This window comes from Scleropages formosus, chromosome 24 (genome assembly GCF_900964775.1).
Source record: "Scleropages formosus chromosome 24, fSclFor1.1, whole genome shotgun sequence".
Taxonomy (NCBI): Eukaryota; Metazoa; Chordata; class Actinopteri; order Osteoglossiformes; family Osteoglossidae; genus Scleropages; species Scleropages formosus.
In genome coordinates, this window is record NC_041829.1 from 21,503,036 (window position 1) to 21,780,291 (window position 277,256).

At 49.4% G+C, this 277,256-nt stretch overlaps 20 protein-coding genes and 1 non-coding gene across 34 annotated transcripts; 12 read left to right on the forward strand and 9 right to left on the reverse strand.

The window, feature by feature from the left end:
* The first annotated feature begins 3,213 nt into the window (after positions 1 to 3,213).
* phldb2b (pleckstrin homology-like domain, family B, member 2b) lies at positions 3,214 to 38,893 on the forward strand. Of its 4 annotated transcripts, XM_029248812.1 has the most exons (24): positions 3,214 to 3,634; positions 5,937 to 6,011; positions 6,284 to 6,407; positions 6,792 to 6,974; positions 13,850 to 13,969; positions 15,603 to 16,807; positions 19,283 to 19,525; positions 19,615 to 19,758; positions 21,082 to 21,219; positions 22,534 to 22,662; positions 23,102 to 23,257; positions 23,434 to 23,544; positions 23,793 to 23,882; positions 24,168 to 24,302; positions 24,667 to 24,804; positions 25,624 to 25,818; positions 26,149 to 26,292; positions 28,039 to 28,138; positions 33,512 to 33,695; positions 35,371 to 35,461; positions 35,833 to 35,979; positions 36,102 to 36,321; positions 36,587 to 36,672; positions 36,851 to 38,893. In XM_029248812.1, the coding sequence occupies exons 1-24, from the start codon at positions 3,632 to 3,634 to the stop codon at positions 36,989 to 36,991; spliced, it is 4,302 nt and encodes a 1,433-aa protein (XP_029104645.1). In that variant the 5' UTR covers positions 3,214 to 3,631; the 3' UTR covers positions 36,992 to 38,893. The 4 variants fall into 4 exon arrangements, with proteins under 4 accessions (XP_029104645.1, XP_018616752.2, XP_029104647.1 ...); XM_018761236.2 differs by lacking the exons at positions 24,667 to 24,804; positions 25,624 to 25,818 and having other exon boundaries at positions 36,851 to 38,723; XM_029248814.1 differs by lacking the exons at positions 24,168 to 24,302; positions 24,667 to 24,804; positions 25,624 to 25,818 and having other exon boundaries at positions 36,851 to 38,723.
* Positions 38,894 to 43,771: 4,878 nt separating this feature from the next.
* On the reverse strand, positions 43,772 to 46,903 carry amer2 (APC membrane recruitment protein 2). Its single transcript, XM_029248633.1, has one exon. It carries the CDS (start codon positions 46,647 to 46,649, stop codon positions 44,628 to 44,630), a length of 2,022 nt encoding a protein of 673 aa, XP_029104466.1. The 5' UTR covers positions 46,650 to 46,903; the 3' UTR covers positions 43,772 to 44,627.
* Positions 46,904 to 48,349: 1,446 nt separating this feature from the next.
* Positions 48,350 to 56,520, reverse strand: mtmr6 (myotubularin related protein 6). The gene is made up of 14 exons (XM_029248869.1): positions 56,334 to 56,520; positions 54,656 to 54,781; positions 53,595 to 53,757; positions 53,306 to 53,463; positions 53,090 to 53,218; positions 52,433 to 52,567; positions 52,046 to 52,178; positions 51,846 to 51,955; positions 51,642 to 51,767; positions 50,745 to 50,794; positions 50,440 to 50,640; positions 50,178 to 50,312; positions 49,756 to 49,882; positions 48,350 to 49,588 (listed from the first exon to the last, which is right to left on the reverse strand). Exons 1-14 carry the CDS (start codon positions 56,355 to 56,357, stop codon positions 49,310 to 49,312), a joined length of 1,896 nt encoding a protein of 631 aa, XP_029104702.1. The 5' UTR covers positions 56,358 to 56,520; the 3' UTR covers positions 48,350 to 49,309.
* A 1,312-nt stretch (positions 56,521 to 57,832) lies between these two features.
* On the forward strand, positions 57,833 to 70,311 carry nup58 (nucleoporin 58). Of its 2 annotated transcripts, XM_029248631.1 has the most exons (13): positions 58,085 to 58,254; positions 59,085 to 59,233; positions 59,475 to 59,717; positions 59,801 to 59,966; positions 60,256 to 60,321; positions 60,399 to 60,573; positions 60,741 to 60,820; positions 60,974 to 61,092; positions 61,202 to 61,284; positions 61,410 to 61,611; positions 67,824 to 67,882; positions 68,255 to 68,353; positions 68,968 to 70,311. In XM_029248631.1, exons 1-13 carry the CDS (start codon positions 58,184 to 58,186, stop codon positions 69,097 to 69,099), a joined length of 1,644 nt encoding a protein of 547 aa, XP_029104464.1. In that variant the 5' UTR covers positions 58,085 to 58,183; the 3' UTR covers positions 69,100 to 70,311. The 2 variants fall into 2 exon arrangements, with proteins under 2 accessions (XP_029104463.1, XP_029104464.1); XM_029248630.1 differs by lacking the exon at positions 67,824 to 67,882 and having other exon boundaries at positions 57,833 to 58,254; positions 68,968 to 70,308.
* Positions 70,312 to 70,317: 6 nt separating this feature from the next.
* On the forward strand, positions 70,318 to 78,085 carry zdhhc20b (zDHHC palmitoyltransferase 20b). 2 transcript variants are annotated; one of them, XM_018761096.2, is made up of 14 exons: positions 70,318 to 70,703; positions 71,910 to 71,936; positions 72,094 to 72,188; positions 72,480 to 72,600; positions 72,708 to 72,777; positions 72,959 to 72,991; positions 73,107 to 73,227; positions 73,713 to 73,748; positions 74,141 to 74,273; positions 74,979 to 75,105; positions 75,200 to 75,289; positions 75,438 to 75,538; positions 75,636 to 75,683; positions 75,774 to 78,085. In XM_018761096.2, exons 1-13 carry the CDS (start codon positions 70,586 to 70,588, stop codon positions 75,677 to 75,679), a joined length of 1,116 nt encoding a protein of 371 aa, XP_018616612.2. In that variant the 5' UTR covers positions 70,318 to 70,585; the 3' UTR covers positions 75,680 to 75,683; positions 75,774 to 78,085. The 2 variants fall into 2 exon arrangements, with proteins under 2 accessions (XP_018616612.2, XP_018616613.2); XM_018761097.2 differs by lacking the exon at positions 73,713 to 73,748 and having other exon boundaries at positions 70,489 to 70,703.
* Positions 78,086 to 83,578: 5,493 nt separating this feature from the next.
* Positions 83,579 to 94,550, forward strand: LOC108939726 (organic solute transporter subunit alpha-like). Its single transcript, XM_018761303.2, has 8 exons — positions 83,579 to 83,884; positions 88,930 to 89,081; positions 89,185 to 89,258; positions 90,812 to 90,970; positions 92,798 to 92,909; positions 93,012 to 93,158; positions 93,302 to 93,407; positions 94,125 to 94,550. The coding sequence occupies exons 1-8, from the start codon at positions 83,800 to 83,802 to the stop codon at positions 94,304 to 94,306; spliced, it is 1,017 nt and encodes a 338-aa protein (XP_018616819.1). The 5' UTR covers positions 83,579 to 83,799; the 3' UTR covers positions 94,307 to 94,550.
* A 604-nt stretch (positions 94,551 to 95,154) lies between these two features.
* On the forward strand, positions 95,155 to 103,472 carry LOC108939688 (pyruvate dehydrogenase (acetyl-transferring) kinase isozyme 3, mitochondrial-like). The gene is made up of 11 exons (XM_018761232.2): positions 95,155 to 96,223; positions 98,354 to 98,495; positions 98,840 to 98,911; positions 99,418 to 99,602; positions 99,752 to 99,841; positions 100,195 to 100,272; positions 100,671 to 100,747; positions 100,838 to 100,939; positions 101,114 to 101,224; positions 101,509 to 101,622; positions 101,761 to 103,472. The coding sequence occupies exons 1-11, from the start codon at positions 96,043 to 96,045 to the stop codon at positions 101,902 to 101,904; spliced, it is 1,296 nt and encodes a 431-aa protein (XP_018616748.1). The 5' UTR covers positions 95,155 to 96,042; the 3' UTR covers positions 101,905 to 103,472.
* Positions 103,473 to 106,380: 2,908 nt separating this feature from the next.
* On the reverse strand, positions 106,381 to 111,181 carry pcyt1ba (phosphate cytidylyltransferase 1B, choline a). The gene is made up of 9 exons (XM_029248832.1): positions 111,010 to 111,181; positions 110,129 to 110,228; positions 109,928 to 110,044; positions 109,477 to 109,628; positions 108,727 to 108,805; positions 108,425 to 108,567; positions 108,008 to 108,196; positions 107,313 to 107,503; positions 106,381 to 107,216 (listed from the first exon to the last, which is right to left on the reverse strand). Exons 1-9 carry the CDS (start codon positions 111,046 to 111,048, stop codon positions 107,144 to 107,146), a joined length of 1,083 nt encoding a protein of 360 aa, XP_029104665.1. The 5' UTR covers positions 111,049 to 111,181; the 3' UTR covers positions 106,381 to 107,143.
* A 3,427-nt stretch (positions 111,182 to 114,608) lies between these two features.
* On the forward strand, positions 114,609 to 145,686 carry pola1 (polymerase (DNA directed), alpha 1). Of its 5 annotated transcripts, none has more exons than XM_018761212.1 (37): positions 114,609 to 114,767; positions 115,018 to 115,154; positions 115,368 to 115,464; positions 115,580 to 115,660; positions 115,775 to 115,896; positions 116,190 to 116,252; positions 116,424 to 116,552; positions 116,644 to 116,782; positions 116,917 to 117,055; positions 117,133 to 117,311; positions 117,546 to 117,658; positions 117,750 to 117,863; positions 118,034 to 118,108; positions 118,265 to 118,403; positions 118,506 to 118,660; positions 118,784 to 118,868; positions 118,960 to 119,021; positions 119,125 to 119,214; positions 119,327 to 119,443; positions 119,533 to 119,708; positions 119,796 to 119,925; positions 120,012 to 120,131; positions 120,230 to 120,329; positions 120,414 to 120,520; positions 120,645 to 120,794; positions 120,982 to 121,104; positions 124,098 to 124,130; positions 124,298 to 124,390; positions 124,474 to 124,679; positions 124,811 to 124,943; positions 125,140 to 125,271; positions 125,533 to 125,707; positions 126,595 to 126,776; positions 128,325 to 128,456; positions 133,664 to 133,780; positions 137,674 to 137,770; positions 145,150 to 145,686. In XM_018761212.1, exons 1-37 carry the CDS (start codon positions 114,719 to 114,721, stop codon positions 145,299 to 145,301), a joined length of 4,443 nt encoding a protein of 1,480 aa, XP_018616728.1. In that variant the 5' UTR covers positions 114,609 to 114,718; the 3' UTR covers positions 145,302 to 145,686. The 5 variants fall into 5 exon arrangements, with proteins under 5 accessions (XP_018616728.1, XP_018616732.1, XP_018616727.1 ...); XM_018761216.1 differs by having other exon boundaries at positions 115,580 to 115,651; XM_018761211.1 differs by having other exon boundaries at positions 114,610 to 114,767; positions 120,642 to 120,794.
* A 4,469-nt stretch (positions 145,687 to 150,155) lies between these two features.
* Positions 150,156 to 159,493, reverse strand: arxa (aristaless related homeobox a). Its single transcript, XM_029248632.1, has 5 exons — positions 159,133 to 159,493; positions 157,653 to 158,211; positions 156,222 to 156,267; positions 153,795 to 154,108; positions 150,156 to 151,414 (listed from the first exon to the last, which is right to left on the reverse strand). The coding sequence occupies exons 1-5, from the start codon at positions 159,491 to 159,493 to the stop codon at positions 151,165 to 151,167; spliced, it is 1,530 nt and encodes a 509-aa protein (XP_029104465.1). The 3' UTR covers positions 150,156 to 151,164.
* Positions 159,494 to 173,014: 13,521 nt separating this feature from the next.
* On the forward strand, positions 173,015 to 180,302 carry hgd (homogentisate 1,2-dioxygenase). Of its 2 annotated transcripts, XM_018761274.2 has the most exons (15): positions 173,015 to 173,169; positions 174,133 to 174,204; positions 174,783 to 174,871; positions 174,997 to 175,102; positions 175,462 to 175,521; positions 175,623 to 175,714; positions 175,851 to 175,885; positions 176,132 to 176,211; positions 176,481 to 176,580; positions 176,922 to 177,046; positions 177,835 to 177,939; positions 178,099 to 178,225; positions 178,448 to 178,629; positions 179,304 to 179,460; positions 179,758 to 180,302. In XM_018761274.2, the coding sequence occupies exons 1-14, from the start codon at positions 173,155 to 173,157 to the stop codon at positions 179,445 to 179,447; spliced, it is 1,332 nt and encodes a 443-aa protein (XP_018616790.1). In that variant the 5' UTR covers positions 173,015 to 173,154; the 3' UTR covers positions 179,448 to 179,460; positions 179,758 to 180,302. The 2 variants fall into 2 exon arrangements, with proteins under 2 accessions (XP_018616790.1, XP_018616789.1); XM_018761273.2 differs by having other exon boundaries at positions 173,016 to 173,169; positions 179,304 to 180,302.
* A 469-nt stretch (positions 180,303 to 180,771) lies between these two features.
* ndufb4 (NADH:ubiquinone oxidoreductase subunit B4) lies at positions 180,772 to 182,587 on the reverse strand. The gene is made up of 3 exons (XM_018761275.1): positions 182,389 to 182,587; positions 181,430 to 181,573; positions 180,772 to 180,942 (listed from the first exon to the last, which is right to left on the reverse strand). The coding sequence occupies exons 1-3, from the start codon at positions 182,563 to 182,565 to the stop codon at positions 180,880 to 180,882; spliced, it is 384 nt and encodes a 127-aa protein (XP_018616791.1). The 5' UTR covers positions 182,566 to 182,587; the 3' UTR covers positions 180,772 to 180,879.
* Positions 182,588 to 182,762: 175 nt separating this feature from the next.
* Positions 182,763 to 185,583, forward strand: spag16 (sperm associated antigen 16). The gene has a single exon (XM_018760842.2). It carries the CDS (start codon positions 182,802 to 182,804, stop codon positions 184,728 to 184,730), a length of 1,929 nt encoding a protein of 642 aa, XP_018616358.1. The 5' UTR covers positions 182,763 to 182,801; the 3' UTR covers positions 184,731 to 185,583.
* On the reverse strand, positions 185,505 to 189,400 carry pomp (proteasome maturation protein). Its single transcript, XM_018760843.1, has 6 exons — positions 189,304 to 189,400; positions 187,928 to 188,028; positions 187,366 to 187,426; positions 186,863 to 186,964; positions 185,924 to 186,017; positions 185,505 to 185,744 (listed from the first exon to the last, which is right to left on the reverse strand). The coding sequence occupies exons 1-6, from the start codon at positions 189,304 to 189,306 to the stop codon at positions 185,677 to 185,679; spliced, it is 429 nt and encodes a 142-aa protein (XP_018616359.1). The 5' UTR covers positions 189,307 to 189,400; the 3' UTR covers positions 185,505 to 185,676.
* A 195-nt stretch (positions 189,401 to 189,595) lies between these two features.
* trnac-gca (transfer RNA cysteine (anticodon GCA)) lies at positions 189,596 to 189,667 on the forward strand. The gene has a single exon. It is a non-coding gene; the product is annotated as a tRNA-Cys (tRNA).
* A 4,762-nt stretch (positions 189,668 to 194,429) lies between these two features.
* LOC108939724 (mucin-4) lies at positions 194,430 to 209,337 on the reverse strand. Of its 3 annotated transcripts, none has more exons than XM_018761298.1 (7): positions 209,072 to 209,337; positions 206,186 to 206,277; positions 205,875 to 205,927; positions 205,342 to 205,495; positions 204,755 to 204,882; positions 200,246 to 200,351; positions 194,430 to 199,947 (listed from the first exon to the last, which is right to left on the reverse strand). In XM_018761298.1, exon 7 carries the CDS (start codon positions 199,460 to 199,462, stop codon positions 195,608 to 195,610), a length of 3,855 nt encoding a protein of 1,284 aa, XP_018616814.1. In that variant the 5' UTR covers positions 199,463 to 199,947; positions 200,246 to 200,351; positions 204,755 to 204,882; positions 205,342 to 205,495; positions 205,875 to 205,927; positions 206,186 to 206,277; positions 209,072 to 209,337; the 3' UTR covers positions 194,430 to 195,607. The 3 variants fall into 3 exon arrangements, with proteins under 3 accessions (XP_018616814.1, XP_018616813.1, XP_018616815.1); XM_018761297.1 differs by having other exon boundaries at positions 205,342 to 205,506; XM_018761299.2 differs by lacking the exons at positions 205,875 to 205,927; positions 206,186 to 206,277; positions 209,072 to 209,337 and having other exon boundaries at positions 205,342 to 205,848.
* Positions 209,338 to 223,458: 14,121 nt separating this feature from the next.
* On the forward strand, positions 223,459 to 226,922 carry chodl (chondrolectin). Its single transcript, XM_018761049.1, has 4 exons — positions 223,459 to 223,748; positions 224,283 to 224,507; positions 225,188 to 225,301; positions 226,838 to 226,922. The coding sequence occupies exons 1-4, from the start codon at positions 223,474 to 223,476 to the stop codon at positions 226,920 to 226,922; spliced, it is 699 nt and encodes a 232-aa protein (XP_018616565.1). The 5' UTR covers positions 223,459 to 223,473.
* Positions 226,923 to 231,247: 4,325 nt separating this feature from the next.
* lyz (lysozyme) lies at positions 231,248 to 233,044 on the reverse strand. The gene is made up of 4 exons (XM_018761015.2): positions 232,755 to 233,044; positions 232,438 to 232,596; positions 232,243 to 232,318; positions 231,248 to 231,899 (listed from the first exon to the last, which is right to left on the reverse strand). The coding sequence occupies exons 1-4, from the start codon at positions 232,894 to 232,896 to the stop codon at positions 231,836 to 231,838; spliced, it is 441 nt and encodes a 146-aa protein (XP_018616531.1). The 5' UTR covers positions 232,897 to 233,044; the 3' UTR covers positions 231,248 to 231,835.
* An 8,140-nt stretch (positions 233,045 to 241,184) lies between these two features.
* lipib (lipase, member Ib) lies at positions 241,185 to 249,101 on the forward strand. The gene is made up of 10 exons (XM_018761014.2): positions 241,185 to 241,239; positions 242,619 to 242,995; positions 243,370 to 243,478; positions 243,572 to 243,673; positions 244,745 to 244,834; positions 245,437 to 245,604; positions 245,789 to 245,878; positions 246,861 to 246,969; positions 247,233 to 247,406; positions 247,524 to 249,101. Exons 1-10 carry the CDS (start codon positions 241,188 to 241,190, stop codon positions 247,612 to 247,614), a joined length of 1,362 nt encoding a protein of 453 aa, XP_018616530.1. The 5' UTR covers positions 241,185 to 241,187; the 3' UTR covers positions 247,615 to 249,101.
* A 233-nt stretch (positions 249,102 to 249,334) lies between these two features.
* Positions 249,335 to 257,863, reverse strand: chrnd (cholinergic receptor, nicotinic, delta (muscle)). 2 transcript variants are annotated; one of them, XM_018760871.2, is made up of 13 exons: positions 257,593 to 257,863; positions 256,897 to 257,118; positions 255,992 to 256,137; positions 255,387 to 255,431; positions 254,855 to 254,964; positions 254,363 to 254,518; positions 254,100 to 254,212; positions 253,808 to 254,008; positions 252,752 to 252,863; positions 252,404 to 252,518; positions 251,995 to 252,205; positions 251,644 to 251,762; positions 249,335 to 250,067 (listed from the first exon to the last, which is right to left on the reverse strand). In XM_018760871.2, the coding sequence occupies exons 2-13, from the start codon at positions 256,952 to 256,954 to the stop codon at positions 249,882 to 249,884; spliced, it is 1,572 nt and encodes a 523-aa protein (XP_018616387.1). In that variant the 5' UTR covers positions 256,955 to 257,118; positions 257,593 to 257,863; the 3' UTR covers positions 249,335 to 249,881. The 2 variants fall into 2 exon arrangements, with proteins under 2 accessions (XP_018616387.1, XP_018616386.1); XM_018760870.2 differs by having other exon boundaries at positions 252,344 to 252,518.
* A 292-nt stretch (positions 257,864 to 258,155) lies between these two features.
* On the forward strand, positions 258,156 to 261,830 carry LOC108939567 (calcium/calmodulin-dependent protein kinase II inhibitor 2-like). Its single transcript, XM_029248833.1, has 2 exons — positions 258,156 to 259,464; positions 260,418 to 261,830. The coding sequence occupies exons 1-2, from the start codon at positions 259,296 to 259,298 to the stop codon at positions 260,486 to 260,488; spliced, it is 240 nt and encodes a 79-aa protein (XP_029104666.1). The 5' UTR covers positions 258,156 to 259,295; the 3' UTR covers positions 260,489 to 261,830.
* The last annotated feature ends 15,426 nt before the right edge of the window (positions 261,831 to 277,256 follow it).

Here is a 277,256-nt window from a genome sequence, read left to right on the forward strand (position 1 = left end):
AGGAGGTCAGAGGTACATTCCTTGGCCTCACTGCTGAACCACAGTTCTTGAGTTCCAGCACAGCTACAAGCTGCCCATGTTACCGCGGTGCTGTGCCAGCAGGAGCTAAAGCGTCCAGTGCGCCGCTTAGAACCGTACTCTCTTCCTCTGAGACTCGCCCTGGTTATCCGAGTTTTACGCAAACTGAACCAAAGTAAAATTGCCAGTACTTTGGGTCCTCAGTGTACAAATACAATTGGGAATGGAAGTCTGTTCATAACTTGATTTGTTTGTAACTCCAAAGTCACTTTTACCACAAAGTTGCCATCAATAGAAGCTGAATAATACATACATTCAGCCAGGGCTGTTTTATACAAGCAGCATGTGGTGTGAAGCAGGGTACACACTGGTCCTCATGCCACAATATGACAGTGTGTTACACTTTCATTATGTTTTATTGACTTCGAACTACATTAAAGTTCGTTTAAAATTTTTGAAAATAACCATCTCCAGAACTTACTGTTCAGTGTTCTTCAACTTTATCTACACAACCAATGAGAAGTTAAACATATCCCCCAATTTATTTACAGCTAAGATTCTCTTTTTTTAAGAAAAAATGATATAGGTAAAGGGGCGCAGTGGGTTTGACCGGCTCCTGCTCCCCAGTGGGTCTGGGGTTCGAGTCCCGTCCTGGGCGCGTCCCCTCCCCCTCCGGCCTTATGCCCTGTGTTACCGGGTTAGGCTCCGGCTCCCCGTGACCCCCCCATGGGACAAGCGGTTTCGGGTGATGTACGATATAGTTAAACAAGAGTATTTCATAAAGGTTTTCATTTAAAGTAAAATTGTATTCTCTGCGCAAACCCTGTTTAATGCTGGTTGTTCACCCATTCATTCCATAAACAAGAGCAGAAAAAAAGGTGTAAACACTGTGGAAGCAAGTGGAAGACACGAAGGAGCTCCCGCACTGCTGTCTCTATTCTTGCTAACGGCAGGGTGCGGAAACACGGCCCGCTTTCACTCCCGTCGGACAAAATGTTAGAAAACGGAACGGCGACGAACGTTTCGAAGTTTTTAACCGGAGCGTTCGTGACACGGTGAGCCGGCGATGTCTCAAACTGTCCTCACGCGTAATTTGCATCTCACATTTGCAGGACTTAGGAGATGCTTTTCTCCAGAGTGACTTGAAGCTTAAGAGCTCAGGAGGAGTTCTCACACACTGGACCAGCCTCTCGTTCTTACACGTCCTACAGCCCAGAGCGGACGGAGTGAAACCCAGCAAGGAATTCCGAGCTCCTTTTGCCACCTCCTGCTGAGCTGCGGACTCGCCGTCGACGTGTCTCCGGAGCTCTCGGGGAAACCGTCTTCGCAGCCTCCCGGTGATGACGTACAGCTCCGCTCCTACTGAAGATCATTGTTCTTCTCCCGCAGCATTCCTGACCCTCCTCCGGGTGCGCGAGAGACAGACCGAGACAGAAGAAGGGCGGGGGTGGGGGGTGTCGCGGTGCCGGAATGAGAGGAGGAACCGATCGCCTTTAGAGCAACGTCTCTTCCGGCCGAAGACTCCCTCTCAGCAGTAGCGCAGCGGTTGAGAAGTGTTCAGATGCACGGGTGGAGCGGGCGGCCTTTGGCCGGGCGTGTTGTCCAGCTTCATTAAGGACAACGTGCCGCTTGTCGAGTCGTCTCTCCTTTATATTTTCCAAACATCAACAGCGCGCAGCGCAGCCCGAAGCTGCCTTCCGAACAGCAAAGCTTCAGAACAAACGTTTACATATCAGTACGAGCATCAGCATCTCATGGGGAAGATTTACTCTTTACACTTTGACAATAACTCTCCAGTATCAGGTTAGGGTTTATGTGCTCTGGACTTGGTTTACTGTTCACTTTCTTTGCAGGGAGTTTTTTGTTTTCCTCTCTGCTGTTGTCTGTTCAGTGTTGTGTCTCTGTGTGCGTGTGGTAACCGCACAGGAGTACTCTACCATTTCCCACCTTAGCATGTTCAGCACTCTGTGAAAATAACTGGAATGTGATGTTTTTTTTTCTTTTTTTTTTAAACTTTATTTAGTAAAGTTATCAATAATACACAACTAAAACAATACATTAAAATCCACAACTGGAATGTGATGTATTTATCGCAGCACCTCCACAAAAAGTCTCACAGACAAACGGGCGGGAAATTCCTGCAGCCTGGTGCGCGCGCGCGCCCAATCAATGCCGTTACGGTTACCGACACAACACATTTTATTCCTCCTTTGAAGAGGGCTTCGCTGCTTTTCTTTTCCTTTCTCTTCTTAACTGAGTTTAAACAAGCTTCCTCTCGCCGCCGCACCGCATTCCTTCTAAAAGCGAGGGAAAAAAGGCTTCCTGAGCCTCGACTGTGAGAACGTAGCTACAGGGCCGGGCACGAGTCGCGGTTTCCTGTTTACGCGGCGAACACTCGGCACGAGCTGCGCTGCCTCGCGACGTCGTCTCTCCACTTCACGTCCAGGTCCGAGTGGATCGGAGCTCGTCGTACCGACGGAGTTCGTTCGGTTCACTTTGGGCCGGAACGTCGACCCGGCGGTACGCTGAGGAATTGGGCAAATACTGTAACTGTAACGACCCCGCGTCACTGTCTTAGGAGGGAGTGTGTGCTTAATGTAAATAGTTGCATTATGGGAAATCTGTAAATAATGTTTGTAACCGCTGGGGGCACTTCGGGGGGAAACGGTGGGTTGACCGTGTCTGCCAGTGTGTTGGGAGAGAACCTAGGGGTGCTAGGTAGGCTGGTTGTAAGTATAGGCCTTGGAGGAAACGGGGTCATTGGACCGAGAGCATCATTTCCCTTGTGCCGGTGTTCGAATAGATCGTTCGTTATGAACGCTGCTTCCGCGTCCTTCTTCGCCCCATCCAAACCCACGGCGCTGCGCGCTACAATCCATTTATTTATTTAGCGCACACGTTTTTCTCCAAAGCGAGCTCTGTATGTCAGTGTTATCAGCCCACACACCTTATTCTCGAAGGTGACTTACGCTGCTAGATCATCCATACGTCAATGGAACACACACACACTATGGGTAAACCTGAACAGTATGTCTTTGGAGTGTGGGAGGAAACCAGAGCACCCAGAGAACACGCAAACGCCACACAGACTGAGGGGAGATCGAAGCCACGTCCTCTCGCACCACCCCGGCGCTGTGAGACGGCAGCGCTACTCGCTGGAATTCATATTTCGGGGTTTTTTTATTTTCGGAACGTTTTTCTGCAGTTTTTATTAGGAGGAATTTACATTCTGTTCCAGTTGGCAGTTCGTCCAGCGACCCGTTTCCTTCCTACGGCCCGGCTTTAAAGTTTACTGCTGGATACGTTCATAACTCTCCCAGCTCCGGCTGTCTGTCTGTCTGTGCGTGTGCGTGTGCGTGTGTGTGTGGACAACCTGTTGCTTTTGTTTATTTTCCAATCTCTCGCGATTGGACGTTCCGCTTGAAACCCCCCTCCACCCCACGTGTCCACGCCCCTCCCCTCGATTCCCTGTCCAGCTGTTGCTCATTCCAGCGCACGGGCGCGCGAGTCTCTCGTCGTACAGCAGCGCGAGCTCCGAGAAAAGTTGTCGGAAGAGACGCGGTGTCGCGTGTCGCTTCGCCTCTCGTGCGGATCATAACGGCGATCTTCAACAATGGTGAGTCACGCGCAGCCTGTGGTGCAGTGTGGTACAATGCCATGGTGCGGTGGGATACAGTGTGGTACAGTGTGGTACAGTGTGGTATCCCACTGCACTCCCCCCCCCCATCCGGTCCGGTCCGGGATCCAGTAGCGCAGATCCTCCGTCAGACTGGAGACAAAGGCTGTTTTGTTGTTGTGGTTTTTTTCTGTTCCTCTTGTTGTTTTTTTGGTTGCCCACCGTGTTCCTTTTGACGCTGAGATGAAGAAGCTCGTCCAGGTCAAGTCCCGGCAGGATGGAAGCCTTGTTGTGTCTAAGGGGGGGATCACGTGGCTGCAGCTCCATCAGAGCGTGTAAGTGAGGATGGCGCGGGACACGGAGCTCCGGGTGGAACGTATAAGGTGGATCTCCTCCCCCCCCCCCGGACACAATCCGTCCTACGCTACGAGAAATGAAACGGTAAAGGTGTCCAAGCGTTACTGTCCTTGCCTGTTCTGGGACTGCAGAACTTACGTTTCGGCCACGCTGGAGCTTCTGAGTGCGGCGAGGGAGGACAAAGTTGACTTGTTTTTCATGCTTGTCGGTTCCTTACTTATTGAACGCAACGAGCTGGCGGCGTGATGAATAAAGACTAAGATGTATCCAGGGAGCGACACGCTCAGGTTCCAGATTGAGTCCTCAGGGTGGTTGCAGTCATGGCCAAAGTTCTTCACCTGGAAGTACGTACCTTTTTTTTCTGCAATGCGCTTAATTGTTGCAGTGAAGTATTCAGCTGCAGCTCTCTTCCAACACAGTTTTCATGCAGATGAAGAGACATGTACATATTTCATAGCTGCTTTTTCTGAGAGAACAATGTCACACTGTTGGAAAGGAGTAGTCCAGAGTCGGGGGGGGGGCGGGGGGGTTGTTTCCCGTTGGAATTGTTGGGTCCGGAAAGACTAAGCTTCCCCCCTCGGAAAGGAGTTTCACAGATGGGAGCGCTAGAAGTGCACTGAGCGGTGTGATCCCGCTAAACGCCCCGGCGTCCCCGGCAGTGACTTGTCCCGCTGACCACCGTCACCCCAGGAAGTGACCGGTCACAGTAAGGACAGTGACTTTGTGAACCACTCAGCATAGTTGTATTATTGTTATTTTCCTTCATGAAATTGGACACCTGTTGCAAAAAAGAAGCTGCGGATAATTGAGCAGCGCAAGAATGTGCATGAAAAGTACAGAAACAAAGGTCCAAGTGGCGGACAAACGTCCTTTCTGGGTGGGAGCCCATAAAGTGGGCTTTTTTTGCTATGGTTTCTCTAAGTGAAGGAAAGGCGATGGATGATGGATGTAGATATTTGTTTAAAACCCAGTCCAGCATAGTCCAGCACAGCACAGCACAGCCCAGCCCAGCCCAGCCAGTCTCGATGTCCTGCCCACGTGCTGTTTCGGGGCGACTCCTTTCTAATCATCACTGTGCTGTTGCCAGTATGTTGAAGCACAGGATCTGTGTTACAGCTGCACTTCAAGTTCCTCATGAGCATTTTGTGTCTTCTGGGTTTGACTGAGCTCTTTCTCTCATCCGCTGAACAAAACACATGACTGTCTCCTCTTGCCCGGTTGTGCACATCGGGCCAAACCAGTCAACCTGCCAGCGCCGTCATGACCCATCGTCCTCCCTGGAAGCAAAGCACACAAGCAGATAAGTTGATGGTTGTGCACTTTGGGGGGCAGGAAGGGGGCTTGTTGCTGTAAAGGTTCCTCAGGGCAACATACCTGTTGAGCACTGAAGGTGAAAGGGAAACAAACAAAACGGAGCCTACATGTACCTGCCTGCCTGAGGCTCTGATGTCTGTCCCCGGGCACAGCTAGCGTTTGCACACTCCATGAACATAGGTCACTGTCATCACTGCATCGTTCAACATAACATTTTGCGCTAGAGGAACAAACCGTTAGATCCGCTATGAAAAATATTTGGAACGTTAGAAATGTACAGTATATTATGTGATATCCCTCCGATGGGCACGTCTGTGGTTGAGCAAGTTTTTGCAGTGATCTCAGTTCATGTGGCCTTCGGTGCGCTCTCCCTCTGCCTCAAACACACTCTTCAACACACAACTCCACGCCATTAGCACACACACTCACATGAAAAATAGGATTCGTACCATTTCACGTTCTTCTGTGTCGCTATAAGACTCGCATCACGGATGGGTGCAGCTTTTGTTCCTGGCTGCACTTTCATAGCGCAGACGAGGTCCTGGCTCTGGAGACGTCACTCAGCCATTTCGGCGATCGGTATGATGTCCACGGTTGCCGAAGCTGAACCCGTTCCGCTCCATTCCAACAGGGCACGGAGTCAACTAGTCGCCCCGAGAGTCCGTCACAGCCGGAGTCTGACCGGCAGAGCCTGTCCTCACCAAAGGTAGGCCTGCCGTCTTCCCCCAGCTTGGCAGTAGTCCCGGAGCAGCCCTTGAGCAGCCCTTGAGCAGCCCACATACTCTGTGTTCTCCATTTAAACTTCCCCGAAAGCATGGACTGCATTTATTGCAGCTCCGTGCACGAACATGTGTAGCCCTTCATGAGTCCTGGCCCTCTTGTCACTCACCGAAACGTGTGTGTGTGTGTGTGTGTGTGTGTGTGTGTGTGTGTGTGTGTGTGTGTGTGTGTGTGTGTTTCACCACATGGTCCACACAGAGTCCACCCCTGGATCTCATTGACACTGGGAAGGGTCTCAAGGTGCAGACGGCGACACCCCATCTTGTCAGCTTGGGCAGTGGTCGTCTTAGTGTGGCCATCACCCTGCTGCCCCTCAATGAAGGTATGTATGTCACTTACTTCAATTCAACTGTTAACTTGATTACGTTCAAGGAGAAAATGTTAAACCATTAAATGTAGGAAATTTTTGAGCAATTATGAAAGGGAGACAGAAATGCAGCGCAGTAAAAGTCCATTGTGTTGAGGTAAAAAAAAAAAAAAAAATTGCTACGAAAAGTACAACTTCTCCAAGAATTTGCTTAAGTACAGGTGAGAGAGTAAATGTCAATTACTACCCACCTCTAGTTCCTGATCCTGGGCAGGTGCTCCAGATGTAGTGCAGCACATACAGTAGGTTAATATTGCAATAACACAGTAAGGAAGTAAACCCATAAGGGCTTACGCACAAGCAGATAGACCCCGCTGAGGCTCTGCTCGTGTTCTCCAGGTGTGACTCGAATCGGTCGCGATGACGCTCCTGTCCCCCAGGACATCACAATTGAGGGTCCTGGGATTGAGGCGGAGCACTGCCAGATTGAGAACAGGGCAGGTATCATCACCCTGGATCCCTGTGGAAACTTGTGTGCCCTTGATGGAGTCGTGGTAACCAAACCCACCCAGCTTACCCAAGGTAAATGCACACGTGCCAGTGGAGAGACACAAAGGTGTGTGCACACATGCGCAGGAGGGAATGACGCACTGGGAATAAAAGGCGTACGCTGATACGTGCACAGACATACACTTGTCTATTTGCCACTTAGTACTGCTAAGGGTGGACGGACGCGGTAACACGGGAGCAGTCGTGCACGCAAGCAGTGTGAATGTCCTGAAACGTCCATGTAGAAAGCTTGCGGAAGGTAAGAGAAGAATTCTCCGTCTGCGATGGGTGTTTGGGCGCGCGGAAGCCGGGGACAGCGCGAACTGCGTGTCTTTCCAGCGGGGCCTGGTTTGGGACATCGGCGCACGGTGTCATTAGCGCCTCTCTACAACGGTGACTGCGGAGCTTGGCTACGTCGTGACTCAGAGCTTCCGACGGGCTTGCGGGGAACGAGATCACAAACAACACCTCCTTCTCTTCTCCTCCTCTGCTTCTCGCTCAGGCTTTTTCATTGGTCACTGAATTAAGTGTGTGTGGGAATGTGTATTGGTTTCCTTCCTTCTCCCGCCGGTTACTCACTGCCTCCCTGGCACATTCCGCTTGTGTGGTGTAAACACAAGACAGTCTGAGGGAGTGAGTAAGTGAGCGAGAGTGGTGTGTGTGTGTGTGTGTGTGTGTGTGTGTGTGTGTGTTTGTGTGTGTGTGCGCACGTGCGCTCCCCATGTGATTGCACTGCTACTATGTGTGTGTTGGTGTAATTGGTGCTGTAAACTCTCTGGCTCGTGCTATACTGTGCTGCTGCCCGCACACACGTCCCCTGTGCCCTCTGGGCTGAGCTCCAGCCGCAGCCCGACTGGTCCTCAGGGCAGGGAGCAAGAGGACGGCCAAGTGTCATTCCTGCTCTGTTCCCTCATCCCCACACCAGTGTGTCACTGTGACTGTATGGTTAAAAAATTAAATCAAAACAAAAGTAGGAGCAGCTCCAGCATTAGAGTTCAGCTCACACACCTTATTCACCAGGGTAACTTACACTGCTAGATGCACTACTTAGAATAGGTCACTCATCCGTACATCAGTGGAACGCACTCTCTCTGTCACTCACACACTATGGGTGAACCTGAATAGCATGTTTTTGGAGCGCGGGAGAAAACCCGAGCACCCGGAGGAAACCCACGCAGACACGGGGAGAACATGCAAGCTCCACACAGACTGAGTGGGACTCGAACCCACCTCCTCTCGCACCACCCAGGTACTGTGAGACCTAAACGTGTTTCCGACTTTGAACTTGGGAGAAGTCTTGCTCTGGAGAACATGGTGCCCGCAGCAGGCAGGTCTACTCGGCTGTCACTGTAGGAACTGAAGGCCCGAGACGCGGCGGGACGTGGTGGGACACGGTGGCGAAGGAGCGCTCGTGTCCCAGGATTGGCCCCGCCCAGTGACAAGCGCACAACGAACCCGTCGACTCTTTGAAGAAGACAGATGTTTTTAATGCTGTTCCTGTGCCCTGGGGTGACACTACAAATGAGCCAAGAGCTTTCTTTAAATTGCTTTTGCTCCATTTCGGGTTCCGTGCCATGATCAGTGCTGCAGCATCTTGAGTTGTTTTCTCACGCTTTACCACAATTTTTCCACCTCTTCGTGACCTCGTGGGATTTCAGTGGTTAAAGTGCCTTGGAGCCGAGAGCTAACGGCTCGTGCGCTCCCAGGGGGCCAGAACATATCGCTTACGTAAACAGACGAGCAGGGAAGCTGCCCTACCTTGTACTGGTTCCATTGCGTTCTCCTCTCCTCACCTCACCCCTTTTCCTTCGCTCTCCTCTTTTCCTCTCCTCTCCTTCTCTCTCTTCTCCTCTCCTCACTTCTCCTTCTCTCTCCTCTCCTCACCTCTCAAGCGCTTAAGCTCAGGTTGTCTCCACCATGACACCAGCATACCAACAGGTATGATGTGGCCGAGGTGCTTAGACAGCTGTTTTTCTGCTGAATTGTTGAGGTAATTCATTATGCGTCTGTGTTCATGTTCCTTTCAGGGTGTTTGTGGCAACGCCGCTGACACGTCACTCCTTTCCTGTCCTGCATTAGGCCTCATGAGTGCAGATACATGCTCACAGTTTAAATAGTTCCACACAGGACACATGAGGTCCTGTTATCCGTACTTAGGACCCCCCCACCACACACACCTTCAGGCAATGTCGTGTCAAGCTGTTTTTTGAGAAGTCGAGAATGTGTTTTGGTTTAAGCAGCTGGAGTGCAGCTGCACAGACAAGTGCTCTTGTTGCAGCGAGATGCCTTTTGTCTGTGGCTTTGGCTTCCATCGCTCTGAGTCCAGCAAATCACACACCGCCACTCGCTGCTCTCTTGATCTGTGTGTGAAAACTGAGCATCGTCAGACTTTGCCTCTATGGGGTGTTTACTTTTAAAAAAGGGTCTTTTAAAGGTTGGGGGGTGCAGTGGCACAGTGGGTTGGACTGGGTCCTGCTCTCTGGTGGGTCTGGGGTTCAAGTCCCGCTTGGGGTGCCTTGCGGCGGACTGGCGTCCCGTCCTGGGTGTGTCCCCTCCCCTTCCAGCCTTAGGCCCTGTGTTGCCGGGTTAGGCTCTGGCTCCCCGCGACCCTGTATGGGACGAGCGGTTCAGACGGTGCGTGTGTGCGCGCGTGCGCGTGCGCATGTGTGTGTCTTTTAAAGGTCTGGAGGTGTGTAGTGTGTGCTTCCCGCTGTCATCGCAGAGGTGGACCATGCAGACAAGCAGCTCTCTCACTCTCTCACTGAGATGTTTGAGCACAAAGCTGCTTTTCCTGGAGAAGGATGAGTGAATGATAATGTGAGTGGCACAAAAGAAGAAGAAATGCCCCCCCCCCAAACCCATGTGCCTGTTCCTTTGCTATCGAGTGAAGAATGTGGTCTTCACACACCACCCTCACCTGAACCTGACCAGGTAACAGAGACTATGGGGGGACTTTGACCTTTAACCCTCAGTGCACCGACATCCTGGGACGAAAAGAAGTGCGGCAAAGTAGATGTGGAAACAGAGTCTGTGGACTATGTCGAGATGTTACCACAGTAGACACAGCGTGGACACGTTACCTGTCTGCACGCTGCTAGCGGTGATTGATTCTCCAGCTTCTTTATCCACATATGAGAAATCAGTGCTTTTTCAAGTTCAAGTTTCAAGTTTATTGTCATAGATACAAGTACCATGTACATGTATCATGAAATTCTTCCTGAATGCTTCTCCGCAGACTATGGACAAAGACAATAGAAATACTGCACAAACAAAACAATGACAAACAAAAATGACAATGACAGTGAGTAGTGCGATAGCAATAAATAATGGTAACGGTAGTAACAATAATACCAGTTGACAGTCAGAGAACTCAGAACGAGAGAATGAGAATGCTTAAAGTGACAGTATAATTTACCAATGTGCTTGGGTGGAGCAGTCCAACTTTAGTTACTAAAGGCAGCACATTGGTTAGTGTTGTATATTCTTACAGCAGTGGGGTAAAAGCTGTTCCTGTACCTAGCTGTGCGGGTTCGAATAGACCTAAGCTGTTTTGCAGACGGGAGGGAAGAGAAAAGTGCCCGTGCGGGGTGACTATGATCTCTCATGATGCACATCATCTTTCTGAGGTAGCGTGTGGTGTAGCTGTCCTGTACTGTTGGTAGCTGTGTGCCGATGATTTCCTGAGCTGTTTTGACCACCCTCTGTAGGGCTTTCCTGTCCTGTATGGAGCAGCTGCCACCCCAGGATGTAATACACCCTGTGAGGACGGACTCCACAGCACACCTGTAGAAAGTGGTGAGGACTATAGTGGACATCCTGGCTTTCTTCAGACGTCCGAGGAAGTGGAGGCGTCGATGGGCCTTTTTGATGGTTGATGCTGTGTGCTCAGTCCAAGTGAGTTTGGCAGTGAGGGTGACCCTGAGGAATTTGAAGCTGTTGACCCTCTCTATAATGTCCCCTCCTGTGTAGATGGGTGCCTGAACCATATCCTATCCTATTTCCTGAAGTCAATCACCAACTCCTTAGTTTTACTGACATTGAGAGACAGGTTGTTGTCCTGGCACCACTCTGCCAGGAGCCTCACCTCCTCTCTGTAGGCCGTCTCATCGTTGTTGGTGATCAGACCCACAATGGTGGTATCGTCAGCAAACTGTATGATGGTGTTGGAGCTGTGACTGGCCACACAGTCATGTGTGAACAAGGAATACAGCACCGGGCTCAGGACGCTTCCCTGTGGAGTGCCAGTATTGAGGATCAGTGGGGAGGAGGTATTACTGCCAATCCGCACATGCTGGGGTCTATTGGTGAGGAAATCCAGGATCCAGTTGCACAATGTAGCACTCAGTCCTACCCCTAGTAGTTTGTGGATCAGCTTGGTTGGGATGACCTATAGTCTACAAACAATAGCCTTTCATAGCAGTTTTTATTATCCAGGTGAGACAGAATGGTGTGAAGTGTGTGTGTGATATTGCGTCTTCAGTGGATCTGTTGTGGCGGTAGGCAAACTGCAGTGGGTCCAGAGTGTCTGGGATGATGTCCTTAATGTGGCCCAGTACCAGCTTCTCAAAGTATTTCATTGCAATGGGGGTTAGTGCCACTGGGCGATAGTCATGAAGGCAGCTCACTTTGTTCTAGGAACGGGGATGATGGTGGTGTTTTTGAAACAAGTGGGTACAGTTGAGCTTTTTAAAGAGCTGTTAAATATGTCTGTGAAGACAGCAGCCATTTGCTCACCGCATGTTTTTAAAACTCGCCCTGAAATTCCATCCGGACCATCAGCTTTGCGGATGTTGACTCGGCTAAAAGTTTTTCTCACCTGTGCCACAGAGACGGTGAGACCGGCTCTATCGTGTACTGTGGGGATTTGCAGCGGGGGGTCTTTGTTTTCGAACTCGAAGCGGCCATAAAACGCATTCAGTTCGTCAGGGAGAGACGCAGAGGCACCTGTTAATGACCGCCTCTGTGGTTTATAATTTGTTAATGTTTGGATTCCCTGCCACAGCCTACTTGCATCTTGGGTGCAGTTAAACTCTGATTCCACCTTCCTGCTGTATTCCCCTTTCGCGCTGGAGATGGATTTGCAAAGCTTGTACTTGCTCTTCTTGTACGCGTCCGTGTCTCCGGACTAAAACGCGCAAGTTCGTGTGCGGATCTTTTTTCGGATTTCGGCGGTTATCCACAGTTTTTGGTTGGGGAATGAGCGAACTGTTTTACGTGGTATGCAGACATTTACACGGTACCCGCTGAAGTCTGTGACTACTGTGGCATACTTGTCCAGATTGGAGGATGAGTTTCTGAACATGTCCCGTTCTACGGAGTCAAAGCAGTCCTGGAGCCTTTCCTCCGCTTCTGGTGTCCAGCGCTGCACAGTGCGCGTCACAGGCTCCTCTCGCTTAAGTTTCTGCTTGTAGACCGGGAGCAGCAGAATCGGAGCGTGATCTGACTGCCCGAGGTGAGGGTGTTTAAGCCTCTGGTGGGGCAGGAGATGTGCTGATGGTACTTGGGGTACACGTTCCTTAAATCGGCTTGGTTAAAGTCCCCAGAGATAATGAACAGTCCATCTGGGTTCTTGTTGTCATACTTAGTGACGACGTGGTACAGTTCGTTCAGCTGTGTGTGTTCCCTTGGGGTGGGATGTAAACTGCGGCCGTGAGCACAGCCAAGAGCTCCCTGGGCAGGTAGAACGATTGGCATTTGATCGGAAGGTATTCAAGGTCCGGAGTGCAGTTCTGTGAAATCACTTCCACATTCGTGCACCATGCGTTGTTAATAAGAAAGCATACGCCTCCTCCTCTCTTTTTCCCCGATGAATCAGTCCGATCTGCACGGTAAATGGAGAAGCCCTCGGGCTGGACCGCGTGGTCCTGCGTGCTGGAGGGGAGCCACGTCTCCGTAAAGCAGAAAACACAGCAGTTCCGTAAATCTTTTCGGAATTTAAGTCGCCCTCTGAGATCGTCCAGTCGGTTGTCCGGAGACTGAACGTTGGACAGGAAAATGCTGGGCATCGGAGGTCGTAGCCCGCGGCGTTTCACTCTCACCTGTACGTCGGCCCTGCGGCCCAGTTTCCAAGATCGCGTCTTCTGTGTGGTCTCAGATGGGATGTGGTCATGATGTTGTTCGCGGCAGAGCGAAGGTAGCGAGTTCAGCGCTCTAACGCTAAGAATTGCATGTAATCGCACTGTTTCATGTATTTGCAGAAGTGTCTGGCAGTCGTAAGTAATAAGAGAGTAAACTAGCGGGAGGAGTAGTGACACAAACAAAATAATATACGCTAAGCTAACAAGTCTGCAAGAAGAAGCAATCAACAAGTCAAAACTGTGCTGTGCCTTCAGTCCTCGCTTCTCTTTTTAGGGGCGCTGTATGAGTCTGGATCAGAATTTGTGCTTTTCTCTCGTAGTCCAACATCCGTGCTTGGATAAGGAGATATAGTCTGTGTGGGGGGTGGGGGTGTCAGCGAGAAATGTGAAATGAGGCATGCAGCTCCTTTTTTCCATGAGCTCTTTTTCCTTCTCTTTGCGCCACATCTGGGCCTTCCCTTCGCTCTCAGCTCAGTATCTCCGTATCTGCACCGCTGCATTCCTTCACGGAGGCCAGGGCCAAAGTGCTGACCGTGGAAGGTGGTCACGCTGGGCTCTTGAACGTGACAGTGAGGAAGATCCTCATCTCAGGAGGAGTCCTTTTCTCAATCGCTTTGAGATCACAGCTTCAGCTCGTTCATATCAAGCAATAGTCGGAATTATTGGCCATACATGTGTAGGCCTCATGCCACGTGTTACATTGGGATGTGCCCACTTTGCGTGACCTCTCATTTCCTGTGATGCACACATGCCCAGAGCTGTTCCTGACCTGTCCCCTGGACTGGACAAAGGAGCGTCCGCTGTTGCTTACTCGCTGTGCCTCTCCTGCAGGGTACACTCTGTGCCTGGGTAAATCCTACTTCTTCCGCTTCAACCACCCCGAGGAGGCCACCCGAATGAAGAGTATGCTCCCTCAGAAAAGTCCAGTGTCCTACCTGGGACACAGCTCAGGTGAGGTCGTAACCTTTCACTTCTACTCATACTCTACGTGCACCTCAGGTAATACCTGCCAAGATGAGCTCTGTCTCCAGGTCTCCAGGCCACCTTTACTCTTTAGTCTTTGTCAAATGTTAAGAATCGATTAAACGAGCTGCCCGCAAGGCTGCGGCACGGTGCTCGGTGAGCGCTGGACACATCGCTTTTACTGTACGTAGGGTTACTCAGCAAAGGGCTCCACTGATATCTCAGTGCCTGTCAGGGGTGGACAGGATGTGCAGTTTGCTGGGTGTCCAAACTTTGCCCTTGGCACATGCCTGGCGTGGGCTTCATGCAGCACTTGCAGGTTCTGTGGCCATTAGGCTGCGAGCAGTTAGTTGGTCCCCCTGGAGGACATTTATGAGCTGAGTGTGTGGATTTGGCAGAAACAATCTGCGAGACGCAAACTGGTGAACTTCCATGGTGCTGGAGAAGATTTCCACATAACAGTGCTGTTGAGTCCTGCGCGCGATTCAACATCTCCGGCACTACTTGTGTTACCAGTGAGCTTCCTGCCACAGCTCTTTGTGTGCAAAGAATGCGTAGTACCTACTGTATGTATACCTTCCTGCTCCCTGTGGCCTGGGCACCCCTGTCCTTGCAGTCTCTGTCCTCTGGTCTTTGTTCAGTGACATCATCCTGGGCTTTGTGTGTGTGTGCCTGCTGTGTTACAGGTGCTCTCAGTATCAATGTTGACAGTAAGATGATGTGACAGAACGCTGAGAGCAGCCACTTTCATTCCATGTTGGGTTACGGGGTTGGAAGGGACTCATGGCCCATGGAGACCTTTTTCAGTTTTTACTGTCAAAAAGAGAAATTATTTCCTTCAATTGTGCTACTTCTTTAGTACCATTTTTAGAAGAAGAATCCACAGCCATTGCGTGTGTGTGTTGTGTGTGTGTGTGTGCGCGCATGTGTTTATTTGAGGCCAAAATACCTCTGAGAAAAGTTTGTTGGCTCATTTAAAAAGTTCCTTTTTTTTCTGCGGGGTGGAACCACTGCCAGGCTGCTACATGGATCATCTCCCGTCACAAGGCCATTGGGTATTTCATGTCTTTCTTTGAATTATTGTCGATGATGCGTTTCTTACTTTCTTAACACAAGCAGTTCTCCGAAGTGATGCACGTTGTTTATTGAAAAGACCCGTTTGTGTGTATCATTAATATGTTGTTCAAAGAGTTCAGTGCTATGCCTTTAGTCCAGCTGGTACTTGCTGCAGGGAAACGTGATGTTGGGAACCGGAGGTTTTCCTTCGGTTTTATTCCTTCCTGCTGTTTTGAAATAGCTTTTGGGTGGTCTCATTACTTCAAGTGTTTCTTTTTGTCTTTAAACAGGATGTTTCTGCCGTACAGCTTGTTAAAACGTTACTTTCGCATTTCAGTTTCCGTCGTTTTTTTAATCAGTCAGTATTGGATTGGAATTGCTCCGTTGGTGGTCACTTCTTTATACTAACCTCCTGTAACTGGAGGTGGAACTTGTGTCATTCTGTTTCCCCGTCCCCAAGTCCCAGCACAGTCCGCTGCTCTAAGGTACTTCACCTAGTAGGTCTTTCTGGCCATTTTACTTGCTCCTTCAACTCAGCGCACCACTGTTTTCCCTTGTTTTGCAGGCTATCTCAAGGTCGATTATAGTCGTGGAGTCACTGGGGAGACCAGCGCAGGGGGAGTGCGATCAGGAACGGAGATACGAGATTTGATGGACACGCTGAAGCGCAAGCGGCTAGCTGTTGAGACAGGGCCACGGAGCAATGGGGACTGCAGCCCTTCTTATTTCAGCGTGACACAGTCGGCGCCCATCAGTCCGAGCACCCTGCAACATACAAAGGGCACGTCTCCCGACACGCCCCAGGAGCAGAGCAGGAGGCAGTGCCTTATAGAACGCCCACCTCTGGCCATCAAAGGGCCAACTCGCATCGCTGAGGGTGGCGTGAGTCCATCAACTCGCCAGGGCAGTGCCAACCTCCGGGACAAGGACATCCAGCTGCCGAGCTCCTGCTGCAGCTCCAGCTCTCGCCACCACTCCCAGGAGAACATCTTCCTTGCAACCTCAGTGGATGACTGCAGGCGGCCTGACGGAGGACCTCTACTCTCCATGTGGAATGACTCTGCATGTCACCGCAGCGCTCTTCCACCGACACCAGGGGGAAGTAGTGGGGCAGCTAGCATGCCCTCCAGCCCAAGAATGGCTCGGCGCTTCCATCTGCCGGAGGCAGGGGGATTCCGGGGGGGATCAGCCATAGACGGGGGGCCAGATGTTGCACCCAGGCAGAGGAAGTACTCTGCCGGATCACTGAGTCACATGAGGAGCGCCCACAGCAGGTCACTGCCCAAGCTGTACAAGGCCACAGACAGCCAAGTCGGCACTGCACTCACGCTGCCTCAATCGCATCACAGCAGTTCCCCCGCTACGCACGAGTCTGTCCGCAGTGGTCACAGCGGGGTGCTGTCCATCTCGCTGTCATCTCGCTCTGTGCAGGGCACCATGTCCTCTGAGCCCCGCCCTCCGGATGTGGCAGCTGTTGGTGCCTCGGGAAGCCGTACCAGCCCCCGCATCGCTAAGAAGCTGAGCCTCACCTCCTCGGCTTCTTGCTCAGACCTGGACAGGAACACGCCGCACAGATCCTCCCCTTGCCTGGATGGAGGCTTAGGAGAGAGGAGAGCCTCCTTTGGGAAGACAGGGCTGCTGCTGGTGGGGCAGGGAGGTTTACGGGAGAGGCGTGGCAGCATCAGCTCCCTGAGCGGGAAGGAGAAGCTGCAGGACTACCACCAGAGACAGAGGGATGAGCGGCTGCGGGAGCAGGAGGTGGAGAGACTGGTGAGGATGCATTGCCAGAGTTTGTTCACCTCGCAAAACTGCCCTAGTGATTTTTACTGCACCTCGGCTGCAGTCGGACAGGTAGCCTGTTGCTATGGGAGCTCACATGTGTTCTTAGCTAACATTGTACACTGCGCACGATGACACACTGCATGAGTTGAGGTGCAGTCAGGGGCCGCTCAGCACGCTCAGCACCTCCAGCTCTGAGGTGGAGGAAATGACAAAGGTTCAGGGGCTTCCTCTACCTCAGCGACTCATTTCCACACTTTTTTCGTATTTCGCTGATGCCTCTTTACCAGGTCCCTTACAGTGATTTGGCCATTTTTACAGCAGGGTGGAACTTCGAGGTCAGTGCTTTGCTGAAGGGTCCTGCAGCAGGAGCAGGATGCGAAGTGGCTTCCTTCACATGAGAAGACAGTTGTAGTGAAGGATTGCTGTCTGCAGCCTGCACAGCAAACCTTCTCCATGTTTGTTTCCCCATTAAGGACCTTGAAAATGCAGCCAAGAGCAAAACATTAGATGTGGTTTGCTGAGCTACACCCCTCCCTTGCAGAGCTTTGGAGATCCCAGGGAATTGTGGGACTGATTTTGAGGTCCCTCCTTGTTCCCAAGCCCTTTCTGTACTCCTCCCCAATCCCAGTGCTCCTTCTCAGGAATTGCAGGAATGGTGTCAAATTCCCCTCATGCTCTCCTCCTGCCAGCTTGTTAGTATTTGCAGCTCATGTGATACGTCCTGGAGCTGCAGGACACCGAGGGAGTGTTGGACAGCCAGCTGAACCCAGTCCAGCCTTGTAGAGTGATGGCTGGGGGCAAGTGAGGAGCAGGGAGGGACACAGGATTTAGCACCGTTCCTTAATCGTGCCCCCATTTCCCTGAGCATGCCCTAGTGTCAGTTTGAACACGTCACTAGTTCCAGGAGGATCTTTTTTTCTTTCTCTTTTTCTTCTCACAGGCAGCAGGTAGCGGTTGCTGAAGGAGCTGTGAGTCTGCAAATGCACAGGTGTTAAACCTCATGCGCCTCAGTGAAATAGCCACATGTGTTGGAACACTTTGCTGGGACAGGGGATCATGTGCTCATCAGTCCTTTATAAGCACTGCTGGGGTCGGAAAATGCTCTGAGGGATGATGGCGATGCCCGTCTTTGGTGCTGGTGGTCCTCCCCAGAAGGCTGGTGCTGCACAGGCAATGCAGAGTGTTTCTTTCTGCGGGGAGGGTTCCAGCTGCTGTGGAAAACGGAAGGATTAAATCACAGGAGTCCTATATTTGCATTTCCCCTCCAGCGGATACTGGGGGTGTTTTCGATGAGATCAGGTTGCAGTGAGCAGCCTTGTGCCCCAGGCTCCACAGTCCAAGTTCAGTGTGCCCTGCCCTGCCCTGTCGTTGGAACGGATATTAGTCTCCGGCTCGGTCTCAGTCTGTCCGCACAGTTTTCGGTGCCCAGGGACACCTGTGTTCGGTCCTTATTGGGGAAGGTGTGTGCGCTCTTCCGGCTGCTGTTGCTGCTCTCAGTTCTGGTCTCGGTTCTTGTGCTGTGTTCCTAGTTGTCACCGGTTCTAGTCTCGGTGCTTCCGCTAGTTTTGGTCTCGCTATTGCACTTGGGGGAGCCCTGGGGGACGCCAGCGAGGCCTTGCCCTACCTGCTGATCCACATTGTCATCAGCTCCAGAGGGGAAGTGCTCGCTATGCGATTCCTCCCTGTAGCACCAGGGTCTGAGGGCACGGTGAGTCCCTGCATTCTCTACCTTCCTCTGTCCTTCCTGTGTCCTGTTTCCTTCGCCATTGTCTCGGCAACAGTCAAGTTACTCCTTTTAATTTGTAGCCATGTTTGGAGTCTAATTTTCAGAAATACAAATGTTTCATTGCATTTCCTTCACAGCTGTGTTTTCTACAGTTTCTGTGCACATGGAGCCTGTCATGTCGTTCATGTTCATCTGCCGTTTAGCCGCGTTCCCTTTAATGGGACACACGACTCGGAGAAAAGAAGGAATTTCACAGACGGACAGAGACACGGTGCACACAAGTGCCATCAGTTGGCAGTGAAAAGCCCTGAGACTCAATAGAAAGAAAACCGGAATGTGGGACTGTCTTCATGGATGCCGTTTACAGCTCGTGTCTCATTTTCCGCAGTGTTGTCTTCAGTTAACTAGTGTGTGTCTGTGTTTTGTGTGTTTTCTGTGCGTGTGTGCGCTCGCACAGTTGTGGTACTGTGATCAACAGGCTCTCTCTCACACGCACACTCCCCAAAGGCGACTTGAGATTCAGTGGAGCCACATGCTGTTTGGCTGCAGCTGTTTAGTGACTTTTTCACAATCGCTGTCTCTACACAGTCATTTAGTGCTGCTTCACACACTGAATATAACGAAAGCTCTACTTTCACACCTGCTGCTTTCTTGCCTTTTTTCTTTTTTAAATCTTTTAATAATGTTTTAAATGTCAGCACTTTTTTTCTCTCTGTCTGTTCATCTCTGTGGTGCAGGAGCGTCAGCGGTTAGAGACCATCCTCAGCTTGTGCTCAGAGCTAGGGCGCGCACAATGTGAACACCAGGGCTCAACTGTTGCTGACCTACAGAAGATCAACCGGCAGCTAGAGAAACTGCAGTTGTCCAATGACGATGAGTCGGTCGTCTCGAACCCAGACGATGGCTATAACGGCCGGGTCCGACAGCACTGGAGCAACGGGGCCCCTTCCTCACCCCCTCGGCCGCACTGGATCCCCACGGTGAGTGTCGGACGAGGGCGGAGGAACTCTTTGCATTGCCCTCAGTTCACCTCCTCATGCCCTGGGTATGACCCCAATACCACCAACAGGTAGCGGATCCAGTGGTAGGGAGCCAGTCAAAGCAGGAAGTGAGACAAATTGAAGAGGAAAGGATCCAGGTGCTGAACAACGTAGAGGAGCTGGAGCAGAAGATGAAAGACCTGGAGAACCAGATGGAAGAGTCCATCAGGGAGGTAGGAGCCTGTGACCCATCCATGTTGTTAGTGTTGTCATGCATCGGCAGTTATTGCACTGCACGGCTGAAAAAAGTCTGTACAGTAAACTGGCCTCTCGGATCGGGTGCCTCGCTGATGGGTCCGACAGCCTAATGCTTGGAATTGTAACCCGATACCCCCGAGGGCAGTACAGTTCCTCTGCTACGCTCCATGGACCCTGCAGGTTCCCAGTTGAGGGACCAGAGGTCTGTTTTGGACCCGTGTGCACTGGCAGTGTTCGCAGGGTTTCTACACGCTGTCAGTACTGCGCTCTGCTTTTGGCTGTTGCAGGGCTTAGGTGACGGACGCTGTGCTTAACGATGGATCCACACCGGACACAAGTCTCATACCTGCTCTGCTCAAGGTCCAAATAAGGCCATGTTTATGTGCCCCAGAGAAACAGTTTGCTGTACTGTCTCACTTTGCACAGCCTGTTTTTAATTCGCTGCCATTACTCCAAAGGGCCCTTGAGCACTGAACTGAGGTGCCTGCCAGACCCAGACGAGGGAGACGGTGCACAGCACCCTGCGCAAACACCCTAACTCTGCGTCAGACAGTACAGTGGCAGTGTGTTTGTGGCACTTACACATGCAGGGTTACGTGGTCACCAGTGAACATTTCCTTCACATCTCCCACAAATGCATTGCTTGGTAAAAAGTTACATGGACAAAGTGGTAAAGAAGTGAACGCTTCGCCTGAACTTATATTCATGTCACAGGAGGGCAGCTGCAGCGGTACCACTGAGATTTGCATTAGAAAATATTCATATTTGTGAATTGCTAAATGAACAGGTTGTCCCTGCTGTATGGTATCCTGCAGTGCATTTTACTGTGCTGTGTAAACGTATGTTGAGCATGAGCTCATTCAAATGAGTACAAGTTATTACTGGTTTGTCTCGGACATACTGTATGTGTCAGGTTGCATGTTTTTTTTCCACAAAAAGCGGAATTATACAGTATTATATACCTCTTACATTTACTCTCTTTATTCATCCCACATATGTTTACAGTTTGACCAGCAAAAAGAGTAAAAGTTGAATAGGTCAGTATGCTTCTCGGTCATTTAAATGTGTCACACGGGACCACAAAAAATCTCTGCTAAATATTGTCTAGTTGAAAGTAACCCTTTTTGGTCAACATTAGTGTCAAAGAGCAGGGAACATGCTGTAGAATTGTGCCAAAGTGTAAATGTAAGGTGAACCATCTTTGTCAATAATACACAGTGTGAGACTGTCGCACAAGTAGTTCCATCCCAAAGCCGAATGGTCCCATCTGGATTATTTTCTTTTCGCTTCTGGTCCAGATGGAGTTGGAGCAGGCCCTGTTGGAAGGGGAACATGATGCTGAGGCAGCTGAGCTGCAGAAAGAGAAGGAACTCCTGGAGAAGCTGAACGAGAAGCTTGCTGATGTCGAGAAGAATGCCCTGATGGATAAGTTCCAGGTCAGCTATTTACATGAACACGCAAACAAGTTGCGATCAGTGTGGCGGTGTCTGCGTGGGTTTCACCCGGTTGCTCTGGTTTCCTCCTACAGTCCAAAGACATGCTCTTCAGGTTCCCCCATAGTGTGTGTGAATGACACAGAGAGAGTGCATTTCACTGATGTATGGATGAGTGATCTATTGTAAGTAGTGTATTTAGCAGTGTAAGTCACCACGGTGAATAAGGTGTGTGGGCTCATAACACTACATAGAGTTCACTGGAAGCATCTGTTAAATGAACGTAATGCAGATCAAGAACTTTTTACCTAAACGGCACGCTTAGCAATAGTGCTGCACTGAGCTGATGTCCCCTGCCTGGGCGTTGGGCAGCAGTACACATGGACATGGATGTTGGAGGTACACTTGAGCGAGGTACTTACTGTAACCTGCATTGCTTCACAAATAATGCTGCACTGTCAGCTGAGTAACAAATAAAGACAACGCTGCCATAAGACTGTAAAAGGTCATTAGGAGTCTTCAATTCCTGCTACTTTTCCCTGTAAGCAAAGTGGCTCTAAGGAGGCCCATCCAGAGCACGAAACGGCACATGTTCTCGAAAACACTAATCCTGTGAGTAGCAGATGGCTTCCGTGCGATGACACACACTCCCCCTCTCCTCTCTGTTCACACTCTGCCACTTCTAAAAGTAGAGGAGTATAGATGAGATAAAAACAGTGTGGTTCTTCCTTTGGAAGGCACATGGGAGGTGTTATTCCCACATGGAGCAGTAGTACCAGACCGCTGACATTAACATGGGGGACAAGAGGAGTTCGGGCCCTGCTTCCGGCTTTGCTCATTGATGTTGACAGCTGACTGAGAGGGGACAGAAGCAGCAGGGGCACAGTTTCAGTCTTCACCTCTCGAGTCCCACCTGTGATTTTTGGATTCACTGCTCTGCTTTGCACCGGTTCAGTCTTGCCAGCAGCGTGCTGTTGCACCTCCCTGCCACGAATCGCTTCGTATCGCTCAGCTCGTGATTTTGCACTTTGTCCAGGTGTACATTTCCACTGATATGTTTCTGAAGAGTATGACAGCAAGGGCTTCTTCCTGGGTTTGTAACCTGCAGTCCTCAGTTTCCACACCACCGTCTTGAGTACAGTATATTTCTTCTGCTTGGTTGGTACAACTTCTACGTTTTCCTGCCATGTCATGTGACTAATCTGGCTCATCCCTGGCTCATCCTGTGCCACTGGCTGCTCGCTGCAGCACTAACGTAGTGCTCTTGTCCCTGCTGTCCTGCCTCTGCTCTCCTGCTCTCCTGCTCCTGCTCTGTAGGAGAAAGCCCAGCTTGATGCTGAGAGGGCGAAGGTAGCAAGGCTGGCAGAGCTTCTCTCCGAGCAGAAGACCCAGATGGACACCTGTCCCGAGGCCCTCAGGGAGCAGCTCCAGCTGCAGCTCTCCAGGGTCAGTAGCTCTAGGCTCTCGCATTACCCCTGCTGGTGCTTCCTGCCCTCCTCTTCCTGTCTTCTGTCTCGTGCATTACCATGGTGATACCGCATTTCAGTCATCTGAGTTTCGCACCCCTTTTTTCCCCAGTGGTGCAACACAGATCAGCATTTCCCTGGTGCCACTGTCCAGGTGAGGTGTCTTGGCTGTGTTTGATGCACAGCAAGGTTGGGGTGAGAATTGGGCCGGAGCTTTACCCTGGTAATTCATTGGTACCAAGATCCTTCTGTCCAACATGCCATCACATGGAGGGGGGCGGGGGGGACCTCAGCCTTATGTGCCCCACTGTATGTGTAATCACCTCCAGGGCACAAGAGAGCCTCAGGTCCTACTCCTGGCCCAGGTTAAACCCAGTTTAAGACATGGATGAACATGACGACCAGTGTGTGTCTTGTAGGATGCAGAAGCGCTGGAGGTGGAGATAAAGCGTTTCGAGGACATGGAGTTTCAGCAGCTGGAGAGGCAGAGTCGGCAGGACGATGAGAAGGAGACACAGACACAGCAGCTGCTGAGAGACATTGCAGAGTATCAGCGCACCACAGTCACGCGCAAGGTACACGTAAGACAGCTTTTATGTGTTCTTTTCCCTATTGATCTGTGTTTATGTGTCTTCGTCAATGTTTCTGTGTCTGCATGCAGGAGCTGGTCACATGTAATGTGTTTTTGTTTCTCTCTCATTTTTCTCATTTTCTTCCGGGTTCGTCTTTTGCTGGACGTCCGCTACTGCAGGAAAGAGTCCAGGCGCTGAGGAAGCAGTCCAGCCAGATAAGCCAGCTGGCTCAGCGGGAGACGGAGAACTTCCTGAAGGAGAAAAACAATCTGCAGATGATGCTGCACAAGGTATTATAGACAGCCATTGTAAACAGTCTTTCTTTTTAAAGGCCTCTGGAATGAGCTGTAGCTCTTAACCACTGCTGGTGTTTGACTTTCTGCAAAATCAGGTAGTGATTCTCAGTCTGAAGCAGACAAGCAACCATGATGTGTTCTGTGTAAGATTCTGTTTCTATTTCACAAACAGCAGCAGAAGTTCGATTCCACCTGTACTGGCTCCAAATGATTTTTTGGATATTCCTGCATGTCTGTGACAGGAGAAGGAACGATTGATGATCCTGGGGAAGAAGTATTCAGAGCTCACGGGGGGCCGAAACTTCCCCCTCACCCCATCCAACCTGAAAGAGGTATAACTTTGCATCCAGTGGACCGGTGAGATTAAAAATGGGAAATGCGGCAACCGTTGTGTGACCGAGAGGCCCTTGTAGTGTATCGTCACTTGCAGTGGTACCTTACACACACATACACTTGCACACAAACATACTCTGGAGCTTCTAATGCAGTGTAACACAGCAGAGGATATCGAAGCGATGGAGCTCTGTTGTGAATCATATAGGGACTCACTCCTAGGGGGTTTCTTTTTCTTAACCCTTCTCTTTCTGTGTCCAACTTGCTTTTGTACTCTGCCCAAGGGTCCTCTTTGTACCATGCTAGCCGATGTGTGTCGGCCCCATGGTGACGCACCACCCATCCACGGCCCTCTGCCTCCCACTGACCTGCTGACCTTTTCCTCTCTCTTGGCCTCACTGTGTTTGAAGAGCACACAGGTACTGCTTTTCAAAGGACTGCTACTACTGCTGCTGGTACTGCTTGTGATTTTTGTCCAAACAGCTGAACACACACAGAGTCAGAATGTGCAATTTGTCATTGGACTCAATAACCACATACTCATGGAATCTCATGGACCTGGATGCTCTAACGTGCAGGACTGTGATGAACATGCAGACTCACCAGCTGTCGTGGAACCTTGGCTTTTCTGCTGAAAACCTTTGAAAAATGCAAAGCTAACCTTGCTGCTTTTACACTCACCTGCCTAATGGCCTTATAGACACTTGGATCTACCACTTTCTTTGTCTTCTTGTCTCTGCTCTGTAAATAGTGTATTCTTGTCCTTCCACCAATTTTCTACAGGGTTATGTGACAGTCAGTGAGCTCAATGAGCTGTATGGGCAGTTTGGGGTTAACTGTACCCCTGATGTCCTGATCACACCCTTACCTGGGCCCCAGCCCAGGCCAGAAGAGCCCCCTCCCCAGCCAGATGTGAACGAGGTGTGTTGAGGTTTTGCATGTTTGCATGAGTCTTCATCTGTCCAGGTGCCCTGCTCTGCTGTGGCAAAAGAGATTTGAACTCCTGTCACCAGTGAAGCTGATACGTTCTTCATAGATCTCTGCCCGTCTGACACACAGAGCAGTGCAGTAAGGAGGGAGCTGTAATGCTCTTCCCTTTCCTCTTACTCATAATAGCTCCTCCTCTTCCTGTGGCAACCCCCCGTTATTGACTGCTCAATCTCCTGCATTTTAAAAACTTTTCAGCAGTTTTGTTATAAAATAAAAGTTTGTTGAAGGTTAGGAGACATACACACACACATTTTCGGAACCGCTCGTCCCATACGGGGTCGCGGGGAACCGGAGCCTACCCGGCAACACAGGGCGTAAGGCCGGAGGGGGAGGGGACACACCCAGGACGGGACGTCAGTCCGTCGCAAGGCACCCCAAGCGGGACTCGAACCCCAGACCCACTGAAGAGCAGGACCCGGTCCAACCCACTGCGCCCCCCTGGTTAGGAGGCATTTATTATTTATTTTGTTATATCGAACATCTGAGTGACATCCAGACAATAAGTAAACAAATGTATGATTGTGTGACTATCTGCAATCTGTTTTTTCCACTGTAATAAGAGCTTTTGAAGCTTTCTCTTCTTGTTGTTTACTCTCCTCCTAAGCATGCCTGCCGTGTGTGTGTGTGTGTGTGTGTGTGTGTGTGTGTGTGTGTGTGTGTGTGTCTGCATGCGCATCCAAATATTAGTCTTCAAGTCTATGTGTAGTGTATGCATGCTGCCAGCTTACCATGTCCTCTCTTCCCCCAAAGACCCCTCTGTCCTTTCCTGAGGGAGGTGTGGCCCTCTTTGAGGCCACCTCCTCCCCTTGCCCATTCCACCCCTGCCCAGTCCCCAAGCCTCCCTCAGTACACTGGCCTGAAGAAATGGTGACCTATCGAGACCCTTCACCTTTACCCGACCCCCCTCCTCCGCTTCCTATCAAAAAACATCGCCGTCATAGGCAGGTAATGAGCACGAGCACAAATGTACCTGCTCACTCGCGCACCCATAGTATGTGCTTCCCTGCATACAGAACCTGTGTGGAATATATATAGGATATGGGGCTGAGTGTTTCTTGCTACAAATGAAGGTCTCTGCTCAGTGTGGGTCTCGGGACTGGAGAAGAGACTTGTTGGATGCTGGAAGCTGCAAGGTTCAGCAGACAATGTCCAAATACTCCAGTGTAAGGGTTCACAAGGTCATTTGTCAGCTGTTTTGGGTCCTGTGCATCTTTCTGACCATCTCTCCGGGAATCTGTGTGAGAAGACTGTGTCGATGGCTCTTTTCAACCACAGCACTTCCGCACTTTGGAGGAGAGGAGGAAATCTGCCAAGGAGATGGGACCTCTCCTCAGTGATACAGTACCACGTAAAAGATGCCAGTCGTCCTCATCCCCCCAGTTTCAGAGTGCTACACTTGGCCGTTCTATCAGCCCCAAGGTGAGAAATGTCATTATGGGTCAGCCTTTTCTTAAGCATGTCAGTAGTCGTTCAGTTATTGTCTCCCCCCACTTTGCAAAGGTAATATGTTGCTAGAAAACTTCAGAACTTATGCAACACAACCCAAACTGTAACTGCAAAGAAGAGCGCATGGTTGGGCGACAGGTAGCACTGGGATCTCACAGCCCCTGCCTGGTGTGTTTGGATACGACTTTGGCCCCTGCTCATTTTGAATATTAAATGGATGTCAAAAATACTGTGTTTGCCGCACCACAGCATCGGTGCAGGTGGCCCACAATCTGCCGCAGAAAGGCATGATTCATGGGGCTGATGCGACCTTCTGCCTTCTACAGCCACACAAAGTCTCCATTGTGTCAGTGGTGACCTTGGCAGGAGTGGCTTCCATCTTACTGTAGAATGCATGTTAAATGAATACACATATAGTCATATCCACAAGATGTGCCCATTTGAGCTATAAGAACTTGGCTTTATGAGGACTTAAATTTAACACGCCCCCCCCAATGTTTCACACGTGGGGCTGCAAGAGGTGTCATATCCAGTGCAGTGAAAGATGGTACTTTATGTGATGCTGAAATGTTAGCCAGCAAATGCTTAGCCCCGTGTCCACTCAACTGTGTGTCAACCCCTCCTGGCTGCCGATCTTCTCTCTTATTTGCCCAGTGTCTTTTTACGAGGTGTTCCTTAGCTGACACCTCTTTCTGAGGTGTTACAATGTTTACAGAAATGGCAGGAAGCGCTTTACAATCATACCGCCTAGCAGAACAGTTTACACACACACACACACACACACACACACACACACACACACTCTCTCTAATTCAATCACACACAAACACAATGCTGGCAATTTAGAATAATCACCTGAAACACACGTCTCTAAAGTGTGGGAGGAAACCCGTACAAACGAGGGGGAACATGCAAAGTAACACACAGACTGAACAGCTTTCTTCTGGTTTTATGTTACTAATCATGACCCCCAGTTAGACAATCCACACAATATCAGCTTATCACTGATATTGTTACATTAATGCATAAACACTGAGTTTTGTGTGTGTCTGTGGTTTTGGGGGGGGCTCTTAAGTGTCTGTAGTAGCTATGAGTGTAAGAGCTGAACAAAGATAGGTAGAGAGCTATATTTTTACATACAGTATGTACATTATTACAGTGTCACAGTCACTGATAAGAAACTGCCTTGTTATGTTCTTATAATAACTAATGATGACAAAATTATTATGTCCATTTTAGTGGGATTCTATGATTTTTCAGCATAGCCTTTTATCATTGAAACTAATCTCAGTTATTCTCTGCCTTACGAGAATTTACCTTATAAAGAGTTTTTCAGGAATGCGATAAGGTGAGCGAGTACAGTCTATGTAAATGTTTTGTGCTGCTCAGCTATTGGGAGCCACTCAAAATGAAATTGGGTCCATGTACATGTGAAGAAATGCCTTGTAAGCCAAAGCAGAGATATTAAACTTAACTCCTTCTAAAGTGACATTCCTGGAAATGCAATGGGTATCTCTCACAGTGTCACTTCAGTTAAATTATTTCTTGTTTCACATTCTGGTCAACCTGTCATTTTGCTAACAGTTGGTATGAGATGCATTTGTAATCAGATGTGTTGTGCTGTAAGGTCTTAAATGGAGGCACTGACCTGTGTGTGTGTGTGTGTGTGTGTGTGTGTGTGTGTGTGTGTGTGTGTGTGTGTGTGTGTGTACACCTCAGTCACACCAGCCCCTGGCCCAGAGCACCAGCTGTGCCAGTGTTTTGGCTCAAAGTATTGTGGTGCCATCATCCAACCCTCACTCCTGTCACCCACACAGAGGTAAGCCGTGTGTCTCACCAGCCATTGCTCACGTCCACCTCACTGATCCCAAATCAGTGACGCTCGCCACAGTGCACTGTACCTGGATTGCTAGGAGCGCTCGGTTGGGTTACCTCTCTAGTGCAGAGTGTCAGGCAAACAGACGCAATGAAAATGTTGTTGAAGTGGCAGCGCCGTTACTGCTTTAGCCAGCAGAAGATTCAGTCTTAGAGAGAGAGAGACGTAGTCCTCTTCATCACTCTCCCATTGTCCCCCTTGCATGTGATGCCATCCCTCAACAGGAGAGTGTAAAAAGGTACGCTTGGTGTCTCCTGGATCAGGGCCTTGGCATGGCGGAAGGGCTTGCGTGATCTAGGGATCTCCAGAGCTATATCGTTGGGAGCAGTATGCTCCTGGTAGGGTCTCCCAAGGTGAACCAGTCTGGAGTGAAGATCCAAAAAACCACATGAAAAAAGAGCCCGGAATAGGGTCACCGGGACCTACCCCTGGAGCCAGGCCCTGGGGGGTGTGTTCCAAGGCGAGTGCCTGGTGGCCGGGCAGCCCACGTAACCCAGCCGGGTTCAGCCCGAAAAGGCATCGTGAGGGGGCCATGTGGGTCCACCACCCGCAAGGTCTGACATGGGGGTCGGATGCAATGCTTTTCAGGCAGCGGGGGGGCTGGGTTGTGCATGGCGTTGCGACCCCTTGTGACAGAAGCTGGCTCTTGGCACGTGGAACATAACCTCACTGGGGGGGAAGGAGACAGAACTGATGCGGGAGGTTGAGAGATACAAACTAGATATAGTTGGGCTCACCTCTACTCACAGTGTTGGCTCTGGAACCAAACTCTTCTATGGGGGGTAGTCTATCTCCTACTCAGGAGTTGCACAGGGTGTGAGGTGCCGGGCAGGTGTGGGGATACTCACAAGCTCCCGGCTGGCTGCCATACAGTTGGAGTTTCTCCCGATGGACAAGTGGGTTGCCTTAATGCGACTTAAGGTCTCAGAGAGGAAAAATTTGACTGTTGTGTGTGCTTATGCACCAAACAGCAGTTTGGAATATTCAACTTTCTTGGAGAGAGTGGGTTGGGGGTTCTGGACAGGGCCCCACCTACATACTCCATAGTCCTGCTGGGTATTTCAACGCTCACGTTGGCAGTGACTGGGAAATCTGGAGTGGGGTGATTGAGAAGAACAGCTTGCCCGATCTAAACCCGAATGGTGAAATGTTATTGGACTTCTTTGCTAGTCGTGGTTTGTCCATAACAAACACCATGTTCGAACACAAGGATGCTCATAAGCATACTTGGTACCAGAGCTCCTTGGGCCAAAGGTCAATAATTGACTTTGTAGTCATTTCACCTAACTCGAGGCCTTATGTTTTGGACACTCGGATGAAAAGAGGTGCTGAGCTGTCAACCGATTACCATCTCGTGGTGAGCTGGATCAGATGGTGGGGAAAACTGATGGACAGATCTGGTACACCCAAGCACATAGTGAGAGTATGCTGGGAACAACTGTCAGAGGACCCTGTCTGGAATGATTTCAACTCATACCTCTGTGAGAACTTCTCCCATGTCCTGGATGAGTCTGAATGGACCCTGTTCAAAACCTCCATTGTGGAAGCAGCCAGGCACAGTTGTGGCTAAAAGCTTGTTGGTGCCAGTCATGGTGGCAACCCAAGAACCTGCAGGTGGACACCGGTGGTGAGGGAAGCTCTCAAGCTGAAGAAGGAGGCCTTTACATTTATTTATTTAGCTGATGCTTTTATCCAAAGCAAGTTATAATGTTAAGGTTACAATTATTTACCCATTTATATAGCTGGGTAATTTCTACTGGAGTAATTCAGGGTAAGTACTTGCTCAAGGGTACTATAGCTGGAGGTGAGACTCAAACCTGCAACCTTTGGGTCTATAGGCAGTCGCTCTAACCACTACACTACCAGCTGTCCCTTTATGGCCTGGTTGGCTCTGGGGACTCCTGACTCAGCAGACAGGTACTGGCAGGTAAAAAAGGCGGCAGTGGCTGCGGTTGCAGAAGCAAAATCCAGAGCATAGGAGGAGTTTGGAAAGGTTATGGAAAATGACGGCCACAAAGAGGTTCTGGAGAACCATCCAGCGATTCAGGAAGGGTCGGAGGAGCTTCGCTCAAGCTGTGCTCAGCGAAGGTGGAGAAACTCTGACCTCGAAAGAGGATATTGTCGGGAGGCGGAAGGACCACTTTGAGGAACTCCTAAACCCGAGAGATATGCCTCCCTTACAGAAGTCAGGGACAGAGGCTTCCGAGGTACAGAGTCCATTTCCCTGGTTGAAGTCACTGAGGAAGCTGGAAAGCTCCACAGTAGCAAAGCACCGGGGATGGATGAGATTCGCCCGGAACTGCTAAGGCCCTAGAGGTTGCTGGGCTGTCATGGCTGATACACCTCACCAATCTTGCATGGACCTCGGGGACAGTGCCTTTGGATTGGCAAACTGGGGTGGTCGTGGTCCTTATCTTTAAGAAAGGGACCGGAGAGCGTGTGCCAACTATCGGGGTATCACACTTCTCAGTCTCCTTGGGAAAGTCTATACCAGGGTGCTGGAAAGGAGGCTCCGGCCGATAGTTGAACCTCAGATTGAAGAGGAACAATGCGGATTCCGCCCTGGCCGTGGAACAGTGGACCAGCTTTTTACCCTCTCGCAGATAAAGGGGGAGCTGAGCCATAAGGCAAAGCTCTCTATTTACTGGTCGGTTTACATCCCTACTATCACCTATGGTCATGAACTCTGAGGCATGACCGAAAGAATAAGATCACGGATACAAGTGGCTGAAATGAGTTTTCTCCGCAGGGTGTTGGGACTCACTCTCCATGACAGGGTGAGGAGTTTGGTTATCTGGGTGGAACTCAGAGTAGAGCCGCTACTCCTCCGCATTGAAAGAAGCCAGCTGAGGTGGTTCAGGCATCTGGTAAGGATGCCCCCTGGGCGCCTGGGCGCCTCCCTTTGGAGGTATACCAGGCACGGCCAACCGGGACGAGACCCTGAGGTCAGCCCAGGACCCACTGGAGAGATTATATCTCCCAGTTAGCTTGGGAACGGGTGGAGATCCCCCGGGCTGAGCTGGAGTTGTTGTGGGGGACAGGGGCGACTGGGCCTCTCTGCTCTCCCTGTTGCCACCGCAACCCTAGAAGGAGAGGTGGGCAAGAAAATGGATGGATGGATGGATGGATGGATTGGTGTCTCCCTCACGGAGTCCAATTAGCACTAATGTCCTGTTTGCTGCTGCTGCTGCTCAACTCTTGGCTACTTTCCTCACTTTGCCATTATGCACAGAGTTAAGCAGACACCTTGGGAGAATCAAAGTCTCCCCCCACATCCTGGTGCGTGACCAGAGCCCTCGCCACTTAGGTCATACGTCTTTGGGTAAACTTTGTCGTCTCTGCCATCTTGAGGTGGAAAAAGACGACTTGATCAGCAGAGACTTGTATCAGGTGCAGTTCTGCATGTGCTGTCAGTGCCATGGCTATGGTCTTATCCGCGTGCGTGCGTGCGCTGTGGGAGTAACATTCCCTCATTCAATGCACCCATCCTGGTGGGAAAACTGGGAACTGGTACTCACTGTGACATGTGCATGCCCGTGATACTCTTGTGTCCATGAAATATCCTGTTACCTCCCTGTACATCAACTGCTCACTTTCAGACGTGCCTCCAGAAACCACTCGCATAACAAGGTGTGGCATAGGAGCGCTTGATGCCCGGGCTATTTTTGAACGGAGCTCCTGTGTGCTCCTGTTTGTGTTCCTCTGAGCTTTAAGGGCAGTTATGACCCCGTATGGGACAAGCGGTTCTGAAAATGTGTGTGTACTTCTAAGTGTCAGTGTTGCTTGTAGAGCCTCCTGTGTGAGATTTGGACTTGGTGAAATGTGCGTGATTTCGATGGTGTGCTAACAGTATGTGTGCGTGCAGTGATGTCATGCACTGTAGCTGTGAGCGACACACTGTCTGGCTTCGCTCATCCTTTCTGGCTCCTTCTCCTGATCATCCTGACCACCGAGGCTCAGAATTGCCTCTTCCCTTGGTTAAATTGTCAGGATGTGTGCAGAGCTCAAACTGGATCTGTGGTAGGACATCATCCAGTGCTTCCGCTTGCCCAATTGGGCACATTGCCTTCGCATTTCTATTTGAGCGTGACCTCACTCTCACTGACATGTTCCTGCTGTCATTTCGGGATGGGAAGCAGGACATTCACATGTACTTTTCATGTATTCACTTAGCAGACGCTTTTCTCCAAAGCGACGAACATCTCATAGAAAATACAGTGTGTTCATTACATCAGGAGAAAGAGACACTTAGATGCAGACATGTGATTCTGAAGTACAGACAGACAGACACACACACACACACACACACACATTTTCGGAACCGCTAGTCCCATACGGGGTCGCGGGGAACCGGAGCCAACCCGGTAACACAGGGCGTAAGGCCGGAGGGGGAGAGGACACACCCAGGGCGGGACGCCAGTCCGCCGCAAGGCACCCCAGGCGGGACTCGAACCCCAGACCCACCAGAGAGCAGGACCCGGTCCAACCCACTGCACCACTGCGCCCCCCACATTCTGAAGTACGGTTAGTTTGTTTTTTTTTTTAACCTCACAGTCTGCTGGAGATGGGTCCACATATTTGTTTGTGCAGATGGCAGCAGGAGGGGGATGGAGGAAATGCTTGGTATCTCAAAGGACCCCTCCCCCCCACCTCCAGGGGCTCTTGGCATGATACTGCACAGCCTCCTCTGTGCCCACATGTGGCTCACATCCAGGGAGGTGAGACACCATCTACCTGGCAGCTTTCTTGGTTTACGATGTTCATTTGAGGAGGAGTCGCTCACAGGTGTGACAAGAGTGTCACCTTGCAACACATCTAGCAGCTTATTAGTGTGTGATCACGGAGGTCATCAGCAGGCAGCGGCACCACCCTGGACTCAGATGGTTTGATGCTATCTCAGTTCCTGCTGTGGCCTGGGCTGGGCTGGGCTGTGTGGAGATCAGGCGGTGACTTGTTCTCTCACTTATGTCTGCGACTGAGCTCTGGAGGGACAGTTAGTAGGGGACTGAGGCAGAACTGGACACTAGTCTGGGATAAAGGCCAGCAGCCTAAGGCTCCTGAAAGAAAGGGACAACTTCCTACCTCCTGTCAGGGTTAGAGCTGCACAAGCAGGGATCTTTGTAAGGCTTCTTGATGGCCTGGTCATCAGGACGGTAAGCACCGGGCTTCACGCGCAGGTAAATGAGTAGGTTGCTCGCACTTGGGTGAATGTGCTGCAGTATTTACATGACTGTCTTGTGAACTTGTGCTACTACAGATCGGCATTATTTGTGTGACCTTGACCACGTGCGGTGTGTCTCTCTCCCTTTTGAGCAGCGCATGGACACATTGAGCGGCCAGTGAGCGAGGAGCAGTGCGGCAGGACCAGCTCCCATTCCAACGCTGAGCTCCAGTCACTGTCCTACGGAGAGAGCGGCCACGCCTTTGACACACTGAGCGTCGACAGCTCCGACAGCATGGAGACCAGCATCTCCGCCTGCTCTCCTGACAACATCTCCAGGTGACTACAGGAACATGAAGGGCCAATGATCACATTGTGGGCGACGGCTTCAGAAACCTGAGCCGTGACAAAGTGGTGGGTGAGACAGTGCAGAAAGGTGCCATTGCTACAGCACGGATTCGGCTTCAAAAGGTGTTTTTTGTGTTTTTCATGAGCTACATTCCTTGTGTTCAGGTGCCTAGCTGTGCCTACTGGTATGTGTTTCTGTGCATCGGAGGCAAGATGATGCCTTTCTTATTGCAGTCCTGGGCACAAGATCATCTTTTGTGTCATTTTCCACTGTCCAGCTGTGGACAATGCGTTCTGTTTCTCTATTAATCAAAGGGATGCTGTTGTGTGTTGTGTGTTATGTGCGTATGTGTGTGTATACGTGCAGTCCCTAGTACGGCCCTTTGCTGTAAGGGGCTCCCAGTAGATATCCTGCAACACTTGTTGCGTAACGTGTCCTGGCTGTAAAACAGCACAGTCTGGTTGTCACTGCCAGTGGTTTAAGGCAACGTGAGCCCTGAGCGACACATTGCGCACACACACTGCTTTAACTCTTCAGGTACAAACCCAGTGGAAATCATGTACAGTACTAGTGAACTTTGGTCATATTTTTCAGCTGCAGAGCTTCAGAGCTGCGTTGCTAATATGAGCAAATTCCATCTTTGAATTGTCGCTGTTGTCCTTTTCTCTCCAGTCATCAATGTGAAAACAAGTGCAGAAAGTCGCCAGCAGGAAGTGCCACTGTATCAGTCACACGAGCAGATATAAAACGGCAGTAAGGCCGGTAAGAAAGGAACGTAAATGCACAGCGATCCTCATCGCGGTCGTGTTGCTCCACCCGACGCGGTGCTTTCGTGGCACTTCTTTTAGTGTGACTGCCGTGTGACAACAGGAACACGCTCTTGCTACATAAATAAATGTTAATGCAACCCTTAGACAGCAGCACAGTGGCTTACGAGATGCGTGTCGTCATATTAGTGTGTGTACCAGATCAGTGGGGCGTACGTATGTGCTCAGGCACACTCGGCAGAGGTGCGCACAGCCATATCTCGCACACGTGGCCCATGAGAAGAGAAGGAATGTTCTCTGGCTCCTTCTGATCGAGCTCCAGCTCCAGCGATCCGGCCTCCTCCCACAGGGGCACGGCGCTAAGATAGATAGCAGATCGCCCTCAGTGACAGGCACGGCGGGGGGGTGGAGCAGCAACGCTGACCACAGTGATTCTTGTGAGCTTTCAGTCAGAGGGGCTGGATTTAACGTGTGGGCAGTCTCAGTTCCCGCAGGAAATAGCCGTGCGTCACACTTCACCGTTTCCTGTTGCGTTTGTGTATCGGTGGGGGGTGGGGGGGGTTCTCTTTTATGCGGCACAGGGCAGCTGAAGGAATGACTTTTCCTCGTCCGTTAGCTACTTGCTTGGGGCAGCAAAGGCTGTTGCTTCAAATCTCACCTAGTGCTGTGCGACCGTTGGCCAAGGTACTGATGGTAAACTGGTGGTGTAAAATTACCCAGCTCTATGAACAGCTAAATAGTCCAGTAAGTAGCTTCAAACGGTGAGCTGCTTTGGAGAGAAGAGTCGTCTACATGAATCAGCGTTGTTCTTGAGGGCTGAGAACCTTGTGCTCTGAGCCAGAATAGAGCTAGTTCTCTAGGATTCAACTGACTCATCGATGGTGTTGTTCACTGGCAGCGCGAGCACCTCCAACATGGCCAAGATCGAGGAGATGGAGCGACTGCTGAGGGAGGCCCAGGCCGAGAAGAACCGCCTCCTGGAGAGCCGTGTAAGTGACGCAAGCCTCGGATACGCAACAAATATATAGTAAGAAATAAGAGTTGAATGTAACGTGTTCGTACCTCTAGGTGAAACACACACACACACACACAACTGTGTGAAATATACTGTATAACTTGAGGAACCATCGCCAGGCTTCGGTCAGTACCAAATGAAGGCGGGCAGCACTCAAATCTGTTTTTCTCCCCATACTGTACGTGCGCTGCTGTGGTTCGGGAAACATTTCATTCCTTCGCACCTGGTGCAGCCTGTCTAGCTGTTTATGGTTCCTGCAGAGCACCCAGAGTGAGGTGCTGTAGCAGTGCGTGCGCTCGCTTTGGAGTTCGTCCGCGTGTTCATTATGGAGGCCAATCTTTGCAGGAACGTGAGATGGAAGTGCGCAGACAGGCCCTGGAAGAGGAACGGAGGCGCAGGGAGGAGCTGGAGAAGCGCCTTCAGGAGGAGACCAACAGGAGGCAGAAGCTCATCGAGAAGGAAGTGAAGCTGAGGGAGAAGCAGCGAGCGCAGGTGAGTGTTACTCGGGCCTCGCACACGTCTGCACGCAGGTTAGCGAAAGAGAAACGCAAACATGTCCTTGTAAGTTCAAGAAGCGTTTTTGACCTCTTACCACGAGTGTGCTTCTTTGGAAGTCTCGACCGCTCACTCGCTACCTGCCCGTGAGGAAGGACGATTTCGACCTGCGCGGCCACATCGACGCTGCTGGCCACCACACGGACACCTGCTTCCACGTGTCGCTGACGGAGAAGACGTGCCGCGGCTTCCTGGTCAAGATGGGTGGCAAGATCAAGACTTGGAAGAAGCGCTGGTTTGTCTTTGACCGCAATCGCCGGACTCTGTCCTACTACGCAGGTGAGAGATCCACGACGCCTCTTCTACTCTGCTTGAGCTCGTTTTCTCGGGGGAACTGCAGAGGTATGGAAAAAAGTTCAGAGAGAACAGGAGGTTCCTTCTGCTATTATAAAGAGGTTGTAAATCAACTTATGGAAAGACAGCTGAGGGTCATGAAGAGTTTCATTTTCCCTGCTGAGCCCGTTTCTCCTTCTAAGGGCTATAAACAGAAGCGCTGAAGCAGATGTTCCCATCTTGACGTCCTCTGTGCTCTCCTTCATCCCAGATAAGCATGAGGCCAAGCTGAAGGGAGTCATATACTTCCAGGCCATCGAAGAGGTGTATTTCGACCACCTGAAAAACGCACATAAGGTACGAGGAGCTTCTTTCATTCACACATGATCACACAGATACAGCGCTGTGGGGTTGTGTGGAGAACATGGCCTTGAGTTTCTCTTTCAGCAGATGGCGCTCTTGTTCTCTACTATCCCTGGTGGCCTGAATGCTCTATTTTCTGTGTGTGTGTGTGTGTGTGTGTGTGTCCCCGCAGAGCCCAAACCCGTCACTGACATTCAGTGTGAAGACACATGACCGTGTGTACTACATGGTGGCACCGTCTCCAGAGGCCATGCGCATCTGGATGGACGTGATCGTCACAGGAGCTGAAGGCTACACCCAGTTCATGGTGTAGATTGGCGACCTGTCTCCCTAACTTAACCCCCCTTTTAGTGCCGTCTGGCATGAAATGGTGGTATATTTTGACACTTTGTACACTATTTTATGTATAATGAAGAGCTTCCAGCTTTGCTCCTTCCTGCAGGGCATGGGCCATGTTTAGAGCCTTATTCCTCCTGGTTTTGACACATTCTCTGGGTTAGAGCATCTCTGTCCAGTGTGACGACATTTGTGCAATGGTGGGAGACATAAACAAACAGAGCAGAGCCCATGTGTCATGGTTGTAAAGTAGCCATTGACCATCGAGAGACTGAACATTCACACATATCAAGGTTATAAGGTAGCAAGCAGTGGGTCATAGGAGCTGCTGCGTTTCTCTGTGTGTGTGTGTGTGTGTGTGTGTGAGAGAGAGAGAGAGAGAGAGAGAGAGAGAGAGAGAGAGCAACCTTTATTTGCCCTGCCAACATGTTGTGCTCGTATTTGTTTGATGACTTAATGTTGCTCAGGAACTCCAGGGTTTACAGTAAAACAGCAGGACGTGTTTGGGAGGAAGACTTTCCTTTCCTTTTCTTAGCTGAAGATTTCATATTTCAGAATGTGAATTCTCGTCATGTCTCTCAAGAACCGCTGACAGCCCCCGTGTCCAGTGCTTGGCGGCTTGCTGCTGTACTAAGTGGTGCGTGTGTGTGTGTGTGTGTGTGCGTGTGTGTGCGCGCGCGCGCGCGAAGCAGGAAGAGGAGTCGGGTAAAAGCTTTGCTCAGATAAGGAGCAGTGACTCCGAGTGCAGCGGTGCTGAGAGCAGCACATGGACAGACCCACCGCGCTGCCCTTTCGCACCCGACCCGAGACACATGTAAGCTGACCGTATTAAAGAGCTGCTCCAGGTGCATTCTGTTGACGTACGTGTAAAATTTACTCTGTGTACATCTATTTTAAAAGCACTCATGCAGCGTAATAACACAATAACGCTGTTGCCGAATGCTTCCCATAGTATATTAACGAACATGATCAAAGCATGTATTTGAGTACTCAGTACTGGTGCTGTTGCTGTGCCTTGTGCTCTGTGTTTACACTGCAGCACATCTTGTGTCCTTTAGTTTCTTTGGTTTTCTTAATCGCCAAAAATGAAGGCAGACAACTGGCTTTTTCACCAAGTCTTTTGCCTTTGTTTGCTGGATGAAAGTGGAAGCGATGGAACGGAACGAGAAAGTACTCGGAGCACTTGTGGACGATCCCGCAGGGCCGACCGAGGCTACGCTCTGGTGCTGAAAGCCGCCTTTGTGTCCGCTTCTCTGTTGCTCTGAGCAGCCCGTTGGCCTCAGAAAGCATTCAAGCTGAAAACGGGCTTCTAGGATTTTTTGTAAATGTATTAAAATGACAAAAGTGAAATCTCCCATTGTCACACTGTTTACTATGACGCTCGGACCTTTGAGATGTTTCCGGAACTTGAACGTGCTCCACTCCTCTCGGTACTTGGGTAAAGAGATTTCAGACTGAAAGAAGGGCTTGGATCTGAGCACTACTAATACTGTAGTACAGGCGATGTGAAAGAGCCGGAGGTGGGTAAGACACCACAGTGTCAGTGACCTTGTAACCGAATGGGAACCTGCAGTGTTCTGAGGATGGGGGGCAAGGGCTACTTCCCTCAATGGATGTCTTATATTTAGCCAATGCTTTTCTCCAAAGTGAATTACAATTATTTACCCATTTATACAGCTGGGTAATTTTACTGGAGCAATTTAGGATAAGTACCTTGTTCAAGGCTACTGCAGCTGGAGATCAAACCTGCAACCTTTAGGTCCAAAGGCAGTAACTCAAACCACTGTGCTACCGGCAGTTAATATGTTCTAATATGCGAATACTGTGTTTTTATTAAGAGGAAGACTTTGTTTTGGGTGGCACAGTGGCACAGCGAGTATTGCTGCCGTCTCACAGCGCCTGGGTGGTGCGAGAGGACGTGGGTTTGATCCCCACTCAGTCTGTGTGGAGTTTGCGTGTTATCTGGGTGCTCTGGTTTCCTCCCACACTCCAAAGACATACTGTTCAGGTTTACCCATAGCGTGTGTGTTCCACTGATGTATGGATGAGTGACCCATTGTAATTAGGCTGATAACACTACATGGAGTTCATTGGAAGTCGCTTTGGAGAAAAGCATCTGCTAAATAAATAAATGTAAATGTTTTATCCCACTATTTATTCTGTATGAGTTAAACGTGCATGTTTCTTTATTTTTGCATATAAATAAAAATGTTTACTGTACCACGTGTTGGTAGTACACGGATTGACCGATGTGCTCTTGATCAGCTCCTCCAAAGTGAAACATTGAGAGAACACACTGTTTTCCTGGTGTCCTTTGGGTAGGAGCCATCTGTGTGAGTCAAGTGAATTGGGAGGGTTCTGTGGACCCTGCTCTTGGGAAGATGTTCTCTGCTGGGTTGGAGACGGGGAACAGTTCCACGAGTGTTTCAATAATTCACACCACTGAATCGTGGCTTCAGCTTGTCGTCCGTGGCACGCAGACGAGGAGGTGCTCTGCGTGCGTGCGTGCGTGCGTGCGTGTGCGCGCACCTGAACCAGCAAGAAGCAGACATGCGTACAGTACATTTACAGTGGTACTTGTCTTGTGGGAACCTCAGAACTACTCAGGATTGAAGTAGAAGCCCTTAACTACTTCTGTCTAATGGTATTCGGAGGCTACCTTCGCTACTGTAGTATAACAAGGTTTTACCTTAACTGCTTTTTGTGGTGCCCTGCACCTGCCAAGCGAGAGAAAAGCTGCTTCTCTCTGGACTATATTGTACTGGGCAGCATTTCAATACTTGGCTTGATCTTTTTCATAGCTGCTAATCTGTGGACAAAGACTGAGTTTTGCAGCGTCATCATTTACTTGTTTTTCATGTCACTTCGGTGTTTTGGTGAAACTGTCTGCTGCAGATTTATGGGTCCTTTCTCTTGGCCCGGCCCAGCCCAGCTCAGTCCAGCTCCATCCAGTCCAGTCCAGTCAAGCACCATCCAGCCCAGCCCAGTCCAGCCTTATCCAGTCCAGCCCCATCCAGCCCAGTCCAGACCGCTCCATCCAGCCCAGTCCATCCAGCCCAGCCCACAAGCTTTGCCATCTACAGGCCCAGTGGACACACAGACTCGGTGCCGGCAACACTCCCGATAAACGGCCCGCCCCTTCTCAGCAGCTCTGCATATCGGGGATGAGCTCTTAAAGACTCGGGGCGGTGGGTGGTACATCGGGGAGCTGCCGTGAGGAAAGGAGAAGGTAAGGAGAAGGGGGGACACCGGTATGAGAGGACACTGAGAGAGACGGGGGGCTTTGGGCTCAGGGCCACGTGAATCTCCGGAGCCCTGGGGCATTAGTGACACGGAGCCACCTGCCTTCCAAGGGCAACACAGACCTTCTCAAGTGCTCTTTAGTTCTCCTCTCACTCGGATCTGTGCGCTCAGGCGTTTCAGGTTCGACGCTCCGAGTCCTCCTGCTTCAATCCCGTTTGCGCACGGCGGTTGATCACGCGTCCGGCGCGCTGCTCCACGGGCTTGCAGACTTCCTTACGGTGACTGGTTGACTTCTCCACGGAATGATCTGAAGCTCTGGTGCCCCCCACAGCAGTGCTGTGATTGGATGAGAGCATTTCTACCGATTCGCAGCCCAGCTGTCACGTTGCACACGTGCCTCAATCTGGCAGGGGAAGAGGGAAGGAAGGGAAGTGTGTAAATGGGTCTTTGTGTGTGTTCGTGCCCTGCGGCAGCATCTCCTCCGCACTGCTGCCTGCCCCTCTCTACCATGCAGCATTATGGGTAGACAAGCTCCCCAACAGCGGGCTGGTGGAAACCGTGCCACGCGTCTCATTTCACCTAGTCCAACAGCCTACGTGCATCAGTGCGTCAGAGCCTTTCTAGCATCGCGTTCCAGTTCGTCGTGGTGCCTCATTTGGTGGGTGAGGAGCAGAGAGTCACCAACAGACTGGCCCTCTGGATGGGCCTCGTGGCAGATGGGAGCAAAGGGCCATACGGCGCACCGTGTTCTCCGTACCCCAAGTCGCGTGTCGGATAATTAAATCGATTAGTCGTACAGTTGGGAGCGCGTTGGCTGGAGCTGCTGCCTTTTGACTTGGTTTGAGGACCCAGGTTACTTTATGTGGCGGACCGGCGTCCCACCTGGGGTGCGTCCCCTCCCCCTTTGGCCTTGCGCCCCGCGTTGCCGAGTTGGGCTCCGGTTCGCCGCGACCCCGCTCGGGAGAAGCGGTTGTAGACATTTTGTGTGTGTGTGTGTGTGTGTGTGTGTGTGTGTGCGCGCGCTCTCACTAATTCTCACTTTTCTTTTTAATTACTGAGAGCAATAAGTGCATAAATGTGCGTTACATTGCGCTGTTGGGACAGCAGTACTGAGGAGTGACAGTTGACAGTTAGACCAATGCGCTTCAAGAACCCCACACCCTCAACAACCATGACGACACATCCAGGAACTGCTTGCTGCCTGCAATCGGTCTGGTCCCCCTTGGCGGTCGCAGCATTTTGACAAAAGTGTCTCATCAGCTCTTTGGGGGGTTGACATGGCAGCCCGGAGCGCCGGTGCCCAAGGGTCCTCGTACCCGTGGCAATTCTGCACCGGGCTACGACCCACAGCACCGCGAGCTTCGGTCCTTGGCCCCCAGGTCTTGTGATGTTGGGTTTGTGAGGTGCAGACTGTGCCCTACATGATTAAATAATGCACATGTTCTATTATTTACTGTGAGCCTTTGCTGCAAACTACTGCAACCAGGAGATGATGATCTCATATGGTACTGCACCACGGTGCTGTACCATGGTGCTGGGCGAGCGAGATGACATCATTGTAGATGAGACCCAAAGGCAGGTTCTGTCACGTCAGGTCAATCTCCCTGATTTCCCACTTTGTACTGTTGCACAATGGCTACAGTTTGTTACTCCTGCTTGGGGTCTCACTGTCACAGCAGAGGGGTTTAGAGTTGAATAATAATTTTAAACAGGAAAGAAGAGGCTGTAAATCTCTCAACGATCTATACCCAACTGTGTGTGTGTGCGCGTGCGCGCAGCCTATTTGCAAACCCACTCTCTGGCCCTTCCTCTGCTGCCTGCTGCCTCTCATTGGATGACCTACTGGGGTTGCCATGGAGACCTCAGAAGTGAGGCAGGCAAGCAAGCAAAATCGGGGGCAGAGCCCGTGTGGCTGTAGCTAGTCCCGCGAGGGCTGGGGGTGGGGGGTGTTGTTGGCGAACAGGGCTCCGAACCTGGACCCAGGGGTGTCGTCCTTTGGCGGGCGGGCGGGGTGGCAGCTTTTAGGACCGAACCAGAGCGCAGCGAATCGAGACGAGCGCAGCGAAAAAGTGGCTTCGCTTCACATGTCAAGGGCAGAAGATGTATTAAAAATAAAAAAGAAGAAAAATAGTAAAGCTTTTTCAAAAATCCACAAATCTGTACAGAAAACCGCAAAAATACTTTGTTTCACATGTTGGACTGAACAGTCACTTATTACTGCCGTGTTTGTAGAAAGCAGACCCCACGGCGATCACGGTAATCATGGTAATCATGGTTAATACCGTGCCTCACAGTGCCAGAGAAGGTCCACGGTGCAGATTTGTCTCTTCAGCAAATGTGTCCCAGTTTATTAGCTGCACTAATATGGATCCATGATAATATGAGAGAGGAAGTACATTACGTTCCTAGCAAAGTGCTGTATTTCTCATTTAAAATAGAGTAAATTTAAAAAAACTGTCCTCACACCAAGTCCCCTGTGGCTGTGGACTGTCCCGCTGTCTGGTTGTGGCCCGAAGCAGGGTGGCGCTACAGCCCGTGTTCCTGAACTTTCTGTGCTGGGAACCCCCACCAAGCCCCATGGGATCCATTTGTCCCTTTGCAAATGTATTGTTTTTAGTTTTCTACTGCTTTTGGGCACAAGTTCAATTCATAGTTTCTGTGTTCTCCCTGTGATTGTAGATTTCCTACAGGTGCTCTGGTTTCCACCCACAGTCCAAGGTGAATTGGCAATGCGAATGTGTGAGGATGTGTAGGTGGCTGCCCTGCGACGGACTGGTGTCCCATCCAGACCTGTGTCCAGCATTTCTGGGATAGGGTCCAATCCCCTGCATGGCTAACAAGATTGAGCTGTTGTGCTCTCACACACACACACACACACACACACACACACACACACACACACAGTGGTGAGCACAACCAGTCTGCCAAAACACAAAGCTTTGCTGAACTTTGCTTTGGTGTGAAACTGTGAAGAATCAGTGTCCAGCTCATGTCAAACACCTTAAAGAGCACACTGGACAAGCGTCCCCACTGTCCGTCACCGGGCTCTTAAACGTCCGCACAGATGGAAAGAGACAGCGGCGAAGAAGAACCTTCGCACTGAACCCCTACTGGACTCGTCCCTCTGCTGACCTCGGTCCTTAAAGTCGACACGAAGCTCCGGGGGAGCGTATTACCGGGGTACAGCAGTATTTGAAGGGCGTCACACCTGGGCCCCCGGAGTATGGCGGAGGTGAGGGGACGACGCCGGCGCCCTGCCGATCGGACTTCGGAAAGACACGTTCCCAGCACCGCTCCGCGTCCCCGCAGGACCCGGAGGAGCAGCCGCCTCGTCCCTCCCCCCATTTCTGTCCTCGACGGAGCGAAGAGCACCGGTCGGTCCAGGCTCAGCTGCTGCTGTCCAGCAGAGGAACGTCTCTGCGGTGAGGACGGCGTCCACGGCGACGGGGGGCGTCGGAAGAGGCAGAGTAACGCCGGACTCAGTCACCACGGTACATCGCACACGTCACTTTGTGTCTTTATTAAGTTAGAAACCAAACATACAGGCATCACAGCGCAAACCGAGAAGCAACAAAAATGAACTGAAAGCAGGTGGCGAAGAAACAGCGAGACGCTGAGAGCATCGAGGGTGAAAACAAACAAACAAACAAACAAACAAAAAGGGAGGAACAAGAGCAACTGAAGGCGGCTCTCAGTAGTGTCCTGCTAGCTGCTGCACACATTCAGAGGTGTGACAATTCCTGGTGCCGTGTGGGGTCGTTTTGGGTCGTGTCCCTCTGAGTAAACGGTACAAATGTCCCCTTAACCAAAGGTGGGGGCGGTGGGCTGTTCTACAAAAAGGAGTAGCAAAGTGGGTTCTACAAAAAGGGGACTGTGGCGGGAGCAACGGTAACAAAGAACGTTCCCTGATCCTGGTCGGGGGCACGGGGTTCGAGGCCCGGCTCTCCTCGAGGACGCACATGTAGCGTAGCGCTGGTGATGCTGCCGTCTTCGAGCGGCTCGAACACGTGCGGAGACCCCGCCGCCGCCCCCCCACGGGGGCCCCGGGCTGGTGATCAGTCGAGCGTCGCTGCTGCGTTACGCTTACAGATGTCCTCCAGACGCACGCACGCACGCTCTTTCTGTGACCGGGCTGTGTGCGTGCAGCGCTGTCAAGTGCGTATTCCGTGTGGACGGAAGGGCCGCCGCTTCCCTGCTGCTGACAGAGGCGCCGTGGATCCGCAGTGCGGACGGACGCTTCCGGGCTCCTCCGTCCCCCGGGGCAGCGAGGCTCTCCGAAGGTGACCCCCGCGTCCCGGTGGGGACGTGTGATGTTGGCCAGGTGCGCAGAGCACTCCGCTGATCCCGTCGGTCGGCGGCGTGGGGGGGGACTACTTCCTGTGAGCGCCGGCAGGGTTGTTGCTCGTTCGCCGCACGGGCACCTTGGACACGGGGATCTTGGTGCGGGGAAGCTCGGTCCGGGGGGGCGGGGCGCGCGGGGGGCCGGAGGCGAGCGCCCCCTGGCTGGCCGAGTGAGACGGGAGTACCTGCTTCACGCTGATGGGAATCCTGGAGTCGCGGGGCAGGCTGGCGCTGCCCTTCATGGAGCGGAAGGAGGATGAGGAGGAGCAGGAGGTGGCGGCGGCGCCGCCGGACGCAGGGAGCTGGGAGCCGCGAGCGCGCAGCGAATTGAGCTCGTCCTCGGACAGCGCCAGGCCCATGCTCGGCTCGGGGTCCACGTACAGGTCGTAGAGCGCGTCTCCGCTGCAGCTGTCCCGCGGCAGGGTGTCTCGGGGTGGGGGGCTGCAGCGCTCCTCCTCTTCCTCCTCCTCCTCCTCCTCCTCTTCTTCCTCCTCTTCCTCCTCCTGCTCCTCCTCCTCCGGTCCGGGTGTCGGCGAGTCCCAGTAACCCTCGTCGCTGTTGGGAGGGGCCTCCTGCGCCGGATCTTTGCCCTGCCCCTCTTCGCTGCTCCCCGGCCCTGCCTCGTCGCTCAGGGGGATCTTCCTCAGTCCCAGCATTCTCACTTGGGGCCTCTTCTCTGGGCGGGGCCCTTTGGGCCTCGGGGGCGTGGCCTCGTTGCTCCGCGGCAGCATGTGCCACAGGTCCTGCATGTCGGCATCATCCATCTCTTCGGGGCTGGCCATCTCCTCGCCCCCGCCCATGTACGCCACCACCCCGCTGCCCTGGACCTTTGGAGCGTCCACGTGGCCCCTGAAGATGGCCGGAATCGCTGCGGTGGTCAGCGGAGCGGGAGCGGCGCTGGAGGCCGAGGGAGGTGCGCGTACCTGACCCGCAGAAGCACCGCAACCTGCAGGAGCCCCAGCTTTGTGAACTTCGGGAGATTCGTGTGCTCCGTGAGCCACTTGCCTCCCATCTGGCCCTCCTGCGGCGCCACCTCCGCTGCTGCTACCCGTCCCGCTGCTCGTCCCGCTGCCGCCGCTGCCCCCGCCCTCGTCTTCGGCGTCCGCGATGATGTCACCGCACCCCGTCAGCGAGTCGAAGCTCTTGAGCGACGTGACGTCTGTAAACATGGAGCACAGGCGGTCCACGCTCGGCTCCGCCGGAGGCTCGGCTGGGGTCACCGTCATGATGGGCCCGGCGGCGGGGAGGGGGCGGGCCTCGGGGCCGTCGCACCTGGGCTCGGCCGGGGAGCCCGGGGCCCTGGAAGGCGAGAGCTCCGCTGACACGTAGGGCACGAGTGCGGCGCCCGACGCCTCGCCGCTCTCCAGCAGGCAGCCCGGCACCTGTCCCGTCGCATCCCCCGGACGTTCTCTCGCTCTCCCGCCGTGGTCCTGTGCGCCGGGGGCGGCGTCGCCGAGGGGGGCGTCGCCAAGTGGCTCCGAGGCAGCGCTGGCCTGAGGCTCCAGGCTCAACATCACGGCCTCCTGCAGCAGATCGACTCCCTCGCCGCTTCCTGGCCGTCCTTCCGGCGCCTCCTTGTCCTGCGAGTCTGGGTGCGGACCCTTGTCCCGGCGGGGCCAGCGCAGGCTCCCGAAGAGGCCCTTGAGGCCCCGCCTCTGCTTGGGGAAGCGGGCGTCCCGGGCGTCCCGGCCGTCTCGGCCGCCCTCGGCCCCGCGTCCATTGCGCCGCAGCAGGGAGAAGAAGCTGAGAGACTTGGTGACGGCGCTGCGCGTCGCCTGGACCTGGAGCTCCTCCCCGGCAGGGTTGGCCCCGCCCCCCTCCAGCACGCTGCCGCTCTCCGCCAGTCCGTCGTGCGTCTTGCTGCGGAGCAGCGCTGGGACCGTCCCGCCCGGTTGGCTCGCCTCCCCTCTGCTCCGCGCCGAGAAGATGGCGGGTACGGCCCCGCAGGGCTTGCGGCGCCCAAACAGCTTGAAGGCGGCCTTGTTTATCCTGCCGGGGGGTTGGGGCTCACGTGCCGGGGGCTCGGCGCTCGTCTCGGGCTGCACGTCCATGACCGCCGCCGCTCTCCGTCACGCCGCTCTGCCTCTCGTTTGCTCGCACACTCTCACAGTCGCGCTCCTGCCCTCTTCTCCCACTTACTTGCTCCGCATCTTTGTCTTTCGCTGCCGTCGTGCCGACTGGCTCCCGTTGACTGGAAGCCGCTCCCTCCCCTTTGCCGCATCACTCGCTTCGCATCTTTGTCTTTCTGCCGTTTCCTCTGCAGACGAGGACTCTTTCACTCGGAGCATCTCCCTCCCTCCCCCCCGCCTGCCCCTCCCCCTCCGCCTCTCTCTCTCTTTCTCTCTCTCTCTCTCTCTCTCTCTCTGGCTGTACCATCAGGTCTCCATGACAACCGAGGGGCTAAGCAGCTTTTGTTAAGGATGGAGCTGCAGCCACCCATTTCTGCTCCGTACTTCTGCTATAATCTCCCCGTCTGTTCTCCTCCCACCCCCCGACCCCCAGCCCGACCCAGAGGCTTACAGGCGAATGTAATTACAGCTCGGTGAGTTCGGACATGCTGACAGCGACAAAGAGAAGAAAAACTAAAAAACACAACAGAAATTACCCCCCTCCCCGCAGTAATCTGTAATCCTCCTCATGTGCAGCGGTGCACAAACAATAGGGGGCTGTTTGTCGGCCACCCCCACTCCCTCCCTCTCCCCCTTCCCCCCGCACCGTGATAGAGCCGTGCTGCGCAATCTGGGGAAGGAAAGGGATCAAAGGCAGGATGTGGCCAATGGGAACGAAGGGATTAAGGGGCACCGGTGTGAACGTGGTACCGAAGCTCTTGTCCCAGAACAGGCCCAGTGCTTCCTCACCTCTCCCGGTTGACGGTGCGGCCGTAACTGCAGTACCAGTTATGTACCACGTTCCATTACCCCTTGGTGTTTGGCGCCAGGAGCGGAACCTGTGGTGCCAAGCAGGAGAAGCGATTATGGTCACGTCCACTAAGAACCTGGGTCCACATGCCACCGGGATGAGGTACGAGGGCCCCGTCATGCTATTTCCAGCCCCCGCCTGTACGCACATCCTGCTGACCCTTTTCTTAGAGGTGACATCCGTGTGTCTGGACTGTGCGAGGAAACAAGAGCACCCAGGGTAAACCATCATGACCTCAGCAAGAACACGGAGGGTTCGAGTCTAGAGTCCAGGTGCAGCGAGGCTCCATTGCTACCTGCTGCACCACCGTGCCGCTCAGCTGTGGAGGGGTCGAATCCCACTTCTAGCTGTAGTACCCTTGAGCGAGGTACTCGCCCTAAATTGCTCCAGTAAAATTACTCTGCTGTATAAATGGGTATATAACAGTAGGTATATAAACGTTGTCAATCGGCTAAATGCCTAAGTGTAAATGTAAGGTAACGTACCAGAGAGGGGGTACGAGGACTTGACACCTCTGCGTGAGCACACACACCGTGATGAGCAGGTCCTTCTAGACCCACAAACCAGTCTGTAAATGGCAACGCGGTGCATTTGCTGACTAAGAGGTACACAAAGTAGGTCAAGTCGCAGAGCCCTTTCGCACCCCCCCCACGACCCCCCTGGTCTGTTGCTGCTCTTGGATTAGGCTGAGCTGGTGGGGGGGTGCGGGATCAACTGAGGTACAGAAGATCCTTTGTCCCTGTGAACTCGTACCCTCGCCACCCCGCGCTCCGTAGAGGTGGCTGGCAAGACGGTACCGTTACAAAGGAGCAGGAGCAGCATTGGTGTTCACCACATCAGCTTTATTGTCCTCTACATCCTGCATTCAGCCGCGTGCGTGCGTGCGTGGGGACACGCTCAGTCCACGGCTGGCAAAACATCAGGCTGTCAACATGGCGGCAAGAGCGTGAAAGAGACATAAGGCAAGTGTGGGAGCACAGAGATATGAAGAACGGTGGAGGGACCCGGCTCCCTGGGCTCTCGGTGTGACGACTCGCAGGGTGAGCAGCAGGGTCATCAATAAGGTCATCAACAGGAAAACAATGCGGAGGAGGAACAGAGACCATGGTGTGAAAGCATCACATGGCCTTGGACCCAGGTCGCTGGCTGCTCGTGAACATTCCAGTGGACAGTGGATGTAACGGAGGACTCGAGCTGTTTGGCAACACTTCAGTCTGCGGGTGCGCGCACGCACAGAAAGTCGTGTCCCCTTCGCCTCCTTGGACTTTTCTGCAATCATCCCAAAGTGTCCTGCTGCATCCTGGGTCCCTCCTTCCAGTCCACAGAGCCAGTCGGTGACAGACGGGAAAAGCTGGACACGGCTGTGGTCCCGATCCTATCCCAGTGACTCGAGTGAACCTCCTCCCGCCTGCCTGCCTGCACGCCCGCCCACACACACGCAGACAAAAACCCCTTTCTGGAATGCCACCACCCATAGTAGGACTCCTTAAATGGCTTGAGCATCTCAATAAACACTCCTCCAGTGAAAGACACCACCCTGATCCCCATCCTTATTCACCTCCAGCACTGCATTCATGGACCACTAAGTGAAAGCCACCGACTGTAGGAGAAGAAAGAAAAGACGTAATGCAGTAAAAGCAGGAACCAGTTATTAATCCAGTGCACGTGGACGGCACGCAATCTGCACCTCCACAAGCCTTGAGCTCGGCCCGTACCAAACGGGAGCCTTGAAGACCATCCCAAATGTCCCCGAACCTCAAGCCCTCCCGCCTCCTCCAGCGTCCCGCAGGCCTCAGCAGGTCATCCTGGCCACCCCGAACTCCAGGCTCACGAGATGGGGCTCCGCTTTGGCTCCGAAGGGACCCTGAAGCTCCGCGTAGCTGTTCTCCGTGGCGCTGCTGCCCTCTACTGTCCTCTCCCCATCACTGCGTGCCGGAAGCCCCTCCCCCTCCTGCTCCCCGTCTTCCTCTTTGTGCCCATGGGGTGTCCCGAGGATGAGGGACTGTGGGCGGGGCCGGTGCGCTGAGCCAAGGCCAAGAGAGGGCATGCTCACACCCAGCTTCTGCAGTTTCTGCAAGGGAACACACATTAGAGTGGGGGGCTATATATTTTTAAAAAAAAAAAAAAAAACACAAATTGACGAAGTGAAGGGAGGGGCTCAGGAGGGTCCATCTGTGGACAGCAGGAGCTGAGGGACACTACAACGTGAAGGAGGACACTGAGGTCACGCGCTCCTACCGCCTCCAGTTCATGGGCTGTTTTCTCCAGCGCACAACTGCTCTCCCTGACAGCAAGGAGGTGCTTGAGGAGCGACTGGCGGGGGTGCATGGTCCGGTCATACTGGTGGTACATGTTCGTCCAGAACCTGCAGGAGCACAGCGGTAAAGTGCAGCTTACAGCAGCTCATCAACATGTCTGATATGGCGTGGAAATGAAATCGGGTTCAAAAAGAGGTCGTATAGGAATGAGCAGTAGGTCACTCGTCATTCTGGCCTCAGATGATGGGATGAGCAGCGCAATCATCTTCTGCAGGAGCGCTGCTCTAATTCCGTGTCCTGCTGGGGGCGGGGGGTATGACAGACGGCTACGGCGATGGATGGGTGCGCGGCGTGAGGAACGCTGGGGGGTGGAGGGCGAGGAGGAGGAGGAAGGAAACGCACTTGAAGTGGCACGGCTGAGTGCTCGGCTCCAGGACGGGGTTTCGCTCTGCCAGCGCAGCGCTGTACAGCGGGTTTTCATAGTTGTGCTGCTCGCTCAGCAGGAAGGACCACAGCGAGTAGGTCTTCTCCCTCAGCCTGGCGCCGCGACGCAGGGGGCAGAGAAACACGGTCAGAAAGAGTGACTCCGACCGCAAGGACCCACCGTCCGAGACGAGTACGGCCGGCCCCTGAAGCCCCGCCCCTGGCTCTCGCCGTCACTCACTGCAGCTCCTCCCTCTGCCGCTGGCTGTTGCACAGGAAGTTGCCGAACTGGCAGGAGTGGACGTGCTCGTGAATCTGGATGAGGAACCATTCGCTGAACTGGAAGGCTTGCGGGAACTGCTCGCTCAGCTGCCACACACAGTCCAGGAACTGCGTGAAGATGGGGGAGACCTCCTTAGGATCCCCGTCCAGCTGGTCACACCTGCAGGCCAGGGGAGACCAAAGCGCGGTCAAGCTCAGGGTACGAGGAGCAGAGGCGCCACCTCCCAGAAGTGCAAAGAGGGCACGGAGAGCGAAAAGAGATACCTGTCAGCAAACTTGTGTCCGAAGGAGATCCAGTCCTTCTCAATCAAAACCTTCAAAAGTAAAGGCAGAGCGTCGATACGCATGAAAGACCGACTTTCCCACAGAGCCAAAAACCACGAGTGAGCAAAACAGCGTAAAAGACACCGGCTCTGTATGCTCCCGCTGATCGCCACAAGACGGTCTCTTTCAGTCCCGAGTCACTGTTAGACCTTAAGGAGCAATCGATAAGAGCTACAGGACACGTCCTCAGGTTGGGCTCTGTAAAAACCCCGCTGACAGCTGGACTATTAGCACTAAGCTATTTGTAATAGAAAGTACTGTACTGGTAATTTGCGGTGAAAAGCACGAGTAACAGTATGGGAAGTGGAATTTCACTACACACTGTTCGGTGACAACCGTTGACCACTTCGTCCAATAAACACGTGTGACTAGCAGCTCATCCAAACGCCAGGCAGCCACTGTGAACACCGTGGAAGTGAATTGAATCAATGCGGTACCACACTCTGGTTCTACTACCAGCTACATGGGTGTGCTCCGCTGAGGACAGCAGTTTTAGACCAAAATTCAATAAACTATTAAAGTGGCATAGCAGACAGCACCGTGGCTCCCAGGGCCCGTGTCCCAGCAGGACGCGAGTTCAAATATGGCTCAGCGTGCCGTGTGGAGTCTGCATGGCTTCGTCCCAAAAACAACTGTTTCAGGTAGACTGGGGAGTGTGTGCGAGTGATGGACTGCTGTCCTGTACAGGGTGAACCCCGCCTCATGCCCTGTGCTTCTGGGACACACTCTAGACAAACTGCATCTGTGCACTGGCACAGGCAGCAGACAGAAGTGGAAAATCGATACGTTGACCATTTGTGGCGCCGTGAGGACGAGGAGGAGGAACGTGGGACGTACCATGAAGCCCTTGAGAGTGCGATAGTAAGGGTCCATCAGCAGCGCCCCCAGGGAGCACACTTGGGCTGTCCTGTCCCAGCCGTCGGAGCAGTGCACCAGCACACTGGCGCCCTCTGCTGTCACGGCCTAGAAGAGAAGGCATGGCAACGGACACGGGGACACGGAGGAACTCGGCAGGCGGGGGGCAAGGGAGGCTCGTGTTACCTTGGACAGGAAGATGGCGGCGTCCACGATGGCCTTGATGTGCCGCAACCAGCCGGAGCTCTCGAGCCCCAGGAGGTAGTCGGTGACGGAGAGAGCGCGAGCGCCCACCACTGCCAGGGAAGAGTTAGCGCACCAGTGAGCGGCACTGCCCACGAGCGCCCGGCCTCCTCCCTCGCTGCTTGCGGAACAGAGCGACTGACCTTCGAGGAGCTTCTGCAGGCTGGCGCGCATCACGTGGATGTTCTCGATGCCCACAAACTGGAAGCGGATGTTGGAGTAGTTGTCCTCATTCTCGTAGCCCTTCCCCGCCGCCCGGTTGGCCAGCGCGTTGAGCTACCCGCCCGGCCGCGGGAGGGAAGAGCAGGAGGCGAGACGAAAGACGACACGGTGGGGTAAAACAGCGGGGGCATGAGAGAGGGATGACAGGAAGTAGGTGGTAAGGCGACACTGCAAGACGAGGTAGTTTGGGGCAGGGCGGCAGTCAGGAGGGCGACGGGGTGAGATCAGCGGTAAAACTGAGTAAAACTGCGCACAACATCCTGTGAGCCTGAAGCAAAGAGCTCACCGGACAAACAGGTCACCGGTACCTTGGGCCGCGTGTCCATGACGTAGATGTAGCGGCTGTTGGGGTTCGCCTTGCTGATGGCCTGAAGCATGTGCTCATCCTCCAGGCAGCGAGCGCTGAAGCCCGACAACGGCTGGCTGCACCGACACACCGCTGCCTGTAGGGGGCGCAGTAACACAAGGCACTCGTAGCTCACGATCACGTGCTGGAACAGGGGCCAGTGGACCTTCTTAAGAGGCTTCGATGTCCTCTTTCGAACGTAGGGCCTTTGCCCTTTGCTGCTCAACTGGCGCATCGGTGCTGGAAGTCACCTGAGCTGGTGCACCAGGTGGAACTTCCTGCATCGCCTTCCTGAAAAGGCCGTACGGGGTGACCGCGTTACAGTTTAATAACGCAGTCATCCCCCGACCACTAGTTCACTAGCAGGGTTTCGCTAAAAAATGTGACAAAAACAAGCATCAGTTCAACATTTGCTCCAGGACTCTATTCATTCTGCTTGCGGCAGCCGATCAGCCATCGCAGGTCCCGGGTGCGATGCGTCGCGAAAGCTCTCGTGCACTAATGGCGAGCGTGAGTGCGCGACCCAGCTGTCCCCCTGTTCCCCGCGTGTGCGCCGTTACCCGACAGGCTCCGTGACGCCGGGACCCCGGACAGCGAGCGCCACCGCGGTTCCATTTACCTTCTTCTCCTGGTAAAAGTAGGTGAGCGCAGGGAAGCGGCCCTTGCTGCGGAACTTGGAGCTGCCGACAATGATGGGCTTGCTGGCGGCGACAGGCACATACAGGTCCCTCGGGTACGAGTCGCACACCTGGATGCAGAGCAGCACGTGGATTTAACGCGAACGCGTGCGCATGCATGCGCGTGTGTATCTGTCAAAGCCCGTGTGCCAACACACCTTGTACTCGCGGTTCACATCGGTCCAGTGCCACTGGTCACATGGTACACCCATGCGCTCAAACTCCGCACTCAAGTCAATTAACTGCCAGCCTTCTTCCCGCTGCTGGTCGTTCTGCTTGGGGTTGTAGGAGAAGGCATAGAGCTCGTCGAACGACACTGCGCACACACACACACACACACACGCGCGCACAGAGACAGGCCTTTATAACCAGGGAGCAAGTCACTTTCCATCACAACTTTCTTAACATGGCCCATCAGGGGCCACAGGGTCAGCCATCGCAGCCCACCTGGCCTCAGGAGTCGCAGCAGCGAACTGTACAGGTCGTGGCAGTCGCGCTCGCGGGGCACCACAAAGTGCACCACACGGAAGTTGCGGCACTGGATCAGCAGCGGGCAGCCGCTGGTCGTCAGGGACAGCTTCTCCACGGAGGAGATGTGGTGGTGCAGGATCTGGGGGGTCAGAGCTCATGTCAGTGTGTCGTCCAGCACAGGTTTCACGTGTGTTGAGAACCGGTCTGTTTCACAGACTGACTCCAGGTCAGGACCCAGTGGGTTAGGGTGACGTTAGGGTTAGGGTTAGCAATCCAGTGTGTATCCTGGGCACCAAGGAATGACTTTTCAGCAGGGTCCTGCCAGCTGGACAGCAGATGTCACCCCACTACACCTGGGGCCACTGCTGTTCAAGTCCAGCAGGATCTCAGAGATGTCATACATTTGCGGAGCCACGCGGCCACGAGACGAGGTGCTCAATAGCACCCGAAACTGCGAATCGCCATTTCGGACAGCATTCGCCACATTTACTGTACAGGGCACCGTGGTACCCTGCCACGGCTAGAAAGCCTCGGCCCTGCGTCCCACAGTACAACGGGCGATGGAGGATGAGGCAGAACACCAGGTGAAATACAGCGCCACCACTCCGACTGTCCTTCCACTAGTTACCATAGCAACCTTCTCAGGCTGTCAGCCTCCAGCTTCAGCTGTATCGCCAACGAGCCGTAGTCCCGTCAACCACATCACATATCTTCAGAGCCCTTCGTGGTGAGAAGAGAAGACCTGAGGATGCTAACTGAGCCCACGCCCCCCAAGCATGCCCCCCCATCTGTCAGTCACACACTTGCATGCAGGAGGAAGACATTATTTCGCCGAACCGATCCATTCGCATGTTGGAATATTGGGAACGGCCCGCCTTGACATGCAGATTCCGCCCGAGATCTGTTGGCCAAGCCCAAGACGGCGAGATGTTTGCAGACCTGGGCCGGACGTTTCACATACGCGTTACAGGTGCTGAGAGAACTGAAAGTGCGTCCCCACCCCCCACGCAGAACACGAGGCTCGCTGGTGCACTCACCCAAACCTCCTGGGCGCTGCTTGAGCTCGTGCCGCTCTCCACGAAGATGAGATGTGTGGCGGTCAGGTGCAGCGTCCCCGTGGTCGACCTGTTGCTGAAGCGATCTAGAAGCTTCACCTGCTCCACCTGGAATGCGAGAGGATTGCGCACGGCAGCCGTCAGCGCGCGCGGCGCACCGGAGCCTTCCGAAGGGACCGGTCACGGTGCCCTCGGGACCCCTGGGTTCCATCACGTTCGCGCCGCCACTCGGCGCCGGATCCCTCGCACGCCACGGGTCTCAACACCTGCTCCGTATCCTAGCAACCGGGCTGCGCCAAAGCAACGGGCGAGAGCTACGTGTCGTGAAGCCAAGGCCACAGCACACGCCTGGGGGGGGCTTCACACAGTGCGTGTGTTATATTAACACATTTACTTCTGTTAATAGCCATATTTTGCAAGTTTTTATGGCTTAATAAGGACAGTAACAAAAGGTCAGACTAAGTTAGTCGGAAACACCGGGCGTTGAAATGCTTGTGACGAGGCTCCTGAGGTGGAAGCTTTTTGTTCCTTTCCTCCAAGGCCAGTTGGTTTACATTGTAGCTAAAGTCATGAAAAAAGTCGCTTCTGGAACTTAACGTGTAACAAAGCGTTCATTTCTTTATTTATTGTTGCCTCCGATCCTCTCTGTGCCAGAAGAACTCCGTAAAAATACATCAGTTGAGCTGCACTGAACAGAAGGGCTTTCAGTGGGGTGGGGGAGGCGCACCCTGGAACCCCCACCCACACACACACACACACACACACACACACACACACACACACACCCCCTGTAACCCCCCCATACACACACACACACACACACACACACACACTCACCCACCCTGTAACCCCCCACACACCCACACACACCCTCCACCCCCCCCCCCCCCACACACACACACACACACACACTCACCCACCCTGTAACCCCCCCCCCCCACACACACACACACACACACACACACACACACACACACTCACCCACCCTGTAACCCCCCCCCCCCCCCCCCACACACACACACACACACACACACACACACACACACACACACACACGCCTATCAGCGCGGCGAAAGTCTTCTTCGCCGTCACACTGAGTGACGGAGTCCGCGCGCATCTCCACTCCGACCGACACGTTACTGCAGTGTGTCGGGTGTGTGTGTGTGCGCGTGCACAGAGCAGACGGGGACAGAGTGACTGACTCCGTCACTGTCACTGTCACTATGATCCAGTCCAGTTTAAGCGATTTACTCTGTCCTTCCGGTTGGTTCCGCAACTAAGCATCAAGATCATCAACGGCTCGCGGGCACAGTGAGTGAGCGGCCGGACGGACCATTTAATATAATAAATAATAACGACACGATGAATAATAATAATAATAATAATAATAATAATAATAATAATAATAATAACTAGAGCAGCGCTGCGCTCGTCGTTGGCCTCCTCCAGTCCTTCCTTCCAGCCGGTTTTGCCCGCAATTCATCCGGCGCCACAGAGCCTGAGACCCTCGATCCTCCGGCGCTCCGCTCCGCCGCAGTGAGACGCTCTTGAGCCCAGAAACGCAAGTTGAGAAACAACGGCGGGTCCGTCCGTCCGTCCGTCCGTCAGTCAGTCAGTCATTACGGTTACCTCCCTGCCCGCCTGCCCGCCTGCCGCTTACCTTCGGGGTTCTTATGTGCTCCATGTCTCCCACAAGCGTCACTTCTTCACACGGCGGCGGGCGGGCGCCACAGTCCTGCTCATCAGACGCGCAGAGGGACACGATCCCGCTACAAGCTTGACAGATTCACGCGTGGAACTTGTACAATAACGCCAGTGACGATACGGCGGAGCCAGATATGATTGGGGGTGGGGGTGGGGGTGGGGGTGGGGGTGGGGGTGGGGGGGGGAATCTTCAATGCGCTTCCTGCTTGGCTAAACCTCAGTTACGTTCGCACTAACTGCATGCTGGGAACTGAAGTTTGTTCCACCGAAATGGCTGAAATGCAACCCTGTACTTACACACTTCCGGCCTCGCCAAACCGCTCCCCGATGACAAAGTGCATGCTGGGATTTGTAGTTTGAGGAATCACTCCTCAGATACCAGTGTAGTACATCCATCCCTCGCTTAGCGGTGTTATTGTTTTCCGGGAAATCACAACGTTAGGCGAATTCCACTGTGTGAGGGGTCGAATTTTATCGAAAAAAAAAAATGTGTTCGCAGCAACATTCTCTAGTCTATGTCACTCTGCAAAGTATGTGGGGATTATACTGCTGGAGGCATAGGCTTCAGTACTTAACGTAAGGCTGTTCACATTACGAAAGTTGTTTACATGACGTGGCAGCACGGAGCCCGGTGGTGCTCGTCACCATTTACAGAACCCTTCCCAGATACCAGAAGAGAAGAGGTTGACGAGCCAACGTGTTACTCCACCGGTGTAAGAGCAGCACGAGTTGGAGCACGCAGGCCTGGCTGGTAGACGCCGGTCCACGCAACCCGAACTGCGGGCGCTCCGCACCGTTGCAAAGCTGTCCACCGTGTCCGCCACGTCCACAAGATGCGCAGCTTCTCTCTTCTGACACTTTGACGTCACACTGCTCTCCACCAAGGGCCGTGGCGTGCAAATATTCACTGAAATGTCTAGTTTAATATCTTTACTACAATCTAAACTATTCGAACCATTGATTGAAAATACTACACAAGTACTTTTGGAGCGGTTTGGTTGTACTGTATAGGGTACCAAATTAACGTAAATTAGTCTGAATTCATCTTTGAAGTAACAGCAGCTTAACAAAAGTTCAATGCTGATATTAACGAATAACACTTTCAGTAACAAAACTGACGGGTTAGCGTCATTAATAGTGAAGTGGGCGAAAGTACACACACAGCCACGGGTTTAATAAGGCCACATTGTATAAAAATGTCAGTCCTTTCTGATATTGCTTCATATAGCTGGCACCCTCAGAATGAGCTCGGGAGGAGCACACAGGGCCTGAACAAGAGCGACGAAGACTGAGAAACCGGAAACCGGAAATCAGATGCTGCGACTGCAGCGCGAGAGAATCGAGCCGGAGGCCGCAGCTCGCAGCTCGCGTTTCCGCCATGCTCTCCCTCGACTGCCACAGTCTGCGGTTGCAGTTCCTCTTCCCAGCGCTAGAGGCGCGTTGGCGCACTAGCGCCGCTCCTCCAGTATCCCGTCATGCTCTCGGCCTCAGGCCAGTGCTGAAGGCGGGCGCGCGCGATACCTCCGTAGCGAAACGTGCAACATTTGCAGCGATTAACATGCGTTAAATACAAATGTACAGTTATTTTGCGGCCTATTCCAGTACTTAGCCGGTAGACACAGCCTTCTCAACGCGGGTTGGGATTATATTTTTGCGTGGTTTGGTCCGGGCGTTATTATATACACGTGACGTGGGCCTCCGCCGCGAGGCTGTGTGCGTGCGTCGTTCTCCGACCGCAGCAGGCAGCTCGTGTCGTGTCGTAAAGTGCATCACCACACGGCACGCGCCGCAGCGCAGGACGCCGGAATGTCGGGTTTTAATTTTTCCTCGGGGTCTACGACCACCGGCGGTGGGTTTTCGTTTGGAGGCGCAACCAGGTGAGAGCCGTGTGTGTCTCTGTCTGTCTGTCTGTCTGTCTGTCTGTCTGTGATTGAAACGATGCGGACCCAGGCCAGGCAGGCTAAGTTCGGGGTGAGAAGGCCGCAGTGAGTCAGTCAGTCACTGACTTGAGTGCTGCTCTAGTCTTGGATGCCCACTACTACTAGGTCGCTGTGAACAGGCCACAGGGCAGGCCACAGGAGAAGAACATCGTGAATGATGATGTAAATTACATTGTAATAAACTCCACAGAAATGGATGGAGGCACTCTCTGAGTTGGGTTTGTTAGTTCCCTCCCTTAGTTTCAGTTTGTTCTTTATTTGCGGTATTTTCTGCTGCAGTCACTCACACTGTGGACACAAAACACTTTCATCCACACACAGTGAGTCACAGACACACAGACAGGACTAGGAGGCGTTCAGTTACGCTGCAGCTCTCTGCTGTCCGGCTCTTTTCACCCTTTTTAATCATTTTAAATACAAACGAGGAATTGTTGTCTTCCTCCCTCCTGGCGATTTTTGATATCTATTATTATTAATAATAATAATGTAATGTTGTTGTCATTATCCAGTAGTAAGAAAATGAGTCGCTCACACTCGAGCGAATATTGCCACAGGACAACGCTCTGCTGCCGTCAGGTGGAGTTAAGATACCTGTCGATGGGGCTGCTGCTCCTTTGGCCTGTGGCTGTTTCCTTATGTTAGGACTGAAACGAAACACCCTCCGCCTCCTGCGTCTGTGACACGGTGCGCTCGACGTAACTACCGCTTTGTTGCCGCCCGGACGCCCGCGAACGCACGCCCGAAATGTGATGTCTCTCCTCCCGCAGCAACCCGGCTGCAGGCGCGGGAGGCTTCTCGCTCGGCGGGCTCGGCGGCACGGCCCCGACGACCACCGCATCCTCGCTGGGTTTGGGGAGCAACCTTTTTGTGCAGAAGACTACCAGCAGCTTCTCTTTTGGCACCCCAGCAGCCACAGGTAGCCATGTCTTGCAGAAAGGCACTCCCACCCTCACACACAGAGCAGATGCCACATAATGTACGATACATGGTGTTTACTTGGCTTATAGGAGCCACCATTCTAGTCACAGGCCTTGTGCTGTGTGAGCACCGACGGAGTGTGCTGCTGTGGGTGAGTGAATTTTTATGTGTGCAAGGTAATTTACTAAGGTAGCTGTGGATTAATTGCTTCTTTCCCTTTTCTCCTATTGGGACTTCAGCCACCACCTCAGCTGCTGCCCCTGGGTTCAGCCTGTGCTTCAGTAAGCCTGCTGCCTCAGCAGCTCCTTTCTCACTTGTGTCCACCTCTGCCCCCACCGGGCTGTCCCTGACCTCAGCTCTTACCTCAACGGCCCCCCAGAGCACTTCTGCAGGGGGGTTCTTGCTGAGTGCTACAGCCCCTGTTCCAGCCTCCTCAAGCCTCACTCTGGGTTCCAGCCTTTTCCCCAGCACGGTCAGCAGTGGTACGTAACATGCGACTCGCACGGGGCCCCCGGGCACCTTGCGCACACGCTCTGAGGGCCGTCCTCTGCCGTCTGCGTTGCAGGATTGGGTCAGTCTTCCCTTGGCGCTTTGGGCTTGGGCTCTCTGGTGTCAACCTCCACCACGTCCTCCAGCACCGCTCCTGCTTCTAATAGCATCGGGCTCGGGGGGATTGACTTCAGCACGTCTTCCGACAAGACTAGCGACAAGTCCTCGGGGGCCCGGCCCGAGTAAGTGGAGTGTGTGGTGGTTTGTGAAAATGAGCTTTCGTAGTGGCACGGTCCTGTTTTGGGAGGTTAAACACTGTGTTGAGGTGGGAGTATTTATGAGAACGAGAGTTAGAACACATCCAAGTTGGTGCTCTTTTCATTACACAGTGGGGTAAAGTTTGTAGTGCATGAAATGGCAAAAGGATGCAGAAGTGGAGCAGTGCAGCCGGAGTGATGGAAGGAGGTCGAGTGCTGATTGTGGGAATTCTCCCAGCTGTCCTGAGCCGTTCTCTCTTGCCTTATTGGTTAGGGACAGCAAGGCTCTAAAGGATGAAAACCTGCCTCCGGTCATTTGCCAGGATGTGGACAACTTCCAGTAAGTGTCTTACCTGCTGCATTGTTGTGCCTCTTGCATACCCACTGCCTCATGCTGCTGACCTCACTCTCCTGTAGGAAGTTTGTGAAAGAGCAGAAACAGCTGCAGGAGGAGATCAGCAGGATGTCATCCAAGGCCATGCTGAAAGTACAGGATGACATCAAGACCCTGAAGCAGCTGCTGTCCGTCAATGCCAGTGGACTCCAGAGGAACTCCCTAGCCATTGACAAACTGAAGATGGAGACTGCCCAGGTAAACATGCAAATTGTAAAGATAAGTCAGCAAGCATGTGAAGGAGACCACATGCATACATGTGTATGATTACATATGTTGTGTGTTTGGAATAGATGAGAACAAAATCAAACAAGGCTTTTTATTCCTGGTTAACTGCAACACTGGCGGTGTGTTTGTGTCTGAAGGAGCTGAAGAATGCTGACATCGCTTTGCGCACACAGAAGACCCCGCCAGGCCTCCAGCATGAAAACACGGCCCCCTCAGAGTGAGTGTCCTGGCTGTGCTCAGCTAAATAAGTGTCATTAGGTACATTTCCCGGTGCAATGAATATGTCACAGCGACTCGCTCAGGTGTCTCTCTACCCTCCTTTGTTGGTCTGTGGCAAGTGGTAATGGTGCTCTGTCTCTCTGTGTGGCAGCTACTTCCGGGCCCTCGTGGAGCAGTTTGAAGTGCAGCTGCAGCAGTACCGGCAGCAGATTGAAGAGCTGGAGAACCACCTGACAGCTCAGGGCAGCGGTTCACACATCACTCCCCAAGGTGCTGCTTTTCTCCAGGACTCATTTCATCCGATCAGGCCCCAAGCACTGAAATACCTCCCATAATCCCCCCCCCCCCTTTTTTTTTTTTTTTTTTAAAATTTATGCAGATTTGTCATTGGCTATGCAGAAGCTCTATCAGACTTTTGTGGCTCTAGCTGCGCAGCTGCAATCGGTACATGAAAATGTGAAGGTGAGAGCATCTGGTAAACTTTTGGTTGAACTGGAGGGCCATTGATCATTTTCATGCTCATAGAGTACAATTGTGTGTACAATCCCCCCCCCCCCCCCCCCCCCCCCTTCCATTTTCCTTTGCAGATCTTGAAACACCAGTACCTGGGCTACAGGAAGGCCTTCCTGGGTGATTCCACTGACGTGTTCGAGTCACGGCGAGCATCCAGCAGGAAGTGGCAGAGTGTTCCTCACATCACCACTGGACCGACCCCCTTCAGCAGTGTTCCGAACGCAGCGGCTGTTGCCATGGCTGCAACGCTAACACAGCAGCAACAGCCTGCTCCAGGTCTGACCGCATTCAAGTTATAGATCGAATTGACTGAGAAAGAGAGAGGGAGGGAGGAGGGGTATGTCTGAAAGAAATGGCTCCCTATCCCTATGAACAAAGGCTTAATCAGTGGCCGTTGTATCTGTCATTTCTGATTCTGGTTTAAAAATCGCATTATTATGAATCTGATCAGGTGGTTTGAGCTCTCTCTCTCTCACTTTCTCGCTTTCTTGGTCACTCTGAGAAGGACTTAGCCCCCGTTCTGCTAAAGTACATTAAGGCACACAGAGGGGATTTGAGAGGGTGAGAGATTAAAGCAACATTTTTAATGACCTGAATCCCCTAAGGAAGGACATTTCTGAACAGACAGAAGGGTTTAAACAGTTTCATCTTGGCTGCTTATTCATGTGAATGCTTACCATGGTTTCACACCTGGTGTACAACACCATGTGTAGCTGGGCTGTGACATTTGACCTCAAACCCAAACTCCTGCTGTAGCAAGAACCCTTTATTTTGTGTATGGGGTGCTGCCCACGTCCACCTCAATGTCCACTAAAATGACCTCCACCATCTCCACGCAGTTTGCTGCTGGGCATTTCTTAGCTCATTGCCACAGCACTGTTTGCTGGCATTCCCTGTATTATGGTTCATGCTGTTTGCGTTGTTGCCAGATTCATTTTTTCATGTAGCAGTCACGTAAACGTTTCTTAAATCCTAAACCTGAACACTTTAAGTACATGAGACATGCTCAGAGCAGCTTGTCTGAATGTGCAAGCATCCATGCACACGTTTCCTTTGCGAATCACTGCAATACCATGTTGTGCAATTGTAGTGAACTCAGTTAAAATTACACAGTGGGACACGAGCTGTCCCAGTGCCAGGGACGCACTAGTACTTGAGCCTTTCGTCGAGCTTGTGCAGCTACTGCCTGCTTGGACTTGCTCACACCTCTCAGATAATGCTGGGTCTCAACTCTGCAGTAGTGTCCTGCTGCCAGGTATGGCAAGCAATGGGGCTTTTTGTGTGCGCGCGTGCGTGCGTGCAAGAGCGCGCTTGCATGGATACAGATATATACAGATGGGCATGCACATGGAGAGCCATCTTTTTTTCTTTGAAGGAAGCCCAAGGTTAGACTGTCAGGGCTCAGACTTGAAGTGTTTTTTGATCATTTTAAAGACTTTTGAATGAAATTAACTGGAAAACACTGAGCAATAAGTGCATGTCACCTTGTTTGTTCAAAACAGGGCTGCACAGATCACCTCTGGTAGGAGCACAAATTTCTTTAAGCTGTATATTGAACCACATCAGTGTCCGTACCATCTGCGATCCAAGAACATGAATATGTCGAATGCCTGTGCCCTTCCCTATCTGCTGAATACGCTACCCTGGGGCTTCTGCGTTTAGTTAAAATCTGATGACAGAAGTATGACCTCCAGTGGCCAAATGTGCTTCTTTAGCAGGTGGAAGGACCTGACATTTGAAAAGTCTTCAGTGTGGTCAGCATCAGGATGGAAGTAGTCACAAAGCTAGAACTTGGAATCCTGGGTTACAGCACTGTCGTAGCGCATCTTGAGCAAATATTTTCTCAGCAGAATAACTACTTCTGTAAAACAGGGAACACAACAAGACTTAGTTGCCCGAGGCTCCCTTTCTACACCATAAGGTTAAGCATAGTGTAAGTAAACAAACTAATGTGGCCTAATGTGGCGATGGGTACAATAACGCATACCAGGCTATAGTGACAGTGTAGCCACAATGAGCACTGTGTTCAGTTCAGCTGGACTTTTATATCAGATGGTGATACTGAATCTAAACATTGCGCTACACTGCAGTCCTCAGAGGTTCGTTTCTACCATTTTTTCAGTCATGAGATGATATCTTCTGAAAAACAAAAACCTTCATACTTTGGAAATAGTCTTCTTCCAGATTTTCAGTTTATTTTAAATGTAGCTCTGCAAATTAACACTTTCTGAAATAACTTCAGTCAGGGTGTTCCTGACATGTAGTTTTCAGTCAAATGTGGTCATGTGCTTAATTCTGGACTTAATCTGGTAACCAACCAGTTCAATAGCCAAGCCTGGCAGTGTATCTGTCCCCCCACATCTTAGGCCTGGAGGAGGTGTTTTCCTGAAAACGTCAGAGGCTGACTCAGAATTTGGTAGTCCTGTCCAATACATTCACTGGGGCTTTAAGGTTTTTCCATTTTTAGAAAGGTTTCTGCGGGATGACCCCCCCCCCCTTGAATTTTTTTCTTGTGTGTATGGGGGGGTTTTTTAAAAAAGAAAAACACACCACATAACAGGTTCCAAAACCAAAACAATGTCCTCCTTTGGCATAAATACATGGCAGTGTAGAAGTGGTCTCCTACACCATTACATTGCATGAAAGGGAAGTGAACTCCAAGCACTTCCACGGGGTCTTTCCAGAAGCTCTTGCAAAAATGCCATGCACATTTTAACACTGTTTGAATGTGTCACGCTTTGCTACAGTAGATGAGCAGTAGGGTGGAACATTGAGCATCCACTCAGGTTTTAGCATCAAGTGTTAATCTGTCCATAGACCCTTAATTGTTGAGTAACATGTTGGTTTTCCTTTCTCGCTGGAGATGAAAGCAATAAGCACTGGGGCTGTGTAGGGACTGAACCCATGTGTATTTCACCCAGTAAAGCGTGGATCAGGAGCTTTATGGAATTCAGAACCCGCATTCAGTTCATTGAAGCGCATGCATGTGTGCCAGTTAAAAAGCACGTTGTACATGGAAGTATTTGGCTGTGTGCTGGTCTCCACGATGCCCCTTCGCTGTCATGTGAAAATTAGCTGGGGCATTTAGACCTTTTGGAGCATCCCTTTATAACCTTTTTTTCGGGGACTACAGGGACTACATCTTAAACCCTGGAGTTTATTTGGGACAGTGGCTCATCAACTAGTATGTAACATTGCAGGCCTCTCCTGAATTTGGTCTGGGTCACCCTGGTGTGTTGTCGTAGGGAACGTGGTGAAACACCGGACGGAGCTATCTGGTAGGGTTATTCTACTAAGCTCTGAGGAATTCAAGTGTCTCTCACACTTCTCCATGTAAATCCAAACACACAGAAGGAGTGTGCATTGCGCAAACTACTTGACTAATTGCGAGTGGTGAGCGCTACCAGATGTTTTTGCTGACCTGGTTGCCACTGCCATGTTATGCTTTGCTCTGGTGTGCAGATGCTTGTGTGAGTCTGCACAACTAAATTTGACCCATCTGGTCATTTTCACACGAACAGGTTTGACCAGATGCTTTATGATCTCTCAAAATAGTCTGATTAAATTACACCGTCATGAAAGGGTCAGCTGTCTCTTCGGTGTGTCTGAAGTGTTTAGCCTTAGCCTCTGTACACTTAAATTCCCTGTATGCTTCAGAAAGGAGTTGTATTTATGGATGGATTTGGTTAATTTGTTGGTGAATTTAGCAAGGAATCACTTTTTTATACATTTTAATGTGTTTTTAAAGTCAGACTGCGTTCTTTACTTTGCTAACACGGCAAAGGTTTTGTAATTTTCTGTAATGAGCTCCTAACTGTGTAACATTGTATTCTGCACGTTCTTTGCTTGTGCAGGAAGCTCAAAATGAGAAATGTCGGGCTGTGATTTTTGTTGTTACATTGCAGGGTACAGTTTCTTGTTGAATGACATTTTTGTTGGTATACATGCTGTGTCGGGTCATCAAGGGGGTGTCACATGGTGAATGTGCAAGCAATAATAGGGTATCTCCACATGGTATGGAAAAACTCAAGTGTCACCCATGAAAGCTCTTTCAGTATTATCCTACACCCCCACTTGTACCCACTTCCCTGGTTTTTGGTGTACTGCTATACAGTGAAGTTTTGGCCCAGAAATCTTAGACAGGGCCAGTGCAGGAAACGTAACGCTGTTAATGCTCAACAACGCCAGCGAATCGTAGGACAGGAACACAGATTCCTGTTGCATCATGTGCGTTGTTGTCCTTGTTTCAGAAATGGTACTGCACCATAGGACTTTGTGGGTAAGGGGACTGGTAGTTGTCTAGTTGACTTAGTGGTTATAATTCTTTGAAATTTAAGAGAGGTCAGTAACACCTGTTTGTTTGTGCATTTTCCATATGGAGCTGGGATCCTGGGACTTGGACTCAGACGCCAACCGCCATGGCAACGGACATGGAAAATGTGCTATAGTGGTGTTCAGCCGTGCCGGGCCTTGCCGGGTCTCACTTTGTAGATGATGCGTGAATCACACTGGACCAGGATGTTTCTGCTCCCAGACCTGTATTCTTTAATGTGCACTGCGATCAGTCCTTTCCAAAGGAGTGGGTAAATGCATACCATGTTATAATGAGTCTCAATTGATATTTCTACAAATCTGAGGGTTTTTATTTATTATTATTATTATTATTATTGTTGTTGTTGTTGTTGTTGTTGTTGTTCTTATTATTTAAGGGCTTCACTGTTGATACTCGTGCTGCTTTGCATTGAAAGGGCTTGTTCCTTGCTGGGAGCAGCTACCCTTGTTGGTCAGAGATGAAATGCTGCCAAAAAAATGACCTGACTGTACTGCAGTCGTGTAGTAGTCCATGTTTCTTTGAACTGCTGCTTTACAGTCCAGTTTTTTTTTTTTTTTTTTTTAAACTTTAGAAGCAGTACTGGATTCTACAATTAGTCTTGATTCCTGGGTGGATTCTAGAACCAGTGTTGACTCTGGAATGGTTCTAGAAGCGCAGTGCCAGAATGTCAACTGAGCTTTGTGTTGGGTGTGAAAGGGGCTGGTAGATGTCACCTGCCCTGCTCAACCTGAACAAAGGCCTTGGGTCCTCTTTGCTGTGGACCTGTGGACAGTGTTTACTAGGCGTAGTTTGCACAGAACAGCAGATGCAGAACAATGCCTTTCTCTCCCCCTTTTGTTTCATTCTCTAGGCTAACATAGAGTGAGGTGGTTTTAGATCGGCGTTTGCATTTAACTGTTGCTTGGTGCATAAGACATGGTGTGCCTTTAAACTTTACTGACACTGCAAGTGTTTGCAATGCATCTCCGGCACATGGTAGCCCTCACACCCTGACAGTTTAAAACACTGAAACATGTAATGCAGTAGTGCCTAGGAGTTATTGATCAGTTCTGTCTCCAACTGTATGTCATGTTTCCTGTAAGTGAATTGCTTTAAATTGACAATAAATTCATTGAAAACATCCCTTGTCTCGTTTCTTTTTGACTGATTGGATGAGAAAGTTCATTTTTGATGCAACCTGGCATACCCTGAGTTGCATTTCTTAAATGAATCTCAAACATTTAATGCGGTAACCTTCACCGGTGCTTTTTTTGTTATAAAGGGGCAAAAAACTGAAAGGAAACATGAGAACTCACAGAGCAGAGACTTCTGAGTTGAATGAAAGAATATTGACTGAAAGCAAATTTAAATCATTTGAAACAAGTTTCTTCCCCTTTTTTCTTTTTTAGTAGCTGACTAGGGCAGGAAATGTGTGGCCTGTCTTACATTTAGCAAGAAGGAACACTAGGGTGAGTTGACAGTGGAGTTGAATTAACAAAAGACCAGAACCAAGAGGTTTTGACAAAGAGCTTAGTGTAGGTTTTGGTAGAACATGGTAGCCTTCATCTCAACTAAGGTAAAACTGTAAAGGTGCAAACTGCAGGACATAGTGGTTTAGGGTGAATGATTTGGGAGTTTCGTCCTGGCATCCCATCAGTGGTGTGTCCTGCCTTATGCCCTATTGCCCTGGACTGTTATTGTTGACGGATACGTTGGATTTTGTTTGGAAAAATACAGTTAGCATTAAATGAGGTGTCACTTGATTAGAATTCAGTCACTGGGCTATTAGATTTCCCAGAATGCAGCTGCTGCTGGAAAAATGCAGTCGACGGCCCCTTGAGCTAATGGAAATACGCTTGTGCCGTACTGACGGGTGTAATTGATCCGGCTGATTGAAATAATGAGTTCAGAAATTAACTTTATGCGCTTGATGTGACACGCTGTGTGATAGTCTGGAAAAGCGAGCCAGTGTGTGACTCCAGTACAGCACAAGTGATGGTTTTAATCTTGTTTTTATTGGACTGCTGACATGCACTAGTGACCATGGAAATGATGGATTCGTGTGAACCCTTGAACCCTTCCTTTTCCACAAGATCTTGCGATTAAGGAGACAAACAACCAATTCCTACACTGCAGTCTCTCTCTCTCTCTCTCTCTCTCTCTCTCACTGACACAGACAAAATGCCCGAAAGCCCAGGTGTTGTCTTTTCCCGGTACGCAGGACAGGTGACTGCTGTAAGTATGAGGAAGAGCGAATGAATAGGTCCCTCCCTCTTAGTGCAAGCCTTCTGGGGGGTTGTTCTCAAACGTCTCTCATAATTCAGACTGGCATCTTGTCAAACTGTCCGTGGTTGGTACGGCATTCAAAAGCTTGTGTGCTGTGGGAAACGCACGCACACTAATGTAAGTTTGTCAACAGAGGTGCTGTTCCAGGGCCTGTACTGACACATCCATGTTCTTTGTTACTGTACCGTGGTGAAAGAGAGGTAGCAGGAGCAGAGTCACCACTCCCTGATAGTCTGTCCTTTCAAGCGATTGTGTATACGGGAATGTGTATGCGCAACAGGCCTGTTTAACAGAGCTCCCCTGTTTCCATGTGTCACGCAGCGTTTGGGAGCGGCCCGAGCTTCGGAGGGGTCACCGCATCCGGCTCGTCTTTTGGGTTTGTCTCTGCAAGCAAGCCATCTGGAGGGAGCCTCAGTGCTGGTGGGCCTGCTCGCTTCTCCCCACATCACTTCCTCCCCCGGAGAGTTATTTCGTTATCGAAACTACGCTGTGATGTCAACTCGTTGGGATTCAAATGTTCAACAGCTGTAATAATCATGTTTATTAAGCGAGATACATGAAGAACCTACTGCACCTGGGAAGATTAGATTACGTAGCAGACGCCTTTGTCCAAGGGGACTTGGAGTTGTGTGTACATTGTTTCTTACAATTATTTACTCATCAGTCTATGTGCCATGCTGTGTTACGTCAGAGTTCAGCGTGAGCTCCGTTCGTTCATCCATCCCCGTGTTCGTACAATGACGCACGCGAGGACAATTCACATTGCATAGTTGACTTGTGCAAAACCCGCACAAGCACAGGGAGAACATAGACGCCACACGTCGCCGTATTCGAAACGACGTGTGAACACCGAGTCGGGCACCGGGAGGCGCTAGTTCCACCCACTGCGCCGCCCTTGAAGCCTCATGTCTGCGAGTGTTAGCCCTTTGAGTAGCGTTTGTGTCTCAGAGTTGGTACATGGTTGTACGTGTGCATGTAGACCTTTCTTTCTTACCGACGTGTTGGATGCTAATCCCCCCATCCCCCACCCCCAGGCTTTGGCGGCTCCAGCGCATCAGGATTCAGCTTCAGCAACCCAGGCATCACTGCGTCAGCTGGCCTCACGTTCGGTGTCTCCAACACACCCGCTGCTGGCTTTGGCGTCGGTGGACCACTTCTGCAGCTGAAGAAGCCCCCTGTGGGCAACAAGAGAGGGAAGAGATAGAATGAGAGAGTTGTTGGGAAAGGGAATATGCTGACGTGTGGTCAATTTATGTGTGTTTAGACTCAAAGATGTTTATTTTTGTATTCACCCTTTGGAGGAGGGGGTGGTGGAAGGGAGGTAAAACAGATTGGGTTAATTTGATTCTGTTTTTGTTTTTATGTAATCTCTTTAGTGATAAACTTGTGTTCTGAGTTTCATGTTTCTCTCTCTCTCTCTCTCTCTCTCTCTCTCTCTCACACACACACACACACACGCAGTCCAAGTGGAAACAAGGAAGCGCAGCACGTCGCCACAGTCGATGGTTGTTTGTCCCTCCTGGCCTTCCATTGTGGGGTTGGGGGGGGGGGTGTTTATATTTGAACTTCATTTAATGCAAAGGGAACCCCACCATCCAGGGTGTGTGTGCGCGCGCATAACCGAGTGTGTTATGTACAGGTGCGTGTTTGGATCTAGCTACAGAACACCACATTAGCTGTGCCTGGGATGGCTGTTAGCCAATCAGAGAGTTTGTAGCAGTGTGTTGGTGGTTCCACTGTATCTGCGTCCCTGGCGACCCGACCCGACCCGTACACTTTACACTTTTCTCTTTTATCTGAGTCCCATGAGCCAAAGACTGGTAAACCTGCTGTTCGACAGGGCTGGGTCGGGGTGGGGGACTGACCTTTCTTTTTCAGAATGGATGGTTTTCTTACCAAGCAAAGATTTCTTTTCTATACTTGTATCAGAATTTGTCTGAACGTGTATTTTCCGACTTAAGAGCAAAGCAGTTTAATAATAAAAACGAGGTATGCAAAGTTGCTCGTCGTCCTGTGTGCGGGGCCCGCTTTTCAGTGCGCCGTTTGTACACGCCGAACGAGGCGGAACGAGGGAAGGCGCTCTCGTCGGTCCTCGAACGGCTTCGTACGCGTACGCCACCTTGGACCCGGAGAAGAGCGGCGTCGAGTCGAGTCGAGTCGCGACCCCACGAGGGCTTCGGGGTCGCCCTGCACGCCGCCCGCCGCTGGACGAAGGAGCTGCCGAGAAGGGGCCCGGGGGCCGCCGGGGGCCGCACGAGGGAGCGGAGCGCGTCGCGGTGCTGTCGAGGGCCCCCGGTGAGCGCTTTGCTCCGGCAGCAATGAATGATGCTGATTTGGGCTGGAAGAAAAAGTTTTGTTCTGGGGATGAATGAGGCGGAGGCGGAGGCGGAGGTGGAGGAGGAAGTTCGCTCAGCAGAGCCCGAAAACATGTTCCGCTCACTACGTTCAAGTCTCGTGAACTGGGCTGCAGCGGCAGGAGGAGCTCGGGGTCACAAGTGTGTGTGTTTATGCGCGTGGGGGGGAAGGAAGGACCGCAGCGTGACGCGCGCGTCGCGAGGCGTGGCGTGGCGTGCGCAGTGAGGACGGCCCCTCTCGCGCTCGGCTCTCCGCGTGACGTCAGAGCCGCTCGCGCTCCGCAGCTGCGAGGCGAACATGGCGCCGTCCCACGTCCTCAGATGCTGTCAGCGGGTTCTGTCCTGGATCCCCGTCTTCTTCATCGCCATGGTCGTGTGCTGGTCCTACTACGCGTACGTCGTGGAGCTCTGCATCTGTAAGTGCTCGCTCGCTCGCGCGTGCGCGTTCGTTCCTTCCGTCCGTTCGTCCGTTCGTTCGTTCGTTCGTTCATTCGCGGTTCCACTTCCAGGAAGTGTGAGCGGAGCGGAGCGCCTCTCACTCGCACATCGTTGAGATTCCGCTCCTCTGCTCGTCGTGTCGTGGAAAATCACGTCCCCGCGGTGCCGTTTCGACCGACCGACCGCTATGTCTGTGTGTGTACGTGTACGTGTACGCGTACGCGTGCGTGTACGTGCGCGCAGCTGGTAGCATAACTGGCTGCTGCCTTTGCATCCAGAGGTTCGCATCCCACCTCCAGTTCTACTACCCTTGAGCAAGGTATTTATCCTAAATTACTCCAGTAAAAATGAGCCCGCTGTATAAGGGGGTAAATCGCTGTAAGTTAGCGTCACGTTGTGAGTTGCTGGAGAAAAGTGTCAGCTACATGTGGTGTGTGTGTGTGTGTGTGTGTGTCGCTAGCGGTGATGCACCCCTGGTGGACTCTCTCTCCGGCGCCACTCGGGAGCATCTTTACCATCCGTTTGCGAGGAGCTACGGTCGCTGACGCCAGACACCACTCTTAAGCACTGACCAAATCTTGTTTGCATGCGTACACACACACACACACACACACACGCAGACAGCTCTCTAAAGACAACCGTGTTCGCTGAGCTGTGTCCGATCATGTCGGGTTTCTGAAGGTGCACAGCAGGTACCTTCATCGCAGATGGGTGGGGTGGGGCTCGACCTGCGGGAATGACGGGGTGGCAGAGCGATTAAGGGGTCCGGACCGTGGCAGCAACATCTCGGGATCAAGCCGCAGGCCGCGGGGGGCGGGGTTCCCTCCGCAAGCGAACAAAGGGTCTCAGTGCGGGAACGTCGTAACCCCCCACACCAGGCACCTCTGTTGAACCGCAGCCCCGCCGGTACCAGGCGCCGAGCCCGCTGGCCCCGGAGCGGAGCGCTCGGATATCGACGCGCCGCCCGGTGAAGCCCCGCCCCCCGGCTCCCCGGCTCCCCCCACCGCCGCATCTCTGCGCTGGGGCTGTTCGCTACATTCTTAGCAGGTGTGAAAGCACAGGTCGCTCACCTCGCTCTCCTTTCCCTGTGTTTGCGGCGCACGTGCGTGAACCCCGTCCCGCCCCGGCCGTCCCGCCCCGGCCGTCCCGTCCCGGCTGTCCCGGCTGTCCCCGACGCCCGCCAGTTACAATTCCCAACGTTGGAGAACAAAGTAAGTGACGGCCTTTGACTCCGACCGCGGCGCGTGCCGGGGCACAGCTCTAAAGCCGAGCACCGCGAGAGCGGTTCGGCGTTGCCGCGTCGCCAAGTTGCGCGTCCAGTTTGGTCCACCCGTAATGCTGAGCCGCAACCTTCCGTCCTCCTTGCAGTCGTCTACCTGATTGTGTTCCACCTGTCCTTCTTCATGTTCGTGTGGTCCTACTGGAGAACCATCTTCACGAAGCCCGTGAGCCCATCCAAGGAGGTGGGTCCCGTGCGTGAGAGAGAGAGAGAGAGAGAGAGAGAGAGAGAGAGCACGACCGCTTCCCAACAGATTCTTTCTCACACATCCTCTGAGATTCAAAAGACACTCAGGACACACACACACACACGTTAGAAAGCAGACAGTATTGCACCAACTGTGTTTGCCACGTGTACCATACGTGCGCAGGTTCATTCAGCAGCTCCATCGAGCGACGGTGTGACGCGCGTTTCGCTCCGTACGCCAGCGCTGGGTGTCGCTCTCTCTTTCTCTCTCTCTCTGCCCCCCGTGCAGTTCTCCCTGCCTAAAGCGGACAAGGAGCAGTACGAGCGGGAGGAGCGGCCGGAGGCGCAGCAGGAGATCCTGAAGAGAGTGGCCAAGGAGCTCCCGGTGTACACGCGCACCGGCACGGGGGGTGGGTCTCGGCCCTTCCTTCCCCTCTGCGTCCTGCCGCCTTTGCCCCCGTCCTCGGTGTCCGTGGGACGCGTTCCGCTCCGTTAACCGCTCCGATGTTTCTCGCAGGCATCCGCTACTGCGACAGGTGTCAGGTGATCAAGCCGGACAGGTGTCACCACTGCTCTGCCTGCGATACGTGAGTGCCCCGCTTCTTGTCTCCGCTCTTCCGTCTCGGGCCCTTTTTCACCCCGCGGGCACCGGGTGGGCACAGGGCGGCGACCCTGTGCCGGACGTGTGGCGTTGCGCCTCTGCTCCCTGAAACGACGTCGACGTCAGCCTCGCTCTTTCCCCCCGTCCCCGTCGCTTTCCTCCTGCAGGTGCGTCTTGAAGATGGATCACCATTGTCCCTGGTAGGTGGGTCGTCTCGCTTCGCCGTGCGCCCTTACTGGCCTGAACCCGAAAGCCGTGTGGAGCCGTGATGGCCAGGAACCCCTGGTGTCGGTGTGTCCTCTGCCTTCCTTCCAGGGTGAACAACTGCGTGGGCTTCTCCAACTACAAGTTCTTCATCCTCTTCCTGGCCTATGCGCTGCTCTACTGCCTGTTCATCGCCTCCACGGTGCTGCAGTACTTCATCAAGTTCTGGACAGTGAGTGTGTCGCCAGCGCTCCGCCTGCACGCGGCATGCGGCTCCCAGCCATATTGCACCCATCGCTTGCGCCTGCGCTCGGCCGCTCGGCCGCTCTCCAGCGCACGCTCCTCCCTTTGGAGCCAGAGCTGAAGCGCAGGGTGAACGGCGTAAAGAAAGGGAGCCGTTAAGCCGGGAGGATAGAAGCGCTGGAGCGGGAAGGCGGCGGCCGCGTCCGGGCACATCGTGACTGGAAAGAGCGGTGACGGGAGAGGTTCTCCCGACGAGCCCGGCGTTGGTTCGCCAGGCCGTGCTCTCGCTGACGCTCGCGCTCTCTCGCCGCGCCCTTCCTGTGCCCTTCTCTGTCCGCTGGTCCCCTGGGGCTCAACTGTCGCTTGTCCACTCAGCCTCCATCCCACGCGCCCCCCAGCGATGTGACGGTGCTGACTGTGCCCATCCCCCTTCCTCCTTCCGTTCTCTAACAGTCCCTCTCTGTTTGCTCTAAGCTCTGCCGAAGGAAGTCCTCTGAGCACTGTCCAAAGGTAACCGTGCTGCTCTCGCTTTCTCTCCTCCTCCTCCTCCTCCTCAGTGACCATGACTGTGCCGTGCCGCTCTTCCGTTCTGCCGATGGTTTTCGCCGCAGCTTGTAGAGGCAGCTCGTTCTCTTCTCGGTGCTCTCGCTTCCGCTGGTCTGTCGCCGCGTTCGGAGCGGCACCCGGCTCTCCTCCCCGAGCCGAGCGGAGCCTCCGCCGACGCTCGCCGTCGCTAGACGACGCTTCCGAAAGCGTGCGCGGACGCGGAGGGGAGGGGCGAGGGCTTGCGGAGAGACCGGGGCGGCCTCGTCCTCTCTGTGTCCTGTGCCGAATGAAAAGTTGTGTGTCGGACATGTGGCCCGTGTTGTTTACGACTCTCCCTTCTCTCTCTCCCTCCTCAGAACGAGCTGCCCGACACTCACGCCAAATTCCATGTCTTATTTCTCTTTTTTGTGGCGGCCATGTTTTGCATCAGCATTCTGTCCCTGTTCAGCTACCACCTGTGGCTGGTTGGGAAGAACAGGTCCACCATAGGTAACCGCCGCACCCGAGTCCGTCTCGTCGCGGGCAGACGCTGGTGCCCGTACGCTTTGCTGCGCGGAGATCGCGGACCAGTGTGTGTGGCGGGTTCCGTGGAGCACTCTTGACGATTGGGTGGAGAATACAACCAGGGCTCTTGTCGTCAATTTATCGCCATAGCGACCAGCATCTCATCGAAAATACAATGTGTTCATTACAGTAGCAGGAAGAGACACTTCGATACAGATGCATGATTTTTAAGCACAGTCGGTTTCTTTCCATCGTATGAACCGACGTTCATCACACGAGTAGCTGGTAGAACTTTTCCAGAATATCCATGATTACCGATCACCTTCCTAGTAACTGCTTTTTTTTCCCCCTGTGCACATAAACATTTATACCTTACGTGAACTTAAGAGATGATGAGCGAAGTGAGTCTGGAAGAGATGAGTTTAAAGACCTTTTTTAAATGTGGACAGAGATTCAGCAGTTCTGAGTGAGAGGGGGAGGTCGTTCCACCGCAACGGAACCGGAACCGAGAACCTCCGTGCTTCACCTTTCGTGCGCGAGACCGCCGACGTTGCAGGAGCGTAGCGCTCTGGTCGGGGTGTAGAGGATGATATATAGATATATAAACCGTACACGAAAGAAGAGCGTGCACAGAACGTTACGCGTGATGTTGATGGACTCCTGGGGTCCGTGTGTCTCTCCTTCCCGCAGAGGCCTTCAGGGCGCCTGTCTTCACCAATGGGCCGGATAAAAATGGCTTCTCCCTGGGATTCAAGAAGAATGTCACACAGGTGTTCGGGGACCAGGGCAGATTATGGCCTCTTCCTTTTTTTACCAGGTGAGTCAACGGTTTCGTTCGCCGCGGGACGTTTAATCCCGGCCGACGTGCGCTCGGGTGGCGTCAGGTTTTCTCGCTCTGTGTTCCGGCGCAGTTTGGGAGACGGATACACGTTTCCCGCCCGACTGGTGAGCGCTGACCCGGAGCGGGCCACAGTCATCCTGGAGACCGGCGCCAATGCGAGGTAGGCGCAGCGCGGCGCATTTCGCCTTTTCTCGCCGCCGCTCGAGAACGTGAGCGCAGGCGCCTCGTTCGCCGCCGCTTGCAGGCTGCGCCACGAAGTGCTCGGCAGCGACGTGACGTTTCCGTCCGTGTGCTCCCCACCCCGTCAGGGCCGTGGATGGACAGACCAACCTGCTCGGCGACACTCGGAACCACCTCCTTGGCAATCACGTCAGCGCGAACCACCTCGACTCCAATGGAGTGCAGAAGGGTGAGGCGCCGCCCGTTATTACCCGTGAGGGAAACGAAACGGTTGCTCGTCCATTCGGTGTCCTCCGCTCACGTGCACTTTGACCCTTGTGCTGTAGGTGGTGACGATTCTGTCACAGTTTCCTTGGAGAGGGACTCGTAGCCAGGTGAGCAGCTTCTTCGGTGGTCGCGCGTTCATCTGCGCTCTTCGGGGCTCGCTCGTTGCCTGCTCAATTGTGCCTTTCTGTCGCTCGCAGGGCCGCCGGGAGCGGGGCGGGGAAGCCTGCCACTGTCCCCCCATCCTTGCGCGCGACCGCTGTTGCGACCTGCCGAGACACAGCCGTCCAATCGAATGCCTTAAACGAGTCCCTGCAGCAGTTTTCCCGTCGCCATGGAAACATCATCCCAGCATTGGCACCGCGAAAGCTCTTTGACCTCCACATGCATACAGACACTCTCTTCCTCTTTATGTCACCTGTGATTTTTAAAATTGTTCTTTTTATTATAAGATCTAGCTGCAACATTTACTGTAACGTAATGACCCCACGGGAAAAAGGCACAGTCCTGCGACACAGCTGCTCCACCATGGATCCGTTCGCTGCTGTCGGAGCAGCAAACAGAGTAATTCCACAGCTGCTAAAGGCAGCTCTATGAGCTCCTGGACTCTGGCCACCGCTTCAGCTGCGGGTTCCATCAAGCCGCTGTACTGTTCCTGCTCCTCGTCCCCAAAGTGTTAAAAGATGAGATGCGCCGCTCATCTGTGTCGTTAGGCAAAGCGGCTTGACGGACACTTCCTCTTCCTGTCGGCAGCTTGTCCCGGCGGAGGCGCGGAGCTCTGCTCCTCCGTATAGACGAGCGCCGCTGTCGGAGGCGCCGAAGCAGACAGAATGCACCCGAAGCACCCGATGAACAATTTTGCCAAAAAAGGCGACGGTAGGCTGAGCCGCAGGGACAGGGACCGGTAGCGAGTTCCGCTGTGACCGCTGCACTGCTCCCTGCGTCGCGACGGAGGGCTGAGCGAAGCGCCTCTAACTAGTCCCCGTTCCTAAGGTGGGTTTTGGCGCAGGTCCGTCCGTCCCCGCGAGCGGCTGTAGTGCCAGGGAGGGGGGGAGCCCCCCACCCCCAACCTCCTCGAGCTCGTTCGGAGTGTCGCGCTCATGAAGGCGGCCCTCCAGCGGAAGTCGCACAGGTCTTAAAGGGACACCTCTTTCAGTGTTGATTTGGAGCCCACCCCCACCCCCACCGGTCGCCGAAGCAGCCCGGCCGTACCAGGCTCGGCTCCGAAACACTAGACGGCGACTCCGGGTGCGTTGAGACGCTGTCCGTCCCGATGGTTCCCGTTTACGTCGCGTACCCCGGGAAACGCCCAGCTGCCGAGTTGCCCCACGGAGGAGCGGAGGGAAACTTCTGCGCCGCGACTCTTTTTCCGTTGTGCGCGTTCGCTACGTTCCTCGTTCGGACGCGAGCCTCGCCTTCGGTGCTCGCCGACCCGGGAGCCCCGGGAACGCGCGGCGCTTGTCCAACCGGAGGCCGAGCCGGAGCCCGTGAGAGGCCCTGCCGGGAGCGGCGCGTGCAGAGCGCGCGGGCGACCGCTAGGTGGACCGAGAGGCTTTGTTCCCGTCCCCCAAGTGCATTACTGGTGCTGAACGTCTAAAGTTCAAATTTCAGGTGTTTTCTCTGTTTCCACCGTGTGGCACCAGCCGCATTTACACCCGACTTACAGTTCATGCGTAAACGGTATAAGGGAAATTGATGTGTCTGCGCTCGGCTCGAATCTGAGCCCGCGGAGCCGCGGTGGCCTCGGTGAACGTGGTCGGGACCTGGCCGCAGTTCGGCGTTCAGGGAGGAAACCTTGGACCCCGGCCTCTGTTTCCTTGCGCTCGACAACGCAACGCGCCGCTGCATGTGCAGTTAACCGCTTGGGCCGCGTCCCGCACGTCGCTTCTCTCTGGCAGCGAGCAGGAGATGAGGACAGAGGAGGAGCTGCGCTCTGCGCCCCCCGCCCTCTCGTCGAGTCCCCGAAGCACTCTGGCGCCGCGCTCGAGCCGCTTTTGTTCTTTCGGCCAAACGGCTTTGGGAGAGCGCCAGCATATAACATTTTTAACGTGTTTTACTTGTACGTTTTATACACGGCTAATGCAGAGGGAGAAGTTCCGCTTGAGAAAACACTACTTTTTTAAAAGATTTCTCGGGGTTGGGTTTCTACTGCAAAGGGCCGCTTTGCCTTGCGGCTAAAATTGCGGCCCAGCTTTCTAACGCGGTGTTTCGCTGGTGAAAAGTGTGTTACCCAAGTGTAACTAAAGCCATAATGCTGTGAAACGGATACGTTCGATCCATTTTATAGCGTGCTCTGTAAATCCCTGCTCTTTGTCCCACTGGATGCCTGCTTTGCATGTACAGCGTAAAATGTGTAGGTATTCAGTTTCCTCTTATTGCCGCACTAACCTTATTTTTTTAAATACACGTGGACGCGTCACAAGACTCGGCGTGATTTGTGTCATTTTGGCCGTAATCTTCCCCTAAATGTTATGCCAACCCCACGTGAGAAGTTGGGTAAATCAGTTCCATATAAAAGAAACTCTTGAAGAACTTTGTCGAAATGCTTCTTGTTTTTCTTTCGCGCTGGAACGTTCAGCTCGTCTTTCGCTCCTCGCTTCTGTTCTTGGGCCGAGATGAGTGCCGATCACGGGGAAAGCGCGCTGCGCTTTCTGAAGGCCGGGCTGCCGTGGGAGGCCGTGTCCCTCCGTGCCGACCGAGGGAGGTGGGGGGGGGTGGGGTGGGGAGGGTCGCCGACTAGGAGAGGCGAACGGACGACGAAGGCGCGTTGGGTCCGTTCCCTGCGTCCTCACCCAGTGTGGAGCGGTCGGCGCTCTGCTCTCCCTGCTCTTCCCTCACGGAGCTCTTGCGGTGCCAAAGACGGTCTGCGCTTCGCTCCCCGTCCCAGCCTGTGGGGTGTTGGTGGGGGGGGGGGGGGTGGGGGGGCGGAGTTGGCCTCCCAGCCGCGTCAACTCGGCCGGTTCTTTGGTCGGCGCAAACGGGAACCTCTCCCTTCCTCTTGGCGCTCTGCTTGGGGGAGAAGCGCAAGGACTCCTGCGAGCACTAAGTAAAATATTGGAAAGAACACAGTGGACGTTGAGCCGCGGCGCTACACACAATACTGCCAGCGACGCGAAGTCAAGTGTTTCGAGGAACGGAAGAAGAGGATAGACATTTAGCCCCCGAGAGGAACCATGAAGCAGTCAGGGTTCAGACGAAAGTAGAAACGGCGTGAGAACTAGAAGGCTGAGCGAGAGCCCAAACGGAGACGCGGAGGAGCGATTTAGGGCCGATCGGGAGTCGACCCCGCGTGCCTCTTGGCCCCACGGAGGTCAAGTAGGAATGCGTAAGGGTTCCTCGAAGGCAGCGCTTTCCTGAGCAGAGCAGCCTTTCGCCCAACGTGACCTTTCCGGAGCCTCTGCCGCAGAGTTCAGGCTCCGACCTGCAGTCTTTAGTCCCCAGGACTCGTGTCCAAGTCAATAGGTTCATCTCCGCATGAAGTCACGGGTCACCGAGCGGCGCTGATCTCTGTCCGCGTTCCAGTCCTTAACTGGCTATTTTTCCACACGCTCGTCAGCAGGACCGCGACGGCATGGAAGGAGAAGAAACATTTTCGCCCCTATTAAAGAAGGTGTTTGTGCTTGATGGCAGACGGGGGCTGCGCTGCCGTTGGGCGCGGCACAGCCGACTAACCGGGGTCGTCGCTCGTGCGATGGACTAAAGCGAATGGCGGCTGGGGGGGAGAGCAGCGGGGGGCGATTTCTGACTAAGCGCTACGTTTCTGGGCGGTCCCGGAGCTTCCCGTCATCTCGTTTGGCTTCGGGATTCTTGCTGCGCGCAGGATGTGATTCAGTGGAACATTCGAGTGAAACTGAAGGATGAGACGTCGGTTTCCTTAGATCATCGGGGAGTGTTGGTCACACACCTGCTGTGCTTTCGCCTCTTCCTTGCTCCATGGCGCGTGCGCGCACACACACACACGCGCGCACACACACGCACTGACCCGCAGGCTATTCACCTCCACGGTACAAGGTATTGTGACGCCAGAGCGCTTCCTGCTACTTTGAGACGGTGCCCTGGGTTCGACCCGGCACCAGGCGGGCGATGTCACGCACGCGGCTCTGGTAATGGGAAGAGGTGCACCGCGTGTGTCGAAACGGCCCCTTCCCTCGGTGACGCCTCACCAGGCGTTTGCCGAAGATGCTGCCGCACCCGCTCGTTTCCGGCTGCCCTCGTTTCACGGAAGTTGCAGCTCGGACATGTCGTCCGACCAGCTCGCGTACAAGGAGCGCGAAGAGGTATGAGCGTGAGAAGCAAGTTCTTGAGAGTGCGTGCCCTCCTGTCAGTGTTTGCAGAATTTGTGGGCACAAGGGCACTGCGATCATGTGTGTTCTGAGTAAATGTCCTTCGGGTCATTGACCGCCGCCGGTAGACCCGGGGCCACAACAAGCGTCCCTGGAGCTGCAGTCCTGCAGCTTTCAGGACTCGGTTATCTATGGCTAAACGATGAACTGATATGACCCTGTAAGAAGAGTTGAAGGTGCCTGTGGGACCGTCTCACTCTTCGATGTGGAGCCCCCCCCACACACACACACAAAATGTGCCTGTGGATCGAGTTCAGCTTGTGGAAGAGGGTTGGGGTTCGAGGGCACGAAACGACACACTCTGGCTGAAGGAGGGAAGAGCCCAAATGAGCCCGGGGCTTATTGGCAGTCTGCTCCTCTAATCGTAATGTCCATCGCACGGTAAACACACAAAAAGCAATAAACACACTGGATGCTGGAACATTCCGTTGCAGGAAGAAATCTTGAAAGCATCTGAGACAGATTAGAGAATAGCGAGGCCACTGGCCCATAGTGACCATGGAGCAAGTGCTGTTCCAAACTCTGTGTTTGCGTGCGTGCGTGCGTGCGTGTGTGTGCAGTCACGGTCACTGGTGAAATGGACCAAAGAGAAGGTCAAGGTGACCGATCACGTGGAACATGAAAAGTGAGAACATTATGGTTCCAGAACAGCGAGTATCACTGCTCTCTCTCTTCACCTGGGTGGTGCGAGAGAACGTGGGTTCAATCCCCGGTCAGTCTGTGTAGAGTTCGCATGTTCTCCTCGTGTCTGCGTGGGTTTCCTTCAGGTGCTCTGGTTTCCTCCCACAGTCCAAAGACATGCGGTTCACCCATAGTGTGCGAGTGACAGAGAGTGTGTGTGTTCCACTGGTGTACGGCTGAGCGACTCATTGGAAGTAGTGTATCTGGCAGTGTAAATCACCGCGGTGAATCAGTGTGTGGGCTGATAACGCTACATAGAGTTCGCTGGAAGTTGCTTTGGAGAAAAGTGTCTGCTAAATGAAAAAATGTAAATGTAGAGCAGCGAATGAGCCCTTAGTCAAGGTCTCTTTTAACCAAAGGGTGCATGTTTGAATCCCACCTCCAGCTGAAGTAGCCGTGAGCAAGGTACCTACCCTAAATTACTCCAGTAAAAATACCCAGCTGTATAAGTGGGTGAATAATTGTAAGTGATTTTGGAGAAAAGCGTGAGAGAAATGAGTATATGTAGTAAATGTACTTATCGTGTGTGTCGTACTGTGCTGCTGGAAACCGCTGGCAGTTTTTCCCAACGATGATGCAGAGCGGAGTAGAGTGTCGAGAAGCAGGACGCAGTGGCGGCGGCGGCGGCCCGGTCTGTAAAGCTGCTGTGCTGTCGTCTCGGTTTGAATGTGGCTCCATGCACAGTTTGCAAGCTCTTCCTGTATTTGTTTGGGTTTCCTCTAGGTGTCCGTTCTACGCTCACGGTCCAAAAACACGCGGAAGAAGGCCAAAGTGAACCATTTCCCTTCCTGGCCACGGATCCCACGTGGGCCTGCGGTCGACTTCGGCTCAGTGGCACTAACCCTACGCGCAGTAAAAAGCAGGTCTCGGAAACATGGTATCACCTGCAGTCACACTGTGTTCCCAAGCTGAGGAATGGTGGTCACACCACACACACACACACACACACACACACACACACACACACACACACACACACACACACACACACTGGGTCGTCGGGAGAACTCCCGCAACACACTGGCCTGGAGGTGTACCTCACTGTGAGCGCCATGAAGGCGGTGGAGCTTCTGCAGCGGTCACCGCCGCTCCGTACATAGTGGCACCTGGAGGTCGAGCTCCAGTTCGCACGCATCGCAGTCCCTGCCGTGACGCACGGAGGACAGGAGGAGCACGTGGCACGTTTCAGGGAAACGGAGGGCGGCAGGGAAATCGCAGCAAGAGGAAGGCGGGAGGAAGGAGAGGCCGGCGGAAGGGTACGCGGGAGCGCGCCGATCGAACGAGGGCAAAACGCCGCGCTGTTTCCGAGCGGCTGCTTCGCTCTCCGCGTTGCTCACGTGCACCTTCGGCCCCGTCCGCTTTTCCTCTAGCGGCCTGATGAGACGAGCACGTGGCGGAGCATCGTCTCGGCACATCCAGACAGTAGCTTCCTTCCCTCCCTCCCTCCCTCCGATCTTTCCAGCAAGTGCGGTTGTCGGCGGAGAAGGCGACACGCCGCTACTCGTCCTCTCTGCTCTGCTGCTGAGCTGCTCATCCCTAAATTCCAGAGCGCTTTCCTGCTGCCACGACATGCATGGAGTGAAGAGCGATGACGTCATGGGGCTGCACGCTCGTCTTCGTTCGCATGCGGGCAAAGCGCCTCTTTAAGCAGGGTTCGGTGCGTCAAAACTACTTTGTCCTCACGTTGCGAGAGTTCACTTTTGTCTCTATGGTTCTCGAACGGCCTTTTTGAGTCCTTTCCTATTTCGGTAAGTATGCGGAGTGTAGGAACCATCGCTGTTCTTACCACCCTGGAAGTAGAGCAGGGATGTGCAAGTTTTGAGGGCGCTCCCAAGACGGTCCATACACCTGTCGCCTCACCCAGGGATCCTTCTAGGATGTCAAGCGCAGAGATTCTTCTGCGGCCGAGCCCCTCCGGCGTGACGCCTCCGGGGGACGCTTAAGGGCCGGGTAGTCGGGGACATGGGCAGAACCCTGGAGGTTGGCTTGGCCCGTCAAGAATTGGACATGCGCCGCCTGAGCTCCCGAGTGCTGCTCTCCTCCTCTCCTGCCTTCTCCTGTCCTCCCCACCCTCAGACCGGCACTGGACCGCAGCAATAGTTTGGTGCTTGACGCTGCCCGTGAGGTTTCAAAGCGGCAGCGGCTTGTCGTGGTGCTCGGGTCTGATGTCCAAGCGGAGAGCAGAGTTCCCAGAGCTCCACGCTGGAGTACCGTGGTAACTGAGTCCGCTCGTTTCTCCGTCCTGCTCCCGACAACAGTGCAAAGTCTCGCTTCGGGCAAGGGGGCAGCGGCAGGGCCAGTAGTGCCGGTGGGCCCAGGAAGCAGGACTCTGAAAACACACATCTGAAGGGAGCGCCAAGCCACCGAAAGAAGTGTGCGGTAACGCGAGCGGTGAGGTACGCAACAGGGGAAATGTCTCCATGGGTCGCTTTCGTTTAGCCGAAATACTGATGGAATAAAGAAATATCGGAAGCCTTCAGTCGTACAATAAAATCCATTCGATAAAGCAGCCGGTACAAATGATAGGGGGCGGCTGCTGAGAACAAGTTAAAAATATGCCCCGAGGCTCCGGTTTCATCGACTACATTGTGAAGGAAACTTGCTGGGTGACTCTGGCGCTCGGGCTGGGGGGTACGTGGGGTGGGGGAGTCTACGGCCCATTTGCAGGGTGGTGCCCTGTACCTCGCCCACCATTTCTACTCGGCACTGTCTTTCGCAGCAGGTTTCGCAACCCCGTCCCCATGTTTGGTGGAAAACAATGCAGCGAGAGGGAAAACACGCAGAAGGAGAAACAGGAGCCGTGTGTGTGTGGGAGAGAGAAGCGAAGGACATCAGAGAAAGTGAAACACAAGAGCAAACATGCAATAAATATTTGAAAAGGCTCCTCCCACAATGACAGTGTTGGACACTGGGGGGGGGGGGATATTTCTTATCAAGGCAGAGGAAGGAGGGACATCGCGTCCCTCGAATGGGCTTCCAACGGCACTCCTGCACTCTGTCCTCTGGACGCTGCCGTGAGACTCGGGACAGCGCTAGAGGGGGGCGGGGCCCTTTGTGGGCGTGGCCTGCCGCTCGTCTTCCCCCCGCACGTGGCGGACTGTTAAAAAGCCTGCAGCGATGAGCGCACCGTGTTTGTGACAGCAGCAGCCCCTCGGCGAAAGTAGTAGGGACTGGAGTGGACAGGACAGGACAGGACACGGACATGGACATGGACATGGACGCGTCCAATGGCACCGCGGACCCCCGCTGTTCTCCAGAACCGCCTCTGGCCGCCGACATCATCGCGCGTAAGAGCCGCATTTTATACACGAGCTGCATCATCATGCGAAATCGCGCTGTCCCCCGTCCCTGTCCCCCTGTCTCTGTCCTCCCCCCCCCCCCCCCGTGTCCCGGCGTTTTTTAGGCTGGGGGGGGCGCGTAACGGAGACTCGAGTCGAGGCCGGTAATTATCGCTACTGGAGGGAGACCGTTATGGACACCGTCCGTTCCGGTGTCCAGATCTTTCTTTGTCCTGTTCTGCACGTGCGGCTCTGGTTACGATGGGATGTCGCTGTAGTAATTCATTGGGTGCAGAATTGGTTCGGTAAAAAAAACAGGGTAAATTATGGAGCCGGAGGGGAGGGGAGGGGAGTGTGCGCCGGCGGAATGAAGAAAAGTGAAGAAGTCGCTCGGTCTGTGTGTTGAGCTGAATTTCTGCCCAAAGAGTTACTGTGTGGCAGAGAGAAACACACACGTCCCTCAACCCTTTATTAACCCTTTAGTGTTTGGTGTCACTTTGCTGCTCATTGTCGTCTGGGGGCTGCTCTGTGCGGTGGGTCTGGGGTTCGAGTCCCGCTTCGGGTGGACCGGGGTCCTGGCCGGGGCGCGTCCCCCCCGGCCCCGCGCTTCTGGGATAGGCTCCGACTCGCCGCGACCCTGTTCGGGACAAGCGGTTCATTGGCATCGGTTGGTTTTCTTCCAGCTGCTCGGGGACCTCTCCTATTGGACGCAGAGAGGGACAGACTGACCCCCGAGTGATTACAACAGCGAGACAAGTAGCGCTGCTACTGCCATCGTTAACGTTTCATTTATCCGACACTTTTCTCCCCCTAAAGTGACTTCCGCTGTTCATCTACCCACAGATATTTGTCCTTTTATACAGCTGGAGCAATTCAGGGTAAGTACCTCGTTCAAGGGTACTACAGCTCGAGGTGAGATTCAAACCTCTGCCCTTTGCGGCTGAAGGCAACAGCGCTAACCTCTCCGCTACGAGCTGTCCCCAGTAATGTTGTCATTATTATTCTTGATAATAATAATATTAGGAAGGCTGGCCTGTTAACTCCCCTGGACTCAATGCAGTCATAGTTTACAAGAAGGAATAAATGGTGCAATAGGTACCGTTTTTACAGTTTGCAGAAAGTGACTAAATAAACATGCTTTAATGCGCTGTTGGGCTGCACTGACTGTATCCAGTTAGTTGTCACGAGGTTGCTGGTTGGCAGTGTAATATCAATAATCACTTATTGTAATGATTTCACCTCATCTGTATTTGCTCTTAAACGTGTTCTTGATCCGACGTTAATCGGACGCTCTTGAGTCCGACACGGGCGACAAGTAAAACGTATGGCTAAGTGACCCATTGTAAGTAGTGTATCTAGCAGTGTAAGTTACCCTGGTGAATAAGGTGTGCGGGCTCATAACACTACATAGAGGGGACAGCTGGCAGTGTAGCGTAGTGGTTAGAGCTACTGTCTTTGGACCCAAAGCTTGCAGGTTTGATCCCTATCTCTGGCTGTAGTGTCCTTCAGCAAGGTAATTACCCAGCTGTATAAATGGGTGAATAATTGTAGGCTCGTAATGATTGTAACCTAAACGTTGAAAGTTGCTTTGGAAAAAAGTGTCTGATAAATAAATGTAAACTAGAGAAAATGACCCCTGGTGCAGAGTGTATTTAAAAGGTCACAGGGTGATGGTTGGTGTATCTTATAATAGTGGGGGGGGGCAAATTGGTAGGAGGGTATCAGGATTTATTCATTTGGCGTCTGCTAAATGAATAAATGTAAGTACAGTGTAGAGGTGGAACGATGGACGCGGGACAAACAGACACACTGCATTCGCACAAAGGTGAACGGTGAAACGTGAATCTGCGAGCGGGACTTGAACGCGGAGGTGTGACAAAATTGCAGACTGGAGAACGAGAGGCAGGAGTAGATGGGACGGGACAGGACAGGACAGGCACTTGGGACTGGAACAAACACCTATGGGACGAGACTTGAGAAACCGGTAACTACGGTTCACCAGAAAATCACAGAAGGACCACTGATTAAGAACCAGTGATCTACCCTCAGCTGTTTGTACATTCTATTCTTCACTAGCCACCAGATTGTGACGAGATGCACGGGTCGGTCTGGGACTGAACATAACCCGCCACGTTAAACAAACAATAAACTGTGTGAATGAAAGGCCGCATTTAAAAAAGGGTCTTAAAAGTCACCTCTTCCAGACTCACTTCGCCCATCATCTCTTACCTACATGTAAGGTGTGAATGTTCACGCACCATGACTTTATGATCGTCCCTGGATCGGTCCTTTATACAGCTACTCCTGTAATGTATGTAAATGTTTGTGCATCTCAGAAAGAAATAGTAGGAAGGTGATCAGGACTTTTCCTATTCTCAGTTTTGTGCAGCTGCTTGTGTGATGAACATTCTGTCATATGGTGGAAAGAAACAAACTCTGCTTAAGAATCATACATCTGCATCGAAGTGTCTCTTTCTCCTAAAGTAATGAACGCAAATCAAGCCCAGATGCTGAGCATCTACAGCCTGTTGCAACAGCGCCGTCTCCGATGGCTCGGTCACGTCCGTCACATGGCAGATGGGAGAATTCCCAAGCACCCGCTTCATGGCGAACTTGCCACCGGCACCGGGACGCTGGGCCGCCCCCACCTTTGCCTCGAAGGCATCTGCAAGCGAGACGTGAAGGCCGTGGGCATCAGAATAGAAAACTGGGAGCAGTGCACCAGCGACCAGGCAGGAGGTTCGGGGGGTGTCAAAAGGAGGGAGGCCCTGCTGAACCGGGCAGCAGCAGGGAGGAGAGCGCTCCGAAAAGCACCAAAGTCTACGACGCCAGGCGTCGGCATTTTCAAATGTGCCAGTTGCCAGAGAAACTGTGTTTCCCATGTGGGACTTCAGCCACACCAAGCGCTGCTCTGCTGGTGCTTACCGGTAGGTTCAAGGCCTGGATTTATCAGCATGCCATCTTGCCTAGGCTGCTGTTCCCTCTGTTAATATACGCAGCCTCCATAACAGTTTAATCTCTGGAAAGGAAGCTCAGCAGCTAACTCCGCGGATGGCTTGCCTCGCCTCGCCTCGCCTCGGAGTCTCGGAGGCCTTCAGGAAGAGTTGATTGATGGTGGCGCGTACGAGAGAAGGGCTCCGCTACGGAGACTCGGCAGACCCCAAGGTGGCTACAGCTGGCATTGAGGTACGAAGAGGCTGCAAATGGATGGCAGAGAAAGAGCCGGAGGGAGTGGAGTCACTCCTGAGATGGGAGGTGTTGCTGGGCATGCTGGTAACAGGGGGGAACAGCCTTACACCTCTTCCCAAAGACCCAGGTGTGCAAGACCTGTGGCAAAGACAGGCACATGATGATTCAGGAGGAAGTACATTTACATTTATTCACTTAGCAGACGCTTTTCTCCAAAGCGACTTACAACAGATACTATGTAGTGTTACTATGAGCCCACACACCTTATTCACCATGGTGACTTGCACTGCTAGATACACTACTTACACTGGGTCACACTGGGTCACTCATCCATACATGAGTGGAGCGCACACACACACACACACACACACACACACACACACACACACACACACACACACACACACACACACACACACACACACACACACACGCAATGGGGGAACCTGAACAGCACGGTTTTGGACTGCGGGAGGAAACCCACACAGGGAGAACATGGGAACTCTACACTGACTGAGCAGGGATCAAACCCAAGCTCTCTCACACCACCCAGGTGCTGTGAGACAGCAGCGCTACTCATTGTGCCACCGTGCCGCCCAAGTAAGAGCCGGAAGAACGATGTGGAAAAGAGTACGTGAAAGGTAAAAAGGTACTATGGTGAAATGATCAGATATTCAGTCCCTTATGTGAGCTGCTGGTGTGTGTGTGTGGCAGCACTTCACTTCTCACAAAGTGTGGAACGTCAAGGAGTAGCGGAGGGGAGAAGGCGCACGTTTCCAGGCTGGAGATACACGTCAGGCACAATGACCATGATGTCGGTGACGGTAACTAATCCCCTGCCTTGTTCTCGCTGCTTTGCTGGCCTCACAAGGACCGGCGCTTGGAGGGGGATCACAGAAGTCCGTCTTTGATTCTGCGATCGCGGTCCTTTTGTCTCATTGTTCTCCAGTTTCCGGCAGCCGAAATGGCTCTGAGGGATGTAGAGAGGTGCTCAGACTGACGCAGCTCCACGCAAACGGCACCGGATGCCTTGTTAGTGCTCGTTATCCTTTTGAACTTGTATGGCAATTTACCAGTGTATCTCCACGGTGGAGCAGGTAATCTGGCCTTTTACAGGCGTTCCACATCTGTACAGCTGCAAAAAATGCAAGACAAGGTTCCCCCCCAAAACAAAGTTCAACAGCCCCTGGAGCCCTTTACATTTATTAATTTAGCTGATGCTTTTCTCCAAAGCAACTTACAATGTTAAGGTTACCATTATTTACCTATTTATACAGGAGCAATTTAGGGTAAGTACGCTGCTTAAGGATACTACAGCAGGAGGTGAGGCTTAAACCTGCAACCTTTGGGTCCAAAGGCAGTTGCTCTAACCACTACGCTAGCAGCCGTCCCAATTAGCATCCAGGTCGCTCCCACCTGCGGCGTAATCGAGAGACGAGGTCCACGTTCGGCCACAATATCCCAGCGTCCTGTCGGGACGGAAGTTTGTCGCGCTGCACGCTGATGCTGCGACGCTTCTATTTTGTGTTTGACTCAGTTTAGTTTCGCTGTCGAACTCCCGGCAGCCGCACCCTGCGCCGCCTCCCGGACGGCAGCATTTCTGGCTTTTGCCGCTTTCGTTTCCCCGGTTCCGGCTGCACCCTCCTCGCATGTTTCTCCCAGACTCCAGGACGCTTAACGCCTCCGGACGCACGGCGGGTCGTCCCGATGGGCTCGGCTCTACCCTTGCGGAGCTGACCTGCGAAAGGCGGGACGGGAAAAGACGTCCGCGGGGACGTGGCAGCGTCATGCGATGGACATCATGGTTTTGGCCCCACGGGACAGGTCCTGAGCCTTGCCTCGTGTTTCTGTTTGTCTTCCTGCAGAATTCGACACCCTGTGGACCATCCTGTACTCTGGACTGACCCTCATGGCGTTCCTCAGCCTGCTGATCTACGTGGAGGAATGTGTGTACTTCTACTGGAAAGTTCCACACCCCAAGAAGACTTCTTACGTGTGGGTGAACGGGGCCGCACCGGTGAGGCGCGCCGCCGCCGGAGGCGTCTCGCGTACCGTGTGGAGCTTCGCCGCTTTTTCCCGCCAACCGCGTCTACGCTGTGACTGTCACTCTCTGCTTCCAGGTCATTGCTGTCATGTCCTGCCTGGCGTTGTGGATCCCGAGAGCCACCATGTTCACAGACGTGATCTCTGGCTCGTGAGTGTCGCCTCCCCGGCTTCGCTAATTCCTCCCCCTTTCAGATACCCCTGGATCCTCTGCTTTGAGTTTGGCTCGAAAAAGACTTGACGCTCACAAAGACGTAGAGTCGCTGCAGAGTCGCAGTAGAGTCGCTGCAGAGTCCAGCTTGTCCCAGTCAGTGTCCATCAAATTATATTTCATATAAAGCACTTTTATTTGTTTCCTTAGCACAAAGGAAGCACTAGACTTTTGCAAGCATGTTGTCAAATTGTTTGCAGTACACTCTTCCATCGTATAACAAACAAAAATTGCTTCTGACAAACTCTTGCTAAGTGAATTCTCATAGAACAGTCTTTGGCACGAATTTGTGTTTTCAACTGGAAATGTCTTTATTTCCTCAGGTGTTTCTCCTATACCTGTCAATCGATATTCTGATATTCTGCTGTCCTTATTTCAGAGTTCATATTTACTTGCGGGTAGGAAGTCTCACACTCGACTGTTTGTGCAAGATGCCCGTAGTTTTTCCAGGGAGAGAAGAAACTGAAAAACCCAAATGGGTAATAAGGAGTAAATAAAATTTTCCTGCAGTCAGTCAGTTAAAATCTGTGCAAAAGTGTCCGATTATACGATCTAGCAAGTTTTGCAAAAGTTGTCTCGCTGCCTTTTTTTTGTACTTTATTTCTTGATAAAATCTTCCATGTGATTCCAAAAATCACGAGTTGCAGCATCAGAAGAACTGCAGCAAAGCAATTCTGCCACCACATGAACTCGCCATGCGGTTACTCTGCGTTTTAGTGACGGCAACAGCACTGAAACAACCGTTTTTCCTTCTCGTGTCACTACGGTAAGCGCGTACACGTCAGCGCTGTAGAGCAGAGCTCAGTGTTGTGCCTCGAACTGCTGCGCATTTCACTTGCTTTGGTACAACAGAACAAGCAGGAACCGGACTAAAGGTGCGGCGATCGTTTGGCCGATTGTCGGAAAAACGCGATCGACTCTCGGTGTCGGCCGAATTCTTCTTACCGCTGCTGCTCTGCGTCTCCTTCGAAACCCGTTTGAGCCCTGGAGCACGGTAAACTCTGCCCAGGGAGCGGTCAGCCGCTTCGGACGTCCTCTCGCCGTTCCTCTACAGCCCCTACAGTAAATACACAAAAGCCTTTGGACCTCATGTGTATATCAGGACAACATAAAAATGGAACTGGCGCCTTGAAATCATATAGAAAATATGAAACATTTTTTGTTACAGTCATAGTTTCTAGAAGGTCCATCACTGCCTCTAGTCCAGTAACAGACATGGTCACCATCAGGATGATAAATCCCTGTAAACGGTGTGACACGATGGAGACCTTCCCACACCGTCCAAGGTCTTCAAAATGTTTGTCGTGTTCGCATTCGTGTTTCCTGTGCTCCGCTGCAGTGGCATTAGGAGTCATTCAATTAATGTAGGGGGTCAATGTGACATCCTCACACTGCTGGAGAAAAAAGTGCGTGTGTGTGCGTGTGTGCGTGAGAGAGAGAGAGAGAGAGAGCGAGAGAGCGAGACCAAGATATGGACTCTTTCCTCTGCACAGGTTCTTTGCCATCGTGGTGTACCACTTCCAGGTGATGATGATCGAGGAATGCGGAGGGGACGATGCTTTTCTCAGAAGATTTGGGAAGAACCGTTTCCGGATCAGCACCCCCCCCTGCTGCTGCTGCTGCCTCTGCCTCCCCAACGTGGGCATCACACGGTACGCTGGGGTCAGAAGTTAGCTGAGTGTACCTTGGGGTAAGGCTGTACTACATTTAGACTCTGAATATTTTCACTCAAGGGCCCAGTAGAAGAAATATTATTTTGTTGCGTACCTGACACGTTTATGCAAATTTGTATTAATTTATACAGATGGGTGTTTTACTGGCCTTACAGCAAGGTCTTGAGAGGCTTCTACAGCAGTGGTGCCAATAGAAAACAAAGTGACAACTTTCAGGCTATAAAGTGCTTGAATGCTGAAGTACCTACTGCACGTGTACAAGCAGTGTAAATATTTCCGAATGGTGCGAAGGGTTGAAGAGGATCCGAGACGAACATTTTCCGGCTCAACAACAGGAAACCAGTCGCAGATCGCTGCTTTCTCGCATCAGGAGTTCCTTCTCATTATTAGACAGCGGCGCTCACTTGAGCAGCAGCGGCACACGTGTCATTTACATTTACATTTACATTTATTCATTTAGCAGACGCTTTTGTCCAAAGCGACGTACATCTCAGCAAAAGTACAATTTATGCATTACATTCAGAGAAAGAGACATGGATGCAGACATGAAAGTCTCAAGCAAACCTAATTTGTTCCCTAGCACTTGCTACACCGAGGTTCATCGATCAAGTAGGTGCATAAGACACAGACAAATCCCGATACCCGCACCAATTTTTTTTTTATTAATTATTATAAGATACACAAATGAGCAGAACAATACCAGAGTAATGGTTGAATAAAGGTTGTATCTGGGGATGCTTCTGGAGTTACGATGCCTGAACGGTTACACCATAGATGATCTGAAGAGATCTTGGGCGAAGTGGATCTGGAAAAGGTGGATTTTTAGACCCTTCTTGAATATAGACAGAGTTTCCACAGTTCTGAATGGGAGGGGGAGGTCGTTCCACCACAACGAACCGAGAACCTCCGTGCTTTACCCTTGGTGCGCGGGACCGCCAAGCGAGCAGAAGTAGATGAGCGAAGGGGTCTGGTTGGGGTGTACCGGTTGATTAGGTCTTGTAAACCACTGGGAGCAGTTCTGTTGATGCATTTGTAGACAATAAGCAGGGTCTTAAATTTGATCCAGACAGCTATAGGAAGCCAGTGCAGGGAAACGAATAGAGGAGGTACGTGCGAACGCTTCGGCAAGTCAAACGCAACTCGAGCAGCAGCAGCGTTCTGTATCAGCTGTAGAGGTTTGATGGCAGTAGCGGGAAGGCCACACAGGAGAGAGAGAGACGCAGTATCCAGACGGGATGTCACCATGGCCTGGACGAGTAGTTGGGCGGAGTCAGTAGTGAGGTAGGAACGGATCCTACGAATATTACGCAGGATGTATCTGCAGGACCGGGTTGTGGCTTCGATATGTTGAGAGAAAGACAGACTCGCATCACTCGTAACTCCCAGACTCTTAGCGAAGGAGCTGGGCGAAATGAGTGAGTTGTCCAGTTTGATCGACAGGTCGTGACAGGAGGACAGGGCAGCTAGGAGGTAAAGAATCTCTGTTTGGGAGAGGTTGAGTTGGAGGTGGTGATCAGACATCCATGAAGAGATGTCCGACAGGCAGGAACCAATGCGTGCGGAGATGTCTGATGTACTAGGTGGAAAGGAGAGAAAGAGCTGGGTATCATCAGTCACTTTATACCTCTTGCTTTTTGCTTTAAAAAATAGTGTGCTCTGGTTTCCTTCACTCCGGTGCAGAGAATTGCTGTGAATTACATCGTCCTTCCCATTCTTACAAGGTGTGCTTGTAGTTCACTGTCTCTCTCTCATTCTGAGAACGTGGTTGTCGTGCCGGAGTCACGTTTTCCGTCACGTTCCCCACAGGCGCACCCTCGTCCTGCTCAAGCTGGGCTCCTATCAGTTTGCGCTACTGAAAACCGTCTTCAGCATCCTGTCCATCGTGCTGTGGACCAATGGGATTTATGACCCCGAAGATGTGAGTAGTACTGCCCTGATCAGTGTCCCACTTTGAGTGCTCCGTAAGGACTTCCTGAAAAATTGAAACCCCCAACCCCCCATTTCGGCCCAATTTCCACAGGTGTCTGTCACAGGAACTGTGCTCTGGCTCGGTTTGTTTGTGGGCGTGCTCACCATCGTGGCGCTGTGGCCGGTGTCCATTCTGTTCGGGTACCTGAAGGTTACTCTCAAGACGAAGAAGCTCGGAGTCAAGTATGCCATGTTCCAGGTGGGTCTGCGCCAGGGATCAAGGAAGTGATCTGGGTGAAAAAGACAGATTGTTTATACTGTATGTGGCAACACAGGCAATATTTCACGCGTCTGAAAGCGACTTGTGCACGAATGCTGTCTGTGCCACATGTGTCTCTGCAGATGGTGCTCATATTAAGCCAGCTACAAACAGCCATAATCTACACCTTAGCCATGAGAGGCGTCATTGCCTGTTCCCCACCCTTCTCGTCTCGGGCCAGAGGATTCAGTGAGTGTTCGCTTTACTGTGCCTTAGTCGCATGACAAATTCTGCACACTCTTGTCGGCTTGTATTCCCGAAGCAGACATTTTCGTGAATGCGTAGTGCTGCGGCCTCACGGTGCCTCAGCTGTTCAGGCAGAGGTTCAAATCCAGCTTCGTCTGTGTGGGGTTTGCATCTCCTTCCCATATGTGCGTGGGCTTCCTTCGGGTGCTCTGGTTTCCTACCACACTCCAGTGACATGCCTTTCGGGTAACTAGTGTTGCTAAATGGCTCGCAGTGCATTAACGTGTCGCTGAACATTTGCGTGCGTGGCTGCCCTGTGATGGCGTGACGTCCAGTCCAGGGTAAACTCCTCCTATAGCACCCGGTGCATCCAGCATAGGCTCCGCATCACCTCATCCCTGACAAGGACAAGTAGTTAATGCAGAGCAGTTATTTTGGGTTTACCTCCAGAATCTCTTGCTCTTGTGGCTGTCGGGAGCTTCTTGGATGGAATAATGATTTTACTATAAACTATCCACCTTTTACATTTAATCTGTCAGCATTTTGGATGCATATTTTTTTTATAAGGTATTACTACACTACTCAGATAAACAACAGCAGCTGGCCCCTGGAGCACATGGGGAGTTCTCCAAAGTCTGAAAGAAGTGCACAAGACTTCTGCTTTACCCATGATGAAAGTTTACGTTGACCACTGAGCCTGCGTGTCTTCTCCCTCTCCAGTTCTCAGTCAACAGCTACTGATTCTGGAGATGTTCATCATCACGCTGGTGAACAGGTTCCTGTATCGCCATGGCCACCAGGACATCCCAGTCACCGAGGAGCACGCCGGAGAGCAGGCTGATGAGCTTGTCAAAAGCAAGGTCTTCCTCCAACCAGAGAGCAAGGGTGACACATGCGCATGAGACTGCAGAAGAGTGTGTGTGTGTGTGTGTGTGTGTGTGTGTGTGTGTGTGTGTGTGTGTGTGTGTGAGTGTGTGAGAGAGAGACACACTGTGGAGGGCAGAGTGTGAGACACTGCATTGCTGAGAATATGTAAATGCACGATAATGGCCTTCTGCATAATAAAGGAATTAAAGGGAAAAATGTTTGTCGGATTATCGGTGTAGCGCATTAAGGTCATAATAAAACCTTCAAGTGCTGTTTGAACGGGGTCTTCATTTGTCCTGACGTGTCACTCTCTAGATTTATACTGATTTCGTGGATTCTAGTTGCCAGGGAAAGTGCTTTTTGCTGGAAAGCAAAGCAGCGAAAAAGACACGGAACGTCCCGTGTTGCGAAGAGCGGGGCACAGAATGAGCGCTTCGAAAGGTGCGTCCACCTGACATGGCGCTAAAGGATCAGAGCGCATGTCAGGTTGTATTGTGAAGGAGCGGCGTCTTGAAACGGGATGCGGAGACATTCGGCCGGTCGGGGGATGTGCCGGCGTTCGCAGGTAAGAGATATTACCTGAATTTATGCAAACGACGGGGCAACGCCAGGCAGCGCTTATAGCAGTAACCCTTTTTATTCCAGTTTTGTTCAGTGTCCAATGGGGGCGCGGTGCCCTATGTGTGGGGAGCCTGGGGTTCGAGCCCTGCGTGGGGTGCCGTGGCGTCCTGTCCGGTGTGTCTCCCCCCCCCCCCCGGTCTTATGCCCTGTAGACTCCGGCTTGCTGTGGCCCCAAATGGTGGTGGATGGAAGGAAAGATGGAAGGATGGATGGAAGGAAAGATGGATGGAAGGAAAGATGGATGAATGGAATGATGGATGGATGGAATGATGGATGAATGGAATGATGGATGGATGGAAGGAAGGAAGGAAATGTCCCTCAGCTTTTTGCCCCATCTCTTACGGGCGGCACGGGGTCTAACGGGGCTTTTCACACGGGAGCAGAAAAGGTCCCTGAGAGAAAATCACGTGACAGGAGCTGCTGTTCCTGAGTGAAAAACTCTTTTATTTGCGCACGACGTGTTTCCGTAAAACCTCCAGTAAACGGCTCCCTTCCTCTGGGACACCAGAGTTGTCGTTATTCCGCTCCACCTCTCATGACTTGCTCCTCAGGATCTTCTCTTTTGTTCAAAAATGTCAAAGTGGCTGCACCAAAGTGGCAGTCCCCCTAATTAAAGTGAAGAAACCATGACTCGTAACAACAACTGACTGCGGGACGGACGTCGACCGTATGTGCCTCTACACGCTTTTCAAATACAACACTGCTGTTCTCCTCTTCGCTACTGTTGTCTTTTCTGCTATTGTCCTGTGTTTAATAAGAATAATAATGATAAATATTGTTAAAAATCGACGCTTCCGGGCTTTTCGACAAAGAGCTGCCCAATCGTCGTAGGGCACCCGCCTTAGTGGCAGGTCGGCCATCCAACCAGAAAAGCACAAAGACCACACCTCTCAGCCAATAGCAGTGGACTGCGGTGCGGCAGAGGGGCGGGGCCGGCGCGGTTCACCGGCGGCTGGCGGACGTGCGCTTGAGCGCAGCGATGTGACGCCGAAGCGGCGGAAAGACGGAGACGATGGTGTCGCTTCTGGAGCTCAATTCCTCCACCGATGTTTAGGGTTCATCGGCTTGAGACGCGGGACAGGCCCGCCGCACTCGACATGTGGCTCCTTTGAGGCTCAAATTGAGCGGCGACGGACGGGCCTCTTAGTTGATGCAGCAGCCGCGTCACTGTGTGTTACAATATAAAATTAATTGTATTGTAATTATTGTCGCTGTTAACGTTGTAGCCATGAGGTTATTCGCGCGTTTACTGAACGCGTTCAACGAAAAGATCGAATATTACTCGAGATTCTCTCCGTCGCCGCTCTCCATTAAGCAGTTTCTGGATTTCGGTAAGTGTCTGTCTGTCTGTCTCTCTCTCTCTCTCTCACTCACTCACACACACACACACACACACACACACACACACACAGCCTGCTTTCGTTGGCGCGCAGACTGACTGCTCACATTACATCACTGGTTGGTGTCATAAACGCCGCGAGTCAGGGTTACTACTACTAGTACTAGTAGTTATGCCATCGTGGCTGTGGTTACTGGTTACTCACTGCCAGCCAGGCCTCTGCACTGCAGCGCTGCACTGGTCCACTGGATCCTCCCGCCTGAGCGATTCCTCCTCCGGCTCTTGGAGGCCGAGTTCCATCCTTTATCCGCCCGGCGTCATGCGGAGCGCTTGTGGAAACGATGAGGTGAAAACCGCATCCAAACGGCCTTGGACTGGAGCGCCTGTGTTTTACCATACGCCGGTACGCTAGTAATCGGTGCCACGCTCTGCAGCAGCTCTGGGCCGCGCAACGATTGCGGCAATCGAATCGCTGCTCGCTGCAGGCGGTGGACGCTGAGACTGGGACCGACTGGGACCGACTGGGACCGAGAGATGCGAGCCGCCGGAACGGAGCCCGTGTCGGTCGGACTCGATCGTTTTCGCCCAACTGAAGCTGTGTCCTCTTTCTTGGGAAGCGGGACGAGCCGAGGTGTCCGTACAGTACGGTAACGCCGGTACGAGCGGCCGCTTCGACGCTTGTTTCCAGAAGGAGCCTCCTGCTCTCCAGCAGGCACAGGCCACAGGGACCCCAAGTTTCCACGGAAAATTGCACTTTGTTCTGGGCTTTCTAAATGCGCTGCTTCGCGTTGGACGCGCTCCTGTCGCCGTCCGGTGGCTGAAAAGCACACGTACCCGGGCGCCGGTCCGCGCGCGCGCACACACACGCTGCGTGCAGCCGATGTCGGCATCGGTTTTCGTTTGTCCGACTCCAGTGAACTCGCTCTTCTCTTGTGTGGCGAACGCTTGTCCTCAGTTCGTGCGGCACGAATCGCGTAATGACAGAAATGAGGTGAAGCAGCAGGGCCCCCTGGGGACCGAAACATGGGACCGGGACCCGTCCCCCGTCCCCCCGTTCACTGTCCATTCCCAGCTGCACAGTCACTCGTCTACTTCCTGTTTCGTTACTTCGGGACCCCTGAGTGGCTGTTGCCTTGTCACATGACCTTTCTCAGCCAATCAGCACTCACTTTGTGTCTGCCCCCCCCCCCCCTTTGTTGCACCACAGACATCCAGCTCTGCCTCCCAGTAAGTTTTTCTACAAGGTACTTGTTTGCCATATATCTGCATTTGGCACAGTACTGAGTTTGAACCCTCGTTTCCCTTTCTGATGTGTGTGTGCGTGCCCATAAAAATGAAGAGCAACAAACGAACGCACGCCGTCAGACGCGCAAACAGCGGGGCGGCGAGAGCCATAGTGGTTCGGGCAGCTAAATAACTACATGTGAATAGAAGTGTGTGATTTGGTGCCTTTAATTGTACTCTTCTCTGCCTTGGCATATGAATTAATGTAAAAATGCAGCTGTACGCTCGCGACTGACACACAGGCTCCAGCGTGCACGTTATCGGATGGCTCTCGGTGCTTCGCTTCCGCCGCCAGCGAGAACAAGAGCTCTTTGTTACGTGGCTCTTGGACGCTGAAATGTGAATCCCCCGCTTGGGGGCCGAATCTTATCGGCACTTTTACCTGCTCTACCTTGATCCCTCACCTGTAAGCATCGCTGCCACGAGAGGCGGCGGAAATCGGCTTCAGAGGTCCAGCAGACACGTGGCTGGGTAGGGTGCTCTTTTGCCTTGATGAAGGTCGATATGCCCAACTGATGCTGACCGACGTTGTCGCGAAGAACCGTCTTCTGCGCCCGCTTTGCTCCTTCGAGTTGACGGAACGCCGAGTGGTTTAGAGGGGTGAAACCGGTTTGTCGGTGCTGCTAGGCGAGCAGGTAAGTCTGAAGTTGAGCGCTGCCGAGTCTTCCTGGAGGTAACGTGATCTCTCTCGTATTTGGTCTCCCGCACGAGCTCCAGCTCTTCCGGTCCACGCGTCGCTCCGTACCTCTCGATTCTGTATCGCCGTCACCCGTCTCTCCACCTTCGCCCGCTTTCTCCGTTCCTTTTCTGACACTCTTTCCCCATGTTGCTAACCCAGGGAGGGACAACGCTTGTGAGAAGACCTCCTACATGTTCCTGCGGAAGGAGCTGGCAGTGCGCCTGGCCAACACCATGCGGGAGGTCAACCTGCTGCCGGACAACCTGCTCAGCCAGCCCTCTGTCAAGCTCGTGCAGAAATGGTGCGGGGACAGGTCTAGACCGGGGCTGGGGGAAGAGATGGCATTTGGGGTCGCCCAGGGAAGGCCAGAGAACAGAGCTTGTAGTCATTGTGGGCCCAATGGACTGGAGCAGATGAGAGGCTTGGTATAGATATTTTCGTTCAAGTTCCATCTTTGAATGTTTATTCCTGAAAATATCCCAGCCTCCTCCGTACCGGGGTCGTGCCAGTGCATTTCCCATGTAGCCGTGAGGATGCAGGTTGTTCAGAGCGGTCAGCACTTCTGTTACTGCTGCTAAAATGTGAAAAATGTGTAGTGGCAGATGTGCTCTGAAATGTCTGTGCATGAATGTGTGTCGCCCATAGGTACATGCAGAGTTTTGTAGAGCTGCTGGAGTATGAGGATCGTGGCCCAGAGGACCCCCACACGCTGCACGAGTGAGTAAGAAGTGGCTGCAGCTGTGCGCTCTGGCGTAATGTAGAGCGGTGAATATGTGGGCCTCTGAGAGAAGTGAGACACGAGGCGCCCGAGGGTCTCAACTTGGAGGTGCGACGAAGGTGAAGAGCGAGAAAGCGAGGCTTGGCTGGGAAACGGTCTAGGATGCAGTGTGCGCGTGCGTGTCTGCTTGTTTACTCCCAGGTGTTCATGTTCAGCGCAAACTCTACGCAGATTGCAGACCCACCGACCGACCGTCTGTCGAAGCTCGCTTAAAACTTTTTAGTTTGGACCGAAAGAGCTTTGTGTTCCGGACAGTGTCAGGTTTTGCACTGTTTCGCTGCGCAGCCTTTCTGCCAAGCTGATGATTTAATCTGTAGTTTAAATGAGTCCAGGTTGTCGCATAGTGAAGAATGCAATGACGGCACCCCTCCAGGGATGGGCCCGACACGTTTCGGTCATCGCCCCAAGTCCTTTACCTCCGCTCTATCTGGTACCCTCTCTGCAGTTTCCTGGACCTGCTGATCGAGATCCGGAACAGGCACAACGACGTTGTGCCCACTATGGCCCAAGGGGTGATTGAGTACAAAGAGAAGTTTGGCTTCGACCCCTTTAGCAGCACCAACATTCAGTACTTCCTGGATCGCTTCTATACCAACCGGATCTCATTCCGCATGCTCATCAACCAGCACAGTACGTCCTCCTCGTGACCACGCCCACTGCAGATGCCAGTTTTGCAGGGCTAGAGAAGCCTAGAAAGCATTGGTGAGGGTGGGTCAGGGCTTTCGCATCACACTCCTTGCTGTACAGGAACTCTGGTTGTCTTGCTTTCTACGTTTCAGCGCTCCTTTTTGGCAACGATACGAACCCGGCCCACCCCAAACACATCGGCAGCATCGACCCAACATGCAATGTCTCAGAGGTGGTGAAAGGTGAGCGGCATCTCGGAGCTTCGCTCTCATCTTAACATGACGATGCCAGTTTAGTTTTCTCATGTTCACATTTACGTTACGTTTGTTTGTTTATTTATTTCGCAGACGCTTTTCTCCAAAGCGACTTCCGACGAACTCTGTGTAGCGTTACTCTCAGCCCACACACCTCACGGCCTGCTTTCCCCTTTCAGCCTTCTACCGCACTTCTCTAACAGAGCACGAATGGATCAGATCTATCTGTGCTTTCCAGCTTTCGTGTTCAGGACACACAGTCTGAGATTAGTCCATGTGCTTACCGGCCCCGTTGTGTTCTTGGGGTGGGGCGCAACGAGGCTTTGTGACTCCCGTTTCAGATGCCTACGACACAGCCAAGATGCTGTGTGAGCAGTACTACATGGCTGCACCTGAGCTGAAGATTGAGGAGTTCAACGGTAAGATGTGCTTCAGAGGTACGTTTTCAGGTCCTCTGCTGAATGACCCAGTGGCACAGCTAGCGTGGAGAATCGGAGGACCCGTTTTTGATGTATTTAAAGACACGCATTTGTTGCTGCTGTCGCTGCACTGATCGTGGATCGAGAGAAAGTGGAAAACGTTGTGCTAATTGCAGCAACTCTAGCTTTTCAGACAAGCTGGTCTTCGCTTTGGTTTCGACTTGGAGGGGTTAGTCTAAGGATGTTTGGACTAGCGTGCCATTCCTGGCCCAGCAGCCGGTGGTTCCCATTGCTGGATAGACTCCAGACCCCTGCGACCCTCCCACGGACAGGTGTTAATGGAAGTGAGCGAGTGTTGGGGTGTTCTTTTGTGCTCAGCACATCTACTCTTCCCACAGCCAAGGCTCCCAGCAGGCCCATCCAGGTGGTATATGTACCATCGCACCTCTTCCACATGCTGTTCGAGCTGTTCAAGGTAAGTGGTTTGTAGGCTTTCCTCACGTCTGTAGCTCGTGTGTTTGCTGCTGCTCTGTCGGGTATATGGCCTTCTCGTGCTTCTCTGCAGAACTCCATGAGAGCAACTGTTGAGCTGCACAAGGGCAGTTGCGAATGGCTCCCCCCAGTTAAGACACTGGTGACCCTGGGAAAGGAGGATCTCTCCATAAAGGTCAGCTCACTCGGCAGGAACTGGTTGTGGGCACTAATGGCACTTCCTCAGCGAGCGACTGCAGTACGGTGCTGCAACACGGCCAGTTCAGTTCCAGATGCACTTGTCACCCCTCTCTTTCTGCACTCGCCAGGTGGCGATTGCTTTTGTCATTGTGCTCTGGTGTCCCCTTAGATCAGTGACAGGGGTGGAGGTGTGGCCCTGAGAAAGATTGACCGGCTCTTCAACTACATGTATTCCACAGCACCCTCCCCCAGCTTGGAGACTTCACGGGCCGCCCCGTTGGTAAGAACACCTGTCGAATGATGTCTACAGGCTGGTCGTGCGCGTCCGTGTGTGTGCGTGCGCGCGCCTGTACGGACCTGATTTGCTTCTTGTGAAGGTATCGCCGCAGTCCCCAGGTATCGATGCGTTCAGAAGGCTACGTGGTGTGATTTGCACAAGCTCCCTTTTCTTTCTGCGGATGAACGTGTCAGACTGGACTTGGTCGTCACAAGTACTTTTACGTAACAGTCTAATCCAGCGCTGGAGGAGACTAAAGGTCACCTGAGGTCCCCCCCTGTTTCCAGGCAGGTTTTGGCTATGGCCTTCCCATCTCCAGACTGTATGCACGCTACTTCCAAGGCGATCTCAAGCTCTATTCTATGGAGGGTGTGGGCACAGATGCTGTCATCTACCTGAAGGTGAGGAATGGCCTTCTCGCATCAGTCTGCCTCCCTTGTTGTATTGCCCCTGGAAGTAAGGTTCTATGGTCCACTGATGTCAGTGACAAGATGTTGCTGTAATGTCATCTGGAGCCTCTGATTGCTCTGTGCCGCCAGGCTCTGTCCAGCGAGTCGTTTGAGCGGCTGCCCGTCTTCAACAAGTCAGCGTGGCGGCACTACCAGACGGGCCCCGAGGCAGATGACTGGAGCAACCCCAGCAGCGAGCCACGTGATGCCTCCAAGTACAAGGCCAACAGATAACTCCCTTGTTTGCCTTCATGGATCGCAGCCCTACCCTACCATACCCTACCCTACCCTACCCTTGAGTGTTTCATCACAATCTTCTTGACCAACTCAAGATTTCAAAGCTCTGTTGGTGATGGACTTTTCCCCTTTCTTTCACTAGCCATTGGCTGTCAACACTGGCCCCCTGGTCAGGATTTGGGGTGGGACCTCCTTAGTCTTTGAGCCCTGATAAAAAGCCTCCGTTTCCTTAAAGCCGAGGTGGAATCGGAACTTCTCGCAGCTGCCTTTAGGAAGGAAAGGTTCCAGCCAGCTGGCAGCAAGACTAATCGCTGCTGCTTGTGTGGCACTTCCTGTTTGTAGAGGTAGAGGCAGGTGTCACCAAGCCATCACAAAATTGTCAGAGAGCAAAAAAGTGCACCTCAAAGATTCTAAAATTATGAAAGGAAATGCTCTATATGTTAAGTGTAATACATACAAACTGGTATGTACTCATAAGGGAAATTGATACGTTTACTTTGTACTGAAAGGACGAGGCTCACCTCATAAAGGCGTCAATGTCCTACACACTGAAGACGTAGGTGTGTGACTCTGATGTGCAGAGCACATTATCAGTGGGAAACAGGGCAGTTGCAGGAAAAAAGGGCACTTTGTTGATGAGCTCGCAAACGTTGTGCCTGCTTTTGGGCGGTTTCTGCCCTGAACCCAGCGCAGATGCCATGGTGGAGTGGCGTTGCCGTGCCGACCTGCTCAACGCCCGCCCGGGTGCCACCACGCACACTGCTGCAGCTGGAGCTGTATGCCATGGGGGGTGTCGTGGGGCTTGTGGGAGAGCAACCCCTGTCGGCCAGTCAGCCATGCCAAGTGGCCCCACTTGAGTATCTTTGTTACTTTGAAATGAACACAGATGGAACATAAGTGGTGTGGGGTTTCAAAATGGAGCAGACAGAATTCTGGATTGTTCTGTTGTGTTGCTTTTAATTTTGGAACTGGGGTCGAATGAGCAGAATGAACGTGCTGTTTATTCCACCCCCGATGATTTTTTCCCAACATAATACTTGAGTAAAGTTACACTCAATGTTTATACACGCAACAGATGAACGTGGCATCATCCAGCACAAACGTCTTGTTCTAACACAGGGCTCAGCAGGCTTGTACAGTGCATGTGAATATGCTCTGGCATAAAACTCGTGCGGCTCGTGTGGCTCGGGCACTTCAGGCCATGAGGCTTTTGGTTGGATATTTGATTTAGTGCTTAGATGACCCAAAATTAGGTAAAGTGAGCACACCGGTGATGTGAGGATAGTGGCACAGAAATGCACGTCAAGTCATTTGCATGTTGCTGCCTTTACACAGCTGCTGGCCACATTTGGCCGCACCGTCATACCACAAGTAGCCTCAGCGCTGTACGTGTCTGGGCAGAACCTATAACGTGACATTCCTTCAGCAGGTGTTTGAAACAAGCTTCATCTTAACCTGTCTGTCTATCCTCCTCCTCCTCAGTGGAAACCAGATCAGAAGTTACGCGTTCACTTCCCTTCTGTGACAATAAAGATGTTGCCCTATGAAAAGTGTCTTCTGTGTGTGTGTGTGTGTGTGTGTGTGTGTGTGTGTGTGTGTGTGTGTGTGTGTATACACACTCACCCCTCACGTAACGGTCCAATAGAGTGAAACTCCTTTGTCGTCCTCTTTCCATACAGCAGATGTATAAATCCAGCACCACCACATGTACTTGACATGGTTACCCCCTGTGTTGCCGGGTAGGCTCCGGTTCCCCGCGACCCCATATGGGACAAGCGGTTCAAAAAAAAAAAACTTGGACATGATCCTGACAAAGGCACAATGGGCACTATGCCTGGATAGCTTTGGCCTGAACCCCACGTAGAAAATCGACACCTAACAATATGTTAAAATGAAGGGTCGAATAAGGAGCAGGGCCACCCTTGACTTTCAGAGCAGCTTCGGTCCTTTCTGGAATGTTGTACAAGTTCGGCACTCCGTACGGCGTCGATTGCGCTGGTCTCAAAGAGCAAAAGCCTCCGGTTCCTTGGTGGGCGAAGGAGGTGGAAACCTACCTTGCGCTCTTCTTTCTGTTAAGGTTCCGTGTTGTTTAGGTCCGGTCGTGGTGGGGACCATAGAAGGCATCTGACTTTGTGCCAGTGTTTATGAAACAGCCCTTGAATTTGTTCAGCAGTATCTCTGGGCATTGCCATCCTGGAATGTGGGAACATTATGAGGGAACTGTGTTTGCACCATGGGGTCTACCTGGTCCCATAAAATGCCCTTGTATTTCTTGGGCATTTAGCAGCGCGCAGAACAATCGCTGGACCTAGAGACTACCGTGATGGTCCATCAGCATTGTTGAGCACCTGGCTACAGACACTGAGCGTTGAGGACGTCCTTTGCCTTTCTCCACACAAATCCCGTGGGCGTGGGACGTTGGGTGAAAGGTGACTCATGAGCCCATCCTACTTTCTTCCACTGCTCAGGGCTCCAGCTTCAGTGCTCCTTACACCAGGCCAAATGGTCTTTGTGCCTTGGATCTGAAAGATATCTGAGTGGCAGCGCTGCCATAAATTCAAGCTTTCTGATTTTCAAGATGCCCAGTTCTTGTTGAGACGGCACCAAAATACTGGTCATTCAATCCAGTGGTCGTTTTGGAGGCTGTACCGCCGTGGCATTTGGCAACTATTCTGGGTCCATCTTTCCCTGTCGGTGACTTTTGACTCGTCACCAGTGGAGTTTGTCCACATTTGGCGTTTGCCGCCATTATTCTTGAGACTGTTCCTCTTGACCAACTGAATGATAACTTGTAATTTTTGGCACTATTTGGCCTCTTTGGAACTCTGTTGCTTCGAAAAATCATAACAATGTGCCAATCCAGGACTTCTCTCACAGCTGGCACATGCTACCAATTGGCAATCAGTGTAATACGATTCACCTTTGCAGCTGCATTTGCAATTGTAATTTTTTGCCCTTTTTACTTGTACATTAATGTATTATCTTGTAGTCATTATAGCAATATCATAAATAGCAACATAATTGTGCTTCTGTTAGCTGTTACTACAAGGGTGGGGCACTGGCACTTGGACCTCCACAGGTTTATTTCTCTCCCTTGACTTTTGGTTGCGACTTCTTCGTTTTCCTTTCCTCCGTGGCCATTAGGGTTACATTATAGCTTTGCATATACAGTACATAGTTCTTGTAGCCATTTCATGTGCAACTACCGCGTTCTCTCTCTTACTGCTGCATCTCGATCCTTTCTTGAGCGCCTGGAAAAATGAACTGAATTGTCGATGCCGGAGTGAGCACCTCACACACCTGTCAGCAACTGCGTGTGAGGCTGACTTGGAGGTAGTTCTGCTGGAGGAATGTGCTTCTTTAGGCAAAAGAGCAGTATTACAGGGCAGCTGCCCGTGCAGTGGATAGAGGTGCTGCCTTTGGATCTCAAAGGTTGCAGGTTTGAATCCCACTTCTAGTTGTAGTAGCCTCGAACAAGGTACTTACCCTGAATTGCTCCAGTAAAATGACCGAGCTGTACAAATGGGTGAATAATTGTAGGTGGCTGAACGGTGGAAGTGGCTTTGGAGAGCAGTGTCCGCTAAAGGAATACGTGTAAACGTAGTACGTACCCTCCGGGGCTCTAAACTCTCGCTGCTGCTCACTTGGGGAATTTGCCGAACGGGCTGATTTTAGAGAAGAGATTAAGCCCATGAAGCGAGGGGTGAGAAGCACCAGTCAGGCGTCTCATCGCTCTTTTTAGGAGGCAGTCGGCGAGCAAGTTGGAGCTTTTGCGGCTCTTCCGCTGCATTTCCTAGAGATGCAGGCCGCTTGTGGGCTCCTTTGCTCTCAGTCCCCCGTTCGCTTCGTCCAACAGAAGTACTGCCCAGTTGCACTCGAACTTTCACGTGGAACTGGAGCGTCGAATGCCTTTTAAAGCTGGCAGGTTATTTTTGAGAAAAAAAAAACAGTAGTGATTTGGGGTTTTGTGCAGCTTTCGCACCGTGTCCCCAGCCTAACCTCTAACCTCTAACCTCTCCATATGTCCAGGAGTGACCACTAAATCACGGGGAAACGTCCAGCACCAGTGAAGTCTGCATTGTGTGGAAAAATCCAGGCCTGGACTCGGCTGGTTTTGCACAGCTTTTTATTTACATAGTGGGCCATTGCAATTCATGTATAAAATAATAGAAAAAAGTGGAAGGACATTGAGAACGCTGAGTGCTGGGGACAGGTGCCATGAAGTGCTCCTGTGTGGACAGATAAGGCTGTGTATGTGTGTGTGAGGGGTCCCGGGTAGCAGAGGGGTAAACGGACCACCGTCACACGCTCCTGTCCGCCAGTCCTGACACACATACACCGCCTGAACCGCTTGTCCATTCGGGGTTGCAGGAGCCTAACCCGGCAATACAGGGCGTAAGGCCGGAGGGGGAGGGGACACACCCAGGACGGGACGCCAGTCCGTCGCAAGGCACCCCGAGCGGGACTCGAACCCTAGACCCACCGGAGAGCAGGACCCGGTCCGACCCACCGCGCCCCCCGTCCGCCACTCCTCATGTCACTCAAATTCATTTCAGGTGTGGAGTTCCAGATGTTTTCCCACGGTCAGGAGTCCCCAGGTACTGGACTCGTGGCAATGTGACACGTGAACTGCCCACAGCCTCTTCTTTCATACTTGTACAACTTCCTTACCTAACATTTGGGCAGAACGCGCTTGAAAACGAGCAACAATGGAATGTGAACGAGGTACGGAGATGAGCCCTCCACTTCTCCACCTCAAACACGAGCGCTTCCATTCTGAGCGGCCACAGCGAGGCCTTTCCCCACTCACCACACTGCATCTCAGGCTGCTTTCGTACCGCTACTCATCCTGTTCATCCTGTACACGAAGTAAAAAGCACAGCGAGTGCTTCAAGAGTGCCAAGCAAACGTTATTTAGCGACGACATACTGAAGTTTACACGCTGACGAATAAGCGACTACGAGGTAAACGGGAAACAAGCAAACCTCAGGTCTTCTCTGTCTTTCGAAAAAAATCCCCTTTTTGGCCCTTACACATAGGATCATACCGGGCAAACTGTGCAAAACGATAATGGGGCTGAGCTGGACTCCTTGAGGCTTCTCTCTCATCTCAACTCAGTGCGCCGGTCGCCCAGTCGCCGTGGTTCGCTCGACGGCCGACGGGACGCGAAGGCCCATCGCATCCCGGTTCCCCTCCGTCCCGCACGCCAGCACCTTGGTCAGTCTGCGGAATCCAGTCAGCGCCGGTGCTCTGGGTATTTGTGCGCATTGCAGGAGGATGACGAGTGTAGCGTGGTCGGGTCCATAAGTCTAATAAGGACAGGTACACCATGTGTGTCCTCACAGGTGTGTGTGTGTGTGTGTGTGTGTGTGTGTGTGCGCGTCTGTATGAGGCTGCAGCCCTACTTGTCGTCGTCATCTCCCTCGCTCATGCTGCTGATGGAGGCTGAGGCTCCCTTAGGGGACGAAGGTGGCCAGTGGGATGGGGGTGAAGGCGAGCGGGATGGAGATCGTCCCGCCGTGGGACTGCCGCTGGGCGACTGCTGGGGTGACAGGGCCTGAATCATGCGCCCGCTTCTCTCCTGGAACATCTGCTTCTGGAAGGTGGGGGGGCAGCGGTTGGCAGCGGTTGGCAGCGGCAGACCGGGGGAAGGTGGGGGCGGAGTAAAAGCAATTTATTTGGTTATTTTGCATCCTATTTCAACACTTCCGATATTATCAACAGCCCTTTTAAAGAAGCAGCTACTTAAATGGAGCGTTACTGTTAGTGAGCTGTGCAGAGGGACAGGCGGCACTGAGACACACACACGACACGCGCACACACACGTGGCTCAACACGAGAGGCTGCTAGTGAGGAAAGCACACTTTGGAACAGCCGCTCAAAGGAGCTCGCACCTTTTCGTCCAGCCAATCTTACTAGCAGCACGGAAACGCAGCGCATCCGCGCGCGGCGACCGAATTTCACGCATCGACCGGTGTTTCGGCGCCTCCGGTACGACCCGTTTCGAAGCGCTCGGTAGGTCGCGCGCGTGAAAAGAGACGCGTTTGTTCTCCTGTTCGCTCCCTGGCCCACTGCACCCTTTCACACTGCGGGATCTTACCCAGGCTCCGTCGGGGCCGAACAGTTCCAGGAAGTTCCCAATGAACTCCCGCGACTTCTCCTCCCACTTCTGGATGAGGTCGTGGCTCTTCTCCTCCACTCTGTACACAAAGTGCTTGGACCTCTCCTCTACCGTCTTCACCTTCTCCTTCATCCTGTCCACCTGATTCTGCAGCCGGTACTTCTTCTCCTGCCATGGACACGGCACACGTGAGGCCCACCTCCGCTCGGAGCAAAAGGGACGCGGTACCTCGACGCCTGTCCCGACAGCTCTTCATCAAGCATACAGCGAACGGAACTGCACTGCAATTACTACGTCCGGCCGTTCGGCGCCGACTGACAGCGGAGTCGGGACGATATGTGCGGTACGGAGCCGCGGCTCCCTGGAGCGCATCGAAAGGCGGGAGACCGTTCTCACGTTAATGTAGCTGACGTTGAGCTCTTTGGCTGTGTAGCCCCTCTGCAGGTTGCGCCTGGCATAGACGTCGTAGTCGCGCACAATGCGGGTAATGATGTCAGAAGTGGAGATGCCTTCCGTCCGCTGGGTGGGTACAAACATACCTGAGAGGTACAGAGACGCAGGTGAGAGGCGAAAGCCGACAGTCGACGACCCGACGAAATGCAGCGCGCGGGTAAGCCGGTGCAGCCGAGGCTAGACGCAGGGACGCGCGCGGGGGCGGCACGGAGACCTGCGTCCGGCTCCGATGCTCGTCTCCTCACCTGCCTCTTTGATGTGCTCGTAAACGTCCTCGGAGCCTGCGGAGGAGTACGGGATGTCGTCGTGGGCCACAAAGTCAATCTAAGAAAGAAGTAAAGAGGAATTCGGCAACACACCCTTTAGCGACGCCCCTCTGGGCACAATCCCGGTACTGTGCACAGCGCCGGAACAAACCCGAGTTTTTCTTCACAAAGAAAAAGAAGTACGTCATTTCATCATCCTCGTGTCGATTTTCGGAAACGGAGGATGAGTGCATTCTGAGCGCAAGGCTTCACATGGAGAACAGGCCCAGACTGGAAATACACCTTGTATATGGAGTATAATTGCAGCGAGTGAGCGAGTGAGTGAGCGAGCAACACGATCGATGAGAAATAATGGCAATATTTTCAGCGGAAAACGTATGACGCTGCTTTGCCAGTGGAAAGAAGGTGAACTTTCCACCTTTCGTAGCTGCCATCTGAGAAAAACACAAACTAGCCCATGTTCCTGGGGGGGTGAGGCTGCTGGGGCTCCGAGTTACTGCTGTGTGCAGCGGAACCCCCGTTCGCCTCGTCCCCACCGTGTCACCCAGTAAAGTGTGCGGCTCACAGCAGGTAGGAGAGAAGTTCCTGTATTCACCTGTACCCCCCCCCAGGAGGGACACAAGCCTTCAGTTTGTTGGCCAGCTGGCCACAAGCACCGGAAGGCGAGCAGAGTACAGCGGAGTACAACGGAGTACAACGGAGTACAACAGAGTACAGTAGGGGACTGACCTTGTGTTTCTCCAAGAAGTCTGCAGTGATGGTCCAGGGTGCGTCTCGCACCACCTCGTCCACGTACCGGCAGTGCCTCAGCGCCTCGTAGCGCTCCTCCTCCGTCATCACAGTGAAGCCCTTGTACTTGTGTGTGAGCTCGTCACTGCACACTGATGCACACGCACACACACAGACAGAGGAACGCACATGGGCGATGGTCCGTTTAGCCAAAACCCACAGCCGCTTTGCTCGTTCAGATTGGGACTTTCTTGGCAGCCACACTGACACCTTTAACATATAAGTGCTCCGATAGCGCAGTCATTTCACATGTAGCCAAGTGTCTATTTTTTATGTCTCTGATGAAATAAAGGGAATTTTACTGTACTGTATGTAGCACCCCCGCTACCCTTCGTGGTGCCTTAACTACTGCGTGTGTGCGTGTGTGCGTGTGTGCGTGCGCGCGCCATACCTCCCACTATCAGGTATCCGTTGGGGAACAGGTTCTTGGCCTGCATCAACGCACGAGCGTGGCCGGAGTGGAAGAGGTCAAAGATCCCGTCTGCATACACTCGCACTGGCCGGTCAGCTGCAGTGGCCAGAGCAGACAGCGACTTGTAGCGCGGCAGGACGCAAAGGTGGACGGCGCCGGGGACGGGAGCGCAACACTAACCTGGCGTGCCGAGGCGGGCCTGCGCGATACTCAGCTTCTCGTGAGGAGCACGGCACTCGCAGCTCGTCTCCTTGGCGAAAATGGCAGGTTCCGTCAGCGTCTGGCCAAGCGAGGGAGACAGGAAAGGCAGAGACTCGACACGGCGCACCCCTGAGCGCGGACGCAACCTCGGGCAGCGTGTTGGCCGGGACGCGCTACTGCCCCATCAGCACAGTGAGCCGGGTGGGCGGAGCCTGTGCCCTGTGCCTGCGGACGAGTGCCGAGCTAATACGTTGTTCAAGAGCCTCGTCCACATCCACCTTGGGTGGGGGGGTGGGGGGGGGGTGTCACGCAGCACAGACCACGGTACAGAAGCCTCCATAGCAAACAGTACCAGGGATGGCACTTTCACACCCTGAGCAGAGCCATTTACCCTGCTTTACTGGTTTAATGGGCCTTTTCGTACAAAGCGACTTGTAGTGAATTACGGCGTTTCACTTTTGCACACCCGCTGAGGCCCCCCTGGCCCCGGCAGCCCATGTCACATATGCCCTTTGCCGGGACTACGGAAGCAGGTGTGAGAGGAGGGGGCGACGGGTAGGGCGTGGTCTTTTCCTGACATCCCAGACAAGGTTAAGGGGGAGGGGGTCAGCTCAAGGGTATCTGCAACACCAAAAGGAGGAACATGTAGCACTCCACGCGTTGCAGGGGTGCGCCGATAATCCCCTCTGGAAATATGGCTGTTCCGACTGCAGGAAGCACAGAGCCCACCCCCACCCCCACCCCCACCCTCACCCCACTCGAGCGCAGCTTGGGGATGGAGAGACCCTCCCCAACCCACCTCCTCCCCGTCTCCTGCAGAGAGACAGCGGTGGTCTGACTGTGGCCCCCCGGCGACTCACTGTGCGCGGCTGGGGGCAGGTGTGCTCTAGCTCCTCCATGGTTCCTGCAGGGTGCTCATGGGAAGGGGGAGTCCGCCGCCTCTCTGACTCAGCATCGGCACTCTGGTTGCTTCTTCTGGCCCAAGTGAGACCTCAGCTGCTGTTACCCTCTTCCCGCTGCCCTGGCTTGCCCCCCCCCCCCCTCGCAGCTAGTCTCAGTTTCGGCCTGCCCCCCCCCCCCAGCCCCGCAGGCCCCTCTCGTCGCCTTGGCCCGGACAAACGGTGCTAACGAAGGCCGGCCGGCGAAGCGACAGAGCCGTGCTCCAGCATCCGCCGCGGTAACAACAATGAGAAGGAGAACGCGGTGGGGTGGAGAACAACGAAAGGAAGAATCCAATCAGCCGATGATGCTCCTCCCTCGATTTGCATGAGGAATGCTGATTGGCCAGGGCAGCTATAGCGCCACCATCCCGGAGGATGTCTCAGGTTTGTGTAAGAACCTTCTCCCCCGTCCTTCTGTGAGCTCAGGGAGGCCCTGTATCAGTGGGTGGTTGCTAGGAGACCGCTTTGCTTGCCTCCGTCTTCCACAATGTTGTGTGCGGTGATGGTGACGGTGGTGGCAGCAGCAACAGCAGCAGCAGCAGCAGCAACAGCAGCAGCAGCAGCAGCAGCAGCAGCAGCAGCAGCAGCACAGCCAGCGGTGAGCAAAGGGATCTGGTCCCTCACTTTGTGCAAATGGAACAGGAATATGTGGCTGAAAAGCAGGTGACGGTGCAGAATGAAACGGATTCTATATCTACGGATTCATAGTAACCCCCGACTCAGATGTGTGGCACCTAGCAGTCCCAGTGTGTGGTCTGTAAAAAGGGTCCGTTGAGGTGGTGATGTGTCGTGTTCTTTCATAAGGCTAACAGACACAGTGTGTTTGTCTCTGTGTATGCATGTCACCGGTCAGTTACACTTACATTCACATTTACATTTATTCATTTAGCAGACGCTTTTGTCCAAAGTGACGTACATCTCAGCAAAAGCACAATTTATGCATTACATTGAGAGAAGGAGACATAGCTGCAGACATGAAAGTCTCAAGCAAACCTAGTTTGTTCCCTACCACTTGCTGCACCGAGGTTCATCGTTCAAGTAGGTGCATAAAACACAGAATAGACAAATCCCGATACCCTCCCACAATTTGTTTTTTTTTTAATATTATAAGATACACAAATAAGCAAGTAACACAAATCAGAAAGTAACAGGATTAGGTTAGGGTTGGGGTTAGGGTTAGGGTGAATATAGTTGAGAGAGCTCCACCTGGTGCGTCAGACATCTCCGCACGCATTGCTTCCTGCCTGTCAGACATCTCTTCATGGATGTCTGATCACCGTCTCCATCTCAACCTCTCCAAAACAGAGATTCTTCACCTCCCAGCTGGCCTGTCCTCCTGTCACGATCTATCGATCAAACTGGACAACTCACTCATTTCGCCCAGCTCCTTCGCTAAGAGTCTGGGAGTTACGAGTGATGCGAGTCTGTCTTTCTCTCAACATATCGAAGCCACAACCCGGTCCTGCAGATACATCCTGCGTAATATTCGTAGGATCCGTCCCTACCTCACTACTGACTCCGCCCAACTACTTGTCCGGGCCATGGTGACATCCCGTCTGGATACTGCGTCTCTCTCTCTCCTGTGTGGCCTTCCCGCTACTGCCATCAAACCTCTACAGCTGATACAGAACGCTGCTGCTGCTCGAGTTGCGTTTGACTTGCCGAAGCGTTCGCACGTACCTCCTCTATTCGTTTCCCTGCACCGGCTTCCTATAGCTGCCCGGATCAAATTTAAGACCCTGCTTATTGTCTACAAATGCATCAACAGAACTGCTCCCAGTGGTTTACAAGACCTAATCAACCGGTACACCCCAACCAGACCCCTTCGCTCATCTACTTCTGCTCGCTTGGCGGTCCCGCGCACCAAGGGTAAAGCACGGAGGTTCTCGGTTCGTTGTGGTGGAACGACCTCCCCCTCCCATTCAGAACTGTGGAAACTCTGTCTATATTCAAGAAGGGTCTAAAAATCCACCTTTTCCAGATCCACTTCGCCCAAGATCTCTTCAGATCATCTATGGTGTAACCGTTCAGGCATCGTAACTCCAGAAGCATCCCCAGATACAACCTTTATTCAACCATTACTCTGGTATTGTACTGCTCATTTGTGTATCTTATAATACACACACACACACTTTCTGAACCGCTTGTCCCATACGGGGTCACGGGGAACCGGAGCCAAACCCAGCAACTCAGGGAGTAAGGCTAGAGGGGGAGGGGACACACCCAGGACAGGACGCCAGTCCGTCGCAACGCACCCCAAGCGGGACTCGTACCCCAGACCCATCAGAGAGCAGGACCCGGTCCAACCCACTGCACCACCACACCCCCATCTTATAATATATTTAATAAAAAGATAATAAAAAAAAATTGGTGTGGGTATCGGGATTTGTCATCTGCTAAATGAATAAATGTAAATGTAAACCTTGACTGTGACCCCAACCGAAGCCCAAAGCAAAGGGCACTGTGTGCACAAGCCTTCTCACCCCACCTGTTGATGGTGAGATTTTAATGCACTTACTGTGGGAGTACCTTTGATCAAGGTAATTTCCTGGCTCCCCTCCTGGGTGCGTCCCCTCCCCCTCCAGCCTTCCGCCCTGTGTTACCGGGTTAGGCTCCGGTTCCCTGCGACCCCGTAGGGGACAAGCGCTTTTTCAGATGATGTGTGTGTGTGAGTGAATTTCCTGGCTCTCACATACTAGTGAGAGATTACCGTGCTGTGCAAAGTTTGGCAAAGGGGCACCTGAGAGATAACACGGTTTTTTACCACGCATGGCCATGGAGGCGACAGCTCAATAAAAGTCCAATCCCGGTTAGAATCGCTCACAAGAAGATGTCACGTATTCGCACCCGAGCCCGGGACCCCTTTCTCCTCCACGTCGTTTTCTCCCACGGCTTTTTTCTCCAAACCGCTCAGCGTCCCCCCCCCTCACCCCCCTGGCGCGGCGGATACCGAAAAACTCCGGAGCCGAACTTGCGCTGCGCTGAGTGACGCGCTTTGCGGGGCACTTGGCGTTGCCATGGTAACAGCCGCCAGCGCGCTTTCGGAGCAGGGTCCAGGCGCTTTTCGAAAGGAACAAATCTGCCCTTCGTACTGTACCGCTTAGTTTTGCGTGTCTAGCGTAGACTCAGCAAGTAAAGCGGCTTATTTATGCCGCCCCCCTCTTGTTTTTTCACCTGTTTTACTTTGGTTCGGCGCTACACATTTAATTTCCACGAAAGCGAACTTATTATTATTTTTATTCTTCAGTGTATCCAGCTCTCTCTTTCATGAAGACAGTTGTTGTACCACGAGCGTGAACCTTCAGTGATGATGTACACAAACACATGACTTTGATGATTTCTGACGCGGAAACCGATTGGCCCCACGAAGCTCGCGCTCCTTTCACACGCAAAGCGGACGTCGGCCCGGTTCCGGTCCACACGTTTTCCTTGGAATCACCCCACCGCGTGCCGCGTCGTCGGGCGCCCCCGCATGCGGACATGTGGTAGCGCAGCATGCCGGGACAAAAAGCGCAACGCCTATTGGCCGCTCGTCAGTGTCGTCACTTCCGGGAAGACGGATTTGGCGCCGAATCGCTTCTCCGATGAAGCTGTTGTGAGAGGCGAGGAAGTGCGCGAGTTTCAGAGTATGGCTCCGGTTTCCAGCGCGGACAAAGGTGTGGAGGGCGGAGACGGCGGTGAGTCCGGTTCTACATGATTCCGGCGTCGATTCGATTCGATTCGATTCGAGTCGTTCGTTCGTTCGTTCGCCCCCCGTGGTAACTCTAAGTGTGTGTGTGTGAGTGTGAGTGAGGTGCCAGGTGGGCCGTCCCGACATCGATCGACTCGCTCCCTCCCTCCTCCTGCGGCTGCGACGACAGCCCGGGCAGTGAAGTCCAAGAAGTCGTGTCCCCAACGAACGCGCTCTGTCTGTGTGTGTCCCCGCAGATGCCGGCGGCGCTGCTGGAGATGCCTGTGGCCTCGCGGTGTCCCGCTCGCGGAGGGAGAGGAAGGACAAGGCGGGGCGCAAGGCTGCCCTGGAGCAGCTCAAGAAGGCCATGAAGGGGGAGAAGGTCAAGTACGAGGTAGGAGGGGTGGGGGGATGGGGGTGCACAGAGGACGCGCAGACTGTCCTGTGTCTGTCGCCGGTGGTGCGCGTGCGGCCGAGCTGAGTGAGTGAGTGGGCGGGCCGTGTGACGTCACGCAGCGTGTGAGCGCAAGAAGGACGTGTGCACACCTGTGAGCGTGACTCTTTGAACGTGCGTGTTTCTGCACCCCGCCCCGCGGCGATCGCTCAGGTCGAGGAGCTGACGAGCGTCTACGAGGAGGTGGACGAGGAGCAGTACTCCCGCATGGTCCGCGAGCGGCGGGATGACGACTGGATCATCGACGACGGTGCGTGTGCGATGCGCGATGTGTCGTTGCTCCCTGGCCTGCGCGTCTTGTCTGTGACGTCTTGCCGCCTTGGAGCCTCAGCTGACGCCGTGCTCTTCGTCTCCGGGCCCCGCAGACGGAACGGGTTACGTGGAGGACGGAAGGGAGATTTTCGACGAGGACCTTGAGGACGACGCGCCGGATGCGGGTGCGAAAGGTAGCGGTGCCGGGCCGGGCCGGGCCAGGACCCCGTCGAGGGTTCTTGTTGCCGCGAGGCGTATAAGAGACCACCGGGGTGTTCTAACTTGCACGCCGTCCTCTTCCGCCGCAGGTAAAGGGGCTGGCAAAGGGCCGGGTTCCAAGGATAAAAAGGTGTCCAGGAAGCCTGTCGTCAGCAAATCCAGCAGCATCAAGAGCATGTTCATGGCCAGCAGCGCGAAGAAAGCTGCGGAGGTCTGTTGGACAAATGTGCTTCCTGCTCACGTCGGGTTGCACCGGATGCTCGTTGCCATAGCAATGAAACGCGCTCGCTCTGTATGCGTACGTGTTCGTGTTCATGTCCGGCTGTGTACCGTTCACCGGAGATACGCCGGGACATTCGCTCTAGGTATAGGCCTTGGCGCACACACAGACATGGACATGAGTGAACGGTGCAACTGTAGAATTGGAATGTGTGTGTGTCAGCCTTTCGGTGAAAAGCTGTAGCGACTCTCACGTTTGTACCCGTGTCGCGTCGTGTTCTGCAGAAGGACGTGGACCTGTCGAGCGACGCTCTGCTGGGGGACATCCTGCATGACTTGCACTCAGAAGTATGTTCAGCCTATAGCAGAGTGCGTGTCTGTGTGTGCCCGTGCGTGCTGTGCTCTAAAATCACGTGTCTGCGTCCGGGCGGAGACAGACATCTCCTGAATGAATACATGTACATGTGTGTATCCGCCACCGTGTTTTATCCCCTCGATTAACACTTCCCCTCCCGGCAGAAACCACCCGTCGTCACACCCCCGCCAGTCGTCGCTCTCCGCAAGAAGAAGGTTACTGGGAACCCCATGAATCCGTTTTCCGTCAAACCCCGGACTCCTAAGATGTCTGTACATGTATGTGTCCGTGAGGTGGGTGGTTGCGATTTCGTGCGCGTGTGCGTGTACACGCACGTTTCCGCCGAGAGTACGGCTTAATGTCGCCGTTGGGTTGTGACCGCAGGGAGGTCCTTCTGCAGTGGTGTTGAAAGAGCAACTAGTTGCTCCTTCAGCCAGGACATCTGCTGAAACCCCCTCAGCCGAACCCCCTGACTCAGCGGGCAGCAGGAAGGCTGGCGTGATGGCGGAGGAATCCGAGCAAGGTGAGCCCTCCAGCTGTCCCTTGTCCTGCGCCGTCGCTCTGGTGCACGTGTCCCCCGTCCAGCTACTTTCACGGCAGCGCCTACGTTTTGTGTCCAACGCCGCATCCCGCTGGGCGTCGTGCCTCTTTCCGCAGCCGAGGACCACGGTGCCCTGCAGTTTGATGAAGGTGACTTTGACGAGCCCATGGAGGTGGGTGGCGACGGAGGCGGTACGGAGGCTGTGGTGGAACCCGAAGTAGAACCGAACCGTCACGCCCACGATCTCCTGTTGCCGTGAGTCGCATTACGTTTGGATCTCATGACAAAAGTGTATGGGGACATTTGTGTGATCCCTGCCCTGTCCCCTGCAGCCTGAACGCGTTGGGCTCCTCCTGCTGGGACGATGGGGTAGACAGTGAGAGAAGCGACCCTGCGGTGCTGGAAGTGCAGGTGGACTCCAGCCACTTGCCGCTCGTGGAGGGGCCCGACGGGGACACGGTGTTCCGCTTCTATTGGCTGGACGCCTTCGAGGACCAGTACAGTCAGCCTGGTGAGCTGCGCCAGCGTCAGTCATCCTGCTCGTTGTGACCGGTGCTGTATGTTGCCACGACCCCGCCCCCCGCTTGTTCCTTTAGTGGTGTTATAGAGGCACGTGTAACGTGTATCAGCCTGAGCTACACATGGGTACGAAACCGGCACCCAGTCCCCGGATATGTACTGTGTGCCGGGCTTCTGCAGGACAGCTGCGTTCCGGCAGCGCCACTCATCCTTGTTCCCGGCGCAGGCGTGGTCTTCCTCTTCGGCAAGGTGTGGATTGACTCGGCGAAGGCGCACGTCAGCTGCTGCGTAGCGGTGAAGAATGTTGAGAGGGTCGTGTACCTGCTGCCCCGGGAGCTCGTGAGTCGTTTCTCACCCTTGATGGTGGAGGCCGTGCTGCGTACCAATCGCAGAGTTGCTGATAACGTGAATAATCGATTCTAATGCACAGAAAATGAACCTGGCGACGGGCAAGGAGACAGAGACTCCTGTCAGCATGATGGACGTGTACCAGGAGTTCAGTGACCTCTCGGAGAAGTTCAGGATCTTCAAGTTCAAGTCTAAGGTTCATGGAACTTGACTGCAGGCCACTCTCCCATTCCTGCTCTAGTTCCCCTTTACTCTGGTTCCCATACACCCATACTGCTTTTCCCTTCACTCTGGTTCCCCCTGCCCTGCCCTGCCCTGCCCCGCTCTGATCTCCTTCTCTTTCCTGCCCTTGGTCTCCACTCTCAGAAAGTACAGAAGAGCTACGCCTTTGAGATTCCAGACGTTCCATCACAGTCCGAGTACCTGGAAGTGCGCTACTCGGTACGTGTCCCCAGCGACCCCCCCCCCCCCCCCCCCCCCTTGCCCGCAGCCCCCTTTACCTGTGGCTGAACTGTGAGGCGAAACGAGAGAATATTTTAGGTCACACTCTGGCAATTGTTTTTCCTTCCTTCCTTCTTTTTCGCGCTGCCGTTGTAGGCTGAGATGCCTCAGCTGCCCTCGGACCTGAAGGGGGCGACGTTCTCCCACGTGTTCGGTACCAACACCTCCTGTCTGGAGCACCTGCTGCTGAGTCGGAAGATCCGTGGGCCCTGTTGGCTCGACATCAGAACCCCCCGTGAGTGACGTTGCGCCGTGTCGCGTGCCAGCGACCGAAACGTCGGTGCTCCTCTTGCTGAACCCTGACTCTGCAGCTCTGACCCTCCCCTTCCCTCCGCAGAGCCAAGCAGCCAGTCCATGAGCTGGTGCAAGGTGGAGGCTGTGGCTCAGAGGAGCGCCCTTATAGACGTGGTGCGGGACCTGCCCCCCCCTCCGCTTGTGGTCATGGCCATCAGCATGAAGACCGTGCAGAACAACAGGACTCATCACAACGAGGCGAGCGGTGAACTTCGACTGCGCCCCTCTGGTAGCGCTCCTGGTCAGTAGGACTCAAGAATGAATGAAGCTTCCTGTGTGTGTGTGTGTGTGTGTGTGTGTGTGTGTGTGTGTGTCCTGCAGGTTGTGTCCCTTGCAGCACTCGTCCACCACAGGTTCCCCCTGGATAAAGCACCTCCAAGACCTCCCTACCAGACTCACTTCTGTGGTGAGTCCACTTGGGGGGGGGCGTCTGGGTGGCTGTGCCTCACACTTGAGCGTGAGACCCATGTCTCACCGTGTCTTCATTTCTCTCCTAGTGGTGAGCAAACCGAGCGACTGCATTTTCCCTTATGACTTCAAGGATGCCGTGCGCAGAAAGGTGGGTGTGTGCGCGTGTGGGTCATCTGGCTCCCGCACGGGTGTGGCTTTGTCCGCAGCGGACTTGGAGCCGTGTGCCTCAACATTGTCTACTTCCTTTTCAGAACGGCGCTGTGGAAATAGCCGCCACTGAGCGCACCCTGCTGGGCTTCTTCCTCGCCAAGATGCACAAGATTGACCCTGACGTCATTGTGGTGAGTGTTTGGCTGAGGGCGTACACGTCTGTACACGTGCGTACGCGTGTGTGCAAGAGCCCTCGGAGCCCGGCGCCGCCTCCTCGTTGACGTCTATCTGCCCCGGAACCAGGGACACGACATCTACGGATTCGACCTGGAAGTGCTTCTGCAGAGGATCAGCGTGTGCAAGGTGCCCCACTGGTCCAAGATGGGTCGCCTGCGCAGGTCAAACATGCCCAAGTTGGGGGTGAGGATGCTTCTCTTTCCGTTCGCATCCCGCGTCCTCCGCTCCGTAGCACAGTCTCACGGCTCCCGCGCCTCTACCTCTCCCTGTAGGGCCGCGGCGCCTTCGCCGAGAGGAACGCCACCGCTGGCCGCGTCGTTTGTGACGTGGAGATCTCGGCGAAGGAGCTCATCCGCTGCCGTAGCTATCACCTGTCCGAGCTCGTGGCCCAGGTGCTGAAGGCCGAGAGGGTCTCGGTGCCCCAGGAGAGCCTTCGGAACCTGTACAGGTGAGCCGTGCCACAGGGACTGAGGGATGGGGGGACGAGGGGGGGGTGTTCGGGTGCTGACTGAAGGTCTGACTCCTTGACCCCCAGCGACTCAGCTCACCTGCTCCACCTGCTGGAGCTCACTTGGATGGATGCCAAGTTCGTCCTGCACATCATGTGTGAGCTGAACGTCCTCCCACTGGCGCTGCAGATCACCAACATTGCCGGAAACATCCTGGTGAGTCCTGCACGCCGGTGCATCTCGTCGCCGGGAAGCTCGGAGTGCTGCTCTGCTAACGTGCGCGCCATGCCCCCCGCCCCCAGTCTCGAACCCTGATGGGAGGTCGTGCAGAGAGGAACGAGTACCTGCTGCTGCATGCCTTCCATGAGAAGGACTTCATCGTTCCGGACAAAGCGCTCTTTAAGAGGCCCCTGCAGGACCCGGTGAGACCCTTGTCGGGATCTGCGCTTTTGCTGCTCAGGGGCCGAGGCTGCAGAGGAGAGTGCGCTAACTGCGCGCCATCTTTTTCCCCCGGCACTAGCTGCAGGAAGACGAGGATATGGAGACGGGCAAAGGGAAGTCGCGGAAGGCGCGGAGGAAGGCGGCATACACTGGGGGGCTGGTGCTCGACCCTGCTGTCGGTGAGCGACTTGTGGCTCCGGGGTGGGGGGCTAGGAAAGAGGTCAATCCTCCTCTCCTGACGCTTCATTTCATGCCCCTTCCAGGCTTCTACGACAAGTTTGTCTTGCTGCTGGACTTCAACAGCCTGTACCCTTCCATCATCCAGGAGTTCAACATTTGCTTCACCACCGTCACTCGCAGCAGTGCCGAGGTGCTCCCGCCTCTCTCTCTCTCTGTGTTTGTGTGTGTCTCTGCGTGAGAGCATTAGAGACCCCTTCTGCTTGTACTCATCTCCTCCTCACCCTCGCTGGCGTCCCTTGTTGCCATGGCAGCAGGCCGACGACCCAGATGAGATCCCCGAGCTTCCGGAACCAGACCTGGAAATGGGGATCCTGCCCAGGGAGATCCGGAAGCTGGTGGAGCGGAGACGACAGGTCAAACAGCTGATGAAGCAGCCGGACCTGAACCCTGACCTCTACCTACAGGTGGCCGACGACTGAGAATGTCTGTGTGCGTGTGCATGTGTGCACGTACAAGTCTAAACCCTTTCGTATTAACACGGATTAATGCCTTTGCCCTGCACGGTGACTTGGGTGACTCCTCTCTCTCTCTCTCTCTCTCTCTCTCTCTCTCTCTCTCTCTCTCTCTGTGTGTGTGTGGCCTGCCCCGCAGTATGACATCCGCCAGAAGGCCCTGAAGCTCACGGCCAACAGCATGTATGGCTGCCTGGGATTCTCGTACAGCCGCTTCTACGCCAAGCCGCTCGCTGCCCTGGTGACCCACAAGGGGCGTGAGGTACGTAGCGTTCAGCTCACACAACAGACACACACGCTCACAAACGCACACTCTCGCCTGCAGGTTACCGAGTGCCTCTGTGCTGCACACGTCTCGTCTGGCCGCTGAGTGGCGCTGTTCCACTGGTGCAGCCGTGCTAGACTTGATTCGTTGTGCTACCTTTTAATGTGTGGGATGTGTTCTTAGGTGCCCCCCCAAGGCAGCACAGGTTAGGATACCCCCCCCGAGTTTCACACAGGGACTTTTGCTGTGGCTGAGTGCACCTCCACCACCAGGGGAGGGACCATTATGTTGTGCTCGGCAGACCCTTGCTCCCAGAAAGCTTTGGGAATGCCCTTGTGTGCTGTCCCACGAGGGTGTTGAACGCTTGACTGATGTGGGGATACGAAACCTGAAGACAGCGGTGTTGTTTCTGTCCCCCGGAAGTCGCTCTTGGGTTTCCCACAAGGCTGTGTACGTTACAGCCTCCATTCCTGGGAAAGGGGATCCGCCTCCTTTGGAAGTGGTGGTTGGGGGGACAACATGGCCTTGTTGATGGGTTCTTCTGTCTGTGTAGTAACAGTGAGGGTTCGCAGCTCTTTTGCTTCCAGAACCGTATCGTTGGGTCCTAAACCCCAGAGGGCCTTTGGGGAAACTTCTGGACGCTAATGAGAGACTTACAGCTGTGAGCGTTACATTTATGTGACATTTATCTGACGCTTTCCTCTGTCCTTTACTTATAATGTTGTGGGACTTAGTGCCAGAGGTGGGAATCAAACCTGCGCCCTTCGCTCTCCACTGCACTACTAGCTCTCCCAGCTGTTACCCGTGTCAGGGTGGCTCTAGGGTTCTGATTGCTGTGGAACCCATGTCATTGTGCTCGTGCGACTGCTCCGGTGTGTGAACCCTGCTGCCTCCATCCGAGGACGACTCGCAGGCCGTCCCTTCGTCGGCGCTACCTCGGGGCGGGGGGTGGATGTCAGTGCGTAACAAACTTGCGAGTCCCATCACCCTGTCACACTCAAGGTGGTGAAGTGTTCAAGGCCCGGGGTTCAGCTGGAGTGTGTACGTGCGTGTGTGTGTGATGCTGCTGAGGGGTGGGTTTTCAGCTCATGTGGCTGAACAAGGGTGCCATATGGTGCACTGACTGTGGGCACTGTGGTTCTATAATATTATTATTATTATTATTATTATTATTATTATTAACAACTACAGGAATAATAATTTTAACTCTGATTTAGTGAACTTCCCAGTTGTTTCTTTCCGACATGTTTGCTGATGTCCCCAGGGACACCGCAATCCCCCCTTGCAATTGGCACATGAACTTGTCCTGGAGCTCCTCACAGCATCTGAGCTGTGAGTGACCGACCTTAACCATCGACCCCTGGCCTTCCTCACAGGAGCTGCTGGACTTGGATCGCTGCGGTCGAGACCCTCCTGCTACCCTAGCGTGTGGCTGGGTGGGGGTGGGGTGGTGACCCTGCAGGGGCAGCAAACTGTTTGTTTGTTTGTTTGTTTGTTTGTTTGTTTGTTTGTTTGTTTGTTTGTTTGTTTGTTTGATTGAAGGCTTCTGGGTTGTGGACGTGCTGTAGGGTTGCGGCCGTGCAAGTGGCTCTGCTGCCTTCTTGTGATTGGCTGAGATGTGTGTAAAGATGAGCCCCCTGCTCTGGCTCCCAACCACATTCCTGGACCACGATCAGACAGCTTGTGTTTCGCAGGGGTCATGTCCCACCCTCCCGACAAACCCTGAGGGTCCAGCTGTCCTTTCCATCAAAACCTTTAGTTGCTCCCTGCTCGTAGGGGTCGGAGATCAACCGAAGCTGTCACCTGTCAAGGCTAAAGCGAGGCCGCTCTCTGTGTGTGCGTGCATGTGTGTGTGTTCCATTGGGCGGATCAACGAATCCGGTGGCCCCCAGCGCTGCTCGTTCGGACAGCAGGGACAGTACAGTGCGTCGGGGGGGGGGTTTTCCAAGGTGTGCGTTGGCATGGCGCACCAATTCCCCCCCCAACCCCTCGGTGGAGAGGCGGTACATTTCCAGCCGTTTATTTGCGGCTGTCCTCTGCCCGGCCTTCGCTTGTGTCAACACATGCTTCTCCTCGACTCTTATCTTTTTTTTTTCTGCCCTACCCTTCCTGTGTCGGGGGGGTGACCTTGGCTGTATGAGCTAATGCGGTAAGAGGAGCGTTCTGTAATTACTCAAATACACCGGCCTCCTCCCACCAAAAATGTGACACCTCATAAAAGCCATCTCTGGGGTGCTCATGTTTCCAGGCGCTGAGGATGACTTTGGGGAGGGGGCACGGGTGGCGGGGGTTCTGCTCTATTCATAGAACGAACGAGTCCTTGTCCCCTCTACTGAGAGCTATCGCACTCGTGATGGCATCGGAGGGGTCCTGCCGAGTCCCACCTGTCCCGAGTCTCTCTCCCCAGAGGCCTCCATCTCTCTCACACACACACACACACACACACACACACACACACACACACACACACAAAACAAAGCAGGTGCGTCGGGAACAGGCTGCAAACAGCATCCTGCGGCCCTGTAGTCCCCCTCTGTCTCCTGCTCCAGTTGCCGCCGAGCTGTGATGCTACCAGGTTGCAGGTTCGAGGGGCTCCGTGTCAGCACATCTGTTGGTGCCACCTCATCGGAGCACTGGCGCTCGTCTGTTGTGACAGGGCGCAGTAGGATTGGGGCTCTGCTGGGCTCCGCTGCTCGTTCCAGAGTCACTAATAACTGGATCAGCCAATTATATTTCGTTTAAACGGAAATCACAGGCCTTTCTCTCGGCACTGAAGTGCTGCGTTAGTATGTGGATTCGCTTCTTCATTTTGTTTGTGTTTTTTTTAGCATGCGGGTGGTTTTTTTCGCACACAGCTGCTTGTGTGTGTTGGGGGGGCTGTTTTGCTGTGACTGCCTCCCTCCTGGACCCAATCTCTGTGGGTCACAGGGTGGGAACTCCCTCATGTTTCGAACAGAGATCAATGCTCATTTGTGTTTTTTCCTCCCCAGATCTTGATGCACACCAAAGACATGGTACAGAAGGTGAGCATACCGCACTTTACCTCCTTCCATACCTCCCTTGCTGGTGTTGGGCTCAGTTCTCCCAGTGCTCAGGAAATCTGTGGAAACTACATCGCGTGTCACTTATGCTTCTGTGGCTTCTCTCTCGCGCTCCACCGATACACGTCCCCTCCCTCCTCTTACTGTAGATGAACCTCGAGGTCATCTATGGTGACACGGACTCGATTATGATCAACACCAACAGCACCGATCTGGAGGAGGTCTACCGGCTGGGTAACAAGGTAAGCAGAAGTGTGGTCAAAGGGCGGAGCTGCTGGTCCCACTCTGGTGAGCAGAACATCCCTCACCCTGCATGTGCGTCCAGGTGAAGAGCGAGGTGAACAAGCTGTACAAACTTCTTGAGATCGACATTGATGGAGTGTTCAAGTCTCTGCTTCTACTGAAGAAGAAGAAGTATGCAGCTCTAGTGGTGGAACCAACTGCCGACGGTCGCTACAGCACCAAGCAGGAGCTCAAGGGCCTAGACATCGTGCGCCGGGACTGGTGTGATCTCGCCAAGGCCTGCGGCAAGTGAGTGGCGTCCAGAGAGGCCCCTTCGGCCTGCTGCGCCGTGTGCCCGCCGTGTACCCGCTGTGCCGTGTCTCACTGGGCTGCGTCCACCGATGAGACAAACCTCCGCTGCCATCCTCTGTGTCCCTCAGCTACGTAATTGGGCAGATCTTGTCGGATCAGAACCGAGACGCCATCGTAGAGAACATCCAGAAGCACCTGCTGGAGGTGGGGGAGAAGGTTTTGAATGGCAGTGTGCCGCTCGCACAGTTTGAGATCCACAAGGTAACGTGACAGTTGCAGCCCTGGTGGAAATGTGCAGAAATTTGGGTGGAGCTGTAATATCACCTGTTTTGACTGACTGACTGACTGACTGACTGATTGTTCCTCCGGTCAGTGCAGGTGTCTCTCCAGCATGGATGAAATGTTGAAAGTGTAATTTATTGCTTGTTTCATCGGTTCACACTGGTGTTCCCTGCAGGCCCTGACCAAGGACCCTCAGGACTACCCAGACAAGAAGAGCCTAGCCCATGTCCATGTGGCCCTGTGGATCAACTCCCAGGGGGGCCGCAAGGTCAAGGCAGGGGACACGGTGTCCTACGTCATCTGCCAGGTAGTTCCCATCACACCAGGGGATCTCTGCCAAAGGGGGAAGTGGGAAACGGGAAAGCCTGCACAAATCCCAGGAGCTGCGGATGGTTTGTACAGAGGGGCCTTGAACTAGTGTCAGAGCCCAGAAGGCGGGAAGTGAAACATCTCTTGTGGCCAATGGCGGGAGGGGAGTTAGCTTGTTTTTTGCACTCAATGGGAAATGATGAAAAAATGCTTCCAATGTGTCAATCCTGATGTCATCCCCTCCGTTGCCTTCCCCCAGGATGGCTCCAACCTGAGCCCCAGCCAGCGTGCCTATGCCCCAGAGCAGCTGCAGAAACAGGAAGGCCTGAGCCTGGATACACAGTACTACTTGTCCCAGCAGGTTCATCCAGTTGTGTGCAGGATCTGCGAGCCCATAGAGGGCATCGATGCCGTGCTCATTGCCACCTGGCTCGGTGAGGTCGCTTTGCAAAAAGTGACGATGGGTGTATAGATGTGTAAACTTGTTAGCGACGCGCGTCTCTGTGGATGAAAGGCTTACAAAGCACACAATTATTTGAGGAAGATGGTCGGAGCACTTTTGCATTTATGTTTTAACGTTCAATTTATTTAACTTATTTATTTAAAACAAGTCCTTGCTATGGTGACCAATTGCGCAGTCGCACAGGTGAGAGCCGCAGAACAGACCCATTTCTTGTGCCCTCGAGCTGCGTCCACGCCAGCCTCTGGGTGGCGCCGGCTCCCGAGGCTGTTTGCTGCCAAGCCCCAGGGTGACTGTTAATCTCTCCAGTCATTTAGTCAACGCTTTTATTTATTTACTCACTTATTCACTTAGCCAAATTGCTGAAGGGTGTCGTGTATTTTTTCCACCCAGTTATGATATTCAGTGTCACACATGAAGGTTAAATAGATATTCTGTTTCTGCTCCTTAATGAATTGATGATCTCTGCTGGTTGTTATAATCTGATAGCTCTTTTTTCCTTTCCGTCATTATATCTCTGGTTTATTATTATCTCCCCTACCCCCCGCCCACCCCGCCAGCAGCCTGAGCGCCTCGCCGACAGCCACGAAGCCCGTGTCTGAGCTGTATGTCTGACGAGCACCAGTTGTTTACGAGTTAACAAGTGTGTGTGTTCCTGAAATAGGGTACACGTTTCAGGTGCCCCGTAGCTCCCCATGCGCTGCCCCCGTCGCATCCGCCTCCCAGACCTCGGCCGTGGCGTTCGGTGTACGGAGCGCCACGTGCTTTTCATCAGCCGCAAGCTGGGCACAAACAACTTGGGCACCGGGGTTTCCAGGTGCCTCCCTGGGCTGTAACACACCGTCCGTCCTGCCTCCCCAGGTTTAGACCCCTCCCAGTTCCGTGCTCACCAGCAGCACCGGAGGGAGGAGGAAGGCGACGGGCTGCCAGGGGGCCCTGCCCAGCTCACCGACGAGGAACGATTCCGAGACTGCGAGCGCTTCCACTTTGCCTGCCCGCAGTGCGGAACCCAGAACATCTACGATTCCGTGTTCGAGGGAGCGGTGAGTCCAGCCTGGACATCTGGAGTTGGGGTTCGAAGTTGAGGGGCCCGTTTCAGAGTTGTGCCTGTGTGTCCTTTCCGAAAGACAGGGCTGTCCAATATGGGTTATGGATGTGTACTAGTGTATTAACCAGTGTGGGGTGTGGTTGCCATCAACCCACATGCAGTTCTGTGTGTGTGTGTGTGTGTGTGTGTGTGTGTGTGTGTGAGAGAGAGAGAGAAATTATCAACGTCATGACCCCCATCAAAAATGGTGTTTTGATGTTCATTGCCGCTTTGGTCCCTTCATCCAAGTGGCAACGGAAATGTTCAGTTTTATTAGTTTAAATCAGTTTATATTCTGTCCTTTGAAAAATGTCACTGAACAACAGTGTACAGTACTACGGTACAAGGCGTGAGGACTGTCACCCCAGGCCCTTGTATTCATGTGTTGCACTGCTCATGTTGGAGACCTTTGTGGGCGGAGTTTGTTTCTCTTCTCTGTGGGTGTTTTCACAGTTTCCTCCTAGATGCTACAGAGCAGTGTGGGAGTGTTGAGACGGAGCTCTTAATGAGATCATCTGTGGAGCGTCCCCCCGCCCCCCCCCGAGAGCGCAGGGTACACAAGTGTTCTCCCAGCGATCAGGTCACAGTACCCCGGTTAAGAACTTCTTTCCCTTCCTGGGGTTTGTCCACCCGCTGTCAGTGTAGGGTGGGGGGGGGGGTCGCTGAAGTATCTGATCACTGAGCCGTCCTTGAGCAGAGTGGGGGTGCATGTAAAGCCGCAGCCAGGCCCCACCGAGCCCTTGCACCTCGCGCAAAAAGGATGAAGAATGTTAGGGAGTAAACTGGCGGCCCTGTCAGAAACAACCTTGACTTTGCAGTGAAGTGTCCAGCAGAGTCGTCTTATCAGGGCCAGGAAGTAGTGCAAGATCTGCAGGAATTGTGTGTGTGCGTGACAGAGAGAGAGAAAGAGACGATGCTACTAAAAGCGCTAATGCACCACATCTGCACACACACACAGAGCCTCCTGCATGCGACATAATGGCAGTAATAGGTGTGTCTGCGGTCGAACAAGGGTACGAACAAGGGTAAGAAGGCGGTCGGCCTGTTTTGGCCGCGGCTGCGACACCAGCAGCCCTTTCACACTTGCCAACGGGAGCCAAGTGCGTTAACTTTCCCTTTCTGTCCGCTGTCATTTGGAAACGGGCTGGAGGACTAATGGAGCTGTCCTGCCCACGTTGGGGGTCGGGGGTGGCTTTGCAGCGGGGGCACTTAGGCTCTGGATTTAGGAAGCGCTTTCCAGTCAATGTGATTTTTGTGTGTGTGTGTGTGTGTGTGTCTGTTTCTTCTTGTGGTTTTTCCTGTGTTTTTCCGGAGCCTTGGCTTTTTGTTTTTTTTTTTTTAAACCCAAAGAATGCCTTTTCGGTCCTACCGGGCCACGCTGTGCCCGCTGGCCTCCAGGTGTTCTTCGCGGGTCCCAGCATGAAAGTATCGTTCCTGTGAAGAGCCAACAGTCTCCGCTTTGTTCATCCTACCTTTCCCTTTGTGCTGTCATATCCTGTTCTAGGGATTGTCGCTGGAGCCGAGCCTTTCAACCTGCTGCCACGTCCCATGTTCAGGCCACCCTGTCCAACACTCGGTCCACATCGCCAACAAGCTCGTGCTGGACATTCGACGCTTCATCCGGAGATATTATAGCGTAAGTGTTCGAAATGCCTGTGTGACAGTGTGTGGGCTCAGTAGGTCCCCGTGGTGCCTTGTCCAGAACAGACCCAAAACACACCCCTCGCTACTAGAAGGTGCGACACTACAGAGAGCAAGAGGGTCTTTCACTGCTTCATACACACTCTTAGTATCTGTACGTTTTGGGTTGCATTCTGACCTGCCGACTTTCTGCACATTGTTCCCACTGGACAGAATCTGCTCTGTGTGTATGTGTCTGTCTGTATGCACGTGTACACGGAGAAAAGTGTGGGAGGCATTAATCGTCATCAATCATAAGAAATCTCCCAAAAGTAAAGCACCGCTGCCAGTGTAAGTGGCTGATTAACTTTAGCAAGTGGACTGGTGCTTCTCTTTTGGCCTCCACTAGTGCCATGACCAGATTTATTGTCTCTGTGTCTAATTACTGACACGGGAGGTAGGCAAGAGGCACTGCTGAGCTTTGGCTACAGACAGACTTAGCTGTGTAGACTTTTTAATTTTTTTATTTTTAAAAACTGTGTTAACTTCATTGTTTCCCTCTTCTCCAGTGCCGCGTTCCTTTTAAAGTGATCAGTTTATATTGGTGGTATGGTGGCACAGCGTGTAGCGCTGCTGTCTCACAGCGCCTGGGTGGTGCGAGAGGATGTGGGTTCAATCCCTGCTCAGTCTGTGTGGAGTTTGCATCTTCTCTCTGTGTATGCATGGGTTTCCTCCGGGTGCTCTGGTTTCCTCCCACAGGCCAGAGACATGCTGTTCAGGTTCCCCATAGTGTGTGAGTGACAGAGAGAGAGTGTGTGTTCCACTGATGTATGGATGAGTGACCCGTTGTAAGTAGTGTATCTAGCAGTGTAAGTCACTGTGGTGAATAAGGTGTGTGGGCTGATAACACTACGTAGAGTTCATTGGAAGCTGCTTTGCAGAAAAGCATCTGATAAATAAATAAATGTAAATATATGGTGAATGTCATCCAACTCACTTGGTTCAAGTAGGTCTGGCTTCATTGGCCATGTTCCACTTTTATGCACACAATGTTGGAGTGTAATTTGGTTGTAAATTCCTGAAAGAGGATGGCTGTATTGCTCAACAGCCAACGCCAGTAACCACTGCCAAAAGGAAAGAATGTGACACAGCCAATCACCTGTCTGCTCTGCGAATTAATTAGGGAGCTGGCCAATCACAGGCCAGGCACCAGAGAGCGCCGAGATCTTAAGCGAGTTGCAGGATGCGCGAAGGAGCGGAGGCGTTTGCCAAAGACACGGCTGTGTCAGTAAAGGGAAGTTCACACGAGGCTCCTGAACCTCCTACATGGACAGGAAGTGCTAAATGGATTAGCTGGACTTTTCTCTACTGTACTCATGCCCTGTGGCTCAGTGGACACGTGGTGTGTCGTTTCATGACGCTTTTAGAAGTGATTTCCAAATGTGCAGAGCAGTTTTGCCCCTGTCCTGTGCGGCTTTTCCCATCGTTTTGCCCACTGTTAACATGAGCGTGTTTCTTGGGGTTGACAGGGATTACAGCCGAAGGGCATAGGCGACCCTCCACCCCTGCGGCGGTACAGGTCCTTGTCCGGGGCCCCGGGGGTGTAGCGCTAGCGCCCTGCAGCTCACCTGCTCCAGGTTCCAGTTTACCGTGGTCTGCCCTGTGGTGTTGTACCCAGAGCTTGTGGGGGCAACAGCCCTCGGTTGTCATTTTGACAGTAGGGCACAGACGTGGCGGTTCCCTCGGGCGCGAAGAGTCACGCGTGTTTCGCGTACGAAGGGATTAGATTTCGGAGCCAGCGCACCAGAGTTGCCGTGACGTTTAGAGCTTCGAGCCTCAAACTGTTGACTGCGGGGGCGGCCGCCATTGAGGTTCTGGGAGCGCTGCGGCTGCCGCTTCCGGGGTGCGAGACTTCAGCGCCCATCCCTGCGGTCCCCAGGTTGTCAGGACATGTGTAACAGCTGCTGGCGGAGAGCGGTGGTCGTCCACAGCGCTCCCGCGAGCCGTGAAGAGGGCCGATATTCCGTAATTAAGGATTCCTTTTAGCCGCCGGGAGAAGACAAACAGGGCTGTTTGTTCTCCGAGTCAAAGAGAAAAGGCCAAGGTTTGGCGTGGGGGTGCCAGGGATCCACGACGTCTGCCTTGTTTGTGGAGCATCCTGCTGAAGCACATGGGGGCATTAATCAAGCGAGGAATTACCTTGGCTGCCACCTCTCCCCCATCCTCATTATCAACTTAGCGCAGTCCCAGAGGCAAAGCAAATACACCTTTTTGTCGAATTTTTGCCCCCCTCCTTTCCTTCCTTCTTTCCCTGTCATCCATTCCCTGACGACGGTTGTTGGGCGAAAGTGAGAGCGAGTCACAGAAGCCCCCGTATTTACCTAGTGGTAACGTGGGTTGCCATGGTGTTTAACAAATTATTGCAATTATGTTCGCCATGCGGGTCGCCCTTGGTAACTGCCTGCAGGGGGAAAAAAAGAGAGAGCGCCGGAGAGAGAAGGTGATAATCCTGTTTTGAACAAAAGGTCAAATTGCTGAATAGAAAGCCTTGATTAAGTCGAAGATGTACAAAGTGGACTTGTTTCTGCCCATTGAGCTCGGCGTAGCCGGCGAGTGCAGGCAGCCGGGTGAGTAAGTACATCTGCTGATTGCCGCTGCACAAAGGCAGAGAGACTCTGTTGTGTCCAGGCCTTTCAGGGAGCCACGGAGCCGGAGGCGTGCGGTGCGGGAGACAGCTGGACTGCCGGGTGGGGGATGTGCTCTGAGCCGCTGCTCGGGGGCGGGTGGGAGTCAGTTGTTGTCCGTGAGGAATTCCAGCGCCTGGTGTTCATCTGGTGGTAAAGCTCTGCACAACTGTTCATGACGTTAGTGTGTCTTCGGTGGGACGGAAACTCGTCCTCCGCCGTTTGTTCGTGGAAGCAGCCGACAAGACGGGAGGCTCACCGCTCAGGACGGCCTGTCCTCTTGGCGCTTGCTGCGAGGCGTCTGTCCCGAGTCCAGTCCCGATTGTCCTCTGTAGGTTGTCCGTCGTCCATCGTGGCAGGCGGTCATCGGCTTCAGTCGCCGTGGGGTGCTGCTGTGATGGCCGACCGGCCTTCTCAGGTGTCGTGACACACACCCGTTATGGGCCCTCTGCAGTTGTGCTGGCACGACATGACACACCCCACGCCGACTGAAGCTGCTGACTACCTGCCACGATAGACGAGATGTACCTCTGTGAACTGGGACTTATGTTATTAGTTGTCAATTGACTCTAAAGTCTTGTAATCTAGAATCCCTGGGAGGGGGGGGGTGGGGATTAGCCACTGGCACTTGGACCCTCAGAGGTTTTTTTCCTCTGAGTGCTACCTGCTGTTCCAGTTCATTTTGTGAACACCCCAACTGCCGCTGCAGCTGCTGGGAAATTCTGCTCCCTGGAGCTGGGAGTTGAGCTGCTCCTGGGTTTCCTCTCAGCCCTTAGGGAACAGGACCCATCGAACCCCACCAGTGTCGTTTCGTTATGTCCGCCCACCAGACGAGCTTATGCGTTGGATGGAAATTTGCCCTGGAATCCCAGTGCTGTCAGCCTTGGGTGCGTGTCGTGAGAGTCTTTGTCCACTGGGTAAAGCGCTGTGGCCTCAGTATGATGTCATCCTTGAGACGCTTGGTCCGGCCATCGTTTGTACTGGACACTCGGAGCGCTTATGGTTCAGACGTGGCATCAGCTACAGCTGGGGCTCCTAGTTATTCTGTCTCTGCTAGAACTGGTAGAAGCTCCCATGCGATGGCGCGGGCCGTGTCTTCATCGTGCGTGTGTCTGTGTGCTTGCGGGGGGTGAATGGACCTTGTTCCGGTGAAGTCCGAGTCACCGAGTCAGGTGCCCATTCGGAGGTGCCGTCTGTAGGCGGCAGTCCCGTATGGCCAGCCCTCTCCCTTGCTAGGCATTGAAAGCGCCCAGCACTGTCCCGGAAGGGGGACGGGTTTGCGGCTCCCCGTCCCGACTCGTTGGCCTCCCTGTGGGAAGCAGCCTGCTGGTGTGGCTCAGCCCCCGAGGGCCGCAGCGGGCGCTGGTGCAAACACGGGGCCGATAACGGGCACACTTGACGGAATTAAAACCAAACATGGCGCATATGTCAGGATTCAATTACAGCTTCTGTCTTCCTGGGAGGCCCTCATCCCCATGAGCGCGCTGCTAATTATCCAAATAAAATGGGCTGCTGGAACAAAAGCCCCCAGCGGCACACGGCTCACTTAGATTAATTGGGAAATGAGAAATAGGTGTTTGCGAGGCCGCGGCTCAATAAGGGACTGCGCGCCACTCTGTTTGTTTGCCGCCGGCCGTGATAAGGCCCACAAAGGTGCCGATAACGGCGAAGGGGCCTCTTCAGAGTCCATCTCGGCACGCGGGAAGCGCGAGGCGATCGCGTTATTCCTGGAGCCCTGCTTTGCTGGGGGGCTTTGGCCCACTGGGCTTCCTGGGGCTTCCGGGGGGATCGCCGCTGCTTGTTTTGTGCTCTCTGACATCGCCTGGGGCTGAGAAGAAGTTTTCCTCACTCTCCGCAACTCTGGTCTGAATATGTTCGAAAGCCAGGGAGATACGGGCGCGGGCGCGCCTGCGGCATCGCTCATAGCCCTGCGCTTGGGGATCCGCGAGGTGCTGCCCACGGAACGGATGGGAAACGCACAGGTGGCGGTGGCACCCCATGTGGCCCAAGTGTGTGCAGAGAAGCGGCTCCGAAGTGACCAATAGGCCCCGAATGGTAACGAGGCCATCGGCCATCGGGTGTCGCGTGGAGCTCAAGCGGGCTGCTGCCTTCTCTCCCCACCCCCACGGCACTCTGCAGGACAGGTGTTGTGTCCAGCGCCGCTTTGGGAGGGGGGGGGGCCCAGCGTAGCCTGTCATTAAGAGCCCATTATAGGCATTGCACCCTGTCTGCAGGGGTCTAATGACAGGCAGTCCATGCGAGAGTCTTGCACCTGCCTTACATCGCGCGTTTGACCCTGGGGGGCCTGATTGGGGTCACTCAAATCTTTCTCCCTCCCTCCCTCCATCAGCGGTCCATTAACACTGGTATTGAGGGTCAGTGTAAGAGTAACTGGTACTGTCGCGTTGTGAATACAGGCGGTGATTTGGAGGAGAAGATGCATCTTCTCGCGGCCTCCGTGTGCTGCTGTTGGCTCCGTGGCCCCGGTCTTGCATCCCGTGCCTCACCTGCCTCCTTTGCCCTCTCGCTTCCCCTACAGGCATGGCTGCTGTGTGAGGATCCAGCGTGCCAGAACCGCACCCGGCGCCTGCCTCTGGCCTTCTCGCGCTCGGGGCCCATCTGCCCTGCCTGCACCAAGACGACTCTGCGTCCCGAGGTATGGCCCCAACCCGGGGAGGCCTTCTCCCTTCCGCCGGTCAGCGCGTGCAGAAATGCACCAGATGCTTGGCTGGGCTGCAGCGTCGGACACGTCGCTCTTTCTCTCGGGGATGGAGATACTTTGCTCGCCAGTCTCCCGTCAGAAAGTGCGAGTGATGCGCACGCAGATCATAGCATGTTTCCCTCCCTCTGGGTACTGGGGGACCTTTCCGAGCTCTCATGACCCCTCTCTGCACCTTTGGGAGCTGCTTGTATGTCGGTGTTTTGAGCTGTCAAGCAGAGGAGCACCAAAGAAGCATCAGACACAGCGGCAAGAGGGTGTCACTCCTCATTTGTCCAGGTGGTGGCGCTGTGGACCCAGAGAGAGCTTTGCTCCTGATCTTCGCTCTTCTCTCCAGTCTCCTCCTTGCTCCTCTTCACTCCGCTCCTTCTTCTCGGATCTTCTGCTCCGCTCTGCACCTTTCTCTTTGTTTGTCGATTAACCAGACGCACTAGTGGACTGTTACGGCTAGGCCGTCTGCGCTGGACCGGTTTGTATCTTTGGGGTGTCAACCGCAGTACAAGAACTAGTGACGCTTCCTCCACCGAGTCCTCGTTTGCCATTTTGTTTCAGACCCTTGTTGCTCTCCTCTGCTCTGTGGCGACAGGCTGAAGCCCAAGAGCCAATTTCCGTTGTCACCAGAGCCACTTACACCCTGACACACACACACACACCCTGATATGTCCCCTGCGCGCCTCCTGCCGTGCCAGTTTAAGGTAACGGCACAGTAAAGCCTCTTGTTGCTCCCCCTGTGCTTGGTGCTGTGGCGCTCTATGGTCAGCAGCCTACGCTGTAGCCCCCTGGGGGTCAGCTCTCTCCACAGTACAGTTCTCCTTATCCCTTGGGGCCTTTGTCACTCACTTGTTGGCCACAACAGGGAAGCTGTGGTCACCCGACAGACTCATCACTTAGACACAGGTGCAAGTGGCTTTATTTTCTCCAAATTAAATTGTGAAACAAACACACACACACACACACACACACATATATATATAAAATTTGTATTCTTGCTGACACTCCCTCTGTGTTACAGCCTCATTTTCTCTCTCACCGTTTCTCCTCCTCGCTGTCTTGTTCATCCCCCCCACCCCTCTGCCTCCTCTTTTCTCTCACGTCTTTCATTCCCTCCTTCCCACGTGTGTGTGTGTGTGTGTGTGTGTGTGTGTGTGTGTGTGCGCGCGCGCTCTCACTCTCTCTCTCTCTCTCTCTCTCCTTGGTTTTATTGATGTACATTCACTCGCCCATTAGGGCCTCCTCTTTCCCTCTAGTGGAAATTGCAGCATGTTAATTTTCACACAAATTACAGCAATAGCAGGTATCTCTATTTGCTGCGTTATAGCGGGGAGCAATCAGGGATAATTGAGTGCCTTTCAGATGGAGACCAGCGCATTCACTTCAATTCAAAGCCCGACCATTTATCGCCTAATCGCTCTTTAAACACTGAATTTCTGGAACAAAAATTCTTGTCATAATTTTGCTTAAGTGTATTTGGAAATCACAGTCCTTTGAGCAAGGATAATTGAAATCAAATCCCTTTCACTGGAGGTGACATTTCTACATTTCCCCAATTGAAATTAATTTCAAAAATTGAGCATGAATATCTTCAAATAGCAGGCAATTATACCTTTCAATGGGGAGAAATTATGTGCACAAAAAAGTGGAGACATCAACGAGCGCTTCAGTTAAATGCCTTTGTTTCCCACTGTGTTTGCCTTGTAAAGATTTACATATATTGACTCATTATGCAACCTTGCGATGCAGATAGCCTTCCTTTTTCATTTCAGCCCATTAAAATTAACTCAAATTGGAACGTTTTTTTGTTAAGCTTCAAAACTGTTTGGGTTTTTTTTTCCTTTCTCGCTGCAGCTGCATCGAGGAGCCGGAGGAGGCCGTAACTCTTTGTCTGTTGCCTCGGCACGCTGCAAAAATCACCAGCAGCGCAAAAGTGACCGTGGTCAGCGTGTTTGCCGCAGCCCCTCTCTCCGGCACCTGCGTTTACCGCGAGCTTTCGTTCCCTCATCTCACAGTCGCGCTCGAACCCGTTTTCCTCGGCACACGAGGAGCTTGCGGTCTGAGCGGACGCTGCATCTGCAGCTGGCCATTTAACCGCTTGGCCCCGGTCCACGGTGTCCCTGTCCTTCGGGCGTCTTCGGTTTCAGCTCAGCACAGTTGTGAGCAAACACACATACACCACCCAGTGTATGCAGACACACACATGCTAACGCAGGGATCTAACCGTTGATTGGCGTTAACGTGTTGAACGTTCCTGTGTGGCACTTTACAGATGTGTCCTGCACCTGCGGGACACACATACAACAGGCGTGGACGTAAAGCTCCTTCCGGTACCGACTCTTCAGCTCTGTGTTCTGGGCGCTTGGGCACTTTATATGGAGCTTAAAGGTGTGTGTGTGTGTGTGTGTGTGTGTGTCTGTGTGTGTGTGTGTGTGGTGGAGCTCAACCCTCGACTCCTTTTGATGGACTAACCAACCAATCAATCAGTGGATTAATAACATTATTAACATGTTGTACATGACAAAAACAGATGACATATTTTACATTAATTTATTTTTTTCAATCTGTATGGGGTACACGCTGAAGAAAGACGGTAGGACAACCTCGACGTCCTGTCCCTCCCCAGGTGTAAAATGGCTATAGAACGGTTACCCTTACCTGCCCTCACTGCGACTCCACACACACCCCCTTCGTCAAATGCATAAACTGTGTTTCTGAAATGCATTTTCGAACTGCAATTTGCCTCCGATGGGAAGTTCACCCATGCCGGTGTTTTTCATTGGGGTCTGAGGTCGGGGGGACCGGGGGGGGTTGTGTTGGGTGGGAGGTGGGGGGGGGGGGAGTCTTGGGAGAGGCAATTTCACAGCTGGTTTGCTGCCGATTCGCTCGGGCCGAAGAAATGCTGCGAATTTGTGTTGAAAAGTGAAATGGATGTCAGTCGTGGAACAAAGCATGCTAGGGCTGGGGGGTCCGCAACTGCCTAAATTAAATAACGGTCGGCGACGAGACAGCCACACCCTCTCTGGAAGACACCTGGCAGGTCTGCGCAGCGCGTGCGTGCGTGCGTGTTACTTGCGACCGCGGCGGTGCGAGAGACCGTCGCTGTGCCCGTTGCCGTGGCCATTCCTGCTTTCCTGTTGCAGCACATTGCAGGGTCGACAGGCAGCCGTGTTGACCCAGCAGTGCATCGTGGGTCAACAGCTGCCAGGCTTGTCGGAAGTGCCGGGGGGCAATTAGAACCCATCGGCATAAAAAGATCTGCTCGTAATTCCCTCCGATTGGCTATTCACGCTAACATTGTACGGCTTCTATGGTGACACCGGCGCCAGCGACCCAATAATGACAATTAACATAAAAGTATAATGGCTAATCAAATTGACAGCCACTGTTGTTCATCAGCTCCCCACACAAAGCCTTATCAAAACAAACTATTACAGAGGAGGTAATTTCAGAGCTGTTCGCCTCTCTCTCGCGCTCGACCTCCGCTCTGCTGGCAGGCGGAGAGATGGGTACCAGCAATTACCTCAGAATTTACAAACCAAACAAAGCGCTTGCTGCGTCTCGGCTCTCTCTCGCTCTCTCTCTGTCTGTGCGGTGCGGTGCGGTGGGGGTGGAGGGGGGGCGCGCACTCTTTGCTTCTGGGACCTAGATTGATTAAGCCGCTCGTTCTTCGGCCCGTGTCGCGGAAAGCGCCGCTGTCCCGGGCGGAGGCGGGGCTGAGGACGACGCCCGTGCGCCACCGGCGGTCTCCCCCCTCGTGGCCCGTTGACGGGCCTTGGCGTACGGGAAGCACGAGTCACGCCGTGTTAATGCTTCTGCTCTCTGTGCTCTGCCCGCAGTACTCGGAGAAGGCCCTTTACAACCAGCTCTGCTTCTACCGCTTCGTCTTCGACTGGGAGTACGCGGTCAACAAGGTGCTGCCGCCCGAAGAAAGGGGTAAGGACCGTCCGCTTGCTCGCTCGCGCACTCACTCGCACGCACCTCTCGCTGCCTCCAGCAGGCATCTCGCATCTCGCATGCGCCCCAGCGCCGACGCCGTTCCGCAGCGTTGAGACGTACGTCCGCGTCCAGCAGGACGGGCCCGGTACGAGATGTGGCCGTGCTGCGCGTTGGCTCCGGCAACGGTTTGCTGGGGTTACGCTGCCTCCCCGGGTCCTGCGATCACATCTTTATTACAGCAGAGAAAACAGCAATTATCCAGGACAGAACTGGCTCTGCCTGTCGCTGGGACTCAGGCTGACGCTCTAAAGGGACAGGCAGGGGCGTCCACACCACCATTACTGCTGAAGTGCTCCGACTGCATCATGGGAAACGGAATCATCGGTCTCCCCCGAGCAAAGTCAGGCGGTTGAGGGGGCCGAACAAGCGGGTTGAGTAACGGCGGAAACCTAGGCCGCTCATCTCAGCAATGCCGCCACTCCCCTCTACCCCCGCCCCACAGGATAAAACCGCATCCTGACACACCAGTCAGCAGCTGCACGGACCTCGCTGTAGATGTACTGAGGCAGCAGCTCTGTATTCCCAGTAAATATCACACAGCACGACTGGCGATGCCGTAACGCACTGTACGTACTGCTCGGCACGGCTGGTTATACCATAACTCGCTGTAAATGCCCGAGAGCCACTTTGCTAATATTATAACTCATGTATTATTTCCATGGCAGTCATAACTGCCTGCATTATGTCTCTGATGTGTAAATAATTTGTAAACAAACACCTACGAACACAGCCCCCTTTGCAGCGGCGTTCTCTCTGCTCTTTCCTGTCTCTCCTGCTCGCGCTAAAAGCCGACGTGTCAGCTCCACTAGCGGGGGTGCGATGTCTCAAGGACGCTCTCTTTGCTCGGGCCGTGGGCCTGATTTAAACGACCGACGCAATCAGGGGCCAATCAGTTTGAGCGAGGGGCCTAGAGAGGGGCGGGGTGGTGCGCTCGGTGGAGGTGCTGGAGCACTCGCTTTGGGGGGAGAGTGTGGGTGGAGGGTTTGGAGCCCCCACACCCCCGACAGACACTCCGCAATAACGCGCCGTGTTGATTGAAAACAGTTTTTAGATTTTGGAAATGATAGGGCGAGTAATTGGCAAGAAGGAAAAAGGATAGCCCTTCATAAATAATGGGAAATGGAGCGTATGTTTCCCCTGGCGGCCCAGCCCGATCGCCGGGCTCCACTGATTGGTGTCACTTGATTAAAAAGGACCTCTCAGAATGTGCTTTTTTATTTATATATATAAATATACATCTGTATACGTATGCATTTGCGTTTTCGTGAGTGGGCAAAGAAATGGTAGATAAATAGAAGGTCTAATCAATAGATGACCACTCAGGGCTTCTCGGAGAGGAAGGAACGGCGCTCTGGCAGGCGAGTGTGATTGTACACTCGTAGCGTTCGTTCAGCATTTATGAAAACTTGGCTCCTCTCTTCTTTGTTTTAATTTTTGTCGTTCCGTTTTGAGCTTGTGTGGGTGTTTGAGCCTGAACTAGTTGCCTGCCTTTCTTGGGAAACAGCGATGAATTCCTAGCCCTTGTTTTCTGTCACCTCCTTAAATGTCTTATTCCTGCTTTTTCTGCAGGCCATGGAGAAGCTTTTCTAGGAATGTCTTTGGTTGCTTTTGTGCCGTTGAATTTGTTTTTCTGTATGTCTTATATTTGATCCAAGCACCATGTGATCTATTTGAGCCGCACATGAACACACACATAAACGTCACCTGTGTCCCTTCAGACATCTTTCTCCTCACTGACCCAAACGTCGTGTACAGGGCACTCCGGTGTCAGTGTGTCCTTATTCACTAAACAAATGCCTTTGTTAGTGGCCTACTGCACATGCACTGAAGGCTTTCTCTCTCTCTCTCTCTCACTCTCTCTCTCTTTTTCTCTCTTTCTCTCACTGTCTTAGGCACGCAATCACTCTATGATGACTGTGTGTGATCTTAGATCCCAGTTACTGCGGTTTGCAGAGACACCACAGGTCTTGATGTACCTACTGTACCTATGGCTCCAAAGTACAGCCTTTAAGTCCCCATCCTGGCCCTAATCCCCTCCCTTCCTGGGCACAAAACACTGTCATTTACCTCTGCAGAATGTGGTAATGCCACACATTACTGTATTAGCCCGGACCACGGCCTACTTGCATGCTGAGCTGCTCTTTGGTCCTAGGTTGGGGGGGATGCAGGATTGCATGGCAGCATGACCCTCAAAACTGTGAAAAAGGATTTATTTCACTTTGATATTGAAGATGTACCAAGGATGAATGGCTTCTGGGTTTGCGACTGTGTTTGGGCCCATCCCATGTCCCTGTGTTGTTTTCTTCTTGGGGGTTCGTGGCTTTGTACTTGATGAGTTTGTTTGTCTCCTTTACATGCCATATTTATCCTTCCTTTGTTTCTAGCTCCCAGTAGCCACAGAAGTTCTGAATCTCACCATGTTCTTGATCCAGCCATCTGACTCGTTAATTGTATTTGCTCATAAACCAGCCCTGAGTCCGTACCCTTGTGGAAGAAGGTCCAACATAGTGTCAGTTATTGCTATGTTTTTATACATTTCCTCCAGCTGAAACAGTTTTTCAGTGCTGTCAGGTGGGGTTTTCAGTGCTTGTTATAATGTCTCCACCCCCAGATCCTGCTCCACTGCTTTTGTCTCCGCCCCCAACCGATGCATCACTGCCTCTATTCCTGTGTCCATTGCACTCTTTTGCAGTCCAGTGAGAGTACAGTGGAAGGAAGCTGCATCTGGGTGGGACATGTGGCTGAGGCCCTGAGGTTGTAGAGATGATGTCAGGTGTCAAAATGTGCGATTCTGGCCCCCACAATTCTCCCTAGTTCATCCTGTGTCCCCACCCGCCACCCCCTGCCAACAATAGGACGTTTAGTGTCGTATCTGGCAGATTTTTCTGTCTGTCTCTGATGAGCAAGGAATTGCTTTTAAAGTGGGCATTATGCCAGCTTGCCGGCACAATAGAAAACCAATCTTCCCCCATTCTGGTTGCAGTGCTGTTATTGTACCATTTTAGATAACTGCAGCCACCAAGCTCAGGCTGATAGAGCACAAGGGGATGGGGGTTTGATGGGAGTGGTGTTGTGTGATGGGGGGTGTCAGAGACTGAGAAAAGATGCTCACATGGGGCTGTAGTGCGGAGTTAAGTCAGAATAAGCCTTTACTCCTGGGCCTGGTTGCTCACATGGTGTCAGAGTTGTGATCCCGGGCTCCCTGAAACACGAGCGCCAAAGCTTTTACCATATTTCTCTCTCTCTTTCACTCTCTTGCTCCACTCTTGGTGCTTGGGGCATCAGGATAATGAAAATTGCCCCTGTTTTCATTCCAAAATGTGGGAGTGGGAGTGCCTGAAGGCTCTGCAGGGTCAGGGTACCACCCCCTCTTTGCCCTGCACAAGACAGTGTATGGTAATCACTTCAGCTGGTCTCTCATTGCCCTTCACACTGCAAATGTGTTTGCATGTGCGTGTGTGGGAAAGCACTGCCTTTCACGCTATGTTTTTCCCCATGACCCAGTGGCCTTTGAACGTCAGCTGTCTGAAGAAAGTCTGTACGTCCAAAGGTTCTGAAACTCCTTGCGTGTCATATATGTTAAAGCTTGCTTGCGAAGACACTGTTCCTGTTCTGCGTTTGCCAGTTTGGACCTTCTTGCTGCTCTTTCACTGTTCCAGGTCATGTGACCTTCTGGTTGCTCACTTCCATGCTGGCTGTTGTCCTCACCCCTTTCATGTGTGATCTGCCTGACCTCCTTGCCGCATGTATTTGCCTAAATATTGTCACCGTCTTGTGTGTGTGCGCGGTTTGTTTCTGTGCTGTCACCTGCTTAAGGCTTTAAGAGGCATTCAGCTGGGGTTCAGTTGCACACTGCAGACAAATCTTATACTTCAGTAAAAAACACACACGCGGGCACTAGCATTTGCACACCCTGCACTTTGGTACGATCTATGCTCCCGCTCACACATTCGCCATCCCCGTACACGATTGCAGTCAGAAAGAGTATGTATGGCCAGCAGTGTAAACAGGACCCAAGGAGAGGGTGATTGACATGCAGGACCACGAGCCTCTCTGCCTGATTGCCGGCAACCGAGTTAAATGTGGAAGCAATTTCACAAGCAGTGGGACATTTTCCATAATAAAACATTCTGGGGAAAAAATTAAATATCCAATATCAATGACTTCCAAATCATTTTGAACTCTGATTTCATTCTTCTTGTGAAGAGCAATTCATTTCCCTCCTTTTTTTTTTTTCCCCTCCTCTCTCCTCTGTTTTTCTCTCCTTCTCCTGTCCCTTTCCCCTGTCTAAGTGTGGCCAGTGTGATTACTCGTGCGCCGTAATGTAATTTTGCTGCATTGATAAAATAAAAATGGTCCTTTATCCGTTTTCTGATAATGCTCAATTTGTCGGCTGGCTCCTTTGCCACCTCTCCTCAGTAGAGCGTGTTGCCCCCCCCCCCCCCCCCCCCCCGCCAACGCCCCCCCACCCCCTCGGCCCCAAGCCTGTGGAAATCTGCCGGTACAATTGTCAAATCAATTATTCATTCTCTGCAATTATACTCGCACAAAGAGCATTTCTCCGCTCAGAGTGATGATTAAATTAACAGCTATTCCAGCTGCCTGATAACAGCTAATAGAATATTCATAAGCAAACCAAAATGGAAAAGATTATCTCCATTAACTTCATCATGCTCACTTAATTACATGCTTGTTATTGTATTTACACCTTGTTAGAGCGGGAAGGTGCCGATACACTCCCCGGCCTTGCCAAGCCGTCGGCTGTCAGCGGGCAGGGCCGCCTCGCCTCTCTCTCCCACCGACTCGCTCTTCCTTTCCCCGAGTGCCCCCCCTTCGACACCCCCCCCCCCCAACCCTGGAAGCAGCGCTATTTGCCTTACACTCAGCCCCCGCTGGGCTGAAGCGGGCCCAGGCCCCAGAGAATCAGCCTGTCTGACAGACTCCGCACCTCCTAACTTCCTCCTTTATCTGTTCCTTGCTTGTCGCTTGGGGAGGACTGGGATGAGCAGGAGGAGGAGGGGAAAGAGAGCGATAGGGAGAAAAGGAATTATTTTCCATCTTTCAGAAATGATGACATGATTGCTTTCAGTTTATCATTCATTTTTGTCCCCTCTTCTCCCCCCCCCCGAACCCCCAGAGGTAAGTAGTCTATGGTAAGATTCTAAGTGGCCTTGTACTTGCTGGGTCCCTTTCCCAACCCTTTCCTCACTTCTGGTGACCTTTGGCCTGTGATCCAACTTTATTTACCCAACAGTTGTCGATGGTTCCCTGTGAGGGTCGGAAGGAGAGAATGAAGGGACCGAACGCTTCGCTGTGCTTCTTATAGACATTCCTGTGTAGGGGAGCCTGTGGTCTTCAGGCCTCATGGCCACAGGAGGTGTGTGAATGGCAGGGAGCACAATAATGGCAGAGCGCAGCAATGCGTGTGTGAACACAGGTCACAGCTTGGAGTCATCAGAAATGCACGTCCTTTGACCTGGGACCCTCTCAGGCTCACAGCAGGAGCCACATGGCGCAGGCATTTCAGCAGTCTTCGTTTTATTATTATTTCAATATGTTACTGCTTGATGTGTTCAAACAGTATTGCTCTGGACAAAATACCAAAGTATTCTTTTACGAAAGTCTTTTATTTCTCTTATTCAACAGTTAAGTTGTGCGACATGTATGCTTACGTACTGCGCTGCGGTTCCTTCTTTTGGCAGTGTCCGGATGTGTCATGGCTGGACGGGGGGCTTGGACTCATTGCTTCTCAGCAAATTGTAGATGAAGTTTGAACAGGTGGACATGTCAATCCCTGTTTTAACAGTGTTCTTGCAGTGTTTCACGAGGAGTCCTCTGCCACCTCCTAGCTCTCAGGAGGAAGCATTACAGTGAAGTGGAACCATCAGCGAACTCAGTTACTGCCTGCTTCCTACTGGACAAATGACTGCACGTGAACCCTTCAACACGTGGTTTTATTGATGGTGCAACCAGTGGATGTGTTACGATGTGGTTTTCTGCTTTGCTGAGCTGGCACAGCTGGTAAGGCACAGTTTTAATAGTTTGAGTTGGCAGACCTAGCAATAAATGGTTGTATTCATTGTGGAATTGGTGGACCTTGTACAGTTTTTTTTTTTGTTTTTTCTTTCTTTTTTCTTTGTCCCCCACCCCCACTGTGAAGGTAGTGGATCTCGGAAGAGTGGCCTTATTCACAGGGAGCTTATAGATGTCACACAATGTATGAGCTTGTCCACCTGGTCAGATGGTTTTACTAACCATAGAGCTAATTGACCTTCTGAGACATGACTTTATTCACTGTGGACCTCTTGGACCTTGAGAGCTTTGTGTACTGGTGGAGCTGCTTTGCGTAGCTGGGCGTATCCATGGACCATCACTCATTTGAAAGTGCATCTGTGCGTCCGCCTAGGAAACTGGTTTTCTTTCTGCCGTTCTATGAAGTATGGAGTGGAAACTCGCTTTATAGCTCCTTATGCCAAAGTGTGGAGTTTGCTGACATTGTTGTCTTGCTGTGGATTTCCTTTGTACCTAGTTGGACTAGTATGGCAACTTATCCTGTGTCGATTACTGCGTTCACGTCTTTCTGCATTTCTGTCTCTCCCTGTCTCTCTCTCATTCTCTCTATTTCTCCCTGTTGTGGGAGGAGCTGAACAACACTGTCACTCAGGCACAGCTGTTTGGTGGTGTAAATAATCCCCCTTTTCTCCAACCTGGTGGGAAAAGTCAATACACCCTCCATGGGGTAGATAAACACATCTATCCCCCACCTCCACCCCAACATGCCATGCGTTTTACCGCCCTTGGTCTTTACCCAAAGTGGTCACCCTTCAGCAAGGACTGTACGGTAGTCCCAGCCATCTACCCTTCTGTGTCCTGCCCTTTCAGGTCGCCCACAGTGTGGAAGAGGTATTGCCAAAGCACTCTGTCGGTGTTGTTGTTGGACTTTGCATCTTGCAGGGGTGACACTGTGGGGCAGACGGCTCCAGGAGCCTACCTTACACAAGGGAAGTGTGACGTCAGGGTCTCCTAGCAACACCTTAGCAACAAACTCTAAAAATCAAATAAGGTGCCCACCTGACAAATGAACATCTCTGCGCTATGGTCTCATTGCTCCAGCTGGGTCAAAAAGGCTTGTTTAATTTCTTTTATTTGGGCGGCAAGCCATTTAATTTCAAGTATTTTGGTGTGCAGTTTCTCTTCTGCGAACCGGATAATGATTTTCAGCTCTCGCATTTCTGCGACTCGGTCTATGCGTCACTTTGGTTTGTTCTTAACTGACTTCAGGGTCTCTCTCTATTTGTGCTCCTTTACACTCTTAGGCTATTTCAAAACCAAGTGGAAGAACCGCTGGGCAGAGGAGAAGGAGGTGTATGGGAAGCTGAAGGAGGTTGCCGACCGTGCCTTGGCCTCCAGCAGCTATTCAGAGGTGAACCTTGGCAAACTGTTCGAGACCTTCGTCTCGGTGAAGTAGCCTACCTGCATCATGCAGCCTGTTCCATCTACAGGCTCTTTCTACCTGCAGCTGGCCTCTGACTGAGAACTTCCAGCATGGAGACACTCTTGGGAATCTTGACACAAAAAGCCCAAGGTTATCAAATGCATGACGTTGTTTGGGTGTTTTCGTCTCCATTGCCATTTTTCATGGAGCGCAAGCTTTGAAAACATATGTGCTGGTTGAAAGGTATTTTAAATACACATGGTTTAAATGTATCCTTTTCTGTGAAAGTTTTTTTTTTTTTGCAAGAAATGTGCTAATCTCTGTTCCTTGTCATCTTGATCAGTTTCCCAATGTCATTTTGGAGAACCATGTTGTTAACTCTGTGAGATGTTTGAGACATGTATGAAAATAAAGTTTTGGAGGGTTTCAATATGATGCTTTGATGCCTGTAGTTGGTAAAGTAAAGGTTCAATACATTTGGATAAAGAAATGCACGAGAATGTTGCCAAAGCATTTCCGAGTGTAACAAGGCAAAGGAAAGCGTTTTGGTTTTGCACCAGTTCCTTGTCTTTTACCTTGTTTTTCATGTCTCCTCCCTTGGCGGACCTGGCTGGGTTGTGTCTCGCGAGAGCTACGAAACAAACACCTTAGGGCCAGAGAGGTGGTTCTTCAGGATCCTGAGCCTCATCTTGCTTCAGGGTCCTTTTCCTTCCATATTTTCTTAGTTCTTGAACCTTGGTGCATCCAAAGGATTTGCTCAGGGTCCCGCTGTTTCTCATCAGAAGCTGGGATCCCCTGGGCAGTACCTGCACACAAACGCACAGTCCCCCAGCCATTCCCTCACTGCTGCGGTGTCAGCACCGCTTGTGTCCTTTTGTCTTTTGGCTCTTTTCCGTTGAGAAAGATGAAATGCTGTATCACAGGAACAATGTGTACAACCACAACACCAGCACTTACTCGTGTGGGAAATGCTTTCGCTCAGTCGTACACTTGATCCGTTTTCAAGGTGTTGGATATTGTTGCTCTTCAGATCACGAAGACAAGAGATGACATTTGAAGGCCATTAATCAGGTCTGGGAGCACCTTTGGCGAAAGGCTGTGTCCGGAAGAACGTTGACTTAAGTTTGTTTCTGCTTTTGTTGTACCTGTGGTTTTGGTGTGTGTGTCGGACCGGCAAGCTCTGCACGACAGCTCGTTCTTTGGTCTGCGTGACACCTGTAGCCCCATGTAGGACTTTCCTTCAGCGAAGAAATGCACCGCGGCTCTTGCTAGTGTCCGAAGGCAGTTTTGACCTCCTGCCTTTGTGGAAAGTCAGGGTGTTGGCTTTGCTGCGTAAAGTGACTGCAGTGTGAGCCAGTGAGCGCACAGACGCTGATGTCCGCCGTTCCCCTGCTGCGTGAGTGCGAGCGAGTACTATGCTCTTATTTTGTGTCCCCCTCTGCCCAGACCCCACAAGTTGTTTGAGCCTTGGTTTGGTCATTCCTTGCTCTATTTACTCTTGGCTGTACGTCTCCATGAAGCACTTTCCCTAATTTAACGCTGTACTTTACCTTTTCCATTTTCATTTTTCTAACCACTGCTGTTGTACATTTCAATCTTAACATATTAAATGATGGCTTAAATGTCCCTTTTGCAGTAACACAACGACGTGTTCAGCTGCCCTGTGTATGATTAGCGAAGGAGTCGATTTGTGCCAAATTCCAACTCCTATTTCCATAAATACTTGGCTCTAAATGACTTTATGCTGCGGCTAATAGCTGCTGTTCGGAGCGCCTCCACACTTATGGATAAGTAACGCTCCAGGGTTACATTGTGCGCCCCGTATGTATGCAACACGGGCACATTTATATATATATATAGTTTTTTTTGTTTTTTTTTTTTTTTTTATTTTTTATTTTTTTTCCTCCCTCCCTCCCCTTGAAAATACACGCGCTCTGTCTGCGCCGGGTAAAATACTTAACTGCTACAATTGTGCCGGTGCCGTTTTTATTGCAATTTCCCAGATTAAGTGATCGCCCGGCGTCTCCCATTTCAGCCTGGAATTTCTCCAGCCTCGAGCGCCTTTGTCGCGCGGCGCGGCGCCTGTTTTCAAACGGCGGCGCTCAATAGCAACGGGCTCCGCATTAATTGAAGCACTAAGCTAATAAGTAGGATTGGTTTTGTTATGCTGAGCTTTATTGCCTTTCTCTTTAATCAGCGCGCTGGTGTTGAGCAAAGCGGCGGACATGGCATTCTTTCATGAGGGAATTAGTGCCCTATTCTGTGCCCATTATTCATATCATAGTGGAATATGTAAGTAGCCGAGGGTGTCAATGGAGAGCGGGACCCATTGCAAAGTGTCCCCCTTGTGTCGCTCAATGGCCGGCGATGAGATGATAAACCGCTTAATGCGCCCAACTAATTGGATGAGAGCGAAGGAGCCGGGAATTAAGGCGAAGCAAAGGAGGGTGGAAAGTGCTGGCGGCCCGTCATTGAGCCTTTTCAGCGATTCCTCCTGGCCGGGGGCTCCTCGGAGCCCCTGGGGGTGCGGGTTGGTTGGGGGGGTCCGCTCTCCTCCTCCTCCAGGAGCCCCTCTCGGTTACGCGCTAATGGGGCGCGAAGAGCCTCATGAATCTTAAAATGCGCACTTTTGATTTGAGCGCAGCTGTACGAACGATTCGCTTCCTTCACGACTTTTCTTTAGTCTTTCTATCCACGTATCTCACAAAGGTTGAAGGTGAGCTATAGGGAGGGGCTCATGCACGTGTGTCCGTTTATGAAGTAGCTCTTTTCCCGCATCTGTTTCATCCGTTTCCTTTTTACTGGAACGGGGAGAAGCTCAGAACAAACTAGAGGCTCCCGAGGGCTTGGCAGAGCTGGGCACCAGCGCGGGGCAGAAGAGCTGGAGGGAAGGGAAGGGAAGGGAAGGGAAGTGTAGCGAGCATTCCCAGAAATTAGGAACAAATTGGGTTCCTATTCGTTCATAATGTTCACAACGAGATTTAGCCGTTCTGGAAAATCTCCGAAATCCGCCCTGAACACGCTCCACTGCTCTTTCTAGAAGAGGGAGTGCAGGAAAAAAACAAAAAAAAAAAAAAAACTTGTTATTCACGGCTCCTGGGGCCTGCAAGGAGAAAATTGGTTTCTTTGCTTAATGCTTCTTTGCAAAGACACTCCGACTTTGTCATGCGTGACATGTCAATGTTTAATATGGACCTGATGGAGGTCAGGGGGTCTTCGGAGCGCGATATTTCTGGAGAATATTAAGAGTGGAATTAAAACCGATCCAGATGGAGAGAGTGGAATGACCCCCACCGCACGCGCGCGCGCGCGCGCGCGCACACACACACACACACACAGAGAGAGCACCTCCCCGAGCTCCCCTTTATTTTCCTTCTCTCAGATCCCACTTGTTTGCAAGTCCAGAATGAAGCGGGATTAGCGGCTGTAAAACAAGGAAAGTGAAAGCTTTTCACCGGAGTGGGGCAATAAAGAGGAAAATTAATCCGAGGGGTAATTTCACGCGATTTGCTTCAGCACCATGGACGGGTCAAATGGGGGAAAAATGACTTCGCTGAAAGAAGCGCATTGATTGCGGTGGTGGTGCCGATTGTCGCGTGAGATCCAGCGCGGGGGGGGGGGGGTCTGGGAATTTCATGGGCGAACCCAAAGAAAGGGGTTCTGATCAACTAGTTGTTACTTCGTTAATGAGAAAAGAGCCGCTTGAACAGAGTTGGCATCAGGGATCTTAATACCAATTTGGCGCCTTTAAAAGTTTTTTCAAAGCATGTTTTGTTAACAGCCACATACAATGAACATCGATTCAAACGCCCAAATCCGTCGCTTTGTCCCCCTTCAAACGTTCACTTTGTTTCTTAAATATGCTCTATTATTGAAATCGCATTTTGTCTCGCGCCGCCTCCTTTTCCCTCCTTCGTTTTATTTCTCGTTTTCGTTGCGCGTGACCCTTGAACGAGGTTCTCAGAGTGGTAGCGAGCAAATTTCGCAATGAAATTATACATTTCCCGCACCGAGGAAACCACTTCACTAATCGACAAGGTGCGGATTCTCATCCATCGACCGCAAATCGCCTTTTAATTAGTTCCGCAGCCTCGCGCCGCCCCGCCCATCGCAAAGTGCAGTTGAGGTGTGGGGTACCACGTGTCCGCGATCGGTTGCGCGCACGGTCCGAAGTATGAGCAAAGCAAGTGCTGCCTTTAATAAAAAAAAATATATATACACGTGCGTGTGAAATAATAAATACTAAATAATAATAATAATAATAAGAATAAATGAATAATAAAACACAGAGATCCGGTCAAGGTGTGACTAATATTTCGCATTTCTTCAGCGATGGGACCGGACGGAACGGGACGGGACGGGACGCGCTGCGCTGCGTTGCGCTGCGCTCAGTACAGAAACTCCGTCTGAACAAAGCGCCTGTTATCCGCGCGCTTGTTCGCCCTCGAACCCGCGCTTCTGCGCTCGAGCCACACAAAGAATTATATCGCGCTTTGCCTGCCGAGAAACGAGCGCGAGCGCAATTAATGAAAAGCTAATTGAGCTTAGAGAGGAAAAGGGAAATTTAGTGAGTGTAACCTGTGAAAAGGCCGAAACGACCCGTTCTGTGCGCAGTGATGGTGATTCACTGTGAAATTATTCACGAGGAATATCGACACGAGACCACGTGGCCTTTACTAAAGACCCCGAATCCGCCGTGAATGTGGCCGCAGTGAACGTACTTTGATTTTTAGTGTCACTTAAATCATGTTGCTCCGTTCATAAGAAAAATGACTCCGGTTTTCTCTGTGATTTATTTATTTATTTATTTATTTATTTAAAAAAAAAAAATCTCTTCTTCTTCTTTCTAAAAGAAGGAGCAAATTGCTTCAGAGAATAAGACGCACGGTTTTCTTTCTTTTGGGCAACAATCGTTCTTCGAAGCGCTCCACGTGTTTCCCTCCTTAAAGTTGTCTATTGAAACGCGTTTCTCGCCTCTTTCACTGAACTACGAGGACGGCGGTTCCAGCGTCTCGTTTGTCTTTATGGTTTTATTGAGGGCCTCCTTTTCTGCCTCCTCTGAGAGAGCAGGAAAAGTACAAATATTTACATTTAGGAAAGAAAATCCTCTTTTGGCTCAGAAGTTAAATAGATGTGGACATAAATAATGCTCTAAGAAGCTAATATTTTATGAACACAGGAAATGCTACAGGATGACATCCAGACAATACTACATCAAGTGCAACTTCTTAAAACAATTTTAGATATACAAGGCTCTAATTTTGTTGAACGATTTTCTTCTTTCTTTGTCTGAATTATTATTATTTTTTGTGTTCTGCATGAATTCCTCGTCACATTTTGGTGGGGCGTCATTGTGGGACCTCTCAGCAGTCGTTCTTTCCCATCGGTACCACCACCCCCCATCCCCATCCCCATCCCCATCCCCATCCCCATACACGCTCCATCCCAGCCCAGTGGTCCTTTCATCACAGGAAGTGGAAGCATGCGGTGAAAGGGACCTTGGCTGCTGGACACCAGTCTAGGAGCTGCTTTGACGCACACAGGCAGGACAGAGATTAGAATGAGGAGCCACAACTGCCACGTGGAAAGCAGGGTTGCCCAGCAGTCAGGGATGGTGGGGAGGAAGCGTGGAGAAAGGCCTGAATCTCTAGCCGAAGGATCGACTCCCAGAGTCACAGGTCATAGGTCAGCGGTGATGGTTTTCACGTTGTGTGCAAAACCCATACGGACTCATAGTGGCATCGGTGCTTGGGATACAGCAGAAGAGTCAAATGTTTACTGGGGTAAAGCGCAAGGTGGCAGGGGGCAGATCAGCAGTGTTCTCCAAACGTCCATCCATCGTAAATTTGGTCGTGCTCCTTATTGTGGGTGGTGAGCGGGGACTCGGGCACAAGACTCAGCACACCTCCTTCCCCGTCGCTCCGGAAGGCAGGATGTTGAGCTGCGTCAGCTGGGCTGAGTGCTCCTTGGCCTTGAGCCGCAGCGCAGCGATGCTGGAGGCCCGGCGGTCCGCCGCCGCGGATGAAGCCGAGGGCGAGGGGTCGGCCAGGACCGGCGGCTGAACGGGCGTCTCCGTCGGCGGGGCCGGAGTCCGCAAGAGGGCAGCCGCCGTGGATGCGCTGGTCAGGGGACCCATGGAGAAGAGCCTGTAGGTCAGAGAGCGTGTGTCAGCATGCAGTGACTAGGGAGCTGAAATGGCTGTAGTTGTAGGCTGCAGCTGGAAATCCCCTGCACAAAGTACTTCCTTGGGAGTATATAAAAATATACCACGTTTTAACATGCGCCTTACAATTCATCCCTATCTAGATCTGGAGTCATGTTCTATAACATAATGTTAATACGACCAGCGAAGTATCTTTTTACACGTATGTTACACCGTCACTGTAGTACTTCATGATATTTTTCTGTAGAGCACAAATAACCTGATATCTGTGTTATCAGGAAAAAAAGATTGTGTAAAAGTAGCAGCAAAGTATGTAAACCTTTGGCACGAGGAGAGGAATGACTGCTCACCTGCACACATACTGTTACCGTTACTAGCTGTTATATTCTGCTATTACTCCCTACTGCATTTCTTTAAAAAAATGCCTATTTTCATTTCCTTTCATTGCAAACAATTTTGCTTTGCAAAGTTGTTGAACCGCTGCTTTGGTGATCTGAGTCTAAACAATTTGCTGTGCCAGTAAAAGACGCTGAACTGCAGTCCTGTGTTGCGACATGTTTGGGAGGAAAATGTCGTGTCAACAACAAACAACAAGCATTGCTGTGGCGGGTTATTTCCAGCATCCTTACAGTCACCGGTCTCGCCTGTTTTCGCACTTAAAGCTCTGAATTGTACGCGAATCATCTGGTATCCATTCGCACGTGACAACCATTTCCAGCTTTTGTTGTCCCAAAATTCATTAGCACCGTAATCCGAGGACCCCAAATTAGCACCTCCTGCAACAGCTTTCGGCTCAGCTTCTGTCACTAGTCGGACTGTGGCCAACCCATGTGAGCAAAATAATTAAATAAATGCAGCAGAAGTAAGAAACGCTCTCTCTCCCACACGTAATAACGAACCCCCCCCCGCGCGGCTCACTGTGCAGAGCTCAGTGAGCTGGAAGAGCCCAGCACTGCGCACAAAGTTTTTTTTTTCCTCCCCACGAGCTCTCGGGATCGAGCCGAAGAAAGGCCCGGAATACATGCCTGTTCTGTCTGGCAAACTGAATGCACACACAGCGCAGACCGAGTGTGTGTGTGTGTGTGTGTGTGTATACATTCATCGTCAGTCTGTCTTTAATAGGAAATTCAGTTAAACACTGTTCACTTGTCTCTTCAGTCTTTCTTTCCTTGACCTCTATGGAAGCTCCTTAAAATGTTTCTTTTTGTCTCCATTTTAACGTGATTCATACTTGTTAACAAATTGACCGTTACCCATTAAATGCATAAATTCGGTTTATTAAAACGTACATTCAAAGTATGGCAGCTGTGCTGTCTGAGGACCCAACCTGGGCAAATATAAAGCTTTTTCTGCATCTCAGTTTTTCCTTATTTTTCTGAAGCCATTGCCATTATTTCCTCCTCGGTGTATCAGGTGTGGTTTAACACACCTAACGTCCCTCCTCAGGAACCCTGCGCTGACACGGATACAGTTACCTTGGCGATCGATCGATAGCGGGCTAACAGTCCTGTGACCTGGCAGAATGACAGCGGGTCGTACCTAAGCGCTTTAGCTGGCAGGACAGTTATCACCTTTGTATCCCGAGCGCACGCACACACGCACACACGCACACACACACACACCTCCTTTCACCATTCATCAGTGTGTAACACATACGCAGTATTCAAATCATGCACTTTGGGTGGAAGTACATGTTTTATAATTGTACAGAGTAACTGTACTGATTACACACTACGCGTCAAGAGTGTGAGTTCGCACGTCCGGGAGTTCATGTAGTTGTACTAAGTGTGTCGGCCATGAGAAAAGACATTGCAGGACAAGTTAGACAGATTTCAGTTCCAGCCTGCACACAGTTAGGCATTTCATCATTTTGGTCAAAAGTTATTATGATGCTCTTTGTGATGATGAGCAACAATGTTAAACGACTTATGATGATTTACATGTTGTACAGCTGGGTTTTTTTCTCGCTGCAGTGCCTCGGGGTCTGTACCTTGCTCGAGGATACAACAGCAGGGCTTACCACCCAAACCTGGGCTCTTTGAATGCGAGGTGTAAGCTCTAAGCACTACACCACTCGTCGACTCCAACGATATTTTCAAAGGAAGAGCTTTGAAATGTGAAAGTCCCGTCGGTGTCATTGTCATTATGCGCGCATCACACATGCCCTGCTGATGCCCAATTCAGACCGGTGACCTTATCTTGGTGCTGCGAGTGGAAGCAGTGAAAGGAAGGGTTTGTGGCTGAAGCGTTCGGCAGATGCTGAAGGAACCAAGTGCATGAGCTTATCTGATGAGCTGATGGAGACACACAGACAGTACACATGGGGCAGGGTTGGGTTGGGGGAGGGGTGCAGCACATTATACCTGCCAAAGGAAGGACTGATGAAGGCAGGGTGTCTGAACATGGCTGCCCCAAGAAAGGTACTAAGGCCCAGAGGAGGGGCAGAGTTAGCCGGGGGTGGGGGTAGTCCAGGGAAGGCGGCGGCCGCAGCAGCGGCAGCGGTCCACGCGGACTCCAGAGCGGGGTGGTGGTGGGGAGGGAATGGGCCACCCTCCAGGTAGTGGCTCAAGGGGTGGGCTCCCGTCAGTGGGCCAGAGAAGGGCAGGCCTGGGGGGTGGCTCTGAACTCCTGCCTTCTCCCGCTTCCTCCACTTAGCCCGGCGATTCTGGAACCACACCTGAGGGTCAGGACAGTAACAGTAGCTCAGTGCTCGTGTGCTACAGTTAGCGCGGCGCAACTTGGATAGGCCACTTACAGAATTTACTGTGTAAATTTACCACAGTAACTTACAAGGTCTTTGAAAGAGCTAATGCAGAAGCCTTAGGCAACTTCCTCCATGAGTGTTTCGGGTTATTTATTTTATTTATTTTTGTCTTTTATGCGTTTATGTTGCTCGTCGTAGTTGGCAGCTGGACCGGACCTTTCATTTCAGGAGTTGTAGGAAGTGACTGGACTTGAGCAGTCTGTCCAAAAGGTACACCAGAGACACACACACACGCAGTCCGAAGCCGCTTGTCCCGAGCAGGGTCACGGTGAGCGGAACGGGACGCCACCAGGACAGGACGCCGGTCTGCCGCAGCAGGGCACCCGGAGCGGGACTTGAACCCAGAGCCACCGGAGAGCATGGCGCAGGCCAGACTCGCCACGCCACTGCACCCTCCCCAAAGGTACGAGTGTGTCCAAAAGTAACTCACACCGATCGTCCCAAAGGCCCAGGGCCCCGACCCGCTTTCCCCCGTCTAAGTGACGCTCCTGCGCGAACCCACAGATGCGCTCGGTTACGCGCATTTTACCTGCTGACGTGCGTCAGTGCGCGCACGCGGAACGGCGCGGAGCGGAAGAAGCTGTCGTGTCACTTAGCAGCGAGGCTTCCGCTCCGTCTAATGAGGTGACAAAGTGAGCGGTAATTGCGCAGCCGCGAAGCCTTTCAGTTGTGCAGCGCCACCCGAACGCGCGTAATTAAAATAAAAAGTGGTTTATAGAGCCTGGGAGGGAGGGGAGCGATAATTAAGAATCAAACAAAGGACCGGGACAGAAAGGCTCAAAAGCCTCTAATAATAATTAATGCTCTTTAAATTAAATTCTTCGAAACGTGAGTGACTGCGCGAGATATTTAACTTTCCCACGTCCCGTCGCCACCCCCCCACCCCCACCGCTGGTGCTACCGAAACACAGCGGCTCACTGAGACTCTTACAATGGAGAAAATGTCAACAGTAAAGAAAACGAAGGAGGGGGTACTGTGTGTGTGTGTGTGTGTGTGTGTGTGTGTGTGTGTGTGTGTGTGTGTGTGTGTGTGTGTGTGTGTGCGCGCGCGCGCGCGCGCTCTCGAGAGCGGGGATTCCTCCCGCCTTCTCGAAGCTCTTGTGTATTGCGAGGCCCGCGAGGAATTTATGACGCTTTATCACCTGTTGATGGCGACTGTTAAGTGATCTGATCGCCTTCGGTCGCGCGCGCACATCTGTTTTATGTGGGGCCATCAGAGCGGAGCTGCGCGCTGTTTACTCTCTGTCTCTGTCTCTCTGTCTCTCTGTCTGCGCGACGCAGCCGGGAAGAAGCGACAAGGAGGTCGAGTGACGAGCTGGAGATGAGGTGGCTCTTTGGGGTCCAGCCCAGGTTGCCTATGGTGCGCTCGAGCACTTTCAATAGCGCCGAAGTGCAAGTGAGCGGATCGATGCCGCTCTTTGCGATCAGAAAAAAGGGGAATCAAGCAGCATTACCCCCCCCCCCCCCTCCTGTCCTCGTCCCTCGCGACTGCGGCAAAGACAATTCAAACACCACTTTTCCCCAGAAAGCGCACTGTTTGCTCTGCCGCTAAGTGCGCTTTTATGAATCGCGGGCGCCCGCGCGCGCGCTTCTTACGGCCGAGACGGGCGACTTTGGCCGGAAAGGACCGATAAGTAGCGACGGCCGGAAAGGGACAGTTTACTGTGGGTCCAGTTTAGATTTTGTTCTCCGCCCGCATGCGTTCTGATCCGGCCACTTGAGTGTAAAACATTTTAATAGTCACCACGCACACAATTAAGAATATCTCTTTTTTGCAGCACTTAAAATTGCACATGCAATTAATAAAAAATATAGCACGATAAATATACTTTTCTGCTGAGATAACGGTAATCAAGAAGAAAGGACTAACAGCAAAAGTCAAAATAAGAAAAGGTTTTCCTTTCATTGCAAAGGCACTAGCGCGGAAAGCAACAATATTTCATTATTACTTCTTCTACCTTAATCAGTTAATAATAATGTCATTATTTGCTGCACCGTCCTTTACACGGAGATTAGCCGCACTCACTTGCACCCGGGCTTCCGTCAGGTCCAAGCGCATCGCCAGCTCCTCTCTGAAAAGGAGACAGTGTCACGGAGTTAAAATGTGGATTAAAAATACTGTGGAGACAGTAAATTCACTCGATGATCCATTTGCTCTCCTTACTCTCCAAACGGGGAAAAACACAGCTAAATGTGTACACGCACTTCATTCGAATATGTAATAGAAAAAATAAGTTGTGAAAATAAGAATTATATTGTAACGGTCAAACATTTGGCCACTGTACATTTAGTAAAAAAAAACAATATTCACAAGCAATAGCCGTACGAACGGCAACTGGCGGCTACCAGGATAAATTAAGTGGCCTGATAGCCTGATCCGTGGGGAAGAAAAAATTTAAAAAAAAGAAAACTCAAGTATGTCAATAGGAGTGAAATAGAAAATAAATTAATAAATTCATTAAATAAATCGAAAATAAATGCAATTTTGGAAAAGATAAAAATGCTACAAAATCAACACCTACATGCTCAATTCGCTTATATGCAAGCATTAGGGAAAATAACAAGAGCTCATCCAATTTTAAGGTTCTAACAATTTTTATAAATATATGTTTAAATTATTTTCATTGAATGCGAAGCATAATTGTGCATTGTCGAGTTTCATACCAAAATAGTTAATGCAAAGCGAAATATGAATATAATCCCCTGTTTAAAATTAACGTATAAACGACAGTTTTGTAATTAGTGTTTTAGCATGGATTTCTTTTATTTTCTATATGAATGACAGCCTAAAATACAGCCGTTAAAATGAGATTGGTGTGAAGTGTCTCCGCTGTGAAACGCGCATCCCGGACCGAATTAGTTATTTATTGTAAAAACGAGCGATTAGTATTTTTCCCCGGTACGTGGGAAACTGTTTAAAATAAAACCGGAAAGAAAATAACTGCAAATCATGTATTTCTGAATTTCTGTACTTTCAGCAAATGCCGCAAAAAATGGCTGCATTGTGAGAGATGCCGCAAGAAGACGGTGTACACAGCAATTTGTCAAGGCGCAAAATTGTTCACTCGCAAGATATTTGATTCCTCCAGATTAATTTTGTCTATTTTGCGCATAATAATTAATGTGTAGCGGAGGTTCAAAGGAGAGCTAAACGGATGAGACACACGACACATCCCGCCGCTCTATATTTCGCACAGCCGTTCGTCGAGCGTGTGTGAGTGCGGGCGGAGGGCCGGAAACGTAGACGCACGACACCTGGAAGGAGGTAAAGGGCATTTCCATGTAATAATAAGCGCTGTCATTAATTAGGGCAGGCGCTGCGGACTGTCCGAGCGCGTGCATGTGAGCGTGAGCGTGCAGCGAGACCGTCACTCGGTCGGGTTTGGCGCGCGAGCGAGGGCCACGGACTCAGCCACGCCACGGCGGGTGGGAGGCAAGCGCGCGCCAGCTCCACTACCTGGTGAACACGTCGGGGTAGTGCGTCTTCTGGAAGGCCCTCTCCAGCTCCTCCAGCTGGTAGCTGGTGAAGGTGGTCCTGTACCTGCGCTGCTTCCTCTTGAGCATCCCCTCCTCCGAGTCGCTGCCCGCCGACAGACACACGCTGTCTTCGCCGTCCTTTACATCCCCATCGTTGTGCAGGCCCTCCGCCTCCTTGGGCGACAGGTCCGACTCCAGGCAGGGCTCCTCCTTCACCGCGTCCTCGTCGAACTTGAGCGCGCCCAGCTCCACGAGCTCGTCGCTCGCGCGCTCGGGGCTCCCGCCCCCCCCCGCGCTCTGGTTCAGCGTCGCGTTCTCCCTGTACGACTTGCTGCGGCTGATACTGACCTGCGGCGCCTGGACGATCTTGAGGTTCTCGCAGCTCTGCTCGAGCAGCCGTTCCCGCTCCCGCTCCCGCTCCCGTTCGCTCTTCTCGCCATGCTCTTGAAACACTCGTACCGGGTCCAAGTACTTTCCCTGGCCGTAGAGTCTGCGCAGCTTCGGCGGCAGGTGAATGTCGGCGTCGAACGGTAAGTTTTCTACGGGGGTTGGGAGGGGGGGGAGGACAGGCAGCGACAGACAGCGGGGTCAGTGTCATCGCATGTCCGCAACGGTCACATTTAACGCACAGTGAGTGTTCCCTCAGCGGCGAAGTCTGGGAGCCTCTCAGCCAACGGTGCCTCATTACGCACTGGCATCTCTGCGCTCTCCGAATAAAATGTGTCAAGAAAAGAGAAAAGGACGCGTTTCGTATTGCGGCGCTGCTGCTGGACTCACGGACGTGAACTTCATGGCAACGAAACCTGCGCTTGAATGAAACGGGTGAAAAAATATCGGCACTGTGACTGGCACAAGAAACGGAAGCGCTAAGGTGGCAACTTGAGAGCTGCGGCGCAGGTCGCGCGCGCATCGGAAGCCCCTCGGAACCGCTCAGGACCCGGACACAGCGGCCCCAGTGAGACACAGACACAGGTCACAGGGGACAAAAGAGCTCCGTTTGAGCTCCGTGTTAAAAAGACTCCTTTGGTCTTTACACCGGCGACTTTACGCTACTTCTTCAGTTACGCCGGGTGCATAAAACACCGCGCCTCACCTGAGACCTGCCAACAGCCTGAACAGGTCTCGCGGTTCGGCCCGTCTCAATCCCGCCGGATCATTAGGAGAAGAAGAAGTGTAAAAGTTTACCCGCGGTAATTTCAGTAAACGGAAGCAGCAGCCGCAGCAGCCGCAGCAGCAGCGAGCCGCGGTGGGATTCGAGGAGGAGCGCACAGAGACGGAGCGCACAGACAGACGCGCACTTCTGCCCTCCTGACGACCAGCAGCCCCAGCTCAACCCCGGGCCGCCGCCGTGAGCGAAAGTTTCGCGATCTTCCGCGCAGTGCCGCTCCCCCCCCCCTTCCCTCCCTCCCTCCCCCGAGCGCACGAGCTCCGAGTCCCCCGGGGCGGCGGGACTCTCTTACCTCCGCTCCCCCGCTCGCTCTCCGCTCTGCCGGCCGCCGCTGTCAAACTCTGCGCTCCTATCAGTTTCATTCTGCACGGACTCCTGCGGCCCAGGATGCTGTCGATGCAGTAAGACGAGAGCAAAGTGGGAGATTTACTTTTGCACTCGGCCTTGTCGGCGCCGTCCTCCTCGTGCGGACCACTCATTTCGATCTCTTTTCGCGGACGCCGGACTCTGTGTGTGAAGGAGTGTATGAGCGTGCGCGTGTGTGCCGAGGATCGGACCCCCCTTCCTTCCGTCGCGCACCCGGACACTAATGACATGTGCTCTGAGCCGCGGCGGCTGCGCCTGATTCCGTGGCATTGACGTGCGTGGGCCATCTGATTGGCTCCCCGGGAAAAAGAGGATCTTTATCTTTTTTCTTTGCCATTAAAGTACAACTAAGGGAGCAAATGAAATCTCGAGATGGAATATCGACCCGGAGGGACTGAACTCGGCCGACGAAACCACGCTCTTTGGCACGCGGCGTATTTTTATTATTATTATTATTATTATTATTATTATTATTTTTTTTTTTTTTTTTTAAATTTTAAAGTAGTAATGGCAGTAATAAATTCGTTGGCCACTCAAGGAGAACCTGTAGATTTCGGCACTTAGCGGAGCAGCATACAGCATGTTGCCCCACGGGAGAACAATATAATCTGCATACTTGTACAAACAAAGCGGTTTCTAATCAGTCTAATGTACTCTGCAACCCCCCCTCCTATAATGTACCTTGTTTATTACCATGAATAGACCATCGTTCTACCTGAAGTCGGGGTTCAAAATTAGTTCTGTTAACGTGAGGTAAAAGTGGGTGATTTAATCATTTTTATCGGTGCAAAATGAAACCCCCTTTTACATGATACACATGATCGTGCGTAGTGTAGTAGTTTCTTCACCTACTTTGACAGTTACATCAAGTTTAACACGATGTTGTGACGCGCTCCGAGCCCTGGACACACAGAGGACTTCGGTCGTCATCTACATCGTGTCCATGATGGACACCTGTGACAAAGTGTCCATGATCATGTGCACGTGGTGCCCTGCTTTACACCTTACTCTGCGATACTTGAACGTAATCATGCGGAACTCCTAATATCTGACTACAAAAAACAGGATGGACTTGTATGTCAACTGTAGATCAAACACATTGTTAATATTGGAAAGCAGAAGGGATCTTCGGGACAAAGCGCTTCGTTTGGAAGCCGGACGCCTGAAACCGTGCGGGAAAAACGATTATTTACATTTATTCATTTTACATTTTGTTATGCTGCCAATTCTGGCAATGCTTCTTCTTCCAGAAGCAAACGGCCTTGTTGTTCGTTTTGCAGAGGGTCGGAAAAGAAAAATGATAGAATACATGTCATGAGGATTTGAGACACCTGCTTCTTGCTCAGATGAACAGAAATGCAAACGGGCCTGGACTGGAGCTCGAGCTCTGTGGAAAACTTGCACCTCAGAGGCTTTGTTGGAAAGGACTCGAGCAATGCGGTCATGTGTGTGTGAACGAGTGACCGAGTGAACGAGTGAACGAGTGAATAAAAAGGAGACGCGCGCGGGTCGCGTTGCCGGAACACGAGTGACGGGATGCGTTAATTGCCCCGCGCGCCGAGCTCGCGCGTCCCGCTGAAAAGAGCCGCCGAAGGCGCCTTGAACGACTTAGATGATTGACTTAAAAGTGATAGTGTGGCGGTAATAGTGCACAAGTGCTCTTTAAGGAGACTGCGGCTCCAACACTTTCTCCCCCCCCCCCCACCCCCAGGCAATAAGGCAGCGCGGAGAGGCGAGATAGATTGAGAATGTAATTTTAAATGAAAGTCTATTTAACCCGCTGCGAATGGCGCGACCTCATCCGCGACTCGAACCCATCACTGTTAAAAGGATCGTTTTCACAATTCAATCCCCAAACTTCAGAACGCTACAATTTACTCTCCTCTCTATTTATGTACCTGCTCCGTTATATCGCAGGAAAATAATGGTCAAATATCTTGGAGAGAAGTACGTAAAATAGAGAACGAAAACGCTTAACTCTAAAGACATAACTTGTATTTGTTTTATACATTCTGTGACCAAAATAAATAAAGAAGCAAACAAATGAACTTGAAGAACTAAAGAGTAATTAACCAAATACGCAAAACGGAAATCAAACATACAGTCATAGATTAAATATTCCAAACGAATGAAGAATAAATTCATAATATTAATTTATTTTGTGCTTCTTTAAAATTGAACAAACACAAGTAAATGTGTACGGGGGATTTATTCGCGCTGTACGATACGAATCGCATCTTCGTGCTGTTGTCTCATTTTGCGCTTATACGTTTCAGTGAAATTGCATAGTTATGTTCTGAAAATATTGGCTTAGTTTTTTTTTTTTTTTTTTTTTAAAAAAAAGAAAAACAGAATGGGCGGTTGTTTCGATATTTTCCTGAAATATCATTTCCCTCTGTTGATAAAGGTTTAAAATTGCACGTACTAATTTGGTATTTTTAGACGCACGGAATATCACAACATTGTCCGATAATTCCGTCCAGTAATTGTTTGTTTGCTCTGAGGCCTGAAATGTAATACCATCGTGTCACTTTGAACCAGGTTTGTCCACAATCATTTATTGCGTGGTTATCGAATCAGATCCGTGTGTCCGCAGATCAACTCAATAATGGCAATAATAGTAATATAAAAATGTTTTTTCCCTCGCATGGTCACAAACAGGAGCGCGATGCAGCCCGATATTTAGAAGCGCCATGTAATTTAGGGACACAATTTGGCTCATTTATTCAGACTCTGTTATTAACCCAAGAAAAGAAATGTCAGCCATATTTGTCTCCAGCAAGACAAGCGGCGCCTCGTCGAGATGCGCTAATTACGCACAACATACCTTATATAAAGGCGACGCACTGATTTCTTTCTTTCTTTCTTTTTTTCCTTTCCTAATATTTGTACTCTGTTTAACTCACTAAGTCGTACTGGACCGCTAGAGGATAACCGGCCACAAAATATTCCCCAGCAGGCTTTTCATATTATCATCATGTGACCAGTAAGTGATGATTAACACAAAATGAAAAATGTACAATTGGCACAAACTAAGACGCATGATGATCTGGGATATTTATTTATTTCCTCCTGTTAATGATGGCTCGCCAGGACCTCACGCCACTTGTGAAACGGATCGAGTCACAGTGTTTTCTGCTGCATCCCTCGGAAAAGCCGAAGAGAGGAGAAAGATGGAAACGCGCGCTGCGCGAACCCGTCGTCCGGCGCGTGGCGCTCCGTGGCCCGCGAGCCCGCATCAAAATACAGTACTGTACAAGTGTAACGGGAGTTGGCACTTTTTCGGGTAGCGCCACCTTCTGGTCTGAAGTACGACATCCTGGATTCGGATTTTCATAAAATAAGAGTACGGGGGGAAGCTGTCACGAGGCTGCAAAAAATGTGCCGAAATACTAATTAATCATTAACTGATGTAAAGCAGCTTATGTCTACAGTTTAATTACCTATCTGATTACATTGATTAAGGTTGATTCTCGGTAATTGCGCCTAATGGCATATTAATTAACAAAATCTGAAGTGTTTCCTGTGATAATATCTGGTTATTCCACTCGCACTATTTCCATTATCTCACACTTGCTTTCGTGACATTGGACGAGTCGCACTTGAGTTGAGGGAGCAGGCGACACCGCGTGCAGAATAACGATATTATACCGGGGTAAATGTGATCATTAAGGACAAGGAACAGGAGCTTTTGCGCGTTAACAAGAGTTAAAGTGGGAACAAAAAAGCCCACAATGATCCAAGAAATGCATGTTCCCCCCCAGCTAGAAAAAAGCAAAGGGCGCTTCCTGTTAGTATTTGCGTCTTTTCCAGGCTCACCGGATTCCAGGGACTTTTGCTTTAGTTTAGGATTAGGGTTAGGGTTAGAGAGTTAGGGTTAAGGTCACAGTCAATGAGTTCCTTATTTATAATAACTGCATTTGCGAAACAGCTCATGATGGGACGGAAGTCCCTCTCAATATCTGTATGTAACCTTATGTCATGATATGTCATGATATGAGAAAACACACAACATACTGCAGATCCGTGCAATAATAACGGGCCAACACAAACACGTTTTATCATTAGATGACCGGTTGTTTTTCTCCATTATTCTTTATTATTTATTCAACGGCTAGTTTGTTTATTAAAATTTATTAGGCAGAATATATTTATGTATCTCTTACTATATTTGCGCCATAGGTTTTCTGAACGTTGCTCGAATGCACTCATTTCGCGTTTACTACTAGTTTGCTAGGTTTTTTATTATTAAGCTGTTTCACAACAGCTTCCCAGTTATTACATTACATTACATGTAATATTTTTTTTTTTTTTTACCCACCGACTTGTAAAGCCTCCATGTGGCTGAAGGAGCAGCACGAAGCGGCGATCAGTGGGACAAGTTGCAGGTGCGCTGCGGTCACAGCGGCGGTGACCCGCTCGGCTCGGCTCGGCTCGACTCGGCTCGGTTCTGCCCAGTTCGGTTCGGATCGACTAGGTTCGGCTCGGACTTGCTGCATAGCGATCGGACGGGAAGACGACAGAAAGCAATGAAGGAGCATTTGGCTCAGGCGCCAGCAATTTCTATTATTATTATTATTATTATTATTATTATTATTAAGAGGACGCGCTGGAAACTGCCGCGGATGGAACGATGAGCTGAACCGCAGCTCCTGTTTCCCAGCAGAGCAAAACAAAGAAGTAATTCGACTCCGAACGGATCGATCATTTACATTCATGGAAAGTGGTCATTTAATATTTATACCGGCGGTGACGGATTTGTCTTTAACCATGACTTTCTTTGGTCATATGGTCAAACACGGCCCAGGATGTGGCAGCAGCGGAAATAGTAACGAGAAACGGTTCCTTCATCCTCGTTTTGTAGCGGCACGCAGGTACTAACTGTGTGGTTTATGGAATATGATAATATGTGTCTTATGGAATATGTGGCTTATGGAATAAAAGTGGTTTACGGAATATGTGGTTTATGGAATGTTTCCCTTGACTGTGCATTGAAAAACTGGCAGCCCAGAGGAGTGCTTTTATGCGCAGAGCGGCCGTTCGATGGCCCGCTGAGGTTCACATCGATGTGACGTCATATATGACACATGTGACGCACACATTTACAGAAAGCAGGAGCCCAAGAGCTGCTTGTCCCGTGTAGAAGGAAGCAGTGACTTACTGTTGTGTCTCGGTGTGACCTGGAGATGCCGATTCCTGAATCCTGGCCAAAGTTACTCCTGCGTTCAGGCACGGTTTCCGCGGTCATGCTTTCGCAGCACACACTTCCGCCAAACAGCGACACTGGCACAAACACAGCGGGTGACGTTGGCAGTTAACTGTACTCTACTGGGCTCTTCTCCTGTCGTTCATTGCGTGGTGCCAGTATGGCACTAGGTCATCTCATCGAATGTCACCACGCTTCATTTCGCTGTGCATATTTTAACCGAAGGCTGACTGCAGTAGTAGATTTTACGGAAAGGATGATATCCATGCTAAGTGTTATGTGTGCATTGGCAGACATAATTCATTTTACACTGACTGCGTAGTGTCCATATGACATGAATATGTCCTTATTTAAGAAGTGCTTTGTTCCCGCATGCCCTTTATTGATTGCGGCCTAGTATCAATCTGCCTGTTAAGATTAGCAAATTGTGGAAGAATCCTTCCACGAGCTCTTTATTAATATCATCAGACTAATGTATGCTAATGAAGCCTTTCTCTTTCTTTTTTCTTTTTCATGAGCTTATCAAAACGTGTCTTTTTCCCCCTTGAAATTGAAGAAGTCCATTTATTCAGTTAGCAGTAATAACTGTTACAAATACTGCGATGCAAATGAAAGTTGATTAGGATTAATTAAGGACTTCGCTGCTATCTGACCTTGTCTGCGTTTTATGTAAATTATTGAAAACTATGTGATGAGATAAATTACATATTATAAAACTCAGATTTGCCGCAGCGCTTGTAACATGGCTCAGACAGAGCTTACGAAGCTTCTGGAAATCATATTCTCGATGGTGTGTTGTAGCGCAAACGCTTCTGGAGGTTTCGCTCATGAAGCTCCTCAACCACTTTGTGTGTGGCAGCATCCCTCTGACCTCTGGAGCAGCTGGGCATTTGTGACAAACTGAACCTTCTTTTTGTATGGCCAGATATGATAAAACCTCACATTATTTTCAAACAGAGTGTATTGATGTGTGTGCGTATCTCAAGCCCCACACGTGTTCGCTGTATACAGTCTCTGTGTGCATGTTTGTACACTGCCTCAAAGTCTAGTTCTAATACAAAGTACCCATCATATCAACGTGCTGTGGGTTAAATGTGTCTTCATTTTGCCCATCATGACCCCCTAACCAAGACAAGTTTATATAAACACTGACCTCATAATAAATCAATAATTAATCTTTTAATTATTCAGCTCTTAGTAACTTTTAGGTAGCGATTACATATTCAAGTAATCATTTTACAGCCCTTTGATGGACTGGAGTCAAACCCAGTCATCACCCTGCCTCATGTCCTCTGCCTCTGGGATAGGCTCCTGGCCACCGTGACTCTGCATTAGGAGAAGCAGTTATGAGTAATGAATGAATGGATGTGTCAAGCACACCAGAGCAGGAGACAGGAGGTAGGACCCAAGCCGGAACCGTTTGTTTGTTTGTTTGTTTGCTCGTCCGTCCAAAGGGGAAGACACAGACGTGTTCGGGGACAGGCGCGGGTCAAAGAAACGAGGGCCATACGCCGTTCTGATGGATGTTCGAGATTGGGGTCGTAGTCCAAAGCAGTGGTTGAGGACGAGGGAGTCGAGATTCAGGGACGAGGATTCAGGACTGGGGCAGTGAGACAGGGAAACAGGGCAAGGGACGCGGGAGCAGGTTGAGACGCAGAGGGGACGGTTGTCTCGTAGAGAATCTGCCACCTGGGAGCGGCGGTGTGGCTTCCTCCATACTCGGCCCTGCTTGTGTGTGCCAGGCGCGTTCGGCTGGCTGGGGTTTTGTCGCAGGCATCATAGAATGATTAACTTTCCATCACTTTTATTACTCTGGAAAGTAACAACTTCAGCTTTAATTTAACTGAAAGTGTGAGGACAGAATTTGTGTTCGATTTATTACCACGCTTACATGAATCACAGTTTTACCATTAATACATTGCCTCTTTCTTGTACCATTTTACACAACATTTAGACACTGTGGGACATAACAGAGTAACGACATGCCGCACTCAATACTATGAGTGACTGGAGCGGAAATCCTTTCTGTGAAGCTGATATGTTTGTAAAGCCCCTCACTCGACCACGTAGTGTGTGCGTGCGTGCGTGTGTGTGTGTGTGTGTGTGTGTGTGTGCTGTAACTCTACATAGCTGTGCTGCTAATTTGCATAACTGAGAGGGGTCACACCTTTTGTCTTTATGAAGGGATTATTTATATTTTGTACAATGCGTTGTTTGTCGGCTCGCAAACACTCTCTGCTACTCGTACTGTTGTGCTGGGGCCCGTATGTTACATGCACCATTCCTATTGTTAATCCGTATTGTTTGTCATTTCTTTAAAGTTACTTTTTTATTTTTTTCACTTGTTATTTATTCAAGCCAAAAAGGAGTATGCATGGTTTACAAATGAACACCATACAGTATTAACTGCAGCATTCATGAATAATTATCTGGACAATATTTCATCTTATTACTTTAATTACAACTATTCAAATATTAGAATTTCACTGCATTCGTATTATTGTTGTTCGTTATCAGCATTATTTTAACATGAATAATATGTTAAATTTGTGATTCTGAAAATACGAGAAAGCCCTTAATACCACGTAGTACACATACGTACATGCATGTTAATCGTTAGTGTATCTTCACACTTCGTATAGCGAGAACACAAGGGGATTTTCCACAAACGACGAAGTGGACTTACAGTGGGGTCGTCGGAAAGGAACTGTGCTGCATTATAATGTACAGTGAAAATACTGTGATTTTTTTACCGTGAAACTTCACATCACACCCCCTGCTGCAGTGGCCATGAGCTGTGTACTTACTCTACAACTGCTCCACTAAGTACATCACCAAATGGCCTACCTGCTGCTCTGAAAGACACCCCTTCCATTGCCGTTTGTAAATCTACATTAAAATCCTGTATCTTTCATTTAGTTTTCCAGCAGTTTACTTACTTTCCTGCACCCCCATCTCTCCCAAGTTCATAGCTTGTTTGTTTGGCTCTTTGCTTCACTGTTAGTGTTATACTCACTAGCTGTTTCCTCTGGGCACACTGCGGTACCCTAAGGAACACCATAGCCCCCTGGGAGCCCATAGCTCCACCTGCTCACTCATGTCCACCAGATCAACAGGCTAATGGTGGAACTTGATGACTGCTTTACAACAGCGACTTGCCATCTTGGCCTAGACTACAATTTCTGTCTTCACAGACTGTAGTCTGCTGTAGCATAGTATACTGGACTTTTCAATTGCAGCCCTTTATGTAAAATGGGGGGTGCGGCAGAACCAGTGGTACTTGGACCCTCAGAGGTTTGTTTTTCTCCCTGTCTTCATGGACGGGAATTTTTTGTTTTCCTTTCCTCAGCTACCGACTGGTTTACTTGACCGCTGTTCTCGAGCAGTATAGCTGCTGTTATTTGGTTTATTACGACTACCTTTGCTCAGTCGTTCAGCACTCTGCGTTACTCTGCTGGGAAGAGCACGCTATAAAAATAAATTGGATAACTGAAGAATTGAATGGGTGGCACGGCAGCACAGCAGGTAGTGACTGTGCCTGGGCTGCTTGGACATAGTTTCAAATCCAGCTTGGTCTGCGTTTCCTCCCTGTGTCTGCGTGGGTTTTCCTCGGGTTCGGTAACTTGCTCCGGTGTCCTCCTGCACTCCGAAGACCTGCCGTTCAGGTGGGTTGGTCACTCTAAATTGATCGCAGTGTGTGACTGTGAACGCGACTACCTTGTGATGGGCTGGCATCGCATCTAGGGTGTACCCCCTGGACTTGGACGGTTGTGACAAGGACAAAGGCAAGCCTTTAATGTGGGTTAGCAAATATTAAAAATAAATAAATAAAAAATAATAATTAAATTGAACTGACACACCTTCAGAAATGAGGCCCAGAATTCAACCAATCAACTGCAAAAAATTAATTCAAACTGGCATTTCAAGACTTTGTGGTCTCGACCAGATAAGTCCGCAGAGACACATGCAGTCATGGCACTCTCAGCTGAAATTTAGGCTTTTCAGCATCCAGAACACAGAAGGATGAGCCACAGTCCCCCAGCGAGGGAGAGGAGCGCTAAGCTGACGACAAACTGCACGTTGCTGAAGGTACAGAGCCGTTGCGTTGTAGTTCACACTACAGGCTGCGTGGAACCTCGTGTACTTGTGTAATGTAATGTAAAGGCTGAAAAAATTATTAGGAAGGCGATCAGGAATTGTCGATATTGGGATAAAGTTTTATCAGCTACTTGTGTGATGAATGTTGGTTCATGTGCTGGAAAGAAACTGACTACTTAAGAATCACACGTCTGCATCTAAGTGTCTCTTCCTGCTAATACAATGAACACATTGTATTTTCCATGAGATGTATGTCGCTTTGGAGAAAAGCGTCTGATAAATGAACACGTGTAAATGTAAATGGAAGCTCATGGAAGATGCTAAAGGTCCAGGGCTTATTGTTCTGTCACATTATGTGCTTTTCATTTACACCGAGTTCAAACGCGGTACTGTACTGCAGCATTAAAAACTCGTTCTACTATGTTTCTACTTAATTTAATTCTACTAAATTTAAGGAACATGTCTGAATGATTTTGTGTTGAATATACAGTATTTTGACTATAAAAGCAACTTTGTTATGAACAATTACCATAAAAGTACTATACCATAAAAATAGTAATTAGTATAATAGTATTACCATAAAAATAGTAATACTATTTAGAGAACAAGCAGAAGGAACACAAAAATAATTTTTATATTTCAGCATTTAATCTGCAATGTTTTCTCGATCATATACAATATATGAACTACCGTAAACTGCTTTATCTTTCCAACATGCATGATACATTTTAGACACAAGTGAAACAAAATGTTTTCTGCATTTTAGGTTTTGTGTTTTGAAACATTTTTGTAAGGGTGTGTGTCTATGACCCTAACAAACAATGTTTAAAAAAATGGCAGAGATTGCTTCAACTGAAATGGACCAAAAATTGGAATATTTTCTTAGAAATTTTGAAATGGAGCTGTGGCTTTCTCAGTTAAATTTGTCTCTGCTTCAAGGCAATTTTTGTGATAGATTCAGATAATCATCCGAAATATGGTGGAGCCAGTCCCTGTAGACCAATTCCAGGCAGAATGGGCTTCCCACCATGAGCTATGCCTGTTTCTGTGCTGCTACTAGTGGCAGTAATGGTGCCTGTTCTCCAGCCTGAACACACACACACACACACACACACACACACACACACACACACACACACACACAGAGTCTGCACTTACTGCACAACCTGGGCCCAAGGCAGTTGGGTTTGCCCCATGCCACTCTATCCCATACTATATTTTAACACCAGCCTTCTCTGATGCCCCCCGCCACATGCTTCTTCTCTCGCATGTTTTGGGCCTCACCATGTGTGTAGGAATTGGTGGGATGGTGCAAGTGTGGCTTATGGCCAGTAGATGGCAGAGTGGCTTAGGAATATGACAAGTGAAGCAAAGGGAGAATTTCAACCCAACGAAAGGTTGGCTCGTACCTCATGTGGGAAATTAAGCAGAAGTAAGCAGATCATTGTGGAGAAACAGCCCCTCTTGTCAGGAGAACTTCCCTGTATCAGCAGGTAAAGTTCTAAAAAGCCAGCAACATAATGGAGTGGATCTGGTGATGGGTGTGTGAGCCGCTAATCTGTCTCCGGCGCCTGGCTCCCAGGCTGACAAGTCACCCCCGGCCCCCCACGCTGGTTTGCGGAGGGGGAGAAAAGCTCTTCGATCCGGGCACCGTGGGAGGGAGGTAGGATTTATCCCTGGCTCATCCCCCCCACTGCCAGCATGACATGACGGTGAAGCTGTAGTCCCAGCGGGGCTCGGTCGAGGTCAGCGAGGAGCTGCGAGACGAGCGCTCTAACAGAGTCCCTCGACTGAGCACGCTCCATCAGAGCTGCTCCCCCGCCCCCGTCTCTCCTTCCTCCCTGACCGGCAGTGCGGAGCCCACTGGGCGCTGCCCCCCGAACCGGAGGCCTCCAGCTGCAGTCTGTAGCTCCGGCTCCAGGTGTCCTCCCAGCCAGCAAGGCCTAGGGTGTGGGCGGGGCTTGGGGTCGTTGAGGAAGCGCTCAGCGCGGCTGGCGCGATGGACGCCGCCCTGCCGTGCTACCGTGTCACAGCTTCCGTCTGCCCCTGAGCAGCGTGGCCCCAAGGCCCTTGGGCAGAGCTGTGAGCTGCTCCGCTCCCCTGGGGGGCGCCTGCTTGCCTTCACTTAGTGCTCATTAGCGTGCCGTTGTGCTGCTTATGTGGCCTGTGGCACGTCGCCTGCTTCTGGGAGCGACTCTAATCAGGCGCATTAGCATAACGCTCAGGCCCTGTGTGCAGTAACAAAGATGATTAGGGCCCCCCCGCCTGCACATGCCCCTCAGCAGCCTGCGCGCGTAACTACCTGGAAAGACCAGCCGTAGGCCAGTATGAGATTCCATCCAAAAGTAATTATGTTTGTGTGTTTTATTTCTGTGTTTTAAAAGTACTTTATAACCAATTCCAATTCCAAAGCAATTTTCTCTGTGGGAGAAGAGGGTAATTTTCTATTCGGTGACATTCTGATGTCTTAAAAACACAGGGGATAATAATAAAATGCAACTTTAAAGATTTTGGTGTGTTTGTGTGTGTGGTCCTTGAGCGGCTGCAGTGGACTTGGGCAAATGTAGCCATGATTTAATGACTGCAGAATAACGCTTCTCTTACGTATTAATGCGAGTGCCTCGACCGTGAGCGCGTATACGCACGGCACTCGTCGTCTTCACGTTAAACCGATTGCACAGCATTGCAGCGGGAGCACAGCGGAGTTGCAGGAAGAGGCGTGAGCTCCAGGGAAGAAGCAGGACCACATGTTCAGTAGTGACACAGTGACACACAGTGACAAAAACCCAGCCGTTACACTATCAACATCTCGCATGCTGGTCCTACATTATTATTGCTAATACTGAGCTGTTCTCTGTAAACTCGATGATACACGTCACAAATATAATTGTCTTATCCAAACAGGCTTCCAGTGTACAGTAACTGTAACATCGCTCATCTTACGATGAAATATTTGGGCTGTTTTTTCTTGCCACTTAGTGAAAATACATGTTCAAGGTTTAGGACTATAGATTCCTTTTCAGAATGCCTCAGAAGATCACAGCTTCATTTGTTTTCACAAACAGCAAGTACACACAGACTCGTGGCCCCTCCAAAGTTCATAAACCTTTCGAATACATACCCGAGTCTCATACCCACACACACACACACACACCAGTGCATGATCGATTGGGTTCTCCTTCCATAAGAAACAAGGATGAGAAAAGTACCAAAGGCTCTCTGAGAGAAATAAAGCCAATGACTCTCCATAAAGTGCCTTTGCCACCGTTATTCAGACAAAGAGCTGGACTAAATATGTGTAGTTTTTACTACGTTTTCCCTTTTCGGTGAGAAGGCGGTGCAATAAACAAACGTTTTACCTTCAGAGGCACAGGGCAAAATGAAAATTAGACACCTTTGGGGAAGGTCCATTTTTGATGGGCTGGTTCAAGGTATGTTCTGACTGGAGGGTCAGGTACCGTTTACTTGTGCCTTTTCGTGACAATTGTCCTAATTTAGCCCCATCTGCACCCTCAGCAAAGAAGAGAAGAGAAGAGAAGAGAAGAGGCGCCTGATTTGTCGTTACACTGTAGCCACATTTGCCTTTGTCACACCGGTTTGCAACAATCTATTACATAAAGATACCGTGCAAAGGCTCCTTGTTCTCATGTGGAACCTCTCCCAACAGACTTAACTTCTCCAATATCAGTCTGTACACTGCTTTCTTGTACGTATTACTGGTGTTTTGCACTGATGTATGGATGAGTGACCCATTGTTGTAAGCAGTCTATCTAGCAGTGTAAGTCACCACGGTGAATAAGGTGTGTGGGCTGATAACACTACACAGAGTTCATTGGAAGTCGCTTTGGAGAAAAGCGTCTGATAAATAAATAAATGTAAATATAAATATATTAATTTATTATTACAATTATCTATGCACATGACACACTGTCAGTCTTGTTCAAGTAAGTCCCCACAACCCCCAATGGACTAGTGAACTAGTCTAGTGTCATGATGAAATTTTCCAGGCTCGTTCCACCTTTACTCTATTTACCCCAGTTTCATGTATTTACTTTAAGCTTTTAAAGTAAAGTCTCTGGGTTTAAGGTCCGAACAGCCCCTTACCTAGCTAGTAGGGGAAGAGTAGCAGCAGGTAGAGCTCGGTGGAGGTGTACACTCGCATAAGGTCATTGTAGTGCTACTTGTTGTATTGTTATTGACCACATGAAGTTCATGAATTCATTTCGGAGACACTTTTTTTTCCCACCGCGCAGAAGAACAGAGACGCAGCGCAACACAAGCGCGATTCCACAGTACAGTACAGTCACTTTGCTGCTTGTCGCATAGCATACCGCGGTAAAAACCAGCGTACATCACTCACAGCAGCGGCTGCGCGCCGTAGCCTTTCAGTTATGAAAGAAATTATGAGAAAAATGATCCCGCTTCCAAGTGTGCCACGCGCTCGCGGGCGGCACCGAACCAGCTGACGTCACGTGACGCGGGTCGGCTTAATTAAACGCACGTTGAGAAACCGTTTAAATTCAACAAGCGCGCCGACCTTCGTCCAGTGCGCGCGCGCGCTGCCCACGTGCCTGGTCCGTGTCTCGAGCTCCGTCCGCACCGTCGCCCCTCCGCGCGCGAGCGAGCGAACCGAAAGGCGTCATCATGGCTGAACTCAAGGTTGGTTAGTAAAGCGTTCGCCCGCTCTACTGTACTCTCGCGTGCCCTCTGCCTTCTGCGTCGTTATTTTCGGGTTCTTTCCATGATGTTCAACTTCAAGTTTTTAGTCAATCTTGAACTTGCGAGACTCGGTGAAAGCGGAACGATGAACCGCGCCACCGCTCTACTGGGTTTTATCCCGTGCGATGATGATGATCATGATCGCGGTGGTCCTTTTAAAAAAAATGGCTAATTCTTCAAAAAGAGTAAAAATATGTGGGGGGGGGGTTTCTTCTTCAATTTGGTTGGGGGGCGTTCCTGCCGGACCAATCACATCTCTGGAAGTGACATCCGCCCAGATGTTCTGCGCAAGCGACTCTGCGTTTCTCGAAGAGTTTTTTTTTGGGGGGGGGAGACATTAAAATAAGTGGGGTCATTATGTCCACGTAACTAACTTAGCAGATAATTATTAACATTTAAATCCCCGGCAGACAGTCGGTGTCTCTAATGCTGTACCTGGGGCACTACCACTCTCCTCAGTACCATGGTTTTACCACAGAGTTCCGCTGGCCGCACTGTCAGTGTCTGTTTTGGACTCGATTTCCGTGTTGGCTCGTGCAGCGACCGCGAGCGCAGGAAGAGGCGACTCGCTCTTATTTCGGGCGCTGCGGGGAGTTTTGCGGCATCTGTGCGCGGGAGGAGGGCGGATCTGCGTCCAGATGTGTGCCGTGCGTTCCCTCTAATGTAACGAGCATAAGCTGATAACTGAGGGCAGCTTAACATCAGAACACACGTCAATGGTTATCGCAAGATATAAGACGATAATGGACGTGTACAAGCTGTTAAGAATAATGTCCTTTGGAACTAGGGGAAAAATTCCTCCATCTATTAAAATGTCCCCTTGAGTCAGATCACTAAGTACATATTGATGGGCTCTTCACTCAACATCTCCCTCTGCTGTTCTTTGCCTCTCCTCCACTGCAGTACCTGAGTGGATTTGGCAATGAGTTTGCCACCGAAGACCCCCGCTGCCCGGGTGCTTTACCAGAAGGACAGGTGAGGCTTGTTCCTTTGCTCTCGGTTTATTGGAGCTGGGCACTTGTGCTCAGGGCGGTTGAAGACACCGTTCATTTTGCACCAGGTACGATGAAATCCTTTCTGATGCAGCGTTAGTAGCTCAGCTGAGAGGGGACCAAGTATCCTGCAATGGTAAAATAAGGAAGTCATATTTTCAGCTTTTTTTTTTTTTTTTTTTTTTTTTTTTGCAGTGAATCTTGGGGCTAAATGTAATCTTGAGTGATCTATGTCACTTTGGAGAAAAGTGTCTGATAAATAAATGTAATGTAACTGTGAAATCAGGTCATGTGACTGAGACATGCAGTGCTACACTTTAAATTCCCAGAAGCACACAGCTGTATGCTACATCTCTCATACACCTTGCTCTGGACTCTTCTCACAGATCCTCACATCTTGGCTTCCAAAAGTGCCTAAAGCTTTTTCCACATTACCCTTCTGTCTGTGCTGTGGAAGTGTCACCAAGTCAAATGCCTTGTATGTGTGAACATACTTGGCAATAAAGATTATTTTTTTTATTTTTTTTTTCCCCTCTCTAAATCATCTTTACTTTCTTGCAGAACAACCCACAGGTTTGTCCTTACGGGCTGTATGCTGAGCAGCTTTCTGGCTCCGCCTTCACCTGTCCTCGAACAACCAACAAGCGCAGGTATGACCAAATGCACCAGTGGAGCATCGCTTCTGCTTGCAAATGGCTCCAAGCTGAGATGTCCTGATGGGACATGGACAGGTAGCCTGTCATCAAGTATCTCATTGTAAAGTGACTGCTTTCAGCTGGCTGTACCGCATTCGGCCCTCCGTGTGCCACAAACCCTTCGCTGCAATGCAGCACGAGGCCCTGATGGACAAGTGGGATGACGTGGCACCTGATCCCAACCAGGTACTGTAAATCACTACATTATTTTGCCCCATACATATTTACTCTGGGACAATTCCAAACGTGGTGAGGAAGTGGTTGGGCTTTTACTTTCTTCAGTGGGCTGTTTTGATGCTTGTTTCATGTTACCCTGTTGCTGGGATCCCTGAATTGCACCAAGACCCTTCTGTGACACTTTCTTGCTCATCCTTACCTTCAGCTGTGTCCCTGACAATTGTGTATGAGCCCTGTACATAGTGAACTGGCTCAAAGTGACATTCTACATGGAGGAATCCTTTCCCTAGTTCCAGAAAAAAATAGATTATATACATCCATTATTGTATTGTGATAGCCATCGACATGTGTGTTCTCATCTTTACCAGCTCCGATGGCTTCCATTTACTATTCCCAAAGCTGCAGATGGGAAGGTGGACTTTGTGATGGTAAGGTTCAAAGCTCCAGTGACCTTGAGCTCCGTGTGTCTGTGTCTGTCTCATGTTTGCTGAATTTTTGCCTGCCTGGCTCTGTGCCTCTGCCGGTCTAGGGACTGCACACGGTGTGCGGTGCAGGCGACACTAGAGCCCGCAGTGGAATTGCCATCCATGTGTACACATGCAACTATTCTATGACTGACAAGTGGGTACTAAGCCCGTTTCCTCCTGCACCCTAATGCATTGGTCTCTTTGCACTTAGATGCTCACTTTGACTAAGTTTCTATTTTTTACAGAAACTTCTGTGTATAACGAAAGCAGTTTTTGGTTGTGTTGTGCAGGTGCTTCTACAACTCGGATGGAGACTTCCTCATTGGTAAGTCAATGACACCTTTGCATTGCTGGTGTGTCAGTAACTCATTTCTGGTTGGTGAAATTGTTAGCAGCACATTCCACTTGAGTGGGGAATATGCTCCCCAAAAGTGCCTTTTCTCAAACCGTTCCCCTAAAACTTGCATTTCTTGTCTTCTGTTGAAGACGGGTAGTGATTTGCAGTCTTCAGATCACTGTTAAAGAATTCTGGGTAACATTTTGTGGCACCTCCAACCCTTGCAATTCTCAGTCCCACAGCAGGGGAAAATCCTGGTCACTACAGAATTTGGCAAGATGATGGTGGAACCTAACGAGATCTGTGTTGTTCAGGTGAGAAACGGAAGCAGGTTGTAAGTTGCACTGAACCAGCTTTGCGTGTTCAGACCCAGTCCACTGGGCTCAGTGAGAAGTAGCAGTATTTCTGCAGACTACATCCACTCACGTTAGTATGGGAAGTGACTTGTTGGTACAAACACAACCTGGCGATTTTGTACAGAATGTGGACTCGTCTGGGGCCTGTGACCCTCATAGTAACAACGGCATTAAAGGTTGTGCTGGACCCACTTGCCAGTCGTGACTCGCTCGCCTGTTTGCTTCAGCAAGGAATGCGCTTCGGTGTGGATGTGTTCGGGGAGACCAGGGGATATGTTCTCGAGGTGTACGGTGTGCATTTTGAGCTTCCGGACCTGGGCCCCATTGGTGAGTGAGAACATCCTTTGTGTCACTTAGTCAAGTCTGTCGCTGGTAAGTCGGCTCACTTTGTGCACGTTATTCCTACAGTATTTTTACATTTAAAATAATGTAATATTACCTTCCCAGAATATTTCTTTCCAGTATGACAGAAGCACTGAGGTGTCCTCCACAAATAGCAGCACCCTAAACAGGCCACTATTGCCAACCCCGCTTTGGTAGCAGTTCCTGCAAAACACCCCAATTCTTGCCCTGACCCGTACCATACCAGCAAGTGCAGACCTGAGTGACACTCGCCACGGTAGTGCAACATGACTGCACTAACGGCCATGTGAAAACTATAACACCAGGAGCCAACGGTCTGGCCAATCCGAGGGATTTCCTGGTTCCTGTTGCGTGGTACGAGGATCGCTCAGTTCCCGGGGGTTACGCAGTTATCAACAAGTACCAGGGGAAGCTCTTCTCCTCGCAGCAGGTAGGGGTGTGTGTGGTGTGTGTGGGACACTTGAGGGGTGATTATCCTTCTTGTCACACTTACTTTCTCTGGTGCAGTGGTTAAAGAGGCTGCCATATGACCTTCACAGGCTCCTTAATCACTGCACCCCTGGCAATCTTTCATCTGTCCTTGCAAACACACAGCCTTGTGTAAATTAAATTAGACCTGCCTTTTGGAATTGGAAGTTGGAGTTGCAGATCTGTGCATGACATCCTGTTGAGTGCAACTTTTTTTTTTTTTTTTTCTTTTCTTTTAAAGAATTCCCCACTACATTCATGTCCCCTCTGCTGCACATACAAGCATGTACACACCCACAGTGCAATGCTCTCTCCAGCTTGGGGCTGAAACTCTTGTTCTCCAGCTGAGCCTCCAAATTGCTCAAATTAGTGTGTGTGTGTGTGTGTGTGTGTGTGTGTGTGTGTGTGTGTGTGTGTGTGTGTGTGTGTGTGTGTCACTCCCTGCATGTGCTGGAGATGGCAGCTGTAATGAACAGTATTGATTTTGGAGCATTTATTGAATGGCTCCACATGGCTACATTATGTGAAAAACACTTTATAAAACTGCTGTGGTTTTAATGACCACGGCCAAGGCCTTTCGCTGCACGTGCTGCCCTTTTCTTCAGGTTTCACAGGTAAAATGTGACCTCATATTGGAGGGGTTAGCCGTGCTGCTGCTCCTGGGATGGGAGGTGAAGCAGTGACTAGTGGCAGATGAGAATGAGATGTCAGAGTGAACCAGCCAGAGCCTCATTGGGTCTGTCTCTGCAGAACTTCTCCCCTTTCAATGTGGTGGCTTGGCATGGGAACTACACCCCCTACAAGTACAACCTGGACAACTTCATGGTGGTGAACTGCGTGGCCTTCGACCATGCGGTGAGGCTCTGCAGCTGGACTACATGTGCGAACATCTACATGCATGCAGGCAGCTGTTGACACACGTGCTTGTCTGTACGGGCCAAGCTGTTTCATCCTGGAACCCTGCAGGGTGGAGCTCTGAGGATCTAACCTGACACAATCTTCATTGTTTCTCAGGATCCTTCCATCTTTACTGTGCTGACGGCGAAGTCCGCACGGCCTGGGGTAGCTGTTGCTGACTTTGTCATTTTTCCTCCCCGGTGGGGAGTGGCAGACCACACCTTCAGACCTCCGTATTACCACAGTAAGGCCAGTAACCTCAGAGGCAACCAAGTGCTTCATTTCCCCCTCTACCACAGTGTTCTGCCCAAGCTCCAGTCATCACAACCTTGTTAAGCAGTATGCATTTCTCAGGCCAATGCTCTAGAGTTGGCTGAGTCTCCCTAGCTGCACCCCTCCCAGAGTTGTATGGTGGTGGAGGCCCTGGCTGTGTGTGGTGTTAGAGCACCCCCTGTCCTTCCCTCAGGGAACTGCATGAGTGAGTTCATGGGGCTCATCAAGGGCCACTATGAGGCCAAGGAGGAGGGCTTCCTGCCTGGAGGGGCCACTCTGCACAGCATCATGACTCCACACGGGCCTGATGTGGACTGCTTTGAGAAGAACAGCACTGCTGTGCTCAAACCAGAGAGGGTTGCTGAAGGAACCATGGTAAAACACATCTCTTATGCTCACAGAACCAGTTATGTAGTGCTAGGCTTTCTCATGAGCATTTTATCACCCAGGTGTGTTTATTTACATATTCATAGAGCTGATATATTTCCCCAGAGCCCCTTACCTATTCCCTTGTTAATGGAGCAGCCTAATTTTAGAGGAGCACTTTAGTTTGCTCAAGGGTACTAGAGCTGCAACCAGGGCTCAACCCTGCAACCTCCTGGTCTAAAGGCAGCACTTCTACTCACTGTGTTGAAAGGTTAATAAACATAAATGGAAAGATTCAAACAGATCTTGTCTTCATGTTAAAGTATGCACTACTGGACATAAGTAGAATAAAGGAGTAATGAGAGGTGCAGTGTTCAGTCCTTTAGTTTCTGTATGACTTTATTGTTGCTGAGAAGGATGCTCTGGTCTCCAGGGCAGTAGGACATAGAGAACAATCATGATCAACACAGGAGGGCCTATGCTTCACTGGCCCTCCTGCTACCATAATGGTTAGAGCTGCTGCTATTGGAACCAATGGTTAGAGTAAAATCCCTGTTGTAGCACCTTTGCACAAGGTACTTACTCTAAAGTGCTCCAGTAAAATTATCCAGCTCTATAAAGGGGTCAATAATTGTTGGTTGGGTTAATATTTATCACATGTTCCTTTTGACTGCTCCTGGCAGGCCTTCATGTTTGAGTCATCCTTCAGCATGGCAGTCACCCAGTGGGCGCTACAAAAATGCCAGCGCCTGGACAAGAGCTACTACACGTGCTGGGAGGGGTTGCAAACCCACTTTAACCCCAACTGGAAACCAAAGAGCAAGTAGAATAGAGGTGGAGGTAGATACCATGAAGCAGTGACCACTCTAGAGAAACCCATCCATCCAGTTTCAATAACTGCTAACCCTCAATGGGCTCACTGTCAACAGGTGCCTTTACACTCAAACTAGTATGACAAAAGCAGGGATTTGTCCCACACACCTCTGGCTCTTATACTGTAAATTCACTCTGATCAACCTGCATTTTTGTTTTATAAAACTGGGGTAAGGAAAGCGCAAACATTTGGCAGGATTTTCAGGGGGGGACCCTCCTAAAGATGTGTTTCTAATCGCTGAACTACACTGGTGCTTTTTGCAGCTACTGCAGAGAGCAGATCAAGCAGCCCGGAAACCCAGCGCCAACGCGGGAATGTTGTCATACTGTTCAGCAGCGTACAGGGAAGAAATGCACAAAAAAAATACATCCTCATAAAGGGGCAGTATGAGAACATAAGTAACATAGGCAGGGAGAGGCACTCAAGTTGGGGGAGGAACACACATGCAAAGTAAGACTAAAGGAATATGTGCTGTAAATACATGCACACAACATGAACTATGATACATTAGCAAAAAACACACATAGACAAGTACTAAAGGGGATGGATAATACAAGATACAAGAACACTTGATAGTGACATCATTTGAGCAGAATAAAAGGGGAAATCAGTCTTGGCAAAGCTTCTATGCACTGATGAGTTAATTACATCTTACCAGACATCACCTGACTGTTTCCCACTAAAAACACACACATGCAAATCAGACTACCTTACTAGTAATTACAATACCACTGTTCAGCCTTTTCCCTGTCAAATTGTACTTTCTATGAAAATCTGCTTCTGGACAAGTAAAAGAGCCTTAAAATGATTATGGATTCATCTGATGTTTTCATGAGTTTCTCACTTGTTTGGACACATTGGTTTAAAGTGTTTCAGAGCAGAGCAAGGGGTCCTCGAGGAAAAGAGCCTGTTGTCTTCACCCTCTGTCAACTACCGAACAGTTAACTCACATAGGCAAGTGTACAAACCCAGGGTTAAGATGACCATTAACCATGAGGACTGGTGCTTGACCACCCATTTAAGAAAAACATGCAAAACATGCAGGGTGTGTGTGTACACACATTTCATTGTAAACAAGTGCAACGTGTCGAACCCTCTTTTAGCACAGGGTGAGTTATGCAGTATGGCAACACACCCATCTCTCAGTGCAACCCAGGAGCAGTAAGAGAACAGACATGGACTATAAGATGCTCTAAGCAGTTCCTTTACATTCAGGTGGAGAACTTTGCTCTCAGTTACTGCATTTGGACAAGACTAAGAGGAAGGCAGTCAGAGTATTAGTTTTCAACATACGTTACATTTATTACAGGTTTGTTCTCACACTTCTTCATAACACACGGCATTAGAAGCCCCCGCAGCATCACTGGCTGGCAGCACTCTTGCAGTCAGTAGGAGAGCTGAAATGGACGCTTGTATTGCCCTGCTTTGATGGCAGCCTCCCTCTTGTCCTGGGGAAGAATAAACAAATGACTGGTCAACTCATAGGTGTGCGACATCTTACTATATTAGCAGCCTACACTCAAGCGCGCACACACACGTAAACTGACGAATTAGGGAAATGTTGTTATCCATTTCAGCAGCAATCAGAGGCACTTCAATTAACAAGGAACTTGCTACTCAATAAGTTTTTACACCAGCGAGTGCCAAGTCTAATAAGTTTCTTTGAACTGGTGTATTAAGTTAAGTATTTATACAACAAATAGAGATCAATGTCATCCCTCACTGCATTTTGCTTCTTTCAATCTTGCATGTACCAGTGTACTGTGATAAAAACAGAAAAAAATTGCACATAAAGTTATGTAAAGAGAGGAAGGCAAAGGAGTCACAGTTGTACGTCCAAAACAGAATCGTTCACACACCAGTCGATTCAGAGTCACAAGGACGGCTCACGCAGCTACCGCGTCACCAAAAGCAGCAGCAGCAGTTTCCGCTCACCCGGTCAGTCTTGAAGATGTAATAGAAGACGAAGAGAGGGACGACCGAAAACAACCCTCCCAAAAGCGAGGTCTTGGCCGTTGGTCTGAAGTGGGGGTAGATGTTTGTGCGCGCGTACGTCCAGCGCGTCAGAGCCGGATCTTCCTGGAAAAAGACAAACCGCATGCGCTACGTACACTTCCAGACGGAACATATTCAGCCAAATTGGGACAAGAGGGCGAGTTCATGCAATTTTACAGTTATGCGCGTAGTGATTACTGCTGCAAAATGCAGCAATATCATCTCCCCAACAGCCCCCAAGTTAACTGCGTGGAAAAGCCACCATTCTGGAGCGTCTCTCTCTCTCTAGACTCTGCCGTCCGTGTCTGGTGGAGGAAGGGGTGGGGGGCCACTGCAGACAGAGAGCACTCGCTGACGCCAGCTTGATCCGGGTCTCCTCCGTCCAGGCAGGCAGGTTTGCCTGGTGGTAGCGGCAAGCCAACAAGTGTGGGCCTGGGCCTGGGCCTGGGCCTGAGCCTGAGCCTGCCTGGCTGTGTGGGGCAGCTGGTGCCCGAGCCGAGCGCTACGCCTGCGTCGGGAACGGCGGGTGCACAGAGAGAGCAGTAGTCCTGCGCTCGCCGCTTTAGCTCTTACTCCAGTACTGAGTACTCACTCAGGTCGCAGGTTCGAGTCTCACCTCAAGCAAAGTACTTAGCCTAAATTACCAGCCAGCCAGCCTGGCTGGTGCATAAAATCTGGGTAAACGATATGATCGATTGGATTGCTTACACACAGTGCTGGATTACACACAGTCAGAGTGTACGAGTCCCTCCTCGCCTCGACACGAGTGACACGGTATCTCTCCGTCTCCCACTCACATGAGACACGCCACAACAACAGACACTCTCACTCTACTCTACTAGTCTCTCTCTGACTCGACTCGAGTCTCACTCTCAGTCAGTCTCACTCCGCGCACTTACGATGAGATCCCTCCGGTGCGGGTTGTTGAGCTGCAGCTGATACTGTCTCTTCAGCTGAGCCCGAAGAGCGGCGCGCTCCTCCTCGGCCCGCCTGCACTCCGGGGAAAGCTCGTAGTACTCGGCCGGCTCCAGTGTTTTCGGCCGAGCGGCCAAGGGCGCCTCTCGATAATCCGCCATCTTGGGCACCTTTTTTTTTTTTTTTTTTGCCCGCAAGGGGAAGTGACGACTTCGCCTTCAAGTCCTCTCGTTTCCGGTTTCGGGGATATCGCGAGAGTTCTCGGACTCGGAGGCGACGGGCGGATTTCATTGGCCCTCCCCTTTTCGGAGCCTCGCGACGGTTGCTAGGGGACGAAAACATTGCTCCCGTGCTCCGGGTAACGGGATCGGAGACCGTGGCGCACGTCTGCTCGAAAATGGCCACGGAAAAAGAAATGGAAGCGCCGGAGGAGGCCGTGGAGGAGGCCGTGGAGGGTCCCTTTTATCTCGAGAACGTTTTAATCCCAGAGGAGTCCGAGGACAGTTATCAGTACGAGGAAGTGGCCCTTGAGGACGACTGGAGCCTCACGGAGGGGGAAGAGGACTTGGAAGCCGCCCTCAAGGCCATCGGCAGTCGCACCGAAGACATCGTGTCGGTGGAGCAGGCCACCTTTTCGGGGAAGCCGCCCGTGTCCCACATCCCCGAGGCGCTGGACGACTTCCTGCGCAATTTTCTCGTTAAGATGGGCATGCGCAAAACCCTGGACTGTTTCCAGACCGAGTGGTACGAAATGGCACAGAGGGGCTCGCTGAACACCGAGCTTGTGGGTTTTGTGCCTCATGCGTACATGCATAGCCAGCTCCTGGAGCAAGAAGTAAAGAGCGTCGAAAGGGAGCGCGACGATTACAGGAAGGCATCTTTCGAAGCTGCGGAGACCCTGGTGAAGCTGCAGAAGGAGAGGGACTTTCACCGCATGCAGCACAAACGCGTGGTCCAGGAGAAGAACGCGCTCGTGAAGGACATCAGACGGCTGAAGAAGCACTACGCCTCCTATGAGTCTGCACTGAGGCAGCTAAATGACAAGTACAAGGTGGCTCTAAAGCAGAAGATGTTCACCGGTCTAGAAAGGGACAAGGCGCTTGAGAAGCTCCACAGTCTGGAGGTTTGCGCTCCCAGCGTAAGGGGCAGCAGAGCTCCACAATCCCTTGGACCCAGATCAGTCTCGTGTGCCCACCAGAGTGAAGGCAAGCGCAAGTCAAGGGCTACGAAATGGGATGGGCTGCAGGCGGCAAGCGCCGGGCCGTCCGGTTCTTCCCGAGACCCATCAAAGAGTGTCTCCAGGAAGTGGCCCAAGGACTCCGAGTTCCCCGTGGATGCCCACACCAATGCTAGCCTCTCCCAGGCAAAGACACTTTCTTCTCATGCACCCCATTTGTCAGACTTCTGCTTGACTGGCACATTACACGGCCACACGCTGCCCATCAGCTGCCTGGCACTGCACCCTCACAAGAAGGTCATAGCCACAGCCAGTGACGACCACCAGTGGAAGGTATGGGATGTCTCCACAGGAGAGGTGATCATGGCGAAACATGGCCACAGCGACTGGCTCTCTGGCTGCTGTTTCCATCCCAATGGTGGCTCCCTTGCAACAGCTAGTGGGGACACCACAGTGAAGGTGTGGGACTTCTTGCTGGGCCGCTGCTTGCTGACACTGCAGGGCCACACCCATGCCGCGTGGGGCTGCTCCTTCCATTCGTGCGGGCTCTTCCTGGCCTCCTGCTCCATGGACAACACGGCAAAGGTGTGGGACCTGCAGAGTGAGCGGTGCCGCGCCACGCTGCGTGGCCACGCGGACTCGGTCAACAGCGTGGCCTTCCTGCCCTTCTCCAACATGCTGCTGACGTGCTCAGCTGACAAGACGCTGTCGCTCTGGGATGCCCGGACAAGCCTGTGCACCCACACCTTCTATGGCCACCTGTACTCCTGTAACTATGCTGCTTTCAACACAGCTGGGGATTCCGTGGCCTCCTGTGACTCCCATGGTGCCATCAAGCTATGGGACATAAGGAAGGCAGCCACAGTGACCACACTGGACGCGGGCCCTCGTGCCGGCAACCAGGTGGCCTTCAGTCCCTCGGGACACGTACTAGCTGTGGCCAGCGATGACGGCACAGTGAAACTGGTGGAGCTCACCTCCATGGAGGTGTGTAGCCTGGGAGGGCACAGTGACGCGGTTCAGAGTGTCGTTTTCGACCACAAGGGGGAGAACTTACTCTCAGGAGGCTCTGATGGCACAGTTGCGATCTGGTCAGGAAAAAAGTGCACACCCGTGGTATGTGCTGCAACTTCTGAAAAACTGAAGTAAATGGCGTTTAGAAATGTGAAACCTGTCCTCTCTCAAGTCTCCTTTGGGCCATGCAAAGCAATAGGACGGTTCAAGGGAGCAGTGCTATAACTGCAATTAATGCATTGTTGATTTAAAAAAAAAAAAAAAAGAAAAAAAAAGAAACCACTGTTTCCAGGTTCTTAGTTGTGGCTCCAGTGCACTGGGAAGAGTTCCCTCTTTCCCTCAGAACTGCTCAATCTCAGTGCGCAAGAAGGGTCTCAAAACACATTTCTTTTCAGACTCACTTCTGTCCAGATCCTACTGCACAAATTTGCATTATATTATCTGACAGTTACCTTTGTATTTCCCATACATTCTGTACGCTGCTACTCATGTCATGCTGTTATACATCTTTAAAATTGAAAGTGCTCCACCAATTCTGTATGTGGCTACCTGTGTTATGCATACTTGTTTGAACAGTGACATCTCACAAAGTGACTTTATCTGCCTGCTTGTCAGCGAAATGTGCTTTTGTTTTCCCCGAGTTGTACGTCACTTAGAGAAAACTGCAAAATGAATAAATGAAAATACAGGTACTGATGTAACCGATACTAGTTATGGCAACGCTCACTACATTCACATTTATTCACTACTTTTGGTATGACACTCATACATTTTTATAAAATTGTTTCATTACACACTTTTGTACCAGAGGCATATTGCAAAGGCACGTACTGGGTGAGTCATAAGACAGTGCTCCAGGATGTGAACAACCAGAGCTTAATCAGATGAAACAGATGCAAGACAACCAGGTGGGACTGAAGTTTTATTAGAAACAAAAGACCTGAACATCTCAAAACTTGAGTTCTATGCCTGGGAGCGTAAAGCAAACGCAGATACACTTTTAATGTGTCATGAAGAAACCAAAGGAACGCATGCACAGGTGGGCAGGCCAACAAACAGGTGAATCTGTTTGACAGTCCTTTCAAAGCAGCCCTAACTTGTACTCCATCATCATGTGGGGATCACCCATGACCTCACTCTGAGCAGGATCTGCAGGTGTAACACAGGACATGTTAACATAGAACATCAGGATTCTGGTCAAATCAATACATCAGTTAATAGGGCAACATAGTTCAAACGACATTAATCCAAGGTGTGAAAGGTAAATGTAGCAAAAGATATGGTCCATTGTCCAGTCTAATTTAAATTCTCTGCTGCTGGTGCTTTACCGTTGAGTACGTCTTCAAACCCAATGCTCTCGTCATTTCCCCTGAGAGTGTCCAAAGCAATGTTGGAGCTCTGCAGGAAGGGCAGCCGCTGAATCTAAAGTAAAAGAAAGAAAATAATTAAAATTGGGCAAATATGTTATAAAATAAGCTTGGGGAAATACAAATATTTCTTAATGCCAAAGAAAGAGAACAGTCATTGTAGCTACTTACAAGTTACATACGCAATGAAAGATGCTATTTTGCTTCCACATTTTAAAGTCTTGAAAGATATTTAGCTTGTGAGCTTTCCAACTCACTATATGTGCTGTTTTATACATATGCTGCTCCTTATTTTTCTTTACAGTGCCTCTCCATACTACTTTTACCCTGCAGATATGTTGCTAGACTTGGCAAAGGTCAAAAATGTCTTTCAGTAATAATTATTTTAATTCAAAATCTTAAATTGCAAAAAATGCACCATTTTCAAAATGTGTTGTTTTCCATTATTAAAAAAAATTGCCTTTCATGATTATAAAAGGTGTTTTGACAAAAGTGTTTTTCTGGTAAACATTCTTTAACAGTACTGTTAGGTGTTTTCTACAATATTAAGATGTATTTGCCGTTGTCTCCTGCCTTAATGTATACTGTATATGGTATCCTAAAAAATTACCTAAAAAAATTACCTGTTACTTAGTCAAAGAAATAAGAATGGGAAGCTATAAGTAGATTAATGATTAGATAAGAATCATTCAACTAAAAAATGTACCTCTCAAGCCCAATATAAAAGTAACTATTTTGTTTAAAATATTTATGGTTTTTGCATACCCGCTGATAGTGGTGATCACCTGTAAAGTTTTGAGAAAAGCCGACGCCTACATTAGGTTAAAATACAACTTTATCTAAGAACACATTTGTAGGTATCCAGTAGCCTCTGGGTAACCAAAAGACGTAAGGGGACACCTGTCGGGTTGCCCTGTATTCCATCTGGAGCTTCAGAGGTGCATGTAGTCCCTGGATGTTCCTGAGTGTTGAGAAGTTCATCTTGTCTTGGTTGAGATGGAACTGCACAGAGACAGAGAAGTTACCCGAAAGAAGCAATTTAACACGCACGATATTAATGATATACAGTAAGGAAACTAGTGTGGAATCACAAGGCTAGGGAAGTAAACTGGAGTATTTCTTACTCGAAACAAAATCTCTCTTTGGGGAGGGCACATGGGCATAACATTGTAAACACTGATTTTCCATTACATCTACATCACACCCTTAATTGTATGTGACTTTGGAGAACAGTGTCTACTAAATGACTAAATGTAAATTTAAATACATGTAGAAATAAAAATAGTTTAGAAACACAGACAGTACATTGAGTACAGATTAATGGAAACAACACACATCTGTCACAACACACTGCTCTCACACGCCCTTGGTTACACAAAATTTGTAAATTTGACAGAACTTACATTCTTTTCTGACAGCTCCAGTGGGTGGCTGGGAAGCAGCTCATTCTTCACACTGCTAAAGCTGTAACCAAACAACAGGATGTAGCAGGGAGTGTGCAAAAACAAGCAGTACTACTCTTGAAAGTGTTGCACACAACAAAACGTTAATTCAATCAGTCTCAAAGAATATACTGTATTCCTACTGGGGCCCGGAATTAGATGTTCCCGGCACAGGTGGGGACTCTTGTTGTATTTCTGAGGACTTTATTTGATTTAATAAGCTAGATGAATGTGAAGTGAAAAACTTCTTAGTTGAATGTTTAGTTAGAAGCTGTGCAAGTAAACAATGCACTGGAAACAGCAGACAAATGTAAACTTTATTTGAACTTTCTTTTATCAATTGAACTGACCCTGTCTTGTAAACAAAGCTACCTGAAATATCTCTGAGTATCTTTGGATGATATTTTATCTGAAGAACAGATGAAATATCTGCAATTTATTGAAGTTCTACATTGGGGCCCTTTCTTCAGAACCTGCACCTAATGGTTTATGAGTGTGGTGCTGAACTGTAGGCCTTACACACCCTTTGCGAAGTGGGTCCTGGACGCCATACGAACCGGCCTGCGTGCAGAGGCCTGCCACTGGGACGCTGTCCTTAAGCTGGGATCGCAAGCCACGGGTATTCTGAAACACAAGAGGTTGGAAGAGTGACTGCTACTTCTCACCATACACCTACGGGTAACTCATATGCAACTCAGCTCTTCTTATGTTTACATTTATTTATTTATCAGACGCTTTTCTCCAAAGTGACTCTCAGTGAACTCTATGTAGTATTATGAACCTACACACCTTATTCACCACGGTGACTTACACTGCTAGATACACTACTTACAATGGGTCACTCATCCATACCTCAGTGGAACACACCCTCTCTGTCACTCACACACTAGGGGTGAAACTGAACAGCATGGGAGGAAACCAGAGCACCCAGGGGAAACCCACACAGACTGAGAGGGGATCAAACCCACGTCCTGCCGCACCACCCACGTGCTGCGAGACAGCAGCGCTACTCGCTGTGCCGCTCTCTTCTCTTGGCATTTCATTAAAAATATACAAGTCTCTCTCTCACTCTCTGTTGGTGAAATATTCTTTTGTTTTCTCAGAGTTGTAGTACGTCACTGGATAAAAGCACCTGCTTAATGAATTAATGTACATGTGAGACACAAATAACCAAAATTAAATAATATTTGTTAAATAACATGCTAATTTAATTATTAATTTAATTAGTGCAACAGTTAAATGAATTTACCATTAGAAAGTAAGAGATCTGGGCAGAAGTGTTACGTGTACTGTGTGTACATCCATTCCAGCCAGTGTCGTACACTTACTTAACATGATTAAGTTAACTCTGAAACTGGGTTTTTTTTTTTGCCCCCCCCCCAAATGAAGCGCTGTGCTGCTGCTGGACCTGAAAAACATCACTTGATCATCAAGCACACATTCACAGATACATCTTCCACACCAGCCGTGGTGGTGGTGATGATCGCGATGACACATCACTAAAGTTCAGTTTCGCTTCTAGTCCAAACGAGTCGGCTTCTTTCTACAACGGTCACCAAGCTTTTGTTTTGCACCGATTTCGTCAGTGAGATAATAAATGAAGACACACACAGTATGTACGGTTCCATACAGTACAGCTCACAGTTTATAAAACGAGACGAGAACAACAGACTCACTCAGGCCAGGCGAGAGGAGGGAACGCAGACAGAGTGAGACAGAGAAAGAGAGAGAGGCGAACTGCTGCTGCTGCAGTGACTAATCAAAACTAACGTCTTCCGGACGAAAACACGTTTGAAATCTCCGAACGGAGAAGCTCAAGAATCTCAGCACTGGAGGATAAGTGCCACAATAATAACTTTAACGGCAGAAACGATGAAAACACGCCATGTGAAAACTTACCATCACCGCTACACTATTTTAACATCCACCGTCGATCGACCCCAGTCCGGATTCACGCACTGCTTCCGGGTCAGAACTCGCGCTTTGAGAAACGTCATTTCCGGGTCACAAAGCAGTGCAAAGTGTACCGCACGTTAGTCGTGATAACAATATTATCCCACATAGTATAGTGCGTTACATAATAGGAAATAACAAAGTTAAAAATCTAACTCAAAAAAACAAAACTTGTTTCGGTACAACCACGCGCGCAAACGTATATTAGTAGCACGCAGAGGTATGCTGTTACGAGTGAGGGGGTATAGCTCAGTGGTAGAGCATTTGACTGCAGATCAAGAGGTCCCCGGTTCAAATCCGGGTGCCCCCTCTTTTTTTTCGTTATAACTATCCATAATTATTGAGAAATAATTTTTAGAAAGTCTTCTTCACAAATCAACATGACCACTGAGTTGTTTTCAGATACCAACATTTCAGGCAGCCACGTTCGACATAAGATCTGCTGATCCGACGTGTCAGTCATAAAACCTCTGCAGGACTTCGTTTATTACAATACATTATATGCAAAATAGATATGAACGCGTGTAACATCTGGAAAATTGTCTTTCTCGCAATAAAAACTTTAGGCACAATTACTTTTTAGCAATCAGTTAAAAAAAAGACCAAAACATCACAGAACCGTGACAATCCAGTGTCAGTCGCTGCTTCCGGCATCCCAGCTGCTCCCTTTCTAAGTTTCTACTAATGTTGTGTGGTAATACCAGAGTAAGGTGTGGTGTTTGGTGCGCCTCTGTTTCCGGAAAAATCCTTCGAACGGCATGTATGGCACACCGAATGATTCCTAACCACAGAAATGTTCTAAGAGACGTGTTTTCAGCAACTTCACTCTCCGTTCCTCATCGTCTCTGTAACGTCACGGTTTGTGACTAGTGCTCATGAGCCGACAAGCGTTACTTTGCGCGTTTCCAAATGGGCCCATCACACTCGAACAACTTCATGGCAAGCCTGGACTTGTCCTTTGTCCTTGGACTTTCCTTTGTCTCCCTTTGCAACGATTTACCCGCTTGCAGTGCGGAGAATTCTCATTTCACTTATTCAGTAGGCAGCATAGCGAGGGGCAAAATGTAGAAAGAACCCCTGTCTTCGGTGTAGTGCGCGCATATGACATAAAATGTGCGAGTGACGCATTTTCTGCTCCAGGCAGTCAGTCTTCTTTTCATCCATCATCAATAAGCACTCGTCCAGCGTGGGGTCCCGGCGCTCCCGAGCCCGTCAGTCACGGACACATAAATTTGTGTGAGGTTTGTCTAAAACAAACACGGCGGCGCCACTGTCGGCACTGAGCTACGGTCTATAGATGCCGCAATTCATTCTCCGAGGCCAAGGTTGCTGGTCCGGTCGGTCGTGTTCTTCCGGCAGCGGAGGACACGAGCCCTGAGAAACATGGTCGTTTTGTCACGTGCGCTCGATAACGGTGTCTTCCGTCTGCGCCATGTGCAAGCGGCTGTGGGGTGATGCTGCCCATACAGGCTCTCTGCCCCAAGAAAGATGAATGCGTGCGTGCCTGCTTTGCATGGCGTTTTCCAGGAGACACTGTCAAACTCTGAGCACAAACAGTGTAGTTCGCTCAAGTCTAGGCGTGTTCCTGCCTTTGTGAAACCATGGCCCCTCCTAGGGTTTGGCCATCGTGCTGGGCAGGCTTCCCATATGTTATGCTCTGGTGTCATCGTGGCATCGCTGCATTGTGTCGGCACGCCATGATGCAACTTGCCTGTGCTGCCCGTGTGATCTGCTCCGGGCTGGCTGTGTCTGCTTTTTAGTGTTTCATTACATTTACTCTAATACCTCTGAGCAGGATGGGGGGTGTGGTGGTGCAGTGGGCTTGACCAGGTCCTGCTCTCTGGCAGGTCTGGGGTTTGAGTTCCACTTGCTGGTAAAATGTATTACATAATGTTACTTCTTCAATGTTTCATTAAAATGTCTTGTAAACTTATTTAGAAGTGATCAAAACACTTTATTGTGTTAGTCTCCCATTAGGAAAAGGCGTAAAGGGGGTGTGGTGACACACTGAGTTTGGCCAAGCTCTGCTCTCTGGTTGGTCTGGGGTTCGAGTCCCGCTTGAGGTGCCTTGCGATGGACTGGCATCCCGTCCAGGGTGTGTCCCAGCCCCACGCCCTGTGTTGCCGGGCTAGGCTCCAGCTCACCACAACCTTGCTCAGGACAAGCAGCTTCAGTCAGCGTGTGTGTGTTGTAAAGAAGAGAGGCATGGTGGCAGAGCAGATTTGACCAGGGGCTGCTTGGTGGTGGGCCTGGGGTTCAAGTCTTGCTTGGGGTGCCTTGAGGTGGGCTGGTATCCCATCCTGGGTGTGTCCCCTTGCGCCCTCTGTTGCCGCGGTAGGCTCCAGCTTGCTACAACCCTACTCGGGACAAGCGGTTTCAGACAGCGTGTGTGTATTTTGTAAATGTTGATAAGAATAATTTTTTTGTAGTCACAAGAACAACAAAAATAAATGTGTTGCATTTTTTCTCTTGGCACGTTTACAAATGACGTCAGTCATGTAAGATGAGCAACCCTGCAGATGTGCCGCTGTGCAAATGGCCAGCAGACAGAGCCAGAATTGTGGCAGGGAGCTCAGCTCCTGTCATTATAGCATAAGGGCAGTAATCTACATGTATTATAAACACATTCAGCATAACCTACCATTTACTAAACACTTACTGGCCACATACTAACCCTTTCATTATTATTGCTTTTGTTACTCTCAATGGTTATCCTCTTTATTGGTGGCTTTGTGGTCACTTGTGTTATCTACAGACCAGTGACAAGGAACTGTGTACTTACATATCAAATACCTCAAAATGTCTGTAAAACTGGACGTTATATGAACGTATGCACACTACACAGTATCAGTCATTCTTATTAGTTGACTGTATCCTATGGCTACACTAATGTAAAGTGCCTAAAAAGGTAATAAAATACTTAAATGGTTAACTAATTAACTGCCAATATCAAGTTAACTTGAATCTCGTTATTTAAAGTGTAAACTGCTGCTCACTTTCCTTGCCTTTCTGTACTGATAAGTGTAAAATGGTTGCCTGGCAACAAGCACATGTGAAGCAACATATGTAACTGTCATGCAATGGTGTCTGCAGTGTAAAATTTGGGTGGTTTTCTCTCTCTCTCTCTCTCTCTCTCTCTCTCTCTCTCTCTCTCTCTCTCTCTCTCACTCACTCTTTCTAACCCCTTGTCCAGGTGAGGGTAGCAGTTGAGTCTGTGTCAGAATTACTGACAGGAGGGCCTGGGAGGTACACCCTGGATGAAATGTCAGTCCATACCTGGGTAGCTACACACACACACGCACGTGCGCGCGCGCACACACACACACACACAATCACTCATTCACACACTACAGCAATTTAGATCATGCATTTGGACTACAGGAGAAAACCAGAGCAGCTGGTGAAACCCACGCAGACTTGGTGAGAACATGCAAAGTCGAGGCAGACGGAGTTGAAGTCGAACCTATGTCCTAATAGCCAAGGTGCTGTAGGACAGCAGCGGTACCTGCTGCAATTTATTTTCTGCAAAAGTCCACTATAAGTTGCATTTACATGTACTGTTTTTGTTCACAACTGGTCTATATAAATCACTATACAGCATTTTACTTGTTTTTATGATTATGAGCATTAGTTGGGTTGGTTTGTAGCTCAACATTACTGATGTTGAATACTGAAAGAGCATTTAATTGGAGGTAATGGTAGGAATCCTGTTTAAACGATCCTGAAGGAGGTCCACAAGCCAGGCATGATGACCGCCAAAACGAAATGTGCTCACTTCAATCCCTCTTGCAAGAGAAGGAGCAACAAAACATATCGTCTCCAAGACAGATACACAAATGATCTTTTAACAATGCCTTTATAAGTGATGTCAGTGTAAGCCTGAGCCTGGAGAATACACAAAAGTGTATACACACCCATACACAAAGCATCCTTGCAGCACTGGCAACATCCCAGACTCTGGGTACGTGACCTTAAACATGAACTGAGCGCAGCTGCACTGCATTCTGCCCAAAATAAATGTGAAAAAACAGAGCAGAAATTCAGGTTTGCGAGCTAAGAAAAAAAAGGTGAGCACAAAGCATTTCAGACCATTAATCATGAAATGACTTAATTCTCCATTTGCCAGTTTTGTTACAATATACTTTTATTCTGAACAACATATTGTTGCAAGAAAACATTTGGAAGCCCTTTGGAATTACATTGATTTCTGCATTAATTACTCTTAAAATGTGGCCTGATCTTCAACTAAGTCACAATAATAGACAAATACAATCAGCTGAGACAGTAAGATGCAAACAGTTGTGAGGGTTCACAATTTTTTCTTGCAAAACTACATAACTTGTAATTTGACTAGAACATCGTGTTCTGTTTATAAGCTGCGAGCTGACATGACAGATGCTTATTTGCTTTGGTCAAACTGCTTGTTTGGTTTTGTCATTTCACTTGTTACTTTTTGCAATATGCCATGTTGCATTAAAGATTTCCAAAAGCACTTTATAGCAGCTGTAAATATATCATTGATTTGTACCGATATAATACTGATGTGCTGCTCCAAGCAGGTAGTCACACAAACCATCTTTACAGAGCTTTACGCATCATGGGTTTGGCCTCAGTGGAATAACTTCTGAAAAGAGATCACTAACACCGGTATCTACAGAACCGTTCACATTAGTGAGGTGTACAATGATTAACAAGCAGTTTGGTAGAAACACCCTGAGCAGAAACAACAGTTGTCAGGAATTTCCTTGTTGAATCATATCCCCACCCAGTGCTAGCTAACCTTAACTGTACAAGAATATGCGCAAACTGCATGGTTCTACACTCCCAACAAAGAACACTATTCACCAGAAACAAAAATAATTCATTTCAAAATGTTTCCCTGTCAAGATGTAATGACAAACAATGGAAATATACTTAAACATACAGTATATTACTGGCTTGAATTACAGGATATCTGCAATACAATAAACTGTACAATTTCTTTGATTGCATTTTATAAAAATGACTATGAAATTATTATTTTTTACTTTTAGAAATTGTAACAAATAGTTGTTTACTTTGAATTTCTGAGTGGCAAACTAATTATCAACATCACTGAAAATGCAATATAAATAATTTGTAAAATTCTCTGATGTTTTCATTAAAACCATGTTTAATGTCAGATTCCTTTAACGTGGGAAGGGCAACAATGCGTGGAATGAACAGCAGTGAGTAGCCAGACAGGCAGACAGAAAAATGATCTACATTCCACCCACTTGAGCAAATACTGTACAAGTAAACCCTTGCCGAGTGACAGGCAATTCTGTTTACTGTCTGACAAGATGTTAGCAAGGTGTATGTAATTAAGTGGTATCTTAAAGTACACAGATTAGTGGAAACATTTAAGATTATCCAACAGGATAGCACGTTCTTTTCTACTTTTAACCGGAAACAATACCAATGTTAATAAAAAGGCTTTAAATCACAATTTAAACATACACGCTTCATATAGTCACAATTTGCATTTACATTTATTCATTTAGCAGACGCTATTCTCCAACGCGATGTACATGTCATACAAAATACAATGTGTGCATAACCATAGCAGGAAGAGAGACTGAGATGCAAACGTGTGATTCTTAATTGCTTTTCAGCAAGACTGTTGTGCATTCTAAGTTGGAATCGTGAGTATTCAAAGTAAATAAAACATGAAATATGCAAACAAAGCTGAAACACAAATGAAAATACTGCAAATGAATTTTATAAAAGACAAGTCAAAAAAAGAACAAAGACTGGCATAACAGCCTGACCATCTAAGTGCTTTAAACAGGTTAAATAAGTATAGCCCTCTTTTGAGAATAATTTAATGTTAGATACCAGGAGCTGTGGAAATGCTGCACATTTAGAGTGGAAATAAAGATGTAAACTTCAAGACTGAAACTACCAAGCAAAAACACCACCACAAAGGAACCTGAAAACCTTTTGAAAAAACACTACAATAATGAGCACATTTAATGTGGTGATTCTGTGATAATTACAGTATGCTTTGTTGATGTCATTGTTCTCCGGCTCATCCACACATTCCATGCTTTGTATATTAAAACACTCAAAAACACTATCCAAGTAAAATATTAACGTAAATCTTTCATTCACATATATATTTTACATTACAAACTCTCGTCTAATTACAGCATAATGCTTAGAGGCTACACAAGTAGGAACTGAAATGCATGAGCTCCATGAAACAACAGAAGCTTGTATTAAACTCGCTCTACAGTTCTGTTTCTCTCTCACCTTTGTCAGTGCCCAGGTAGTACTCGTCATCTGTAGTAGTATCTGAGTCAGACTCTTCAAAGGCTGAAAGGCTAGATTTGTAGCCTTTAGAAGGCAAGCGACCCCGAGGGGACAGGCTGTCCTGTGACATCAAGCTGCCTACAGGTGAGAAGCTGGGTGGCCTGGAAACTGGTCGAGGTGAGTAAAACGGAGAAGGTGGGGGTGACAGTTCCTCATCTTGAAGGGAGCAAAAACTCTTGAGGCTCTGACGAGACCAAAAGTGGTCTGTGGTTACCAAGTCCCAGCTGCAATTCCTGGAAGCCGTTTGGTCTAGGCTGCAGGACAGCACTCTGGATCGTTGTCCCAATGTATCTCCAAGGATGCACACATCTGCAAGGTTGTCAACACTAGTCATTCTGGGAATAATGGCCATGCGAGCAGATCCTGAAGGGCGGCTTGCATGAACACTACTCACAGAAAAAGAGCGCCCACCCTTGAGACTAAAGTCAGAGGAAGATGAAGAGTATAATTGGCCCTCATGGTGAGTGCTATTACAACTCCTGGACTGGGACAGCTTCCTGATATAGTCATCCTCAGAAAGCTGCCTGCTTACAGAGATCTGACCAATATCTGCTATGTTCTTCTTGGACTGCCTTTCTAGACTCCCTTTACAGTAGAAGACATTTTCACTATCTTCATCTTCTAAATCAAGGTCAAAATGAAACTGACTTGTACTGATGGAGGACTTCCTTGGTCCTGTACTAATGCTGTAATGGTCAGAAGAGAAACTCTGTTGTTTTACAGGTATCCATTCGCTCCTTAGCTCAGAGTGGTTTCCATTTGCATCAGTCCGATTGTGCAAACCACTGTCCAAGTTATGAGCCTCAAAAGGCATACTTTCTGGCTGAGGGTTTTTTGCAGTTGGGCATAACATTTGAGCATGGCTATATTGAAGGTCATTAAAATTACTTTCAGTCTTGTTTTCATAGTCTGAAGGATTAACATATGGTGTGTCATCGCTCATAGCAACACCACTTCTTCTGCTATGGGAGAATGGTGCCTCTCTTTTGCTCTTCTTCCTTGATCTCAAAACATCTTCTTCACTCCATTTGGAACTGAAAGTCATTCTGATGCGGTTTAGAAACACATCAACCTTACTTCCGCTTTTGTTTCCTGCAGAGCCTGCTGTTGTAGTTTTGGAATAGAGAGTAGGTGGTTTTGTAGTCACAACAGAAGAGAATAAACTACTCTGGTCCTTAGTACTCTTAATTGTTGAGAGGCTCCTTTTTAAATTGTGGTCCTGTAAACACACCACCGGACTTTCTACCACTGGGCAGTAGTCTTTTGCTGATACCTTTTCTGTTATTTCTTGACTTTTGACATGGGATGTAGCAGATGGAGACCTGAGTACATCTAAGCTAATCACTGTACTGCTTTCCGTGGCTTGAAGAACTGGGTTGCTGTCACATAACTGGATAAAGTTGTTTATGGTGTCAGCACTTAGTACAGTTGTTGTGCTTTCACAGTTACGGCTTGAGAGGCCTTTAGTCCCTTTGGTCTCAGGAGAATTTAAATCGCTCGTCTGCTGCTGGGAAGGCCACCTGGACAAATCAGCAATCAAGGAATTACTTTTAGCAGTTTTCCATGGTACATATTTCTTGCCCTCTGTGGCCATCTGCCTTTGGGGCACAGTAAATGGGTTCTCTTGTGCACTGAGCTTCTCCATCCCTTCTGGGAATGACTTATTCCTTGAGTTGGTCAGGAATGAATTTGGTTGGAATCTGGTGCTGCTGTGCCCTGTACTGTCCATAGGAACAGGTTTTGACTCATTGTCAAGCGACTTTTGACTGTGCTGTTGTTCAAGAAATTGAGTTGGAGTCAGTGGTTTGCTGCTGTAGGGTGTTCTCGTGGAATCAGAAGGTGTTGATGACAACATGTGGAATATCTTTGTGTCTTGCTCCTCATTAAAGTCAGCTGGGAACCAGACCTGTTTTTTTCCATGGAAGTAGTGCTGCCTCCAGGACCTCAGTCGTCCTTCTGGAGAAGGCAGTGATGAAGATACATGAATTTTTTCATCCTGCAAGTCAGGACTGATTGACATCTGGATTGGAGGGATTGCCTTTGATGGACTAGAACATCTCAAGGATGAGTAGGTCATGGGAGCATCAACACTGTGAACAGGTCTCGTTTGGACCACAGGACAATTCAGCAGACTCATACTGTCAGTAGATGAAACATCTCCAGTATTGGGGGTTGTAATCTGAATGTTCTTGGCTGATGTCATTGGTGCAGTGGAACTAGGTGATCTCTCCGACCTTTGAAAGTTTGTATCTGGACTTTCCAGACTGTGAGATGCTTTCCCTGAAGATTTAAGAAGTGGATTTTCATTCTGAATTCTTGCATTGTCCATTCTCTGGGGTGACTTTGTAGACAACACTGGACTACTCATTACCATTGAACTATCAATTATTGAACTGTAAACAGTGCGGGGAGACTGTCTTTGTGATGTGAAACTAGGCAGTGAAGTTGGACTAGAAGATTTTTGAAATTTGTTATTTTGTGCAGTTGAGGAGCAATTAACCAAAGACTCATTGCATGCATGGGTTGGGTCAGTCCCTTCAAAAGAGTAACTCTCCCTTCTGAGTGGAGAAACAGAAGTGCTAAGTGCCCTTTCCTTCCGACCCCATGTTTGCACAGGTGCAAATGGCTGATAGATTGGGGTGATCCTGCTAAAATTGCTTAGGCTGGTTGGTGTGTTAAGGGAATTCTGAGAGCCGAAACTATTATTAGTAGGGGAGCTTGTTAAAATGTAGCTTGAATAGGTATCGGGCACTTGTAGTGCATGGTTAGTAGATCTACTAAAACCACCGTAGTTATGTCTTGTGCTGACAGAACTAATGTCATTGTTTGAGTTGTTTGTGATGGCATGGTTGACATTGTGATTCAAACCAGAGAGAACAGGACAGAAACCAGTGTGCCCTAGAAGACTACTTTCCTTGCTGGTGAGGGCTGTGTCATCCAGCTGGGCGTTTTCCTTCAAGAATGAAGGGTTTAGGCTGGTTGCAAGTGGGAGAGACTGGTTATTTAGACAGTACAACAGAGGAGATTCTTCTACATGGCCACACTGCAGCCGACAATCTCTAATGCAGCTGGAGCTTTTGGGGCCTTTTGGTTCTGTGGGCGTTAGTGCAGTGCTGCTGGATTGGGTCTCAGAGAAAAGGGTTGAGGCACAGGGTGAGTGTGTTTCATTGTTCCCATGAAGAACACTCACCCTCCGCAGGGACAGAAGACGACTACTTGGGGAAGAGCTTTTACTAACTTGGGCCTGCGGAGGGTTCTGGGGCTTCACCAATGATGTTCTCCTGTAGTAACAGAAATCCAGTGAACCAGAATGGGCTGTGCTTGAATGTACTGGTGAGGTGATGGTATCAGCTGTGACCTTCTTTCTGTTGTCCAGCTTAACTCTGCTGGTGTCTGAAGAGATTGATGTGGACAGCAAGCTGGTAGCTGCAGTGTGGGGTGTCCAACTGGAAAGACTGCTCTCATGCAGCCAACCCGCTTTACTCTGTCCACTACTAGTGGGTTTCTCCTGAGGGCCAGATTCATAAAGCAAACCCCTGTCTTGCACTTGCTCAGTTGGGTTTGCCATAAACTTCTGTGACCGCATGTCTCTGTTGACTGTGATCTGGTGTTGCTTGTTTTCATTTTCATTACTATTAGCTTCTAGTCTGGCTGCTTTGTCCCTCTCGTTGACTTGCTGTCCAGCATCCTGCTTCTCAACATCTCGCTTGTATCTCCTAAAACGACCAGTCCAGTGTGGGGCAAGAACTGTGATGAGTGATGATGGCAACATTGTTCTCCAAGTATTTAAGAGGTCATGTAAGTTAGACTGGGTTGTGTCATCCCTCTGTGGGCGGAGAGACGCTAGTGTTGTAATACAACTTAGATTATATGAACTGAAGACTAGGATTGTCGTAGATTTAGGATTGTTAAGAGTGATTTTGAAACTTTAGACTTTCCATAGAATGAAAAAGAACAGGGAGTGTCTGCGGTCAGTCACTACGGACCGAGCCTATAAACCGGCTAGAGAACATTCCCTCAATGACTCACAGATGAGAGGCTCTCTCAGTATGACAGTTGCAGTGCCTTGGAATGGCTCTTCCTGTATTGTCTCTTGAAAACCCTGTCAGGTTTGTTCAGAATGTGAGACTACTACTTCCCTCACAGAGGGTTCTGTGGGATATTCTTTTTTGACTGAAAGATAACCAGTTGACTTCTGACCTGTTCCAGCTATACTTGGTATGCCAGTGGACAGGTTTGTGGTACATGCCATTTAACCTGAGGGAGAAAACAACCAATCAACAAACAGCTGAAAACTTTCTATACATCCCTTCGATACATGAGCAGAGCCTGAACAAAAGCCATATAAATGGAAAAGTGAAAAAAGTCATATCCTAAGTTCTAGTTTGAAAGCTTTTTCATATGCTAAAATCACTGCAGTCCATTCTGGAGTATATACAGTTAGGACAATGAACCATGCATTATCACTCTGTGATTAGAAAGTTCACGCCATGGATCACTCTGACATGGTCCGTTTTCCCTAAGCGTGGCAGCATACAGAGCCTTTTCATCTCACCTGTTGAGTTCTCTCTTCTCTGATCATCACGGTAGGCCTTCTCACTAGGATGAAGTTCAGATTCTATGGAGAGGGTCACTCTTTTCCCATTCACTTCAACTTTTATCTGTAAATCAATCAGTTCATCTCATTTTAACTAGTGTGACACCCTTCATAACAGCCACTTTCACTGATCATGCAGCACCTGTTCTTTCACTGATTATGCAGTTTCCATCTGCTTATGCCCTTTTTTCATTGGTCACAAATTTTTCTATAAAGAAAATCTATCAGTAAAATCCCACTTAAAAACCGTGAAAATAAAAGCTGTACTCTTTGGCAGCTCTGAGAGACCATGCTGTATATGCAAAGATGAACACTAACTTATACCTTTCGTTCCTGGGCTGCCAGCTACCTGTGCTGTTTAAGTTTGTCGTTATACATAGAATTGTATTACCATTATCAACCCTCATACAATTTTGTGTATTCTGGAGTTCTGTCTGGTACATCCATGCATTCTGTCAGGTTTTGTTCCTAAAACATGGCGAGGTACAATAAAAGTCCTTTTCCAGGATTGATTTTCAGGTGGGGGGGGGGGCTTTAGGTTTGGGCAGTGCCCGCTGTGTGGCAGGTCTGGGGTTCAAGCCTGCTTGGGCTATCTTGCGGTGGACTGGCATCCTGTCCAGGGTGTGTCTCCTCAGCCCTGTGCCCTGTGTTGCTGGGTAAGGTTCCAGCTCGCTGCGACCCTGCTCAGGACAAGCAGTTACAGGCATTAATTGGTTGGTTAGTTGGTTCTCAGTCCCTTGGCTAAGATCAAGTGTAGTACTGGACTTTAGCTGGGGCAGAGTGGAACCAAACACAGGATTGTGTGTGGCATAACCACAGCATTCTTGGTGTGAAGCTCTGCTCCCTGGTACTCTTTTGTTTTATTTTGGATAGCCTGCTGAGTCTAAGGTGCAGGGTTTCAGGTGGCTTGTTCACCATCCCCGCAGGGTGACGCAGAGATTTAGTTTCCAGTGTTTTTATACCAGAGCGCCCAGAATAGGTTTGTCTTTGAAGACGTCAGCGACTCCTGGGGAGCACAACAGAACATCGTCAATGGCGAGGATGGAGGCTGGAAGGATGCTTTGAAGAATACCATTCGCTTCCGCTGATTTTGCTGACATCTTCCCCGGACACAAGGAAGGCAGAGAAATTCTGGGCATTTGGACTGGATGGAGACGTTTTTAGTTCGTCTGCATCCCAACCCTGCAGGAATGGACAGGTATAGCCACCCACCAGCGTACTTCACCTTAGGCAAGGCAAGAGGGTACCTATTTTATCAGGATCAGCCTCCCTCCTGGCATTTGTGTTTTGGCCAGAGACATACTGATAGTATTTGTAAGGCCATGAAGTGCCAGCAATGTTTGGGGATCGACCACCTGGCCAGGGACTGTGTAGGCCCCCGCCACTGATAATCTATCCTGCAGCTGCCCACGGAGCAAGCTGTCCTATGCGGGACTGGTAAGAGCAGGGGTGGTGCTGACGGGGGACAGTGGGGAAGCCCAGGTTTTGTCTGGCGGCGCTGCAGAGCAGAGGGGACCAGCGGCAGGAGCTGAGGTAAGAGAATGGTTGCCTGAGGCCAGTGCGGCAGAATCTTCTTCTTTGCTGGACACTTGGGGGGAGTCCCTGGCCGAGGAGGAGACAGACACACCTGGTTGGATGGACAGTGCAGGAGATTTTTCGGGAGTGACCAGGTGAAAAACAAGAGGTGCAGGAGAGAGGCTGGGATGATCTCCGGTACTGCACTGGGGGTGCCAGTTTTGACTGTGATCTCCCCCCAAAGGGCAGAGAAGATCCTTCCTCCTCCACAGTGGTACCCGATCATTTGGGTTTATTGGTTATTGATCTGTTTTGGGTAGGGTCTCCCCCAGGTCCATTCGTCAGGGCCCGGGGTGGAGTCCCACCTGACAGCTGTGGAGAAGGGAGGATTTTGTTTGGAAAAACCGTTTGAATGTTGATTTTTAACTTTTATATTTTTAATACCATTTCAGATTTAATTATTTCTTAAATGCGTGCTGTATGAATGTTTATGATTTTTAAAAATTGAAACTGATAGAGTAACGTCAGAGTGTAAAAGTTTAAGATAAAGGCTTGGGTACTTTTCTTATGGGTGTAACACACTATTTTATTATTGTTTACTGTTTTAAGAAAAGTGGGGGGTGCAGTGGTGCAGCAGGCTTGACTGGGTCCGGCTCTCTGATGGGTCTGGGGTTCGAGTCCCGCTTGGGGTGCCTTGCGACGGATTGACGTCTCGTCCTGGGTGTGTCCCCTCCCCCTCTAGCCTTCTGTCCTGTGTTGCTGGGTTAATCTCTGGCTCCCTGCGATCCCCAATGGGACAAGCAGTTTCAGATGGTGTGTGTGTGTGTGTTTGTTAAGAAAAACACTTCTAATGGTTTAGGATTTTAAAGTCCCAAGTTTGTTCTCAAAGCAGATACTTATTCTTGCTTTTAAACTGATGTTTTTTTCACTCTTCGTATTTGGAAAGATGAGTTTCTAATGATATAATAAGTGAATAACCTCTGTCACATTTATGATGAAAAATGTTTGGATGTGGTTTGTGTTTGTGATTTAGAATTTGAGTGTTTTAATTCTTATGGTATGAAATAAAGTTTGGAAAAAATTTTTAAAAAGACCTGTTCCAGGAGTCATGTGTTCCAAGCCCTTCAATAGTAACACCACTACCAACAATGCGTTCAGTGCAGGACATTACAATACTGATCTCACAGGTAAGGCTGAGTTATGCCTGTGTAACAGATGGCTTTATTTATGCAATGACTTGGCAGATTAATAATTTATTCATTTTAGTCACTGGTGTCTCATTAGCACGAGTTCATGAATGCTGTATGTTTGACACCCCTATTTTAGATGGTCAAATTGTATTAGCCAATCCCAGAAACACAGTTTTTTTACTTGGAATATTTTATTTCTGGGGGTGCGGTGGCGCAGTGGGTTGGACCACAGTCCTGCTCTTCAGTGGGTCTGGGGTTCGAGTCCCACTTGGGGTGCCTTGCGACGGACTGGCGTCCCGTCCTGGGTGTGTCCCCTTCCTCCTCTGGCCTTACGCCCTGTGTTGCCGGGTAGGCTCCGGTTCCCCGTGACCCCGTATGGGACAAGCGGTTCTGAAGATGTGTGTGTGTGTGTGTGTGTGTGTGTATTTTATTTCTTTGAAAACCTTTTTTTTTATGAAAATGCTGATGTTATTTTGTCTAATTAGAAACCTTTTGTTTTTTATGATAATTTTGATGTTATGGTACAGAATGGTGCTGGTACTTCAATTTATTTTTATAGAGCCCTCTGCACACACAATGACAGAGCGCTGCACAAAGGCATAAGACAGAAAGCTGGCTATATATTAAATTACTGCAATAACCATGCAATTATTAAAGCTGTAAGTACACCTACTGGCTAACGAGGAAAGGAACAAAAAACTCCTAACCTACTTCTGCTTTATATTGCATTTGTTGTGATGAACTAGCAAGATGCGTGCTGCTCAGAGCTCTCGCTTTACCTCCTTTCATTCGCCACTTTGCACATGAGTCTGGCCAAATTGTGTTTCCCTGTCCAATGGTAGGAGGGAAACAATATGTGACCCAGTAAGTCTCAGTGGAACCACAACTTTATTGCGAGAGTCAGGCAACATCAACCTTGCACACCTTTGCACTCTAACCTGTTCTTCTTCCTCTCTCCTTGCTCATATGCATGCCCCCACTGTATCACTCTACCCTTCCCATGCAAGACATTCCCCCAACAGCAGCGTCACAGTGTGTAAATAGGCATCCTGCAACCACACTAACTGCACATCACACTGCCTGAGCATGCTGTCCCACTTGGGAACCCTTTCTCTGAACCACACTGCATCCTGAGCAATCTCCAAGGCACAAAGGTAAAATTCTGTCATCATACCAAAGCCAAGCCCATTCTCACATTTGAGCAAGCAAGAATCATATTATTCATGCCACCATGATCTGTTTCTGTAAATTTTTACAATTGTTTATGCTAATTTTAAATACAACTAATACTGAAAATGTTTTGCCATAAATCATCATCTGATAACTTTATTCACATAGCAGATGCTTTTCTCCAAAGCAACTTACAATGGACACTTTGTAGTGTTACAAGCCTGCACACCTTATTCACCAAGGTGATTTACACCTACATACGCTACTTACAATGGGTCACTCATCCATACATCAGTGAAACACATGCTCTCTGTGGCACTCACACACTATGGGGGAACCTGAACAGCATGTCTTTGGACTGTGAGAGGAAACCAGAGCACCCAGAGGGAACCCACACAGACATGGGCAGAACATGCAAACTCCACACAGACTGAGCAGGGATCAAACCCACATTCTCTCACACCACCCAGGCACTGTGAGGCAACAGCACTACTCACTGTGCCACTGTGCCACCATTATTCTCTTTCAGTTTTCTGATCTATGTCACCAAGAAAAGGACCAATGTGTCCACTGGACTGACGGAACACAGTACCTGATCAGGATGGAGGGCACATGCTTCAGTGTGACCTCTAGCTGCAGAATCAGAAACTGCACAGCTCTTTCTGTAAAACTGCAAGTCTGAAGTCTGACACTAGTTTCACCGATCCTGGTAGACTGGTTCTGTGGTGAAAACAAAATTATAATTGTCGAAAGAAACTATATCCTTGTACAAAGTATACAGATTGAAATTGCTCACTGAATATAATGTTGTAATCGTAGTGTGAGACATGTACAGCAGTAAGCTACTGTATGTACGCCACTCACCAGTAAAGCCTTTGGTAAGAAATGAGACAGAAATGTAATTACAGACTGCAGTCTTGGGTGGTGCTCATGTCTGTAAATGTAGTGCATTAAAGTGTGAAAGCTTATGAAGAGTCATCCTTCTGCACAATACAACCTTGTGTCTCAGTCGTCATGCTGTGCCCAGGCACAGCCGTTAAAACAAGTCTGAAATGAGTTCAAGTTTCCCCAGGGCACTGGCTGGGCTGCATTCCATCCTTTTCCCGCCCTGCACTGTTACTGGAGACATGCCCCTGCTTGGGTGGGGATGCTGGCCACACCTGGAGCTATGATGCTTACCTCAAGCTGCTCTCTTTGTGCAGGGCCTCGCCCTTCTGATGGAAGCGAAAGGCAAAAGGTGAGGTGGAGGTGGTCCTAGATCAAAAAAGAGCAACTGCAGGGGGCTGCAGATGCACTGTGGTCATCCTTTGCTTCTGTTTGGTTCTTGCTTGTTCTGAAAGACAACTCCATGTGGAAATGGCACCCCAGATATGGGACACAGAGTGTGAATATCACCGCTGATCACTATTAATCAAAGTGCAAAAGACAAAGCTAGTGGCACATTTAATGTATATTTTACAGTGATCCTCACAACAAGTGAATTGTTTGCTCAGCACTGGACCAAATTCCCCAGATTTAAAACCTGTTTGGAATTATGTTATGCCAAAACAAAAATATGGTTCTGTGGTAAGCACTAAATAATTGCTTGTGTAATTAAGTTGGATCAGTTTCCTGTTTCCCTAAAGGTAAACACCACACCCGCCACATTTAAAAACAACATCTCACACCACTCAGACTGACTTTGGATTTTTATGGCAGGAGAAAGATTTTACCTCGTTTTCACACCAGTTCTCCTGCTGCTCTCTTTGTCTACCCTGTGGAAGCACTGAAAGAAACAGACTCACTGTTACGGTCCTTTCGGCCTCCCTCACACACCACGCCATGCACGAGACTAGTCTGAGAAGAATGACTTATCGATCATGTATCTCCACACACGTTTATATAAACACAAACACAGGAGTACACATACGCACATCTGCAAATAAATAGGAAACCACAGAAGGATTTTTAGGGAACTTTACAAGAAACACAACATACACCCACAGGTGTGGTTGTCAGGTGGTTTAAATTCACACTCTCTCACCTTTATGCTTTGCCCTTTGGACTTCTTGGAACCACTGTCTTGACACTCTTCTCAGCCACTTATGATCACTCCTACCATCTCCAAAGACATTCCTGTGTGGATATTTAGACCTTTTCAGGGTGTTCTCCATGACAATCAAATGGCAGGGGTGACACATACCGAGATGACAAAAAAAGAAAAAAAAAAAAAAATCACACAATAACTATGCATAGAACATTCTTTCCAGTTGGTAAGTGAGGACCTGTCTAACCCATGTCTACAGCCAGAAGGTCTTAACATAACCACAGTCAGTACATATCATTCTGGAAGACCTAGTGCTCTGCTTGATATTTCACCTCATATCCTGATCCCATCACTGCAGAAGAAAAACACATTGTACTGCCTCAGTTATAAACTGTGCTGGGTTGAGTGAGGTATCAACCATCACAAATAATGGAAATTATCCGTGGTGCCTCTCTCCCACATCAGGACGCATCCTGTTTCCATTTGTACACCGCGCTTGCTTATGATGGAGATCACAGGATTGCTGAATTAAATAAAGAGGGAGAGAATCACCTCAGAATAGAGGCTGTACAACTCCTTCTAAAACAGGTTTCTGAGCATCTGAAATTACAAGAATGGACACAGCTTGTCATGTTGATGCTTCGCCCAAACAGTCACTAGCACATAGTACCGCCTAGTCTGCATTACTCCAGCCAGTGGAAGCACAGTCTGTAGTAAAATACACCCCCCAGGTAAATGCTCTTGATGTGTCTAAGGAGCGATGTTGTGTAAGAGAATCATTAAAAATTGACAGGGATAGATGTAATGTGAGAGGAGTTCTATAGGCGGGTTTCTCGGCCTGCTGCTATTTTTTGGATTTAATAATTTTTGCCGATTAATCATTAAACATAAAGAAAGTCAGAGAATTTATTTATACTAACAGATAAATGACTAAAGAGGCATTTAAAGCACAGTACAGTCATCCTGAGACACGCTCATTCAAGTTATGAGTTTTATGTAACACCCCTATGTCGACTTACAAGGCATTTCTTTGTGATTATGAGGACCAAATGTTTATTTCATGTGGCTCCTTACTGCTGAGCAGTGTGACACATCTACATATATTCATGCAGCAGATGCTTTTCTCCAAAGAGACTTACAATTATTTACCAGTATTTAGCTGTGTTAGATACACTGCACCAGAGTCCCTACACTCATTCACTCATTTATACAACAGAGCAATGCAATGCAACACACACACACACACACACACAGAGCAGTTTAGAGTGACCAATCCACATGAAACACATTGTCTCTAGACTGTGGGAGGCACATTTTCAGTAGATTTTAGCTTGATGTGACGTCCTGAACAGTACGTAACGTGTAAATGAATCAAAGGACTAAGCTGTATTATTAAGCTTTTATCTGTTGAGATGGAGCAGGTGGACTTACGAACAATTCCAAGTTACAAACCAACTGCCTGTCACAACAGTGTTCACAAATGGAGGTACAAGGGTAAATACAGTCGGAAAAATGTCCCCATCTTGCAAACATTCGTAAGAGGAGGAGGCCGTGTTCATGATCAAAGGAGAGTCTGGTCTAAAGTACATTTAGTTGAAAAAGCTCACTTCAAGGCCTTGTGTCCTTGTCTTGTGAAAGCTGTTCAAGTTATTATATATAGGCCAAGTTACAAAATTACTGTATACAAAGTTAAAACGTATTAGTAATTAAGTGGTCTTGCTATTACAGTAAAAGCACACGGAACAGCACTGTAAAACACAGGACAAAGTTACCAGGTCACAAGCTCGGTCGCTTTCGTCACACACTCAGCTGGCACAGGCGCAGCTCTCTCTCTCAATCTCTCTCTCAATCTCTCTCTCTCTCTCTCTCACACACACACACACACACCTTCCTAATCGTGCAAAAATCATTTTCCAGTGTGACTCAGTCAGAAAACCATTAGAAAACGTGTTTACTGTCAAGGACAAAAACTGCATCCCGCCACTTTGACTTTTCGCGCTCGTTGCTCGTCTCGCGCCGGTTCCTCCGCGTTCCCGCCGCGTCAGGACAAGACAAGAGGCGCGCGAGGACACGATGATGTTCGTGCCCTTCGCCGCGAGCGAGAAATCGTTACAAAAAGGTGCCATAAAATACTCACAACTGAACGTTACAACAAGAAAACAACCCGACAAGAAGAAGAATAATCCGTCAGTGACACGTCATGTCGCGATGAGATACATTTAGCCACGCGGCTGTCACTAACTCTACGACGAGTACTGTACAGACGGGGCACAGACCCACGACGGCTCGTTCGTGGCACTTCGCCGAGACCTCAACTGACTTTTTTTTGTCAAATGCAGATTTTGCTGGAATTGTGGAAAGCGGGTGGTGGGTGTGTCAATAAAAAAATATCCGCTTTGCCACCACGTGAGAAGCCAGCCAGGGCAGGCAGGGGCGCGTTCCCAGGTGCTCGCTGTGCGCCGTGTCTGCGTGACCCTTTTTTCACACAGTTACAGCACCAACACCAACAGCTGCAACAGCAGCACGCACGCACGGCCACGACACGAGGACCGAGGAGGACGGGCAGTTAAAACCACGACCGTCAGTGACTCACTCGGTCCGTCAGTCAGTGATTCAGTCGAGCAGGAGTCGCAGGCGCTGCAAGCCAAGGTCGGTCGGGGTTTTGAGTCGAACCCCGGGCCCGCCCGGGCCGTCGTCGCTCCGCTCGCCGCTCACCGCGGACACTCACTGACCAGGCTGCCTGGTGCTGGAGGACAGTTCCCTCGGCACAGAGAGAAGCAGCAGGTGTCCGCTGGCTGCACTGCCACTGCACTGGTGGAACTGACACCTCAGTTTAGCTACACAATCGAATCACACAATGAATAGAGAACGTTTGTGTCTTACCATCAGCTCCCGTGTTGCTTTTGTTTTGTGCAAGTGAAACAACAGAGTGTAGCCAGTCCACGTGATCATCATCATCTCCTTTTCAACTTTGTTCCATGATTCAGTGGTCGTCCAGATGCAGACATGTGACGACGACGAAGTTCTGCTCTTTACCTTCGAACTCTACGTGTCTATATGTGACGTTGAGCGCTAAGTAAACATGGGTGTATAGCGAACGCATTCCTCTCCTCCTCGTTTCACTACTGTAATAAAGGGCTTGGCGAACGATTATTGACGCTCATAAAGAGCAAATGAGCGCTATTTACGCTTCGCGAGATAAGGAAAGAAGCGCTCGCATTAGCGCGCCCCCTTGTGACACTCAGTGGAGTCGCTGTGTAAATTAACAAGTTTGAATTCCATTAATGGCCCGTAGGGGGCGCCGTTCCTTCACGTCCACACACACACACACACACACACACACACACACACACACACACAGAGGCTGAAATTGCTCGCCCTAAGCAGGGTTGCGACAAACCAGAGCCTAACCCAGCCACACAGAGAATGAGGTTGGGGGGGCACCCACTACAGGACACCAGTCCATCACAAGGCACCCCAAGCAGGACTTGAACTGCAGACCCACCAGAGAACAGGACCTGGCCAAACCCCCTGCACCACTGCATCCCCCATCCTTCACCTCTATCAAGCACTTTTTCAAGTATAGTTCCATTTATTTATTTATTTAGCAGACGCTTTTCTCCAAAGCACCTTCCAATGAACTCTGTGTAGTGTTATCAGCCCACACACCTTATTCACCAGGGTAATTTACACTGCTAGATACACTACTTACAACGGGTCACTCATCCATAGATCAGTGGAACACACACTCTCTCTCTGTCACTCACACACTATGGGGGAACCTGAACAGCATGTCTTTGGATTGTGGGAGGAAACCAGGGCACCCAGAGGAAACCCATGCAAACTTCACACAGACTGAGGGGGGATCAAACCCATGTCCTCTTGCACCACTCAGGCCCTGTGAGACAGCAGCGCTACTTACTGTGCCACCCTATAGTTATTGTTGCAAACTGTTTATGGCCCATAAGCTACACCATAGTGTCTTGGATCATTGTAAGGGTGGTATGCATGGAAATATCTTAATATAGCATTGCCAGTTCCAGTCTGGGGTGTGGAGTTGTTGGAGATCTCTGAAATTCAGGGGGCTGCTGTTTTACAGTTAAGGAGTGCTGTTACTGCACTATGTTCACATAAGGAGTCTGACTGGAGGTTCTCTTGGGAGAACATCCTCCAGAACTCATGACCCTGTGGAGGAAGCTCCCTGTCACTGAGACAGAGAAAGTACTTGAAGGATGGAAGGTTCTCAGTACATATAAAGCACTCTATGCTGGATCTGAAGCCCCTTATATAGTAACAGTGAAGCGGCCACATGGAGTGGGTATAGGAATTCCTGATATACCAATGGTGTTAACAAAATTACTTGAATGAAGTGTATTAGGAAGATCAGCAGCTCTGACTGAGTAATGAGTAGCACCAGTGTCTACTAGAAAAGGCAACTGTTTTCCACTTATATCAAGACAGAGAAAAAGTTTTACGGAAGAGTCAGGGGTTAGTACGGGAAAATCTGACGATGTCTTCTCCAGGCCTCCCTAATGTCCTGTTAGGACATTTGACACCTGATTGGAAATGAGGTTATTCACTGTGAAACGAGCACACAGCCCCCTCCTTTTCTTCTTGGGATGATCAGGGGTCCGGTGGCCAGGCTTCCCACAGTGAAAAGTTAAGGTCAAAGTTAATTGGCCTTTGTCCTCTCATTTCTCAAAGCCTGCGAGAGCTGGTATACCGCAGCTGTATCTGCCTCTCCTGTTCCTTTCTTTTCTCCTTCTTTACAGCTTCCCTCTTCTCTCTTTCCCCCTCTCCTCTTTTCCTCTCTAAACTTTCTTCTTCTCCTTGTTTCCACACCAGGGAAGAAAATTAGACTCTGTTTTAATCAGCCTTTTCCTCCAAATTAGTGGTCACTAAAACTTTAAAATTGAGATTCTCCTTACAGCTGAGTGATGACCACCTATGACTTCATCATCTGGGGCTCCTAACTGATGAACCCACAAAACAAAGAACTGTTCCTTCATGGCAGAGCTCAGTCATCTTCTCCACAATGCAGTGCTCCTGGTATGTTCTGCACCATGAAAAAGTGTTCATTACTTTTACAAAAAGAAAGCAGAAGATGCAGGAGGTTTTACATATTTCATAAGATGCTTGTCATCTGAGACATACATTAAAACTGGTCCTTTAAAAATGCATTATGCACACCGAACAGTTTGACAGAACCAATTCGTATCCCTGAATGCGTTTCAAGAGTTCAAACAGACTCTCTATTCAGAGCACAAGATGTGGTGATTAAAGCACTCTTTCATTTTTTTTTCTAAATTTGTGTATGGTCAAATGGTAATCACAAAGACACAACGAGAGAAATCATTTTGTGCTCAATTAGTTGTGACACATATGGAAGACAGAAAAAGAGCTGAAAATGAGTGGGTTTATATAAAAAACAAACCTCTGTTTCTATGAGGCAGTAGATGGACTGGCGGTTACAGGACTTATACATCTTAGGGATGCAGATGTCTGAGGGACCTGGACTGTTATGGATTTAGGTTATAGGGAGCCCAGTTCGTCATGTACCATTTCCCCAGAACAGGTGATACAGTAGTTTTGTGGCCTATATAGTCTTGTGAGGGGAATGGTGTGATGGGAGCAGACCGAGGGGACTGGTGTGAGAAGAATGGTGAGAGGGAAATGATACAAAGTGAGCGATGCCTCGCAGCTCCTCGGTTCTGGTTTTTGGATCTGGGTTTTCTGCCTCTCTCAATGTGGGTTTCACATGTTCCCATTTATGTGTGTGGGTTTCCTTTTACAATCTAGAGACATGTGCAGATGAAAGCCATGTTCAAGCACACCCATACCCTGCTCGCGAATGGTCTCCAAGAGTCAACTCCGACTCTCTGTCACTGACCCCGCTTATCTATAGTTATGTACCAACAATGAGGTTGTGGATGTGGATCCAAACCCAACGTACTGTGTAGGGTTTGCGTTGTGTTCTTGCGCTCCTAGGTGTCCCTGCAAAAATCCCATTGTTCAGAGACATACTGCTCGTGTCAAGGGGTGATTCTTTCCTGCACTAAAGCTCCCTGAGCTCCCGGGTGTGGACTAGGACTCTGTCCATGACGTGGACTAGGACTGTGTCCTCTGTGTTTCTTGAGATTGGCTTTGGGTCCCCACCATCTTAATTGAATAAGCAGTCAATGAAATTAGATATGTGGTAAAATATGTATGCTGCTTTGGCTAAGTGACTAAATAATAATACCAAGAACAATAATAAGCGGCGCCACTTTGTGACAGTTGATTGATTCTGTCGCCTGTCATGCATACAGTCACCCACTCCTGTATTACAACACCGACACGTTCATTACAGGAGATCACACTGCCAAAGTTTTTATTACAATACAGAGAAAATTATTAATCTAAAGCTGAGCAATGTCTAGCAGCAACTTAAAGCACCGGTGGAGCTGATTGAGGATTATGGAATGCCTTTTAAATTTGAGTCCTGTCCAAGAGATGCATTATCCTGCCAGGGGGCACCATGGGAGTTTGTCATGATCAAAGAGAGAAATGACAGCTCTGTGTGTGTGTGTGTGTGTGTGTGTGTGTGTGTGAGAAAGAGAGAGAGGGAGGGTTGTGAGTGTGAGGAGATGAGAGAAGACAGGGTGATGGGGTGCTGGGGGTTCAGTTATTATGATTGCCATGGGCTGCGTAAGGGGGAATAAGATGGTTTAAAGGTGGGAGTATGAGGGAAAACTAGAAAAGCAGGGTCAGAAAAATTCGGAAAGCGTCACAATGCAGTTTTTGGTTATATAAGTTAATTGAACTTTTAGGTACCAAGCAAAGATAACTGACAGCAACAAAATTACAGTAAAATAAAGTTCACAGTCCTTCATCTTGGCACACATAGTACAGGCTACTGGAGATTCACGGGTTAACGCACACTGGAAGCCAAGGCACAGCATTGACTGCTGGGTGATTATGCTGAAGAGGTGACTGGCTGCAGCAAATGGCAGTAACATATTATCTGTTTTGAAGAGATGCATTCCCAGAATCAATGCAAATCCATTTGTGGAAATGGGGCAATTTGGGGAAATATACGCCTGTCCCAGCCTCAGTTTATACCCACTTAACTGTAGCAACCCTCAGCCCATTGCACGGTAGCTGCAAACATGCAGGACAGAGGATGAGTGCAGGGGGAACAAGGTGGTTGGGACTCTGTTTTGTGTGTAAGCAATGGATTCTGTATGAGCGCACCAGTAGCGTGTGTGAGAAAAATTGCAGGATGGAGATGAATATCGTATTTCTCTGTATACGCAAAACCACAGAAAAAAATGCTACACCTCTTTCTTATCAAATATGCTACTCTGAAAGTGCATCCAGTATATAAAAGCATATTAGACAGTGTCTATTTCCAACGATATACGAAAAATATAAACTTTATTGGTATATGATACATATTCTGACTCAGTGCAAAACTACAGACCAGTCTCCCACCTCCCTTTTCTGTCAAAAACTGTAGAGCGGGCAGACGGTGATCAACTATTTGAATTCCTCACCCGGAACCATATCCTCAATGGGTATCAGTCTGGATTCAAAGTTAGTCACTGCATGGAAACAGCGCTCCTGGCGGCGTCTGATGCTGTCCAGTGGGCTAGAGCTGCCTCCCTCTCCTCAGTCCTCATCCTCCTCGATCTGCCTGCTGCATTCGACACCGTCCACCATCGGATTCTGCTCTCCTCTCTTAGTCAGCTTGGGATCAAAGGAGCAGCACTGAGATGGTTTGAGTCCTACCTATCTGACAGATCCTATCAAGTGGTCTGGGGGAGCTCTCATTCTTCTCCTCTGCCTCTCTCAATCGGTGTCCCACAAGGCTGGGTACTGGGTCCTCTTCTCTTCTCCATCTACACCTCCTCCCTCGGCCCGGCCATAGCCTCCCGTGGATTCAAATACCACTGCTACGCTGATGATTCCCAGCTCTTCCTCCTCTTTCCACCTGGAGCATCAGACATTTCCGCACGCATTGCTGCCTGCCTGTCGGACATCTCTTCATGGATGTCTGATCACCGTCTCCATCTCAACCTCTCCAAAACAGAGATTCTTCACCTCCCAGCTGGCCTGTCCTCCTGTCACGATCTATCGATCAAACTGGACAACTCACTCATTTTGCCGACCTCCTTGGCTACGAGTCTAGGAGTGATAATTGACTCAAGTTTATCTTTCTCTCAGCACAGCGAAGCCACAATCCAGACATGCAGGTACATCCTACATAACATCCACAGGATCCGTCCTTACCTCACAACTGACTCTGCCCAACTACTTGTCCAAACCATGGTGACATCCCATCTGGATACTGCAACTCTCTCTGCTGTGTGGCTTTTCTGCTACTGCCATCAAACCTCTACAGCTGATACAAAACGCTGCTGCTGCTCGAGTTGTGTTTGACTTGCCAAAGCATTCCCACGTATCTCCTCTTCTCATTTCTCTACACTGGCTTCCTATAGCTGCCCAGATCAAATTTAAGACCCTGGTTATTGCCTACAAATGCATCAACAGAACTGCTCATAGCTATTTACAAGACTTGATCATTCACTACAACCCAAGCCGACTGCTATGCTCTTCCACATCTGCCAGCTTGGTGGTCCCGCACACGAAAGGTAAAGCACAGAGGTTCTCAGTTCTGGCTCTGTTGTGGTGGAATAACCTCCCCTTCTTACTCAGAACTGCTGAATCTCTGTCCACATTTAAGAAGGGTCTGAAAACTCACCTCTTCCGAACTTACTTCGCCCATTATCTATTAAGTTCGTGTAAGGTGTAAATGTTCATGCACTATAACTTTGAGATCATGCCTGTTCAACAATGGATAATCCTTTGTGCAGCTACTTCTTTAATGCAAGAAAAATGTTTATATACATATATATTTTAAAAAACTAGGATATTCAGATTAACCTTTATGCAGCTATTCGTGTGATGAACATTGGTTCATGTGGTGGAAAGAAACAAACTAACTGTACTTAAGAATCACATGTCTGTATCTAAGTATCTCTTCCTGCTAGTGTAATGAACACATTGTATTTTCTATGAGATGTTTGTTGCTTTGGAGAAAAGTGTCTGATACATGAATACATGTAAATGTACATATGACAGAAAAATGCAAAAACACTGCTAGATGGACTCTTTTTGAGAATGGGATCACGATTCTGTGTCAGTCACAAGTGTCAAGGGTCGTGAGGCTGATGTCCTTCCCCACCCACTTAGCAGGTTACTATACATAACGCTCATGTAAAATTATTTGTCACCAGCTGATCTCACACTCACATAGCAAGGCCTCCCGAGAAGGCCTACAGTCACAAGTGACCTCTTAAACTGATGAGAAGGGTAAGGGGTGGGGGCTGAGATTACAGAAAGGCCTCAGTGGAGTTGTCAAAGGGGCATGTTGTGCAGGTTGTGTTGCTTTCACTGCCTCTGTGTTGCTGGCCCATGTGTTAAAGGGGTTTATTTTTCAAGGCTTAGATGTATGTTTTGGAACAGGGAAAGAATCATTTCTCAGTTTAGCTTGTTGGTGTTATGTGTTATAGATGAGTAGAGAGATGCTGTCTAGTTGTATGGAAGACACAGAAGAATCACTACAGCCACCATCCTACTTTCAGAGGAAGCAGTAGAGGTCTTGGTTGTTTTACCTTCAGGCTCCTTGTCTCATGAAAGCATGAAAAACTGATTACTTCCCTAGAATCCTGAAGTAGGAATAATAAATTCACTTCCAGCATTGCTACCAGGTTCTTAGTGTACTTTATGTCAACATGGGAAAGACCTCAGACTTATGTGGTCCAACTTGCTGATACAGCTGTCAAAAGAACAGCAACAGCAGAAACAACTGGGTCACAGTTTACTTTTGTATGGAGAATTAGTGTTGTATATTAAAATTTAAATGAGTCTGGGAAGTTTTCCTTTTGGCTGTTAAAATCTCTTGCTTTCACTGGGATACAAATTCCAATTGATATTTTCAATATTTCAAGACCACTTGTTCAAAGAAGCCGGAGCGTGCCAACAGTGCATCTACTGCAAAGAGAGAAACAATGAACCTGTGATGACATCCCTGTCATCTCCAGAGGAATTGTGAGAGTCAGTGACAGGGTTAGTCATTGGCTCATGAAACCTGCAAATGTCTCTCAGTGGCATCATAGATCTGGATGTTAAGCCCCAGGCAGATACTTTGGAAGTACCGTATAGGAAAGGTCTGGTGTTCCTTCCATTTCATGCAGCTGTAGCCCTGTAGCGCTACTAGTTTGTGCGTTTGATTTAAATAAAGCTTCTTAAATTTGATATAGTTTGGTTGATGCCATACCAACACACTTTTTGGAACAAGTGGAACCTACATGTTATGTCAGTTTTGCACATATTGTGAATTAATTGGGGTTCGGTTTGGCACAGAACCTATGAGACAAGAGAGATTGTGTGTATGGGACAATAACTTTGAATATTCCATTGGGTTTCATGGTGTTTGGAGATTTTAATAAATTTATTTGTTTTGTTATTGAAATACTTGAGTTGGGTTATACATTTAGTTGGAATAGAACCCAGGGCACCACCCTCATAATTAGGTAGATGGAGGGTGGCACTACACAGCTTTGAAGCTTTAATCCAATCACTGTTACTGAGGACTCACTGACCTGCCTGAGAGCTTCATTTGTGTCTCTCAGGGGAAGGGGATTCAGCTCCAGAGGGACAGTGTGCCACTTATAACTCTAAACATGACCAGCAGCAATATCATTGTTCTAGGACTTCCAGTCTTTCTGTATATCCCAAAGGTCCTGTTTGGGGCCTTCGTTTCCCTTGGTGATCATTGGGTATTGAAGTTCTAGGGGGTTGAAAGTGGGTCTCAAGTTAATCAGCTGCCAAAAACTGATCCTCTATGGACTACCATGTTCACAGAAGTAAGGGATGACATGGTGGCGCAGTGAGTAGTGCTGCTGTTGCACAGCACATGTGTGGTGTGAGAGGACATGCTTTCAAATCCTGCTCTGTCTCTCTGGAGTTTACATGTTCTCCCCATGTCTGTGTGGGTTTCCTCGCACAATCCAAAGAGATGCTGTTCAGGTTCCCCCACAGTGTGTGAGTGAAAGTGAGAGAGAGCATGTGTGTGTTCTACTGATGTATAGTTGAGTGACCCATTGTAAGTCACCTTGGTGAATAAGGTGTGTGGGCTGATAACACTACATAGAGTTTCTTGGAAGTTGTTTTGGAGTCAAGGCAAGTCCTTCTTTTAGGCTATTAGAAACACAACCCTACGCCTCTATGGCTCTCAGTGCCTAGAACCAGAAGGATGTGGCCAAGGAGCTCTGCTAAGGCCATAACAACATTGAGGACCAATTGATAGATACTCCATATATAGGTGTGTGTGCACATTGTGTTCTGATTGTTTTTTTGATTCTGGTTGAAAGACCTATTCTCCAGGTTCACTGGGTTGCTATGGGCTTTATTGTACAACAACAGTAAACCCAACCACTTGAATGAAATTGCCCCTGAGGCATCCCAACTGTGTGAAAGTGTCAGGTCATTTATTAAAACCCCAGATGGAATGGTTTCACTTACATTTATCTGATGCTTTTCTCCAAAGCAACTTACAATGTTAAGGTTACAATTATTTACCCATTTATACAACTCAGTAATTTTACTAGAGCAATTCAGGGTAAATACCTTGCTCAAGGGTACTACAGCCAGAGATGAGGCTCAAACCAGCAACCTTTGGGTCCAAAGGCAGTTGTTCTAACCACTATACTACCAGCCACTCCATATAGCAAAATGAGGTCAGAATAAAGCAATATGATTGGCTGAAATTGCACTTTCTCCACTCCTAAATGTACCAAATAACCAAATACTGCATTAATAATGATAGTAAAGCCATGTGTTTAACAACATATTCCACGCATTGACCCCCAGCTTTGTAAAGGAGACCACAATGAGGAAGGGCTAGATAAGACATAGTTCTTTATGATTGCGCTAATTTTTCATATTACCCAACAATCTTTCATCCAGCTCCCTCGTTTGCACCAGATCCACCAGATCTTTTACATTATTATTATTATTATTATTATTATTATAGAGCGCTCTTCTCATGCAGTGATACAGTTTACATATCCCAACCAATGATGATGACCTTGTAATAATGCAGCCGCGTTATTGATAATGTGTCACAGAATCTCTCAGTGCCATTTGGATGGTAGGCCGTTAACAAGACGCCCTTGCAACAGGAAATAACTGATCGATGCCCAACAACAAATTAAGTAATAGCGCTTCTGTGTCGATGCATATTATAGCACCGTTAACAGCGCTGAAACCGGCATGGCTCCACAGAGTGGGAGAGTAAATCAATCAGCAAAAGAAGGACGTCTGTGACAACGTAATTGGCATCATCCTGAGGGAAGCTTTGAAATGGATAGGAAAATCATCGTGGCTCATTCTGCTCAATTTCACCATCAGTGAAGGTGCGATCCTGGTAATTTATGGTACTGTTAATCTGCAAGAAACTGTTTCATCAAACTTTAGGTTAACCACCCTGTCTCTGAAATTGCATAAGCTTCAGATAATATCTGAGAAAATCACTGCACAGCTATTGTACGCTGCATAATAGGCATCTACTTCTATGATTTCAAAAGAATATGTACTGATTGCAAGCTTCCCGGAATTCAGGCATCTACCAAATGCATCATGATATTAGAAAGAAGTTTTTGTAGCATAAGTAAAGGTAAATTAATTAAGTTCTACATTTCTAGTGTTTCATATTTACATTTCTAGTTGCTCATGCAAGTCCAAGCTGCATGCACAGTCGCACAGCTCCGCCACACATCACGCCCTGCAGAAGAGGGGGGCTAGCAGGGTCATTTGACCAGGTCTCACTTCACAGGGGGTCCTCACCTCAGCCTGGGGTACACTACAGTATCATGTACAGTATCAGATACAGTACAGTATCATCGTAAACTTTGGATTGCTCTCTGCCCTAGAAATGTCTGTATATGGTTTGTCTTTTAACAGACAAGGTTTACTTGAGAGTCACATGTCTGCAGCCATGTCTCTTTCTCTTAATGTAATGCATAAATTGCACTTTTGCTGAGATGTACGTCGCTTTGGACAAAATGTTTGTCTGTCTGAACCGCTTGGCCCATACGGGGTCGTGGGGAGCCAGAGCCTAACGCAGCAACACAATGTGTAGGGCTAGAGGGGGAGGGGACACAACCAGGACAGGACAACACTCTGTCACAAGGCACCCCAAGCAGGACTTGAACCCCACACCCACCAGGGAACAGTACCTGGTCCAACCCACTGAACCACTGCACCCCCCACTGCTTTGGACAAAAGCGTCTGCTAAATGAATAAATGTAAATGTAAATGTACAAAGCAGCCAAGCTAGAGTGCCTGAAGCTGAAGACGAATAAAATCAAGATGCTATTCATTCTATGAATGAAATGAGGGGCCTCCTTTGATCTCGGTGGGGGGATGTGGGGGGATGAACAATGAATGACTGAACCATCATGGGGGTCCAGGTGCATAACCACTTGTCAGGTGTTGGGGGACCAAACATATTATTTATGAAAGATATCAGTGTAGTTATAGTATGGTACTTGGTCTGGTCCCCCAACTTCCCTGGTTTCTTATGTCAGGGTCACATATGGTACAGTACCATGATGATCAGCTGATTTCATCCTAAGGTCTGAGCTTCAAAATGGAATGAAAAGAGATGGAAATGAGCCTTCACATGTATCTCATGAAAAAGGGGGAGGGGGAGGAGGAGAAGGAGGGGTGAGGGGGGTTAACAATGCCCTCTTCCATTAAGTGCGCTGGAGAGGGAGATCAATGAGCACAGGAGCCACGCAGGAGCCACGCACGAGCGGCAGCGTGTGCAGCTTGGTCCTCCTCTCCATTGTTGGGCGAGTGATGCCCAGAGCGCTCCGTCTTTCTCAACCACCTTATACATCCACTTGGCGGTGAAGCGCATGAAGATGCAGCAGCAGCAGCACCAGCACTACCTCCTTCTCTTGGCTCTTTGTGGAGCGACGCTCCTTGGTGTGAGCTGCCGCGGTGCGAGACTTGTGAGCGGTGAGTCATGGTGACTGGTCACGAATGGTCAAGTGTATGAATGTGTTCAGCTTTGGATCATCATGGGTTGTTGCTTTCAGCTTGTTCTTGGGCTGCGGTGGGTTACTGTCCTGCTTGCCACTGCGGTGCTGAAAGCTGAAGTTAGTCGGCTCCAATACCACTCCTGCTACAGCACCCTTAATCAAAGTGTGCGTGTGTGTGTGTGTGTGTGTGTGTGTGTGTGTGTGTGTGTGTGTGTGTGTGCGTGCGTGCGCACGAGAGTGTGTTTCAGTCCTTCAGACCACTCCGACTTTCATAACCTCATGGACTTCAGCACCCCACTTGTGTATCTGTCCCACTGTCCATCCATGTTGTCCGTGTCCATCCATCTTCTGGTGTCCACTTCTCCTTCGGCCCCCCGACTTCCCAGGATCAGAGTGTCCTCCAGTGAGTCCTGCGTTCGCCTTGTATCTGAGCTTCACTTCCAGTGTGAGTCCCTGCAGTCCATGCAGTGAGCACTGTGGCTCTGGGCTATTCCAGGTGAACATGGTCCACCTGAGAAAGGGCCTGAACCTCAGTACAGTTTTTGTTTAATGGCATGTAAACCTTGATCGAGGTGCTTACCTTGAAATGAGACAGCGGGAGTACCCTGCTCTATGAAAGGGTAAAATTGCAGTGAAGTTGATTGCTTAACATTACAGGTCTCCATGGACAAACATGTCACCTAAATAAAGATTTATAATATTATTTAGTTTAAAAATAACAGTTTAATTTTAGGAGGGTGCGGTGGTGCAGTGGGTTTAGCCGGGTCCTGCTCTCTGGTGGGTCTGGGGGTCGAATCCTGCTTGGAGTGCCTTGTGAGGGACTGGCGTCCCGTCCTGGGTGTGTCCCCTCCCCCTCCAGCCTTGTACCCTGTGTTGCCGGGATAGGCTCCGGTTTGCCATGACCCCGCTCATGACGAGCAGTTTCGACAATGTAGGCATTTAATTTTATTCAGTAATGAACTTAAAACCAAAGAAGTCGTGTTCTTGATATCTACTTCTGTCTTCTACTTGTTGTGTTTACCTGGTAACAAAGGAGAACGCTAAAGTTAATCCTAAAATGAAGAATTACTGATGACAGTGTTACAGTTTTATATATTTTTCTTTTTTTTCACAATGTACAGTTATATTATGAACAATGACATGCACTGCCAGAATAGTTATTAGAGAGAAACTGATTTTCCTTTAATAGTGAACAATCTGAGAGTTTGCTAAGTAACATTTATGGGTTTCATAGCAGTGGAAGCATCATAGTAAAATATTTAAAAAATCTTACTGACACTAATACTTAATTTCCACTTAGTTTGTTAATATTATTGTTGTTTTGCAGTTTTTATTGGACAGATGAATTTTAAGTTGACTGGTGACTGAACTGATCGCAGTATTTGCATGTTTGCAGGGCTGTCACTAGTGGGCTGAATGGTGGTGACAGTTCTAGGGACCCATACCTGGAGAAGGTCCACAAAAATTCCAGTAGTAATTAGTTAATTTTATTTTAAAGAGGGCAGCAATATTTTCAAGAAGCCCTGAATTCCTGGCTATGCTCCTATATATGTTTATGAATAAATATGTGTGCATTTGGACTGGAATCCTGTCCAGAGTTTTCCCGACGTTTCTTGCACTCTGTGCTTATTGTCCACTTCTGTGCAGAATGGCCCGTTGCTGTTTGGTCACACTAAGGGTTGAGGTATAGGTCAGTAAAGTGTCTCTCTGAAAAAAGGACATGGTGTTTCTTCTACACTGGTTAATGCTGTTTGTGGAATTTGACCATTTAATTTCATCACAGAGTGATTTCATCCATGAACTTGAACATTGCAAAATTCTGGATGTTCTATTCCAGCTGGAGCAATTGCTTTACATTTACATTCATTTATTTAGCTGACCCTTTAATCCAAAGTGAATTACAATGTTCAGGCACTTATAATTATTTACCCATTTCTGCAGCTGGATCATTTTACTGGAGCATTATTTTAAGGTAAGCACCTTGCGCAAGTGTACTAGAGCTGGAGGTGGGAACTGTACCCACATTACAAGACTCCTTATACCTGTGTTAGATAGGCAAATATTGGAAAGAAAAGAAACTACTGAACGTGCAATAATCTTTACAGTGTGCTGAGAGACTGGAAATGGGAAAGAGGTGATGTCATTTGTTGCGTCAGTTTAACAACATTGCTTTAGCTCGCTTCTGGACTGCTATGGCTGGGCTTCACCTCCTCCAACACACCCAGGTCCTTCAGAATTGTTCATCAAAGAGAAGTTAAGTAATTGGCCAAGTTAACTTACTTTCTACTACATCACTTTTCTAAATGACCACCATCATCTTAGTAGCTTTAGATACTTTATCTGCACTAACTGTAGCAAGCAGTCTTGAACCTGCAACTTGTTGGCAACAAATCCAAATTTATAACAATTATAAAATCTGATCACATATGGTGTTTTCTGCCTACTGTCTGTGAGGGAGTTGGAGAGAGGAAGAAATAGAATGGAAAGAGAATGAGTTTGCATGGAAACAGCTGGAGGTTGAAAAGCATGGGCATCTTTGGGGGAACAGAAGGAAATAGGCAAAGGAAGTGAGATGGGCATGGGGATAAAGAACAGGGAGGTGAGGGGTGCAGTAGGAGGAAGCGAGGGAGAGAGCCAGCGGGTAAAAATGCTGAGTTCGGTGCTCTCTAGTGATGCTGCCACCATTACTGAGCCTGAAGTGATGATGGTGCAGTTCTGAATCAGGCAATTATTTAAAGTACCTCCTGGGCAGTGAGCTAATGGTATTATAAGACTTTGAACCATGTGTGTATTAATCAGGGTTATTATTCTCCTCACCACATGCTCTTTACAGAATGGTCCCACAGTTTTATGCTCCTTTCCAAAACATGGAGCATCACAGCAGCCTTAGTCTTTCATCCATGCTAGCGTGCGTGAAACTGTGTGTGTGTGTGTCTGTATGTCTGTAAAAGACCCGTTTGGTAAATTCAGTAAGACCATCAAGAAAGAACAGACCTACACACCAGCCTTCTAAATGTGCTTCCAATTATAACATGAAATATTTGCTTTATGAAAAGTGTGGGAGACACAACAGGACATTTCTGTAAATAACAATTCATTGGTTGAGGGAACAATGCTGTTCGAGTCACAGGTCAGACCATATGCCAGGGGGGTGCGGAGCAGCCTTGCTATAAGATTGCATACTTCCGGGACATGTCAAGCCGCGTGGCCTTCTGGGAGGCACAACAGGCCTGTGAGATGGACGGAGGGGCCCTGCTGAGTGTGGAGAGCCAGGCAGAGCAGCAGCTCATCGAACAGCTCTTGCAGGATCTAAGTTCCTCCTCCAGCATTGCACCTGGTCCAGGAGAGTCAGATGGAGACTTCTGGATTGGACTGACACGGGCCAACAGGGAACCCCAAGACTATGGCCACTTTGCCTCCTGCCCTGACCTGTACCACTGGACAGACAGGAGCACAGCACAATTCAGGTGAGTCCCTGCAAGTGTCCAGGGATGGGTGGGTGTGTAGGGCCTGTTGCTCTTTTTGGTATGGTTCTCACCCACTGAGTGCTTGTCATCCAAGTGTAATCAAGTGACATTACATTTATTCACTTGGCAGACACTTTTCTCCAAAGCAATTTACAATGGATACTATGTAGTGTTACTAGCCCACACCTTATTCACCAGGGTAACTTACACTGCTAGATACACTACTTACAATGGGTCACTCATCCATACATCAGCAGAATACACACACACACTCTCTCTGTCACTCACACACTATGGGGGAACCTGAACAGCATGTGTTTTGTGTGTGGGAGGGAACCAGAGCACCCAGAGGGAACCCATGCAGACACAGGGAGAACATGCAAACTCCACACAGACTGAGTGGGGATTGAACCCACAGCCTCTCCCACCACCCAAGCACTGTGAAACAACAGCACTACTCAGTGTACCACTGTGCCACCCATGAAGCAAGGTGAACACTAAACATGTTCTCACTGCTTCTGCACTGTGCTGCAGGAACTGGTACTCTGATGAGCCCTCCTGCGGAGGTGAGGCCTGTGTGGTGATGTACCACCAGCCCACTGCACTCACTGGCCCAGGAGGGGCATATCTCTACCAGTGGAATGACGACAGATGCAACATGAAGCACAACTTCATCTGCAAGTATGAGCCAGGTATAAGATCAGACCAGCGGCACAAACACATCTTTTCAGACAGCAGCTCATTTGTAGATGCGCACATGTGTGCACGCACACGAAAGAGGTTGTTGTTTTTCTTTACCAGTTGTCCCCGTTGACTGAGGGGCTCATACCTTTTTCTACAGAATCTCTTCAAAGGAAAAAGTTTGGGGCCAAGCCAGCATCACGGAAACCAGGTGAGGCGAGGCAGTGAACTACATGTCAAGCGTTCTTCCTGCGGGCGAATTATGTCATTGATTGGTCTGTTGTAAGACACGGTGCCACACGTCCTTTCTTAGATATCTCTGAGGATGAGCTGGAAGTGAAAGAGGAGAGGCCCGACATGGATAAAGACCATACTGCTCATGTTGCAGTGGCTGGTGCTTCTGGTGAGTTTTTTTTTTTGTCAGTATGAACACCTTCTGTTGCTGTTTATCTTTTGAAATAGAAATATTGATATTGTTCATGCAAATGTCTATGACAGTGTGTCTTCTGCAAGTCAGTGTCATCATGCCCAACACTCCATGAATAACAATAATGGTAATAGGGTGATATGATGGTACTTTATTAATCTCTGCAAGAAAAATTCACACACGCAGCGGCTGCACATGGACAAAAAAAGACATGTAAGATGGGGCACAGTTCGAGCCAAGAAAATAATAAATAATAAACATTTGACATGAATTGTTACGCTAGACAAAGAAAAAAACAAATGCAACAATTTGTGCATTTGATTAAATGGAGTCTACTTTCCTTCTCAGGTCTTCTGCTCATTTATGTGATTATTCCCACCATTCCGTTGCTGTTGCTGATCCTGGTAGCTTCAGGGACGTGTTGTTTCCAAATGCTCAGTAAAAGGTGAGGATCTCTCCACAGTGCCGCTCGGTAGTGCTCTACCATGTGACACTAGACATCCTTAAACTGCATGAAATACATTCAAACACCCATACCACACTGGCCACACGGCCAGAGCTCTACAACTGCACAGCGTGACATGAAACAGCTGCATGGTGTCTCCTGTACTGTGTGGTTGTTGATCACAGTGCATGGTTCTGGTCGTGCTGTGTGCTGTGGCTTCATTGCACCGAGAGCTACTGATCAGCCTTTATTCAGCCACTACTCCGGCATTGTATCTGCTTGTCTGTGTATCTTACAATATTAAAAAAAAATACTGGTAGGAGGGTATCAGGATTTGTCTATCCTGTGTTTTATGCACCTACTTGAATGATGAACCTCAGTGCAGCAAGTGGTAGGTAACAAACTAGGTTCACTTGAGTCACATGTCTGCAGCTATATCTCTTTCTCTTAATGTAATGCATAAATTGTACTTATGTCTCTTTGGACAAAAGCGTCTGCTAAATGAATAAATGTAAATGTAAATGTCAGACTGTGTCATGTCAGTCTTGCTGCATGTTGTCTATCACTTTCAGTAGATTTAATCACACTGTACAGCATGAAACTTTCTGTGCAGCATCACTATGGTTGTGTGGAGCTGATCACGTTAGAGTCATTACGTTCAGTCGTGACATGGGACAGCTGCTAGTGTAGTGGTTGGAACTGCTGCCTTTGGACCCAAAGGTCGCACGTTTCAATCCCACCTCCAGCTGTAGTGCCCTTGAGCAAGATACTTCTCCTAAAATTGCTCCACTGAACTTTCCCAGCTGTACAAACGGGTAAGTAATTGTAGGTACATTAACATTATAAGTTGCTTTGGAAAAAAGCGTCAGTGAAATGAATAAATGTAACTGATATTGTGTGGGTCTAGTGTGGGGTTTTGTCAGCCTCGTAGCACATTGACAGTACAGTTGGAATGCAGCTGCCTCATCAGTATCTGGCCAGAATTGCTGAGCTTGGCTGTTTCTAACCTCCCCTTCCCTGATGAAACCCCTCCTATGTACGCGGCATGAAAACTCAGGTTTGCTCGGCAGAATGTTGCAAAGCGCTTTATTTGTCCAGGTCATTTTATTTATGAAAGTGCACTCATGCAGAGTGAGGACTTCCTAACATACTTCCCATAACTGCAAGGGGCATGGAGGTGATTCTTAGACACCACATTTTTTTTGTTGTCGCTGCATGGTCCATCTCACCTGACCTTGTCTTGTGAGAGCTGGTGAAAAGCTTCCTGAATCCCAATCAGGTGTCACCTTTACTGGCAGCAGCTCTGCACTGATGAATGTGAGCTTCCTGCTTTTTGCTATATGTGACATGTACTTATGCCAGTGAATAAATGCTTAGAAACTTCTTTGTTTTGAAGACAGGATTTCACATTCATCTCATGGCATCCAAGTTGTTTTTGTATGTGAATGAACATTTTCTTGTACAATACATTGTCGAGCTACACAGCCAGATTATTCGTTGCTTTTTCTCATGTTTTCTGTCGCACACTTTCTGAAGCAAACCTCGGACCAAAACCAGCGTGAACCAGACAACACTGTGGATTTCCAAGACACCCAAGGCAGAAAATGGCATGGAGGTGTGAACGTGAAGTCCGTTAGGATCTGACCTCTGCCTCACTCCCATAACAACGGTGTACTTTAGTTTGTTTCATGTTATCCTTACATTGCGTTATTAATTTGATGTTACTGTTGAGCTGATGTTTTCTTACACCAGTGTGAGTTGCCACAATCATCTCCATCCTCACCGCTGCCTTGCTGAGGGTGCTAGGATAAGCAGAACACCATGAGACTCAGCCGATCATTTTGAATTCAGCTCAGCACACCCAGTCGCTTATCCTGTAGCAGGCTGCTAACCCTAATCCTTGTCACCCACTGGACAGCTACCCATTCTTCACACACTTTGCTGATCCCCTCATTATATCCCTGGTCATTCAGCACACAACTGACCACTCAAGCTGTTCCTGACCACTGACCATGTACCTGACCTCTCTAACACATTTGACTGCTTTTCACACACCTGGAGCTCTTCGCACTTCTCTTAGTCATCACTGTTGCCTGTTGCTCTCCAGCACTTATGTTCCACCTCTACTGTGAGCCAAGGCCACTCTGCACTGTGCAGCACTTCTGGGTGACAGCTGTACTCAGAAAGCAGGTGACAGGGAAGAACTAACACTCACTTGTGCAGACTGAACATATTGATTAGGCTGCAGTAATAAAGTTCAGCAAGGAGCTAGATGAATATAACGCCCCGGTGCCACAAATAAGGTCAAACCTGTTTGAGACATTGAAGGCAAAAGAGGAAGTAAAACAAGAAAAGTGAGACAAAGGGTCGTGTCCACAGAGAGGGGGAACTTATTGTAATGGCAATTTTATGATGCAAGGCCAAAGACTTGTTTGCTGCACTCTGTGTTGTCAATGTACTCTAGTCTCTAACTTGAACTGAAAGCCTCTGTACTGTGCTGTGCTGCTCACAATTTTTATGTACTGTTTCTGTCTTCTAGCATTTAGTGAACATGCTGTACAAAGTACAAAGTACCACTCACAGAGTGTACAAAGCAGTTTTACTTAGAATGTTTGTTGCTGTGCTATACCCTGCCAAAACTTTCCCACTGAGTACACTTTACAGGATTACTGAGAGAGAAATGTGTGTAAATGCCACTATGAGTTGAATCAGGAGCAGGTCGAAGGTTCAGGTTTTTCAGATTGATGTTGAGTTAAACACAAAGATTATGGACATTGAAGTGTTTGTGTGCTGCTCTAGAGGATCTTGTGTGTTTTCTATTCATATGACCCTCCCACCAATGACCATGGCACAGAAAGAGATAAAAATGAATTTTTCAAACAGTGAACTAAATGTTCTGCTCATGCTCTGTGATGTGTAGAGGATCGCAATTAAAAGACTTTATGTGACAAGATGTTATTATTTGATGGAACACGTTAAGTACTGTGTTCTGTGTGTACTTAAACTGCGGACATAGAGCACTCTGGACACCGAGACTGTGGGCACAGGGCAGTCAGAAAACATGGGCTGCAAATACAGAAAAGAGACTGTACAGGCACAGACACAAAGTGAGACATAACACTGGTCCTTCCGTGAGCAATTTGGCTGCCCACATATCACCTGTGTAAAATACCTTCTGAGTAACAGCAGCTCAGCTCACAGTGGACACTTGGACAGATGCACCAACACATATGGCCATACATGCACATACATGCTTTCAGGTACAAACACACATGCGCTTGTGTGCACCTGCAAAGTTACTAGTGCATTCATAAAAATCACAAATGTGTTCCTGCACATGTATGTGCATGACAATACAGCCAGGACCACCAACGGGCAGACGTGGAAGAGCCTAATGGTCTTGTTGGGGTGTAGTGGGTGATCAAGTCTTGTAAATAGCTGGGACCAGTTTTATTGATACATTTGTAGATAATAACCAGGTTCTTAAATTTGATCTGGGCAGCTATAGGAAGCCAGTGCAGAGAAACGAGTAGAGGAGATACATGCGAACGCTTCAGCAAATTAAACACAACTCGTGCAGCAGCAGCGTTCTGTATCAGCTGTAGAGGTTTGATGGCAGTAGCAGGAAGGCCACACAGGAGAGAGAGAGACGCAGTATCCAGACGGGATGTCACCATGGCCTGGACAAGTAGTTGGGCGGAGTCAGTAGTGAGGTAGGGACGGATCCTACGAATATTATGCAGGATGTATCTGCAGGACCGGGTTGTGGCTTCAATATGTTGAGAGAAAGACAGACTTGCATCACTCGTAACTCCCAGACTCTTAGCAAAGGAGCTAGGCGAAATGAGTGAGTTGTCCAGTTTGATCGAGAGGTTGTGACTGGAGGACAGGCCAGCTGGGAGGTGAAGAATCTCTGTTTTGGAGAGGTTGAGTTGGAGATGGTGATCAGACATCCATGAAGAGATGTCCGACAGGCAGGCAGCAATGCGTGCGGAAATGTCTGATGCTCCAGGTGGAAAGAGGAGTAAGAGCTGGGAATCATCAGGGTAGCAGTGGTATTTGAATCCACGGGAGTCTATGACCGGGCCGAGGGAGGAGGTGTAGATGGAGAAGAGAAGAGGACCCAGTACCCAGCCTTGTGGGACACCGATTGAGAGAGGCAGAGGAGAAGAATGAGAGCCCCGCCAGACCGCTTGATAGGATCTGTCAGATAGGTAGGACTCAAACCATCTTAGTGCCGCGGAGATGGTTCCGGGTGGGGAATTCAGGTAATTGATCACAGGCTATCCGCGCTACAATTTTAGAGAGGAAAGTGAAGGAGGGAGACTGGCCTGTAGTTTTGGACTGAGGAATATTTCAATAACTGATTTCAAAGGAAGTATATGAATTCCATCTATATTTTATAATTCCAGCTGTGGATTGAGACAAACAGAAGCACATTAAAAGAGGGGGTAGAATTGGGGTCCAACCTTTGACTGCGTTATAAGCCATTTTATGTGATATCGACATGTGTTCCATCAGTTCTGCAGTGTATTACGTTCAGAGTCAAAAACAAAGGTCCTGTAATACTAACAATGAAATCAAGAATTGTGGAGAGAAAAACTGAGATATTTGCAAGAAGTGCAAGAGTGCCAAACATTTTGACCATGACTGTAAATGCCATTTTTACTGCATATGTGAGTTACCAGAAGGAATTAGCTGGTAACTAGATATTCCTAAAACGTGGTGGAAATTAAAGACCCACTTAAACTTATCAGTTGTCATCTTCTACATACTGGCTCACCTCAGTCACATGTCAGAATAATTGTACAGATCACAGTTATTGTTTCTCAGAACTCTTTATTACCAGTGTTTAGCATACTGGAATTCAGTGACAAATATGAAACAGAGTACAATAACAATATACTGCACAAAACAACCACAATGTGAGAGTAATAAACAGAAAGACAAGAGTCCAAACACAAGCAACAGTGCAAATAACACAGTAGCTGAAGCACAAGGGTGAAATTAAGAAACCAGCCTCTTTTGACAGTAGGTAGAGAAGGTCTGTATTTTTTCTGAAGTTCATCAGGAGAATCCACTGCCACAGTCTTTGTGTCTCACACATGGGCAAGGTATGCACGTAAACACACGGACATTTGCGTTTACACATTTGCAGAATGATATACACATGCATATGTTCACACACACATACGCAATTGCATAGACATGCAGGTAGGGCACAGCGATATCCATCCTTGAGGAAGACCGTTGTGAACCCCCACTGCCTATGAAAGCTAAGTGCTGCAGCCGGAGGAGACGAATCAATAGAAACAATTACTGATAATGCTTGGTGATGACTGTGGCTGGACACTGCAGTCCACGTCGACCGCGGCCAGAGGCACAACTGCTGGAGGTGAAGTAGCCAGAGGGAGGGTGGCCAGATGAGGATGCAGGGAGAAATGGATGGATGGAAAAGTTAGTGTGTGAGTGATGCAGAGAGAGTGTGTGTGTTCCACTGGTGTATGGATGAGTGACCCATTATAAGTAGTGTATCTAGCAGTGTAAGTTACCCTGGTGAATAAGGTGTGTGGGCTGATAACACTAGATAGAGTTCATTGGAAGTCGCTTTGGAGAAAAGTATCTGCTGGATGAATAAATGTAAATGCAAAAGATGCAACACAATAAAAACACTTCAACCGTTCCTTCAGGGCATACTGTAGTGTAACGATCTGGTTAATGAGTTAGCCCAGATCCTCACGTGGATTCCAGAAAGGCGTATAATTATATAAACCGAGACGGACACGGAAAAAAGGAAGCTCTTCTTTTTAATATCTTGTAGGCAACTATGGATGACATATTTCACACAGCTGTCTTTACAATAAAATAAACAACATTAAAGTAAACTCCAAAACGTGCGAGGCACAAAATGTGTACACGGCCAAGTACATCAGTCTGCGCGCGCGCGGGAGAGAGGACCGAGGGGAGGGGCAACCCCTTAGTCTCCACCATAATACGTCATCATTACAGTAGGTATGTAGAATAATTCTTGTCAGACAAATTTTGGAGCTTATTACTGGGAGCATCTGGCGACTTATTTGTTTTAAGTTTTTCAGTGGGGAGTGAGAGAATATGAGCTAATGATTCAAGAGCTTATAAATAATTTCAGTGCAGATTAAATTCATGCTGAATTGTAGTAGTATATGGCAAATGTACCATCTGAAGATATTCAATAAAGTAAGACATCAATCAAAAACGTTTTTGTGAGTTGTGCTTTAATGTGAAGTGCACACTGACAAGCAAATGCAATAAGTAATCTTTTGCATCTTTTATTTGCGTGACTTCTTCTTCTTGTTCTAATACACACTCATTTAGATAACGCACTGAAACAATTACCTCAGAATCACTAAGGTGAAAGCAGCAGAAGCCAAGAAAATATATATTTATCTTGAAACAAGTTGAGCCGAGGACAGAGGAGCACTGCAGGAAAGGGTGGATAAAGAAACATGTGCCACGGGTCAGGGGATGCAGCAAGAACGGTGAAGCCCTTTTCCTTTAGTCACAGCCTTTGACCCAGCGCTTCATCTTTCTTCCATTGCAGAAGCTGTCCCAGGTGTCCCTGGAGGTAAAGATGGCAATTGATACTCTTTCTTGGATGGACTTTCACTTTATTTTATTGCAAAAAAAAGTCACACGGCGAGCCTACTACCTAGAACATGTCTATCGCATGATTCTTCCTACGGAGTCAGGTACATGTCATCACTCGACCGCAGTTTCTGAGTTAATGAGATACCTGACCTGTGCACTGCTGCGTAAGTCTGTTTTGCTCTTTTACCCAGCAATCTATTAAAAACAAGCGGTCCAATGACAGAAGTAGTGATTAATAAAGTAAATGTGTTGATCAAATGTGTTGAATTGCCCTGGTATGGTCCAAATTCAGAGACAGCAAGAGTTTTACTTACCATGACTTCAGCCCCTCCTTCTTCACAATGATCTTAAGACATTCAACTGAGGCTTTCAAATCATCCTTCAGGAGGTCTGATGAAGAAAAGCAGAACAACGACCTCATCTCATACCTTACATAAAGGCACAAAGTGTTTTCTATTCAGGACCCTTAGCGAGCAGCACCCGTTGCAACTTGCTGAAGCCCTGTCTACCTGTACAGAGCACCCCACACTGGTTCTGCCCGCCCGAAGAGCCATCGTCACACCACTTGGCGCTGTTGATCTGGAAGATTCCATAGTCCTTCCCCATGTTGTTGCTTTCACGCACCCTGTGGGTCTTCCACCTGCTTTCCCAGTATGCCATACAGACATCTGAAGACAGTTACACTGTATTTAGGCAAATATTATTGGGACTTGTGCAAAGGCCATAATCAGAGAATTCAATAATAATCTGAGAATATTTAAAAGGAACTGCAATTTAAAAACCACAGGAGAGTTCTTGAGAATCTCCAGCAAACAACGAAACTTACAGTTGCCCACCGCAAAACCTTCAAATCCATCCAGGCCTTGACTTTTGAAGATTTTGACCACCTCGCAGCGGCTCATTTGACGTCCATTGCAGAGGGACAGAAACGCCCCCAGAAGCAAAAGCTGTAGCATCAGCAGCTTCATGTTCTCAGTCCAGACTCCTCTTTCAAACAAGAGAACCAAGCTTGTCAAGAACCCTCTTTCTGTCTGTTGCTTGAAGAAAAGAGAAAATAGAAAGTGGTCTTTATTCTGGAAAACAAATGGGTTCCTTGACTGTCTTGCAGCTTGTCTGTAGCACCTTGCAGCTTTTATAGAGAGTCCAGGGAGACTGTTGGGACACACTAGTCCAAAGGACATTTCCACACTTTTGAGAAAAGGCGAGGAGAGATTTCCACACAGCAGTCATTGTGCTGGTGTTGCAGTTATTGAGACACTGGGCTCTTACCACAGCGCTATTCAGCGAAGTGGTTGCTCGTTTCTCTGTTTTCTATACCAAAATGGTTAAGCTTCCTGTTTTAATTTCTGCTCCAATTCAAAGATGTTTTTCGGGTGTTTGTGTGTTCAATTATAATATTTATCAAGAACCGAATACCAGAGCTGAAAAGAACATATATGTGACAGTGACTCAGGCACGCAAATCAGTTTTACTGTTGTGCTTTAATAGTTTGATTCACTGTCAGCTTGCAGTTTATCCACAATTTATCCACTACACTACAGACGAGGCATCATAATTTTTGTGTTTCACAGCAATGTCCATAACAAGCATATACATTATGATGCTCTGGAATGACAGGTCACTTACATAACCGAACACCTCCATTATTTTATGTGAGGGTGAGATGTGCTCCACTGTTATTGAGACAAATATTTTTATTGATGGTTTATCATACATGGCTACTAAAACCTTGCTAGAAGTTGTACATGTGATTTTAAGTAGTTCTGTATGAAACTCTCCTCCGTGAACCGCCACCTTATCGTGGTGGAGGGGTTTGAGTGCCTGAATGAGTCCAGGAGCTATGTTGTCTGGGGCTACATGCCCCTGGTAGGGTCTCCCATGGCAGACAGGTCCTGGATGACAGACGAGACAAAGCGCGGTTCAAAAACCCCTTATGACAAAAAAAATCAAGGCGTCCGTTTACCCCGCCCGGTATGGGGTCACCGGGGCCCCACCCTGGAGCCAGGCCTGGGGGGGGGGCTCGCATGCGAGCGCCTGGTGGCCAGGTCTATGCCCACGGGGCCTGGCCGGGCTCAGCCCGAAGCCACAACGTGGAGCCGCTCTTCGGTGGGCTCACCACCTGCCGGAGAAACCATAAGGGGCCGGTGCGTTGTGATTTGGGCGGTGGTCGGGGCCGAGTGCCCGGCCGACCCAGACCTCGGGCGCCAACTCTGGTTTTTGGGACTTGGAATGTCACCTCACTGGCGGGGAAGGAGCCTGAGCTGGTGCGGGAAGTTGAGAGATACCGTCTAGATATAGTCGGGCTCACTTCCACTCACAGCTTGGGTTCTGGAACCACTCTACTCGATCGAGGGTGGACTCTCCACTATTCTGGCGTTGCCCAAGGTGAGAGGCGGCGGGCTGGTGTGGGCTTATTAATAGCCCCCCAGTTCAGCCGCCATGTGTTGGAGTCTACCCCGGTGAATGAGAGGGTCATCTCCCTACGCCTTCGGGTCAGGGAACGGTCTCTCACTGTCGTTTGTGCTTATGCGCCTAGCGGCAGTGTAGAGTACCCGGCCTTTTTAGAGTCCCTGGGGGGCGTGCTGGAAAGCGCTCCCACTGGGGACTCTGTCGTTCTACTGGGGGACTTTAACGCCCACGTGGGCAGCGACAGTGATACCTGGAGGGGCGTGATTGGGAGGAACGGCCTCCCTGATCTGAACCCGAGCGGTGAGTTGTTATTGGATTTCTGTGCTAGTCGCGGTTTATCCATAACGAACACCATGTTCATGCATAAGGGTGTCCACCAGTGCACTTGGCACCAGGACACCCTAGGTCGGAGGTCGATGATCGACTTTGTAGTCGTTTCTTCTGACCTTCGGCCATATGTCTTGGACACTCGGGTGAAGAGAGGGGCTGAGCTGTCAACTGATCACCACCTGGTGGTGAGTTGGATTCGATGGCGGGGGAAAAAGCTGGACAGACCTGGCAGGCCCAAACGCATAGTGAGGGTCTGTTGGGAACGTTTGGCGGAGGCCCCTGTCAGAGAGGTCTTCAACTCCCACCTCCGACAGAGCTTCAACCAGGTCCCGAGGGAGGTGGGGGACATTGAGTCTGAATGGACTATGTTCCGCTCCTCCATTGTCGGTGCGGCTGTTCGGAGCTGCGGCCATAAGGTCTCCGGTGCCTGTCGCGGCGGCAATCCCCGAACACGGTGGTGGACACCGGAAGTAAGGGATGCCGTCAAGCTGAAGAAGGAGTTCTATCGGGCCTGGCTGGCTCATGGGACTCCTGAAGCAGCTGACGGGTACCGACGGGCCAAACGGAGCGCGGCTCTGGCAGTCGCCGCGGCAAAAACTCGGGCTTGGGAGGAGTTCGGTGAGGCCATGGAGGAAGACTTTCGGTCGGCCTCAAAGAGATTCTGGCAAACCGTCCGGCGACTCAGAGGGGGGAAGCGGTGTTCCACGAACACTGTTTACAGTGGAAGTGGTGCGCTGCTGACCTCAGCTGAGGATGTTCTCGGGCGGTGGAAGGAGTACTTTGAGGATCTCCTCAATCCCTCCGACACGCCTTCCGTAGAGGAAGCTGAGGCTGGGGACTCGGAGGGGGACTCGTCCATTACCCTGGCTGAAGTTGCTGAGGTAGTCAAAAAACTCCTCGGTGGCAAGGCTCCGGGGGTGGATGAGATCCGCCCCGAGTTTCTCAAGTCTCTGGATGTTGTGGGGCTGTCTTGGCTGACACGCCTCTGCAGCATCGCGTGGAGTTCGGGAACGGTGCCTCTGGACTGGCAGACCGGGGTGGTGGTCCCTCTTTTAAGAAGGGGGACTGGAGATTGTGTTCCAACTACAGGGGGATCACACTCCTTAGCCTCCCTGGGAAAGTCTATGCCAGGGTACTGGAAAGGAGAATCCGACCGATAGTCGAACCTCGGATCCAGGAGGAGCAATGCGGTTTTCGCCCTGGCCGTGGAACACTGGACCAGCTCTATACCCTCACTAGGGTGTTGGAGGGTTCGTGGGAGTTTGCCCAACCAGTCCATATGTGTTTTGTGGACCTGGAGAAGGCATTCGACCGTGTCCCTCGTGGCATCCTGTGGGGGGTGCTTCGGGATTATGGGGTTCGGGGCTCGTTGCTACGGGCTGTTCGTTCCCTGTATGACCGGAGCAGGAGCTTGGTTCGCATTGCCGGCAGTAAGTCAGACCTGTTCCCGGTGCATGTTGGACTCCGCCAGGGCTGCCCTTTGTCACCGATTCTGTTCATTATTTTTATGGACAGAATTTCTAGGCGCAGTCAGGGAACGGAGGGTGTCTGTTTTGGTGGCCGCGAGATCTCGTCTCTGCTTTTTGCGGACGATGTGGTCCTGTTGGCTTCATCAAGTCAAGACTTGCAGCGTGCACTGGGGAGGTTTGCAGCCGAGTGCGAAGCGGCGGGGATGAGAATCAGCACCTCCAAATCCGAGGCCATGGTTCTCAGTCGGAAAAAGGTGGATTGCTCCCTCCGGGTTAGGGGGGAGTTGCTCCCTCAAGTGGAGGAGTTTAAGTATCTTGGGGTCTTGTTCACGAGTGAGGGAAAAATGGAGCGGCAGGTCGACAGACGGATCGGTGCGGCGTCTGCAGTAATGCGGTCATTGTACCGGTCTGTTGTGGTGAAGAGGGAGCTGAGTCGTAAGGCGAAGCTCTCAATTTACCGGTCGATCTACGTTCCTACCCTCACCTATGGTCATGAACTCTGGATCATGACCGAAAGAATGAGATCGCGGATACAAGCGGCAGAAATGAGTTTCCTCCGCAGAGTGGCTGGGCGCACCCTTAGGGATAGGGTGAGGAGCTCAGTCACCCGGGAGGAGCTCGGAGTAGAGCCGCTGCTCCTCCGCATCGAGAGGAGCCAGTTGAGGTGGCTCGGGCATCTGTTCCGGATGCCTCCTGGACGCCTCCCTGGGGAGGTGCTCCGGGCTTGTCCCACTGGGAGGAGGCCTCGGGGCAGACCCAGGACACGTTGGAGAGACTATGTCTCCCGGCTGGCCTGGGAACGCCTTGGGGTTCCCCCAGAGGAACTGGAGGAGGTGTGCGGGGAGAGGGAGGTCTGGAGTACTCTGCTCGGACTGCTGCCCCCGCGACCCGGCCCCGGATAAAAGCGGAGGAAGATGGATGGATGGATGGATGTATGAAACTCTTGACATAGTGGGGTGACTTTGTGACAGTTAGACCAACAGCAACCAAACGGCCACATCTCTTGTGTCACTGGCAGTTAGGAGGAAACTGGTGAGTTGTGAAAATGGAGCCTTTGAGAGGCTCTGCTGCAGGTTCTTGTAAGCAACAACAGTGTTTTAGTCTAGAGCAGTAGTACCCTAGCTATGCTGTTCCATCACCCACCCTGGTGGCCTGCAGTCTTGGTGTCAGGGTGGTTGCACAGTGTGCACTGCAAGGCTGATCATGCTCAGAGAAAGAGTAAAGGGTAGGGTAATGAGTAAGCTCACAAACAAGCACAACCAACTTCGATAGCCAGTTACACGGAACAGGGTCACGGTGAGCCGGAGCCTATCCCAGAGACACTGGGCACAAGGGGGTGCACACCCTGGACTGGATGCCAGTCTATCGCAGGGCCACAATTAGATACCCAGGCACACAGCCAGGCAAAGATACCGGAGCAATTGCAGGGCAAGCATGTTGCTCAAGGCCACTACAGTGGAAGGCAGGGATCAAACCAGCCACCTGCAGAGCTAAAGGTAGCTGCTCCAACCACGACGCCACCAGCCACCCCGCAAGCATAACCATTTACATTTTATTTAGGATGTGCTCTGACTTCAAGACATGGTTGGGCATGTGTGTTTAAGTTTCTCTAGTTGTATCAGCATTGGTAGCACTGATGGCCGAGGGGGAGAAGCCAGACTCCTATTTTGACAGTGTGAACACAGTGGTCCAATGGCATACCCAGAATGCCCTTATTTTAAATCCCATCAAAACAGAGGAAATCCTTTTTGGATCCACACAGTTCACACCAGTTCCAGTCACCATTCACAACAAACCTATAAAGCAGTCCTCAACTTTCAAATATCTGGGAGTGTGTGTGTGGATAATGCCCTATCTTGGTCATATCATGTGGATTACATATGTAATAAGGTCCAACAGAGAACCTACTTTTTGAGGAGACTCAGATGTTTTGGTGTCAGCAGGGAGATCCTTTATTTATTCTTTTGTTCCACAATTCGCAGCATTCTGCTATACAGAAGCCCGGTTCGGCTCTGTGGCCTCTCAGTTAAGCTGAAAAGCAGAATTTTAAGACTGCTGAACATTTGCTCAAAGATGGTGGGTCATTCTTTGGTAAATTGTTTCCTCGACAGTTGCACCAAGCATACCCTCAAATTGGCGGAGAAGATCAGTTCAGACCATTCTCATGTTCTACATGAGGAGTTTCAGCTTCTGCCCTCTGGGAGGCATTTTAGGGTGCCAGACTGCAAGAGGAAAAAGTACAAACATTCTTTTATTCCTCATTACATCAGGTCAAAGAGGTAACCCCCCCTCTACCCTATGCACGCATATTTGCACACACACACACACACACACACACACACACACACACACACACACACAAGCAGATACACCCCATTAATTGTTTGGATTTTGATTGATGTACCTGCACTAAATGCAAATGCATATTTATTCATGCTGTTTCTGTGGATTTGTATTTATGTAATGGCTTTTTATTGTTTTGTGTGATTTCTGAGGTAAATTGATTGCTGAGCTGGTGAAGCAAGACAAATTTCTGTGCAAACAGACAATAAAGTCTTATCTTATCTTATCTTATCTTATCTTATCTTATCCTTCAAAGTGTGTCTGGGTCGGTTTTGGTCTTTTTCATTGTGTCAACTTGAATCGGTGTGAACACGAACGTTAGTGCTTCTGTTGGCAGCAGCAGCCTGAGCAAAGGGGCACTGAGACACTGTGATGCCCTCTGCTGGAAATGCGTAGGTATTGTGGCCTGGTGAGATACATCTACATTGGTGATACATCAGAGAAACATCTAGATTCACAATCAGCGAAAGCTCGGTAAGACACGTATTCCTGTCTCTTCTCGTTGAGCAAGGCATTTTCCCTGGATTGGTAAATGACAATAATCATTAATGTCTGAAAAAGTTTTATCATATGAAAACATAAATGAATATGCACATATACATGTATATTGCTGAAAAACAATGAAAATCGAATTTAAAAAGTTCAGCTGAAATAAAAACACAACGAATAAATAGCAAACAAGAGCTTGCAGTTGGAGATTTCAGTTAGTCTGTGTGACTGTGTTCTGGCTGAACAGCTGAGGCCTCGATAGCTGGAATCAGCAGTGAAAAGAATGAAAACCAGAGCAAATAGTTTGATAGAGCACTATTACGGATGAAAAATCAGATAGAGCCGTGATGAGACATTCACTTTCCTGAAGTGTTGTCACTGCCCTGGCAGGTGGTCTGAGGATAGATGAGGCTTGGTTTTGGGCGTGATCTGGCAGGGCTGGGATATAAAAAGAGGTGGTTAAGAGGCAGCGGTGTTGCTGAGGCTCACTGGCTGTGTCACAGTCAGAGACGTCTTCCTCTTCCCCCAGGATTACTCTACTCTCTTGCTGTTTGCTCTTCTCTTCTATTCACAGGTAAGGCAGTAGGTTCACTGTCCCTGGACTCTGAAACTGTTGTTTAGTTTAAGTGATCTTGTGGATGTATGTGATGTAGAGAATGTAGTCCTAGTGGGACCAGTTTACTTTCAACACTCATACAGTTACACACGCACGCACGCACGCACGCACGCACGCACGCACACATGCACGCACATATAAATATGTCTGTTCCCCCAAAACATACACACATTCAGATGTAACTCTTCACACATAAAGTCAAAGATACACAGGAGTCAGTGACAAAATAATGTCACTAACTTAATCACAAAAATAATGTTCTGAACTACCATGAGCTCTGCTATAGTTTTTTCTTTACGTGACTAGAGAATGAGGATGATATGCATGCATCTGTTTGATGCAAACTATCTAGAAGTGTAACAGCACTTTTTTATTTGTGGCTTGTGAAGTTTTTTGAGAGCTTGCTTCGCTAAGTGGATTTGATGCTGCTGACGGCAGAGGATTAGGAGATAGTCAGCCATGGTAATCTACCTCTGATCTCTGTTGCCATACTTGTGCAGCACTTACAGTGTGGCCTGGCCGCAGTTCTATCCTGTGGGATATCCTAAAGAGCTAGGGGGGCGCGGGTGGAGGAGCTGGCACAAGCAGGTGAAAGAATTCAGTACAGGTAGAGGAGCAACAGGTTGAGTATAGAGAACAGAGGTACAGATTTAAACCCCACTTCCAGCTGAAGCCCTTTTCAGAAAGATACTTACCCTGATTTGCACTACTCAAAATACCCACTTTTATAAATAGGTCAAATACTTTTTTACTTTGAATAAAAGCTTTAAGTGAGGAACAACATAATTAAAGTAATAATAATATGCACAGGGTCACATGCAGGGTACAGTGTGGATGGCAGACCAGGCCATTGCGAGACAATCATGCAATTATTAACACTAGATACTAAGATACTAAGGCCAGTTAAAATTTTACAATATTTGACAGTACAATTGAAACACACCTCTGAGCTTTGTGTAAAGCAACCAGAGCACCTAGAGGAAATCCTTGTACATTTGAGGGTAACATACAAATTCAGCACATACTTAGCAAGATTTAAGCCCAGTTCCCAGGACTGGCTCCATTCTACCTTTACCATGAAAGGGATAAGCTGCTCCCATTAATAGATGGATGAAATTAACTATATGAATTTCATTAGTCATATTTGGTTGAACATACCCTTTGATGATGAAGTCAAATCACAAACCACAGCATTAGTACTGCATGTTGTACATTTTTTTCTGGTAAATGAATACATTTAAATGTGCAGCATGTTCCTGTACAGAATTTAGAACTGAAGGTAAGCATTCGGATATGATCAAAAGGGTGAACTGGAATTGTTTTGTATCATATTCAGCTAAATTACAACTAAGAGAAATGTTAACAATGGCTCTCCTTTCTCTTTTTCAAAGGGTGTGAGCTCTCATATCTTGATTGCTGCCTTCCAGCATCTTTAACAGACATTTCATTAACTCGTCTCTGTTGAACTTAGCACGTGTCTGACTGCTGACTTCTGCCCTCAGTTTGTCTGGTTGTGTGTTTGTCAATGTGCTCCTTTTTGTCAGTCCTCTTCTTTCTCAGAGTCACTATGCACATGTCTAACTGCTCTTCCTACCTCGGCAGGATGGCACCATGGTGGCTTCTGGGTCTTATGGTGTCCATCATACTCTGCAAAGGTAAGCTTTGGACATTACTTCGATGGCAGCATTAGGCTAGTGGGTGAGTGGGAAAGGCTTTATAATGGAAATTGTGGCAGTAGTGGGGGGTGTAACTGGATTTAACAGGCTGGCTATTGCAAGTGTAGTCAAACCTGGCAGAGCTTCCAGAGTGCAAGAAGAACTTCAAGGTTTACCACCTAACTGACACATGCTGTGGATGATGGACACTGGGGTGAGGTTGGTACTAAGTAGGACTGAGGTCACTGTATTATGATGCCCCTATGGCCACAAGTACAGGTGAGTGTGGAAAAGTTGAGCAAGTGATGGAACAAGCTCCAGGGAACACTTTATATAGCAGATTGATCCAATTGTCCTAGGGGCAGGCATGTTAACTCCAGTGCACAGATCAGCTCTAATGCTATACACATGACAACCCTCCCCAGCTTCTCAGAGTTGGCAGGAAAAATGAGCAACTCGGACACACTGGTAGCACGGCATTCAGTTGCAGCAGCACTGTTAAACACTACAAGGGCCCTGTAGGGATGATGCAAAATGAAGCTCCTGGGGTCACTTATTCCACTCTCTTTAAAAATTGAGAGTGACATACTAAATCCACCTCCACACCACCCCCAAGAGTGGTATATTGTCCTGTGAACAGTTACTTTCATGTTTTCTGCTTTTGGATTATAATGCAAAATAATTGCAAGTGTTTGGGACACTTCTAATTTTGGCATATATTCTGTGACAAAGGCCTGGAATTATGGTTGACAGATGGACAGAAATTGCTGTAGGTGCTTTTGGGACATAACACCTTGCATTCAGACCTCCAGCTCGCACATAAATGAAGGCGCAATACCACTGTCACTAACCATTGACCCTTGATACTGTACCCCATTCATCTGACTTGTAACCAAGGAAGCACATATCTGGCTCACATTCAGAGCCTTTGTGCGACACACTGTATTTCTGCATATAAGCTAAACCTGTAAGGCTTGTCAGAATACTGACACAAAGGATGACGGGTGTTGACAGTGACATTATCTCATTATCATGGGAGGATATGTAATTTGCATCCACATGCATGCGTGCAAACACACACAGTGTGTAAAGAGAACACACCGATGCAACTGCTTTCGCTTGTTAAAACGTCATGGATCAGAAACTAAATCTCATCAGAGAAAGGATGAACAGAATTGTGGGATCCCATCAGTGAAGGATAGATTTTAGGTTACGTGCAATGTGTTCAAGTTTTTAATAGCTCTACTGATCTCTAAACCTTCAAGGTAATTTCCCACAAGGCTTCCTGAATGATTCCACTGTATTAATTTAAAGGAGGGAAGAAATTATGAAGCATTTTCTCTTTGAAATAAAACATAAGCCAATCCCCTGTATTCCAGGTAAAGGCAGTGAGTGTGACAACTTCACTGACCTGGACTTTCGTGAGTGCTTCATAGGCACCAACCTGTACGTGAAGCTGCTGCTCTACACTCGAGCCAACCTGGACTGTGGCCAGGAGCTCTCTCACAACAACTTTTTGGCCCAGCCACTGTTCAACTTGACCTTGCCAACGACAATGGTCATCCACGGCTACAGACCCACAGGGGCACCACCAATCTGGGTGGACCATATTGTACGACTGCTTGCTGCCCAGGAGGACATGAACATTCTAGTGGTTGACTGGAACCGTGGGGCTGCAAATCTCAACTACTTCACCGCTGTCACCAACACCCGCAGTGTTGCTGCTAACATTTCGGCCTTCATTCAAAAAATGCAGGTAAGTGACACCCGAGAAGCTTATGGCTCGACTGGGTCTGTGAGGTACTGTTCTCTCTCTCTGGGCTTCTGCTCCTGCTCAGTGGGCCTGGAGTTTCAATCCAGCTCAGTTTGTGCCCTTTCAGACATGCATGGAAGAAGCCAATGGCAAACCACTTCCATTCTTGACTTTTCCCCTTTGGAAACCACACACGTGGTTACTATGAGGTGGACTCAACTTGATGGCACATCCATCCATCTCTACATCTTTGTGCTCCTTGTCGCTCCCTGAGACTAGTGTTCTATCTCTGTCAGTGCTGCTGGTCTCACTCTGTGAGTTGTTGCTCTTTCCATGTCTGGGCTTCTGCCCTCATGCACTGTGCTGCATTTGTTTAGGATAATGGTGCCTCCTTGAGTTCCGTGCACCTGATTGGGGTCAGCCTCGGGGCACATGTGGCTGGATTTGTGGGGGCAACACTGAAGGGCAAAATTGGTCGAATAACAGGTCAGGCACTCATCATGAAGATGGTGATTTTACTTTTTGTGCTACTGTGTGTAAACTGGCTTTAGCTACATCTGACTGTATCCCTCCTCGCAGCCCTGGACCCAGCTGGACCTCTATTCACAGGCACACCCCCAGGAGAGCGCCTAGACCCAACTGATGCCCAATTTGTGGATGTCCTGCACACTGACATGGATGGTAGGCCCTAATTGTTTATTGAATTTTAGTGGGCTATAAATGTGTTATTTTGTTACAATATCCTGTATCACCTGAATTGTGTTATAGCAACTACCTTGGGACCCAAAAGTCGCCGATTCAATTCCTACCTCTGGCTGTAGTATTCTTGAGCAAGATACTTTTCCTGTATTGCTCCAGTAAAATTACCCAGCTGTATAAATGGGTAAATAACTGTAAGTACCTTAACATTATAAGTCGCTTTGGGATAAAGCATCAGATAAATGTAATTTTTGCAAGGGGGGTTGCTCTGGATGTACATTTAGTTTCTTCTGTGAGGACCACAGATGAATGCAGGGTGCTTGTGTTCTGATGTGTGAAAAAACACTACAGTTTCTACCAGCAGCGAGATATGGCTGTCGACATAAAAGCTCTTCATAGTGGTAAAACTGTAATCTTCCCACCAAATTTGTACTTGCAACTACATTGCACCATTTTAATGTTTTTTTTTTCTGAAATGTTCCTTGGGAGAAAAGCATCTGCCAAATGAACAAATGTCAACTAAATGAATATATGCAGGGCCGACTCAAATTGACCTTTCTGTGGATATGAGAGGAGAATATGGGGCCACCATGTTTACGGTTTCTATTTACTCCCAGCCCACTGCAACATGGCCAGAGCAATTTTGGTAATTTTACAAAGTATCAGTAAGAGAAAAAACCTCTCTATTTAGCTCCATAAATGGTTATAGTGCAAACAACCACTGAGTTTCCCAGCATTAAGTCCAACTGCTGATCCATCTGCTGCAGCTGCTGTGGCCATGGTGTGGTCAGAGCTTCCTTTTGATATGAGCTGGGTGAAGACTGTGGTCAGGCCTTCCAGTTGGAGTTATGATCTTTGACTGTAGGTTGGGATCTCTCACTGACACACAAACTGAGGCCTCTTCATGAAGATAGTGTGTGTTTCTTAGACTATTGTATAACATGTAGGAGTTACATGTTTTCTTTATGTGCAACTTTTCTTCTGTATTGTTGTTTTTGGATACTTTGTGTGTGCTGTGAGTGAATGACATAGCTATTCGACATGTCACAACAGCTCTAGGTTACAAGGGGTCACTGGGCCACATTGACTTCTATGCCAATGGAGGAGCGGACCAACCTGGTTGCCCCAAGACCATCTTCTCAGGTTGGTACACAGGTCTTTGTGGCCTATATTATACTTTGAACAGGAGCTCTGGGCAAGTTAATATTAGGTCTTTATGGTTGAAATGAAATGTGGAAAAGGAAACAGGATCTTAAATCATTAGAGGGCCAAAAAATGCCTTGAGCAGGCAAAGTAGGGTTGTGAGACAACAATTCTGGTTGCTTGAGTGAATCTCGTACCTTTGCTTTGCCATCATTACATGCATTCTTCCTTGACGGAATATACATATGAACCATTTAAACAAATGAATGAAGAGAATTTAAAAAGCAGACATATTTTATTATATACCAAAGAAACTAAAGCATCAATGGATACTCCAGCCTAAATATCCTGAGATATCATTGTAGAGATTACCAACATACAGTGTGTAATACCCAGCAGTCTACATGTTTTAGACTCATGGTATCACATATACAAAGGCAGCAAGAATTCGTCTTTTTTACAGACTAATCTCTGTATAATAAAGCCTCAACATTTAATCTTCTGTATTTAAATGTATTGAGGGCCATTTGTGAAAGTGATGCACAGAATGCACTCAAACTGGGACTCCTCTCATGTGTGCCTTAACAAACTCACTCCAACAGGGAAGTCTTACTTTGTGTGTGACCACCAGCGATCAGTCTTCCTCTTCCTGTGTGCCCTCAACAAAACCTGCAAATTCACAGCCTACCCATGCTCATCCTACAATGACTTTCTGGATGGGCGATGCCTGCAGTGTGAATCCTTGAGGCCTGTCCCCTGCCCAGTCCTTGGTGAGATGTTCTGGTTGGCAACACTTACACAAGGAGCATCTTGCAAAAGCAACAAGAAAAAAAAACTGATACAAGCAGTCAAAATGATAACAACAGTATGGTGACGAAATGAGACAGGAAGCATTACAATAAAGGTGACAAGAAGAGGTGTGGACTGTGGCTGCTGACACTTATCTGCTTACAGGATATGAGGTCAGCGAATGGAGGGATGCGGTGGTGCGGCTGGGGCAGACAAAGACGTACTTCTCCACCAGTGCAGAGCCCCCCTTCTGTAGTGAGTCAAACAGAAATACAGTCATAATACATCTTTATCAGCTACTTCACAACGAGTAGCATTAGTTTTAGCATAAACAGTGTGATTCAGCAGTCCTGTTCAGATTTCAGGGATCTAGTTTTCACAAAATGTCCTTATACTGAACTATTTTTTTACTTGTAAACTATCTTATAATTGTTACTTAATCTAGAATGCCCAGGAGGGGTGGGCAGCCGCTGGCCCGCCGCTGGCCCTTGGACCCCCAGAGGTTTTTTTTCTCCCTCGATTTTCAGTTGGGAGTTTTTGTTCCTTTCCTTCGTGGCCAGTAGGCATACTTTTAGCTCTATAAAAGTACTATATTATGGTAATCATTAGTCAACTGTCTTCTTTGTTTCTTATCTGATGTATTTGTTTTTCTTGCCTTATTGCCTGCATTAAAGCGCTCTGTGTCACTGCGTGAGAAGAGCACTCTTTAAAAATACATTGAAATGAATATTTCACAACAGTGAAAAAAGGTGGCACGGTGGCACAGTGCCTGGGTGGTGTGAGAGGATGTGGGTTCGATCCCCGCTAAGCCTATGTGGAGCTTGCATGTTCTCCCCGTGTCTACGCGGGTTTCTTCTGGGTGCTCTGGTTTCCTCCCACACTCAAAAGACATGCAGTTCAGGTTCCCCCACAGTGTGTGAGTGACAGAGAGTGTGTGTGTGTTCCACTGATGTATAGATGAGTTACCCATTGTAAGTAGTGTATTTAGCAGTGTAAGTTACCTTAGGGAATAAGGTGTGTGGGCTGATGATACTACATAGAGTTTATTGGAAGTCGCTTTGGACAAAAGCGTCTGCTGAAAAAATAAATGTAATACAAAGAATCTTGAATTTTTATGAACCTTTACCTACATCAGTTGATAGACTCCAGCCTGTCTCAAAGACAGGAGTTCCCCAGTAGAAGACAGAGATGTCCAAAAGACAAATAAAGAAGGGAAATTTGTTTTCCATCACAACAGAGACCAACTACAGGGTAGACATGGTGACATGGAACCAATTCACACGCTGGGGGATTGTGGTCATCAAACTGCATAGTGGCAAGAAAGTGATAGAAGCTCGAATGGACCAGTGAGTACAGTGCAGCCCTCTGCTTGCTTCACCTTTGTGCAGAATGACCAGCTGTCACCATGAGATGTGGTCCTGCAGTCTTTGCCCCACCTTCAGATCCTTAGTCACCACCTAAATCCATACATTAATTTCCACTTAACTCACGCACTCCCACATCCATCCTGATCTGTCTCACCTTCCAATTCCACCCATTTCATTCTACCTCGTCCCAATAACTTTTACCTTTTTTGGCCTCCTTCTGTCTTCTCTCATCTCTGCCACAGCAAAGTGTTTCGGTTTGAGCAATACACAGCCACCCGCATGCTGGCTCAGTTCGATGAAGATCTGCATCCAGTACAGAAAATCTCCATTCGCTTCATCACAGGCAACATGATTGGACCCAAGTACAAATTCCGATTGCTCCGCCTACGGCTCACACCGCTAGAGAACTCTGACAGGTTGGTGTCTTGTGTTTGGTAACTCCACCCATATCATTACCTGCCCCCTGCCTGAGCTCTCTCACAAGCATCTGTGGGTCTTGCTTGCCCTGCTATAACCATCCCTCTTTTTCCCAGGCCTCTGCTCTGTCGCTATGACATCATCCTGGAGGAAAACATAGAGATGTCTTTCAGACCCATGCCATGTGAAGAATCTCACTTGAACTGACATTAGTGAACAATATGCAAAAACTGAGTTCCTGTTCCCTTGTAGGGTGTCTTGTCCCAGTCAGTGTCAAGAGGTCTTGGTACCTTCTGCTTTTAGAAGGTCCTGCTTTTCAGTCAATCCTAGGGGAAGCCAAGATGACCTCTACAGGGTTGAGGGATAATGTCAAGGATACAGCTGCCCTGATCTGAACTTCAGTGACATTAAGCCCATTTGTTTTGACCTGGCACACAATGATTTTTCTTCCAATTCAGCCCTACTGATGTTTACCTCAGAGCTCTTCTTTAAAGCATCATAGATTCAGTTGTTTTCAAAATTAATCATTTGTTTCATGCACGGTAAAACCAGGTCTCATGGGTCCTGCACCAAGGATTTTGCTTTACCTGATCTTAATTGCTTTACTGAAGTATTCAATTATTTTGATAGCTCACATAAAGGTGCAAAAGTAAATTGGATGCTAATTAAAATACGTTCTTTATGAACTGGAGATCTCCAAGACCAGGGTTTGTAACTGCAACTCTATGTCGTTTAAATAAGTAATCTTGAAATCATGTAGTCTTTTAATTGGGAGATTCTGCTGTATTGATCAGTTTGACAACACTTTACTGGTGTATTAGACACTTAGTGCCAAAGCACAACCATACAAAGAAAGCTCAAAGAATGTGGTACATAGGAAGTAAAACATATACACAATTGTTTTGTAAGTAATGTAATTTCTCATTCTTCAGGGCACTTCGGGAAATTGCTGAAGTATTTTAGCCTCCTCCCCTTTTACGCCTTAACAGGTTGCAGTCAAGAATCACTCTTGGCTTCTCCAGCAGCATCACAGTGTCAGTAACAGCTTTTTTAGCAGACTTTCGATGGCTCCTCAAAATACTTAACAAACTGTATATTTTCATGTACAATTACACATAAATCCATGTATAATTTTTTATTACATTGAACTCTTTTTATATCTGGATGAAAGTGAATTAAAAAAGAACATATTGTGTAACTACATCCATTATTTTTTACTGTGTTTTGATTGCATTTGGGACTACTGATAATAGTACTATTATTAATAGTATTATTGTAAATTACTCTTTCAAAATCATGATCAGTCACATATCATCTACATTCTATACCTAAAACAAAGTTTACATTTTCAAAACAACAAATGCAACCCACAAAACACTACATTAATCAAACACATTTTACCTACAAAATGCCCTAAAATATTTCACAGCATCCTCAGAAAGAAAACAGGTTGTCTGCTCAAACTGTAAAATTGTATAGTTATTATAATTTCATCAGCGTTTCTGTCTTAGTATGACATTGTCAACAGAGTTAATAATTCCTGAATTATTCAGAATGACTAAACTCTTTCTATAATCCATGATTCCAGAGCAGGGAACAGTTTTGTGTGATAGTATATGAGGATATCACACAGATTAATTACTGTGAATATATGCTCTAATGAGTTTCAATATTTTACTGTGCTGTCTACACAAAAATGCAAATAAAATGTGAGATGCCACAAAATACATTTCAGCATGGAAAACTGAAATACACACACACACACACACACACACACACACACACACACACACACACACACACACACACACACTTGCTGAAACTGCTTGTCCCAAGCAAGGTTGCGGTCAGTCCATCACAAGGCACCCCAAACGGGACTTGAACCCCAGACCCACGAGAGAGCAGGACCTGGCCAAACCCGCTGCGCCACCGCACCCCCCAAAAACTGTAATAGCAAAACAAAAACACAGGTAAAAATCTTGGTATAAGTTTATGCATATAAAATATTTTGTTCAGGTTATATATTTTTCCATGGATGTTCTGTTACACAATGCAGTTACCATTAAACTCTGCAGACCCAACATGTGCTCTGGAATAAAACTTCACTAAACCTCAAGTCTTAAAGAATTGCAAATCTTTTGCTTGGTAACAACCTCTCATTGCACTCCATTGCTTGGTTACAACCTCGTAGTCCTTCCACTGTAACATCTTCTCAACTCCAAAAGGATGTGAGCAGGAAGTTGGGAAAGAACTTTTCTCCTTTCCAGCCTATTTAAAAACAAACATTCACAGATCGCAGCTTTAATCTCTTTAATACCACTGAACCAAAGCCAAACATATTTGTTCTAGCATACTGACAAAAAGCACTATACCACATATCTGTTATGTTTGGGTCAAAAACTCGCAGACAAGGACAACATGTGTGCTGAAGTAACTCAGTGTTCAAGTTACTTCAGTCATTGGCATGAACGTCCTCAAACTATGAAGCGCTTGTTGGTTATCAAATAGTTGTATGGGTCCCCCTCAAATGGCAGTGGTGGAGGGTGATTGTAGATGCCCATCACAAAAATGGCAATAGTTCCCACAGTCATGACTGGTGTTACCAAGAAGAGGCAGAGGCGGTCGATGGTTCGAGCAATTCCACTCCAGTTATCCTTTTCCTTGGGGAGAGGGGAGAAACAACAAGAACTTCTGCAGGAGTACAAAGATTTTTGTTGGTGAATTTGTAAAATACTAGATGAAGAATAGTGCAGAATAGAAATAGTGAAGAATAGAAGAAATAGTGCAATGGTAAAAAAATGATTACAACAAATTGAGAAATTATTTTATAGGACACCTACAAGAGTCAGCTATGCTTATACACATTTTTCTGGATTACAGCATGATACAGGAGCTACTGATGCAATTCTACTCTGCAGTCATTGAGTCCGTCCTCTGCACCTCTATAACTGTCTGGTTCGGCTCAGCTACGAAGTCAGACATCAGAAGACTGCAGCGGATAGTTCGGACTGCTGGAAGAATCATCGGCACATCCCCCCCAGCTCTCGGAGAACTGCACTCGTCCAGAGTCAGTAAAAGGGCTAGCAAAATCATTCTAGACCCCTCACATCCAGGCCACTTCCTCTTCGAACCCTTGCCATCTGGCCGGCGCTACAGAGCACTGAGTACCAGGACAGCCAGGCATAAGAAAAGTTTCTTTCCTCAGGCCATCTACCTCATGAACACCTAAATCTCTCCCCTAGAGAGTAAACCGTGCAATACATAATGCTGTTTATATTTATAACTATTTATCACATATCTCTTACTCACACTCCCTTGCATTTGTATCTAGTGACTATTTTTGTATATTGGGTACTTTATATTTTTAAATATTTTTTATCCCTTGCTCACATACTCTATCTTCTCACCTGTCTTGTCACTGTCATTCTGTCTGTGCTGTGGTAGTTCCTGTCACCAAGACAAATTCCTTGTATGTGCGAACACACTTGGCAATAAAGCTCGTTCTGATTCTGATTCTGATTCTGATATGTTAACTTGAGGACGTGTTTGAATGACCTACTAGTTTGGCTTGCAATGTCGTTCAATTAATTGATTAACAGGAAGCATCAGTTGTTTTTTCTATAGACTTGATAACCCAAAACCCTCATGATATTCTGAACAAACATTCTAAGGGTATATGAAACAACTGAAGACCACAAGTGACATCATTCATATGTAACATAACAACAGAGAAGGCAGGGGAGGTGGTAGAACACTGGTTAAATCTTCTGTTTTGGACCCAAAGGTCACAGGTTTGAATCCCACCTTTGGCTGTAGTACCCTTGAGCAAGGTACTTAGCCTAAATTGCTCAACTAAATTTACATTTATTTATTTCTTTAGCAGATGCTTTTCTCCAAAGCAACTTCCAATGACATCTATGTAGTGTTATCAGCCCACACACCTTATTCGCCAAGGTTACTTACACTGCTAGGCACACTGCTTACAATGGGTCACTAAATGCACCCAGCAATGTAAATGCGTCAATAACTGTAGGCAGTTTAACACTATAAGTCACTTTAGAGACAAGCATCGGCTACATGAATAAATGTAAATGAGATGGGGTGCACCCTGTGACACATACACCTTGTAAACCTGTATGGATGAGTTGAAACTGAAAGGTAAGCCAAACAAGTCAGAAATGTTTTCTCCCTCCACCTTGGCATTAGCAGCAGTATAAAGTCATCAAGACCTCTTACCTCATTGTAATCGTTTTTCTCATGCATGTACTTGATAATGTAATTTGCTCCATCCACTGCTGGCTTCAACTCGGAAAAGAGCTGCTCACTCGCAACATCCTCACTGTTCAATTTGCATGCTAAATGGAGAACAATAGAATACACAGAGGTTTGGGGTAGGAGCAAATTTTACTTTCCTACATACTGTATATTTCTTTGAATCTGCATTTCATTTTTTTAATGTTGCTTACATAAATATATTCATGCGTAAACAACTGTCTTGCGTGATGGAATGTGGTGCTGTCCAACTTCCTGTGTGTGTGAGTGTCCTGTGTTGCATACTGTTAGTTGCAGCACTGGCCTCTCTCTTACGTGCAGCAGGGGTGGCGCGGGGGGACAGGCCGTGTCTCTTGGATTGCTTCTCGAACATGAGCTCACTGCGTGACTTGATGCTGTAGTACTCATCAGCCTTGGCAATGTAGCCCACTGAGCTGCTACGCCGGGGCACAGCCCCCTCCCAACCGGGCTCACTCTCCGCTGGCCGTGACATATGCAGAAGGCGAGGGAGCCTCTCCAGAAAGAACTGAGGGAAGTTGAAGGACCCATGCAGGTGGAGAACAAGATGTGAATAAATGCTTTCCCACATTGCCAAGGCCTTTTTTATTTCAGTATCAATTTATTAAGACATTATTTATATATTTTCTTTATTGACAACATTTACTTGCTGTGCAGCAGCCATGCAGATGTACTGATGTAAAAAGGGAGAGATTAGCCTCGGTACCTCTTTGGTCCACTCAGACATGATATGTGTGCTGGGGGTGCGGAAGTGGAGATTCAATACGATGACACAGTTGAGTACGACAACAGTGACCAGCACCATGATGAACATAAGGTACCTGAGGGGGGAGTCATCCGAGATCATATCAGTGGCAAACAGAACATTACACTCATTTCAATTAAAATAACATCGAGGCAAAGGTTAGTGCACCAGTGCTTGAAAACTACATACATGCCCTGATTTGGAAAATCAACATGCACTACACACATGTAACCGGAGACACTGCTTCCATCGATCCACTCAGTGCCAGTGTGGTCTACAGTACTACATCATCAACCGGCTTGCCCGTACTTCACAATAAGGGGGATGGCCATGGAGGTTTCAGGCAGCCTCTGGGAGACCAGCAGCAGGAACACAGACTGGGCCAGGAGAACAGAGATGGACAGGGTCATCTTCTCCCCACCTGTAGAAGCAACAGCATGCTGTCTGTTTTTTCTTGCACACAGAAACAAATGCATATGCTTCAAAACATGCACAAATACACACGCACACACTTGCAATCACTCAAAAACTTGCAGGTACACACAAAGGTTTGGGGACATAAGATACAGGACATTTCTATAGAGGACTGCCACTGAGAGCATCCTGACCAACTGTGCTGTTGTGTGATATGCCAGCTGGACAGCCACCGAGCGGAAAGATCTGCATTGTGTGGTGAAGGCGGCCCAGTGGATTGTCAGGGTGGAGCTCCCCAACTTGGACACAATCTATGCAAGCCGACTGAGAAAGAAGGTTGGCAGTATCATCAAGGACACCACACACCTGGTCACTCCCTGGTTGACCCTCTGCTGTCTGGCAAAAACAGTGTGGGACAGTAAAAACCGGCACCAGCAGACTGAGGAGCAGCTTCTTCCCCAGAGATGTGGCCTTCATCACAGCCTCCTTGCTCAACCAAGAGGAGGTTGATCACAAAGCCAGCTGCCACCTCCATTACTCCACTCCGCCCCCCCGAAAGCTGCTAAGGACTGAAGACTCCAAAGCTTTTCAGTGCAATTCGTATTTATTCTGTCTTAATTCTTATTTATTTATTTATTTACTAACTTATTTACCTATTAACTTATTTGGTTTTTTGTATCAAGTCTTCTTTGTGCTGCTGTTCTTCCGAGGGTTGCCATACGAAATTTCATTGTATTGTATACAGTGACAATAAAGTATCTTATGTTAAACAGGGAAAGGTTAAGCTTGCAGGTGTATAATGATTTTCAGTGCACCTGCTGATAAAAGTATCAGAACAATTACCGTATTCCCCTCGCATTGTATTATCAAATGTAAGTATTGCAAAAAAGGTCCACGTTTTGACATTTCCCTAAAAGTATGCATAGTGTGATCAGCAGAGGGAGCTCTTACTGTCTGCTGGTAGGTAGTAGACCAGCGATGCGAGGAAGGAGATGAGTACACAGGGGATGATGATGTTGACAATGTAGAAGAGTGGCTTGCGCTTGATTATGAGGTAGAAGGTGATGTCCTGGTGCTTGTTGCTCTCCAGCGGGATATCCTTGTATGTGTTCCGCTTGGCTGGCTTGTGGATGATCTCCCACTCCCCATTCTCTGAGGGAAGCAGCTATTAGCTTCTCAACAAAACATTATTTTGTTCATGAAAAAAAGAAAGGGATGGTGGAGAAGGAAAGTGCACTGCTACCTGTGAAGGCTGCAGGGTCAATGGTAATCCACTCTACTTTGTAAGATCTCCCAAGGCCATCTTCATCTACCTTCAACTGCATGGTGATCTCCTTGGCATTGTAGGTCAGGGAACTGGACAAGAAAACAAGTGGAAAAACCATGCTGACAAAGGCTCTCAATACTAGACTGGTGTGGTAAAGCAACAGTTACTTGAGGGTGTTCATGCCAATGACTGGAGTTACTTAAACATTTGAGTTACTTCAGCACATATGTGGTCCTTGCCTGAACTTGAGTGTGCAGTTCTGCCAATCGAAGGGGAAGTAGTTGACATTGATGGCACAAGAGCTACGGAAGATGGCTGGAGGCAGCCAGTAGACATAGCCATAGTCATAGACCAAGACGTTGCAGTAATAGGCCACCTGAAACTGGGCATCATTGCTGCAGAGGTGAAATGCAAGGTAGGTCATTTAGTAGTAACAGCCATTGCCTTGCAACCAAAGGACCTGGGTTCAAATTCTGTTCCTGCTACAATACCTTTCAGCAAGGTACTAATCCTGGATTTCTCAATTAAGAATACCCTTTTGCATAAATAGGCAAATTGTTAATACATTAATATACAACCTTAACTTCAGCTTGCGTAAATCTGTCAGCTAAAAAACAAACCTATACATGCATACATAAATAAGGCACTGTGACCAGTAGGCTGCTGGATTCAGCTCCCCAGAAGATAGGGATGAGGCAATTGTATGTGTGAATCAATACACTCTCACTTACTTGTTCTCTAGCACAATCTCAGGCAGCCAGACCATACTGGGGGGCAGGCGCAAAATGTCAATGTCCCCATATTCTGACTTGTTCCATGAAAGTCTGCTGTCATACCATCCCTGTGTACACATACCCATACACACAGATGAGTGATCCCACAGATGCTGTCTGCAAAGCAGTGTAACCTGAGCATGGCTTTCCAGTTTGGGGATATACAAATATGCTTTAGTGCTGGTGTGTACCAGGTGGGAGGCTTCATCTAAATCGGTCCCTCCAAACACATATATCACCATGTAGATCAGGAGAATGTAATTATTACATTATTACATTGTACTAGCAAACAATGCCAACTGGTTTCCTATGAAGTTTATTAGAGGTGTTCTGTCAGGAGTTAAAGTGTTTACACTCAGAGTACTGGGAGTATTTCTGACTGCTATAGTACAAGCTTAGATGGTACAAGCTTAGATGGCACTGGGAATATTTCTGACAGATTTAGCAGTGTGTTTAACAAAGAACTGGGTCTATATGTCTCCTTACTTACATGCTCCATCCACACATTGGTCAGGAGAGTTTCATCAGCTTCTTTCTAAAAAATTAAAAGCCAGCCACATCAAAACAAAACATTGTTTAACTGAAAGTACAGAAATGTATTATTACTGTAAACCACAATTACTATTATTGAATCCACTAAATGGGGGTATGTCCATGTTGGCTATGGCTTCTTGTACTGTATAGCACACACACACACATTTTCTGAACCGCTTGTCCCATACGGGGTCGCGGGGAACCGGAGCCTACCCGGCAACACAGGGCGTAAGGCCGGAGGGGGAGGGGACACACCCAGGATGGGACGCCAGTCCGCCGCAAGGCACCCCAAGCGGGACTCGAACCCCAGACCCACCAGAGAGCAGGACCCGGTCCAACCCGCTGCGCCACCGCATCCCCCTTTGTACTGTATAGCCTATATTCTAAATAAAGGAACTCTTGCAAAAATCTGCCAGTTGAATTTTCTGGCATGAAACTTAGACCTGTATTAATTTTGAGAAGTCCAGCATGGTGGAGAAGACATATTTTTTTCATATGCTGCCCATCCAAGAACTATGGAAGCAGGGTAGAAAAATATAGAGATGCTCCTAAAAGGCATACCAGTGAGATCAGGTTGGACAATGTGAGGCCCAGATAGACAGTCACTGCTTCATCTTTGCTGGCCACTGGCCGTAACTCCTTGTTGTAGGCACGTTCCTTGAACAGATGGTTAATGAGGCGCTCCTCCTCATTTCTTCCCAGGCTTCCTGAAATGCGCACAGAGTCAAACAGGTTTCAGCAGAGAGCTTGGCTTTGCATTGTATCACACAGCATACAGACATTGCTCCAATAAAGAAATTTGTAAAATTTTCATGAAAATTTTAGGAAGCTTTTTCTTTTCTGAGCAGTATAATTAATAGAGCAAGAAAATCGCAAGATACAATGAATGTCCTTCCCTTTTATATGTAATTCAAGGTAAAATCAAATGATTCAATTGTGATATTCAATTTATTTTTAGAGTGCTCTTCTTGCAAAGTGAAACAGCACACTAAACAGAGACATAAGACAGAGAGTAGTCTATTTATTAAATTGCTACAGTATCCACCCAGTTAGTAAAACTGTAAGTATGGCTAGTATTGGCCAAGGAGGAAATGAACAAAAAAATTCCCAACCAAAAGGCAGGGGGAAAACCTCTGGGGGTCCAAGTGCCAGTGCTTGCCCACCCCTCCTGGGCATTCTACATTAAAAAGACTCAAGACAATTTACAACTATAATAAGATGATATTCTTAGGACACCACTCAGCAAAAATATAATAAATTACTTCTAAAACAACATATGGTATGATAAGTCATTAACACAGAAAACAAATAAATATGTAAATACAACATTCTTGCTGTTTAAATCTGCATTAACCTTTGCTTTGATGTATTGGAATGTATTTGTAAATGCTACTGAATCTGTTTTGCAGTACTGCGGTTCATTATTTTGCTGGCCCATTTTAACTCTTGTCTGATTCACGGCTTACCTGCTACGAAGACCAACAGGAGAAGCAGCATGGACAGAAGAAAACAAGGGATTTTCATTTCAGCTTTGTTCCTCCGTCACATCCACAAACTCCAGTGACAAAATCTAGGCAAGTCCCTCTATACCCAGTAGTGAGTGACAGTAGCAGGTGAGGCAACAAATGGCAAAAAATAGCCCCGTCGTTGAGTCTAGGGCATCATGGGGAGGGCATGGAGACAGGGAACTGGTGGACAACAAAGCAACAAAGGAGCATGTGGGATTTCAGTCTTCCCAGTTAGATGGCAACATTATCAGAATACAGCAGCAGTTTTTCAAAACTAGTATACACACAAAGCCCATGACCAAACACACATTCTGATTCTCAACACTGTAAATACACGACAAGGGAAAAGTTATTCGCAGCTCGAGTAATACGTACAAGTAAAAATAATCAATGAGGCTTATTAAATCACCTGTGCTTAAATTAATAGACACAAGATCTGTATCTAACTAAGCCTTAGACTAAGGCGCCGTGTCTAAACGTGAGCTGCTCTACACAATTATAATTATGTCAGTGTACAGCAGCCGGATATGTACATTGCCAAAATCATAATGACGTATAATACATTGAGAATTATTTATTATATTATATATATCCAGTGTGTGTGCTGTCACGCACAAACACAAAAAAAAGCTACAGACGCGCGAAGAAACTCACTCAAACTGCTGCTCAGCAGCACAGTGACAGACAAGTCAGTCAGTGACAGTGTGAGTGGACTGGGAACTTGGCTGATTTAAACTTGGTCGCCGCGAAAGCTAAGACCGCAAAACAAATCGGTCGACATCCGCTATTGTGTGGCGGGCTTTTACCACAAATTCGCAGGAAAAACTGTCGCATTTGGGACACGCGGGCTACACGTAAGAGAAACGTGTGCAAAGACGCAGCTGCTCAACGAGCGGCTCGCGCAACAAGCACTCAGCTCCCAGAACGCGAGTGACGCGCACGTCGGGCGACGTCAAACGGCGTCAAACGTCATCCGCCTGTGGAAAAACGGCTCCCGCGTATATGTGACGGGGAAGCGCGAGGCAGTCGGCACTCGGGGAACGTGTGCGGTACAGTACGGCTGGAATCCGGGCTGAGGGCGGTGCTTAGTTTCCGAGAAGAAAACGTACATATCCACTTGTAATACACGAGCTCTTTTTTTTTTTTACTGAAGCATCTGTGTGCCTGCCTGCTGCTGCTTCTCGTGTGGCAGTTACACACACACACACACACACACACACACACACACACACGTATCCTCGGGTTCTCAGTGCACAACGACGACGTCACATTGATTTTTTGTGGAGGTGGCAATCTGTAAGGCATTTCACTCAGTAATGACAAGAATAACTAAGCTCTTAGATTCGCTGTTGTCCTATTGATAACTAACGCATAACACGCCACGATAACAGTCAAATGTCAGTGTTTGTCTGACATGATGATTACAAAGAGTCCGAACACAAATTACAACACGACACGTGCGCAGACTGTCACTGTCGTGTTCATCGAACACGGACTGAGCGATGGGGCCAATACCGGCGGGAACGAATCGTTATTTTCAGGACAAAAACGTAAAAAATATATCTAAGCACTTTCAAGCGAGTCGGTGTTTGTGTCAATTCTCCATGCGAGACGTCCAGTATGAGTATTGACCGTAGACGGTCATGTCGCACTTCCACAGAGACATGATCATATCTGTCATCATGACACCTGTGCTGTGCTGTTTTGAACGAAGCAGGAACTTGGGACCTACACCCTATTTCGGTTATTTTCGGTTTCACTCAGTCTCATTAATTAATTTAGAAATGAATTCATTCATTCCTGCTTAATTACATGCGAGTGGCAAAAACTTGACGCTGAAACGCGGAGCTGGGAAAGATTTGTCTCGTGACTCGGCGAGTGACGGCTGTCCATAATCATTATTATGCCACGCGGGCCTGCGCGTGAGTCTGAATAAAGAAGAAACTGCACGCAGCACGGGCTAACAACATCTGTATTTGTTTTCCCCCTAGAACGTTGTTATTTATTATTCTGGCCAGCTGATGTCACCATAATTCTCTACTTCGCGGGTTTCTACAGTACACCCACTCCTCCCCGCATCACTGTAAACTCGGATGGATGACTTCACTCTTGCGACTGGATTTCCTTCATTGTCCCGGGATCTCCCAGCCTTCCCCACCAGACCCCTGCGAGCGCGCGCAGCACGACAGCAGTTCCTCGCGCGACGCGGGCGGTGGCTGGTGGTCCCGTGCTCCCGGCTCCGGCTCCGTCCGTGACTCGCATCCCGCGCCGCCTCCAGCAGAAGGGAGTTACAAAGCGACAGATTATTGTTTCGTTGCTTGCCTTTTGGAGGCTGCACTCTCCAGTCGTGTGCCGTGATGTCCGAGGTCCTGCCGTACAGCGAGGGCAAAATGAACGGCTACGCGGCGGAGAGCGACGTGAACCAGATCTCCTTCAGCTGCGGGCTGCAGGACACCAATTCCTTCTTTGGGGCATCGCAGGCAAAAAGGCCCCCCAAACTTGCTCAGATCGGCAGAGCCAAGCACGGTAAGAGCTCGGATTTGAGAACGTTTTTTACTGCGCTTCTTCGTTGTTGTTGTGCGTGAAGAGCTCGTGAAGAAATCATCATGTGAGCAGCAAGTCTTTGTACTTGATACTTTGTGCTTGATATTCTCATATAGTTTTATCAGCTACTCGTGTGATGAACACTGATTCATATGGTGGAAAGAAACAAACTAACTGTACTTATCACGCATCTGTATCGAAGTGTCTCGAGTCTTCCTGCTCATCATGTAATGAACACATGGTTTTTTCTACCAGATCACATGACATGTAAGTTGCTTTGGAGAAAAGTGTCTGCTGAATGAATATGTACATGTAAATGTATTTTTAACATTTCTTAGTAAGTGGAAAATGTTTTGATGTAAACTGGAATCAATGAATGTAGAACAAACTAGCCGAGAACTGGAGACATTGCTTGTTGTGCATACACGGACATCGTGATCATCGTGCTTGTTTTCTACTAATCTCTGCAGTGAGTGCGTAGAACATGAAGGACAGCTTTTGAATACAGTAATAACGAGAACGGTACTGTACCTGGCACCGCCTGAACTGGTGCAGCACGGACGCGTTCCGCAATTTAATAATGTGCAGCATCGCGGAGGCAGGTGCCGCGGGGACCCGACTGCTGCAGCAGCGCATCTATGACACACACGTGGCTCCACGTGGCAACCTGTTCATGCTTAACTTACAGCTAATATCAATGTAAGAGCTTGGAGCAGAAGGAGACCAAGTGGGAAAGCGGGATGCAAGATCCCTCGACAGTGTGGGATTGTAGTGGGATTGACAGTTGGGACTGCAGTCTGTGCCATCAAAGTCTCATGGCAATCCCTTAACCACATGTAGGCGACTATTAATTTTGGTCAAACTGGCTGTCTTACTCTGACTTTTTATATGCGCAAAATAAGCATTTTCTTAAACATCTGTTTCCTGCTTTGCAGTGGTCATCGAAGACGACCGAATACACGAGGTGCTCAAAGGAATGTCGGACAAATCACGAGCCGGTGTGTAAACACAAGTGATGCCTTCAGTGTTTTTTCATCACATTTACATCATGATCACCTGCTGGACACACTTGTCGGATGCTGAGTTGTGAAGGATTGCAAGGGAGCACAAAGCGCTTGGCGATGGAGAACGCCGGATTAGAAGAACACAGGAAGAGACAGGGGGAGGGAGAGAAAGAGAGAGATCGAGCTATTGTTGTTGGCATTTCACCAGACAAAACGCAAATTTAGACCACCGCTGCACGAGACGCTGCTGGTCCGCGCAGCGACACACGGCGATGGACGCACTTTACCATTTCTTCAGCACATTCTTCCAGAAAGGGCCCTGTATGCAACTGCGACGACCACAGAAACATGTCCAGGTGTGCTGATCGCCATCAGCCCGTTTCTACCCCTGCAGAGTGTGAGACGGGCTGGCGACGCTGCGCACGGAGAAGACGGAGCTGCGAAACTGCAACATTCGCGACGCCGCGTCGTGCAAAAACAAAGAAAACCCCCAGCGACGCGTGTAAAATAAGACAGGCCACAGCCGAGAATAATCTGCGTTCTTTGTTATACATGAACACTTCTTTTTTGCATTCGTTTCTGGCTCTGCCAATTTTTGTGTGTTTAAACGGTATATTTACGGCAAAAAATAGCGTAGATATATGTTTTTTCCAGCACCGTCGTTGGACAGTTAAACGTAGAGAAGGGACGACGAACACGAGAGGCGATTTATTACTCTCTCTCTCTCTCTACATATATATATATATATTTAAAATAATGACACACAACCGAACGTTTTCCATCTGTTTCGCATGACGGTTTGCTCCGGTGCCAAAACGAAAGGGCATTTTCACCGCTCATTACAGCGCGTACTGTGTTTTTTTTTTTTAAACAGATTTCATATGTGTATTTTTATATCTAATTTCAATCTGTTTGTTATTTTAAAAAAGCTCATACGCCAGTGTAACGTTTACAGTCCACCAAGGAGAGTGTGCTCAGATTGAGACGAAAAAAAAAAAGGCCATGATCTGAAATTTTATTTTCATTAGCTTGTTCTGTCAAGTATTTTACTTTAAGATTTCTTGATGTGTTTTTGCACACGTAATTAGTAAGCTGTTATTATGAAGCATGAAATGGGTAGTGTTCACGATTTTACAGTCCGTAACGGTTCATCAGCATATCTACTTACATCTATGTAATAACGGCTATGTATGTATAAAGTTGTTTATTATGTGACTATTTTGTACCGTTCTTAAAGACTATCAAGCCATTATTTGATGTGCATGATATCTAAATATTTTCAATACATTTATGAAACAGAAATGGAAATTCTGACATTCTAAGAATGATAAATTGTATATTATGATGCCCTTTCACAGTATTAGGTGAATGAATAAATACAGTGAGACAAAGCAAAGGTGCTGAACTTTCCTTTACTATTCTTATTACTATAACTGTGTTCATAATGTATGTTTGTATACATTTGTTCCCCTGAAATCGATGCAAAACTTAATTGTGCCCACCCAAATTCAGTTTGTGACTTGCAAAGACGGAATACCAAAGTCCAAAAATAGGTCTTTCGGCTGCAAAACCATTTATTCAGCCTGAATTTCCCCAGTGCAATATTCATGCAGTCATAATAGCATTTTAACCATACTAAATATTGATTCATACAAATAAATTACAGTCATATCCATTCCCACCTTGGGAAGTAGCAACATTAAACTTGTGGGACAAAGAGGGCATTGGAGTAATACTTGGTTATGTTTTCTTGCCTTCCCTTAGTATTGAAACAAGGGAAGAGGGGATCTTTCAGACTTTTTTCTAGATACGGGAGGGAATTGTCCTGATGCAATCTCTGGTTTCCAAGAAAGCGAGTGGAGTTGATTCTCATATCACAGTTAATTTAATTTCTACTGCAAGGGATTGGAAGGAAGAGGGTGCAGCGGTGCAGCCGATTTGGTTTGTGCCTGCTGTCTGGTGGGTCTGGGGTTCAAGTCCTGCTTGGGGTGCCTTGTGATGGACTGGCGTTCCGCCCTGGGTGTGTCCCCTCCCCCTCCAATCCTATGCCCTGTGTTGCCAGGTTTGGCTCCGGTTTGCCGTGACCCTTCTTGAGACAAATGGTTTCAGTCAATGTGTGTGGGTTTGGAAGGGACAATGCAAGAAAAATGTAGTCCAATGCAACCAGAGTGCTCTGGTGCCTGTCTCAGTGGGATAGGACATAAGGCACAGTACACCCTGGATGAGATGCCAGTCCATCATAGCACAATCACACATTTATATTACAGGCAATTTAGAGCCACCCCAAAAGCCATGTCTCACAGACTGATCTGAATTTGAACCCACATCCAAAGTGCAGGCATTGTGAGGCACCAGTGGTACCTGCTGCTTCTTTGTCATGAGAGAACAATTAAAGATTAATAAAACAAAAAAATACAGGGAATAACCATTTCTTATAATGTTGTGGCCAAAGCTACACCTCATGCTAGTCTATGTGCACGTATTGATGTCAATGTGTATTTTTTCTAACTTTATAACTATAGGAAAAGTTTGTAACGAGGGATGATTTCTGCCCGAATAATAATGCTGACACTTCAGACATAATACATGTTTGTCACTTATTTAATACAGGAGTTGTATTAGAGCTGGTACATATTGGAGTAGTCAAGCTGTTACCTGAGACAGTTGCCACCACAGCAGCCTAGGAAGTCCCAGGTCTCAAGGGTTACAGAATCAAATATGTTACACTTACTTCTCAATGACAACATTTAAGTCTGCAATGGCAGGTAAAGTAGCTGACTACAGAAACAAAAATTTCAGCCCTCTCATTAATAACAGTTACAAAAAAATCCAGCTCACCCGTCATACTAAGAGTAAATTACCCAGATGTAGGGAACTCATGGTATCCAAAGATCAAATTGAATTTATTCCTGTTTTCATCGCTCCGTTTGCTCTGTTTCTTGCTATTGTGATTGCAAAATTGCTTGACAGTTGTCACAGACCACAGAGCTGTGGGTCCCCTCACGTGATGATGAGTGTCAGACTGAGCCAAATCTGAAATATCAGGCCTGAGATGGAGCAATACCTCTCTGGGGGGGAGTATGCTAGAATGCTGCCACTGTAATTCATAAAAGGAAACAACAATCAGTTATTGTGAGCAAAGAAAAAACTGCTGACTTTTTCATTTGATTTAGTACAACTTATAGTACAGTTTTATTCAGTACAACTATCATTTTAACTTCATAATTATGTTATAAACAAAATTAAACTTTGGAGTTGCAAAATTCTAACACTGTAGTCAGACGGTTCCAGTGGGAAACACTGTTTTTTCAAGGCCGTCTTTTTGTTCGGGCTGCTTCTCCACTCAGCTGTTTTATTTATGGCCCCAGACACCTAAGTGGCACTGCTGTAGTTTTAGATCCTGTTTAATTATCTTTTTTAAGGGAGATATTTAATAGTTTACTGCTTAGTCATTACTTCTGTCCAGCAGACAACTAATTTTGGAATGTTGACATTTTACAGAACAGCATAAAAAATGACTTTGTTTCAAAATAGAGAGTAACTACATTGCACTGGAAAATTGATAATGAATGACTTCTTGTTTATTAATGAACCTGTGTAAGCTGCTCAGGGAATCTATATTTAAGCTGCAATGGGTCTACAGTTTGCTACTGAGGCATCACACTTGAACAGGAAGTTAATTTGTCAGATCTATTAGACGATAAAGCAAGTGACTGTTGGTGTGTACATAGTGAATTTTGGGTGCCAATGACACATATATGAATGTCCTTGTGAGAATGTGTGGCCATATGCATATTTTCATATTCTGAAAATATGAAAATCCTACAACTTGACCAATCAAGTTTCCATTTTGGCTGTACCAGTTCGAGAGGGGCCTAAGTACTAGGTGCAGTACATAGGTGCAGTGCGTTGCTTAACCCTTCACCCTGCTTCAGCCATTTTTAGGATATTTCAGTTTACAAGTTCACAAGTGGACTTCCACCACCATAGCATCAGTTGACGCCCTGGGATGGTAGGAGTGGGAATTCCCTCTAGCTGCACACACTAAATAGCATGCATAGAAAAACCACATGTGGATCAAACCCAAACACATGCTACAAAACAGCCAGCCCATGTTTGCTGGACATTAATAATCCATGTTTTGGATTCTGATTGTCATTTAACTTATATAAAACATTCACAAACTTTTATACAAAGTGAGAAGAGCTTTGTTTAGCCTTATGTATGTCAACTTGTCTTTGCTGAACAAAGCTGGCTAGGAATATCCTTGAGGAGGCAGGGCAGAAGTGGGGTTGCAGTAAGACTTACACACATTGAAATACGGAACACTGCAACTGGAACTGAACTAACTGCTACAGATAATCATGACCACCTGTGTCCACTGAAATTCTTGGGGCTCAACAACAATGGTATAGAATTTAATGGGAAAATAACTAGAACTTTCACATCTTACCATGGTAACAAGGGCTCTTTGTACTCATCTGCCAAGCATGGCTGCATGGCTTTCCAGAGACAGCCAGAAGTTCAGTTGAAACATTCTGGATTGTGTGGCTTAGTGCACAGCAGCAGAGGATGTGTCTGATAGGAAGCTAATGAGCAGCCGTGCCATGCTGAGGGGAGCGAGGTGGCAGGAGGATGGAGACAGGGCTGCACTTTCATCAAGAGCTTACTTTGTGAATTTTTTTATCACAGCAGAAAACGAATCTGTACATTTTCTCCTTTTTGAAAAATTTCCTTATCGCACAAAAAGACAATCTTTGAACATACTTCAAAAACAGCTGGAAAATCATAAGAACAATGAGGACAACAGCATCTTTCCAGTGTCATAAAGGATGCATCTGTCTGTCTTTTTTCCATTCATAGGAAGCGGCTACATTACTATCTGCCCCACTGGACAATGGGAACAGGAAGCTTGCAGCAATTACAAGAAACTTTGCACAAGCCCTCTCTCTACCCCACACAGATTACACTGAAGCTGGAACTAGGTGTCTAACTTCCCCATATAAACAAAAAGGAGACTGGAATTACCCCACATAGATTGTGTGGAAACTTCAAGTACAACACTAAGTGCCCTACCGTGATGACCCTGGAACTATTCCCAAATAGAGACTATGTGCTTTACTTTGACAGTAGCTTGGCTGACTTCACTGCTGTGTGAAACAGACAGGCAGGCAAGCATACAGAAAAATGCAGGCATATCGATACTGGAAAAAACAGACCAGCAGACAGACAAGTACAGGAACCTGTAGACAGAATAGCAGACAGTCTTCCATCCATCCATCTTCCTCCACTATCCGGGGCTGGGTCGCGGGGCAGCAGTCCGAGCAGAGTCCTCCAGACTTCCGTCTCCCCGCACACCTCCTCCAGTTCCCCTGGGGAAACCCCAAGGCGTTCCCAGGCCAGCCGGGATGTGTAGTCTCTCCAACGTGTCCTGGGTCTGCCCCGAGGCCTCCTCCCAGTGGGACATGCCCGGAACACCTCACCAGGGAGGCGTCCAGGAGGCATCTGGAACAGATGCCCGAGCCACCTCAACTAGCTCCTCTCGATGCGGAGGAGCAGCGGCTCTACTCCGAGCTCCTCCCGGGTGACTGAGCTCCTCACCCTATCCCTAAGGGTGCGCCCAGACACTCTGCGGAGGAACCTCATTTCTGCTGCTTGTATCCGCGATCTCATTCTTTCGGTCATGATCCAGAGCTCATGACCATAGGTGAGGGTAGGAATGTAGATTGACCGGTAAATTGAGAGCTTTGCCTTACGGCTCAGCTCCCTCTTCACCACAACAGACCGGTACAATGACCGCATTACTGCGGATGCCGCACCAATCCGTCCGTCAACCTGCCGCTCCATTTTTCCCACACTCGTGAACAAGACCCCGAGATACTTAAACTCCTCCACCTGAGGGAGCGGCTCCCCCCTAACCCAGACGGGGCAATCCACCTTTTTCCGACTGAGAACCATGGCCTCGGATTTGGAGGTGTTGATTCTCATCCCTGCCGCTTCGCACTCGGCTGCAAACCTCCCCAGTGCACACTGCAAGTCTTGATTTTATGAAGCCAACAGGACCACATCGTCTGCAAAAAGCAGAGACGAGATCCTGCGGCCACCAAAACAGACATCCTCCGTTCCCTGGCTGCGCCTAGAAATTCTGTCCATGAAGATAATGAACAGAATCGGTGACAAAGGACAGCCCTGGCGGAGTCCAACATGCACCGGGAACAGGTCTGACTTACTTAATGCGAACCAAGCTCCTGCTCCGATCATACAGGGAACGAACAGCTCGTAGCAGCGAGCCCCGAACCCCATAATCCCTAAGTACCTCCCACAGGATGCCACGAGGGACACGGTCGAATGCCTTCTCCAGGTCCACAAAACACATATGGACTGGTTGGGCAAACTCCCACAAACCCTCCAACACCCTAGTGAGGGTATGGAGCTGGTCCAGTGTTCCACGGCCAGGGCGAAAACCGCATTGCTCCTCCTGAATCCGAGGTTCGACTATCGGTCGGATTCTCCTTTCAAGTACCCTGGCATAGACTTTCCCAGGGAGGCTAAGGAGTGTGATCCCCCTATAGTTGGAACACAATCTCCGGTCCCCCTTCTTAAAAAGAGGGACCACCACCCCGGTCTGCCAGTCCAGAGGCACCGTTCCCGAGCTCCATGCAATGCTGCAGAGGCGTGTCAGCCAAGACAGCCCCACAACATCCAGAGACTTGAGAAACTCGGGGCGGATCTCATCCACCCCCGGAGCCTTGCCTCAGCAACTTCAGCTGGGGTAATGGACGAGTCCCCCTCCAAGTCCCCAGCCTCAGCTTCCTCTACGGAAGGCGTGTCAGAGGGATTAAGGAGATCCTCAAAGTACTCCTTCCACCGCCCGAGGACATCCTCAGCTGAGGTCAGCAACGCACCACTTCTACTGTAAACAGTGTTTGTGGAACACCGCTTCTCCCCTCTGAGTCGCTGGATGGTTTGCCAGAATCTCTTTGAGGCCGACCGAAAGTCTTCTTCCATGGCCTCACCGAACTCCTCCCAAGCCCGAGTTTTTGCCGCGGCGACTGCCAGAGCCGAGTTCCGTTTGACCCGTCGGTACCCGTCAGCTGCTTCAGGGGTCCCATGAGCCAGCCAGGCCCGATAGAACTCCTTCTTCAGCTTGACGGCATCCCTTACCTCCGGTGTCCACCACCGTGTTTGGGGATTGCCGCTGCGACAGGCGCCGGAGACCTTATGGCCGCAGCTCCGAACCGCCGCCCCGACAATGGAGGCGTGGAACATAGTCCATTCAGACTCAATGTCCCCCACCTCCCTCGGGACCTGGTTGAAGCTCTGTCGGAGGTGGAAGTTGAAGACCTCTCTGACAGGGGCCTCCGCCAAACGTTCCCAACAGACCCTCACTATACGTTTGGGCTTGCCAGGTCTGTCCAGCTTTTTCCCCCGCCATCAAATCCAACTCACCACCAGGTGGTGATCAGCTGACAGCTCAGCCCCTCTCTTCACCCAAGTGTCCAAGACATATGGCCGAAGATCAGAAGAAACGACTACAAAGTCGATCATCGACCTCCGACCTAGGGTGTCCTGGTGCCAAGTGCACTGATGGATACCCTTATACCCTTATGCATGAATATGGTGTTTGTCATGGATAAACCGTGACTAGCACAGAAATCCAATAACAACCCACCGCTCGGGTTCAGATCGGGGAGGCCGTTCCTCCCAATCACGCCCCTCCAGGTGTCACTCTCACTGCCCACGTGGGTGTTAAAGTCCCCCAGTAGAACGACAGAGTCCCCAGTGGGAGCTCTTTCCAGCACGCCCTCCAGGGACTCCAAAAAGGCCGGGTACTCTACACTGCCGCTAGGCGCATAAGCACAAACGACAGTGAGAGACCGTTCCCTGACCCGAAGGCGCAGGGAGATGACCCTCTCATTCACTGGGGTAGACTCCAACACATGGCGGCTAAACTGGGGGGCTATTAATAAGCCCACACCTGCCCGCCGCCTCTCACCCTGGGGAACGCCAGAAAACAGACAATCTTTACACTACAAAATTCCTAAAATTCTCCATTGTGATGCAGTAAGATAGTGGAAAGGGACAACTTTTATTATGAACGTGTCATGAGCAACAATGTGGTTGTATGTGCACATGAGTAATATGTTAGTCTGTTATATGTCTACTGTCTTTGTGTGCATGCACACATACACCGCCCATCATCAGTTACTGTGTTATGGAGCTCACTGTTCTTGTTGCGTGGGTATAAAACCCATAGCAGACAGAGGTGGGGAGAAGGACAAAGAAGAAACTAGAAGGAGGCATTTGACAGACAGGGAAAGAGATGGAAAGAGTAAGGGAAAGAGATGGAGAGATTAGGAGGCTGAAGGAGAAAGGAGTTAGCAAAGGAGTAAACCAAGGCAGGGTGAAAAGGAAGTAAGACAAACTGAGCTCCATAACCATAAGGTAGTGGAATTCAAAATGTACAGAGTTGGCCAGCAAAGCAGGCCTGGACATCTACAAAATGATTGGTCTACACAGGAGGGAAATTGATAGCAGGAGTGGGGTAAGGCTAGATGATGATGATGATGATTATGATGACAGAGAAAAGCCACCAGTATACCCGTTGTGTACCAAGAGTCCTGAGGATTGTTGGTCTCTGCAGTAACTCATATAAAAGTGGATCAGTGGGTCATACAGAAGGAAGCCATGCCACATGTTTAATTGGATGAGTCTGTGTGAGAGGGCATGTGAGAAAATGTGTGGGGTTATATCTTAATATAATTTAATCGTTGGGGTCCTGCCCTGTTTGTCTCAGATAAAAAGATACTGTAATTACCCGCATTACTGTGTTTAGGTGGGAAACCTGTTCAATGTAAATAGTTGCATTGTGGGGAAAAATGTGGAATGTAAGTGTGCAACCACTGGGGGCACTTCTGGGGAAAATGATGGGGTGACTGTGTCTAGGAGCATATGGGGAGAGACTCTGGGGGTGCTAAGTAGCCTGGCTAGATATATGGGTCCTGGAAGAAAGGGGGTTCAATGTTGCTGTGCTACGTGGCTCTTCTGAACAAACATCTACGTCTCTCCTGTCTCACACTGGCCTACATTCATCTGACACAGAGACCAAAATAAAACTAGGACTCATTATGACAATTTTGGAAGGAATGCAACAATTTAAAATGCTTCTCCCAAGTACCAACAATTCACTGTGAGTATTTGTATGCTTTATATGGGTGAACAGACCATGTATGTGTTAAACTGATGAGCACACACTGAGTGTATGTATTGTGGAACAATTATATGGGTGAAGACAGTGATTGTGTAAATGTGTATGTGTGCATATGTGTGCAGATAAATATTTATATATTTGTCTATGTATGTGCACTTATGTTTGTACATGCTAATTTAACTACTGTGTGTATATATATGTGTGTGTGTGTGTGTGTGTGTGTGTGTGTATGTATATATATATATAAATTTGTCTTTAAATTTCTTTACATGTTATTTGGGAGAACTTGTACCAGGTATCTATTCTATGAAGGCATCAGGTACCACTGTGATTAAACATATGGATGTGAAACCTAATCGTTGCTCGCTCAAACCCCACTGTTTGCAATTGTTGTAATACCCTTGTGTGTAATGCAACAAAACAATCATGCATTAGCTAAGCAACATATTATGAGGGGCTGAGATTTATGTTTCATCCTCTATCTTTTTCTGTCTCTACACTGCTTCCCCTGCACCAAAGCCCTGTTTTCTGTTACTGTGTATGGTGGTGGGGAAAGGGTGTGGGAGTTTGAGACTGTTCCAGCAGAGGAAGCCAAGCAGACCCCCCCCACATAGCCAGTGGGCAACATGCAGATTTCCTGCCACGTGCAGCCAGCTCACACGCTCATCTCTCCCTGCCCATTGCACAGTGGAGGATGTGCTGTTGCCTAGTGACAGGCGGAGAGTGCAGTGTATGGATCTCATCCTTCCATTATTATTTCTGTTGTCATTTTCCTTTGTTTTCATTCTTGAAGAACATTATTTTGTTCATCCCTGCTCTACGCTGACCACAGCGCCACAATTACAATGGCTTTAAATTAACCAGTGTTCAATCCTGTTCTATACTGCACACTTTTCTGCTGCCATGTGATACTTTGTCTGTACAACACATATCATTACTATGGTACCTTTCCTCTGCTAGCAGCCAGTAAGATAGCAACAGTGTTTAATTATGCCCCATTTGGCTCATAGCAAAAAAAAAAAAAATTCATTCAATTTTCAGGTTAAACAGAAAATGGGTCTATATGCAATATTAACAAGTATGCTTCTGACTTACATTCCTCACATTTACAGTGTTGTGCATCCTCAGCAGACAAAAAAAATCCTTTTTTTATAAGTTGTTTAACTATACTTGCAGCATTCATGGTTGTCAGTTATCTAATAAACCTGTATCTGTTACCATTTTGGTGACAGCTATACCCTTTTCTGTCTTTTTTGCTACCCAGAAAAACAATACCAGAATTCATCTGATCTTGGTATGCAAAGTGGGAGACTCTCAGAATTTCCACTATCAACTCAAGAGGTCTTTGTAGATGCTGGGACTTTGACCAGTCAGTCATCCATTTTAAATTATTTTAAGTAGATTTCTATGTGGGTGGTAGCCCATCAGATTACGTCAATCCAATTTATTTACCAATTGACTTTGGCAACACAAGCCATTTCTGATATCCTTTCAAGAGCAATCGGATACTATTCTTCTGGCCAGAAGCATTTATTTCTAGTAGTCACACCCACGGCCACACAGCTCACTTCCACACCGCCACCTGATCAATGTACACAAGTATAAAGAGGCAACCAGACGAGAGCAGACTTCGGAACCTCTGATGAGTGACTGGAACCCAGTGCCTAGTGCTCTGAGTGACTCTCTCCTTTCCTCCTTCTTCCTGTTCTTCTCGAGGACTCCTTGACCCTCGCTCCTGTTTTCGACTCCAGTTCTCGCCTGTTCCTTTATGCCGACAATTGCAGATCGCTTGACCCACAAATGTCCCTGACCATTCTCCTGGATTATCCCTGTAATAAACACACCTGTACATGAGTCCACCGCATCCATCTCCTCTCTGTGTCATGGTGCCAGTAACATTTTGTGTTTCTCTTCTCCGCCTAACTCATGTTTTTCCGTATAAAACTGTTTCAACATTTAATAGGCTACTGTATTTAATGTGTTGTAGAAAGTGCACTTCTGGGCTTTGGGACGACTGGCCCCAAGTGCAGAATTATTCTTCAGGAACCAAGGGGTCAGGCAAGTTCTCATTGTTGGGGGGGACAGGCAAAGGGTTGGTCAATTAGCAATCAGAGTGAGAGCAAGAATCCATAGATAAGCTGAAGGGTCAAAAGCCAGCAACTAAGGGCATGATGGACAGGCCACCATAAGGACAGCCAAAACACTTATCTCAGTGAGATTCCACAAGTGTAAGGAAGTTGAGGAGTCTTTTAAAGGCGAGCACTCAGATTGGTGTCAGGTGCTTGATTGGTGTCAGGTGCTGTCAATTGTGGTGCGGGTGTGGACATGACAATGCCTGCATTTGGAGGCTCTATTAACATGGCTCCACATGGTGAATGACATGCCTCTAAACCCTGCTTGCCTCCAGAAAGCAATTCACCCCTGCTCCATACAAATACTGAGTTGTGGGTGACTAACCATGGATATGCTAAAATTACAGGGTTATAAGAGGACTTGACTAAATGACCCCCCCCTCCTCTTCTTCTGTGTGAAATAGCCCCATCTGGAGGGTGACAGGCTTGATATGATTTTTTTTTTTTACTAACCCAGACCCAATTGGTCCTTCATCTATGGACCTGATATTTAAAAGTTGTGGACACTGAATACAAGGAAGACCGCAAGTCTTTCTGATAAGTGTGCCTGGGCTGACAGGGCCTAAAATGGTGTTCTGCCTTGTAGTGTTTAGGAACTCTGCTTTATAGTATTAGTGAGTTGGAGGAGTTCATTTTGGTGTGTCCCAAGATGTTCCCTGTTTGCTCTGACCATTGGCATGAACTTCTGTAACTCTGCTGAGGTAATGTTTAGTTGGCAGATAATTCTGTGATGTCTGGATCTGTCCCTACCTCGCTACTGACTCCACCCAATTACTTGTCCAGGTCATGGTGACTTCCTGTCTCGACTAGTCCAATTCTCTTCTGTGTGGCCTTCCTGCTAATGCCATCAGACCTCTGCAGCTTCTACAGAATGCTGCTGCACGAGTTGTTTGATTTGCCAAAGTGCTCCCATTTATCTTCTCTACTCATCTCTCTGCACTGGCTTCGTATAGCTGCCCGTATCAAATTCAAAACCCTGGTTACTGTGTACTGCATCAATAGAACTACCCCTGGCTATTTACAGGACTTGATCAACTGGTACACCCCAGCTAGGCCCCTTCGCTCATGTACTTCTACTCGCTTGGCAGTCCCGCGCACGAAAGGCAAAGCTTGGAAATTCTTGGTTCTGGGTCCGTTGTGGTGGAATGACCTTTCCCTGTCACTCAGAACTGTGGAAACTCTGTCTGTTTTCAAGAAGGGTCTGAAAACCCACCTTTTCCAGATCCACTTTGCCCAAGATCTCTTCAGATCGTCTATGGTGTAACCGTTCACCCATCGTAACTTCACAAGCATCCCCAGATACAACCTTCATTCAGCCATTACTCTGGTATTGTTCTGCTCATTTGTGTATCTTATAATAATTAATAAAAAAAAAAAAAATTGGTGTGGGTATCGGGATTTGTCTGTGTCTTATGCACCTACTTGAACGATGAACCTCGGTGTAGTAAGGAGTAGGGAACAAACTAAGTTTGCTTGAGACTTTCATGTCTGCAGCTATGTCTCCTTCTCTCAATGTAATGCATAAATTGTACTTTTGCTGAGATGTATGTCGCTTTGGACAAAAGCATCTGCTAAATGAATAAATGTAAATGTCTGGACATGAAACAGACATGGGCATATTTTACTGTAACATCCAGACACAACCGTGAAGCTAATGGTCTCAATAGCAGAGTGTACGTACAAGTGCACGCTACAAACCAAGAAATGAAGTATGGGGGGACACCATGAGCACGGAACAAAAAGACGCAAGGTGTATTGTTACAGTAAGAGAAAAAGGGTAACGTGCATGGAGCTAATACACTGATACATGATGTAGATGGATCTGGACAGGATTACAAAGGACTGGTACAGATGACTGGAGCTTGGAACTGGGAAAAGAAACACACTGGAACAGTAACTTGGTAAACAGGTCAGTGCACGTGTATTGCTAGGTGGTTGCAGGAAAACAGTGAAAGGCTGATCAAGAATCAGCAAACCAATGATATGACTTCATCTCCTAATCCCATAGAAGAGCATAATGCCAGGAAGAGGCATAATAGCTATAAAACCAAAAACTGTCAACTGAAACCAATAAAGGAGACATTCTGCTCCTTCACAAGCAGGGGACCAAACCTGGACTGCTGCAGTTAAATACTTCGTTGTACAAAAACAATGAAGAAACTGTGAATGTAGGAACATTTTTGTACATGAAGAGCCCATAATTTAATATTTAGTTTATTGATCTATTGAGCAACATGACACAGACATATTACATACACTACAGCTCTTGTTCCTACAATCCTTCGAGGGTTCACAGTTTGATCTGTTACTCCTGAGCTGGGTCTTTGTCTGGCATGTTCCACATGCAGTAATGACACAAATGTTGTAACCTTTCAGCTCGTTTTCATTAAAGAGCTTCTCATCTCTTCACTTAGTGCCGAGCCTTGACATGTTTCCTTAGCAACACAGCACCATGGAAACCGGAGGGCAGCACCTGGTTTAAGGAGAAAGAGGCAGTGTTTTTTTGTGCTTAACAAATTTTAAGGAAACATTTAAAAAGTAAATAATTTCTGCATACATTAATTAGGATTAATGGTGCTAAAAACTTCAATAAATTTGATACTTTAGATGTTGAAATTTTGCTGGATACCATTCAATTCATTTTTAGAGCGCTCTTCTCAAAATAGTGGGCACGGTGGTGCAGAGGGTTTGGCCTCTGCCTGCTCTCTGGTGGGTCAGGGGTTTGAGTCCCGCTTAGGGTGCCTTGTGATGGACTGGCGTCCCGTTCTGGTTGTATCCCCTCCCCCTCTAGCCTTGCGCCCTGTGTTGGCGGGTTAGGCTCAGGCTCACTGCGACCCTGCTTGGGGCAAGCAATTTCAGTCTGTGTGTGTGTGTGTGTTTGTGAGATTGTGTCTTCTCATAATGTGACACAGAGCACTGAACAATGGCAAAAGGGTAAGGAAACAAATACATATGGCAACAACTTCTACTATAATTGATTCTCTGAGATTCTGAAAAATACAACTTATAACAAAATCCAGTGAAATGCTGCAGTGGGAAATTGCAGAACCACAGGAAAACTGGATGAAACTGTGACCTGAAGTGACTCATGTTCAAAGCCCTGGCAAACTTTTTGAGACCATGTTTTACAGGACTTATTTAGAGAGACTATACTGTACAGAAAAACCTTGGAATGGCTATGCTTTAGAATAAAGCCTCAGATCATACTGTACTCAGCAGTTCTCAGATTTTGGTGTACTAGTGATTCAGCAATTTAGTGGTACAGTGAGTCATTGGCTGTCAGTGAATGACCCATTAGTTCAGTGCATCATATTTTCAACAGCTTTTAAGACAGTAATTTGGAGAATCAGAGTCACTGACTCATTGACTCAGGTGAGATCAGGATATGTTTCACACCTATGGAGTTAACACTTAGATTGTTGCCAAGTAGGCTGATGGCTAACACATGTAAAAGTACACTTCAGTTCTTTCAGGTTTACTGTTATTCTGTAATCAAAACAATGATGTGTTTTTCATTCCACTAGTCATTGCACACCAGTTAAGTTCCACATCATATCAAACCTCACTGACCAGAGGTCTGTACTGTAATAAGTGTAACGATGTGGGTACCACTGTATAGCAGTGGTTGGAGCACTGAACTCTGAGGTTTGCTGACTAACAACCACTGAATGAGAGCAAGGCACCCCAGTGAAAGCCTAGCTCTCCAAGTGAGTCACTACTCCATGAACGATACAGACCTGTAATCCCCAAAGAGGAGAGCTGCTCAGCAAAACAATGATGTAATGTGACAGTCCCATGGGGTCAAAGGATAGGACAACAGGCCTGTTAGAGCACAGCTCTACTACACACACACACATTTTCAGAACCGCTTGTCCCATACGGGGTCGCGGGGAACCGGAGCCTACCCGGCAACACAGGGCGCAAGGCCGGAGGGGGAGGGGACACACCCAGGACGGGACGCCAGTCCGTCGCAAGGCACCCCAAGTGGGACCCGAACCCCAGACCCACCGGAGAGCAGGACTGTGGTCCAACCCACTGCGCCACCGCACCCCTATTCTACTACACTCATATGTACAAATAAAAATGTGTTTACAGTCTTAAACTACACTTTAGCTGAGCTGCAGTCATATGCTGACCCACTGATCTTCCCTCCCTTCCCAGAATCTTGCCTGACTAATAAGACTATGCAAAATCATGTCCAGTATAATACCCTGGAGTCACTCAGAACCGACTTCAGAACAGAACAAAACAGTAACAGAACAGACTTCCTTCCCCGTTTATACTCACGTCTATATCATACCTTCCTCTCTTTGTTCTCAAGAAATACAAACATTTGTTTTCAGTTTAATGGTGCCTGGTGAATATAGTTCTAATAAGCATGATCTTAACAACTAAAGGAAAGAATCCTCCTGAGAACAGATATGTTAAAACGGTCTGAGCTTAACATGTGACCATCTTTGTGTGCCTGGGTGGTGTGGGAGAACGTGGCTTCTCTCCCCACTCAGTCTGTGTGGAGTTTGTATGTTCTCCCCGTGTCTGTGTGGGTTTCCTCTGGGTGCTCCGGTTTCCTCCCACAGTCCAAAGACATGCTGTTCAGGTTCCCCCACAGTGTGTGAATGACACAGAGAGAGTGTGTTTCACTGATGTATGGATGAGCGACCCAGTCTAAGTAGTGTATCTAACTGTAAGTTGCCTTGGTGAATAAGGTGTATGGGCTAGGAACACTACATAGTATCCATTGTAAATCCTGTTGGATAAAAAGCATCTGCTAAGTGAATAAATGTAATGTAAAATGTAATTAGGTGTCCATGGTAACTAATTCCCCTCTGTGTGTGTGTGTGTGTGTGTGTGTGTGTGTGTGCAAATGTGTGTCTGATAAAGGACATTTCTATAGTCAGTGCACCCCTGTTCACTCAAGCAGATTTCTGAAACCTGAGTTAATATTAATCTTTCACAATTTCGATGCTCCAGATATTTATGGCTTTCCATATGATTCATCTAAAATGTCATATAATCTTCAAACACTGTAGGTTGTTCATAACTGGATGGATATAAAGCTGTGTTCACATGAACCCCACTATATTAAAGATTTTTGCTGATCACTGTTTTGCTTAATTTTTACTAAACCATTTAGTTCTTTGTGATTATGATCTAATCTTTACAGATTGGGTATGATGAAAGAAAATGGACAAAAATTTAGAAGATTCACTTTATATAAATGAAACCGATTATAAGAAAATTATGTATTTCATATTTTCTCTGTTTTATATTCTTAGTTTCATCAGCAGAAAAAAGTATATGCATGTTTTGAGCTATTTTCCTTTTGTAACAATACTACAAGTAATCAACATTTGTTACATGATCAGACAGTTGAATGCCAGGTGAATACTAAAATCCCAAAATATTACATTGTCCAGCACCTCAGAG

Bases quoted from the DNA above. Each gene is read 5' to 3' on its own strand.
- zdhhc20b (XM_018761096.2), top strand. From the start codon at position 70,586: ATGGCGCCGTCCCACGTCCTCAGATGCTGTCAGCGGGTTCTGTCCTGG. The intron at 70,704-71,909 runs GTAAGTGCTCGC...GACGCCCGCCAG, and splicing joins CGTCGTGGAGCTCTGCATCT to TTACAATTCCCAACGTTGGA. The intron at 72,778-72,958 runs GTGAGTGCCCCG...TTCCTCCTGCAG, and splicing joins CACTGCTCTGCCTGCGATAC to GTGCGTCTTGAAGATGGATC.
- pola1 (XM_018761211.1), top strand. From the start codon at position 114,719: ATGGCTCCGGTTTCCAGCGCGGACAAAGGTGTGGAGGGCGGAGACGGC. The intron at 117,864-118,033 runs GTTCATGGAACT...CTCCACTCTCAG, and splicing joins TCTTCAAGTTCAAGTCTAAG to AAAGTACAGAAGAGCTACGC. The intron at 118,661-118,783 runs GCGAGCGGTGAA...TGTGTCCTGCAG, and splicing joins ACAGGACTCATCACAACGAG to GTTGTGTCCCTTGCAGCACT.
- LOC108939724 (XM_018761298.1), bottom strand. From the start codon at position 199,462: ATGTTGCCATCATCACTCATCACAGTTCTTGCCCCACACTGGACTGGT.
- phldb2b (XM_029248812.1), top strand. The intron at 16,808-19,282 runs GTGAGGATGCAT...TCTGTGGTGCAG, and splicing joins AGCAGGAGGTGGAGAGACTG to GAGCGTCAGCGGTTAGAGAC. The intron at 33,696-35,370 runs GTGACTACAGGA...GTTCACTGGCAG, and splicing joins TCTCCTGACAACATCTCCAG to CGCGAGCACCTCCAACATGG.
- lyz (XM_018761015.2), bottom strand. From the start codon at position 232,896: ATGAAGCTGCTGATGCTACAGCTTTTGCTTCTGGGGGCGTTTCTGTCC. The intron at 232,597-232,754 runs GTAAGTTTCGTT...AACTGTCTTCAG, and splicing joins AGGTTTTGCGGTGGGCAACT to ATGTCTGTATGGCATACTGG. The intron at 231,900-232,242 runs GTAAGTAAAACT...CTTTACCTCCAG, and splicing joins AAGGAGGGGCTGAAGTCATG to GGACACCTGGGACAGCTTCT.
- LOC108939567 (XM_029248833.1), top strand. From the start codon at position 259,296: ATGTCCGAGGTCCTGCCGTACAGCGAGGGCAAAATGAACGGCTACGCG. The intron at 259,465-260,417 runs GTAAGAGCTCGG...CCTGCTTTGCAG, and splicing joins GATCGGCAGAGCCAAGCACG to TGGTCATCGAAGACGACCGA.
- chodl (XM_018761049.1), top strand. From the start codon at position 223,474: ATGTCAAGCCGCGTGGCCTTCTGGGAGGCACAACAGGCCTGTGAGATG. The intron at 224,508-225,187 runs GTGTGCACGCAC...GATTAAATGGAG, and splicing joins TCATTTGTAGATGCGCACAT to TCTACTTTCCTTCTCAGGTC. The intron at 225,302-226,837 runs GTGAGGATCTCT...CACTTTCTGAAG, and splicing joins TTCCAAATGCTCAGTAAAAG to CAAACCTCGGACCAAAACCA.
- pomp (XM_018760843.1), bottom strand. The intron at 187,427-187,927 runs GTGTGTAAGGCC...GTTTGGTTACAG, and splicing joins CAGGACCCACTTCGCAAAGG to CTTTAGCAGTGTGAAGAATG. The intron at 185,745-185,923 runs GTAAAGCACCAG...TTACACCTGCAG, and splicing joins GTTTGAAGACGTACTCAACG to ATCCTGCTCAGAGTGAGGTC.
- LOC108939688 (XM_018761232.2), top strand. From the start codon at position 96,043: ATGCAGCAGCCGCGTCACTGTGTGTTACAATATAAAATTAATTGTATT. The intron at 99,842-100,194 runs GTGAGCGGCATC...CTCCCGTTTCAG, and splicing joins TGTCTCAGAGGTGGTGAAAG to ATGCCTACGACACAGCCAAG. The intron at 100,940-101,113 runs GTCAGCTCACTC...GTGTCCCCTTAG, and splicing joins AGGAGGATCTCTCCATAAAG to ATCAGTGACAGGGGTGGAGG.
- chrnd (XM_018760870.2), bottom strand. From the start codon at position 256,954: ATGAAAATCCCTTGTTTTCTTCTGTCCATGCTGCTTCTCCTGTTGGTC. The intron at 254,009-254,099 runs GTAGCAGTGCAC...TGCTTCCCTCAG, and splicing joins TGACCCTGCAGCCTTCACAG to AGAATGGGGAGTGGGAGATC. The intron at 250,068-251,643 runs GTAAGAGGTCTT...CCTCTCCCCAAG, and splicing joins AGAAAAACGATTACAATGAG to GAAAAGGATAACTGGAGTGG.
- lipib (XM_018761014.2), top strand. From the start codon at position 241,188: ATGGCACCATGGTGGCTTCTGGGTCTTATGGTGTCCATCATACTCTGC. The intron at 243,479-243,571 runs GTCAGGCACTCA...CCCTCCTCGCAG, and splicing joins CAAAATTGGTCGAATAACAG to CCCTGGACCCAGCTGGACCT. The intron at 245,879-246,860 runs GTGAGTCAAACA...CCATCACAACAG, and splicing joins TGCAGAGCCCCCCTTCTGTA to AGACCAACTACAGGGTAGAC.
- nup58 (XM_029248631.1), top strand. From the start codon at position 58,184: ATGTCGGGTTTTAATTTTTCCTCGGGGTCTACGACCACCGGCGGTGGG. The intron at 59,718-59,800 runs GTACGTAACATG...TCTGCGTTGCAG, and splicing joins CCCCAGCACGGTCAGCAGTG to GATTGGGTCAGTCTTCCCTT. The intron at 61,612-67,823 runs GTCTGACCGCAT...TCACTGACACAG, and splicing joins GCAGCAACAGCCTGCTCCAG to ACAAAATGCCCGAAAGCCCA.
- LOC108939726 (XM_018761303.2), top strand. From the start codon at position 83,800: ATGGACATGGACATGGACGCGTCCAATGGCACCGCGGACCCCCGCTGT. The intron at 89,259-90,811 runs GTGAGTGTCGCC...TCCTCTGCACAG, and splicing joins ACAGACGTGATCTCTGGCTC to GTTCTTTGCCATCGTGGTGT. The intron at 92,910-93,011 runs GTGAGTAGTACT...CAATTTCCACAG, and splicing joins GGATTTATGACCCCGAAGAT to GTGTCTGTCACAGGAACTGT.
- pcyt1ba (XM_029248832.1), bottom strand. From the start codon at position 111,048: ATGGAGGAGCTAGAGCACACCTGCCCCCAGCCGCGCACA. The intron at 108,568-108,726 runs GTGAGGAGACGA...TGTACCTCTCAG, and splicing joins CGAGCACATCAAAGAGGCAG to GTATGTTTGTACCCACCCAG. The intron at 107,504-108,007 runs GTAAGATCCCGC...CCCACCTTCCAG, and splicing joins TCGGCCCCGACGGAGCCTGG to AAGCAGATGTTCCAGGAGAG.
- ndufb4 (XM_018761275.1), bottom strand. From the start codon at position 182,565: ATGGCGGATTATCGAGAGGCGCCCTTGGCCGCTCGGCCGAAAACACTG. The intron at 181,574-182,388 runs GTAAGTGCGCGG...GTCTTTTTCCAG, and splicing joins CGCACCGGAGGGATCTCATC to GAAGATCCGGCTCTGACGCG. The intron at 180,943-181,429 runs GTGAGCGGAAAC...ATTCTTCCCCAG, and splicing joins ACATCTTCAAGACTGACCGG to GACAAGAGGGAGGCTGCCAT.
- hgd (XM_018761274.2), top strand. The intron at 175,715-175,850 runs GTGGGTACTAAG...TGTGTTGTGCAG, and splicing joins AACTATTCTATGACTGACAA to GTGCTTCTACAACTCGGATG. The intron at 178,630-179,303 runs GTAAAACACATC...TGCTCCTGGCAG, and splicing joins GGGTTGCTGAAGGAACCATG to GCCTTCATGTTTGAGTCATC.
- spag16 (XM_018760842.2), top strand. From the start codon at position 182,802: ATGGCCACGGAAAAAGAAATGGAAGCGCCGGAGGAGGCCGTGGAGGAG.
- arxa (XM_029248632.1), bottom strand. From the start codon at position 159,493: ATGGCCCACGCACGTCAATGCCACGGAATCAGGCGCAGCCGCCGCGGC. The intron at 158,212-159,132 runs GTAAGAGAGTCC...CAACCCCCGTAG, and splicing joins GAGCGAGCGGGGGAGCGGAG to AAAACTTACCGTTCGACGCC. The intron at 156,268-157,652 runs GTAGTGGAGCTG...TCTCCTTTTCAG, and splicing joins TACCCCGACGTGTTCACCAG to AGAGGAGCTGGCGATGCGCT.
- amer2 (XM_029248633.1), bottom strand. From the start codon at position 46,649: ATGGACGTGCAGCCCGAGACGAGCGCCGAGCCCCCGGCACGTGAGCCC.
- mtmr6 (XM_029248869.1), bottom strand. From the start codon at position 56,357: ATGGAGCACATAAGAACCCCGAAG. The intron at 49,883-50,177 runs GTGCGTTTCCTT...GTGCTCCTGCAG, and splicing joins ACTCAGCCGTGCCACTTCAA to GTTCTGGACGAACATGTACC. The intron at 49,589-49,755 runs GTAGGAGCGCGT...GTTCCCTTGCAG, and splicing joins CAGCCCATGAACTGGAGGCG to AAACTGCAGAAGCTGGGTGT.